A 288,358-nucleotide genomic window follows, 5' to 3' on the forward strand; every position below is an offset into this window, starting at 1 on the left:
TTTGCTTTGCCAAAGCTTAAGTCCACCCTGTCGCCATAAAATATGCCAGAAGTGATTACTAGACTACAGTATTTTCAAAATATAAATGTATAGTATTTGAAAAATGTTTTTTCAACATTAAAGCATTTCAACATTGTTACACCAAATATTATAAGGTGAAAAAACCGTGATGGATTTCTCAGACCAAATGGAATGTCACTGATATCCAAACACAAAATAAATTACATTAATAACTATACACAGTACCAAGGGTAAATACTCGAAACACATTATATTCATGTTTATTCATAAGTTAATCAGTCAACATACAATCTATTATACATGCATATAAAACACAGGTTGGAGTGGTAGTGTGACATTAACACATCCCTAAGTAACATGGCCATATCAACTTGCACTGCCAGTTCATTTCACATGTTTTAGATCAGTTTCTCTTAAGTGTAACTTTTTATTAAAAGTCTGCAATTTAAGGATAATAAAATATATAAAATACATCAAGTGCTATTAGCTGCCTCAATAACCATTCACAAATCTAAAACCATTAAGAAACAATAATGACAATTCAACTACTTCAAAACTATTTCTTTCATGTTACTACAAAGTGTATAAATTAACAAAAGAAACTGCTCTTCATATTGGCTTTGGTGGCATCATTTTCCCTTTGACCTTATAGACATACAAGTACTTCCCTTTTAGAAGCCCAAGAAAATATGATCTCGAGATATTTCTGGCCCAATACAATGTATCATCAGAACTGACTAAACACAAGAATCTTCCACATAACATTTGTGTCTTTTGTCAGTGAAAATGGGACAGACTGAATCATTTCCTTCACTGCTACTCCTTAAAGCTCACACTTCTAAAAAATGTAAAGTAAATGGGTTAATTTTAATCATATATGCATGGTTTTGAATATCTATGGAAGCCCATTTCCAATGCTGAATAAAAAATCTAAAAATGTAATTCTGAGAAATAAAGTCAGAATTGTGAGTTAAACTCGCAATTGCGAGAAAAATATCTAATTGCTACATTTAAACTTGCAATTGTAAGAAAGTCAAAATTTCAAAATTAACCTTGCAATTGCAAGTTTATATCCTGCTATCCTTTAGAAAGTGCAAATCTGAGTTTATCACATAACTCAGAGAAAAAAAAAACTATTCTGACAAACTTGCAATTTCAAGCTCCGGTCTCACAATTCTGTGAATAAAAAGTCTGAATTGCTAGATGTAAACTCGCATTTGCAAGTGAGATAAAAGTCGCAATTAGCTTTTTAAATTTTTTTATTGGCCATTGAAATGGCCTTCCATAAATATCACACAAGAACGATATCTGCTGCAGATGATTAATATTGCACACGCAGGATTTAAGCATTACTCACTTTTCTGGTATTTTGTCTACGGAGTGCTCTGGTGTGCAGAGGATGGAGCGCTCAGGAGAAGCGGGCCGGGGACTGAGAGAGGGGAGGAGCTCTGCAGAGAAGAGAAAGATAAGCCGTCTTTGCATTTCCTGCACAGCTCTCCCTACCACAGAAAAACACATCTGACAAAACAACATACTAAGATCACAGCAACCACATCCTCAAAAGAAAATTCAAGATTATAAGTTAACATACAAAAATAGTTGTGCAATTAAAAATTTATTATTTTACCTAACATTTGCCTCATTCATTTATATTCTTATTAGAGTACTGTACCCTTAACTTAGCAACATGCTAATCTCAAACACTTTATTGTTTGGTTATATAGTTAATGTTTTTTTTTTTCATTTTAATTTCAAATGGGTCACTTACAATACATTCAATGACAGTTTTGCAGCACACTAGGTTTTGTAATAAAGTCAAGGTCTAACCTTTCAAAGCGCTCCGTGGTTCGCTGCCTCTTGAGGACGTCCATTTCTGTCTGTATCCGAGACAGTTTTCCACGCAGCTGAGATACCTCTCGAGCATGACCAGCCCTACACATAAACACATTTTAAGATCTTAGAAGAAAGGGCAAAAATATTTTTATAACCACTTTGTATTGCTTTTAAACTGTGCTGGAGTGGATTAAGACATCCTCATTTGATTGATGTCAGTTTGTTCCACGTTACCATCAGTGATCGCCAAGGCAGCTGCACACTTACACTAGTCAGCACTATTGAGAAACTGCTTGTTGTTGAAGGAAAGCAACATTGAATGGACTCTTTATGCACTCTTAAAAGAGGACACAGTCCTCTGTGTTTGCCAATGACAAATGCTTCACACAGTTCTCTGTGTAACAAGTCTCCTAGGAAACAATACATTTTATTATATATATATATATACACACACACATACATGTATATTAAAATAAAAATAAGTTTTTAGTGCATATCTGACATCATTCCACACTTTCTACATTACAGCCTATGTCAGTAGGGCTGACACTACCAATCATTTTTTGACAGTTAATCCATAACATTTTTGTTCGATTAACCATGTCACAAAGCCAATTTTTCCATTTTGTATTTTAACATAAGTATTTTATTATTAAAAACCAAATATAAATGCATTATGAATACTATACTATGCTATAAATTTAAGGGTTACATTTAAAATTGCTTTTAACTTTTGATCACGTGTTAGTGAAAACATGCACTTTGAATAAATTACATAAAAATGCATACATAAAATAACTTTGTATTTGACAGTGTTAACACTATTGGTAAAAGCTTTTATTGTATTTTACATCAAATAAATTTTGCTTGGGATGGCATCAAATACACTTAAAAAAAGGACAAATACTTACAGACTTTAGAAAGGTAGTGTAACAGTCACAAAAGTATTATAAATGGCCGTTTTGTCCACTGTTGTTATACTTGCGTTTTGCTGTCAGCAAGAGCCAGGCGGTCCTTCAGCACTTTGAGGTCAGACTCTTTCTCACTGGCACTCGTGTGCGTCTGAAACTCCTTCTGTCGATTGGTTGAGAGCAGTGTCTCTAGATTGTGTACCGTCAGCTGTTTGCTGGCCAACTGCTTTTTCAGAAGCTCTCCTCAGAGCGCATATCCTCCAGTTCACTTGTCACCTGAGGTTGACATTCAAAGGTTAGTGTTGGTTACTTGCCTATTTGCTCATTTTCAAACCCTTTCTAAACGTAGTAGGATGACGTGTGCATCTTACTCTCTCCAGCTCCATTCTCCAGCTCTCTCCAGCTGTCAGCTGGCGAACGTTGAGCTCTTTGCATGAGTCGAGTTTGACGCACAGTTCTCTGACAGAGGCCAGATCTGCCAACAGTGTGGCTTTCTCAGCTCGAGTCGCCTGGACCTCCTCTTCCAAACGAGACATTGCCCGTGCAAGCAATGACACCTGAGCTTCATATGCTTGCAGAGAGTTCAAGTGCTGAAGGAAAACAGAGGCAATGGAAAACATCCTTTTGTGCAGTGGTTCCCAACCTTGTTCCTGGAGGTCCCCCAACACTGCACATTTTGCATCTCCCCTTTGTCTGGTTTGTAATGTTGGGAACCACTGCTTTAGTGTGCTCCTCATGCTCCGAGTCACTCATACCTCCTGTATCTCTCTGTCTCTCTAGAGTTGTTTAGCCCCTCAGCCTGCTGCAGCTTTAGCTCTCTATCCTCCGACTCAGTGTGGATAGTCCGGAAACGCTCCAGCATGTCCCAGTTTTCCTGTTCCTTTACGCAACATAGAACAGCTTCAGTGTAAAATCTTAAATTGCATCTGATAAAATCCACACTTCTAACTTCAAATTGGAGCGTCCACAAAATGAATCTGCACTGAATTTTAACTCTGCATTTTTTTTAAAGTTAATATAGTATTTTCATCACCTACTTTAATTTTCCTGTGAAAAATAGTTTGCGATCAATTATGGTAAACAATAATTAGTGGCCACTGTAACCCTGGTTTATTTAATTGAACTGTTCAATGAACATTTTTGTCTTTAATCAAATTACTTATTTTTGGTGTTTTTTTCCTCTCCATTTCTCACCTTGGAAGCCATCATGCTTTCTATCCGTGCCACTTCTGAGATATACGAGTGAACCCTGAGCTTCAGTTCATTCCTCTCATTCAGAGCTTCCTGCATCTCTGCATGCAACGCCTTGAGAAAGGACCACAAGAATGTGAGCATGTGTGTATGTGAAGTTCACTGGTCATAGATGGTCATGTGAACAGAAGTGGGTTCACCTTTACCATTTGGAAGGGGTGGGAAGGAGAAAAACAAGGAAAAAAAGAAGAGGTCTCTTGTGGATGTATGCACCTGGTTTTCTCTGATCATGGTTGCCAGATCATCCTGTAACCTGCGGTTCTCTCTCAGCGCGACCTCTCTGTCTCGACTGATGGCTGAGAGCTCCTCTTGTGATACGTCCAGCTGTCTACGCAGACTAGAGATTTCCCTCTCTCGACTGCTTAATGACACCTTCAGCTGACTGAAATACATGACATATGACATTCAAGGCCTTCTATTCTTCCCCAAAAAGAAAGAAACATCTCATCATCCTAAGAACATTCATATTACTTACTCCAGAGAGTTCTCCAAGTCTGTGACTGTACGCCGGACTTCAAATAGAGTTTTCTCCTGTAGAGCAAAACCAACTTTATAAAAGCAGTACCACAGCAATTTTCTGATTGCAGCAGTTTATCTTCTCTACAAATATTACAAAGCATTCTGTTTTGGGAACAGGGCTACAATAAGACATCCCCTCATACTGTGTGTCATGTATCAGCAGTCCCTTCCCGTGGATCTCGTCTTGTAGCAGCACCATATTCTCAGTCTTCTGGTCCACGGCTTCCTGCAGGTCTTTCTCTCAGTCTAGAGAGGCTATTGTGCCCTGCAGATGTCATGATACCTAAATTACAAATGTATCTCATTAACACAAAACTAATATGGAATTAAACATACATGATAATACATTATCATCAATATATTTATAAATGAATTTAAAAGCATTTCTCAGTTAAGTCATTTTCTCAGTTAGGTAATACTGTAAGAACAATTAAATAAAATGTGTTGGCTAGATACCAAAGTAAAGGAACTTCTGACAAGGCTAATACAGAGAGAGACAGATGCATGAGAGAAAGCAGGAAGGAAGAGACAGAAAAGCTAATAATTAAAGATGCACAATATAAGACACTGTTCTGACACACACCGATTTTCTCTTCTAGTTTGTCGATCTGTTGGTGAGCTGCTTGCAGTTCATTGGTCTTGACAGATAATCTGTGCTGAACATCTGAGAGAGACTGCTCCATCTGCTCCTGCAGAAGCCTAAATGCACACAAACACACACACACACACACACACACACACACACACACACACACACACACACGAAATATCAAGCAGATTTAGAATTGCTGGCACGTATTTAAGCACAACCAAGACAGGCAGAAATGTATGACTACAGCAGTGCTACACAAACAGGCAGAAATGTTCATCTACAGGGGTGCTACACAAGCAAACACACACAGACCTGAGTGCACAGCTCTCGGCTCTCTGCTGTGTGGCCTCTTCTACATTCTGCAGCAGCACTGCTGACTGAGCCTTCAGCTCCTTCTCAACAGCAACATGACTCTTCTTCAGCATATCCACCTGAGCACGCAGATCAGCCCTCTCTCTTTCCAGCTACACACACAGTAATGTTTCACATTATGATTTTTTTAAACCTAAAAATAACCTCACATAAAGGGAAAATTTATAAATAAGCATGTCTTTTGCCCTACCCACAACGAGACAAAGGGCTCTTTAGAGGGTGCATTACACTCATATATATGCACTTTTGTTAAATCCTACATCTAAACATTACTAACCCCAGAAGGTTATTCTCAAAACATACAATCAAAACCTATATTTATAGCTTTTAGGTTGTTAATATAAGTGTTGTGTTAAATGTCCAAATGGGTTTAATCCAAGTTTACTTTAACTCAGGCACTGCTTTTCAGTGTGCCACTTGGGTATGGGAAAAGAAAAATATTTTTAACATCCCTACAAGTACGGTCCCCTTCCTACAGTGCTATCAAGACACCTGGAATTGGCCCATGACTATCCACACATGACAAAACACACTGGTAATGCTTGTGAAACTATAAACAGTGCAAGCTCTGTTAGTGTAGTTCCATCTCATTGGTGTTCTCCAGGTCAAGAATCCTGCTCTCCTAATGTTCTCTGTCTGTCAGAGCTGTGCTCTGTGCAACCTGCAAAGTCTGAAAGAAGATTTATCTTGGCAACTCTCCCTTTAACACACAGCTATATCACTCAACCTACAAGTGAAGTACAGTTTAGAAGTGCTGTGTGGAATTTCAAACGCACAACTCTTAACCACAGAAAACTGCTTGCATATACTTAGCAGCTATTTATGGTATTATGGTATAAAAAAAAAAAAAAACTCAGTTTGCAAACATACACAAACACACAAAAACACACACATTGAGTCTGTCTCTAAGTGCGTTTCTCTCAGCAGTAACTCTGTGGAGTTCAGCTTCAGTCTGTTCCCTGTCATCTCTGATCCTGTGCTGGAGTTCAGAGGACATTTAGTTCATTTAGTAAATACTTTCTAAAATAATTGTTTAAACAGGTAATTAAAGTGTCCATCAATGTGAAAACAAAAATGTAGCCTTGTTACAAAATCGGTTATATTGTATAAAATAAAGGTAATAAGGAAATATTTATAAAACATATAATAAATACAAAATATTCAATTTGTTCACATATATTTTTATATATTTTTTTATTAAATTTTCATTGGCTTTTATATTTTGAAAACTTAGCAAATCATTATTTATTTAAAACAAAATGTATATTTGTAAATAGGAAACTTATTTATATTTCATCCAGCTGTCCATATGTTAAAGGGATAGTTCAGAGGTGTCAAACTCAGTTCCAGGAGGGGTGCAGCCCTGCAGAGTTTAGTTCCAAATAAGCCTGAATGATTAGATTAGCTGGATCAGACAATTTTAATTAGGGTTATATCTAAACTGTGCAGGGCTGTGGCACTCCAGGAACTGAGTTTGACACCCTTGGCATGGTTCACTCAAAAAAAACGAAAATTCTGTCATTAATTACTCATGTTTTTCCAAACTCGTAAGACCTTTTTTCATCTTTGAATCACAAATTAATATATTTTTGATTAAATCTGAGGGCTTTCTGACCCACTATAGACAGCAAGGGTACTACCACATTCAAGGCACAGAAATTTTGTAAGGACATCGATAAAACAGTGCATATGACATCAGTGGTACAACAATTTTATGCACTATGAGAAAAATTTCTCTGCACAAAGAAACAAACATAATGACTTTATCCATCGATTTGTGTTACAAAGAAGAATGAAGGTCTTACAGTTTTGGGACCGCATGAGGGTGAGTAATTAAAAGAATTTTCATTTTTGAACAGTGCCTTTAACGGTTCAGAAAAAGTGAGAAAAACTATATAATTATGTATGTAATAATTAGTATGCAGTTACAGAAGTAAAGGTCATCTCCAACCTTTTCGTGCCAGCTGCCTCTTCCTCTGGGGCTCCTCCCCCTGCCTGGACTAGGGGTGGGGCTTTTGTCTGTCCTGCCCCTAAGCAGCTGGTATCGCTACAGCTCCTGTTTGTAGTCATTTCTTTCCTCCTCTAAACTTTTCACAAAGCCATCTAGTCGGGATGGAGACTTCTCCTTGCCACACATCCCATGCCTTGCACGCATCTGCTCCAAATCTAGAATCATCTCCTTATCTGAAACAAGCACAGTACCAAAATCAGGTAAATGACAAACCACATATGCAAACACCACACACACACATAAACAAACACACACACCACTCTACCTGCAAATAAAACACAAAGAGCAGTGTTGCATCTCAACAGCCTGTGTCATTGCATCAACTTTATCCTGAAGTCTCTTTTTGTCTGCTTCTTGTCATTCTGTTCTTGAAGATCAAGCAGCTGATCCCTCATACAGTCTTTCACGTGATCTCCCTCTGCCATATCCTGCAACAAATCATTCACTGAATCTCACCCAAATCTCACATATAATTATAATAGTTATAATTAAGGTGGTGCCGAAGACTATAGAAATACAAAGACAGTTCACTCCTATACTTATGAATGGGAGAAACTACAGTATGGCGGAATAGTCCCACCTTCTAAATGAAAGAACCAATTGCTGATTGGTAAAGTCATTGCATCACTGCCATAAGAAGCTCTGGTTGCCATAGAAATTTGAGGCTAGACCAGCTGATGCGCATGCGCAGCCTTAAGGCCCGTTCACACCAAGCATGAATACTATAAAGATATAGCTCTAAAAATCATTCTCAATATTAAAGAATAAGAGAGTCCACACAACAACAACTATACTGATAAAGGCACAGAGAACCGATATCATTGGAATCATTTTCAAAGCGATTTTTCCCAGCTGACTGACAGACAATCAAAATTCATCCTGCTATAATGAGCTCAAGAATTTAAAGCGTCAGACGCACATGTGCTTAGAATAAACAGGCGATATCGTTCGCTGGTGTGGACGCTTATAACATTATCTTTATAGTTATCATTCTTGGTGTGAAGCATGTTATGACTGTGCATGCACATTGGCTGATCTAGCCTGAAAAACAAGCTTTTTTTAAATGCCATTTTAGCATAAGAAACAACATTAAAGGGGAAGTTAATTTAGATTTTGTCGTGATTTGAAATATGTAATTTAATTGCGACTTCAGCGAACAGTTTTTGAGATTTCAGGATTCCCCCATTCATTTAGACAGGACTTGGTCTTGTTTAAGCTGCCTGGAGCCTTTGTAAATATAGCCGCCCAGTGAACACTTTAATTTTTAATTGGTCATTATTTTTTCTTCTTTAAATTAACAAATAGAGTTCATGTTGTATTGTCTTAGTTTTTTTCCCCCTTATATTATTGCATTTAAATTCAAAAGAAATGTCTGGTTTCTGAAAAAAATGTACCTGCCTTTAATTTATAACTTAATTTTCAGATAAATAGAGATATTTTTATTTGTGTGTTAAGATTATTCACCTGCAAAATGCCTTATTACCACTATTCAAACACTCTAAAGGCCAGTAATAAAGAGTAAGATATCTAGGAATAGCTATATAAAGTAGTACTTCCTTATAGTCATGAATCTTTTAATATATGTTGTAAAGTATTTACCCAAAGATGATAAACAAAAACATAGAAGCTTTATATCCAGAAGCTATACTTAACCTTCCATGTCATGTCAGGCCAGACAGAATAAATGTGCTGTTCTGAACCAGATGGTTAATTTAACAGCTCATTTCACATGCTGCAGTGTGGACCCATGCACATACCCGTCTGTCTGTAGCGATGACCTCCTCCAGGTTCTCTAGCTCCTGCTGTTGACGTTGAATCTCTTTCTAGAGATAGAAACAGGGCTAGTGTAAGTATCACTGCATAAAGCTAAATATTAGTCTTTAAAATCCAAGCTTTGACACACTGAGACCAAAAATTAACATTAAAATCAGTAGTTTACTAAGTATTAAATAGCAATATGCATATTAAAATATACGAGTACTAAAATTCAATGTAAATTTTCAAATTTAAGTCAAGATTTAGAATTTAAGATTTTAAGAATCATCTTAAAAAAATTATTAAAAAGCAATAAAATAAAAAGGCAAAAAAAAATGCAACGTTAATCCAGTATTATTAATTTTATATAAATACATTTTGCAAACCTTTACACCTTCAGAGAAGAACTGAGGCTTATTTTATTACTTGAAAGTTGATAACAGTCGGTGCAGAAGCGAGCCGACATATAGCGCTGTTGCGCTACAGGCGTCCTGAATTGGAATCCCGCCCCCCTCTCTCTTCCAATTTGCTTCCTGTCATTACACTGTCCTATTTAAGTAATGGCAAAACGGCATTAAAACAAAAGTTGATCTTAAGCATAGACCCCACTGAGTTCACCTTGGCCTCTTGCAGCTCGATGTCGGCAGTCTCTAGAACCTTCTCTTTGTCTTTCTCTAGCTGCTGGGAAAGCTGGTCTATCTCATTAAGTTCCTGACACAGCTCTTGATTTCGAGCGCTCAGATCAGCTACCTCACTGGACACAGTCTTCTTCCCCTGCTGCAGTCCGTCAATTCTCTGTTCCAGGGATCTGTTGGTCTCCTGCAGATATTCTATCTGAGAGAGGGGTTATGACAGGGTTAGCATCTAGCTGGAAATAAACACCTATATACGCATAAAGCAAACAGAAAGAGGTGATGGACATCAGTGAACTCTTAATCTTGAAGGTATATGCTTGGTTCGGTGGTCTTAGTCAGAAATCTGCCAGACAAGATGAAGTAAAAGTAATAATTAGAGGAACATCCATTTACCTGCAGGTTCAGATGAGCAATACGTTTTTCATTACTGATGTTTTGAGCCTCCAGAGAGATGACATCATTTGGTCGACCACCATCCAGAGCTCGATTCAGACGCTCAATCTCTTTATCTCGCTCTTCCACCTGTACACACAGCATGACAAAAAAATTCTAAGGGTGCATGATATGAATAAAAGCATTAACACTGTTAGAGACAATATAATTTTACAACTTAGACAGTTCCGAATACCCATACATGTTCCACTTTAACAACTATAATCACGCTCTCGTTCTCTCCAGACAATAAGGTAGTAGCTCATGGAAAACAATTTGTTTACTGAAATATTAGAAAAGCACCTCAGAATAAATAATCAAACTATATATCTAATTAAATTAGATAAGTTTAAGTGTGTGCATGCTTACCCCAGTGTTTAGATGTTTGATTCCTGCCTGCGCTGTCTCCAGCTTCAGCTGTGCAACTTCCTTCTGAAGCTCCTGAATCCTAGCACAAAGAGACATATATTTTTTAATATTATAAAAGCTATAAAAGTTATTTAAATAATTGCATTTATATTTCTAAACACGTTTACATTACTACATGTTACAACCGGGGTGAATTTGTTAACTTGTGCAACAGATTAAATATTTAAATGTTACAAAAAAACAAAAAACAAATAATAAAATAAAATAAAAATAATATATATATATATATATATATATATATATATATATATATATATATATACACACACACACACACACACACACACACTTAAATAGCAAAAAATTATTTAAACCTTTTTTTTATATTTATAGCATTTATAAATATTATGAAATGTGTTAGTATCGATGCTATCAAAATTAATGCAGTAACTCGTGCAAATTAATTAAATGTATAAAAATTGTCCTTTTCTTTTCTTTCCTTAAGAAAGACTTAATCTCTACCCTTCAAATGCATTAATTACAAAACAATTGATTTATCATGATTCTATTTTGTTTCCTTCCCCACACCAGTCATCAGCCACCTGAAGAAGGATCGTCTGGTTGCGCCACAGATGAAGGGATGGGGCCACTGGAGGGTGGGAGGAGTTCATCTATCTGCATCCGCTGACGTCTAAACGAGATTGATTGTTTCTTCCCTCCTAATTAAATTAGTCATTGACTATAAATTGCTCTAACTATAACATAAACAGACACAGATGAATATCATAGCTGCAATGTTAAATAAAATGTACCGATCTGGTGTCTGAACAACAGCTTGAATGTTCTTCTCCTGGAGCTAGGATACGCTCCGTCTTAGCTTTGCTGTCCTGCTCAAGAGACCGGACTGTGTGCACATACTGATTATTGAGGAATTTCAGATCTGAGGTTTCATGGTCCAGTTTCCAGATGTATGCTTTCAGCTCTGTTAATGGAAAAGTGTTTCTTATAACCATTCCCTTTAGATCAAATTTGTTTGCAACAGGATTTGAGGCATTAAACTCAGTCCATACCCCTGCTGATCCGATCCTTCTCCTCTCTCAGTTTCAACAGCCCAAGGTGCAGTTCATTGTTTTCTCTGACTAGCCGGGCATTTTCAGCTTTATATGGCTCCAGAACAGCATCAACATTTCGATTTTCTTTTTCCGTCTTTCCTGCAGCGAGCTTGGCATTCCTGAGACTCTCTGTGGTGTGGACCAGGTCACTAAGATACAAATGAAAACATAATGATTATGCTCCTGTCAAATCACGTTTCACATATTATTAAATTAAATTTATGCATTTAGCAGACGCTTTTATCCAAAGTGACTTACAGTGCATTTAGGCATTCAATTCAATTTTTACCTATCATTATATTATATATATTATATTATGTACATTTATAAAGTGGATGTCATGTTTAATTTTCATGAAGACTATTTCCAGAAACTAGTTAAATAAACATGTTCAGCCATTTTTGCATCTGTTATGATGAACATCTATGTTCTTGGCAGAACTTGTATTTGCTCCATTAGGCCAGTGTTGCAATTGTCACAATCCAATGATCATGTATTTGTGTTTTTAGATGAAAAAAAATCTTTATGGTGTATAGTTCAGAATGAATAATACAGCATATTCACCTGAAGAGTTTCTCGACCAGTGGCAGGCTCTCAATGGCTAGTGGCTGTCCAGCTGATCCAAACGCTTCGGCAGATTGATGAACTTCCGCTCGGCGCTGGTCGTCATGCTCATTCAACACGACACGCCCCACAACGATACACACAGAGCACGAGTTGAGCTGCGTTTTTCAGAAGCAACTTAGGTCGTTACAAATAGAGTTCAATATAACTTGCAACCATAGATGCTTTTGGGAAACAAACATCTAGACAGCACTTCTGGACGCACTGCGAATGTTTGATAACTGTCTAGGTAGGTTAAGTTAGGCAGCTTACTTTTAAACCGTGACCATAAAGCTACAAAAGCCACATAACGCTGTTTGAAAATGGCGCCAAGGAGAAGGAAAGACCTTTTACTGTCTATGGGAAAGACCCATAGACCCAGTCCTGCTCTTTCTTATCATTGAAACTGCGCCATCTAGTGGAGACTTAGTGAAAAGACATATAAAAGTGGTTACACATATGGAAAATATGTGACAAGCCAAAAACATTGTGAGGGTCAAAATTATCGATTTTTATTTTAAGCCATTATTAATTTTTAATAATGGCATAAAATATATTAAGTAAAGATCGTGTTCCAAAAATATATTTTTTAAACAGTAAATATAAAACTTAATTTTTGATTAATAATATGCATTACTAAAAACTTAATTTGGACAACTTGACGATTCTCTCTCTCTCTCTCTCTCCCTCTCTCTCTCTCTCTCTCTCTCTCTCTCTCTCTCTCTCTCTCTCTCTCTCTCTCTCTCTCTCTCTCTCTCTCTACAGGGGCGTCGGACTGGGGGTAAAACCAGTCCCATCAGGACTGCCTATGCATAGGGCCTGGGATCTTGTGCAATGCCCCTGTCTCTCTCTATATATATTTTGCACTCTCAGATTCCAGACTTTCAAATAGTTGAATCTCATTCAAATATTGTCCTATCCTACCAAACCATGCATTAATGGCAAGCTTATTTATTCAGTAATCCATTTATTCAATTAAAAAATTTGACCCTTGTGACTGGTTTTGTGGTCCAGGGTCACATATTTGCTGTTAAAGAGAATTCAGAACATAATCCCTGTAAGCCTCTAAATAATAAATTTAAAAAAAATATGAAGCAATAGAAAATCTATTTTTACTGTAATAGCCTACCGAAACAGTTGATCGATTTTTTATTATTCAACCTCTAATTCTTCCAGACTGTGGCCTGCATTTAGAGGCTTGTGCAGCATCCATTAAATTAAAAGGGCGTACATTTAGAAACACAAATGTTAGAGCAGAACCCTCTGTTTTTATTCGGTGAACGGCCTCTGCCACACCCTCGTGTTTCACGTGCAGCTGGGGGAGAAGCAGCGCCTCCGCGCGCACTGAATGCATACGGAACTGTCGCGAGGAGGAGGCGAGCACTCGCAGCATCAGCAACACACACATCCACACACACACGCATGCACGCATACATACACAAAGAGGTCAGCTCGCGTGCTGCGACTTGAATGGAAGATAATCGAGTGCCGCGAGACACAATAAAGGAAGCATAGGAACTGATCCTCGTGCCGTGCCATCACACACGCCTGGAGAGGTAGGAGACAATCAAACATTTGTTTGAACTCCATAGCTTTGTCTGTGATACTGACCTTGTCATAGAGCCCATCTTCCAAAATCCCCCATTCTTCACAGATGTGTGTGCAGCTGGGGAGGCATGAAGATGTCTTGGGCTGCATTTGGCTATGAAATGCATGATATAAGATCTGTCATTGTGTAGAAAACGCCATCGATACGTTTGCATCACATCAATCTGCACCCCCTCCATATGTTGCCTTTTAGCTTATTTATGAATGACAGTTGTTTTGATTAGTTGATACTGTGGATTTCTTAGATACGTCCGCAAAACATTGACTATCTGATTTATGAGTCGTCAGTCATTCATACATATTATGCTTACAGGAACTGGTGCAGACAGTTGATGGTGCCCTGAGCTTTAGTGTCGTTTTCTATCACGATGCATACCTGCCACAATGCATGCTTTTGTGGCAAAAGATGCCGTCGATAGCATTGCCCGTTCCTACAAAGGAAGTGATGACTATGAAAAATATACATCACTGATACGCAGGCGTCAATACTCATAATACTAAGACTATTTTTAATAGACAGTGTCTGGCCTAATTTGTATTATTTTATCATGACGTAACGATGATGTAATGCGTAACTGTAAATTGAATTTCAGTTTTGTTTCTTTGTTTGTTTGCTGTCGGGTCCACACTAAACACCCTGGCTTGGTGTCCATGCATGAGCTGTTTATTGCGTACCTAAACACTGCTCTTGTTGTAGGCTCACTGATCAGTAAAAACACGGAAACCTTACACTTACTATATATATAAAGTTAGGATTATTTTTTTTTTCAGTTTTATACATAACTTATGAATTGATGGATGGATTTTCAGTAGATGTACCGACATATGATGGTATTCAGCTGTAATTATGTTTTTTTTTTTTTGCATGGAAATGAAATTTAATCAGTAATATAAATCCGAATTTTTTGGACCGCATGCTTTTAAGATAAGGGATGCACTGGTATTCAGATAAATGGGCAAAATCACAAACTAAGAAGTATTTAAACTATTTTGTAAAAAACAAAGTTAATAATGAAACAATTTTTATTATTTTATAATTTTTAATGTACAGCAAGAAAATTGATATTCATTCAGATTAGCCAAAGATTACATTTAACCATGTCATTAAGTGCATTAAAAAAAAACCTCTTGATGAATGTTAGATGAAGGTAGAATGTAAAAAAAAAAAAAAAGTGGGGGGAACTGAGCATGCACAATTCAGTCCCATATCGATTAAAGAAAACCTTCTAATACTGGCCTGTAACCAATATTGTATATTATGGAACAAATTATTAAAGCACACTGGATTCCCTTATGAAACAAAAATATATTGCAGTATATTGGAAAATATCATGTAATATATTAGGCATATATTCTTAAATATATATATTTTTTCCAATATATTGCAATATATTGAAAGCTGCAATCATTTGTATATTTTGCAATATATTATATAATATATGTATCATCAATATATTATTAAATGTATTCAAATATATAACATATTAGAAAATAAAAAGGGAAAATAATATATTACAAAATATCACAATATATTTTAAGAAATATATTGGTAAATATATTTTCCTTTCGTAAGGGTTAGCACAGAAAAACAGCGTAAAGAAACCAGGAGAAATGTTCCTTAAATACACAAAATTTACAGCTAGACACACAAGCTACCTGACTCCTCTTTGAATTTTACATTCTTGGGCCTGCCATTTGAAAGCTATAATGTCCATTTTTAAGACAGGAAACAGCCTCAGAAGTTTTCACTGCTGACCTCGGTTTGGGGGCATGTTCCTCTTATTCACCCTGGAGATTTGTGCATTCAAGAGGAAACCAGAGAAACTGCTCCCGAGGCTTCCTCCCACTGTAAATAATTCATGAAAAGGCCAATTAATATTAATCCATAAAAAGTACTGTGTCAATACAAGTTGACCAGTGAAGGGGAAAGGCCTTGTGTGTTTGACTGGAGTGTCTGTGCTTTTGTTGGCGTGACAGACGATCCCACAGCATAATCTGAATAAGGTTACACAACTTTAGACAACAGTGGGTGTGCCTTAAACATGCTAGACTTGATAGGATGTTATTTTCCACCACAATATGACCTAATTAAACCCACTTTAACATGCTCACGGATTGGACACGACAGACACTGGCCCCAAAACATTATGTGGTATAACATTGCCCTCTAGTGTAGTACAACACAGATAGACAATACTAATGTACACTTGTACACTTGAAAACATCACATGAAGTAAAAAGTGTTACATGTGAACTGATATTCACTTCATTCAATACAACTGAATGCATGAAAACAGGCAAATGTTGCCTAGACACTAGAACACACCATTGCTGACATGTAGGTCAGTCAATTAGACAGATCAAGTAGTGTTTCACATGCTATTGAGGTTTAAAGCTTCAGAGTTCAGTTGGTTTTCTGTCCTTATTAGTGTAAACTACACCGTTTTTGCATATTTAACATGCTTATACTTTTATATTGTTAAGATTTAATCATTGAATTGAACCATTATGCCTAGATCTATTGGAATAATTTCATAATTAATAATGAATTATCAGTTAATAATTAATCTGAAGGAATGTTGCTTTGACTAAGGGTATGTTTACACTTGTTGTGCAGGGTCTCTTGGCTCTTTTTGTTCCAGACAAAAAAAAGAAAACAATTAATTTAGACCTAGTTCGTTTTTAACAGAACTTTCAGATACAAAACGAAAGAGACAAGGATAAGGTCACAATTTGATTGGACAGCTTTTATGTCATACATTTTGTGGACATCCAAAACAATGCTGTGTGCTGGGCTAAATGCACGTATGTGTACAGTACATATGGTGGTATTTTTAACAGCTTATAACTCATAAAGAGCACAGACAGCAGGAATTCCTCCATTGCACTGAGATCTGTGAGGAGAGGAGATGGCTGTTCCAGTGCCTGTACAGAACTGTAATGGTAATTCCTGTGACAAGAAGAAATAGGTATGCTTGAGCATTTTGTACTTCTTAGGGTTGTGTCTTGTGACATCACTTGACATCATCTTGTTTTTGGGTTCATTTAAGTGTCTTTGATCAGTGTTGCATTCACATATCAGTTGAACCGCACCAAAATTTGTTTGGAAATGGAATGAGAACTCCTGAAAAGTCTGCATGTTTTTTGCACACTGGGGTTTACGCTTATTCAAATGAACCGCACTAACAGATTAATCACTCCAGTTCATTTCAATCGAACCAAACCTACCGAGGGTAAATACACCCTAAGACTTGTGTGGGGGACCAGGAGATATGCACATACAAAACTATTGACATAAATCTCCAGTAGCTGAACAGAATCAGTACAGACCACTGTTAACAATGACACTGCACAACTTTCTGGACAAAAAGGTTTTGAGACCTACACACAAGAACGGAGTTAGAAAAACAGACTGACAAAACAAAAGCCAGCTTTGTCAGATTGTAATGGGTATTCTGCGATATTCTGTCATGCAGATGATTTTGTTTTTGTTTGTTCTGAATAAAAATTGAGAGTGTTTTTGATAGAGAGACAGGACACAGTTAGGAAATATGTGTCTTTACACATTACCTTACATTACCTGGTTCAACCCAATTCCTCCTCTCATTTTAATCAGCAATAATGTATGCTGTAAGTAAGACATTTTAGCTGTACTATCATACAATAGCTGCTGCAATAATTTCAACATTAAAGCTTCTTTAATTTCACCCAAACCACAATGTCATGTTGTACAGACAATATCTTACCAGAACACAGGTCTGTCCTTGGGTACACAAAACTTTGACCTCCTATACAATTACAATTATTCTTTCTATATTCTAAACACATATACGTCTGAGAAATTATATGAATGTTTTTGCTATTTTTGTCATACTGCTGAAATTATGTAATACTATGCTTAAATACTTATGAAATACCAGTAATGTGTCACATCTTTAAGTGTTTATAGATAGATAGATAGATAGATAGATAGATAGATAGATAGATAGATAGGTGACCACACTGTACTATCAAGCTGAGAAATGATTAACGTCTGACTGGAAATCACATTTCCAACACATCAATTAAAACTGAGACCATATAGTTGTTCTCGGTGGATTCATATTCTATAGTTCGAGATTACTGGAGGCCATGTGTTTTATTGGAGTGGGCTGCTGGTCTTGGCCTGTTGTTCTGCAGATCTTGAAAGGTAATGTTTTGAGATTGAACTTGGTTCCTCGATGATTTCCTTCTGTGTCTGTTCTGTGGGAGTTTTTATTAAATGCCGATATTCACTGCCAGAGTGAGTCACTACAGTCTCTGAAGTTTAACACATCTAAGAAAGACTCAGCCTTCCAGTGCACGTGATTCTGAATCTCGAAACACCATAAAGGTAATGAAGTTATTTTTAGAACTGAAAACAAACAATTGAAAGTAGAAGCGGCAGCATATAATTCCCACACCGCTGATGCAATAATGACTGTTTCCAAATTAATACTACACATTTCTTCCTGCCCCCATCTATCATTGTTCAACCCAAAACTCCTGCTCCAGACTCATACCATTGGTTAAGCCACAGACTGACATGTTGGAATAAGAAGGTTTGTCTAGCAAGCTAGTTTGCAAGAAGTTTACTAACAGATGTCTCTTCACATTAAAATAAGACAGGAGAATTGATTTTCACATCAAGTAAACCGCACACATCAGCTTATCTGATTATTAGGGTCTAAATACTTTTGCAATGCATTGCATGTTCATAGTCGATTTATACAGTAAATATAGTTTATCATGTTAACACTCAGTAAACATGCCTGTCAGTAGTACTGAGGACAGCAGAAATGACATTTGTAACCATTTATGCTAAGTGTTCTTGTCCTTTGAGAGGGCATTTTATCCTATAAGATCTTAATTTCTAGTAACAAGGGACATTTACATAAGTAATACTGAACAGTGAATTTCGACTGGGAACAACATGAGGGGCAGGCAAGGTGTGAAATTTCATATAACTCCTCCCCGAACTTCCCACTGCCCTGTATCTTGCCCTCTCATCGGCTGTAGGTCAAATGTGTTTTTCTCATACACAGCAGGATTTTGAATTGTGGACAGGTCCAGTTATTTAGCATAACAAATATTTCATGAGCAATTCTCTAAGATTGCATCTTTGATAATTCACATTGTGTGCTTGTCACTTGCATAAACGAGCAACGATTTGCCTTGGATTTCAGGCATTTGTTAACTTGCAGATTTTGCAAAACTTGTTGGTGCTAAATCAGTCAGCTAAAAAAAGGTGCTAAAATGAACTCGGATCATCAAAAAGAGTAATACAAACCGTGAAAAGTCCCTGTTTATATCCATTTTAATAAGCACCTCTAGACCAGTCAGATTTTCAGAACCAGAACTAACTTTACTATAATTAAGCAGGTCCTACTTCATATTAAGTACCTTTCACTACTGTTACACTGAAATGAATAATTTGATAAAATGCACTTATTGCATGTAACTGCAATTATAATTAATTTCTCTAACCCTTAACCCACTCCTAAACCTAACCCTACCATAAAAACTTTAAAGAGATAGTTCACCCAAATCAGTATTCTCCTGAATGTGTTGAAGACTGACAGTAAAGTTGATATTTTTATGGGGGTTTTTGCGCACAAAAAGTATTCTTGTAGCTTAATACAATTAAGGTTAAACCACTGATGTCACATTGACTATTTTAACAATGTTCTTACTAACTTTTTGGTCCTTAAATGTGGTAGTTACGTCGCTGTCAACGCAGGGTCAGAAAGCTCTCAAATTTTATCAAAAATATCTTAATTTGTGTTCCAAAGATGAACCAAGGTAGTATGGGTTTGGAATGACATGAGGGTGAGTAATTAGGGTTAGTTCACCCCCACCCCTCAAAAAAAAAAAAAAAGGTCATAAATTACTCAACCTCAAATCATCCTAGCTCACTTTCCTCTTTCAGACGAATCCAGTCAGTTATTTAAAAAATTGTCTTTGATCTTTCATGCTGTTTAATGGCACTCAGCGGGTGTTGCAGTGCATCAGTCCACAATAAGCTAAATAAAAAGCACCCCATCCATAAAAAAAAGTGCCTCACGTGGCTTTAACCTTTTCAGTGGGGAGTTTAAAATATTCTAGCATCCCCCCCAGAGTGTTTTAGAATTTTCCCCTTACTGTATCCATGGCGATGCGTCGGGCTCGTCACATGACATCCCGTGTCTATGATAACACTGTATGACAGATGGATCGCTTTTATTTAGTTTATACTTTTTTATTTAAAATATTCACAAACTTGCATACCATGTCATCAACAATCTGATATTCCGATTCATAAATATGTGTAAATGAGTGCATTTTTTTTTTTTAAAACCCTTTCTTAATGATCTTGATCATGATCTGTAATTTGAGATGGGCGCCGCCATGTTTGTACACGCTGCAGTGCAGAGAGTCCTGTCAGTCAGATTTACAGCACCTACAAAAACACGTCAATTCACTACAGGAGAACGTTGTTCACCACCAAGAGCCATGAGAGACATTTTATTATGGATGGGTGTTTTTTATTTAACTTCTTTTGGACCGATGCACTGCAACACCTGCCGAGTGCCATTAAACAGCTTGAAAGATTAGAGACAATTTTTTATATAACTCAGACTGGATTCGTCTGAAAGAAGAAAGTCATATGCACCTAGGATGACTTGAGGGTGAGTAATTTATGTGGTTTTCATTTTTGGGCGAACTAAGACTTTAATAATCATTGATTTGTGACACTGGAGACAGGTAGCAGTTTCTGCCACTATTGATCGCCACATGTCTTTATTCAGTTAATGGAGGCCCTTGTTCTTCGAAATTGTTTCAACATAATACACACACGCATTCTCACATACAGTGACAAACAAGCTTACAGTCACAGTCTTTGTGAGTGCTGGCCAGTTTGAAATGATCAATGCATGTCTGTTCTTGCTGCCCCTGGTAAGCTGGCCAATGAACAAAGTGTCATTCTGTGAGCAGTAACAGAGACAGTAGTATGAACCAGCACACTACCTCACCATCATCACCCACTTTCTCGTCTCTCAGACACATTCTAGGATTGTTTTCAGTCACATGTGTAAACACATCTCGGGCATAGGCCACTAAGCTCTCACATGCAAACAAAAATCCCACAAGGAACAAACAAAAATATATTGTGAGAGTTTTATGGTGTTATGAATATGCATACCATGATTTTTCACACTTTTCAATAATGGAGATGTTTGTGAATTTATCATTCATCACAGATATATTAGACCTCTACAACAACACACACGGCTATAAGCATTCTTGAGTTCTCTGTGCACCTGTGCAATGTGACACCTGACTCTAGGTAATGGCGTAGCTCCACAGTAACAGCAGGCAAGTGGAACAGCCACACATTCATAGACGCATACATTCTAGCCTCTTACCCAGATAAATCGACAACCAGGTAAGCCTTTATTCTTGCGTACACCTTCGACTATATATGCGATAAAGTGTTTTTTTTTTTCGTAATGCATGTGGCATGATAGCGTTAAACACAATAAGCCTCTGTTCATGAAACTGCCATTATTGCTCGCCAGCCTCACATCCTCAAAGGCTCATTGTGTCTGTCTTATTGTATGCATTGTAATGAAAATAAATATATGCACATTCAATGATAACAGTGTGTTAGAACCAAGGCCCATAGCTTTTTGTTATTTTGGTGTAATATATAATATATGCATATAAATGTGAGCTTTTTGTATATAACTTTTTAAATACAATTTTATTTTAATAGTTAGTGGCCAAGTTCATGAAATGCACCATAATTGTGTGTGTAGGTATACATGTATCACATGATTACTCAAATTCTTGCCATTTATTATTAATTATATATATTTTTTTCCTTTTATCTTTATATTTGGTATTTAAAACTTTGGGGTCAGTAAGATCTTGATTTTTTTTTTTTAAGAAAAATACTTTTTTCAGCAAGGAGGCATTTGTATTGATCAAACTGACAGTAAAAAACATTTGTAATGTTGAAAGATTTCAAACAAATGCTGTTCTTTTGAACTTTCTGTTTATCAAAGAATCTTCAAAAATGGTATCACATGTAAGTAACAACTGTTTTCAACATCATTAATAATAATAAATGTCACAGCAAATCATCATATTAGAATGATTTCTGAAGGTTTGTGTTACAGTAAAGACTGGAGTAATTCAGCTTTGCTAACACAATAAATTACATTCATATTAAAATAGACAACAGTTTTAAATTGTAAAAATGTTTCCCAATATTACTGTGTTTTTGATTAAATAAATGCCACCTTGATGAGCATAATAGACTTCTTTCAAAAACATTAATAAGCATAGATGTTTAAACAGTATGGTGTGTGTGTATATATATATATATATATATATATATATAACTAATAATTTAGACCAAAAGGAAATTCTACCTCCTACCTTTATGCATTACAGAATCATCGTTTTTCAAAAAAGCCTAGACTAGCACCTTGCAGATTCACACAACCAACCTTCTAGAGGTTTTTTTTTTTTTTCAATCCTAGATAAATGACTTGGAAAAAGAGAGAAGGGCTGACTAAAGAGCTTGCTCATGTCTGTGACTGCAGACTGAGTACGGAGTCAAAGTAGTTGCATAAAATGTCTATGGCGGATCAGGAGGCTACTGAAGTGGTGTAGTGTTAATGTAGTGTTTCAAATCATTATTTGCCATATATAATATACTTAATATATATGTTATATTATAAGGGTGACTGGAACTCGTTGTCACATGGGGAAGTTGTCACATTGGCCACGGTGTATTTCTCAACAAGGTTTTTACAATTACTAAAGCTTGTTTGTTGTGTTGGATTCAAACTCTTAAATCTGAAAAGTTGAACTATGTTTTAGACATTTTTATACTGTATTAAGAAATGATATGTTCGGGTAAGTTTTTTAAATGTTATAATATATAAATATATAAAAATTGTACTATATACTAAAATATTTTACATTAATAAAATTTCTGAATGTGACAACTTTACCCACAAAGCACGGCTATATAGAAATTGACTTTAAATCAACTTACAATTAAGTAAAAAGTGTGACAACTAGCCCGGTTCCTACTTGTATTACTGCAAGTTACACAGGGTTCAGTTTATGAGAGTAATGTTTGGATCAGAATTGCCAGGTTCACAATGCTGAAGTCAAGCTTTGAAAGGCAACCCTGATACCACTGAGGTCTTATGGGCTATTGTTGAAATATCTGTGTCATCTGATCTCCATAGCCATCATTCATCCACAACCAGCACAATTAGATTTATTAGCCTTCATACTTCATTAAAGTCTTTTAAGATATAGCATGCTATTATAACTATATTTAATAGAGCTCTATAAGCTGTGATTCAATGGTTTTGTTATATTTTTCCCTAAAGCACCAAGGAGCAGCAACAGAGCTTTGTAAATCAAGGTGCAGAAGGTTGAATCCATGTTCCCTAAGGTTTTCCTTCAGTGGTGTGCAGCTCTTTCCAGCTGCGCGGCTGAACTAGGTAAAAGTGTGCTTTTGTGCCCAGTAAGCACAGGCAGATAGACAAGCTTTGCTATACACTGTGCAGTCAGCCATCCCATTTTGCTTCAGTGATTTCTAGCTGTTCCTTCAAGCTGTTCCATTGTAGTGAAGCTAGCTTGCTATCATAATAATATTACGGCCCTTCATGCAAAACAAGAACATTTCACCCCTGATACTTAATGCATTACATGTGATTTGCTTAATGTACAGGCATTACTGGCAGCTTCAAGTCCTGTTTTGTATTTAGGCTATAATCACAGATATGTAGCCTGTCTTTATTTAAAAATGCCTGCTCTGATCATTATTTTATATTATCTGATGAAGCTCTGCTGAGCCTTTCATTCTGTGTAGATGAAATTTTACATCAGAACCACCCTAAATGTTGCTGTTGTCATAGCAATAACCACACATGTTGTGTTCTATTAGCTGTACATAAGAATCAACACAGAAGGCAACATTATGGTAAAAAATGACCATGAACAATGTTGTAAAATTGTGATTCCTGTGTAAATGCATTTATGTTGCCTCTAGGCAACATTGCAAACAATGTATATTCTGCTTCAAATTCTCTATGTCTCTTTTGTGGAAAGATTGCTTAATTAATGAGGGTTGTCTTATGTTATCCTTTATTTTGCAGTACTGACCAGATGATTGTATTAGCCCCTTTGTAGGGTACTAAAAAAAATAAAAACTAAATAAATAAAATGGATATTGAATATTTAAATGGCAGGCATTACAGATAGATATGACATATAACACCGCTAAAGAAGAGAAGTCAGGTACACAGGGTTTATAGATCATGGCAGCAGTACATTATTAAATTATAACCATTAATCCTCTTAATATAAGGTTGTGATATGCGTGCAACATGAGGAATTTCAAATTTGAGCAAATTCCCTCTGAGAAAAGACAAAGAGATGGTTCTGTTATTCACAAACAAGCGATTGCAAAAAAATAAACCCAGGAATAAAAGCAGACTAGACTGTATTCAAGCACAAACAGACTATGATCATAATAAAAAGCATTTGAAAAAAGGGCCCAGAAGCACCAAGGAAAAGCAATCATCTCCTTCCATTTTCTTTTCAGACTTGCACACACAAACCAGACACATCAGTGAGGAAAATACCTCTGTGTTCACACTTATCCCCCCTCTACCCTTGCTGCAGACAAAGCCCGTCGTAACCATGGCGACGGACAGTAAGGAGGCTAAGTTTGATGCGTGTGTAGAGGTAACAGTATCTGAAGGCCCAGGTAAACAAAAACAGAGTGCAAATGGCCTGCGCTTAAAGTGACAGTAACTAAATGCCTCAAAACATCAGTGCTGTCTCTTTAAGAACTGTGTTGTGTTGCCACAAAAACAAAAGAATTGTGTGCTGTGTCTGCATGCGTGTGCCTGTGTGTCTTTAAAGGAAAGTTCACTCAAAAATGACAATACTATCATCCACATTTCTTTAATAACCTGTATTACTTTTTTTTTCTTCTGTGGAACACAAAAGGAGAAATTTTACAGACTTGAAGCCTTTGAAGTTGTTTTCCATGCCATTACAGTGAAAGAGGATGGGAAGACTTCAAGCTTCAAAAAGGATGCAAAACCACCACAAAAGTGGTTCATTTGATTTGTGTGAGATACTTCAAAACTTGAGCTAGATTTGGACTAGAGCTTTCAAAACATTGCTAATTCACTTACAATGCAGTAAGAGTTGAATGCCAAAATTTTCCATCTTAAACTTTGATCTGTTGGCTTCAGAAGTCACATAAACCACTATTATGGTGCTTTTGTTCACTTTTTGTCCCCGGTCCTTATTCACTGCAATTGCATGCAGCAGAGTGACCATCACATTCTCCAAAATTTCTCCTTTTTGTTCCTGGGAACAATGAGAGTGGTACAGATTTGAAACGACGTGAGCGTGAGTAAATGATTTTCATTTCTGTGTGAATTATTCCTTTAAATATGACTTAATCATGTATCATTGTTGTTGTCCAGGGTTTACACACCTTTTCGAGTGAACCTTGTGCCCTCAAACTTTATAACCTCATCTAACTTATTAACATAAATATATCTCACGTGTGACTTAATTCATGCTTCCTCAGTACAGTTGAAGTGTGGCATGCTTTAGTTTGAGCTTCTTTCTTTATGTTGTTACAGATGTAGACCCATGTGTTAGGCAATCAAGCACACTGCAGACAAAAGGAACAGTGCCAGTTGTGTTGTTATGATAAATATATCAATTAATCAAGTACTAATACTGAAATTTCGAGTGTGAGGGAAACAGTCTGGTTCAGTTGGGACAAAAAAATCAAGTTACTTGCTTTGCTGTGCGAAATGAGGAACATTGTCTGACAAGAGTGCGAGGAGCAAGGTTGAGTATTGTTATGTTGTCAAGTGGGACGGGTGTGTGTTTTAACTTTTGTAAAGAAGTGAGGAGAACAGACAGGTCTGAGTGAAATTATTTAGCACTACTGACACTCATAGGAGCAGGTAGGCTGTGGTTGAGTGTATAGTGGTTGTAGTATGAAGGAGTACAAGGGAGACACATTGAGGGCTGTTTCTCTGGCTGAGTGGTGTCCACTCACATCATATGCCTCAGTGATTGAGGATGCCTGCAGCACTGCATTGTGGGGCAGAGAAATGGAGTAATAGCAGCTGGGAACAGACTGTGACTTGGACATGGCTTTGAGAGGGAAATGACGAGACAAAATATGAGAAATCATAAAATCATAGTCATATACGCTCGTAAACGGTACACACTGGAACAGTAATAACTTCAGGAACTCACATCAGAACAACAACAGAAGCAGTCACTGACGCCAGGTACCAAATATGTCTTACTTTCCTTATTATTGTGCCATTGTGTTTTGAGCAGCAACACTTACTTACGGTGTAACTCCACACTACTTTCCACTTTTAGCCTGTAACAGATCCACACTGATCTCTTGCTGTTAGTATTTATCTACTCTGAGGTGTAGAGTGGCCCTGTCACCCCAGCCAGTTCACTCGGAGCTCCTACAACAGAAAGTCAGTCACACACAGTCTTAAACCTTCATACACACAAACATCTATAAAAACAGAAAATACAGAGATGTTTTGCTTTTGGCTGGTGGTGTGCTTATGGTGTACTCATAATACCTTCAGAGGGACCAAAAAAGAACTTGCAGGCTTTGGTTGAAAATATTCACACATATGCATATTATAATGTTACAGAAGATTTCTATTTCATATAAATGCTGATCTTTGTAAACTTTCCTATTCATAAAAAAAATAAAAATAAAAACCTTATGTACCACAACGTTTTCACCATTTAATAAAATAACTATTCCTTAAGAACCAAATTAGAACATTAGAATGATTTCTGAATAATAATGTGAAAATTCATCTTTGTCATCAGAATAAATTGTATTTTATATAAACAGAAGATTTTTTAGAGTTATTTAAAATTGCAATAATGTATCACAATATTGCTGTTTTTAATGAATCTTTGAAAAACAAAGTCCTGGTGAGACTTCTTTCAAAAACATTAAAAATCTTATAGGCAACAAACTATTGATTAGTAGTGTATATAGCTAATATTTTATTTGACATGTTCTACATGTAATTTTATTTGTAAACGTGTTTTTGAGCTACTCTTATCTCCGTAGTTTTTATGATTCCCAATAACCTTGTAGTCTCAGGAAGTGGAGCCTCTCCACAGCACTCTTTACAAACCAAAGGTCCCTTGGCTTATCATTGGTTTAATGCCGTTACATGGGAACCGTCATGATTCAGTCATGCCAGAGACACTTTGCAACTGCAGATTTCCACTTTAATTGGTAGGTTGAGAATTCTATAAATGTTTTCTTTACGATTGTTTTGGGTTGTTATTTTTTACAGATTAGGAATTTGTTGTTTAAAATAAGTGTTTGATTGTTGGTCATGAAGCTCAGATTATATCCACAGTGTGCATGTTATCAGAATTAACTGATGGGAAAGAAAGAAGCTTGTTTAGCATTAAGTAAAACCTACAAATTATTTGTGTACCACCTTCCACAATACATATCCATCCAAGCACTTTTTAAAAACCTCCAGTGCAGCTGGGATTTTAGAGTAGATTTAGAGGAACCCCTGTTCATCCCCCTGTGATACTAAAATCTTCACAATATACAAGATGCTCAGTTGTTTTTTTGTGTAGACTGAAGTATTATTTGAGTCGTCTATCATCCATGATTGCTCATGTGGATTACAGGGCTCACATTGACATTAAAATGTGTGAGAGGAGTAAAGTTTATGTATAGTATGTAGCTTGAACAACCAGATACATATAAATTTGTTCAAGTCACATCTCGTACACATTTGAGTGCTGGATTGCTATCTTCTTTTCATAATTGTAAATACATCATAAGTAGACCCAAAGTGTTTTCAGTAAAGCATGTAAGCTCCTCTCTTTTCTTAAAACAGTGTAACAACTCTATATTACTGACAATAGCTTTATATAAAATTGCTTCTTTAGCAGATGGCTTCTAATTGTTGGCTTCTTTTTTCTGTGATGCCTTTTTATGATCAGTTGGCTTTATAGGACCTCGACATTACCAATGTTTAAACAGGACATCTGGTGACCATATTTATAAAAGCATATCTCAGGACAAGGTCTTGCCCCCAGTGTAACCTGATTCCATAGCTTCTGATTTATTCTGGTCCTCAATTTCACAGTCATCAATTAAAAATGCTCACATTTTTGTTCATACTAAATTAAACTCTATGGTTATTGCTACTTATTGACTATTTATCACTTTTCTTTGCCCCTACTGACCCCATTTGTACCAGAGCGGGGACGGCAGAGCAAATTCCAGCCATTCCGGCGTCTATTTGGGAAGAAGAAAAGGAGGGAAGCAGAACGTGGGTTTGAGGGATCTGAACTTAAACCTAGCCTTTCCACTGATGATGTTTGCAATGGGGTGGTCTCAGTTGAGGAGGAAAATGACGAGTGTTTAAGGTAAAACTGTATAACCATTTTAGCTGGGTCTGCCTTTTGTAATATATACAAAATATATTTCATTTATTTTAGATTACAACCCGAATTCCGGAAAAGTTGGGACGTTTTTTAAATTTTAATAAAATGAAAACTAAAAGACTTTCAAATCACATGAGCCAATATTTTATTCACAATAGAACACAGATAACATAGCAAATGTTTAAACTGAGAAAGTTTACAATTTTATGCACAAAATGAGCTCATTTCAATTTTGATTTCTGCTACAGGTCTCAAAATAGTTGGGACGGGGCATGTTTACCATGGTGTAGCATCTCCTTTTCTTTTCAAAACAGTTTGAAGACGTCTGGGCATTGAGGCTATGAGTTGCTGGAGTTTTGCTGTTGGAATTTGGTCCCATTCTTGCCTTATATAGATTTCCAGCTGCTGAAGAGTTCGTGGTCGTCTTTGACGTATTTTTCGTTTAATGATGCGCCAAATGTTCTCTATAGGTGAAAGATCTGGACTGCAGGCAGGCCAGGTTAGCACCCGGACTCTTCTACGACGAAGCCATGCTGTTGTTATAGCTGCAGTATGTGGTTTTGCATTGTCCTGCTGAAATAAACAAGACCTTCCCTGAAATAGACGTTGTTTGGAGGGAAGCATATGTTGCTCTAAAACCTTTATATACCTTTCAGCATTCACAGAGCCTTCCAAAACATGCAAGCTGCCCATACCGTATGCACTTAGGCACCCCCATACCATCAGAGATGCTGGCTTTTGAACTGAACGCTGATAACATGCTGGAAGGTCTCCCTCCTCTTTAGCCCGGAGGACACGGCGTCCGTGATTTCCAACAAGAATGTCAAATTTGGACTCGTCTGACCATAAAACACTATTCCACTTTGAAATAGTCAATTTTAAATGAGCCTTGGCCCACAGGACACGACGGCGCTTCTGGACCATGTTCACATATGGCTTCCTTTTTGCATGATAGAGCTTTAGTTGGCATCTGCTGATGGCACGGCGGATTGTGTTTACCGACAGTGGTTTCTGAAAGTATTCCTGGGCCCATTTAGTAATGTCATTGACACAATCATGCCGATGAGTGATGCAGTGTCGTCTGAGAGCCCGAAGACCACGGGCATCCAATAAAGGTCTCCGGCCTTGTCCCTTACGCACAGAGATTTCTCCAGTTTCTCTGAATCTTTTGATGATGTTATGCACTGTAGATGATGAGATTTGCAAAGCCTTTGCAATTTGACGTTGAGGAACATTGTTTTTAAAGTTTTCCACAATTTTTTTACGCAGTCTTTCATAGATTGGAGAGCCTCTGCCCATCTTTACTTCTGAGAGACTCTGCTTCTCTAAGACAAAGCTTTTATAGCTAATCATGTTACAGACCTGATATCAATTAACTTAATTAATCACTAGATGTTCTCCCAGCTGAATCTTTTCAAAACTGCTTGCTTTTTTAGCCATTTGTTGCCCCCGTGCCAACTTTTTTGAGACCTGTAGCAGGCATTAAATTTTAAATGAGCTAATTAAGTGGATAAAAGTGTAAAATCTCTCAGTTTAAACATTTGCTACGTTATCTATGTTCTATTGTGAATAAAATATTGGCTCATGTGATTTGAAATTCCTTTAGTTTTCATTTTATTAAAATTTAAAAAACGTCCCAACTTTTCCGGAATTCGGGTTGTAGTTGATTTGTTGAATTGAGTACTGAAAACATTTCTATTAATGTTTAATTAAATGGTATTTTAATTTCTACGTTCACAGGGAGTTAAACACCCTAGGGTCCAGAGCTTTTTCACATGAGAGTGTATTTATCCCAGAGGACTCAGAGAAGACATATCCAGGACAGACAATGTCCCAGGAGAACGTTTCAGACAAAGTTAGGAACATTCAGGTGAGACTTTTCATACAAAATGTATAATTCAAATTGTTTATATGCACACAACTAAGTCTTGCACCAAACTTCACCAACACAATTTTCATATAAGCATTGCACCAAATGTATACAATTTATTTTATACTGTTTTATGTTGGAATCTTTGGGACTTAATGTTGGCTAATTCCTTACTTTTCTCTAATTTGACTAAAAAGGCAGCAAAAACAAACTAACAAACAAACAAAAAAAGTAGATTTTATTTTTTTAATCTCTATGCTTTTGTTGACAGAGGCAAATTGGACATAATATCAAATTTGGTCAGAGACCTCCTTCACTTAGAAAGAGTGAGGGAGATGAAGGTAGCTCAGATGAAGAAGAGGTACCACAAAGTCCACTGAAGGTTCTTGCTCAGGTGGAGAATGAGCCACCAGAGACCGAAGCCGAGGAAAAAGTGAGTTAATCTCCAAATTATTATCCACTACTTACATAAATGCTGTGTTAGTCAAAGTTTATATACTAGCTTTGACCATTTAAATGGACTGTTAAAAATAACTGCTCTTTTTGTAGAGAGTAATGTTATAAAACAGATTACCTCACTTGCAAAACTGTACATTTATGCACTTGGCAGGCACTTTTATTGAAAGTAACTTTTAGTGCATTCAAGATATACATTTTATCAGGAACCTTGTTGCTAATGGCGTACACTAGTTAAGCAGTAGGAAAGTGTCAGACTGTGAATACATTGATTCCCCATACATATAATATGCTTCCTGCTCTGCAGTCACAAACTTGTTTGTTATTTTGCATTTAAATTAGGCTGTCAGCCATGACCCGGTCCAGCACAAAACTCCAGTCAAATCCCCACGCACCAAACGCCCACCTCCCCCTGGCACAATTGAGTCCATCAATCTCGATGCTGTCCCTCAGTCTGTCCCACGCTTGGACAACACTGCTGCCAAACATAAACTGTCTGTCAAACCGAAAAACCAGAGGGTGTCACGCAAACACCGAAGGTTCACACAGGTAAAAATAAATGTGTTCATCAAAATGTAAATAGTGTCTATTGGTTTTAACTGTGTTTGTCCATGCAAAGTCAGTGGGCACAAACTCAAAGGCAATAACTTCTGTAAATGTAACATATTTCAGGAGTTTCATGAAGAGGATCTCTCTGAAATGCAAGAGGAATCTGAAACACAAAAAGACGAAGAAGTCTTTGATTTGTCAAGAGAGGACTATACCATTATCCATAGAAACAAAGAGGATTATGAACCCACTGAGAAATCGATGAAGCGACGATTTCACAAGGAGGAGCTTGAACACCTTGAGCTTCAGAGAAGGGAACAAGAGGAACAGAGCAAGATGGAGGAACAAGGGAGGAGAATCGAGGAGCAGAGGCTAGAAGAAGAAAAGCGACGTGGTCAGGAAGAGGAAAGGCTGCAAAAGGAGGAAGAGGAGAGGAAGCAACGAGAGGAAGAGGCAAGGAAAGAAAGGGAAGAGGAAGAAAGAAGGAGAAAAGAGGAAGAGCGAAAAAGGCAAGATGAGGAAAGAATGAGGAGAGAGGAAGAGGAAAGAAGAAGAGCAAAGGAGGAAAGAAGGCGGCATGAACTTGAGGTGGAGCGTCTTCATCTGGAAGAGGAAAGAAAAAGGGAGCAGGATGAGAGAAGGAGAAAAGAGGAGGAAGAACAACGTAGGATTCAAGAGTTAGAGGAGAAACAGCAGAGAGAGGAAGAGCAACGTCTCCGTGAGGAGGAAAGGAGCCGACAAGAGGAGGCTGAGAGGAAAAGACTAGAGGAGGAGGAGGAGGAAAGAAAGAGGAAACAGAAAGAGGAGAAAGCTGGGACTACTGACCCAGAATGGAAAAGAAAAGCAGAGGAAGTAAGATGGAAAGAGATGGAGGAGAGACAGAGACCCTTTACTTTCAAGGTCTCTTCAGGCGAGAAGCAGATACTATTCCAGAAGGTCAACCTCACTCCTGTTACTCCATCAACTGGCCAACAGGGTGAAACAACAGCTGAAACCAGGGAGGGAGCCAAAGCTTCTTCACCAGGATGCACAGATTCACCAACTTTGTCTTCATCTCTTTATGTCCCACATACTGCAATTCTTGTGACAGGAGCCCAACTTTGTGGAACCGCAGTCGATCTCGATCAGATCAAGGACACAGCCTGCAAGTCCCTTCTTGGCCTTTCAGAAGGCAAAAAGGCCATGGGCACTCCTCCAACCAAGAGCAAGACTTCTCCAGATCGTAAATCTGGAAAAACCAAATCCTTATACGAGTCTTCCTTATCTGCAGACCATTCCAATGCTGCTGTCCTGGCAGAATGGGCAAGTATCCGATCCAAAATTTTTAAAGGTGCTGAGGACGGAAAATATCCAGAATACCCAGATCAGAGTCGCAGGCCAATAAGTGAGGATCTAAATACAGTGCCATTCTCTCACACCAACCTCAGGAAAACCATGTCAGCCAGTGCTAAGTTTTCAATAACTCCAGCTAGAAAGAAATTTGCTGATTCCAACAGGAACTCAGAGAGTTTTGGTCAGGAAGACAAAGAATGTGTGAAAATAGAATCACCATCTATGGAAACTCCCTCTGTTCAAAAATCAGAGTTGCCCTATTTAAATATCAAGATCCAGAACAGGGGAAGCAAAGTTGTCCGCATTGCAGATAGTGCTGAAGAATGCATGTTTGCCAAAGACCTCCCCTCCTTCCTTGTTCCCAGTCCGCCACATGGATCTCCCAAGTCACAGAGGTCCGAGACTGGATCCATAATTCAGGCAGAATCAGAAGACTTGGATGCAAAGGACGAAGGGGATCAGAAGTATCAGAGTGGTGATGAGCCGCCCTCACCTTTTGGAATCAAGTTGAGAAGAACCAATTACTCTCTTCGCTTTCACAATGAGCAATCTGCAGAGAAGAGGAAAAAAAGGTACAGTGCAGGAGACAGTTTTGAAGGTGTCCCAGTGCCTCTCACCTCCATTGACCAAGATTCGGACACTTCTACACTCTCTGAAAAGTCTAGCCCTGTTTCTCCGCAACAAGAGATTACCGGATTTCGAACCGCTGCAGCACCCAGTAAAGAATCTCAAATTAAGTTTAGCAGAAATACTCTCTCTTTGGCACGCACTGAAGGTGACAACTTTGTCCCCAAGCCTCCACTTTACCAAAAACCAGCTACCTCCCCCAAACCATCTGAAGGTGCCACACCTCCACCCTCTCCTCTCCCGAAACCTGGCAGTAGGACTTTGGGGGACATGATTTTACATAGGACAGGGCAAGCAGAACTGGTGGAAACTGAGCAGAACAGTGATCATAAGGAAGAAGTTGCAGCATCTCTACCATCCCAGAAAAACAGACAAGGAGAGGAGGAGCTAAAAGAAAAGAAGTCATTTTTTCCATCCATTAGCATCCCATGGAGAGAAAAAACAGATCGCAGGACAGAACTCATTAAAAAAGGTTTGAAATACTCAAGCACTGTAGAGCTATAATTGTATCTTCACAATTATTATAATGCTTGCGAAGCATCAATTTATTTATATTACTTAAACTTATACTGTGTTTTAGGTTCAGAAAGGTAGTAAGGACATTACACACATGGAAAATAGTCCATGTGACATCAGTGGTTCAACCTTAATTTTATGAAGCGATAAGAATACTACTTCTTGTGTGCAGTGAAACAAAAATAACTTTATTCAACAATTCTTCTCTTCAGTGTCTGTTGACGTGCATTCTTGAGAGTACCATGACCCATGCATGTGGTGCTTCTGATGCAGGAACCATGCGTCGTGGGAACCTCTTGAATGGCAGCAGAGACTGACCAAGAAGATATATATAATATTTGAATAAAGTAGTTATTTTTGTTTTATAATTTGTTTGAATTGTTTTTTTTTTATTTGTGTTCTGAAGATGAGTGAAGGTCTTTTCAATTTTGGGTGAACTATCGATTTAATGCTATTCTTGTAGACAGTACAACAGAGTAGTAGAAGACTCTAAAATGCCTTCTATTCTTGCTAGTCAATTTGACACCTTCTGGATTTCTTCTCCTTCACAGAAAAGCCCTCTCTGCAGGCCAGGCACTCTCTGGACAGCTCACGGACACAGGAGAAAGAGACAGGACCACTTTGGATCACTCTGGCACTGCAAAAACAGAAAGGCTTCAGAGAACAACAGCAAAACCGAGATGATAGGAGGAGCCAGAGAGAAGCTAAGCTGGCTGAGAAACAGGCTAAGGGCAGAGATAGTGTATGTATACATTATCAATATAATCACACAGTCTATTATCATTAACTAGCTACACTGTTGGTACTATATGTACATTTTATTAACAGTGAGTTTTAACCAACTGCAATCCAATATAATGCAAAAGCAATAACAACTTTCCCTTTTACATCAATTTTACCAGCTATGATAAGTAACATTCTATTGATCACTTGTTTTCTACTTCTGTGGTGGTGTGCTGGGTAACCTCGTCCTTTAGGAGATCTTGTTGATCCAGAATCTTGCTCCTTGCTACAATATGGTGTTGTTTGTTTCCGAAAGGCTGGAATGGTCAGTCCCACAGAGGATAAGGGCAGTGGAAGTTCCAGCGCTCCAAAACCTCAAACAACAGATGAGAATAAGAGACCAGACACACTCCTGGCCCGTTTTGAACGACGTGACAACTTGAAGAAAGCCAGTACCTTGCCCAGTTCAGTCACAGGTAAAAATAAATAAATAAATAAATTTATATATATATATGATTAAAGGATTAGTTCATTTCCAGAAAAACTATTTCCTGATTATTTACTCGACCTCAATTCAGGTTTTCAACCCATAGGCTGCCATTTAAGTCCGCTATATGGAGAAAAATCCTGGAATGTTTTCCTCAGAAAATTTAATTTCTTTTTGACTAAAGAAAGAATGACATGAACATCTTGGATGACATGGTAGTGAATCAATCATCAGGAGTTATTTATTCTGGAAGTGAACTAATTCTTTAAATTTCTAATCCTTAAAATTCTTTAGTAACTGTATACTAGGGTTGTTTTTGGTAACTTTGTGTCTTATGCTCAGTTGTTATTTAAGCTTTGTTATTTCTTTCATATACATTCCCCTAGCTGAAATGCAACTGACATCAGAGTGGGATTTAGACATGGTTCCCATTATGATGTGGTGCTTTTAAAAATAAGACATCTAACCACTACAAAAGCATAAAAGAGCCGTCTCTTAGTCTTTATAGTGATTTTCTTTCTTTCTTTTGACAGTAGAAATTACAGACTCTACACCATCTCCGCCAACAACAAAAGATGTGACAAAGCGCTTCCCTCCTGGTGACACTTCCCAGGTTTCTACTGAGCCTGCGTGGCTTGCCCTAGCAAAGCGTAAGGCCAAAGCCTGGAGTGACTGCCCTCAGATCATCAAGTGATCCATTGCTGCTGACCAGTGAAAAAGCAAATAAGTCATCTCCTTCATCCACATCTTTAGCCATCACAGCACCCCAGCTCACCTCTTGCTCCGAACAAAAAGTCTATAATTTACTTTCTAGCATTTCAGAATACTTGGTATTTTAGTGACAAAATATTGTACCAATATTCAGATTCACTAAGGATAAACAATTATATCAACCCATCGGTCTGGTTTTCAAAATACTGGATTATTGCAACAACATGCATCAAAAGAATATTTACTAATTTGTGTCACAGCCAATCAAACAAGCCCTATAATCTTCAGAGAAGTTGCAGCCCTTCATATCTTTGAAGTCGCCAGTGGTTAACAGTGTATATACACTATGCATGCCAAACTGTTGATTCTAGATATTACTAAAACAATATGAGTAGTTCACATTACGTACAAATTTCAAAATTTCAAGTAAAACAAGAAGGTGTGTTATTGCTTTGGTGATAAATCTGGGAAGCAATTCAAGGGCTAATAATAACACAGCTGATGAAACCTTCACAAATTCCACTCCTGGCTCCCACAAGCATGTAAATCAGAGAAACGGCTGTGTAATTTAATCCCCCCCCCCCCATGTATTCCAGTTGACACTCATAGACCTTGCTGATGGACAGACGTTGTCACTTTTTTATTTCTTAACTTATTATATTTGATATCTTGGCAAAGTAAAAAGATCTTCACTGTGTCCGTGACAACTGTGAGTACTTTTATTTTAACTATTGTTAAAACTCATCATGATAATGACACGTCAGCACTGTTTACTCATGTAATTAACTAACAATGAATTTTTCCTTCAAGTTTCCATGACATCATAGTATATATGCACTTGAACCGTGCTGTCAATTGATTAAAAATCTACTTCTTGCAGTGTCTATACCCGCCTGTTTCTGTAGAACTGGTTGCCTGGGATCCGCCTGCTTGCTGTAACATAAACAATGCTATCCTGGCGTAGAGTGTGCTAGCATCTCTTTTACCACTAATGAGCAAAACCTGCATCACGGCTAAGTGATGGGAGATCAGTGTTTCAAATGCAACGTCCCAGTGTGGAGGGGAGTAGGAACAAGAAGTCTAGCTAATGGAAATATCCTTTAGAAAAAAGAAAGCATTACTAGTGAGAGAACGAATGGACTATTAAATGGACATCACCTCTATGTCCTTGAATAAGGCAGCTAACCCCAGATCGCTCAATAGAGGATTGTCCTTGTAGGTGAAGTTGCTCTGGATAAAAAGGGTCTGCTAAATAATGGTTATTAAACGGAAGCCTTGATCTCTCAGCAGAGCCACTGACTCCACTATCTAATGTAATGTTGTACGTATGTAATGTATGTAGGTATGTATAGAAGTGAAATGAAGCGGACTGTAGTCCTTTGGAGATCTCCTGAACTGCAGTCGGGTCAATTTGTTTTTACATTGGTCGTGTGCAATAGTGTAGCGTAAACAGTGTTGTATGTTATATAAAACAAAAAGTTTGTTGATAATTGCACTTTTTTTGTTCCACTTTATAAAAATCCATTACAGAAAAAGTGACGCATATGTTATGAAATATGTGGAAAGAATTAAAGGAAGCTGTTTGAACCCGTTGTACTGAAACTCCTGTTTTTGCACAAAACAAACATGAACGCTAAAATCATTTTGTATTTTGCAAGATATATGTACATAATCAGGGGTGCAAATAATTTTTTCAGCCTGGTTCTCATAAGAGAACCTGGAGATTTGGTTTGGTCCTCACACTGCATATAGCGTAACCCATTAAAAAATAACTATTAAAAAAATTAATTAATAATAAGTACAATATTATTGCACTTTTTTTTATTTAATAATAGTAAATAAACTAAATAATAGTGTGTGATAATATTATTAAAAATAAAAGGCAGTCCTAGTATTAAATACAAATACATTTATTTTACAGTAAATTTAAAAATAAAATGCTAATAGTTACTATTAATTTCTTTGTTTGCCTCTTTAAGGAGAATCGCTTTATGTAATCCCCACTTTTAAGTCGCTTTGGATAAAAGAGTTTGAAAATAAATACATTAAAAGCATTTTCATCATCATATTCAAACTTAAAATCAGCAGGCTTTTATTTGGGCAGGTAGCCGGCAAGAAAGTATACGCGCTTCTGGATTTAGCGCTGCTGCCATAGACAGTAAAAGAAATGGACACAGCAACCCCATTGGAACCAGGTGGGAAGGAAGTCGACCGGAAGTTGAAGTCGGCCGCGTGCCGCCATCTTGTAGCAGAACTTCACTTGCGTTAGCGTCCCATTGACTCCCATTCATTTTGGCGTCACTTTGACAGCGAATAACTTTACATCTGAGGCATTTAAAGACTCCATTTGTCCATTATTTATTTCTAAAGATACACGACAATGTATAAAGGGCTCCATTACCTTCTATGTTACATTATGGCCCAGTAGAAACAGTTTTTGTACAAATAGGCTAACGATTGCGTCATAACCACTCGACTCTGTCGCACAGTAGAGAAATTACCGTACAGACAGGAGGAGAAGCTCGCAGGCAATCAGGGAGACGTCAAGAGAGAAACCCATAGATACAAGCCCTGCCGTTACATTTTAAAATACTATGCAAAATAATTAATCAGAATACTTACTCCTGCTCACTCATGGCAAAGAACTCCCCGCTCAAGCTCGCCGTCTCTGCAAGGTAAACGATGGCAGTTTGCACGCACAGCTACTAGAAGATTTACATCTGTCAGACAGGTTGCTGACGTCATCAAGCTTAGTTTGAGTCTGCGCATCAGGAACGGAAGTGCTAGAAATTGCTAAAAATGGGCTTCACTTGTCTCAATTGAGTTCCAATGGGGTCGCTGTGTCCATTTCTTTTACTGTCTATGATTGGAACTCAATTGAGACAAGTGAAGCCCATTTTTAGCGATTTTTAGCACTTCCGTTTCTGACGGAAACTGCCATCGTTTACCTTGCAGAGACGACGAGCTTGAGCGGGGAGTTCTTTGCCATGAGTGAGCAGGAGTAAGTATTCTGATTAATTATTTTGTATAGTATTTTAAAATGTAACGGCAGGGCTTGTATCTATGGGCTTCTCTCTTGACGTCTCCCCGATTGCCTGCGAGCTTCTCCTCCTGTCTGTACGGTAATTTCTCTACTGTGCGACAGAGAGTCGAGTGGTTATGACGCAATCGTTAGCCGATTTTTACAAAAACTGTTTCTACGGGGCCATAATGTAACATAGAAGGTAATGGAGCCCTTTATACATTGTCGTGTATCTTTAGAAATAAATAATGGACAAATGGAGTCTTTAAACGCCTCAGATGTAAAGTTATTCGCTGTCAAAGTGACGCCAAAATGAATGGGAGTCAATGGGATGCTAACGCAAGTGAAGTTCTGCTACAAGATGGCGGCACACAGCCGACTTCAACTTCCGGTCGACTTCCTTCCCGCCTGGGCTGCTGCTGATTAAAAGAGCGTCATTGGATGAAAGTCAGTTTTGCATTGTGCTTTGAAAACGGCATGACATAGCCTAGACTTATGCTTTCATGTTGAAAATAAAATTTATATAGTACAGTCTGTGATCTAAAATGGTAATTGTGTATAAACAGCTGTCAACCATGTCGGTACGCAGTCAGCGAGCTGTCAGAACATATTTATATAATGCATTTTTTATTTTGGTCGCGCATGCGGACCACTTATGTGCACCCCTGCATATAATACATACTGAATATATCCATAAATTTTTAAATAGGCGCTTTTGGGAGTCACCCATAAAAATATATTTATCTAGTTGCATATTGTGATTAATCACTGTTTGGTCAGTTCTAGACAGTAAACATAATCATTGCGACATCCCACCACTAACTTGTGCCCCCATACAACAGGAGAGGAAAAAAGCTCGCCCGGCAAAGACAAGCTGGCCTTCAGTGTGCCGGTTTCTCCATCTAAAATCCACACCTTTCCATCAGTGGAGCACACAGCCACTAGTGTCCTCAAACCCCATGGATCACCATCAAACACAAAGGGAGTTGAGAACACCTTGCCTGTGGTCTGAAACTGCCACAGTAATGATCCGTTATCACCATTTATGCAGTATACATGACCATCATGTGACCCACATGTGACTGTGTAATTGGATAATGTTGATATGCTTCTCTTGGGTGTTGTAGAAACCTGAAGATTAGTCCAAAATGTCAATGAGGAAATGCATGGCGATGAGAAGATTGGTCCATTAGTGGAGAATTCCCATAACTGGAAAATAATGAAACAAAAATCAAATATCTCATAATCAATGGAGGCATTCTCATAATCATATGTAATTAAAGAAGAGTAAAGGAATATTGCCATAAGCCTCTTTTTAATTCACTAAGAAAAGGTTTGAAAAATGAGTGCAATATACATAGAATAAATGTTTTTCATCATGATTATATAATGTATATTTATCTTCTCTTAGAGCAACTTATCCTTTTTCCTCTCACCTTATCTCCAGTATGGCTTATTCCAATAATTTGTCCATTTACTGAACCAATGAAGACAGAGGAATCAGAGCAGCAGGGAGATGAGAAAAATGGGACAATGCTGGAATATGTCCACAAGAGTTCTCCACTGTCCTAGACAGACAATTAATGGAAGAGAAACATGAGAAATGTTAGCCTTTAAACATGACTTCTGATCCTACAGTATAAATTCAATTCTTAAGAATTTTCATATCAGAGAAGTTGGTTTATAAGCTTTGAAAACTTAAACACTCAATACTAATATTGTATGTATATATATATATATATATATATATATATATATATATATAAAATATAATATATCTTTTTCACTCTTATGAAGCTAGAACATTTACTTACTGGATCAAGACAGTGCAGATTCCCTCCCAGAGTGCTACAGTATAACTGTCTAGGAAACGAGTGGATGCAAGGGGATGAAAATACTGCACCTCCACCACAATAGTGCTGCCAGATACAAGTTTTAGCCTGGGAGAATTAGAGACAAAAAAATTACTTAAATTATGAAAACTGGAAATATAAAAAGAATTATATAAATGTGAATTAACACTATAACAGTATATTTCATAATACTAAAACAACACTGATTAGCACTACAGAAATATCATGAAACAAAATGAATTAGTATTTCTCTTGTATATTACCAGTGGGTCTAATGCATAAACAAAGCCATCGTGGGACCCTGTGAACATCAGCCCAGTTTTAGGGTCTAAGGTTGGGGAACATTTCACCACATCCCCAGTCTCAAACGTCCACACAGTGTCCCCACAGGAAACATCCAGGAAATATATCTGTCTGTCATAGCAGCCTGAGAAAAAGGGTCAAACTCGGGTTAAAAATGTAGATGACAAATAAATTGATGTATAAATTTAACCCTGAAATCCTTTAGGTTCTGCTTTTAGTCAAAACCCCCCATATTCGAGCTAAAGCAGTAACAACCTTATTACAACCACATTAGTCCCCTTAATTAAATTAAGCATTCCTTTTTAATTCAAGTACGAACCAACTGCTACAAGGCTTCCACATTTGGAAATTGCAGCTGAAGACTCCAGTCGATCCCCGAGGATACGCTCCCAGATGACCTCTCCATTGGACAGGTCAAGAGCCTGCAGTCTGTGCGAGTGAGAGCCAATGAACACGGTGGTCCTGTCAGGACCCACCAGCAGCACTGGAGAGGCGTCCACACACCTGCCTGTGTCTGAGCTCCAGAGGACCCGCAGGCCCAGCAGCAGGACATCGGAACGGTCTTCCCCTGAACCTTCACCTGGGCTCTTACTGACAGGTAACATTTCAGTAACTTCTTGAGGAACATCGCGTTCTGTGAGCCTTTTAGTAGCAGGATTTTCCTGAGATATATTATGAAGTTCATGTGAGGGATTAGATATTAAACTGTGTTCAGAAGTACTTGTCATCATAAGCTTGCTCCTGTTTGTTCCTAGTGCATCTGACAAGTTTTTCTCTTGCATCTTCCCAAAACAACCCCAATCAATAACCTCACCAGCTCGTCTAACAACTACAAATCCCATAGTCCTTCTCACTGAGGGAACTACAAAACCCATTGTGCTTTCTGTAGCATTGCCTGTGCTCATTTCCTTCTGTTGTCTTTTGGGTGAAACTAAAGTGCCTGAATCATCCAGCATTCTCTTCTTTGATATCTGGATTGCATTGTTATGCGTTTCTGTCAAGACGTGACTAACCACATCTGAGAAAGAGCCATCTAATATGACCTCTAGCAGGCCCACAGAGGTTGTTCCCATGGCAACAGTGATCTCATCACAGAGACGCAGGGCCTGAAGGGAGTCTCCTCCACTTAACATGAAGTGTGCATCTTCCTCAACCGTCACATCACTTTGCAGGCCAAGACATTCCTAGTATACACAGACAAACACACAGTGGCAGTTTCACTCAGCAGGCAATGGGAAAGATATTATTTAAGAAATACCTCCATGTGTCAAACAATAAGAATGGTAACACTTAAGTATAGGGACCAATTCTCACTATTTATTAATACTTACAGGAAAAAGTCGTAGCTAATAGTTAATTAGTAGCAAGAATGGGACCTTAAAATAAAGTGTGAACATTAGGAATTGTACATTTTGTGCAACAAGAGTAAATAGTATTTATACCTTCCATAGGGTCTGTAACTTCATTCTCACAGATTCAATGTCTTTCCATACAGTTTGTGTATTTATATCTTGTTTTTGAGTGTCACACATCCTCATCAATTCGTCAATGGCTATTTTACCTAAAAATACATGCAACAGGAATATACAAATGACTGAAATCTATGACCACAATAAAAACACAATCACAGAAATGCCAAAGCTTAGTGAAAATAAAAGGGAAAATGTCTAATGATAATAATATTTTAGTAGTCTACTTTTATTAAACCTTTTATGTTGTATTGCTTAAAAAGGACGGTTTTAATAATATTATACTTGTGAACAAAATGTATATAAAAACATGCATATATAAATTTGTATTTTGTATTTAACAATGTATAATTAAAAAGAGGATGAATGCATATATGGTGAGCAGCATAAAAGCTTAATTTACATTTTTATATAAATTAAATACATTTTGATTGGTTGACATGAATTAAACTATTAGTGGTACTTAAAAGGACAATAACTATAACAAACGCAAAAAAAGATATGGTTTTTAAAATCACTCTAAATTTATCAGAATAGTAGAGTTCACACCAAAACTATAACAGCAAACTGTAATATAATTATCGTTACAGTTATCTTTATAGTTTTCGTTGTTAGTATGGACAGGCCTTCAGAGGATGGCGCTCACTTACCATGAGGGGTGAGTGGAAGAGCAGGGATGAAAAATATCATGTCTGGGATGCTGTGACTGGCCAAAAGCTGTGATAAACTCTGGCGAATCTCTCCTTCAGTAACTCTGAGCGAGGGGGAGCTGGAGTTTCTTGAGATGTAGACAGTGGTGAGGTCTTCAGAGGACTGTGTAGATTGCTGGAAAGGTTTTTGATGAGGAAATTCAGAGGATGAAAGGGTTCCTGGTTGACCCGATGTGAGCACTATAAACGCCAGCAGCCTGTCACCCTCACTCAGGCTCAATGCACACGCCTCCACCTGAGGCAAATCCTCAATGATCTGAGCACAGAAAGAAATCATTACATAAGATCATATTTGCACCTTTTAATACTCTTACATTTTATTATAAACACATGCCAAAGTTGTTACATTACACATTTATCACCTACCTGCTGCAAGGCATCTAGGTGTACCCTCTGACCAAAGCGTTTGATGAGCCGATCCTTCCTGCCCAGGAAATACAACTGGGAATCACGCACCTGCACCCAGTCACCTGTAGCACGCATTGTTCCCTCGACTACAGTTTCTTCATCATCAAGAAGACACACCCTCTCTTGACCACCTAAATGAAATCAGAAAAATTCACTGTGCAAACACAAAAACTAGCAAAACAACAACCGAATGTCAAAGTACACTAACATTCAAGTTTTGGGTCAGTAGGATTTTCAATAACAATAAAGATGTTTATAATGCTACAAACAAAATACATTTAAATTAAATCATGCTCTTTTGAACTTTCTTCTCATCATAGAATCCAGAAACAAATTTATCCCAAAAATATTAAGCAGTATGGCTGTTTTCAACATTGCAAATCAGCAAATTAGAATTATTTCTGAAGGTTCATGTGACTAAAAATTCAGCTTTACCATCACAGGAAAAATATATATTTCAAAATATATTAAAATTGAAAACAGCTATTAAAAGCTTTAAAATATATTTCATGAATTGACTTTCTTTATCTGTATTTTTTTTTTTACTCTTTCAGTCACTTGTATCATACCAATGAACAGCTGTCCTTCTCCTTCAGTGACGAGACGTCCTGTCTCATCTCTCACCTCCATTACAGTATCCAACATCGGCTCTCCAAGGGGCACAAATTGATCAGTTCTTTAAAATAATACATACGATACATAAACATTTCATTACAAGAAATGGCTAAATATTAATAATAATTTTACTTTTTATGTCAATTCAAAATAAAGCAGTGGACTTTGAGAAAATGATATGACTGTTTTTGTGGCTGATGTGTCTTTACTAGAGTGTTATTTTAGTATTATTTAATTATTATTAATTATTAGTATGCTTGTCATTTTATTAGTTTCTGCTTGTCACTCACATGTCCTCCAAGCACAGGTGTTTGTCTGGGACTTTGTAACAACTTGCCCAGCAAGAAACTTCTGTGGTGCCGTAAAGATTACAGATGTGTGTGCCATTGCCTTCCTGTCTCCAGCTCTTGAGAATACTTAGAGATGGACATGGCTCTCCTCCAAAAGCCAATAACCGCAGGGGTGAATTAGCACTAAGCAGCTCCTCCTGAAGGATACGCCTTCCAAAGCGCCTCACAAGAGTGGGAGTGGCCTGGGAAAGAATTCAAAGTCAATTATAATATTTTAGTATAGAACAGTATTTTGTGTTGTGTATGTCATCTCACACTTTACTGTCACCTATTGGTATGGAGGAAGCATTGCATAAGAGGTTTCAGCCATAAATGCTAATGTCAGAAAAATGCTATTCATGGTCAGCCATGATTGACCACACTGCACACGGTCCAATGATGTCACATGGGCTATTTTAATAATATCCTTACAACGTTTCATGACCATGAATATGGTAGTTCCCTTGCTGTCTAATGCATGGTCAGAAAGCTCTCGGATTTAATCAAACATATCTTAATCTGTGCTCCGAAGATTACGGTAACAAAGGTCTTATGAGTTTAAAACATCATAAGGGTGAGTAATTAATAACAGATCTTTCATTTTTGGGTGAAGTACCCTTTAAGGACTGGAGTGTGAAATGAAATTCTGAGTGATGCAAAACATGTTACAGTAAAATATTGAAAACAAATTGTTGGTGCATGTAGATAAATTAACAAATGCCAAAAAACACACTCATTATCTCTGTAATCTGCATAATGCAGAAGTTTCAGCTCACTACACCCACTACCAATGTTGATTACAGCACCATCATATCCACCTCAGCGTGTACGCATTCGTGACAAAGATAAATAGACAGATGAAGTGATTTGATAATTAAAATCTCTAATTTGGAAAGGCTGTCACAAAAAGTAGTCTGTCCCACGACTGATGGTTCAGTGAGGAATAATAGTACTTGCCTGTAAAACTGTTGTTTTGTTTCGTTTAAACAGCACATTTGCAAGTCTGCGTGGCATCTTTTTAACAGCTGAGGGGACAATTAGGAGACACGCTCCCGAGGACAGGGCCAAAAACACCTCCACCACAGAGGGGTCAAAGGTTAATGGAGAAGACAGTAATACAACATCTTCTGCAGTCATCTTAAAGATAGATCTGTTGATCAAATATAAAAAAAATATATATTTATTCAGTTTTATTAATTCTATCCTCCAATTTCAACAATATTTTTGCTTTTACTGTCAGGAAAATAAGTGAATGCATTAAGACCACATTGTCATACATTCAAGTAAAGATAAACTACATAATAAATACACATTTAAACAAAAAGTTTAATGTGTTCTTACCTTAAATGTGTAATATTAGGCACAATACACCTGTGTGGGACCTTCACTATTTTTGGAAGCCCTGTTGTTCCGGATGTGTGCAAAACATAAGCCAAAGGCTCCCTCTGTTGGATGTCTTTGGTCATAGCAGAGCTCCGATCGGACATTTGAATGTTCGAGTCCTGTCCACGTTGTATTTTTATCAAAGTGAGCCCATGTGAAGACAATGGTATACATATTTCCAGGGATAGCAGGTTGGAAAATACACTCTGGAAATGCTGTTGGTTATGAAACAACAATATTAGCAATGATATATAATGACTAGTTAATATAATATAATATACCTACATTAAGCAGTTCGTTCTGTATTAAACAGTAGCTCAGCCTGCACTTGTTTATCATTCTCAGGTTGCACAAAGGTGGTGATGCAGGATCAAGAGGTACATATGCAGTAGAAAACTGCTGAATACTGTTCAGAGAAGAAAACATTTTAATTATATGCACTAAACTACAAAACGTGTTTAGTGTAATAATTGGATAACTCGGTAGTCGTGCAACACACACTGACTGCATAAGTAATCGTACCCAACAATCCAGACGGGAAGGAGGACATCTGCATGACAGAATAGCCCTATAGCACCATCATGTTTCTGGACAGAGGTACGCAAATGTCCAGTTAATTCATTTGCGAGGGAAATAACTTCATCATATGTCAAACAGACTCGCGCTGCAATGCTGCTGTCGAACGCGACAGCTGTTTTATTACCATGAGCACGCGCTGCCTCGTGCACCAATTCATGAAGCAATTTTGCTGTCATATCTGAGCGAAAATTATACTAAATCGTAATCTGAGAAACTGCAACGTAATTTTTCCATCTATTCCCATCCGTGTAGTAGCCCCTGTTTTGCAAAACTAGCCATAACCAATTCATGAACGAATTTGTGTCGAATGCTTTTTGAACCGGTTCACAAATGTTTGAATCGTTCACGAATCAAACTGAATCGCGCCATTTCTTCTGTCTAAACTGTTCTTTTTTGCTGTTCTCATCGTAAACATCGATTTTTTGTTCGGACAAAATATGTAATTTTTTGTATTATTTGGTGTAAAAGCAAAGTATATTTAAGTTCCAAATTACGTTATGTACTGAATCATGTCTATCTAAGGCACAAGATAATATAAGACTTTTTTAAATAAAACGTAATCGCAAAAAAAATAGAAGAAATAAAGTCATTTGTGGCTATAAAATTGCAGAGAACCACATGGACAAAGAATCTCTTATGTGACTGCTTTTTTTTCAAAAGAACCGATTCGTAGAAATGACTCGTACACCCCATTTGACAAATTCGCGCTTTAAGATGACGTTCCGTGATGCTTGAAAGAACGTCCAATCACAGTTCGATTTTTTTACTCGCGGAAATTTTTGAAAGTCCAGGCGAGCCGCTGGCAAAGTGCAAACTCTCAATTTATGTTGGCCAAATAAATTGTTTTGCAATCGATTTTGTTAATGCAACATGTCTGCAAAACCTTCATATGCAGATCAATTCAAGAGAAATGACGACGTGTTCAGAAACACGATGGAAGCTATTTTTCAGAAGGTATGTTAGAGAGTTAACGTTACAGCAAACTTACGACCGTTTAAGATGAAGTCCATGTACTGGCGCATGTCTTACCGAGTGTTATGTTTCTAAACTAGAGAATCCATGTAGTAACGTGTAGCTTTAACAGGGCATGTTTATTTCGTCCTTTATAGTATTCTAGTCTAAAAGATCATGGGATAGACGTCTGTCTGAAAACAATGACCTGTAGGACTGCTAGAGGTACGTTAAGCCAAAATATCGTAATTAAAAACGAATATCTAAGCATTTGCTGCTGTGAATTAGTTTAAAAATGGAAAGAAATGTTGTGTTGTTTTCAACCAAAACATTCAGATTGTTTCTGTATTATGTGACTAACGTTACAGGTTCTGTGCCCATTGGCAGTGCAGAGGGAGAACGTGAGCTGGAAGCATTAAAGGTGAGAGACATTGTTGTAAATATAATCTAGAAAAAGCATATCTAGAGGAATATTTTCTGAAATATTTAGATTTTATTTAATAATCATAGACATAATAAGTTCCTGCTGTAAATAAGAAGTTGGTGTTCTTCAATGGTATGAAATAACGATAGTATGAGTAATACACAATTAGCGTTGACCTAAAATGTGAACGTTTTTTCTTAGTTTAGCAATGGTTGTATTGGGATATTACATTTATTTTCTTATATGCAGACTCGAGTTAAAGCAGATTATTCAGTGAGGGGTAAGGAATTTTTTATTTATTTTGGGTAATTGATATCAGTTGTTTTTAGTTTAATACCATATGTTCTCATTTATCGTGCTTAATCTTTTTGTCTTGTATTTTATAGAGTTTGAGGACCAGGAAAATGATCAGGTAGTAAAAATAAAAAAATTAATAGATTGTAAAAAAGCACAAAAAGTAAACAAAACAAAAAAAAGGTTTTACTTATATTTAGTTTTCCCCACCGGTTTCAGATGGATGTGTCAGCGGTCACTGAGGATGATCTTAATGGCTCAAGTCAAAAGGAAAACAGAGAAAATCTGGGTAAGCAATATTTATATAAATGTAAAACAAATTAACCCTGCAAATGAATGTACCTAGCACAAAATAAACATTACAGTTAGTATTTCTGTGTCATTTACAGTCAAATATTTATGAACTACACACCGTATGCTCTTATGTTCATTTATGAGCTGACATCAAAGTCATGTCTCAATGATAATCTTTTAGGGCACGGAGGGGAATCATTCCTCCTCTCTATGATTCTGAATAACACGTCTCCAGAATCTCAGTGGGGTGAGCGATCTCCAACTGAAGAAGAGGATGAAGAGCTGGAGAAAACACTGAGCAGCCACGGCAGTATCCTCCTTGATGTCTATCCCAGCATGCTCAACCAGATTGGAGAAGCGTACCGGCGACAGCACGTGACTGATACTGCGAGGGCCGTGATGCAGAAGTACCGCCGCAAACATTGGCAAGCCGGCCTGACGCATCGCAACACATCCTTTAAGAACAGACACAACTGCACTCTCAATAAAACAACAGAGATCTCATTTACCAATCAAAGTCCAGTTCGAAGAAACATTAGTAACTATTTCAAGAGCACCGACAAACTTCAACATATGCTGAAGAACAAACCAAGGTCTTCGCCACTCAAAAATTTGTACTGCGAGGCCAGTGCCTGTTTTTACTCACCCAGGAGGAACAGCGCAGACGTGAGCGGTGTGAAGGATGAGTGTCCATGGACTGATTTGGATTTAACCAGTAAACCTGCTCGTGTGATTGACTTGTCCACACCTCCACATTCAGGTTCCACTTCATTTAGTGACCAATCTCCAGATCTGGACCAAACCTATGATGTTGGACCAACATCCCATTCTGTTCCAGCCTCATCGGTCCTTAGTTCTCCACGACAAAGCAGAGCAGATCTGTCTCTAATTGACCAGAGAGGAATATCAGTCACCTCCCGATCTTCCTCATGGGACAAAGACTGTTTCAGGGACCGCATACATTCTCCTGTCCCCTCCCCGAAGCCCGGTCTCATTAGTGTTTTGTCTCCTAGTGGGCAAAGTAGCTTCAGACCTAGTGTGCTGAACATGGAAAGGCAATTAAATACATCAGCAAGTCCAAATCGAAGGTCTCCTGTCCACCATCCATCTCATTCTGAAATCCTCAGATCTCCTTATGGTGTCAAACAGGTGCCGTTGTCATCACCCTGGTGCTCTGTTTATGACTACCCTGACCAAAGCTTATCCAAGGTGGAGAAACCATCACGTTTAACTCCATCCAACCGTCATCGCTCTCTTTCTGGCCCCCAGTCCACTTACTCATTTAGCGAACCACAGATTGATGCAGAGTTCAGAAAGCTGTATCACCACTTCATCTGTCGTGGCACATCATCACCGTGTCCTTCCTCCCAGTGTTATTTGTGTGAGAGACACATGAAGGAGACACCTCGAAGCCCCAGCTTTTCCTCTTCCAGCATGTCTGCTCTCGCTCTGACACCCCTGAGGGCCAAGCTCAAGAAACGCCATCGTCAACCTGAAGTGGAAGAGTCACTCCGATTCAAACGCTTCCGAGAGAGTCGTTCTCCACTTAAACATCTCCAGCTGAGAGACCAATGTATAAGCCACGGCATGTCAGAACCTACTGAAGACAAACACAACTGGGATAGAGCCGTCCTGCTGCATTGCCCCAGTCCACGGTTCCTCAGGGGCACCGGAAACCTCAGGAGAATCAGGGAGGCCAAATTAAGCATGCAAATGAACCCACATGCTTTGTCTAGGGTAAGAGCATTATTGATTTCAAATTTCCATTTAAGTTTTTGATCTAATATTTAATTCATTTTAATGGCATTTCAGGATTTTTAAGTTGAACAAAAACAAGATTTATTTATGCACTAAAACAATGGTTTCTCCACTTGCTTTGCAGAGAGATGCCCCAAGCAGAGTCTATCTAGTGGAGGGTTTGTAGCCACATTTTAATTTCTTAAAAATACTTGCTCTGCATCATTATGGCCTCTGTATCTTGCTCACCGATATTACATGTTAACTTACCAACATTTTATTTCAACAGCTGTGTCACCAATGAGACGGTTTAGTCTGGGTGCCTCTTCACTCTCTCCTAGGTAATTGGAGCACAAAATCCTGTCAGTTAATTTATTACAGATTTCATTTAAACTTGTTCATATAACTTTTTCTATAGATGTACCAAAATAAAAATTCTGTCTTAATGAAGTTGAGATTAAAATGTTATTTACACATACAGTCGTGGCCAAAAGTTTTGAGAATAACATAAATATTAGTTTTCAAAAAGTTTGCTGCTAAACTGCTTTTAGATCTTTGTTTCAGTTGTTTCTGTGATGTACTGAAATATAATTACAAGCACTTCATACGTTTCAAAGGCTTTTATCGACAATTACATGACATTTTATGCAGTGAGTCAGTATTTGCAGTGTTGGCCCTTCTTTTTCAGGACCTCTGCAATTCGACTGGGCATGCTCTCAATCAACTTCTGGGCCAAATCCTGACTGATAGCAACCCATTCTTTCATAATCACTTCTTGGAGTTTGTCAGAATTAGTTGGTTTTTATTTGTCCACCCGCCTCTTGAGGATTGACCACAAGTTCTCAATGGGATTAAGATCTGGGGAGTTTCCAGGCCATGGACCCAAAATTTCAACATTCTGATCCCCGAGCCACTTAGTTATCACTTTTGCCTTATGGCACGGTGCTCCATCGTGCTGAAAATGCATTGTTCTTCACCAAACTGTTGTTGGATTGTTGGAAGAAGTTGCTGTTGGAGGGTGTTTTGGTACCATTCTTTATTCATGGCTGTGTTTTTGGGCAGAATTGTGAGTGAGCCCACTCCCTTGGATGAGAAGCAACCCCACACATGAATGGTGTCAGGATCCTTTACTGTTGGCATGACACAGGACTGATGGTAGCGCTCACCTTTTCTTCTCCGGACAAGCCTTTTTCCAGATGCCCCAAACAATCGGAAAGGGGCTTCATCGGAGAATATGACTTTGCCCCAGTCCTCAGCAGTCCATTCACTATGCTTTCTGCAGAAGATCAATCTGTCCCTGATGTTCGTTTTGGAGAGAAGTGACTTCTTTGCTGCCCTTCTTGACACCAGGCCATCTTCCAAAAGTCTTCGCCTCACTGTGCGTGCAGATGCGCTCACACCTGCCTGCTGCCATTCCTGAGCAAGCTCTGCACTGGTGGCACTCCGATCCCGCAGCTGAATCCTCTTTAGGAGACGATCCTGGCGCTTGCTGGACTTTCTTGGACGCCCTGAAGCCTTCTTTACAAGAATTGAACCTCTTTCCTTGAAGTTCTTGATGATCCTATAAATTGTTGATTTAGGTGCAATCTTAGTAGCCACAATATCCTTGCCTGTGAAGCCATTTTTATGCAACGCAATGATGGCTGCACGCGTTTCTTTGCAGGTCACCATGGTTAACAATGGAAGAACAGTGATTTCAAGCATCACCCTCCTTTTAACATGTCAAGTCTGCCATTCTAACCCAATCAGCCTGACATATTGATCTCCAGCCTTGTGCTCGTCAACATTCTCACCTGAGTTAACAAGACGATTACTGAAATGATCTCAGCAGGTCCTTTAATGACAGCAATGAAATGCAGTGGAAAGGTTTTTTTGGGATCAAGTTAATTTTCATGGCAAAGAAGGACTATGCAATTCATCTGATCACTCTTCATAACATTCTGGAGTATTATGCAAATTGCTATTATAAAAACTTAAGCAGCAACTTTTCCAATTTCCAATATTTATGTAATTCTCAAAACTTTTGGCCACGACTGTATTTTGTGTAAATAAAACTACATTTAATTAAAATTTTATAACTTTAAAAGCTGAATTTGCCCATTACAACACATGTACAATAATAAAATACATTTAAGTTTTATCCAATAAAATAAGCATACACGTGTTAATCAAAATCTCCAATACTGGGCTGCATTTCCCAAAAGCATCGTGAGCTTAAGTACATAGTAGACCCATTGAAACCAATGGAACTATGATCAACTTAGGCTTTACGATGCTTTTTAGTTTTTCCTGAAATATGAAGATTTTTGTGTTTGTTAATTGAGAATGATCAGATATTCTTTGAGTCTGGCATTGTGATTAAGATTGTGTTTTCTTCAGTCTCTCCAGGAGGCGACTGCAGTACAGCTTTCTGCAGTGATGAGCTTTCCTGTACGCATCTCACAGCCTGCCTGGGAACCCTTGTGGGATAAACAATATATTGTGACTATATTAACTTTACCCCTTCTGAAAAAACATGGGATGACATCAATGTGTAGATATGTTTGTCTGTAAATAATGTAAAGTCAAATGTTTTTTCAACAATTTTTTAATAAACAATTGTTCATTTCACAATCAGTTTCATTTTGTGCGTTCTTGAGGACTAACAGAAAAGCAAGACAATCTGTTTCTGTAAGAAGGGCTGCTAATGCTCATATTGATTCAAAACGTGATCAAAAGTAAGAGAAATGTTGAGAAGCTTATATGGATACTGAAACAGATCTAATAAAACAGTTCTGACATTTACAAGATAGTGTTTTCACTAGACAAGAATCTTAACCATACCAGTGGTTTGATATCTGACAGCAACCAGAATGCTTTCAATGCTTTTCCAGTTCTTTAAAGGAATGTTAGAAAATTGAAAAATGTATGGAATGTTTTATTTGAATTCTAACACCATGTGTAGCCTGCCTTATGACATTTACAACTGTAACAAATGTTAAAGCAGCACCAAAGTTTTATTTCCGGTCTTAGTCATTTTAACAAATAATTTCAAAAGAAACAAAAAACTATTCTATACAGAGATGAATAGACATTTATGTGGGCCAAAATTCACCACTCCAGCTCCACTGGGTATTTTCCTGTGAGGCAGGCTGTGCAATGACCAAATCTAGTAGTCTTAGTGCTGATCCTCTCATCTTTCCCACGTGACTCTATCCCACCTTGAACAGCAGATACCAGACCTTCAACTGACAGATAACGCACACTTGTAGCACCTGTTCAAAGCAAAGGAAATATAATTATCAATTACATTTTTCTATTTTCAGATGGGAATTGTTTTGATACTTTTCGTAATTTGTGTATTCATTACAAAACCTTAGCGACTAAGCAAATCTCTGCTCCTGACTTACCAATATAACCCGCTATATCCTCAAACTCTGGTTTATTAGCAATTAGCTCCTCTTTGGTAGGAATGTTAATGCCCATGTAGCACGGGAACCGGATTGGAGGTGATGCAACTCGAATGTGGACCTGTGATGTGTCATGTGACATCACAAAGACACTGTGTTGGTTAAAACAGATCAAAGCAGTAAACTTACAGTACTGATTCAAATATATTTTTTACCTCCGTTGCACCTGCTTCCTTCAGCAGTTTAATAATAGGGGAGATGGTGTTACCCCTCACAATGGAATCATCAATAAGCACCACTCGTTTGCCAGCAAAGTTATCAGTCAATGCCCCAAACTTCTTGGCAACTCCAAGCTGACGTAGGCGAGTGTTTGGTTGAATGAACGTTCTGCCCACGTAGCGGTTCTTACACAGCACCTCTACATATGGAAGGCCAGACTGAGAAAGAGACAGAATATAAAATTTTGTAAGGGCACAACATGAACCAATAAAGCATTAAAACTGATGTGTACAGCATCATTATTACTCACTTGTTGTGCGTATCCTAATGCTGCAGGTGTGGCTGATTCTGGAACAGTGCTCACTACATCAGCATCAGTGGGAGCCTCAATGGCCAACTGCCGTCCACAGCGCTGCCTCACTGTATATACCATCTGACCTGCAAGACAGAAAAAAAAAAACCATTTATTTCACCTATTACTATATATCCTGATTTTTATATTTACTACCGTTAAAATGTTTGTGGTCAGTAAGGTTTGTTTCAGGATTTTTTTTTTTAAATAACTTAACATTTTATTTTAAAATAACGTTTAGTTCTGTGATGGCAAAGCTGAATTTTCAGCAGCCATTACTCCAGTCTTATTCAGTGTCAAATGATCTTTCAGTAATCATTCAAATATGCTGATTTGCTGCTCATGAAATACTGTATTTATTATTGTTACCAATGTTGAGAATGATTGTGCTGCTTAATATATGAAAGAAAATAGACCAGGGTATGTTTTTTTTTTAATCAAGATTCTTTGATAAACAGACAGTTTATAAGTACAGTAGTAATTTGTCTTGGTTAATTCCCTGCTGGAAAGATGCGTTTTGAATTTAAAAAAAAATTGCTAGAGCTTAGTTTTTAACAGCAGATGGCACTGCATGCTTTAGAAACTGCAGTACATTGATCGCTTCCAGTTCCTTACACACACACACACACACACACACACACACACACCACTTAAACTTTTAATTATCATTCATTAAGTTTAAAGTGAATTACCAGAGTGTTCACAGTAGCCTGTGTTTACATTAATCTAATGTCATAAAAGTCGAGGTACAAGAACATTTAACTTCAATTACTCCGCTCTTAAAAACAGTTAAAAACTAGGCAAGAGCACCATCAGCTGTTAAAAACTAAGCTCAGAATCGATTCCTCAATCGAAGAGAATCGCAATGCATTCAACAAATTGCAGAATCGATCTACAAGTATGGAAGCGTCAACACCCATAATGCAGCATGTTAGATCTGACTATCTGTGAACTGGGATACAAAAATGTGGAAGCATCATATGACAGACATTTATTGAAAAATAAACCAGGAGATCTGAGTGCAGGAAACAGGGAGAAACTTTACAGCTGGTTCATTTACATATACTACCGACATCTGTAACAATACAAGGTGGTTGAAAGTCTTACTGACACCAATCATTTGGTTTAACCCAAACGTTACTGTTATATCTCAATCTTTCCTTTCACTCAAAACAAAAGAATGATTTTAAACATTATGAACTTGCCTTCAAATATGGAGTCTGGCCTGGCAAAGTACACATACTCAAATATGCAGAAGGCAGGAGGGTCTCCCTCTGGGCGTGGGACAACACTTAGGCTCTTCAGTCCGTTTTTAGAGATCTGGACGATCTCTCCAGGCTGTACTTCACGATAATACCTGATGACAGAAAAATAAAAACATACACAATAAACAAACTAATAAAATAAGCAACAGCTACTGTGTGCAGGCTTAGGGATGGAAACTCATTCTGCTGGAATGATGTGAACACACTTTGCACCAATGGACTGGAAGCTGCAGGACTCAGAAGAGACCACCCAGCCTTCTGTGTCTGCTTCTCCAGCACCTACAGAATAATAAAAAAAAATATAAAAACATAGCACCATCCTAGACCAAAGGTACAGTACAGACAGGCCCCATGCTCCCCCTGCAGTAGTGATGGGTCGTTCTTGAACGATTCGTTAATTTTGAACTAAACTTTAATGTGACTCTTGAAGAATGAGTCATCTCGGGGAGTGACTCGTTCAGTCGCACATGCTCAATATTCTATAGGTTCTGTACTGGTACTAGTAGTTCACCTGTTTCAGTCAATGCAGTCTGAGCCGGAAAGAGAATTGATTAGTTCATCTCTCGAGTCTTTAGGTTTTTCCGAGTCGTTCATTTATCACGTGACAGACCCATAAGCTTTAACCTATGCAGTCTGAGTCAGAATGAGACTTAATAATAACCAACTCTTTATTACCTTTGTTACAACATTCAGTGTATGGAAAATAACCATCATGACAGAAATTCATTTATAAACTGTAAGAAGTAAAAAGCTACAATTTGAGACCAGAAACACAGTAACTATACTACAGTAATAATAAATATGCACCAGCTTGTAAGGAAGCTTGTAAATTAATTTCTCTATCCAATGCTGTCACGTCACGAGACAAAAGAACGAACAATAGGTTAAAGCCTTGTATACAGTCTATGGTTAAAGCTTATGGGCCTGTCACGTGATGAAGGAACGAATCAAACCCGATGATGACTCGATAGATGAACTAATCAATTGTCTTTCCAGCTCAAGACTGCATAGGTTAAAGCTTATGGGGCTGTCACGTGATGAAAGAACGACTTAAATCTGAAGACTTAAAAATAAGAAGTGAGGTGAGCTAATCACAGACTGAAGGCCCAGGTAAACAATCAATTAATCTTTTCTGTTTCTTATAGCATTATAGTTTTTTATTGTTTGTAGTGTGATCAACGTTTGCGTAAGTCCTAGTAGACATGTTAGGGAAGTAACATGTAACATTTTAATTATATTTTGATAAAATAAATGATTCAAAAATATTTTTTTTTTCTTTGCTGAACAAGACTCCATGGTCCGAGTCGGTAAAATGATCCGAACTTCCCATCACTACCCTGCAGCTCTTTCCCTCAATGCTGAATCACACACCTGAGCTGTGCAGTTTGGAGATGGGTACTAGACGTCCAATAGATAGAGGCCTGTTTCCATAGGGGTCTCTCACAGCATAGATTACATCTTTATACATAACTAGCAATGAGTATGATGTAGGTGTCTCTGTCATCAGATTCTTTATGCTAAGAGAAACAAGCAATACAAATACATTAAAATTAAGTTATATAATACAAATACCAAAAAATTGCGATCTTTTATACAGACAGGGTTTAACAAGCAGTGACCCAATCAGATGGGGAAAGACATGCAGAACATACCGAGCCACCCAATCAGGAGTATCTAGCTCCTCCATGGGTGGAGTCAAAGCAAGGAGCTGGGTAATAAGTTCACTGTCTGAGCTGGTGGAGAGGCCAACGCCATGGCGCATAACCTACAACACACAAATACATTATATCAAATAGAAAAAAAAAAAATCCTCTTTTTTCCTGAAACTCTTATGTGGAGTCTCATGTATCCCTATGAATCAAAGCCCACCTTTTTGCGCAGTGCAGAGGCATTGACCAGTTCTCCATTGTGTGCCACTGCAATCTTGCCGTGCAGCGTGTCTACCACAAAAGGCTGGCAGTTCTGCAGCTCTGAAATGCCCGTTGTGGAGTAACGCGTATGTCCGATGCCTAGGTTGCCATTGCGCAGCTTCAGCAAATCCTCTGCTTTAAAAGCTGTATTCACTAAACCCATGCCCTGTGAGAAGCAATTATGTCAGGCATGTCTAATCTTGCATTCATTGCTGTACGTTGAAATGTGTTTGCCCATGGGACAGGAACCAATCATGTTTAAGTAATGCTGTATGCATCGAAATGCTGTTATTCCTAGTACATTACCTTGAGGGTGGTGTATGTCGGTGAGTTTGTTCCAGTACTCGTGGCAATTCCAGCACTCTCCTGGCCCCTATTGAACAAAGAGTACTGTAAAAAAGTTTTTTTTTTTTTCCCACAATGATCTACAATAAATTATGCAGATTTAGAATTGTCTTGTACAAATTTTCAAAAGATGTACAAATAAGAAATGTGGTGTCATTTTTTTTTTTGTAATTTAATTTTATTCAGTAAGGGCATATTAAATTATATATATAAAAATAAAATAAAAAAACATTTAAAATATATATATATTAAATGCTGGTATTTTTTCTCTTCATTAAAAGAATCCTGAAATTATGTTCACAAAAAATATTTTAACAATAAGAAGAAATGTTTTTTGAGCAGCAACCCAACATAGAATGATTTCTGAAAGATCATGTGACACTGATAATGGCTGAAAATTCAGCTTTGCCATCACAGGTATAAATTACAAAAATCAAATAAAAAATTTATTTTAACTTTACAAAAAAAAGTACATTTCACATAATCAGCACATGAGATCATCACTGTCATAGTTTGAATGTTGTTGTTCCTAGGGATGCACAATAAATATCGGCTGATATTTAATGCTCATATCTTCTCAGTAAAGCTGGGTTTGTAATTCGTGGTAAATCTCTACACGTGTGTGATTTCACATGGAGCAGCATTTAATACACAGAGCCGTTTTACACTGACAAGCTGCGCAAAATATGATCGTGGTTTGGTACAGCTTGTCAATGAACAACGGCTCTGTGTAGTAAATGCTGCTCCACGTGAAATCACGCACTAGAGATTTACAGCCAATTACAGAGCGGGCTTTACTGACAAGATATGTGCATTAAATATCAGTGTCGTCGCGGCTAGTTAGGACAAAACCTCTGATTAACATGGAAAATATACCTTTTGTTGCATATAGTTAGGACATGATTTTAAACAGATTTACTATTAATTTATTGATGCGTTTACTTTTTTTGAATGAAGTAATGTATCTTTAATCTATTTTTTCTTTTGCAGATATTGAGAGAAACTGATGGTGTTTGTTGAAGCGATACTGCATGTGGTAATTCATTAGAAAACATTTCTTTGCAAGACTAGAGTCTGCATAGAGCATGTGTCCTTCCCATTCTTCCACTTTTCTACTTTACACAAAAAAATCTAAATCAAGCCAAATCTGTTTTTTATGAGTGAATGACTGCACAGAGTGTGACTAAAGCAGATCAAACTGGTTTATGTGAAGCGGTTAGCCAGCGAATGAGAAAGGGGGAGGGGAATTAGAGCGAGCATGAGAGAGCGAGAGAGAGAGACTGAAAGCATGAGGAAAAGCATAGACAGTTCATTACAAAGATGTGACCAAATAAGCTGAAATTACATTCAAATTAGACACGTTAGCAACGCCAAATGCCTCCGAGCGTTTTCCACGTGTCTTATTGAGTAAGATCAACAGAAAGTCCAGCTCATTTGCCAAGCCACTTCTCGCATTTCTTCCCCAGCCCTCCCCCACGCACGCAGCTTAAGCCAGTCATGTGGCTGTTCTCGGTCACGTGGCTGTTCCTAACTGGCTCAGTCGTCTGGTTGCCTTGGACACTGAGCTTAAAATCAACAGGGAGGGGGAGCAGAGAGGATAAAGGCAGAGGTGAACAAACAGAAGCCATTTCTAGGCAAGCTTAGAAACATGGAGCCTGAAACAGACCAACAAAGGCATGCTGGGGAGGATAAGAGGCAGAGGGACACTGTTGGACAATGGAGAGGGGAGGAAGTGAAAACTCTGCTTTCTGTGTGGAGGGAGAGACAAGCCTGGGAAGAGGAAGAAAGCAGGGCCAAGTATGAGGGCATCTCAAGCCGTCTGAGAGAGCTTGGGGTGTGTAGGGACTGGCTTGACTGTAAGGCCCAGAGTAGGAGCATGGCTCTTCCAGACTGGAGGCCTACGCAGACTTCCTACAAACACTCTTCTGCAGATAGCAGGCCGCCGACCCAAAGGCCTTACATTACAGATGAAGAGCTTACAGCTGCCAGAAGAGAGGAGCCTGCTTCACTGCCAGCTCTTCAGGAAGGTAACAATCACAAGATTAACAAAGCTACAACGATTTTGGATGAAGCCTTGGAGTTAAAATGGTATATTTGCTCTCTTTTGATATTTTATAAGTAGCTTGCATAATTAAACAATTAGAATAAAATAAAGAAATTATATACAATTAAATAATTTAAAAAGTAACTTTCATTCTTCAACAATGGTTTTCGGCCAGAGGAGCGGGGCCCACTAGGGGGCCTCCAAATTACTTAAATGTGTAAAAAAAACAAAAAGACAAAATACAAAAAAGACAAAAATAAGCCATAAAATGCCAAAACTATTTAAAAAGAAAAAAATCTAACTAATTCTTATATAATTCCCCCCTCAACAACATTTGAAAAAAGAACTTAAATTGTCTTGAAAAACTTACTTTTTAATGAATACATTATGTCAAACACAAACAATTTACTGGGTAGAAATTGTAAGTAAAACATATTTTAAAACATTCTTATCCTTAATTGTCTTTCTGAAAAATCTGAAACAACTGGACAAGTCATGGGGCTGAATTTTGTTGTGGTCTATGGCCTTGTAGTCAAAAAGTTTAAAAACCTGGTGGATTTTAAAAACCCGCCTGGTGGGTGTATAAATCCAGACCCTATTGTTTATACTAAATACTAATGTTGCCAAACCTGATTTTAAGCAAGAACCAATTTACTTCTAGGACTGGAAGGAGGAAGGCACTGGTCTGACAAGGAGGTTCGGGCTCTCCTTACCGTTTGGTCCGACAAGGAGGTTCACAAACAGCTCCAACGCTCCCACAGAAACAAGGCCATCTTCCAGGAGATGGCACGTCGGCTGGAACGGCAGCATGGCGTGGTGCGAGACTGGAGACAGTGCCGCACCAAATACAAGAACATGAAATATGACTACAAAGTCAGCAGAAGTCAAGGCCGGCCGATAAGGTTCTTTGCTGAGCTTGATGCTATAATGCAGGGCAAAGACATTGAGGGTGGATTTGATGAGGACGAGTCATCTAGGAACATACCAGACAGGGACCAGGTGGCCATGAGGCGTGAACCTGTCGAAGAACAGGTTATCAAGATCGATGACGGTAAGATCTGTTATTAATTACAACAAAATGGTGATGGTTCAAGTTTGCCATTAAATTCACCTCCTGCATCTGCATGCCTTTCTTTAAGATGAAAGTCTGGCAGAGATGCAAACAATAATGAATGCCGCCACTCATCCACTGATTGCAAGAGAGACAGGTGAGTTCTAATTTAAATGGAAACGTTTAATGTTGTTTCAACATCTTCAACTTAAAAAATAAAAAAACAATAAAATAAAATAAAACAAATTCTGCTTCAGCGACCACAGCAGCAGCCACAAACGAGATGAACATAATCACAGTGCATGACTCGGGCAGAAACTGGAGTGAGGAAGAGGTGGCCGCACTGCTTCAGATCTGGGCCGAAGAAGGGATTCAGAGACAGCTACAGGGCTCAACCAGAAACAAAGACATATTCGTGCAGATTTCACGCAGGCTTCTACAGCAGGGCGTGGAAAGGGACTGGAAACAGTGTCGCACCAAGTACAAAAACCTGAAGTACCTCTACCGGTCTCTGCAGAGAGGAAAGGCCGATATCGGAGATCCTCGCCGTGTCATGAGATTTTACGAACAGCTGGATGCCCTTTTGTCCAAGCCTCCTAGAAGTCGACTGAGCTATGCCAAGTTTTCTGACACAAACAATTCACTGAGAAACTCTAGGATGTTTACTCCACCAACATTTGAGGAGCACTCAATGGGTGGACTTCCACAGGGGGACAATAACATTGTTGCAGTTAGATATGACCAGCCACTCATAGATGAGGCCACTTTGAGATCTCCTGCCATTTCTGCAAGGGTCTTTCAGAACCAAAGTGAGTCCGAAGGGATTTTAACAAGACCAGAGGAAGTATCAGATGTTGAATATGGGATGCCTGAAATGAATGCCACGATTGTGAGGTCAACTGGCAGCCCTCAGATAGAATATGAACAGCATGTCTCCTCTGACTCCATTACAGCTGTTATATACGACGACAGTCCTAAGTACAGAAGGATCCCAGGTAACAAAATTAATTACACCAGTGGTTCTCAACTGGTTTTGCATCAGATTTGACATTAGATATCACGTGGTGGACCAAAGCATGACCACTTTTTTTATCCTATAAAAGTAAACTAAATGAAAAAGCGAAATAAAAGTTCTTAAAATTAAACACATGTAACATGGATTTGATTTATTTTAAGACGTCAAAAGACAATACTACACTGCATCAATATACTGATTCAATTCGATTCAATTTATTTTAACTGCCAATGTTTTGTTCATGGTTTTTGAAAATGAGGGAATGTTTGAGGATGATGCAACCAGTCCATGTTGCATTTTCTTACAGGCGAATTTGTAAAACGATACAAAGCCTCCGATGTCAGCATCACAAAATATAGGAAGCATTTTTCTCCCTTAAACAAGAAGGCCTATTTATTTTGTTATACCAATTACACAATGTTGCATTTTATTATTTACATTTAGTATTGTTTCTTCCTCTGCTGGTAGCGACACTATTGCTCATGGCCCACCGGTTGAGAACCACTGACTTATCCTTTTAAATGAAATGTTTTGTGTTTGTCTCAATATATGTGCATACATTTCCAATGTAGACAGCAGTGACCCATCATCCACAAGTGGAGAGCATGCAGCCGCTAACAAAGGAAGAAAGAGGAAAGCTGCAGATGAAGGTTTTTCATTATTTTCTCCTCACTACAAGAGAGACACTCAAATTTGTAATGAGCAGAGTGAGACTCAGGTGTGAGTCAATCTTGTGACTTCAGTTTGACTAATTGAATCAAGATAGGAACAAGAACACATTCATAAGATACATGGACAGCATTTCAAAACGATTAAATTTGTATACAATACAAGAGTGGCAAACAATCCTGAACTTTTCTGTCATCTGAATGTCAAATGAAAGGGAATCAGGATGAGTCATTACACTATAATAAAATAAAATATATTGATTATTGAAAATATATTAGGCTAATTATAAAATTCAGTCTCTACTATTATAGTTTTTTTTGACAAAGGTAGCATATTAAGAAATGTTCTATAACCCATAACACTATATCTTGTGTTTAGGGGATCGTTTGCTTTGTAAACAGTTTCATCAGAGCACTGATGATGGAGAAAGCAGCACAGACTGGTCTGAGAATATAGACTTCCAATGCAAAGAAGAGGAGGATCAATACATTCCGATCATGGAGATCACCTCTGTGTGTTCAATGGCATCTAATGCAATCACGTCTGAACAATCGGTGAGATGGCAGGACAATGGAAGTCTATTGATCTGTGATATAGCTGCAGGGTATTGCAAAACATTACTGCATGTGCATTTTTTTTAACTATGAGCATTTGTAGTACTATGTAACAGTAAGAGAACAGAACAGGCAGTTACAAAAGTTAATTATGCATGTTCATGATAAAAAGCACTACATTATTAGTTTGCATTCCATGTAAACCATATGTAAAACAAGTGATTTGTTTAATGTCAGTGTTTTGTAACAAGGAAGATTTCCAACCACAAGGAGATCCATGCTGAAAAAAAAATACTTAAACCAGCCTAGAAATTATTTGCTGGTTTTAGCTGGAGTAAACTGGTCTTTCAGCCTGACCATCTGAAAACTGCCCGAAACCCCTCAAAAATCAGAAATATATCAAAAATATATATAAATAAATAATGTGACATAATGTATCCTATATGCTTCAAAATTCCAAAAAGACAATATTAACATAAAATAATAAATATATAGGGAAAAAAACAACCATTTCTAAATGTGGTACAGTAACTCTGTTAAGATTTGTAGAGGGTAATGATTAAGATAAAGCTTTTTGAATATTGGGCAACCCAGATTGAGTGGGTTCAGGGGTGGGTGGTCCTTGTCTCTGACCAGGCTGGAAAAAAAAAATATTTAAACACTATTTACTTGGTTGCTTAGTCTCTATGTGAGATGTAAATTAGATAAAATAGATCCCTGCTGAAAAAAAAACATTTTAAACCAATCGAAGATGTACCTTTGCTGGTCTTAACTGGTTAACGATGGTCATCCACCTCACCCCTTTAAAATCCAACAAACAGCCTAGCCAGGTTGGGAAACCAGCAAACCAAGTTTTTTTTTTTTCAGCAAAGATGCCCTTAATATGTTTGTTCTATAGTAATAGTCTCACACAATAACTCCACAGTAGAAGTCACCAAACCAGCACATTAGCAGCAGAAGCACACGTACCTGTGCTGCAAAGCAACAAGTCCAAGTGTCAAAATCTGCGCGACCTCCAGTTGTGTTGGCCATTCTCCCGCCGCCACACAGCCGAACACCCCGCATTCCTCCCCAATTCCCGACTCCTCAAACTCCATGTCCTCGTCTCTGAGGCGAGCTGAATGGCTTTGTAGTGTTAGCGTGTATATGATTTCCACGCTGGCTGGAGTCACTCGAACCACGTGTTTCCTCACACAGCCGAACAAGTGGCGGAGGATCTGGCAACACAAATGCTCAAATGAACAAAAACTCCAGCTCTGAACTCAAAGTTAAAGGAGATGAAAAAATAGTAAAGTTTTTGGAAAAAATAGCTAGTTTTATCCAATCAATAACTTAAAACGTACAAAGTCTGGTAGGTAAATTGTGACGAACGCGATCAATGTCTTGCACAACGCGCCCTAAGTTCATTGTAGTTTGCAAAGGTTTAGTATGATTGTTTGTTTCTAAATAATATCAATAGATAAGTGTTTTGTTTTTTAAAGTATGCAGTTTAAGATTTTGTTCACGTGGTGAAGATGGCATTACCCTGATTGGCGTTTATGAATCGGCAGAGTGTCGTAACACGTTGCTCTTGGGTCTTACTCCTCCGAGACGCACTTTATATCAGCCTTTCTCTGAAGTTCAGTTATTGAAACGTTTGCCTGAAACCCAGCGACATAGAATAATCAAGTTTATAATCATATTTGCAGGAAAAACGAAGCTCAACAACCATGTCGAACACAACAGGTAAGTTTGTTTTTTTTGTCTGCTTGATTTCTCTCTTAACCATGTTTTACCACTGTGCAATTGCGCAGTGAATAAAATGCACACATGTGGCGGGAAATAATACTTCAGCTCTTTTGTCAAACAGAATCAGTAGCATTACTTGAGGTAATATGGTAGTATCTCATTTTTCAGCCAAGCTAAATCAGAATACGGGTCAATGTCAAGTCTGTATAAATAAAGTAGAAAACTTTTAAAATCTAGTTTACGTCACGTGACAGTTTTTTCCCCCTAGGCTTATTCCATTTGTCCTCAACACAACGTCTTTTCATAAAAAAAATTCAAGAGCTAAAAAGCATAATGTCATAGACCCATATGTGCTTGTTCACTATAATTTGCAGTGATTTATATCTTAAATTCACATACATTGACATCAATTAATGTGTATTGTTGCCTTGGCTTATTTCTGTAGAACTGAAATTAGGACAAAAACTGAACGAGGGTAAGACCAAGCAGATCTTTGAACTTGTGGAGGAGCTGGGTCATGTTCTGGTCCAGTCTAAAGATCAGATCACAGCGGGCAATGCGGTTCGGAAGGATCAGATGGAGGGCAAAGCAGCTATTGCCAACAAGACCACCAGCTGTGTGTTCAAACTTTTACAGGATTCTGGTAAGATTTCCTTATTTATATTTAATATTTGGATAAGCTGGTTAATTTTATTTGCACATAATATTCATTCAGAATAAATGATGACAGTACTGTACTGTAAACAGGCAAGCAAGAAGGGCTGGTTCACAACATCATGTTTATTGAATAAGAATTCAGCGATGCAATAGTGCCCAAAGTCTTTTTTTTAATTAAATTTAGTTGAAGATATTCATGAGGTAGGCCCAAAATCAGTGTTGCAAGAGGTCCCTAGAGGGCATTTACTTTTAAACTAGTTGCCACAACCTCTGCAATTTTAGTGAATTAAAGTTGGTGTGTACACCATGTGCAGCTCCTGGTGAAGGTTTTGCTCTAGGGAAATGACTGCCTTGTGACAGCCATGCTTCCTTTAATTAAACTGAATATTACACACATGCTTGCTTTGTTGAGGCTTTTAAGACTGCTGTCTCTGTTTCACTGTGTGAAAGCATGTTGTGTCTTTGTCGGTCATACCTATACTCTGCATAGTCAGTGTCAGTATGTCACTATATCCTGCTGGAAAATGCCATCAATGTATTCGAAAAATAATTTCGCCATTTCTAATAGGATGCACACAGTAATGCGAATCATGACTCTACCACTTTCTTTCAGGGTTTAAGACGGCTTTTATCAGGCAGCATTCTGAGACTGCTTTTGTGGCGTCTCGATGTGAAATGATACCCATTGAGTGGGTCTGCAGACGGATAGCCACAGGCTCCTTCCTCAAACGCAACCCTGGGGTCAAAGAGGGCTACCGCTTCGCTCCTCTAAAAATGGAGATGTTCTTTAAGGTGAGGTTTTGTTATTTAGAAATAAAGTTGTGGAGAAGGTTTTGTCATCCATGATATTTCAAAGTAATGTCATGCCATTTCCCATATTGATGCATTCACTTTCTCTTCCATTGTTCTTTGTTCAGGATGATGCCAATAATGACCCTCAGTGGTCAGAGGAGCAGCTTTTGGCAGCTGGTTTTGAGCTGGCAGGTTTGACCATTGGCCGCTGCGAGGTGGACATCATGAGCAAAAGCACGGTGGCCATTTTTGAAGTCCTGGAGAAGGCTTGGGCCACACAGGACTGCACGTTGGTGGATATGAAAGTAAGAAACCACTTTTGAAGGTAGTTTCGGTTAGTGTAACTGGTGGTAGTGGCATTTGCTATTATTGACCCCAATAGTAAATGTTTAATGGCCATAAACTTTCATTTTAGATTGAATTTGGTGTAAATGTGACCACTAAAGAGATCGTGTTGGCTGATGTGATTGACAACGACTCGTGGAGGCTCTGGCCTGCTGGGGATCGCAGCCAGCAGAAAGACAAACAGGTAAATAACCAAACACCTATACATGACCGGCATGAAAAGCAGAGTTAACTGAGAGTTTGGTATTAATTCTGAGGAAGCGGATATCCTGCTATGATAATGATCTTTCCATAAACATGCTGATTACAGAGAATTAACCAACCTCTAGTGTGATCTTTGTGAGTATGACTGTGTTTAACATGGTGTTCTTTGTGAAGGTGTACCGTGACCTGAAAGAAGTCACTCCAGAGGCCATGCAGATGGTCAAGAGAAACTTTGAGTGGGTTGCAGACCGAGTCAAGGTACAATGTTTTACAAAATGATTGTTTTTGTTGTTTGTTCTGTTACATTTCTACACTTCCTGCAATTTAGGGATATATATTCAAATTAAAACTGCACAAAGTCAGCATTCAAATTCACCTTTTCTTATTTTGAGCGATTCGTTTGTACATACACAAACATGTGCACAAATTAAGTTAAAAATATCATTTTTTGTTTTCTTTATTTTGTCTGCTAAAATGTCACCCTTTAAACCTTGCATTTATCTGCCTGCGCAACCAATCATATAACCAAGTGCCTGCCCTATTTTTTGTCTTTTTTGATATTCATTACACTTGGATGTATGTTCCAGTGTGTGTGTGTGTATATATATATATATATATATATATATACACAATATCTGCCTCTAGTCTGCTTCATCACAACTTTAAACAAGATTCACATGTATTAAAAGTTGACTGCAGTCAGTTTAATTTATTATAACCCGCATCAAGAAGCTGAACATTCATATAGAGCTCTGTGACCTTGTGCTATCAGCTTTTACCCAATTAACCTCTGAACACCGTGATGACCCCACCATCCCGCTTCCTCTAGTTAAGTCTTTCACAACATCTAAATGCATTTTTCCCAGTTTGAATGGATCTCACCAGCTTTCCTGACTAAAACTTTTTGTTGTTTTGCTGTTGTCAATGACACCACAATGCTTCATATCACACAAGTGCTATTTTTGTGGAGGATCCTAATGAATCCTCCACAGTTGGTGACTGATGAGACTCTGTTTGTGTGTGTGTGTGTGTATAGCTGCTTCTGGAGTCACAGGCAAAAGGAAGGGTTGTAGTTCTAATGGGCTCTACTTCAGATGTGGCTCACTGTGAGAAGATTCGTAAGGCTTGTGGCTCTTATGGCATTCCCTGCCACCTTAGAGTCACCTCTGCCCATAAGGGCCCTGATGAGACACTCCGCATCAAAGCTGAATACGAGGGTATGACCAAACACAACTAACACTAAGAACAGAATGTCCTTTCTACAGATAAAAAAAAAAACTGCTGTTAATTGCAGTGGTTAATGTTTTAAACCTCACTATTTAAATCTATCAGTTTTTTTCTTCTTCTCAGGTGATGGTGTACCCACCATCTTTGTTGCAGTGGCAGGCAGAAGTAATGGCTTGGGTCCTGTGATGTCAGGAAATACTGCGTATCCGGTTATTAACTGTCCCCCTATTACCCCCGACTGGGGTGCTCAGGACATTTGGTCATCTCTTCGCATGCCTAGCGGTACAGATCAATTTAAATCTCTTTAAACATGACGTGATTATCTGTTTGTAATTAGACTACAACAGAGTCAGTCAAAAATACAGTAAAAACAGTAATATTATGAAATATAATTACAATTTAAAATAACTTATTTTTTAATAGAACATAACTTATTATAATTGAAAACATTTGCTTAATTTTGTGGAAACTGTGATACATTTTTTCATAATATTTTGATGAATAGTAAGTCTATTTATTTGAAATAGAAATCTTTGTAATATTGTAAATGTCTCTACTGACCCTTCTGAGAGTCCTGAGACCTTTTTTTTTTAAAGAATTTGAACAAAGTTAAGCTAAATACAGTTTTAGCAAAAATAAGCAGTAAAAAACCTGATTTCTCGCCATAAAAATAGCCACAGAACCTTGCATGGCATTAAACACAAACAAACTTGACCCTTGTGAGCATTCAATGGGTTCTTTAAAAAAAAAAAAACATTATTTGTATTATATTATTATTGGTAAATTTTACTGACCCCAAACGGCCGTGTACAGTGCAGTACAATGAAACATTGTCATTCTTACTCTTTTAGGTCTGGGTTGCTCCACGGTTCTTTCTCCAGAAGCTGCTGCTCAGTTCGCAGCTCAGATCCTGGGTCTAAATGACCATTTGGTTTGGGCCAGACTTCGAGCATCCATGCTGAACACCTGGGTCTCCCTGAAGCAGGCTGACAAAAAGCTGCAAGAGTGCAGCCTGTAATACACCAGCTTTTCATTCCATTCAACCACTTTGAACAATTCTGCTTACATTTTTGTGTATGCACCTGTCATTGTCTTTAAACAAGCCTGTGAAATGCTGACTTCGATCTTATTTGCAATACCATATCAGGTGTACGTTACGTCAATAAACATTCCTTAGTTACATTTGTCTTGGTGGTGGTTGTCGTACTCAGCAAAAATGGAAATATAATAAAAGCCAAGGGTGTGATAAACACTCTTAAATAATGTAACCCTGGATCACAAAACCAGTAATAAGTAAAACAGTATAAAATCATTAGGATATTAAGTAAAGATTATGTTCTATGAAGATATTTTGTAATATATAAAAACTTAATTTTTTGATTAGTAATATGCATTGCTAAGAACTTCATTTGGTCAACTTTAAAGGCAATTTTCTAAATATTTTGCTATCTTTGCACACTCCGATTCCATGGGCCCGTTCTTCGTACGTCGCTTATTACATCCGAGATCAAATGACACATCCAAGATGATATCATCGTGCTAATCGTGATCCGGCTAATTGGGTTCTTCGAAAACACCTGTTGTGTATGATTAGTATCGCTGGATGAGTTATCTGAGATAATTGCGCGTTCATGTGTTAGCTTAAATGGGGATATGTATCGATACTCGAAACCATGATCAGCAGTGCAGCGATTGGCTGGTGGCAAGACGGCAATGTAATGACGTCATATAATTAAAAATGACACCCGACGAAAAACTTGACAAATTTCTGGACTTTTATAAGGAAACAGCCAAGCAAACAAAACTACATAAATGTTATAATAAATACATGAAACAGATAATAGATGCATGTTTTTATTAGAATTTTTTTCATGATTCCCAATTATTTATATTCGCAATTTATAATAGTTGTACAGTCTTTACATTTTTATTTCAATGTAGAAATTATCTATTCATTTCATTTTATATTATATTTGGACAGATTTGTTACGTGACAGCATTAATGAAAGTTTCTTAAGGGTCAATATCATGTTATCTGCATCTCCTGCACTCCATCAAGCCACTCTTATAATAGCAGTCATCACTCAAAATAATGCACGACTCTATTATCTGTATAGCATGTGTGTAAGACTCTAATACAATTATGAAGTAATAATTTTATGACAAATAAATATTTCAGTGAGTAAAACTGGCTGTGTCTATAGTAGGCTGTTATGGACTACACAGCATTTTTATATTATTTTTAAATAATTTTTTAAATGGTTATTATTTTAAATTATTGTCCCTGGATATTTTGAGTATCAGTTCTGGTTGAAAAGAAGCGATCTAATCCTGTTTACATAAAATAAGCCTGTCCCCGAGCAGGTTTAAGCTTACGGACCTGTTGCTATGACAGCAGCTCCGGGATGAGCTTCGAAGAACCAACTGATCCAAGATCACAAATCGTCAACATTCAAATCCAGCTAACTGAGTTAGCGACGTACGAAGAACGGGCCCCAGTTGTTCAAATAGTTGTATCTTGGCCAAATATGGTCTTAAACTAACAAACCATACATCAATGTAAAGCTTATTTATTCAGGTTTCTGATGATATATACATTATGTTTGTAATACATTATGTATGTTATGTTTGTTGTTAAAATTGACCCTTATAATATGACTGGTTTTGTAGTCCATGGGTCACATATGTGACAATGTATAATATACATATATAATTATGTACACATATATAAACATAGGTATATGTGTATACACAGTGTATACTATTGCTGCCCTCAAAAACCGGCCAGATGTAGTCATTTCAGCAGACAGGAAATGAAGCTAACATTGAATTCGGACGTGTCTTGATGCCATTTTTCAGTTTTCGGATGCAGCCTATATATAGGATTTACAGGAAGTGTGCTTGTTATATGCAACTGTGTAAACCCTTGTGGAATCATAGCTCTGTACAAAGCGTCTCCTCCACAGAGTATGATTGACATTCGAGATGGTGTGGATTTAGTGTGTGTTAAAGGCACTGCAGGGCGTTTTAAAGATCTGGGACAGTCTTGCAGACTTCCTGTCGCATGCTCTGTGTGGGAATTTGGACAAGGCAATACATTTCATGGAGCTGTTCAAAATCTTTGAGCTGTTCCGCCTTACCATTTATGACTTATAATAACAACAACCCTTTTTTCCAGTGGATTTATTTGTTAATATTTTTAGTATGATACTTTTTAAACCACCAAGCATCCAACCATCCAATAAATAGCTAAAATGCATCGTGTGGCACTGCATACGATGTGAGAATGGCCCCCAGTTTAAAATCCAAGCTGGGCTCCTCACCCGCAGGTGAAGAGAAAGAGAAGTGAATTCACTTTTTTTGTGTGCATGATACATCACTAGGCCAACCTTAGGAATGGAGTATTTTTCAATCTTAGTATCTTCCACAGTGGCCCAGACCACATTTATTGGGATAATATTTCCAATCCTCTGTATCTCATGAATAACAGCATTAGTGTAGGACATGTTGTCCTTGTCTGATAAAGATGGTTGCCGTGACCTTCCCACAACGCTATCAAACTCCTCCTGAACTTTGGCTGAAGATGCAAAGAAGAGATGTGTGAGCATATCTTACATTGTATTTGCGTATGATTCAGTTTCTCACAATCAGCTCTCACCCTGTATCTCAGGATATTTCATCATGTAGAAAAGACCCCGTCATTAACATTAGTATCAGTAGTTAAGAGAAAAATGGAGAATCAAAATGTTATATTTTTAATAGCAAGTTTTGTCATTAACGAGAGAGTGCATCTACTCATTTTAATTTCTGATGACACAAATCCAATAATTCAACAAATTAACAAACAAGCAACCAATCAAAAGCTTGGCTGGCAAAAACTGGGCTCCACACATGCAGGTAAAGAGAAAGTTAAGCGCTGAAGCAGAGAGGAGAAAAAAAGAAAAAAAGAAACGGCTCCATCTGTGCCAGTTGTTCCCCAAGACACACCAAATATCACAGAAAATACTTTGAATTTTGCATGGATCATTCTTTAAGATATACATTTTAGAAACTTCAACATTTAAAGTATAACTGGTAGGTTGTGGTTAATTCTCTTCCTTTTTTCTTTTGGATGTGTGAAACAATTGCCCGGGCTAGTAATGCCACCTTGTGGACAGACTAATTAGTGCAAAAACAATTCAAGGCGTAGGCATGTGTGCGACCTGCATACTCTTCCCTGCACCGGATGAAGATGATTGGCAGGGTACCAGCTGAATAGCCCTGCCCTGTGTGATTGAGATCGGGGGAGTTGTCTGGCCAAGGATTCAAAATTTCAGTGTAACGATCCTAGAGCCACTTCTTTATCACTCTTGCTTTATGATGTGCTCCATCATGCTGGGAAATGCACAGATCATCACCAAATTGCTCACAATCGTTGGAAGAAGTCGCTCTTGCAGGACGTTTTGTTACCATTCTTTATTCATGGCAGTGTTTTTTGGGCAGAATTATGAGAGAGCCTACTCCCTTGGTTGAAAAGCAACTCCATGGATGGTCTCTGGATCCTTCACTGTTGGCACAACACAGGACTCATGGTAGCATTTTCTTCTCCAAACAATTGATTTTCCAGATGTCCCAAACAGCCGGAAGGGAGCTTCAGAGAAAATAACTTTGCACCAGTCTTCTGCTGTCCAATCCTTCTTCTTCCTGCAGAATTTCAGTCTGTCCTTGACGTTTTTCTTGGAGAGAAGTGGCTTCTTGCTGCCCTTCTTGACACCAGGCCGTTGTCCAAAAGTCTTGGCCTCACTGTGCGTGCAGATGTTCTCACACCAACCTGCTGCCCTTCCTGAGCAAGCTCTGCACTGAATGGTGACATGATTCCGTAGCTGACTCCTCAGGAGGAGACGGTCCTGGCACTTGCTGGACAATCTGGGATGTCCTGAAGACTTCAAATTTCTCTCTTGATGATCTTGTAAATGGTTCTTTCAGGTACATTATTCTTTGTAGAAATTTCCTTTGCACGTGAGGCCATTTTGATGCAAATTGATGATGGCTGCATGTGTTTCGTTGGAGGTAACCATTGCTAGCAAGAACACTTCAGCTGCATCCGAAAACTGAAAAAATGCTGCATTCGGAGGTCCCATTCCAAGGTAGGAAGGCATCAAGGCATGTCCGAATTCAGTGTTAGCTGCAGTTCCTGTCTCCTGAGATACCTTCATCTGGCCGATTTTTGAAGGTAGCATAAGATGTATCCTTCGCTGCCTTTGATATCTCACAATACTGTGCATGATTGTCTGAGGGGGAGTGGCTTGCTTTAATCGATGCTTTAGTCACTGCTTTAGCTTTTGATTGCATTTCCACCGAGAAATAAGTGTTGTAGTTGCTAAATATTTGCTTGGTTATCACCAAACTGCTCTCTATTTATATTTCAAATATCATTTCAAAAGGGTCATCTAATTGTAACAGGCGCTTTTTGTTAACGGCTCGGGCTGAAAATGAGCAGGCATTCACTGGCCATAAAAACAGTGCTGTGAATGGGTGGAAGTAAGTTGTTGAATTTAATTTTTCTTCTAAAAATTATTAAATGCCAATGTTAATGTGAGAATGAATGCTTTACAGGGATAGGTTATCTGTATGTTTTTAAACCTTTAATCTCACTGAATATTCTCAAGAAAAGTGCTTCAGACAATTGGACTGGAGGGGAAAGTAACACAATAAGCCCGGAAGAAGTGAGACAACTTAAAAAAGGAATATAAGGTATGTTTTATACATATTCTTGGTACATATTTTTACATGCATTCTACAGCTTATATAAAAAAAATATATTTTTCTGTAGAAGGTAAAAAAAAAAACCCACCAACTGGTTCAGGGGTGGACAAGGGAGAGGATACAGCTGCATCATGGCCCTGGTTCACCCTAATGGATGAGGCTTTGGGTCAGAAGCATTCAGTTACTCCTCCAGTACTGCTTGCCTCAATGTCCCAGGCCTCTTCCACCTGTGGTGAGCCAGGGCCTTCAAATGCTTCTCCCTTTCCCCTCAATGAAGACTGAGAACCTGAACCAAGCAGACGAAGGGGTAAGAAGAGGAGCCTCATTGAAATGTTCATGGAGGAAATGGCCAGAGAGGAAGCCAGGGAAGAAGCCAGACAAAAGGCTGCAGAAGAGAGGACCAACAGACTTCTCAATTTACTTGAGACTCTTGTTAAGAAAAACTAAATTGTATATATTTTATGTATTCAAGTTATGCTAAAATAAGTTTGTTTACTTGTGTAAGTACTGCAGTGGTTTTGTTTTGATTATAAAAGAACAGTAAGTTGAGAGAATTTGGGAATAAACATACTTAAACTGAGATGGTAAGGTTTTATTTTCTGAGGTTCCAATCTCAATAGGTTTAATTTAATTATGTTCTAATTAATTCAATACTTATGTCAAGTCACCTTTATTTTGTATAGCGCTTTATACAATACAGATTGTGTCAAAGCCGATTTACTGTGACAAACAAAGAATACTTTGTGAATAATGCGAGTAGATAACAACAAACATTCATTTTCAGTGCCGTAGAGGTCGTCTTTAGGTGACTACCTCATGGTTAAAACTTGTATATACTCATATGAGATGAACACACCAGTCATATCAGTAACTTTTATAAATACTGCTTTATTCTACATTGACATGTGATGTTAGTATTGAATGTGTGGAACAAGAATATAGAACATATAAAGGCAATAACATAAAAACAAATACGATAACAAGGTGTTCAGACATGTGAAATGAAGATAAAGATATCAATCTTGTTTGTATTTAAGTTTAATTGTATTGTACATGGCAATCATGATCGACAACATGGTCCTGCAGGGCGGACAGTTGTGCAGCGATGCGTTCACGCAGAGCACTTCCATTTGTAGTCTCAGCCATGTCTTCTTCTTCTTCTTCTTGCTCAGGTTGCTCTTCTTCTACTGCCATAATGTCGTCATTGCCAATACAGATGTTATGCAGTATGATCCATGCAATCACAACATCTGGGAAGAATGATGTGTCAACCTCCAGGGTGTGGAAGAAGATGGCCCTCCACCTGGCCTTCATGATGCCAAATGCTTGCTCAATGACTGAACAGGCTTTGGCATGATGAGCATTAATTTTTAAATAAATACAATTTAAATATAAGAAACATGTAATGAAGCTTAATTTTATTTGTATCTTTTTCCAAACCTCTGTTGTGCCACTCCTCTTACAGGCTGCTTGAAGGGTGAGGCAATGGGCCTCTCCAAACAGGGGTAGCCTCCGTCACCCAGGAGGAAGTGTCCCGTTGATGGATATGCCCCACTGCGATACAAGGGGCTGTGTCGGAGGACTCTGGAGTCGTGCACAGAGCCAGTAAAGCCAGCAAAGACATCAATAAACCTGGCTTTGTGGTCACATACAGCATGCAGCTGGATTGAGGGAAACAGTTTACGAAACAGGTTTCTGTAGCGTCCAAGGTGTTTGGGACACTTGCGGTGTCAAATGTGTCATTGCCCCCGCTACTCGATGGACGGGTTGGTGAACAGTGGATGTAGACATGTCAAACGCCCTGGACACCACACAGTAGGAGCTTCCACTGCCCAGCCAGAAAAGGAAGACCAGTAGTTCAATGGTAGGACCTCACTCATTAACCCACCTCTGGTCCAGGAGCTGGAGAAGGGCTGTAATGGACGCCGTAAATCAGGCCGTGTGTCACCTCCTTCAAAAAAGATGCGTAGGAGTGGGACTGTTTGGCTGCGGATGGAATAAACTGGCGAGCTCTGTTGGGAATAGTTAATACAATGGAAAAACTGCTAATTTGGGAATGCATAATATGTATAATAATTGTTTACTAAAATATTTTTTTAAATCTAACACTCTTATTTGCCTAGGGGGTTTTGAAAATATATACAATAATGAACTGTAATAATAAAATAAAAAACAGTATTGCTATTTATAATATAAGTTTATTTTAGAAAATTAGAACAATTACCTAACCTTCAATTTAGACTTTCCTCTGTGCTTCCATTTAAGTAAAAAGTAGCTGCCATTCTCAGCCTTCTCCACCGGTGCACAGACCTTTGGCGAGCGAGTTCATCGAGTTCTTCAAAAATCATCATAGAGTTACTACATGACTGTATTAGCGGTTTTTTTTTTAAATTAAATTAAATCACTGACAGTATGCACCCTATGTATGCACCAGGTGGCGGTAACGAGCAGCTGGTATCCTAGCAATGACGTATGTTACACTGCCTCATAAGTTTCCGGAGGTGCCTTATTGCAAAAATGCTGCCTTTGAAGTCATTGTCTCATAGGCAGCAAGTCAGCTGCCTAAGTTTTCGGATGCAGCCAATGATTGGAATCGCTTCTTTCCTCCTTTTATAGCAATGAGTCTACTCTTACAAGTTACAACCTAATAAGTAGGCTATGGTCGTGATTTCACCTGACTAGTACTTATTCACACTTTCACATGTGCTGCTGATATGATTAGTCAATTAATGTAAGCTGGTCATTTTGTGTCAGGATCAAAAAACGGTGATTCTTTTTTTTTTTTTTGTGATAAAAAAAGTTTTTAGCAATTATTTAAAGTGCATCACGCTATACACAATAATCTAGAAACAATGTAAATAAACAACACAACAGTTTAAGCAGCAAACTTTGCAAAACACAAAAGTTATGTCACTGCCAAAAACTTTTGGCCATGACTGTATGCAACCTGCCAAAGACCACAACTAATCAGTGATTAATTAATTTATAATGAATTTAAAAGAAACTAAATGAAATGGCTAGTGGGGCACAAGAGACACTGCAGGTTACTGAGAATGACCTGATTCACTCTTTAACACTGTTTTGAAATAGGAAATGATTGTCAAGTATATGAAATCCAAGATAAGTTGTTAATATTATCTCATGTTCTTAAAGATTCTCTTGACAAATGTATGTGTTCAAAATATTTATATGTAGTCATGGTTCTGTTTCTCCCTTCCTGGAATATTTCTCCACGCCTTTCCTGCAATGTTTACGTCTTTCAGGAGGGCCTCCCAAGCTTTAATCGGGGAGAGGGGTCTGCAGTTGTTGAGTGAAAGGCGGGGCCAGTTGCATTTCCCGAACAACAACCCTGTTTCCCTGTCTAGCTGAAAAATTTGCCAACTGCAGAATCCAGCACTTAATACTCTCTGACAAAGGGAACGTGATATTTTTCTTCAACACCATGATTCTTCAATTTATATATGAAAGCTTTGATTTTAAAAGCTGGATCATTTTAAGTTTTGTTTTACTGCTTCTTGTAGATGTCATCAAATATAGGAATCCTTCCAGATTCCCCCCAGGACCCTGGCCTCTACCATTCCTGGGAAATGTTTTCACTGAGATAGATTTTAGGAACGTGAATAAGGTAGGAGGAAATTGCATAATTTGTTTATTTGCATGCCAGTTAATGTTCTTTTTAGACAGTATTGTTTCTTAAATAAAAACAGTAAGTGGATATGTTATCTGGTTGTCCGTATATACCTGTTAATATTTTGAATTTCAGTTGGCTGAAGTCTATGGGACCATATTCAGCCTAAGAGTGGGCAGTGAGAAAATGATAATTGTTTCTGGATATAAAATGGTAAAGGAGGCTCTCATTACTCAGATTGACAATTTTGTTGATCGTCCAAATGTCCCTTTATTTCACAAAGTTTTTAAAGGAATTGGTAAGTACCTTTATGCTTAAAATTAAGGTTCATTATTCTCTCAGTACTCATTTAGTTATTGAAATTCATTCATTCATGCATATTATCAAGGTACGATACTGAGTAATGGATACCTGTGGCGGATGCATAGGAAGTTTGCGGTCTCCCATTTGCGGACATTTGGAGATGGAAAGAAAAGTCTTGAGTTCAGAATCCAACAAGAATGTGTCCACCTTTGTAATGCTTTTAGGGCAGAAAAGGGTATGGTCTTAAATGTCTGGCTTATTTTATGAATGGAATAAAAAAAATTTTGGAGATAAAACTGAATATATGTATCATGTTTTTTTTCTTCTTCTCTCAAACAGGACCTTTTAACCCCATGGTCACCTTAAACAGTGCTGTCTCAAATATCATCTCCTGCTTAATATTTGGACAACGCTTTGACTATCATGATGAATATTACCAAAGAATTCTGCGTCTTGACACTGAATGCATTCAGTTAATAGGCTCTCCTAGGGCACAGGTACTGATTCTTAACAGCATCCATAGACACTTTCATAACCTGTTAGTTAATTATAATAAATAATGTATTCATCACCCATTATGTCATCTTTCACAGCTGTATAATGTGTGTCCTTGGCTCTTGGAATACTTGCCTGGCCCCCATCAGACAATTTTTTCCAACTATAAGCAAATAACAGACTTCCTGAGAGGAGAGATCATTAAACACAGAGAGGACTGGGACCCTTCAAACCCACGTGACTTAATAGACAACTACCTGACTGAAATGGAAAAGGTAACTAAAGTGGCATTTTATTTTAATGTTTTAAAAATACAAATTTCTTGGCATCTGTTTTGATACTGCCATTTGATCAACCTATGGCTGTTTTGATGAGAGTTTTTGCATATTTTTGTACCGATTCCCACTTTTGCAGAAAAAGAGTGACCCTGAGGCTGGTTTTAACATTGAAGGATTAGTGGTGACTTGTCTAGACCTGATTGAGGCCGGGACAGAAACCGCAACTACAACATTGCGCTGGGGTCTGCTTTTTATGATGAAGTACCCAGAAATCCAAGGTAAGTATTGATTGCCATAGCAGGAATAATAATTGTTATTCTTTTGAAGCATGTCGGATATGTCATCTTTAAGTTGGCTTGAAAATGCATCAGGTCCAGGAGCTTTCCATGAATAAGTGTATATAAAACACACACTGTATAAGTAATATTATATTTCCCTTTCAGAAAAGGTGCAGGCAGAGATAGACAGGGTGATTGGACAGTCGCGTCAACCCTGTTTGGCTGACAGAGTTGATATGCCCTACACTGAGGCTGTTATCCATGAGATGCAAAGATTTGGAGATGTCGTCCCACTGGGATTCCCTAAAAAAGCTGTTAAAGACACAACAGTAGGAGGATTCTTCATTCCTAAGGTACGAGTTCTATTCGATTCTATTCTATTCTATTCTATTTAGGGTAGGGGTCCTGTCTAGAATAGTGAAGTTTTCATTCCTTCTTTATTAGGGGACCTCTATTACAGTAAACCTGTCTTCAGTCCTGCATGATCCAAATGAATGGGAGACACCAGACACCTTTAACCCAGGACACTTCCTGAATGAAAATGGCCAGTTTCGGAAAAGAGATGCGTTCCTGCCATTTTCAGCAGGTTATGTGCAAACATTCCATCTGATGACTTCTCAGAAAGTGTTTAATCTTTTTTTGTTGACTTCAGGTGAGAAAATGATATTTGTCTGTGCCACATTGTGATTTTAACTTCCTCTGATGGCATCTGCTCACAGGTAAGCGAGCGTGTTTGGGAGAACAACTGGCTCGTCAGGAGCTCTTCTTATACTTCACCTCTCTGCTTCAGCAATTCACCATCTCCAAATGTCCAGGAGAGGAACCCAGTTTGGAGGGAGAGATATGGTTCACATATGCTCCTGCTCCCTACCGTATGTGTCTGTCCTCACGTTAGAGGATACACATACATTTTTTGTATCATGCTTGCATATATATCTGCTATGATAGAATATCTATTATCTAAGTATTCATTCTTTATGTTATCATTAAGTAGGCTACACAGTCATGGTTTATTTTCAATGTTTTTATACTAATACCTACAGTATTTGTTCTGATGTACAAATGTATGTAATATATTACAACAAGCATTTCTAATTTAATTAATAAAAGTTGTATACTGTGTATTATTTGCTGTGTTCTTTTCATGTTTATGTAAATAAATCACAACTGAATTCACAATAAATATCTCTTATCTTTAAACATTTACTTTGATAAATGTGTTTCCATAGGCTACTGTTCTCCAACGTCTTGGAATATGGAGTGCCTTATGTAATATGTACTTATCCCCTCCAGTATTTACATTTCCCAGTCCTATACAAACTATTTTATACCAATAAGCACTAGAGTTCCAATAATTTTGGCAATGTTGTTCCACTGGGAATCCCTAAAAAAGGATTCTTCATTCCTAAGGTATGTATTCTATTCTATTCTATTCTATTCTATTCTATTCTATTCTATTCTATTCTATTCTAAAGACTAGTCGAAGTCTAGTCTTGATTGAAATACAGATATATGTATTTTAAAACAGATAATAATCAAATATTGGCATACAATTCTAAAGACTATATTCCTTGTTGATTGCTGCACAAATCAGTAGTTTTGATTGTTTCTTTTTTAGGGCACCTCTATTTCAACAAATCCTGCATGATCAAAATGAATGGGAGACACCAGACACCTTTAACCCAGGACATTTCCTGAATGAAAATAGAAAAGAGTTTTGGAAAAGATGCTTTTTTTGCCTTTTTCAGCAAGTAATATTTTCTTAACATTCACATATAACATCTCGGTGTGTGATTTGCTTGTGAATATCTTTCTGTGGACATGTACAGAAGATCAAAATTAGCACACACGTTTGAAATTATTAATTTATGTTTTTTTTTTGTTCTGTCACTGTTTTTCTGTTGCACTCCACAGCTTCTATCACAAAAACAAATTCCTCGTATGTGTAAACATACCTGGCAATAAAGCTCATTCTGATTCATTCTGATTCTGATTCAAATGTCCAGGAGAGGGACCCAGTTTCGAGGGAGAGATATGGTTCACGTATGCTCCTGCTTCATACCGTATACGTGTGTCCTCACGTTAAACCAAAAGTCAGTAAAATGATCTTTTATGTTAGCATTATTTCCACATTTTGCAAAATACAACATTGTTACAATGTTGCAAACTTGGTTTTAAATATAAATGTATCAATGCATGTAATGATATTGATGTATAAAATGTCCATGTATTGATGCATGCATTAATGCACTATGTAAATGATTTACAGATGTGTAAATAATAATATTTGTCATGTAAATAAATGACACTGGTTGAAAATTTGTCACATGAAATATAATTTTTTTTAAATGGATAAATATAGATAAATATAACAGTTTCATTTTAAAAAGGCAAATTCTTAGAGTTACTTTAACTATAACAGAGTAATGGAATGTTTCACAGTCACAGATTCATTAATAACAACAGCTGGGGTACTGTACAGACTACACACAGGAGGGACAAACTCCCTTTTTAGATTCAGTGTGTTTGCTTGTAGGTCAAATGTCAGTTTCTGATTTGCAGTATATGTCCCTTTTAAACGAGTTTGTTTTTTTAGTCAAACCTTTCTACTGAATTTTTAAAAAGTATTAATTGCACCGTGTTAAAAAGTGTACAAAAGTTTACACTTACAAACCTTTCAGACTGAAAATGGAGCAGTATTAGTGTGTAGTACATTTCACAACATCTCTTGAGAGAATAAGAGGAAGAGAGCAAAACAAAGGTGTCTTATTACCTCCCCAAACTTCTCAACTACTTATTCATTCAATGTATATGAAATGTGTATGAAAAAAGATAAAGAACAGTCCATTTATATATGTACATTTATGATTAAAACTGCAGAAAGAAAATATGAAGAGTTTGAGAAACCTCCAGAGAAAAATTAGACGCGTCAGGCAGAACTGTGGTGTTGCCCCTGTGTTTGTAATCATTTGTTCTTATCTTTAATCATTAACTTTGCTAAATGTGTTTCCATAGGCTTCTGTTCTCCAACTTCGTGGAATCTGGAGTGCCTTATGTAATATCTCTGTACTCATAGGCAGAGGGTGAAGCAGCTCCAGGGTAAGGCTAAAAGCAGCCAAATCTATTCAATACAAACATCATCTTTTTAGGCAAGAACCATACATGGGTTTCATATATGCTAATAAAATATGTTTAATGGGACTGAATTTGTATTTAACGGTATTACAATTTAATTAAAACATTAGAAAAGTATAAATATATAACGTTTCCTTTACACGGTTATTCAAGCGGCGAATAAATTACACAGCCTACAGAAAGTGACATTATTACTAACTTTGATAAATCGCGAGTTTAAGGACTCTAAACTCTAACGACTCTGTCGGTCTGTCCTTATAATCACTTAAATTGTCTACACTGTGAAATGAACCCCTTATTTACATTGTATATACATCTTTATACGTTTTGTTGTTCATGACGAGAGAATTAGCAAAAGTCCGATTTTTGTCTGCGAACGCGCACGTACTCAAAGCTGATTTGTTTCAGTGATAACTCATCTGATTGGCCATTGCCTTCCTAAACTCAACAGAATAGCGTGGGATTGGTTATAATGCGCAAAACTGTAAAAATGGCTAAAATTAAATACGGTGCAACATTAGCAGATCTTAATGTAATGCCGCAATCGACACTTAGTCAGCAATAGACTTAATTTGTTTGTGCAGGAGCGTTTTTGTCCAATGTAGTGTTTCATTTTTGCCATAAAACCCGTTGCCAGGGGGAAGCTAAGCCTTCCCCAGCCATCCCCATGCTCCGCCTATGTCTCTACTCCTCCCCTCCAGTATTTACGTTTCCCAGTTCTGTACTTATATAAATACAGACCACTGAGTAGAAATTAGACAAAGTGAGTCTGTCATTTCCTCTACCACAATGATCCTGGACCTGATCTATGACAGCTTTGATTTTAAAAGCTGGATCATTTTGTTTTTTGTATTTCTGCTCCTTGCTGATATGATCAAAAATAGGAATCCTTCCAATTTCCCTCCAGGACCATGGCCTCTGCCATTCCTGGGAACTGTCTTCACTAAGATGGATTTTAGGACAATTAATAAGGTGGGAGCTAAATTCCTTTTTTTTTTTTTTTTTTTTTTTTTTTTACGTCTGTTAGTTTAGGGTCAAGTCTGTCAGCTTTTAGAGATGGTTTAATTTATTGTCCTGTTTCTACCCTTACGAAAAATAACCATGGTTTTATTATAGTAAAACTGTAGTAACCCATGTTTTTTTGGGCGTGTTGACTACCATTTGTATAACCACAGATTTACTACAAATACCATGGTTAAACCATGGTTAATATAGCAAAACCATGGTTAATTTGTGGTTACCATGGTTTAACTATAGCAACCATGGTTTTTTGGTTTTATTTGTAGTAAAACCATGGTTAATTTTCGTAAGGGTAGACTTAGATAATTTTTTAACTATTAATGTTCCTAACTGATATAAACAAAATAAAATAAACATTTTGAATTTCAGTTGGCTGAAGTCTACGGGAACATCTTCAGCTTAAGAGTGGGCAGTGAGAAAATGGTAGTCGTGTCGGGATATAAAACGGTGAAGGAGGCCCTCGTTACTCAGATTGACAGTTTTGTTGAGCGTCCACATGTACCTCTGTTTCACAAAATTTATAAGGGAACTGGTATGTACACTAACCACAATGACCTTCATGGTTAAAATTAAACCAGTTTTATTCTCAAATGGAGCTGGTGATTTATTACTGATAATCAAGTTTAATCTGTATGTCATTTTGTAGGTTTAACAATGAGTAATGGATACCAGTGGCGGACACATAGGAAGTTTGCAGGCCTCCATTTGCGAATGTTTGGAGAGGAAAAGAAAACCCTTGAGCACAGCATCCAGCAAGAGTCTGTCTATCTTTGTGATGCCTTTAAGACCGAAAAGGGTGTGGTGTAAATGTCTCACTAACTGGAGAATTTTAGTTCATTGTTGCAAAGAAGAATTAAAACAGTGCAAAATAAGAAATATCCATGGTTTCTCCCAAACAGGACCTTTCAACCCTATGACCATCTTAAACAGCGCTGTCTCAAATACTGTTGCCTGTTTGACATTTGGACAACGCTTTGACTATCATGATGAATATTACCAAAGAATTCTGCGTCTTGATAATGAATGTGTTCAAATAGCAGGCTCTCCTAGAGCACAGGTACTGATTCATAACAACATTATAATGCACATCATAAGGCACTACTTTCATAACCTGTGAGCTAATTATGATTAAAAATCTGTATTAACCATTAACTAGCCTATATCATCTTTCACAGCTGTATAATGTGTGTCCTTGGCTCTTGGAATACTTACCTGGCCCCCATCAGACTATGTTTTCAAACTATAAGCACATAATAGACTTCCTGAGAGGAGAGATCATTAAACACAGAGAGGACTGGGACCCTTCAAACCCACGTGACTTTATAGACAACTACCTGACTGAAATAGAAAAGGTACAGTAATTAAAGTAAATTTTCTTTTTGAATTTGGATTTTGTATAATTAAGTACTTTCTTTTTTTATTTTTCACAGAAAAAGAGTGACCCCGAGGCTGGTTTTAACATAGAAGGGTTAGTGATATCTTGCTTAGACATGATTGAGGCTGGGACAGAGACCTCTGCTTCTACATTACGCTGGGGTCTGCTTTTAATGATCAAATATCCAGAAATACAGAGTGAGACTGTTTTTAATTAATTATTTTTTTTAAATCTACATATTGTCACCACATTGTCATCACTTAATGACTAACTTGTGTTTCCCTTTCAGAAAAGGTGCAGGCAGAGATAGACAGGGTGATTGGACAGTCGCGTCAACCCTGTTTGGCTGACAGAGTTGATATGCCCTACACTGAGGCTGTTATCCATGAGATTCAAAGATTTGGAGATGTTGTTCCACTGGGATTCCCTAAAAAAGCTGCTAAAGACACAACAGTAGGAGGATTCTTCATTCCTAAAGTATGTGTTCTATTCTATTCTATTCTATTCTATTCTAAAGACTATTATTCGTTGATTGCTGCACAAATCAGTAGTTTTGATTCCTTCTTTTTTAGGGCACCTCTATTTCAACAAATCTGTCTTCAGTCCTGCATGATCCAAACGAATGGGAGACACCAGACACCTTTAACCCAGGACACTTCCTGAATGAAAATGGCCAGTTTCACAAAAGAGATGCTTTTCTGCCTTTTTCAGCAGGTAATATTTTATAAACGTTCACATAAAAACATCTCAGTGTGTGATTTGCTTGTAATTATATTTTTGTGGATAAGTACAGAAGAACAAAACTAGCACACACGTTTGAAACTTCTTGTACCTAACTACCTGTCATGTGAATTAACAGGGCTTTAAGCTTTTCTAAATGAATACAAAACTAACTAGTGCAAATAATGTACAATTTAATCAGTGTCATTTTTTCTGACACCAAAAAACAACAAGTGGTTTCTGCTCACAGGTAAGCGAGCGTGTTTGGGAGAGCAGCTGGCTCGTCAGGTGATCTTCCTGTTCTTCACCTCTCTACTGCAGCAATTCACCATCTCCAAATGTCCAGGAGAGGAACCCAGTTTGGAGGGAGAGATATGGTTTACAAATGTTCCTTGTCCATACCGTATGTGTGTGTCCTCACGTTAGAACAATACAAAGCCAGTAAGTTTAGATATATGCTTTCTGATATGTGTTTCTGGATGATTATCATTTCCACATTTTTTAAAACGCAATATTGTTGCAAATGTATCAGTACATGCATGAATGATTTTGATGTACTTAATGTACATGTATTGATACCTGTATTAATACTCTGTGTAAATGACTTACAGATGTGTAAATAATCACATTTGTCATGTAAATAAATTACACTGGTTAAAAAATGTGTCACATGAAATATATATATATATATAAAAAAAATATATATATTTTTTAATAGATAAATATAGATAAATAGAACCGTTTCATTTTTAAAAAGGCTAATTCTTAGAGTTACTTTAACTATAACAGAGTAAAGGAATGTTTCACAGTCACAGATTCATTACAAACAACAGCTGGGGTATTGTATAACTTTCTGGGGCCCCATACCCATGAAACGCCTCTTCCTTTTTGAGTGTACACACACTCAAAACTACACACACGAGGGGAAAACTACCTTTTTAGATTCAGTGTGTTTGCTTGTAGGTCAAATGCCCATTTCTGATTTGCAGGAGGCCCTTTTTACTGTATTAATTGTCCCCAGTGTAAAAAAAAAAAGTGTACTAAAGTTTACACTTACAAACCTCTCAGACTGAAAATGGAGCAGAATTAATGTGCAGTATTAGTGTGTAGTATATTTCACAACATCTCTTGATAGAATAAGAGGAAGAGAGCAAAACAAGGGTGTCTTATTACCTCCCCAAACTTCTCAACTACTTATTCGTTCAATACATATGAAAAAGATAAAGAAAAGTACACAATTTATGATTCAAGCTGCAGAAAGAAAATATGAACAGTTTGAAAAACCTCCACAGCAAATGTCTACGTATTTTTATGAGACCCGGTTGGCAAATGTAGACATGCAAGGTGAAATATGATGTTGCCCATGTGTTTTTAATAATTTGTTCTTATCTTTAAACATTAACTTTTAATAATAATAATAATAATAAATGTGTATCCATAGGGCTCTGTTCTCCAACTTTGTGGAATCTGGAGTGCCTTATGTAATGTCTCTGTACACTCCTCCCCTCCAGTATTTACGTTTCCCAGTTTTGTACTTATATAAATACAGACCACTGAGTAGAAATTAGACAAAGTGAGCCTGTCATTTCCTCTACCACAATGATCCTGCACCTGATCTATGACAGCTTTGATTTTAAAAGCTGGATCATTTTGTTTCTTTTATTTCTGCTCCTTGCTGATATGATCAAAAATAGGAATCCTTCCAATTTCCCTCCAGGACCATGGCCTCTGCCATTCTTGGGAACTATCTTCACTAAGATGGATTTTAGGACAATGAATAAGGTGGGAGCTAAATTCATGTTTTTTATTTTTTTGTTTTAGTTTTTTGCATGTTTGTAAGTTTAGTTACAAGTCTGTCAGCTTTTACAGATGGTTCCATTTATTTTCCTGTTTCTAGACTTAGAAAATATTTTAACTTTTAATGTTCCTAACTGATATAAACAAAATAAAATAAATATTTTCAATTTCAGTTGGCTGAAGTCTACGGGAACATCTTCAGCTTAAGAGTGGGCAGTGAGAAAATGGTAGTCGTGTCGGGATATAAAATGGTGAAGGAGGCCCTCGTTACTCAGATTGACAGTTTTGTTGAGCGTCCAAATGTCCCTCTGTTTCACAAAATTTATAAGGGAACTGGTATGTACACTAACCACAATGACCTTCATGGTTAAAATTAAACCAGTTTTATTCTCAAATGGAGCATTTTTTTTTTCTTCCAGCTTTGCTACCGTTTGGACGTTCTTGCTTACTGCTCTGTGCTTTTCTCCCTATTTCTGTACTTTTCTCTGATTTTTCTAAGATTTTTACTGTAGTAGATCAGCACAGTGCTCAAACAACATATTTTTTTGGCACAAACACCAAAACTAAAAAATCTTTGGGACTGCTCTTATCATCTGATTGTGGGTGTATCTCTCTATTAGTTTTATTGGATCTTAGTGCTGCGTTTGACACCATTGACCACAACATTCTTTTGCATAGACTTGAACACTTTGTTGGCATCAGTGGAAGTGCATTAGCATGGTTTAAATCGTACTTATATGACCGCCATCAGTTCGTAGCAGTGAATGAAGATGTATCCTATCGATCACAAGTGCAGTATGGAGTACCTCAAGGCTCAGTACTAGGGCCGCTACTCTTCACGCTTTATATGTTACCCTTGGGAGATATCATCAGGAAACATGGTGTTAGCTTTCACTGTTATGCTGATGATACTCAGCTCTATATTTCTTCGCAGCCCGGTGAAATACACCAATTTGAAAAACTAATGGATTGCATAGTCGATATAAAAAACTGGATGACGAGTAATTTCTTACTGCTAAATTCTGAAAAAACAGAGGTGTTAATTATAGGACCTAAAAACTCAGCTTGTAATAACCTAGAACACTGTCTAAGACTTGATGGTTGCTCTGTCAATTCTTCGTCATCAGTTAGGAACCTAGGTGTGCTATTTGATCGCAATCTTTCCTTAGAAAGCCACGTTTCTAGCATTTGTAAAACTGCATTTTTCCATCTCAAAAATATATCTAAATTATGGCCTATGCTCTCAATGTCAAATGCAGAAATGTTAATCCATGCATTTATGACCTCAAGGTTAGATTATTGTAATGCTTTATTGGGTGGTTGTTCTGCACGCTTAGTAAACAAACTACAGCTAGTCCAAAATGCAGCAGCAAGAGTTCTTACTAGAACCAGGAAGTATGACCATATTAGCCCGGTCCTGTCAACACTGCACTGGCTCCCTATCAAGCATCGCATAGATTTTAAAATATTGCTTATTACTTATAAAGCCCTGAATGGTTTAGCACCTCAGTATTTGAATGAGCTCCTTTTACATTATAATCTTCTACGTCCTCAAAACTCAGGCAATTTGATAATACCTAGAATATCAAAATCAACTGCAGGCGGCAGATCCTTTTCCTATTTGGCGCCCAAACTCTGGAATAACCTACCTAACATTGTTCGGGAGGCAGACACACTCTTGCAGTTTAAATCTAGATTAAAGACCCATCTCTTTAACCTGGCATACACATAACATACTAATATGCTTTTATTATCCAAATCCGTTAAAGGGTTTTTAGGCTGCATTAATTAGGTAAACCGGAACCGGAAACACTTCCCATAACACCCTATGTACTTGCTACATCATTAGAAGAACGGCATCTACGCTAATATTTGTCTGTTTCTCTCTTGTTCCGAGGTCACCATGGCCACCAGATCCAGTCTGTGTCCAGATCAGAGGGTCACTGCAGCCACCCGGATCCAGTACGTATCCAGACCAGATGGTGGATCAGCACCTAGAAAGGACCTCTACATCCCTGAAAGACAGTGGAGACCAGGACAACTAGAGCCCCAGATACAGATACCCTGTAAAGACCTTGTCTCAGAGGAGCACCAGGACAAGACCACAGGAAACAGATGATTCTTCTGCACAATCTGACTTTGCTGCAGCCTGGAATTGAACTACTGGTTTCGTCTGGTCAGAGGAGAACTGGCCACCCAACTGAGCCTGGTTTCTCCCAAGGTTTTTTTCTCCATTCTGTCACCGATGGAGTTTCGGTTCCTTGCCGCTGTCGCCTCTGGCTTGCTTAGTTGGGGACACTTCATCTACAGCGATATCGTTGACTTGATTGCAAATAAATGCACAGACACTATTTAACTGAACAGAGATGACATAACTGAATCCAATGATGAACTGCCTTTAACTATCATTTTTGCATTATTGACACTGTTTTCCTAATGAATGTTGTTCAGTTGCTTTGACGCAATGTATTTTGTTTAAAGCGCTATATAAATAAAGGTGACTTTGACTTTGACTTGACTTGAATAATACTAAAAAAACGTCTCAGTTACGTATGTAACCCTTGTTCCCTGAAGGAGGGAAAGGAGCTGTTACGTCAGAAAGAGACTGACGAATGGGATCTCGCCTGAGAGCCCAATCACCTTCGAGTGGTTACAAAACAAGCCAATGGTACACAGAGTACCTTGGTCTGCGGAATTTGCATCGCGAGCTCCACCCGCAGAGTGGGTATATAAGGAGCAGCGCGAGCAACTCGCATTCAAGTCTTCGTTGAGGAGCCGAGCCCAGAGACCCGGCCGTTCGGCGTAACAGCGATGTGGCAAGGGGATGTAAAGTCTCTGTTCCCTCCTTCAGGGAACAAGGGTTACATATTCGTATGTTATATTCGTATGTTATCATACGTTCTACGTTACGTCAGAAAGAGACTGACGAATGAGGTCCCTTACAAAATGCCACATGGCTGTCTTCCACTGACCTGTGTGAGTGATAGCACCCTTTTTATTTTTATTTTTTTATTTAACCTTTATTTAACCAGAAAAAAAGCTCTCTGAGATTAAAAATCGTTTTCACAGGAGTGTCCTGGCCAAAATGTGCAGCAGTACAATCAATTACATCACAGATAAACATCACACAAACAGATTAAAAACACTTAAAAGCAGTTGCATATAGTTAGATCAACTTCCATTTGCCGGATAACTGATTTGAAATGGTCTAGAGTCAGCAGATTTTCTAATTTTAATTTAGATTGGAGGAAATTCCAATCAAACGGCGCTGCATACATAAAAGACTTCTTACCTAGCTCAGTTCGAGTAAAAGGAACAGAAAGAGTATAAAAGTTTTGCGAACGAAGAAAATATTTCTTGATAATTTTCTGTTGCATAAAACAACAAAGATAAGAAGGCAACAACCCCAAGATGGCTTTGTAAATATTTAAGTACCAGTGCATTTTTCTTCTGGTAGAAAGAGAAGGCCAACCTACTCTGTGGTACAAGGTGCAATGATGAGTTGAAGATTTACAATTTGATATAAACCTTAGAGCACCATGATAAACGACATCTAAGGAAGAAAGAAGATAAGAAGGTGCAAACTGATATACAACATCACTGTAATCAAGGACAGGGAGAAAAGTAGCAAAGACTAATTTCTTTTTTACATTAAAAGAGAAGCAAAACTTGTTCCTGAAATAAAACTCAAGCTTGATTTTCAGTTTATTCTTCAGTTGAGTGATGTGAGAGCTAAAAGATAGGGCATCATCAACTATGATGCCTAGATAATTGTACTCTTTTACTAATTCAATCACTGTACCTTGAGAGGTCTGAAGAGATACTAAATTCTTTTCAAGTTTTTTTGATTTGGAAAATAACATATACTTGGTTTTATCAGTATTCAGAACAAGTTTTAAACTGTGAAGCCTTAACTGAATAATATTAAAGGATGACTGAAGCTTAGACAAGGCTTGCTGTCCAGAGGAAGCGCTGCTATACACGACAGAATCATCGGCATAAAAATGAAAGTTAGCATCCTGAATATCATAATCAAGGCTATTTATATAAATGGTGAATAAAAGGGGCCCCAGCACCGATCCTTGGGGAACACCTTTGGAAATCTCTAATGAATCAGATTGTTTACCTCTGGCTTGAACACACTGGGTTCTTCCACTCAGATAGTTTTTAAACCAAGGAATAACGTGACTTGATAAACCAACAACCTTCAATCTGTACAGCAATATTCCATGATCCACTGTATCGAAAGCCTTTGATAAATCAATAAAAAGCGAGGCACAAAATTCACCATTATCCAATGACCCTACAATATCATTTAAAACTTTAAAAAAATAGCCGTTGTAGTACTGTGTTTTTTGTGAAACCCAGATTGATTGATAGACAACACTCTGTGTGCATTCAAATAGCATGTCAACTGTTCACTAATAAGGCTTTCTAATATCTTTGATAAAACGCAGAGCTTTGAGATTGGTCTGTAATTATTCATTATAGTGGGATCCCCCCCTTTTAATAAAGTTACAACAAATGCTGATTTCCAAATTTCTGGAATAACACCAGTATTTAAAGAAAGATTAAAAATATAAGTTAAAGTGGATATAATATAATCTGCTGCTAGTTTCAGATACACAGGCTCCACACAATCAGGACCTGAGGATTTGTTTATGTCAAGCAAACAGAGTGCTTTATAAATGTCAGTGCTCTTAATTTGTTTAAATCTAAACTCTTCCTTTTCTAGATGAATTTCTGCATTAATAAAATCAGGATCAGAGCCTGTAAAATTTAGTGATTCAAATAGAAACCCAGAGGCAACAAAATGCTTATTAAAGCAATTGAGCATATGTTCTTTATCTGATATGCTAGTGGAATCCATTTTTATACATGAGGGAAAGCTAGACTTGTTTTTACTACCTGATATCAGTTTAATATTCTGCCAAAATTACTACCTGATATCAGTGCCCATATTTTAGTAGTATTTTCAATAAAATAATCAGCCTTTGCTTTTCTAATAGCGACCGTGCATTTATTCCGAAGCTGCCTAAAACGGATCCAATCGGAGCCAACATCAGATTGTCTAGCTTTTGCCCAAGCAACATCCCACTCACGAATTTGAACAGAAAGGGCTTCAGATAACCAGGGATTATCCCTACCAGACAGCGGCATGTAGGTTGTCTACAAACCGGAAGGTTGGTGGTTCAATCCCCGGCTCCACCTGACCAAGTGTCGAGGTGTCCTTGAGCAAGACATCCAACCCCAGCTGCTCCCGACGAGCTGGATGGCGCCTTGAATGGCTGACACCGCAGTCGGTTTGTGAATGGGTGAATGTGAGGCAACTTGTAAAGAGCTTTGGATGTCCATGTGGTCTGTTGAAAGGGCTATATAAATGCAGTCCTTTTACCAGGGCCCACACCTCCACTCACACTCTTTTTGCTACTGTTGATAGACTAACAACCCCCTCAAATCATATTTCCAGTGAAATGCCCTCTGACAGCAAATGCTTTCCTTCTTTTCTGAGAAGATCAATAATATCAGGAATGTGATTAGCACATCCTCAAGTGATGCATAAGTCAGACTGGACTGCAATATAAAATAGAAGATATTATGTCTATTTTTGAAACAACTGATAGCAATATTTTGGAATAAATAGTGCAGCACCTTAAAGCTGATCTCTTAGAAGTGGTGAATGCCTCACTTCTTCCTGGGACTTTTCCAAACTCCCTGAAAACTGCAGTTGTTAAGCCCCTTCCGAAAAAGAGCAATCTTGATGACACCCTTTTGAGAAATTATAGACCAATATCAAATCTTCCTTTTATAAGCAAGATTATTGAAAAGGTAGTTTTTAATCAGCTGAACAAATACCTTACCTTACCTGGACAATTTTCAATCTGGTTTCCGAATGCATCACAGCATAAAGACAGTGCTCATTTAGATAAAAAATTTTTTTTTGCTTAAGATCTGATTCTGGCAAAATATCCGTGCTGCATTTTACACAAATTATCATAACATACTTCTAGAGAGACTGAAAAACTAGGTCGGGCTTTCTTGGATTGTACTCAATTGGTTCAGGTCATACATAGAAGGGAAAGTTTATTATGTGAGTATAGGAGAGCATAAGTCTAAGTGGATGTCCATGACATGCGGAGTCCCCCAAGGCACAATTCTTGCACTGCTCTTGTTTAGCCTGTATATCCTCCCACTAAGTCAAATAATGAGAAAGCACTGAATTATCTAGCTATGCTGATGATACCTCACAGCTATGCTGATGATACCCTGATTTAACTAGCCTTATCTCCAAATGACTACAGCCCCATTTACTTCCTCTGCCAATGAAATTAACAGTTGGATGTACCAAACATTTTTTCAGTTAAACAAGGAGAAAACTGAAGTCATTGATTTTGGAAACAAATATGAAGTTCTCAAGGTGAATGCATACATTGACTCTAGGGGTCAAATAACAAAAAATCAAGTGAAAAATCTTGGTGTGATTCTGGAGACAGACCTTAGTTTCAGTAGTCATGTCAGAAGTAAATAAATCAGCATACTATCATCTCAAAAACATTGCAAGAATAAGATGTTTTGTTTCCAGTCAAGACTTGGAGAAACTTGTTCATGCCTTTATTAAAAGCAGGGTGGACTATTGTACCATTAGACAGCTGCAGCTCATCCAGAACACTGTTGCCAGGATTCTGACTAGAACCAGAAAATTTGAGCATATCACACCAGTCCTCAGGTCCTTACACTGCTACCAGTTATATTTAGGATTGATTTTAAAGTACTTTTACTCTTTTATAAATCACTCAATAGCCTAGGACTGTTACAAACATGCCAGGTTCCACCTCCACACAATCTCAGCGCACACCCTCACCTAAATACTAGATCACCACCACCTGTTCCTCATCACCCACTCATCAGCGCTGCACAATAAAAGCCACACACACGCACTCAGTCTTCGTCCGGTCACGTTGGACTAACTCCTCTTCTACTCCCTCTTCAAGGATTATCTCCGAAGGACCCAGTTTCCCGAAGTGCGTGTGTGTGGTTCACTGATCCCTCCAAGAAGTCACAGCCTTACCTTCACGGATCCAAACTCCCATTCACTCTTCACTACCTGCTCCTCTGCTTGTGTCTTTAAATAAACATCTTCATCTGTTACTCCTCAGCTTACCGAGTGATCCGTAATAGATGACTGGACCTGCACCGACAGGCACAAGTATGAGCCTCACGGACCCCTTTCAAGATCTGGTAGATGCACTCCGTCGAACACTCATGTGAGCCCCAGCATCTCCAACACCAGCGAGCACTTCCGCCGATCCTGTCATCACTCCTTCACCTGCCGTGCACGCCAGTCCCATGGCCAGGCCGGCGCCCTACTCTGGCTCGGCGGAGGAATGCAGCGGTTTCCTGCTTCAGTGTTCACTGGTCCTGGAGATGCAACCGCACTTGTATCCAACGGACCGCTCTAAGGTAGCCTTTATCATTTCCCAATTGCAAGGCAAAGCACTACTGTGGGCAGATTCACTCTGGACTCAATATAACCCAGTTATCCAGTCTTATTCTAGCTTCATCGACCATTTCCGAGAAGTTTTCGGCAGACCTGCCTGGGATTCTTCGATAGGTGAGAAGCTGTACAATTTAAAACAGGGGAAAATGTCTGTCAATGAATATGCCTTGCAGTTCAGAACTCTGGCGGCCTCCAGTGGATGGAACGAACAGGCTTTGCTAACGACCTACCATCAAGGACTCGAACCCCGAGTGTGGTTGCATCTCACTGCATACGAGGATACCATCGGCCTCGAGCAATTCATCCAGCTGTCCATCCGTCTCGCCACTCGTATGCAGTCGTGCTTAGAAGAGCACCAGGGCCAGGCGCATTCCTCCACTCCACTCTGCCGACCAGAGAACGTCAGCTCCCCAGAACCAGCCAGCAAACCCATGATGGTTGACTCCTACCGCCTCACTATGGTGGAGCGTCAAAGACGGCTGGCCCAGAATCTATGCCTTTACTGTGCAGCTCCGGGGCATACCATAGCTGTGTGCCCCGTCCGTCCTCCTCGTCCCATGGTGAGCGCCATTCTCCCTTCACGATACCAAATTAAACCACTCACCACTGTTGTGACACTTACTGCCGCTGATGTATCTCTTCCAGTTTCCACCCTCCTCAATTTTGGGTCAGCTGGCAACTTCATCTCCGGTGCCCTCTGCCGTCAGCTCAAGCTCCCTACTACAGCCACACCGGCCACTTACCAGGTCCACACAATCACCGACAAGCCTTTGAGCAAGAAATACATACGTCACTGTGTGGGTCCCATCTCCCTCCAAACTGGACTCCTGCACCATGAGGAAATCCATCTGCTGGTTCTGGAGGATTCCACTGCTGTCGTCATCCTAGGGCGCCCATGGTTGGAGCAGCACAACCCCGTTATCTCCTGGAAGACAGGAGAGATCCTGAAGTCGGGCGAGGCTTGTTTTCAATCATGCATCTCCGGTTGCCCTATTCCAGTTGAACATCCCCCTGAACCACTACCAGTCTACTCCACCTCTATCGAGAGCCCTGTCGAGAACCAATCCATCACCATTCCTTAGTGCTACGCCCCCTTCAGCGATGTCTTCTGCCCTAAGCGGGCCTCCAAGCTGCCTCCACACCGGCCGTGGGACTGTGCTATTGATCTGCTGCCGGGTGAACCAGTGCCAAAGGGACGGATATACCCCCTATCCGTTCCCAAGGAGAAGGCCATGGAGGATTACATCAAGGAGGCGCTGGCACAAGGATACATTCGCCCATCTACCTCCCTTGCTGCTTCCAGCTTCTTCTTCGTGGCAAAAAAGGATGGAGGTTTGCGACCATGCATCGATTACAGAGCACTAAACAAAATAACTCTAAAATTCCGGTACCCACTTCCCCTCATCCCAGCGGCCCTGGAACATCTCCGTGGTGCCACTGTGTTCACCAAGTTGGACCTCCGCAGCGCGTATAACCTCATCCGGATACGTGAGGGGGACGAGCGGAAGACCGCCTTTATCACCCCTACTGGCCACTATGAGTACTGCGTCATGCCGTATGGGCTTGTTAACGCCCCCTCCGTATTCCAGGATTTCATTCATGAGGTGCTCCGAGATTTCCTCCACAAGTCCGTCCTAGTTTACATAGACGATATCCTGATTTACTCCCGGAGCCTGGCAGAACATCAGCGCCACGTTGCGGAGGTCCTGCAATGCCTGAGGGACTACCAGCTCTATCTTAAAGCCGAGAAGTGTTCCTTCCATCAGCCCTAAGTGCAGTTCCTTGGGTATACCATCGACCACAGTGGCATCCGGATGGACGGGGGGAAGGTGAGCTTTGCCAATTTCTATAGACGATTCATTCATAATTTCAGTACAATCACCAGCCCTCTTACCAACCTTCTCTGCCAGAAACCCAAATCTCTCTCCTGGACTCCTACCGCCACTGAAGCCTTCCAAGCCCTCAAGCAAGCTTTCACTACCGCCCCACTCCTAGTACATCCGGACCCCGATCGACCGTTTGTGGTGGAAGTGGACACCTCGACCACCGAAGTGGGAGCGGTCCTTTCCCAGCAGCAGGGGATTCCCAGTCGCCTCCATCCACGTCCCTTCTTCTCCAGGAAACTGAACCCGGCAGAGGTTAACTATGACATCGGGAATCGGGAATTGCTAGCCATCAAACTTGCCCTGGAGGAATGGAGACATTGGCTAGAGGGAGCCAAACACCCGTTTCAAGTTCTCACTGACCACAAGAACCTGGAATACCTTAGAGCAGCCAAGAGACTCAACCCCAGACAGGCCCGCTGGGCGTTGTACTTCACCCGCTTCCAATTGACCATCTCTTACCGCCCAGGGGTAAAGAACGTGAAGGCCGATGCTCTGTCCAGATGTTACGCTCCCGAGGAAAAATCAGAAAATCCAGAACCCATCCTCCAGGACGATATCATAGTCGCTCCTATCACCTGGTCAGCTGAGACTCTTCCTCCTGCCGAACCTCCTAACGTCACCCCGCCGGGTTGCCCACCAGGACACTTGTACATCCCCAGGACACGGCACACTCCACTTATCCACTCCACGCATACATCACTTGGCACTGGTCACCCGGGGGTCAATGAAACCCTCCCGTTGCTACGGGAACGCTTCTGGTGGCCCAACATGGCCTCGAATGTCAGAAGGTACGTGAGTGGATGTACCAGCTGCGCCATGTCCAAGAGTCCTCGCCACCTACCATCTGGCAAACTCCTTCCTCTGCCCCTTCCTAATCGCCCGTGGTCACACTTAGGGGTGGACTTCATTATGGACCTTCCACCCTCTTACAATAACACATGTATATTGGTAATAGTGGATAGATTTTCTAAAGCTTGTCGTCTTCTTCCTCTGAAGGGCCTACCTACTGCCATGGAAACGGCAGAACTGATGTTCAACCATGTCTTCAGGTACTTCGGCATCCCAGAATACATCGTGTCGGATCGAGGCCCCCAGTTCATCTCCCGGGTATGGAGAGCATTCCATTCCCTCCTAGGTGTGGCCATCAGCCTGTCCTCCGGCTATCACCCCCAGTCTAACGGGCAGACAAAGAGGAAGGTCCAGGAGATCGGACGCTTCCTCCGTACCTTCTGCCATGGCCACCAGAACTCCTGGAACCAATTCCTGGGGTGGGCCGAGTACGCACAAAACTCCCTCCATCAACCCACCACCGGACTCACCCCCTTCCAGTGCGTACTCGGCTACCAGCCACCTCTATTCCCCTGGTTAGGAGAGCCCTCGGATGTTCCCGCCGTTGACTATTGTTTCCGGGAGAGTGAGAGGGTTTGGGACGCGGCTCATCACCAGCTACAGTGGGCGCTACGCAGACGCAGGACGACAGCCGACCTTCGCCAGTCCGAGGCTCCCCAATACCAACACGGTCAGAAGGTCTGGCTGTCCACCCGGGACATCCGCCTGCGTCTACCCTGCCGCAAGCTCAGTCCCAGATTGATTGGCCTGTTCACCATCACCCAGCAGATAAATCCGGTCACATATAGACTCCAGCTCCCTCCTGAATACCGGATTCACCCCACATTCCATGTGTCACTCCTGAAACATCACCATCCTTCTGTTTCTCCCTCCACAGAACCTGGCGAGACGGAAGCCCCCCTCACTCTCCTCCTGGATGACGGTGCAGCCTACATTGTCAAGGACATCCTGGACTCCCAGCGGCGTGGTGGTCAGCTGGAATACCTCGTGGACTGGGAGGGATACGGTCCAGAGTAACGCTCCTGGGTGCCACGCAAAGACATCTTGGATCCCACCTTACTGGATACCTTCCATTCCATTCACCCCAATCAACCAGCTCCCTGGGGAAGAGGACGCCCACCACGTCGTCGGGGTCCCCGGCCCTCAGGAGCGGGCCGTGGGAAGGGGGGTACTGTTACAAACACGCCAGGTTCCACCTCCACACAATCACAGCGCACACCCTTACCTGAATACTAGATCACCACCACCTGTTCCTCATCACCCACTCATCAGCGCTGCACCATAAAAGCCACACACACGCACTCAGTCTTCGTCCGGTCACGTTCGCGACAAGATCATTCCTGTATGCTTACTATTAGGACTAACTCCTCTTCTACTCTCTCTCCAAGGATTATCTCCGAAGGACCCAGTTTCCCGAAGTGCATGTGTGTGGTTCACCGATCCTTCCAAGAAGTCACAGCCTTATCTGCACGGATCCAAACTCCCATTCACTCCTCACTACCTGCTCCTCTGCTTTTGTCTTTAAATAAACATCTTCATCTGTTACTCCTCAGCTTCCCGAGTGATCCGTAACAAGGACCTAAATACATTGCAGATATGCTCATTGAATATTAACCTAACAGACCACTCAGTTCATTAGGATCAAGTCAGTTAGAAATTACAAGGGTTCACACAAAACAAGCGGAATCCACTTTTAGCTATTTTGCCACCCACAGCTGGAACCAGCTTCCATTAGAGATCAGATGCACTAAAACATTAGTCACATTTAAATCTAAACTCAAAAAGGAATCTTTTTAGCTTTGCATTTATTGAATAAGCACTGTGTGATGTCCGAACTGATTGCATTGTATTGTATGTTGCACTGTATTTTATGCAATCCGAAATAATTGCATTGTATTTTATGTATAATAATTTTCTACTTTTAACTGTCTTAAATTAGTTTTTATATAAATTTCAAATAATTTTCAAAGTAAATTCCTTTTTTTATTTTTGTGATTTATTTTTTATGATTATTTTACTTTCTTTTATGTAAAGCATTTTGATGATTTATTACTGATAATCAAGTTTAATCTGTATGTCATTATGTAGGTTTAGCAATAAGTAATGGATACCAGTGGCGGACACATAGGAAGTTTGCAGGCCTCCATTTACGGATGTTTGGAGAGGAGAAGAAAACCCTTGAGCACAGCATCCAGCAAGAGTCTGTCTATCTTTGTGATGCCTTTAAGACCGAAAAGGGTGTGGTGTAAATGTCTCACTAACTGGAGAATTTTAGTTCATTGTTGCAAAGAAGAATGAAAACAGTTTGCAAAATAAGAAATATCCATGGTTTCTCCCAAACAGGACCTTTCAACCCTACGACCATCTTAAACAGCGCTGTCTCAAATACTATTGCCTGTTTGATTTTTGGACAACGCTTTGACTATCATGATGAATATTACCAAAGAATACTTCATCTTGACAATGAATGTATTCAGTTAATGGGCTCTCCTAGAGCACAGGTACTGATTCATAACAACATTCTTAGGCACTACTTTCATAAGCTGTTAGTTAGTTAGTTATGATTAAAAATCTATATTAACCATTAACTAGCCTATATCATCTTTCACAGCTGTATAATGTGTGTCCTTGGCTCTTGGAATACTTACCTGGCCCCCATCAGACTATGTTTTCAAACTATAAGCACATAATAGACTTCCTGAGAGGAGAGATCATTAAACACAGAGAGGACTGGGACCCTTCAAACCCACGTGACTTTATAGACAACTACCTGACTGAAATAGAAAAGGTACAGTAAGTAAAGGTGGAATTTTCTTTTCTTTTTGAATTTTGAATAATTCAGTACTTTCTTTTTAATTTTTCACAGAAAAGGAGTGACCCTGAGGCTGGTTTTAACATAGAAGGGTTATTGATATCTTGCTTAGACATGATGGAGGCCGGAACAGAGACTTCTGCTTCTACATTACGCTGGGGTCTGCTTTTAATGATCAAATATCCAGAAATACAGGGTGAGAATGGTTCTCTTACGAGAGTTCTCTCGTACTGCGTCTCAGCTAAGACGCTACGGGAAAAGTCTCTTTTCACGAAATACTGAAGCAAAAAATTATCCTTAATTTTGAATTATTGTAAAGTGCATTTGCAGCAGCACACAGCCATAGGCGAGATGGCTCGCTCGCTCATTGGCTGCTCTGCGGCAACTGCACAAGCCTATCGAGCGCAGGCTGATGCAACATCTGATGATGAACAGCTGATGCTTCGCGCCCTCCATGCCACTTCCCGCCGAAACGGGTGTGGCCTAGCCCTATAAAGGGAGCTCGAAAAGGCTAACTCACCTGATTTTACATCCCTTCAGCGAAGCTGACGCATCGTTGGATCACGAGAAGAAGCAAGCGCCGTCAGAGAGCATCTCAGCGGGACGAGCTATTCCTGAAGCCGCTGGCCAACACCGCCTTCCACTGCCGTTCCTGCTGCGCGTTCCGGCGCCCATATCCTTTTCAATTCTATTATATCCAACTGTTCTTTATGCGTGTGTGTGTGTTCGCCCTGCGACACACACTCGTAAAAGAGCTTGCGTCTTTTTTAAGATGCCTTCTTGCGGCTCGTGCAGAGCCCCACTCAGCGAAGGAGACCGTTACGTCACTGTGTCTCCTACCTGGGTGAAGATCATGCAGCGCTCGCGCTCGCTGACGGCAGATGCCCTCACTGCGAGCTGTTGCCAATGGTGACTCTGAGGACTCGCTTGGCTTTTTTCTCTGAGCCTGCATTCTCCGCTGTTCTGAGGCGCCGTAAAAAGCGCCGCTTCCAGCGGATTCCGGAACCGTCTTCAGCTCCACCGAGCTCCCCGGTTCGCCCTGCTTCACCGGCCTACCCTGCATCGCTTCCTGATGGTCAGCGCCCGCTGTCTGCCGCCGCGTCTTCCGAGGAAGTCGATCTCAGGGCCGCGTCGGGGGAAGAGGACACGTGCTCTCTGCTAGCTTCGGGCAGTGAGGGCTGGGCGAGCTCCGGGGATCTCGCGCCTTCTGCTCAGAAGCCCAGCAGACGAGCTGACATCGAGAAGGAGCCGATGCGAGTGCTCACGCTGGCCGCGACGAGCTTTGGCCTCGAGTGGTCTGCACCAGCGCCCCCCTCTCGTTCCCGGCTGGATGGTAGTTTCCTTTCGGATGAGCATACTTCTCCGAACTCAAAGCCCGCCTCATTTCTTCCTGAGCTTCACGAAGAGGTGGCAAAGGCTTGGAACGCTCCATATTCAGCGCGAACTCGTCTGTCTCACTAGCATTCTCCACACTGGACGATGCTAAAAACAGGAACTACCAGTCACTTCCGCCAGTGAAACAGGTGATAGCGATGCACCTTTGCCCGCCCTCTGCTGGACGGTCGGAAGAAAGCGGTGTTGCCATCTAAAGCCTGCCGCATGACATCATCTCTGCTCGTGTGGATCTTTTCTGCTACTGGGCAGGCTCCTCCGTAAGCTGGACGAGATGGGACCTGAGGCTATCTGTCTCGTGGATTTGAGGAGTGCTTCACTACTAAATCCGCTGCAAAGCGCTCCGGTTCTGCAGCAAGTCATGCTAGACCGGCCCTGCAAAGCTCTCAGCCACACCCCCCGCCTCCTGCTGCTTCATCGAAGCGCCGGTGTACGAGTTCCGCTGTGGTCGAGCTCTCACCCAAGTGCGCTGCTGTTTCAGTTCTCGTTTTCTGCAGCCCGCAAGCCTGCACAGTTGCCCGCTTGCCTGCCACTAAAGCCGTTATCACAACAGCGTCAGCAACGCAGCTCGAGACCCCGTTTTCGCTCTACCGGCCGTCGCCCCACGCTGCGGGGACCACGGCAGAGGATTAAGGTGAGGCCGGAAGCCCCGAAGCCATCCTAGCATTCCTAGGAAAGCGCCGGTGTACGAGTCGCCGCGGCCGAACTCTCACCCAAGTGCGCCACTGTTTCAGTTCCAGGGATTGTGACTGTCTCAGCGTCTTTTGCAATGCGCAAGCCTGTACGGTTGCCCGCTTGCCTGCACACAAAAAAAACAAAAAAAAACAAAAACGTTATCATGGCTACCCAGATATTTCCCGGAAAAGGTGTAATTTCTGGTGTCCCGGCCACGGCCGATGGTGCTATAAATGTAGTGACGATGCCCACTGCTCAGTGCCCATCTCCACATATAAGCACAGCCCTTCACACAGGGCTTGCGCCCATAAAAGCGACTCAGGTCGATCGCGCGCACTACATAGTAGACGTGCCCACTCCTCAGTGCCCATAAACACTATGTCACACACGTCATGTGGTTTCTGTAAAAACGATACCCGTGCACGTTCGTTCTGTCCAGGCAGACAGCGAGTCTAAAGCAGTAAATGTGTACGCTTACAGCCCACAATTACTCACAGACAGCACGAGTCCCACGGGACCCGCTCAGCCCTCCCTCACTCAGTTAAGCACCGTGGAGGGGTCGAGGACGAGCGATCTGCCGGCTGTGATCAGCGCGCTCCCCGCCTCAAATGTCACAGGCACAGCGCGCGTCGAGACTACGGTCAAAACAGAAGTAGCACACCTACTTCGAGCCGAAATATCAAAACTGTTGAGCAGAGGGGCTGTGGAGCCTGTATCTCAAGCTCAAAGCGAAGGGGGGCTGTACAGCAAATACTTTCTAGTGCCCAAGAAAGACGGGGGTCTCAGACCCATACTGGATCTAAGACAGCTGAACAAAGCATTGGCGAAACGCAGTTTCAAAATGCTTACAACCAGGAGACTCCTCCTTCGAGGACCAGACATACCAGTATACAGTCCTGCTGTTCGGCTCGTCCATGGCTCATCGTACGTTTACGAAGTGCATGGACGCAGCGCTCGCTCCTCTCAGACTCAGAGGCATGCGAGTGCTGAACTATTTGGACGACTGGCTGATTCTGGCTCAGTCACGATCAGAGCTCGTGGAACACATGGCCATTTTACTCGATCACCTCGAGAAACTTGGTCTCAGTGTCAACTGGACGAAGGGTTCGCTGAACCCCAGTGAGACGATACTGTTTTTGGGTATAGCTCTGGACTCACGCTCCATGACTGCGCGGCTGTCGCCACAGTGCGCGTTGGGCATTCAGCGTGCAGCGAGCTCTCTCCGCTGCGGCGCGACCTTCTCGCTCAGAGAATTTCAGAAGATGCTAGGTCTCATGGCCTCAGCATCACCAGTTCTTCAGTTGGGCCTGCTCCGCATGCACCCCTTGCAGTTCTGGCTAAAAGTGCGAGTACCGCGCAGAGCGTGGATATCCGGTCAGTTGCGAGTCAAGGTCAATCAGAGCTGTGTTACAGCCTTGAAACCCCGGACAGCGAACGACTGGTACCAATCAGGTGTAAGCCTGGGGACTTCCTCGAAAGTGAAAATGGTGTCGACGGACGCCTCCACTTCGGGATGGGGAGCGCTGCTCGAGGGCAGACCGTTCTTTGGCCTGCGGAGCGAGACGGTTTTGGAGGCCATGAAAGGTTCCCCTTTTGAGCCTATCCGAACGATTAGCCTCAAACATCTGACATTCAAGACAGTGTTCTTGTTGGCTCTCGCTTCAGTGAAGCCCGACGTGCTTGGAGTTTGGGCCTAATGACTCAAGGGTCATACTCAAACCTAGGCACGGTTATGTGCCGGAATCCCTCAACACGCCGTTTCGGGCTCAGGTTATTTCCCTGTCTGCCCTGTTGGTGTCAGGAGAGGATGGAGACTCCAGTCTTCTTTGCCCCGTTAGGGCTTTAAGAGCTTATGTGTCTCGCTCCGCTGTCTTTAGACAGACTGAGCAGCTGTTTGTCTCGTTCAGTGGACGTTCCAAGGGAATGGCTGTTTCGAGACAGAGCCTATCCAGATGGATAGTTGACGCCATAGCGTTAGCTTACGCTTCCAGGGGCCTTCAGTGCCCACTGGGCGTCAGAGCACACTCCACAAGAGGCGTTGCCTTGTCATGGGCGTGGTCTAGTGGGATCTCCTTACAGGATATATGTAGGGCGGCAGGATGGGCCTCGCCGTCTACATTTATCAGGTTTTATAACCTGGAGGTTCCCGCCCTGCAAGCAGGGCTGCTGTCGGTATAGTCGAATCAGGGCCTTGATTGGAACTCTGAGATCGCGAGCGCTATGCGCTGCCGACTGTTATATGGGCAGTATTGCGTAAGATCTGCATTACCACATTGGTCAGGCCTTGCCTTGACTGTGTGATGTCATATTGCTGCGTCTACGGACGCTGCTAGATATGGGACGGAGGGCCCCCCCCCCTCCTGTTCTGGACTCTCTGTGAGTCCCTCTGGTGGCTGTGCACTGTAAATCCTGGGCGTTGCTTCCAGGTTTATTGGCGTGTGATCCCTGCGCGCACAGCGCTTTACATGGGGTTCCCGTAGCGTCTTAGCTAAGACGCAGTACGAGAGAACTCTCGTAAGAGAACGTACTCGGTTACTAACGTAACCTCGGTTCTCTCTAGAAGAGGGAACGAGTACTGCGTTCTCTGCTGTGCGTACGATTCACTCTGGTTCGCTTCGGCGATGAAATAAATCAGGTGAGTCAGCCTTTTCGAGCTCCCTTTATAGGGCTAGGCCACACCTGTTTTGGCGGGAAGTGGCATGGAGGGCACGAAGCATCAGCTGTTCATCATCAGATGTTGCATCAGCCTGCACTCGATAGGCTTGTGCAGTTGCCGCAGAGCAGCCAATGAGCGAGCGAGCCGTCTCGCCTATGGCTGTGTGCTGCTGCAAATGCGCTTTACAATAATTCAAAATTAAGGATAATTTTTTGCTTCAGTATTTCGTGAAAAGAGACTTTTCCCGTAGCGTCTTAGCTAAGACGCAGTACTCGTTCCCTCTTCTAGAGAGAACCGAGGTTACGTTAGTAACCGAGTACGTTTTCATTTTTTTTTTTTATCTACATATTGTCACCACATTGTCATCACTTAATGATGAATTGGGTTTCCCTTTCAGAAAAGGTGCAGGCAGAGATAGACAGGGTGATTGGACAGTCGCGTCAACCCTGTTTGGCTGACAGAGTTGATATGCCCTACACTGAGGCTGTTATCCATGAGATTCAAAGATTTGGAGATGTTGTTCCACTGGGATTGCCTAAAAAAGCTGCTAAAGACACATCAGTAGGAGGATTCTTCATTCCTAAAGTATGTGTTCTATTCTATTCTATTCTATTCTAAAGACTATTATTCGTTGATTGCTGCACAAATCAGTAGTTTTGATTCCTTCTTTTTTAGGGCACCTCTATTTTAACAAACCTGTCTTCAGTCCTGCATGATCCAAACGAATGGGAGACACCAGACACCTTTAACCCAGGACACTTCCTGAATGAAAATGGCCAGTTTCGCAAAAGAGATGCTTTTCTGCCTTTTTCAGCAGGTAATATTTTATAAACATTCACATAAAAACATCTCAGTGTGTGATTTGCTTGTAATTATATTTTTGTGGATAAGTACAGAAGAACAAAACTAGCACACACGTTTGAAACTTCTTGTACCTAACTACCTGTCATGTGAATTAACAGGGCTTTAAGCTTTTCTAAATGAATACAAAACTAACTAGTGCAATAATGTACAATTTAATCAGTGACATTTTTTCTGACACCAAAAAACAACAAGTGGTTTCTGCTCACAGGTAAGCGAGCGTGTTTGGGAGAGCAGCTGGCTCGTCAGGTGATCTTCCTGTTCTTCACCTCTCTGCTGCAGCAATTCACCATCTCCAAATGTCCAGGAGAGGAACCCAGTTTGGAGGGAGAAATATGGTTCACAAATGTTCCTTGTCCATACCGTATGTGTGTGTCCTCACGTTAGAACAATACAAAGTCAGTCAGATTAGATATATGCTTTCTTATATGTGTTTCTGGATGATTATCATTTCCACATTTTTCTCAATGCAATACCGTTGCAATGTTGTAAACATTATTTTACTGTATTAATATAAATATATCAGTACATGCATGAATGATTTTGATGTACATAATGTACATGTATTGATACCTGTATTAATGCTCTGTGTAAATGCTTTATGGATGTGCAAAAAATTACATTTGCCATGTAAATAAATTATACTTCAGTTGAAAATTTTGACACATGAAACTCTTATTTTTTTAAGACAGATAAATATAGATAAATATAATTGTTTCATTTAAATAGTATGTATTAAGTATTAAATACAATTCTTAGTTACTTTATAACAGAGTGAAGGAATGTTTCACAGTCACAGATTAATTACTAACAACAGCTGGGGTATTATGTAACTTGCTGGGGCCACAGACCCATGAAAGGCCTCTTCCTTTTGTAGTCTCAAACACTCAGTGTTCAGACCAGACAGCAGGGACAAACTCCCTTTTTAAATTCAGTGTGTGTGCTTGTAGGACAAATGTCTCTTTTGCTCTGATATGCACAAGGTTTGCATTAATTTGTACGTTTTAATGAGTTTGTTTGATCCATCAACACTTGCTACTGAATTAAAAAAACAAGTGTAGAAACTATTTCCCCTCAAAAATTGCTAGTCCATTTTACAAATAATTACAATTATAGAGGCAAGTGCCCATAAGCACTCATACAGCACACATTTATGAGTTGTAGATGTAGTGTTATACTGTTATAGATTAAGAATGTTTTCCAACTAAAACACTTCAGCACTGTCACGATTGCACAGATGTTCTTATCTGCTGTCTGCACAGTGTGCATATGGCTTATCTCTTCAGTCTCATGTAGTTCAACTGTGTTGCTCTGTCATTATTTATGATCTGTTCCTGGTAGAGATTCTTTCGTAATGTAGAAGGTTCACACAGAGGCTGAATTGAGGCTCTGTTTTTGTTGGAAACTATAGCATGGAACTACAAACACTGATTATATAACAGGGTTAAATAATGACTCCCACACTGCTCGTTTGTCTCCAAGCTGCTGAGATCCAGATTAACTCTCTCTTTTCAGATAAACAGTGCATGTGTACTTTCTCACACACACCCTATTCACAACCGCCTGGCTAAAATAAGTCGGTTTACTTCAGAGGAGTCGCCTGCCCATAGAATCGGCCATGATTTTATATTCCCTATATGAGTGCCTGGATTTCAAAAGCTTTTTGTTTTTGATTTGTTTACTGCTGCTGCTTATAGATTTGATCAGACATAAAAATCCAGGAAATTTTCCACCAGGACCCTGGCCGCTACCCATCCTAGGAAATGTCTTCACTGATGTTAACTACAAAACTGTAGACCAGGTGAGGCACTAATGAATATACTACAACACTGAAATAATTATGCCTACTCATTTACTATGCAATATAACAATAATAATATTATATTTATATGAATATATTTTTTTTTATTAAGTATAGAATGCCATGACTTCATCCTTTTTTTTTCATATGTGCTACTTGATTATTAATTTAATTAATTTACTTTTATTTTTCCAGTTTATTGGGAAGTATGGGAACATCTTCAGTATCAGAAATGGAAGTGATAAAATAGTGTATGTGTCCGGGTTTAAAATGGTGAAGGATGTTTTGATCACTCAAGGGGAAACCTTTACTGACCGCCCTGTTTCTCCTTTATTTGACACACTTTATAAAGGTAGAGGTAAGTGACTACAATAAGGCGACCAATGGAAACACAAAATGTTCGTTTACAAAACAACTGCTGTATTTATGAATTGAAAGTAGCAGGAAAATTGGTGAGTATTGCTCTAAAGTATATAGTTTAATTGCAGATGAGCAAAGTGTTCTTGCTAAATAGGTGCAAATTATTTTGTGTATAGAAAAACATCCTCACTGATTCTACAGCAGGTCTAAACACAATTTTCTTCCATTGTTTTTGACGCCGACCCCTGACCAAAAAAGGCTTGTCTTTTAACAATGGCTACTCATGGAGGAAACAACAGCAGTTTTCCATGAGTCACCTGAAAAACTTTGGAGAGGGGAGGAAGACTCTCGAAGAACATATTCAACGAGAGTGCTACTTCCTGTGCGGAGCCTTTAAAGAAGAGCAGGGTAAGAACCCATCTACAGTTTTTTTTTATTGAATCTATGTTCCATGAGGAACACCTTTAACATCCAAGGAACCCTAAGGTCTTTTTATACTGGAAAATGGTTATTTAGATTATTGAAATGTACTTTAATCTAATAACAACATTGTTCTCTTGAGAACTGTTCACTGCAAGGTTCTTTGGGGAAGCCAGAATTGTTCTTCTAGGGCATGGGCGTCCAACTCAATTCCTGGAGGGCCAGAGCCCTGCAGAGTTTAGATTCAACTTTAATTAAACAGACCTGATACAATTAATCAAGTCCTTCTGGCTTATTTGAAAACTACATGGTATGAGTGTTTGAGCAGAGTTGTAATACACAGAACAGTATATCATTTCAAAAAACTTTTCTGAAGTGTCTTTTACTAAAATATTCTGCAAATATTCATGATGACATTGTTTTTACCTTGTCATGCAGGCTGCCCATTTAACCCTCTGGTCAAAATCAACAATGCAGTGGCTAATGTTATTGGTAGTTTGGTGTTTGGCCATCGATATGAGTATGATAATGCTGATTTCCAGAAGCGTCTACAAATGAGCGCAGAGTCAGTGTTTCTTACAGGATCTGTGTGGAACCAGGTAGCGTCCATTGAAAATACAACATTTAATGGAACACTCCACTTTTTTTTGAAAATAGGCTCATTTTCCAACTCCCCTAGTTAAACAGTAGAGTTTTACCGTTTTCGAATCCATTCAGCCGATCTCCGGGTCTGGCGGTAGCACTTTTAGCTTAGCTTAGCATAGATCATTGAAACTGATTAGACCGTTAGCATCTCGCTCAAAAATTACCAAGGAGTTTCTTTTCCCATTTAAAACTTGACTTTTCTGTAGTTACATCGTGTACACTGAAAAAAAGTGTCGCTGGATCAGCTTTAACAAAATACGTCAACTTGTTACATTGTTACACTTCTAAAATTAAAAGAAAAATAAGTTTGGCAAAAATACATTTTTAAAGTCAACTGAAACTAAAATTCAATTTCAACCAAATATATATTTTTTACATGATTATATAAGCAAACTATCAGTATAAATTTATTTGGACTGGCTTAAATTATTTACATATTTTTAAATCAAATATCCAGATAAATTCAAATCTAAACTGTACACATTAAGCAATTTCTTCACCTTCAGAATGGGATTTTACTGTGCTTAAAGTTACTGTATTTACACTCTTGAGTCAAACATTTTAAAATGGTAACCCATGGTAAGGCTGCAAAGTTCCTTGATTATTACACCGGAATGAGAGTATAGTTCCTAGCCATATCGGCCTAGAAAATCACAACTTTTCATTTTACTTAGTACATGATGTAACTACAGAAGAGTCAAGTTTTAAATAGGACAAATATAGAAACTATTTGCTCATTTTTGAGCGAGATGTTAACAGTCTAATCAGATTCAATGATCTATGCTAAGCTAAGCTAAAATTGATACGCCAGACTCGGAGATCGGATGAATTGATTCGAAAACGGTAAATCTCAACTGTTTAACTCTAGGGGAGTTGGAAAATGAGCCTATTTTCAAAAAAAGCGGAGTGGATTTTTTTCACATATTACACTTGTGTTGAGTGAATGATTTTGTTAAAATATTTGTACAAAACATCAAAGCTTGAAGCACAGTATTACCATGGAGATTATTCATCCTTTTAACAAAACCTTCATGTTTTTTTTTAAGCTATATGATGCCTTCCCAGGTATAATGAAATGGTTGCCAGGACCTCATCAGACAATAATCTCAAACTATCAAGAGTTAGCAAACTTCTTGAAAGAAAAGGTTGAGCAACACAGACAAGATTGGGACAGCAACAATCCCAGAGATTATATTGATGCCTACCTGACAGAAACAGAGAAGGTAAAACATAGTAACATAATTTGGAGCTCTGCATCAACAGCAGGTGATGTACCCAAGAATATTACTGAATTAATTGGATTCTTGAAGAAATGTTTCTTATTCATGTCTGTGTGCTTCATTTGGGGCTTAGAGGAAGAATGACACTGAGGCAGGGTTTAACACTGACAGTCTGGTGTGGTGCATGGTAGACTTGTTTGAGGGCGGAACTGAAACAACGACCAACACACTCCGATGGGCTCTGCTTTACATGATCAAGTACCCTGATATTCAAGGTACAATAAAATTATGTACTTAAGTAACAACAACAGTAAAAACAGACAAAATATCTTTACTATTTATTGTGCATTGTTGTATCTTGACAATGTTCTCAAAATGTTTCCTTAACTAGAGATGGTCAGAGCAGAGATTGACCAGGTGATTGGCTCCCGTCTACCTACTATGTTCGATAAGGCAAACATGCATTACACCAACGCTTTTATTCATGAGGTTCTCAGAAAAGCCAACCTTGTGCCTCTAAATATGGCTAGAACTGCAAGAAAGGACACAACTCTGGGAGGCTATTTCATACCAAAGGTAAAAGAAGGGTATTGTGTTTATTGTTAAACATTTTAAAATATATTTTTATTTTTATTGTGAATATTATATATATAAAGTGGTAGAGCATTGCTTTAGCAGCGCAAAAGGTTGTGGGTTCAATTCCTGGAGAACACACTCCCTCCTTTGTGGGGGAGTTGTGGCCTAGTGGTTAGAGAGTTTGACTCCTTAGCCTAGGGTTGTGGGTTTGAATCTCGGGCTGGCAATACCACGACTTAGGTGCCCTTGAGCAAGGCATTGAACCCCCAACTGCTCCCCGGGCGCTGCAGCATAAATGTCTGTTCACAGTGTGTGTGTTTACTGCTCTGTGTGTGTGCACTTTGGATGGGTTAAATGCAGAGCATGAATTCTGAGTATGGGTCACCATACTTGGCTGAATGTCACATCACTTTAAAAATAAAAATGTGTAGTCTGATTGCACTGTAAGCCGCTTTTAAGCATCTGATAAATGCATAAATGTAAAACTAATATATTTTATTAGTTTTGAATAACACTTTATTATTATTATGACCACTTCCTGTACTGTACTAAGGGGACTGTGATGATCACTAATCTGACATCAGTGCTGTATGACAAACATGAATGGGAAACACCAGACACCTTTAATCCTGGACACTTTATAGACTCTGAAGGTCAATTCTGCAGGAGAAATGCCTTCTTCGCCTTCTCAGCAGGTACAGTTCATCCATTGCCTAATTCTGCTGTCTCTTAATCAATTTTAAACCATACCTGTAAAAATAAATGACTGTAAAATATATATTTCAGTCAAGTAATTCATCTGTGCTGGATTGACAGGCAAAAGGCAGTGTCCGGGAGAGCACCTGGCTCACGTGGAGCTGTTCATCTTTCTTGCTATCCTCTTGCAGACCTTCAGGTTCAGCCCTCCTCCTGGTGAGGAGCCCAGTCTGGAGAGCCAGGTGGGCTTCACACAAGCCCCATTGCCATACAAGCTCTGTGTTCATCCGAGATAAAGGGTGCCAAATCCTGCTGAGGTTGAGTGTGTGCAGTATAGAAACTTTTATGTGGGAAGTATCACTCACAGCATATGCATATGCACAGTGTTGAGGAAAGTTACTTTAAAAAGTAATGCATTACAATACTGTTTAACTTCCTAAAAAAAATAACTAATTACATTACTTAGTCTATGTTTTATAAAACGTAATGCGTTACATTACTTTTGAGTTACTTTTTAAATCTGAGCAGAGCTTGTTTGTTTGTTTTTAATATAAAAAATGTATATTACCAATTTAAAAGCCCTTTCACACCAAGTAAAATGAATATGCCTCATGCTGAAGGAAATTTAAATTCATGTCTGTATTCATTACTTTTTTTATTCATTTTGAGCAATACTGAATCTGTTTTTTGTGCAGGTGAGATGAGGAAATGTATGTTCACATTTAGTCTAGAACTACAGTATCATCATGTTCACACAGCGCACACATCACCTCGGCACTTACTCCCGATTCTCTCAACATGGCCTCTTATTCTGTATAGTGCCACACTTTCGATATTCATGACTAGTTGTTTTTTTCAAAACATTAAACATACACAAACATACCTACATAAATACATACGTGTGTGTGTGTGTGTGTATGTGTGTGTGTATATATTATATATATAATATACACACACACAAACACACAGAACACAGTTTTACCCTGTCTATCTGTATTGAAGAATTGAGTCATGTAGTATTTTTGCAATTTTTTTTATTACCTTATTTTCAAATCTAAACATGTAACCTTTCACTGAGTGATCAGCACTTTGCTTATTGATTTAAAAGCTATAAAACATGAATTCAATGCCATGTACACTAAAAATGTGTGCAGTACACTTACAAAGGGCACAAATATACACTAAATAATGTACATAAATGTACCTTTTATTTTTTGTGACTTTGGACACTGCCCCAGTGATAGCTTTGTATGGAATGTGTTTTGGACATATCAGGTTATACTAATCTTGTCCTTTATTCAAATATGCTTAACTTAATTAAGCAGTATGCTATTAATTCACTATTTTTAATTTCAATGAATCATCTATCAATGAACATAACCTCCTAAACTGAACCACAGACAAAATCTTCATGTGTTTTTCACTGACATCGTTTGTCCCCAATTTACACAGCAAACCAACCAGCAATTATAGCACTGGATAAATGTGTGGGAGTGGGGAGGATTCAATAAATCAACCTGCAAAAACAGTTCACCTCACTGCGTGTCTCACTCAGTAACTCAATCTGAGGAGGACTTCCCATTAAAATTTAAGTACATATTAGATGACATACATTTGACACTCACACATTTCTCAAACAACAAGAGTAATGTAATCCATCAAGATCTTGTATAACTCGGAGTTCATGTTCTGTTAAAAACATTACAGCTATTGAGCCAGATGTGAGGGGAGTGGCAGGCTGAACAGATGGACAAAGGCTGCCTGTTCAACACACATTCTGCAAACCTCACATTTCCCTTCTTTGCCTGTCATGGCGTTAACTGCAGTTCTCCAGATTCTTGAATTTAAGGGACTACTGCTCTTTAGTGGCTTTTCTCTTGGTGGCAGACTATGTGAAGAACAGAAACCCACCAAATTACCCACCCAACATTTTCTCTCTTCTGCTTCTAGGAATTGTCTTCAACCTTGACTCCAAAGAGCCACATAAACATCTGGCAAAACTGAGCAGACAATATTGACACTTCTGGGTTGACAGGACAGGACTCTATTAATGTCTAGGGGGGAAAAAGATAAGAGATAGCATGATAGTGGATATCGGTTTTACTTACACACACACACACACACACACACACACACACACACACACACACACATATATATATATATATATATATATACAAACTTATAATTGAAAACTGTGTTTAAAATGGTGCATGCCCTTTAGATCATGCTTGCAGTTTACTGATAAAAAATATTTATGATCCTAATGATTTGCATTGGTTTCAGTCACAGTTTAATAAGCAGGAAGGTACACAATACCTGGTTTGCATGTAAATAAGAATCAATTTAAGGTAAATAACAGGACTCATTTACTTCTCATCCTTCTTAGAAGCTGCTTTTGACCCAACAATCCTGTTCAACAATGCTGTTTCCAATATCATCTGTCAGATGGTGTTCGGACCGAAATTTGACTATATGCAGACCACCACTTCAGGACAATGCTACAATATATATCTAAAAACATTCAATCAGAGAGCTCCATTTGGGACCAGGTAAATAATTTTTTTTTCCTTTTTGATAACTGTCCTTTATATTATACTGTTTGGCTTGGAGATATTTTGCTACTTTGAATAAACTCTGGGAAAGGACTAATTAAACAAGAAGACTTAAAATACATTTCAAAAGAAATAGTTCACTTTAAAAATGAAAATCTGCTCACCCTTTGGCCATCTAAGATGTAGATGAGTTTGTTTTTTCATCAGAACAGATTTGTAATAGATCCTCTGCAGGGAATGGGTGCCTTCAGAAGGATCCAATGGTAAGCAATTTTCTCCAAATCTGTTCTGAAGAAACAAACTCATCTACATTTTGAATGTCTTGAGGTTGGGTAAATCTTGAGATTTTTATTTTGGGTGAACTCCTTTAAATATCTATTCATAATTAATTCCGGTCATGCAGCACCAGTACAGACACATGAGTAAATAAAAATGTTTTTCCTTCAGCTCTATGAAGCATTTCCAGGCATTATGAAGCATCTTCCTGGGGCGCACAATGACATGTTCAGTAACTACAAATTATTGGAAGCCTTCTTTAAAAGAGGTTGTTGTTAAACACAAGACAGAACTGGAACCCTCAGAGCCTCAGGACTACATTGACAGCTTCATTTTTAAGATGATGCAGGTAATACAACTATTAAAATGACAGGAGAACTTCAAACTAGCCTCTTTCACTAGCATTTATTTGTTGTAATACAACAACTTCACTTTAAATATTACGTCTTCCATCACTGAACAGAAGCCACATGAAACAACACGTTTTTGATGAAGAGAACATCGTTCCATGTGTTCTAGACCTGTTTCTAGTCTGTGTTCTGACGGAACACCATACCCATCAGAATGGGATCCCTTCGTTAATGCGCATGCGCAGCAGTGAAATTGGTGGAATTGCACATGCGTTAAATGTAAACATAATTTCAGCATACCTAAGATTACAAGCGGTAAGTGGTGGTGTACAATTATAAACTATTTTTATTAAACCAGGGGTATCAAAACAGCATACCCCTTTATAAACTGTATTTATTATTTTTTTTATTAAACCTGGGGCTATCAAAACAGCATACCCCTTTATAAACTGTATTTTTAATATTTTTCTACTTACAAAGTAGGCTAAATTGACAGACTCCGCCATAAAACTCAATTTCCGGTATGCTATTCTGACAAATTATGCTACATCGACAGAACACCGGGGACCAAAACTACATCTACCATATTATACTTGGTCCACCTGTTGTTTTGGTCATCATCAACAGCCGCCTGCGCCATCTGCTGTTGAGCGACCGACAGCAGCTGGAGATCATGCATCGGTACTCAACTGCAATTCCTGCCGCTCCCAGATGTGGAATGGTGAATTTTCTGCTGAATTTGAACCAGTCAATTTGTGAATGCGCATTTGTAAAGTGAAATAAAATGGACCGAAATGTTCCTTTCGAATATTACAAATCATATTTTTAAACAGACTGAATATTTAGGAAGGTGAATATTAATTCTTGAATCTTGAATCTTTAATTATGAAAATGTGTGAAATATTTTGAATTGAAATGTTCACAGATAAAATAATTATGTTAAATTCCAGGACTTAAAAAGGAAAGCCCTGGAAATACAAGGGATTAAAATGCAAGCACTGTTAATTAAATACATTATTATTATTTTTCAGTTAAATTATTGTTTCAACCAGGGTACAGCAATTTTACCCATATTGCACTCTGTTCTCTTTGATTAGAATGAATGGGAGACAATACTGGGCACTTCTTAGACAAAGAGGGTAAGTTTGTGAGGCGGGATGTATTCATGCCCTTTTCTGAAGGTAAAGTGAAAACAGAAGTACAAACTTTAACTTTTTAACTTTATAATGAATTATTTACACTAGTATAGTTATATTCAGAGATAATGTGACATTAAAGACTTTTATATTTTACAAAAGTTTATATTTTAAATAAACACACTTCTTTTGATCTCTATATTCACCAAGGAATCCTAAAAAAAAGTATTAGTTTTCACAAAAATATTAAGCAGCAAAATATTGTCCAAATTGTCACATTAGAATGACTTCTGAAGGATAATTGTGACTGAAGTAATGAACGCTTAAATTATTAATTATTCAATTCTAAAAATATTTCACAATATTACAGCTTTTACTGTATTTTGTGATGAAAATACTTTTATTCAATAATAATAATAATAATAATAATAATTTATTTACATGAATGTCTCCCCACTTTGTCTCTCTCATAGGAAAGAGGGTCTGTATGGGGGAGCAGCTCGCTAGAATGGACCTCTTCCTGTTCTTTGTCATTTTATTAAGAAAATTTTGATTTTCAGCTGCAGAGGGTGAGAAACTCAACCTTGATGGAATGATAGGAGTAACACACACCCCACACCCCTTCAAGATCCATGCAATGACACGCTGAACAAACCATACTCACTATCAGAATACTTTTATAGCAATAATTCAATATTATGAAAAAAATTATATAATACAGATGAATTAATATGACATTATGTCTGTTTAACCTGTATAAGAAAACAGATAGGTGGAGATTATGCCTTTCGTTTGCGACTCACTTGTTTGATTAACCAGTGTGAGAGAATAGCCTTCATCTTTAGTTCCCAAATCAAACCTGCAAAAACCTGCTCGGTAATGCCTAGTTTACAAAAACTAATAGTGTTGGATGAACATTGCCCTAGAAAACAACAGAGACAAGGTCATTGCGACAAGTTAAACATTATAGAATCATTTACGTGTTGGCACTGATTTCAGAGGACTGGGATGAAGTTCAAGTTTTTAAGGTGAAAGATAATGCATAGAGAAAGACATTAGTCAGCAAACATAAGCAAGGTTTTTCTGTGATAATAAATAATGTTGAAATCCATTTCACCATTTGTTTGTGTTGAATTGAAATAGAAATATTGAATTGAAATAGTGCATCATCCATTTGTATTGGCTGGATTTCAGATCATTAAAACAAGCATTTCATTGTGTATTCATGTGAAGGAAAATGATATCCATGCAAAATATAAAGTTTTTTTGTTTTCATATATTTCATTTATTCAAAATAAATCAAATCTGAGAGCTTTAAAAATTGTGTGTAAATTCAGCACCATTAGTGACACATAGTGGGAAATGTTTATATTAGTCGACATCTATCGGTGACACTCGAGTGGAAACTTCAACCTTGGGATCAATAAAAAGCAAGAAGGCGGTAATGCAAAACAAACTGTTTATTCATCACATGTAATTTGTGACTATTGTGTTTTCAAGTGCTCTTTAACTCCAAATATTATTCTAATTTCATTTGAATCCAATCTTATTATTTATCATCTCTCACAAACAATGACAGTGCTCATAAAAATTAAGTTCACTAATTTAAGAGTTCTTCATTGGGGCACATCATACAGAAACATTAACAGTAAAAAAAAAAAAAAACATTAGCATTTACCTCTCACAGGCCAAAAAGCCTTGTTGAATAAAACACCAGAAAAGACAAATCAGAACAGCAATGATTAACCTTACCACCTAAAACTGAATTAATAGTACTGTATCTCCCAACATAAACAGAGTGTATTTTATTCGAAATGCAACAGCTCGTCTATTAGCAGATAGCTCAGTCGGGTCAACCTAAGCAGGAGCAGATTTTCACAATACAGCAAAAGCCATTTCAAAATGCAGATATGTTTTACAAGTCACGCATGTATATTTAAAGATTGGTGTACAACACATTCAAAGCCATCACAGCAGTTTACGATGGCCCGCTATAATTCTGTGCTGGTGTTCAAATCCTGATACTTGAGGTATTCACACAGACAGAAGACATTAAGTGGATAAAAAAGGCCCTTCTGCTTTCTTAAAGAGCATGCAAGAGTGCTATCACAGTCAACTGAATATAAAATACCATAACCGACTGAATGAAGCACCTGGATTCAGATTAAGAGTGATTATATGCATGTCTTTTTAATGTACACTAGTCAACATTTGAAGTGGATCAAAACCTTTCATCAAGTTGTCCTAAAACCAAAATGCGTCCTTGTCTTAGGACAACCTTGATGAACTGCTTTTTATCTACTTTAAATATATACATTAATGTAGTTTCAATGCATGTTGTTGTTTGAGAAAGTCACTGTAATAGGAACAAACTAAGAACTTTGGTGTCCAGCACCAAATACCTCATCATCCTGATCGAAGGATTTTGATTGGCTAGGGTAAAATGTGTCTGCATATACTTTTAATGTTTTATATAACATGCCTGCACGATTACAAATATATTCCATGGCTGCATAGTGTATCGTTGGAAGTCATTTCTAGCAAAAGCATGCATGCTACCCTTACAGGACTCATTAAATGCATTTCTTTCCACACAATCTGAGTGAGCCTGACAAAGGACTGACCTGTGACCTTTAGTATGGATGCTGGTTCAGAAGTGACCCTGCTGCAGACTGTCACAGGTGTGTGTTTAGTACTGAAAGTGAAAAAGACTGCTACTGTACATAATTGTGTGCTGATTGAGTAACTTTCAACAAGAGTTCAGTCCCTTGTACATTATTATACATGTGTAACTGTAGAGAGTGATCAGATGGGGGAGACGCTAATGTTCATCATGGCATGCTTGTCCCCTTGTTTAGAAGTGTACTTAAGGTCACTTGAGTGTTCATGGGAGGGAAAGAAGGAGAAGAGCAGGAAGTTGGGGAGATACTCAGGACAAGGTTACTTGGAAGAAGCGGCAGGCACGTTGATGGACATGGTTCGCCGGGCGTTCGTCACCTGACGCTGCTGAGCCAGGAAAGACTGGCCGGGCGGCACTAGAGAGCTGGATCGCCCGCTAAGCCGTGACTCGATCGCCATCTTCTGGAAGTTCAAACTCTGTGTTTTGCACAATATGAGAAAAGAAAATTCCATAACATCAAGCAAATTACTGCAGACTGTTTATTTTAAAGTTTTAGATATTTCAAGGCATTTATCAATTAACAGGGACATTTTTAAGTGACATTCCATAAAGGGATAGTTCAACCAAAAATTAATTATGTCACCATTTAATGACCTTTTACTTGTTTCAAACCTGTAAACCTTCTGTTGAACACAAAATAAGCTATTTTTAAGAATGTTGGTAACCAAATAGGTGATGGTAGCCAATATCGCTAATATATATCTACAGCTACTTTCAACTGTTTGGTTATAAACATTCTTTAAAATAGCTTCTTTGGGTTCAGCAGAACAAAGAGACTCTTACAGGTTTGGAACAATAAGTTGACAATTTTTGTTTTGGGGTGAACTGTCCCTTTAAATAAAATAATAAACAAACACGCACACACATACATGCATAAATAATTTTTATATCATCTTTAATTGCAGCACCTTAAATTGAAATATACAAACAAATAAATGGCTTACAGAATCTTAGATCTAAATAAATAACAGCATATTTTATTTACACTGTACTTTGTAAACTATTGAGTCGTGTCACTGTACCTTATTATACCAAGCTGTCACAATTAACTTCTCCTCATATTCCTTCAGTTTGGCCTGCTCACACTCCCGCTGAGTAAAGAAGAGAGGATGGGAACAGACATGAGTAGAAAGAGAAAGAAACGACTAAAATAATTCAGTTGTGAGTGAGAAAGTAAATCTTGAAATCGCTAGATATAAATAACAGAGAAGAGATGGCTGCTCTACCTCCAGAGCAATGATCTTCTTCTCTTTCTCAGAGAGCTGCGCTTTCAGTGACTGAATCTCGGCTGAGGCTGGATTTAGCTTGGGATCCAGAGCTCGAATCACCTTAGAAATGCACAATATGATGTGTAATCATTGGAATTGATGAGTAATAACTCTGTTATAATAAAGGCATGTAAAAGAGCTCAAAATTAAGCAAGAATGCATATATTGGCTGGTTAAACCTGTAGTTATTTGATGTGCAGAGTATGACAGAATATATCAAGTTTATGATTCAATATCAGAAAAATACAGAGGACTTCAAAATGCCTACAAATCTGTAACAGACCAGAGCAAAAGACAGTCAGTGGTAAAACAGGGTATGCATTTAAGAGCTGAAGTTATTGTAAGTACATCACGGGCTTTCTCCAGGTACATCTTGTATCGATCCTCCATCGCCCTCATGTCCTCATCTTTCTTCTTCAGTGCTGCAACCAGCTCATCCATCTTCACACCTGAAAGTGACATTTATCTCTAAAACTGAGAGGAACTTTAAAGATTTTTTGTTTGACTTAAAGAGGATCATAACATCACTCTAGATCATGGACATCAAAGTTCACAGTTTGACACAAAGTTGATGGTTTGAGTGCGTGTATGTGTCTCAGTCTTTTTCTGAGGTCATGAAAAGCAATGTGGGATAAAAATATAGGTTCAGGTCGAGAGTTAAAGGCTAACTGGTTTGAGTAGCGTCTGGCTGGAGGTCCTCCAACAGCTCTTTCTTCTTCATGATTTCATCTTGTGCTTGATTCAGTTGCACCCTGGGAAAAAAAAAACATAAGGACCATCCATTTCATAAAGTGCATAAGATGCTCAAAAATAGCTAAAACAACAAAGAAATCAAATTTGATCAAATGTCTAAACTTACATATGAGCATCCAGCTTCCTTTTCAGATGAGACTGTATGAAAGCAAACATATAATGCAACTTTTTAATAAAAAATACTACATCCAGAATGAAATCAAAGACTAGATGATTTGCAAAGCACATGCTCTTCTTGTATCACTGACAAAAATGTGCAAAAACAGCACCACCAAGTGGCTCAAACACACTTACATCTTCAGGTTTGGCTCCTTGTGTCTGCAAGGCCTTCTGTAGATCCTCTACCTGCTGCTGGAGTTCACTGATTCTTTCTCTGTTTAACCTTAATACACAAACAACACAGGTTCATATGTAGAAAAGCTACTGTATAGTTCGTTAAGTATACATTTGATATATTATGTCAGTCTGTACCTGTTCTCAGTGTCCAGTTGGCTGCGTCCGCGCCGGGCCTCCTCTAGCAGCTCCTGCAGCTCAGTCATGCGCTCGTTCTCGGACTCCTCATGCTGCAGCTGCAACATCTTGTTCTCATGCTGCAGACGAATGAACTTCTCCCTGGACATCAACATATACAAAACACACGTATTTATACTACAATGATAGCTAAGATTTGATGCGCACTAAAGATAAATGTGAATCACAAAGACATTAGGTTCAGTATACTAGTCTTGCTATTCACCTTCTGTTTGAAGTGTGTTATTAAAAACAGTGGTAAACAAAACCATTTTAATCTTTGCTCATTTTTTGATCAGACTACCGAATATGAAGACATTTCTGCACAAAATTAATATCAACTTTCCACACCAAATCAGCATTTCAGAATGATCTCTGAAGGATCATGTGACACTCGAGACTGGAGTAATAGATGTTGAAAAAAAATCAACTTTACCCTTCCAGGAATAAATGGCATTTATGGAAAAATTTGCAATTCTGTATGCTATACATACCTGTACTCAATGGGCAACATCTCAGCTGCTAGGTTATCATGGCTTGGACTTCCTGTTTGATACTTGCCTGTGAAGTGTGAAATAAGCACACGTTCAAGTTTCATTTTTAGTTTGTGTTTACTGAGCTGTGAAGTGACCCAGACAGATCGCTTGAGCTGGGCTCAAGGCTGTACTGTGGTCGGAATATAAATCTAACAGGCTGTACTGCCTCTGAACCAGCAGTTTTGCTTGAATTTAAATTGGCTATGCCAAACGAATCACAGGAGTGGGGGAACTGTTATCTCTCTCAGCAGAGCCCGCCTGCACTAATTCATGTCTGTGAGCAACAGTCTTCATTCAAATGCAATCTTTTCCTAGCGGCACATGGCACCATCGCCAGATGTGGCGTCTGCAAACATACCTGCTTGTAATAGCTGGGCCTGTTGGGCCTGAGTGCATCGCAGCTCCTCATTAGTCTCTCGGAGAGTGTCCCGCTCAATGCTGATCCTCTGATGAATCACACACAAACACAATAGTCACAAGGTTTTGGCATGTGTATGAGTAATTGCAGGTGAATATGTCACTCTACCTCTTTCTCCTTTAGTAAAGTATCATATTTCTCCTGAAATTTCTTCATCTCGAAAACGAGGTTATCAGCCCTACAGGACTCATCAGACAGTTTCCTGTGGAGCTCCTGACCCTGAAGTTCCAAAAACAATGTAGTGTTTATCTTTTACGTTCATATTTCACTTAACCACCTGAAAGGAAAACTGCTAGCACGTTTATACCTGTCTCTTGTATGTCTCTAACTGAGCTCTTGCAGCATTAGCTTTGCGTAGCTCCTCTTCAAGGCTGACTGTGTTGTGCATGTAGGTCATATTCTTCTCCTCCAGAACTTTCACTTGCCGTCTTAGGTCACTTAGATCTTCTAACTTCTTCCTGTACGTCTCAACAGAGGCCTCTAGCTTGACTGCCCTGTCAGAGTAGCTCCTAAACAAACAGATCAATCCTAGAGACTTCCCAAAACACCCAAAGAGGATGCTGGCAAAAACTACTTGTTAAAATATGACCCAGCACACACCTTAATATGTCTAATTCATCTTTAAGCGATCGCGACTCCTCAGCCAGGCTGGTCAGTTCATCGTTACGATGCTGAAGCTCCACTAGTTGTTTCTCCAGCTCTTCACAGTGGATGCGGTAATCGTCTTTAGCTGCCTCAAGCCTGGTTATTACACACATACACACACTTTCATTATTTACACTGCATGCCATTTCAAACTGAGACATTCTAGCCACCCTTGGTTCATTATTTCAATGCTTGTCTACTTCATCAACAATATTCAGAACATCAGCAAGTTAATATCAAGCAAGTTTCAGACAATATTTGGAAAGTTCCACATTGTCTACCTGAAGTTCTCCTCCTGAAGCTGCTCTAGCTGTAGTTGTAGCTGGCTGTGCTTCCTCCCTGATGGAGTACTGGGGTCATCAAAAGTATCAAGCTGACTGGCTCGATCAGTCAAGAGGTCATTTTCTGCCAGGAGGCTGTTCCTTTCCTCCTGTAGCATTGTCACCTGTTTAAATGGCAAAAAGGTCAAACATCTCTGGAAACATTTATGGAAAACCTGATGATGTATGACCTACAGTGCATACAACAGGTTTGGCATATTTGAACATATGATTGTATGTAGGGTTGTACTGTATTATGTACACTACCGTTCCAATGTTTGGGGTCAGTATCCTATGCCCACCAAAGCTGCATTTAATTGATCAAAAATACATTAAGAATTATTACAATTTAAAACTAGAATTTATGTTTTCTATTTTAATATACATTAAAATGTAGTTTATTTGTGTGATGGCAATGCTGTATTTTCAACAGCCACTGATCCAGACTTCACATCACATGATCTTTCAGAAACCATTTGAATATTTTGAGAAACACGTCTTAATATTACATTAAATTGTTTGTGGAACATGCAATACATTTTTACATTAAAACTACATTCACTGTCACTTTTGATCAATTTAATGCATCCTTGCTGAATAAATAAATTAATTTCTTCAAAAATCTTGCTGACCTCAAACTTTTGAATGGTAGTGTATATATACAGCATGATTATTCTAAATTATATTATATTAAATTATAACAGATTACAACTAGATTTGCATTTAAATAAACATTGTGCTGCACCACTACTTACCACAGAAGGAAATAAACCAGTTTACAAAAAATAAACACTTTCAAAACTAACTAAACATTAAAAATGTATCCATTACAGTTGTGTGTATAAACTCTAAATTGATGCAACTTTATATTACATTTGCAAATTAAATGAAACAATTCCACTGTTAATGTTAAGCATGTTAAACCTCCCACACTACAACAGTAAATGCATATTATTTTTGCATATATAGTGTTTGCCAATATATAACCCAGTAATTTCAGCTCTGAATCCATGAGCTCTTTTTGCAACAAAAAACCCCCAGATGAGACCCGTTTTTCAGTGGTTAGATTGATTAGTGTCAATGTAGTGTTTTAGTTTTAGTTAGCCTAGGTTGCCATGCATTTGTTTAGACTTACCTCTCATAGGTCATGGATACTTTTACAACTTAATCTGTCAAGAATCAGCAACACATCAATTTCTAACCCATTTATGTGCACAGGAAAATGAACATAGCAGTTCAAATCCTGCAAATGACTTTTAAATGTACTATATTCATCACAATTTCCAAAAGGGAAATATATACCTAAACATTTGATAAAATACTGTACATGACAGATTATTTCTTTGAAAAGCTCAAATACATCAGCCTCTGCAGAGACAAATAAAAAATGCTTGCACTCAAGGCAAAATCTGTCCATCCGTGAAGGTGAATGAACAGAACAGCAGAAATCAGAAATGCTGTTCACTGACAATTACAGTCTGCAAACACAGCCACTTAAATAAATGCTGCCTCTGGATTTCTTTGACCAATGCCTTTTTTATGTAGGCAGCTTATAAATATTTCAGCACTGGTGTGTATTCATATCTAAAACAAGTAATAATAGTAATAATATTTATGTGCCATTTTGGTTTTCGATGCTTGAACGATTTTTGCCACAATCTTACTTAAGACTGTCACAAAAGTATCAACAGTTGTCAAGCAGCTTTATAGCAGAATTGAGTTCATAACTTATAAAATTTGCTTCAGTTTCATGGTTATAGAACTGAATTGAATCAACTAAATTGAACTGAATAATGACATTTCTTTTTTGTAGAACTGAAATTGAAGTCATTTCATAACTGATTAATTTGAACACTTATTTTCCTGTTTATTACTGTAAGGTCCTTTGAAATCTGTGTACTACTGTATATAACTCGTGATAATATTATTATATCTTTGTTAATACAAACCCCTCACCTGCATGTCGAGCTCCTGACAGCGCTGTGCCAACTCTTCTTTCACTACCATGACTTCAGTCAGATCCCCCAAGGCTTTCTTTAACTACCAAAAAACCAGCATCATTGAACAATACTACAAGATACTACATTTAACAATATCGACACACTGACTTTCTCATATATGTCTGTATTTCTTACCTGTTGTTCAACATCTCCAGGGTGTTCTGTTCCTAACTGAGACATAGTCTCCCTGCTCATAAGCTGTAATGAATAAAAAAAAATTAAATTCATTTTATATATATATATATATATATATATATATATATATATATATATATATATATATATATATATATATATATATATATACACACACAGTACAGACCAAAAGTTTGGACACACCTTCTCATTCAAAGAGTTTTCTTTATTTTCATGACTATGAATATTGTAGAGTCACACTGAAGGCATCAAGGGCTATTTGACCAAGAAGGAGAGTGATGGGGTGCTGCGCCAGATGACCTGGCCTCCACAGTCACCGGACCTGAACCCAATCGAGATGGTTTAGGGGTGAGCTGGACCGCTGACAGAAGGCAAAAGGGCCAACAAGTGCTAAGCATCTCTCGTGGAACTCCTTCAAGACTGTTGGAAGACCATTTCAGGTGACTACCTCTTGAAGCTCATCAAGAGAATGCCAAGAGTGTGCAAAGCAGTAATCAAAGCAAAAGGTGGCTACTTTGAAGAACCTAGAATATGACATATTTTCAGTTGTTTCACACTTTTTTGTTATGTATATAATTCCATATATAATTCCACATGTGTTAATTCATAGTTTTGATGCCTTCAGTGTGAATCTACAATTTTCATAGTCATGAAAATAAAGAAAACTCTTTGAATGAGAAGGTGTGTCCAAACTTTTGGTCTGTACTGTATATATGACCACATAAAAAGCTGAATAAAATGAATCTGACCTCCTGAATAGCAGTCATCACCACATGCTGTACAGATTCCTCCAAAGTCATGATAATCTGGACATAGTCTAGACAAAACCATCTTGCTAAGTTAAAATAATGAAATATATATGGATCACCAGGAAAATAGCAGTACACAATGATAGTAAATAACAACATTTTAAGGTTTGGGTGAACAAGTACCTTGTTTCCTGTCACATTTGATTGCACACCCCAGGATGAGCTGTAGGAGGCGTCCCAGCTCTACCTGATCAGACTGCTCTACTACACGCATCAGATCAGGCAGAGGGAAATCTGTGATCTGCTGAGCCAAAACCTGAACCCGGAGTGATCAGAACACATACGCATTATTACAATGAATCAGTTTAAGCATCTGGGCATCATGGACAATGATTTTTGAGGGGGCCCATGGGGGGTGGGGGTTAGCACTGTATAACTCAGATAGGATTATGTTTTATTTTTTCCTTTTTATTCGAAATATTTCCAAACATGTTAATTATATTAAGAAATATCTCGATTCTCAAATATGTGTAGCCTAAGTAAATGCGTTTCGCACCTTTATAGGTTTGTTATTTGATCAATAAATGGAGATTGACAAAGTAGACTAATAGTGTAATCTATTAACTACACATAGAAATCTGACTTTTTACTTAAGTGCCAGATATGGGTGTCATGCCATAAAATATTTTTAATACGACTATATTTGTATTTAATATGAATTTTAATAACAATTTTGAAAGTTACTTTTTTTTTCATTTTACAGAGTTAAGAACATTTACATTATCAAATAACATTTTTATTCAGTCTAGCCAGAGTTCAGGCACTCTCAAAGACTCCCATTATAATCACTGAAGCTCTTTACACTGTGAAATGAATATCTTACTTACATTCGTACGCACATCTGCACTTTGTTGTTTCTGATGAGAGAATTCGCCAGAGAATTCAGTCAGTGAGCAAGTGAACAAAACACCGCGTTTCAGCGATGACTCATCTGAACGTCTCTGATTGGCCAATGCATTCATAAGCTCAACAGAATCGTGTGTGATTGGTTATAATGCTGCGCTGTTTAAACTCATCTGTCTCTGGCTTAGCGCCAGCCAGATTTGGATTTAGCAGCTGATGCTGTGCCACACTGAACGATCTAATCATAACGGTGTGATTGGATCAAATATATATATAAAAACTATTATTTGGCTATTTTTTTGTCTTTTGGAAGCTGCATTCAAAATCCACTTTGCTCAGAAGTCTGAGGGGGTACATGCCCCCTCACTTTGAATGGGCATGACGCCTCTGTTCAGCATGGTTATTATATCTTTAAAATAAATTATGAAAACAAATTGAGAAAAATTGTAGGCATTAACACAGTCATACAAATAAACCAGCCATCATGTGACTGTAGCAATATTTGTGAATTCAGAATGCATTGTGTCAGCTGAAAGACTTAAAGCCTGACTGATGATATCTGAAACAGTGTGTCTTTTACCTCATTATAATAATCAACTATCATCTGCAGGATCTTTTTGAGATTGTTCATCTGTAGAAATGGAGAGAAACAAAGACTTTAGCTATGACTAACAAATTATATTTGGCATGTTCTCAAAATTAGATTTAAGCACAAAGGCATAAAACGAAAAAGAAGTCTACCTTGAGTCTCACATTATCTCCAACATCCTCTTTAATGCGGGCCAGCCAGCTCTCATTGAACCATGAAGGATCTCTGTAATTGAAATATATTGATCAGTGCAGCGCAGTCTTATCTACTTCAGATACTTTTAGATGCTTTCATTCAGATCAGTTGGCAAAATGAAATCAAATACATTTTATTCTTATCCCTTCCTACTGTAATATAATCAGAACTACCACACACTCTCAGGCTTTCTGATAACAATATATAAATTTAAGTAAACTTGAATGTTTATTCAACAAATAATAAGGTTTCAGGTAATATGACTCTGAGGACTTCCCACAACCGAATGCAAGTCATAAAATATTCACACTCTGACAAGCTGAGATATAAATCTGTAATGATGGACTGGAAAAAACTAATCTGATTTAGTAGAGCAAGGAGGGAAACAAAAAATGGGGGGAAGTGAGAAATGTAAACACAGTTAAGTATGAAAGAATGAGCCAAAGAAACTGCAGATAAACTGGTAGTACCTGGCACTAGCAACGTTTGAAGTCATGACTCATGGGTAATGAAATAAATACAACAAAAGCAAAGTTGCGTTGAATAAAAGCATCTGCCAGTGAATAAATGTAAACACACTCACATCTGATGCAGAGCCTGAGACATGGCTGCCCCTGAGGTTAGATCCTCCACTGTTTTACAGGGGGCTGCAGTTTTGAAGGTTTGCAGCTGAGGCATATACAAATAAAGAAACAAACGTATACAGTACTATAATAAACAATGATAAAATACAAAGAATATGCATGACATAAGGGGTTCCCAAACTTTTTTGTCCGCTGAACCACCTTATATGTAAAATATTTAGGCTACTTGAGATATTGTTAATATTTTTAAAAATTCAACATTAATATTATTACCTGTAATTGTTAAAAACTTTTTCAGTTTTATTTTGAATAATTGTTGTCTAGTCATTCTGACACAGAGAGGATTTTCTTTTTCCTGAAAATGCTTGTTAATGTTCATATTAGTCTGACACTTTTTTTTTCTCCCACAGGCATATCCTAAATATTGATTCATTGATTTACTGATTTATTGATTTACCATTTTTTGACTTTTTGAAAAAAAAGAAAGAAAAAAAGAGGAAGAGGAGATAAAAACAATGTGTTAACTGAAAGAAAACAAAGTGACAAAAACATTAAATCCAGGTAATTTTTAGGGCCAGTCATTTTTGAACGTAAACACCAAATTTGGAAAAAGCATTTTCAGCAAAGCATGAAGGTTAATTTTACATTTGATTTAATTATTAGTTTCTTATCAACTTGTCATTTGGTAAACCCTGCATTACTACAATAAAAGTATCAAAATCACTACTGACAGCATGATAGTATATTTAATAGAAAATCATGGAGGTTTGTACATTTCGGTTTTGTCATTCGAACTGCATAGCATATAGCACTCTCAATAAAGAAAAATACAATTAACATTAACAAAATACTCCATCTTGTTGTTAAGGGATATATTTACTAAATATTTTTTCCATTGCATTACATTTTTTCTCCAGTGTCACACACACACACACACACACATGTTTCATCTTACAAGTCTTTCTGAAAACTATCCAGGAGGGCCCTCGGTGTAAACGCAATGTAAACACAGTCATGGATCAGAGCCAAATACAGAGAATCGCGAGCACGCGCCGCATGCGATCACACACCGCGGTCAAAAATCAAAACGCCATCATATTAAACTGAGACGGGGAATATCTGATTGCATAAAACACATTCCACAAATACTCTAGCTAACCAGATTAGACGTCTTAATCGGATGAGGATGGAGTTGGCGGTGACTGTTGGTGTTGTTTACATGTCTAACAGCATTCTGAGTCTTGTTCGTCTTTATGATTTTTGTATATATTGGTGTCGCGTGTTGAACGGGAGCCGCTTGGAGAAATTAGCGCATTTTTTAAGGTTGATGCACCGCAGAGCCCGTTTGGTTTACAAGAGCAAGTGCACACATCTAAATGTCTTATTTCCGGTATTTGACCATGGTGATCGTCCGAAGAAAACGACTAACGTTACCTGCGACAGGTAACGCTATCGTCAAGGATATGACCGTAGATAAATAAACGATTCATGATTCCAGTGACCTTTAGAGCTGAACTGAAAGATGGGATCTTACCCAAATAATCAGGCTCTCGCACAGCACCGTTTTATTTAAATCCATATCTCCTCTGTGTTATCGGGCAAATATTTCCGTCCACCTGTCAACAATGCGCTTCCCCTTTCTACCTGCGTGTGTTTGCCTAGCGCTCACCAGACCAGCGCTACGTTCACGTCTATTGAGTCTACGCATTGATTGATACGTAAAGGCTTCGTGAATGTCCGCCGCGGACACAGCGCCTTCTCACAGCGCGTGCTGCGTTGATAAGGATTGGGGGATTGACGAGTTTAAGAGAGCAACAGCAAGAAATAAAACACCAATGGTGTATTGAGTTCAGGACACCGTGTAGCCAATCAAAAGAGAGATCAAAGAGGAGACTGGCAGAGCAGAGAACACGGATCATGTGGTGCAATCGTTGGGTTTCCACATTATGGAAGCTGAATAGACTATGGGCACCTAAAAACGTGAATATAAAATAGCCTACAATATGTTACAAAATACTGTCACATTTATCATCAAAATGCCCAGATTCATCCAAATGAGCACGTTTAAAAATGTATATATATTTTGCCCTAAAAAGACTAAGCCTTTAAGGACATATTTAAAATGCTAATTAAAGATGATTTACCATCTTGGACCAACAAACAAACCAAAGGTGGTCAATCTGAAATGTAGCCTAGTAGTTAGTCATCCAAAAACATGATCATCTATCACCATAATGATCATCTTTGACCAGGTAGCCTAAAGATTGACTTATTCCAGCTATGACCAAAAACCATTCAATCATGTTCCAAATCCTGTAAATCATTATCATTTTTCAATGCTTGTTGGGTAAATCTCACAATTTTTTATTTGTTTTAATGTAGCCTAGTTATTTTTTTACTTGGCATCCCATAGGGACATTCACTTTTGTGCACAGATGCTTTATGATCAACAGCTCCCAAAAAGACAGGTTTTTTTTTTAAGTAGCCATTTATTTATTTTATTGCCACTGCCACTTATACAAATATGAGTTAATCTACACTAATGGTTTGTCAAAAAAGGTGATTAAACCTTCAAATTAACAAAATTTAAATAAGGATTTACATACTTTGGAATTACACTGTTTTGTGTTTTCTATTGTTAAACATTAACATTAAGGTCTCTCAAGCGTTTTATTACCTTTTTGTAATAAAAACATAAGATAAGATTGTGATGTGAAGTCACATGCGTTTACACATTATGGGATGAGCACATGTGGGAATACTTCATATACAAAATAAGAGACGCATTAGTGCCTAATTTGCAAACAATTGTATAATATAGAAATAAACTAAACTGCATACATTCAAAGTTTAGATAAACTATTTATTTTATTTAATCCATTTATTATTAAACATTAAAACAACTTAAGCTCAATGGATATGCCAGTCTGAAATATGCCAAAAAGTTTCTATTTCGTCTTCAACCTGTTAACCACATGGGACAGCGTAACTGGTGGCAGTATTCCTTGACTAACATGACACTGGACTTTAAACCATGACAGCCTCCAGATTCTCATTTGGGCCATGGGTCTGTGGATCAACTGCTATTTTCAGCCACAATGACCTTGCGGTTTAGGCAAAATGAGAAAGGTAAATATTAGCTTGAGAAATTTTTAGCATAAAGCTCCAGGGCAAATGCACTGATATGGAGCCAATTTGGAAGTTGGGTAACTAAGATACTAAAGCGGTCTCATCAATAAAGAATGCTGATAGATATAAGAAACAATGCAAATAACCCACACATGATACAATATATTTGAGGCTTGATGTGTATTATAATAAGCCTATAGTATTAGTATAGTATTAAAGCAGTGTAAATTGTTTTAACCTGCTGGATTGCCCTGCATGATTGTTCCAGGCACCCCAGTGAAATCAAATGCCTTTCTTTGGTCATCCATATGGGACAGCGTAGATGTGTAAACTTACAGTAAACCATTGACAGGTTAACCAGACACCTAACCTACTTAAAATAGGAGGAGACTTACAACCTGTGTCTTTGAACCTACGATAGTGGTCACATGACAAAAATACAACACTGGAGACCGAAAAAAGGCCATGGCTTTGTTCAGTGCAAATACAGTCAATAAACAGATTTTGACATGCATTAACATATTGTAAAGGCCTGTAAGGTTGCAAGCAAGTTTCCTGAATTTTGAAAATCCAACAGGGAATCATTATAGTTACCTAATCTCCACAAAAGGCGACTGATGTCCTGGTTAATGATTAACCCATCTGTCAAATTTACTGTGTACAATGGAACAGTGAAAAAGCACTCCAGTCTCTGCCTTCCACAAGAGAAAGCAACTGAATTACGAACAAGAAACATGCCAACCATTCACAGCTTCAACAACAGGTGAGAGAGACGAACTATTTGTGTTTTCATGCACATTTGTGTGCCCACTAATCCAATCTGAAACTATCTGCTGTGTAAATTGATTGTTTAAATGCTGCCATTGGAGGATTTTCTCTGATATAAGGCTATATTTAAATGTTTGAATGATATGCAACATTATTCATGTTATAAATAATGAAATGTTTATATATAGCTATAAATGTATTATTGTATTATGGTGAAGTGCACGTTCTGAGACTGCAGGTTAACTGTGTTATAGTATTGTGGGGCAATAAAAGGCACCACACAGAAACTAAAAATATTATGACATCAGACAGTTTAGTCATGTCAGTTCACTTTATTCAATTCTAAACTGAACTCAGAGTCTTACAATTCTCAAATACTTTCACACAGGATCATTTTCACAATGTTGTGCTTTTTTTTTAAAGACATAGGATGATGTATAAGATAACAACTGCAGGAAATCAATCTATAATAAGATGCAAACATAGTTATTTTCATATCAAAGGCAAATGTTAGTTCAGTACTGACATATTTCAAAGGCTGATTAACTTTAAGGCTGTCTGATGTTGCGTTGTCTGGCGTGAGTAAAACACACAGGTGTGTCGGACAGCTAGATTTCGATTTCATACATGCTCTTCCAGACTTAGTCAGCCTATACAGACTACTCATTGATAAAAAAAAGTGTAATAAATTTTGTAACAAAAGTTTGAGATGAATAAATGTTGATGATACTGTAATGATGATGTTTTAATTCACCTTGCACATATAATGATGATGACCTTATAAGTCCTGGATTGTGATTTGAAGTCTCTAAGTTCAACAGAATGGTTGAACACAAAATCCACAGTACTGCATTTTAATAACTGCATCTCTCACCTGTGAAGGTCCTCTCTTTTCTCAAAGATAAGGAGTCAAGGCCAGCCACACAATCCTCACGTGAACAAAAGAGAGGTGAATACACACATTCCCACACACATCATGTACTGGCCTCCAAAAGTCTGACGACTACTAGAAAATTCTTATATTGTGTATTTTATTTTATTATTTATAATTAAATGCAGCATTTTCGATTAGAAATGTCTATTTCAGTAAGATACTACAATGCTACAAAATCAAACATTATCCTAGAAATAAATGACACATGCAACAGAACAATATTTGTAAATTATATAAAATTTCATTTATTGCTTTTTTTTATAGTGTTACTCTAAGAATTTAGAAAAGTGAATATTAATCAAGATAAATAATCTTAATTTCATGCTTGCAGGATTTACCTAAAATGTGGTTGCCAGCAGGCAACAGGGACAATCACTGCCCTGTCTGTTTACAGATTGCCATCTATCCTGTAGAGACCAACTGTGGGCATCTATTCTGTGGTGTGTATCAACCTACTTAAAACACACATCAATGCAAAAATAAATAAATAAATAAAACATTTATAAAAAGAGCATTTGCATTAAACAGTATCTAATTTCAGTGTTTTAGTGTTAATCATCATGCTGGTTTACTTTAGCTGAAGGTGCTTTAGACTAATGTAACTGCGTACTGTGAGAGAGCAGATGGTGGTGGCCATTTACACTCCAAGCACTGAACACTTACCCAGTCATGTGACTCTACAGTGTTGTATATGGAGTTTAATATTATACTGTTGCCATAGTTACGATAGCCGAGCCTCTCACTTGACCCAGATCACGTGAATATACACTCAGAGAGGGAATGTTTGTAGATTTAGGATAATAATTCTTGCACAACAGGCTTTAAATCAGCACATTAAAGATAATACAAGCAACAAAAATAATATGTGCTGCATGTCTCTTTCCGGTTTGATTACTTGTTCAATATTTATTATTATTATTCCTTCTAGTCACATCAACTCTACTAAATAAATAAAAAGTAGTGAACCCAACCAGCTCCTTTATGTTAAATACCTGCTATTGAGAAAAAAAAATTAATTGAATATGATGTACCAGATTTAACTGGATCAAAACATAAATAGCAACAAACCATATTTTTGTGTGGTTTTGACGTTGATGTGAATGGTGGAATCCAAATGACATTTCTGAATCACTGAAGCCAATGCATTTCAGTGGAAAAGCACATTTATTTTGATCTATATGATAAAAATAGTTTAGAATGACCTATTGAAAATAACAACACATTTCTGGCACATGGTAAAGGAGAGGCCCACACTTATCTGTCTTCTGTCTCTTTGCCTCTCTAGCACCATGTCTGATATCTTACTGGAAACATTGCTCCTGGTTAGATGCCATCAGCTGTCCTTTGTGCAGACAGATGGTAAGAGATTTCTTAGCTGATACACGCTTTTTGAATAAAAATAAATGCATTTTATTTTATATTTTAGTTCTGAATAAAAAAAAATGTTTCTTTCTTTCTCCTAAATCTTACTTACCCTAAATGTTTAAATGGTAGTGAATGACATTTTTGTGCAAATCGATTAAGCTGCTCACCTGTTTTCAACATTAACAATAATAATTCATGTTTCTTAAGGAACCAAATCAGCATATTAGAATGATTTCTCAAGGATTGTGAGAAAAAAAGACTGGAGTAATGGCTGCTGAATGTAGCTTTGCCATAACAGGAGTAAATTACAGTATAAAGGATTTTACAATAGAAAACAGCTATTTTAAATTGTATTAATATTTCACAATGACTGTTTTTACTGTATATGTGTGTTTGTGTGTGTATATACAGAAAAAGTAAAGCTCTCATTTTATTTGTCTTTTATTCTTTCTTTATTCTCAGGTAAATAAGATGTGCCATCTCTTCAGAGAGACCAGAACTGACTGTAAAGAGACAGAAGTGCTCAAACATGTCAGAGACTATAACAAGCGATACTCCGGAGCACCAAGACAGGTACAAACACTTGCTTAAAGTTGGTCTAAAGCAATAGTGTGTCTTTTTTATATGCCATGTCAAACAGAAAACATATCTGTTTTTTGGGATACAATGCGATTGTAGCTACTGTAATACTCCCAAAACCAGGTGACGACTGACTTGAAAAACTACATTATATAACCATTCTTTGTGTTGATAAAAACTTGTGCCACTCCCAATAAATTTGTACAGTTACCATTGTTACTTCTCAGCAGAGAGTTTGTCAATTTATTTGCTCTGGACTATATCACATCACCACACCTATTTTAGTTCCTGATGCCACAAAGGTTATGAAACCTCAGGCCTGGAAGGACATAGTTTCCTACAGTTGGAAGACACCCATGGACATGTTTTTATTGTTCAGATATGCAGCACACACTGATATCTGCATGTTAGGTCATATGCTACAGTATGATTGTCATCTTTTCCTTTTTTAGGTAAAGGATTACCTGTGTGATACACCCCTGTTCCTGCTCTTTCTGGGGCGATGGCTGGGAAACATGGGCGGCCTGGTGTGTCTGTTTCTCTTGAGGGTGGCAGTCTGTGGATTTGGCGCTGCCATGTCTTTGGCCTCCCCAACAGAGACTCTTCCTGGACCACTGACCAGTGTGCTGAGCACACTGGATGATTTTGTAGTGGTCTTCCTTCTTGTCATTTGCATTATCAACATCAACCACAGTTGGGGCAGCAGAGGACAAGAACACACTCCGTCACACAGGGTGTGCTGACTGACACATTGTAGAGGACAGTGATGGTGTGCTTACTAGCATGTTGAAATTACACCAATCAACCTTGTTGGCAAAGGTTAACAGTGTTATGGCCTGCTGCACTTTGATCTTATTGAACATGGATTTTCAATGATGGTGTCTAGAATGGACATACAGCACTAAATGAGATGAGTAGAGTTCTTATGTTTTAAAAACAGAAATTAAAGGTGTTTTATTAAAGACAGATTGTATATAATAAATGAAAAGCGGTATTGTAAATAATGTATGCAAGTTTCCAATAAAAAAAAAAAAAAAAAAAAAAATTATATATATATATAATATATATATATATACACACACACACATTTAATCGTTTTTTAATGGTGTCTGAATACTTGATTCTAGCTGCGCATTTTCCCTTACACACACAAACACACACACACCAAACATTTTATTATCAGGAATTTATTAAATGCTTTGAATTTAATGCTTTGAAGTGTGTTTGCAGTGTTTCATCAAAAACTTGTAGTTGAATACAATTTCAGGAATGTATATTTTGCTTTTTTAAATAAATGGTGATAATGCAATTTATGTAGCACGTTAATTTAGTGTTTCAGAAACAAAACTTTTCTCAGTGCAAAGTTAATTTCTGGAATGTATATTTTGGATTTTTAAATGGAAAATAGGTCATAATCAGCCATTAAATTGGAATTATATTTCAAAAATGCTCAAAGATGTATATGTTGAGGCATCAGTTTCCAGCAGGACTCTACATTTTAGGTCTACTTGAATACAAACTAAGTCTGTCTGATCTCAAAAAGTCAGTCGAAAGAACATCCACATTTTTAAAAAAAAGAATCTTAAAGCAGTAGTTCACCCAAAAATTAACATTTCCTATCATTCACTCACCCTTGTGTCATTTCAAATAATATTAACAATGTTGATAACCAAAATATTTTGGTTCCCATTGACTTTCATTGTATGGACCAAAAATACAATGTTAAGTCAATAGGAACCAAAACTGTTTGACTATCAACATTCTTCAAAATACTGTATTTCTGGTTCAGCAGAAGAAAGATGCATACAGGTTTAAAATGTAAATTGTCACAATTTTATGGGTGAACTATCCCTTTAAGTTGTCTAGTTAGCCTATTTGTTTAGTTGTCTATCACAACTGTACAGTAGCATATCTCTAGGAGCTCTGACACCAGACTGCAGCATTACGGAACATGCTAAGCCACGGTGAGGCCTCAAGTGATCCTCTGAGGTGCTGAGGGGCCCAAGCCCACTGCCAGCCCAGCACGGCCCGCTCTGGATGGGGCATCATAGCCAGGTGACGGCCATCTGCTGTGCAGATGCCTGCAATACCTTGCGCAGAACCGTTGGGGTTCATGGGATAGATTTCAGTCGGGGTTCCCGAATCATCCACATAACGCAGAGGAGCCAAAGAGGCACCGATCAGCTTCTTCTGAGCCTCAGGAGAACGAAACTGCATCAGACCTGTAGAACAAAAGAGAGTTTTTAAAGTCTGTGTGAACCAGAAATTGCTGCCAACTTTATTTCAGTGTTGTGACATATTTTCCAACTGAAACAGAATATTGAATAGAGGGCGGGGTTTAATTTTAGCCTTTATCTTCTCCGTCTCTCACTAACAGTTGGTGAAGTTTGCCAAGCTGTTAAACTGACGTCAACAGGTGAAGGAATGCCATTCCAGAGCGAAGAAAATGTTCAGATTTTGATTAAAGATTACCATTAAAAACACATTTTATTCAGTGGATAAACTTTCAGCAAACTTTTCAAAGTAAATAAAGTCCATTTTGATTTCATTTCATGAGGAGGTTTGATTTCAAAAATCCCTCAATAGGAACAACAAAGAAATCTAACTATAAGCCGTAATGAAGCCTCTACCTAACAATCCACCTGACAAACATACAGTGCATCCGTTGTGCGATTTAAAAATTAAATAAATAAATCTTTTAACAAAAATTCTAGCAGTTCAATTTTGATTAAAAAAAAATTATATATATATAAAACCATTTGAACTTAAAATTATTTATACAGTGGTGTCCAAATTTAAAAGAACAAGGCATATTAAAAGGTTTCAGTTGTTTTTGTTGAACTGGCCATTACAATATAAATGAAAATGAATGAAATATCTATAAAGTCATCATTATTCAATTCAAGTTTATTTGTACAGACCTTTTCAAGATACAAATCGTTGCAAAGCATCTGTACAATATATGTTTCTACAATATATTTAGTAGTAGCTTATCAGTGGTGACTATGTCAGTAATGTACATATGGCTGAAATGTACGGAAAAATCAATTAAAGATGAAATCAAACAGACTAAGAACAGCATTAACAGCAATTATTATATTATGTCATCATTATGCTCTATGAACCATAGAATAAAGCCATCATAAGGAGATTTAGGTCATTTTTTTCTTACAAAAAAACAAGCTAGGCCTATTTCACTGTCAATGTCACACAATCATGTTCCTTCACAGAAGAAGCCAAATTACTTGTGTAATCATTTTCAGGTGTGATCGTGTTTAAACTGATGGTGAGGCAAGAGTCTTAGGACACAGCTTGTGAATCTTTTGGAAGTACAAAGCCTATGATGTACAGAGCACATGTTGCTCTTTGAACATGGCTAAGGTGAAGAAGGAGCTAATGAGTGAGCAACAGGTTCAAATAAAGTCCCATTTTGATGCTGGCTGGAGTTACTGCCACATAGCCAAGGACGTGAGATGCAGTCCAAGCACTTTAAAGTACACTTTATACCACCATGATGCCACCAATTCACACCAGAACTGAAAGGGGGGAGTAAAAAAAAAGAAACTTTCAGACAGAAAAGTGAAGCATCTCTAAATTCTCAATCTTAAGGACCGAAGAAAGACCTCATGAGGACTGCCTAACAAAATCAACACCTCATGACTAACGGTGCAACAGTGTGTTCAAGAACTGTGCACTGGAAACTGGGAGGAGGAGGACTTGTTTGCAGAATAGAAGTAAAAAGCCATTACTGAAAGAGAAAAATAGAGTGATATGCTTGAATTTGCAAAAGAACACAAGAAATGGACAAAGGAAGATTGGCATAAAGTGTTGTGGAGTGATGAGTCCAAGTTTGACCAGTGCAAGCGAAGAGCGTATGTTCGACAGAGGGAGGGGAAGAGATAAAAAAAAAAAAAAAAAAAACAGTTAAACATGGAGGGGTTAGTATTATGGTGTGGGGTGCCATTTCAGCCTCAGGAACAGGTGACTGAGTGAACATTGATGGCATCATGGAGAAGAAACTATACCAAAATATTCTGGTGAGGCACAGAGTACCTTCTAGGAGTCGTCTTATTGGGATTGGATTTATTTTTCCTAGAGGAAAATGACTAAACATTCTTCTAACTATTGCCGGAACTACCTGCAATGGCCCCCTCAAATCCAGACCTCAACCCCGTCGAGCAAATTTGAGTTGAGTTGGAAAATAAACTGGACAAAGCTTTTATACATTCAATGGAAAGCCTTTGGCTAGAGTTGCAGAAGGCACGAGATAACGTTAGTGTTGAAATTCTCAGGAAATATATTGACACTGCCAGATCGATGTAATTGCTGCAAAAGGTGGACATACCAAATATTAAAGTTAAAAGGGGATAAAAACAGTATGACTCAATTCATCTGATATTTGTTGTGCTCAGAGCAACCATCTGCATGTTTCATGAACATTATTTTTGGAGGCCAAAAAACTAACAAAAAGCTAATATTTTTAGACCTGTCAGGTGTTCTAATAATTTTGGTCACTACTGTATTTATAATGAAAATAATTATTAAAAAGTCTAATAATTTATAATGAAAGAAAATATGATTACAAAGTATATATATTTGTAAACTATTTAAATTTTTTTTTTTTTACTTATTTTTTTAGTGGTCTCATACTTTTGGAACTCACTTGCAACAGCAGTAAATGCAATTGTCAAGTATAGTGTTACAATGAACATATTTCTAACCTTCTCCATGTGCGACCCAAACGCCCAGAGCAGATCCCTCCATTCCCTCAAGCATGATGGCTGGAGAGGGCAGGATACCTACACTCACAAACCTCGATTCGAACCGACCAGACTTATTATGGGTCAGAGTAACATCAGAACCTACGATAAAAATGTACAAAAAAATATGTAATTTATTAAAATAAAAGAAGGGACAAGGTAAACTCTTGAGGCTGTTGTAGGTATTTACATATGGCGAAACTAAAATGTTTCTCTCTCACCTCCATCCTCTCTTTCACCCACCCAGCCAAGCAAAGCCATGAGCTGACACCCATTACACACTCCTAGACTCAGCGTGTCATCACGATTGCGGAAGCGCTCAAACTCCTCACGAGCCTTGGGGTTAAAGGTCACTGTGGCAGCCCACCCTGATGAATAAGAATAAGTCAAAGCTTTTGATCATCAGCTGGAGAACAAGTGCTAAGATGCAGACATTTTCAGTAGGCAGAGTGGCAAGAGTTAATGCTTGTTATCATTATGGAGCAAAACTAACATACAGTTCAGCAGTGATATGTAAGATTGCTGCAACATGCAATAGTGTGATTTTCACCTTTAGCTGAGCCCAGCACATCTGCATAGCTAAAACCACCCACAAACACCACAGCTCGAAAGGGGTCAAGGGTCATGGAGCCTGAGCACAGGTCCTGCATCGTGACATCCCACACCTACAGATCATACAAGAAAAAAAGTCAAATGTCAAAATAATTCAACTCAGCCTTGTTAGCAGTTAAAATGAAAAAGTTTAAAAGCAAACAAGCAGCATATGTGATATTGGTGAACAAACATCGTCCCTAAATTATTTTAATAAAAAATGACTAACTACAAACTCACACACATATACATTTAAAAACACAAATCTTGAATCTTTCTTTGTGTAGGTGTATCTTTACCTCGAATCCAGCCATGAACAGAGAAGCAGACATCTCCCTGTCTCCGTTACTGCCTTCCTCTCTCACAACAGCTGCACAAGGTTTCCCTGATGCTGAAACACAAGTCAAATATTTTAACATACAGGTCAAGTATGAATATGGGAAAGATTCAAGATTGTAAAATGGGTTCATGGTCTCACAGAGCTCTTTAATGATGGGTGTTTGGGAGGGGTCAAAGGTGAGCTTGAGGTACTGCTGTTTGCGAGAAGCAAGCCCTTCTTCTTCCTCTTGGACACACAGTGGATTAGCCTGCAGTCGCTCCAGCTGAAAACTAGTGCTTTCCCATATGGCCCGAAGTGTGGGTAGACGCTCATTCAGCACTTCCTGTCCACACACACTCACTTTGACCTACAAGACAATATGGAGAAGAAATCAGCAGTTTTTAAATGCTTTCTCTGCAATCACTGAGCTCCAATAATATTCCACTGAGCTCCATTAATCCATGCATATGCTTTTAGGTGACTCCGCTCACCCTGGCATCGGGTCCAAAACCTGATGTTCTGCCAATTCTGTGACAGAGGAGACCAGCATGTGTGTATCTCTGACAGACAGTCGATGCGTTTCTCTCACACACCTCCAAAACCAGACCTAGCTCCTCTGAAAAAAGAGCCTCCATCACTGAAAGAGAGGAATGAGGAGATACATGAGTAAATATCTATAGCTATGTTTCCATTGAAGCTGCAAATGTAATCTTGCGAAAAATCCTAATAATCTAACACCCCCCACCCCACATACTAATTTGCCACACTCTTATGAACAGGCGTGCAACAGTTAGCGGAAGCTAGAGATTATATTTTATAAGAATTTAATTAAGAATATTTTTCTTGCACAAATGAATCGCTTCGCTTCAGAGGGCTTTTATTAAACCACTAGAGCTGTGTGGAATATTCCTATTCACTGCCATTCTAAACTTTGAAAGAGCCAGGACATTTTTAATATAACTTTAATTGTATTCGCCTGAAAGAAGAAAATACATTTACTGTACACCTAAGATGGCTTGAGTCTGAGTAAATCATGGGGTATCTTTCATATTTCCTTAATAAAGATAATGAAACGTCTTCCCTTGCATAAAAAAAAATAAAAATTATAAAAAAATTCACACAAATAAGGATGTGCACAGTTAAGTGACTAGTAGACTAGTAAAACACTGATTTACATAAAAACGAACTAAAAATATGAATACGCTAATAGCACAAATAATATCAAAATACTTTTTTTCGGAAACAGTGCATAAACCTCAAATCAGTTTACACATTTTATGTGAAAAAAACCCCCGTCCAAAATGAACATGTGGTAATTTTCTATGCAGACTGTAACGAAAAGCAGATGGAAACTGGCTTATGATGGCTGACACAAGTAGCTTTAATGAAAAAGTTTTTTATTTTTTTTATTTTACTAACCATCAATGCCTTCTAAAGGCATGTCAACATCTATCCCACGATTCCCTGCAAAGGCCATCTCCAGTAGACAGGAAATGAGCCCTCCATCACTGACATCATGTCCTGCAGTCAGTAGTCGATCTGCAATATAAAATTAAAATCAACAGATTGTATAGGGATAAAATGCTGTTGTGCTTTTAGAATTGACAGAGTTGGCCCTATTTGAGAAAGAGCAAAAACTGTTCCTAGATCAGTTTATGGATAAAGTAAAAAAAATTATATATATAATAATAGCACATACTGACCCTGAATCAATGCTTGTGTGGTGTTGAAGCAAGCAGAGAGTTTTTCTGGCTGATCCAGATCTGGACTGCTGTCTCCAAGTTGCCCATAACACTGAGCTAGAGCAGAGCCGCCCAGCCTGTATTTACCTGAGCTCACTGGCACATACAGAAGCACACCTGAGAAAGGAAGAGAGTGCATTAGAGATGAACACACTAGTATGGACTAGCAGAAATATAAGACTGATATGAGAGGTTAAAAGTGGTAAAGATATTGGATCAATATTTGCCATCAGGGTCGTCCAGGTCAGGGGTCACAGTAGCTGTGATATCAGGACACACAGCATACACAGAGATAACCAGCGAGCCTAAAAACACAAGTAGAGCAGTTTGTAGTCCGACATAAAATGCATGCAGGAAATGTCTCATTTAGTCTACAATAAAAAAATCACATGAAACTAGGTATGTGTAAGGGCAAGTGTCTAGTTGAATACTAGTGAACCCAACTGAAGTAAAACAGCTGTGATACATTTATATCAGGATTCTCCAATGAATAGTGTGTTCAAAAGAACAGCATTTATTTTGATTTTTTAAATACATTTACTGCAAATTTTATCAATTTAACTCAGTAGTATTAATTTATTAATAAAAATGTATCTTACTAACCTCAAGCTTTTAAACAATAGCATATAAAACATGTGACGTGACCAACTTTCATTTTTTATGTGTTAGAAGAATCGACTATTTTCCATCCCTACTTTAGATATGCTTAACACTGGTACCTGGGGCCTTGACAGTTTCTCCACTGACACGTGCAGCCATGCTGAGTGAATCTTTTCCCCCATCCACAGCCACTCCCAGCTGACCCATCACTATACACATGGCCTGACACGCCTCCCACAGGCACGCTCCCTCTCCTGGCAGCTTAGCAGCCCACATCCAGTTACCGCTGCATTTTACATCCTGAGAAGATATGCACAGGTATCCTTGGGTGACAAGTATATGTTTTTCTTCCCCCCAGTTTTAATGCACCAGTCACTTAATTTTTCACTCAAAAATTTTAATTCTCTCATTAAGTACTCATGTCGTTCCAAACCTGCAAGAACTTAGTCTTTGGAAAACATAATTTTGATGAAACCCGAGAGCTTTCAGACCCTGCATAGACAGCAATGGTACTAACATGTTAAAGGCCCAGGAAGGTAGTAAGCGCATCGTTAAAATAGTCCATGTGCCATTAGTGGTTCATCCGTATTTTTATGAATCCTCAAAAATACTTTTTGCACCAAGAAAACAAAAATAATGACTTTTTTCAACAATTTCTTCTCTTCCGTTTCATGCAGTGGTACTGTTGTGAATGCACATCAGAGACTGACATGTTGAATACATTTTTTTTTCATCAAAAATATGTTTGTGTTCTGAAGATGAATGAAGATCTTCCGGGTTTGAAACGAATAGTTAATGACAGAATTTGAATTTTTTGGATGAACCATACCTTTAACATGTTCAAAAATGCAAAGGCTTCTTCACCTTGAGAGCAGACACTCTTGCAAACACCAGGTTAGTGAGAGCTTCTCCCACAGCCATACGAGCCCCAGCTGCTGGTGACACCAGCCCTTTGATTGGCTGCTCGCCTATCGCCGTGGCTGCTCCCTGGAGGCTGAACGGAGACAGGGCAACAACAGCTACATCAGCCAGTGGAGTGTGAAGAGGACCCACACACTGCTGCTGCGCAACCAGACCAGTCACAGATCGATCAACCTGGAACAGAGGGTTTTGCGTAAAATGGATTTCATTTAATTTTTTAGATGTAATGCAAAAGTCATATATTATAATGCATGTGCTAAGCAGTGAGTATTGTACCTTGTTGGTGAGGTAGCGCTTACTGGCCACTGCAGGCAGCCGGAGAACTCTCTCCAGAGCTGGAAGAACAGAAAGACCCACAGGGAGAGAGAGAGGCTGCAGAGACACAGCCATTCGCTCCAATACAAACTCCTAAAACGATATGTAGACCTGATTGAGTGGAAAGCAATATAAAAGTAAATCCAAAAAGCGTAATTTGATCACTTAAATTTGGGAGACTAGACACTGCAGTACAAAAACCAGCCAAGAGAGGGTGCACTGTACCACAATTTCTAACTTCTTTGTCAATTTCTTAATGAAGTCTTGAGCAGATTTAGGCCATGTCTGGTAAAGTTTAAACCTTTTGTGGCATTTTTCCCAAGACCCAATCCAGCTCCAGATCCACAGGGCTCCGGCCAGTATCAAGCTCATTGGTCTGTTTACACAGGTCATCCACCAACACAATCTAAAGAGCAATACATGTACATAAGCATGTGTCAAGAAGTGGCCCAAAAAACATCTTTAGCTAAAAAAAGGTAGTTTGACTCACCTTGCCATCACCAGTTATCTTGCCCACAAACTCGACAGGACATTTCTCCCTCTGACACACCCTCTCGAGGAAGCTCCGGTCAGAGGGGTGGAGCAACAGAGCATTACTTTCCTGATACTCCGCCCCCCACAGCTCCAAAACACTGAGGGTGGGGTCACCTCTCTGAGTATTTAGGTAAAATATGTATATGAAATATTTTGACATGAAAATGAAGATACAGACATTTTATTAAAGACTTTATCTCACCTTAAACTTGCTAGTATAGATAATGGCACCAGCAGGCTCACTCAGCTCCTTTAACACATTACCTACACAAATAACAAGATGTTTTTATACATTATAACACATGTGTTGTTGAGTAGGTAAATAAAAAAAAAAAAATTATTTCACCCGTACCATTACCCCCAGCACCCTGGTCATGAATGCTGCAGATGGGGTTTCCTTCCTCTCGCTCCAGGCAGGCCCTAAGAGCCCGGTTCATCTTTTGCTCCATTTCAGCATCTCCTCTTTGGACTGCGCCAAGATCCCTGGCACTGGAGTTATCACCTTGAACCTACAATGATACATACATACATACATGTACACATTACGTTCATTGCACAGTCTATGAAAAATTATGCAACACCTAGACATGCTCTGTAAACACATAAATCCTTGAACTTTAGCAGCTTATAAATTAATTTAATTTGGAAATTTTTGTGTACCTGTACAGAAGAGGCAGCTCCCCCGCCAACACCGATCCTGTATACAGGACCTCCAATTTTCACCACCTCCATACCTGCCCGGGACAAGAGGAAAGAAATGGCAGAATGAATGAAGGGAAAAAAGCTGTTTGTACTGTAGATACTACCATGCAGTTTGTTGTCATTAAGTTTTTGTTTTTTTTAAGAAATTAATACTTTTATTCAACAAGGATGCATTAAATGAATCAAAAGTAGCGGTAAAGATAAATACTGTTTCTTTTCAACTTAAAATTGTATTATGGTTTCCACAAAATAGCAGTAACTGTTTTCAGCATTGATATTAAGAAATGACTCGAGCACCAAAATTAGCACATCAGAATGATTTTTGAAAGATCATGTGACAGTGAACACTTGAGTAATGGTGGCAGAAAATTCAGCTTCGCCACTACAGAAATAAATAAATAAATTTCTAAATGGAAATTCTGAAACTAATTATGGTGCATTAGGTGTATCCTTGTGTACCTGGTGAAGCCTGTTCTTTCTTCACATGCTGGTCCTCAATAGAGCCTAGCCCACCACTGAACATGATTGGCTTGATCCACTCCCGTCGTTCACCGTTAGCCAAACGCATCCCAAAGGAACGAGCAAAGCCTTAATGGGAAAGAAAAGAAAAAAATAAACAACTGTAAATACAAGCTAATAACTGCAAATAACCAGATGACAACTGTCATGTTATATTTCACCTGCTAGAACTGGCTCCCCAAACTTATTTCCGTAGTCAGAGGCTCCATCACTGGCCTCTATGGCCACCTGGAGTGGAGGAGCAAAGCTGGATGGGTACTCCCATCCTTCCTCCTCCCACGGGAGCACAAACCCTGAGAAGAGAAAAGACCCAGATATGGGAATGTTTGCTTTGAAACAAAATATGGCAAAGAATGAACTGAGCTGAGTTTTAGGGTTTACCTGGGATATGCAGGTTGCCGAAGCAGTACCCAGCAGTGCCTGCGATCACATGACCACCTTTTCCAGCACTCTGCACATCTCTGATCCGTCCACCAGTACCTGTGGTGGCTCCGCTGAATGGAGCAACACCTGCGAATAATAAACAGCATTTTATGACTCAAATATAAACTTTATTATTGTTGTAATTGTCAACAAAAAATAAAAATAAAGAAATCATAAAATATTATATTGCACAAAATTAAATGAATTTATGTGACAGAAATATTTTCAAAAACAAAAGCACTAAATTAAGAAAACTTTATTAAAGTTATTTTAAGAAATTAAAATAAACTGAAAATATACAAATGAAAGAAAATTCTAGATATAAAAATACTGAAAGTTATATAATTATTACTATTATTAAAGCATAGCACTGTTTGATGCATTATATTATTGAAATATTAGCAAAAATATTTGAATGCTTAATTGCTGCAATTAATATTTTGCTTATTAACCATGCTGTCAGTAATAACTTAATAACAATAATTTTAATTCTCATTTAAATTAATTTAGGTTGGCCTCTACACATTTGTAAATAAGCAATCAGGTTAAACGTATTTAGGCTCAGACCAGTGGGGAAGTTGTGCGTCTCTGCAGTGAAGATGATGTGTCGGGTAGCATGCCGGGTTTTATATGGACAGGCCTGCGCAGGGTTTGTGGGATACATACACTCCATCTCCATGCCTTTAATGCCACTACAAACACACAAAAACCACATATTTAGAAATTCTGCCCAAGCACTGTTTAAATGGGTTGACTTTCACAGTGAAGCATCCAGTGTTGGGGGTAATGCATTACAAGTAACGCGAGTTACGTAATCAGATTACTTTTTTCAAGTAACTAGAAAAGTAACGCATTACTTTTTAATTTACAAGAAAATATCTGAGTTACTTTTTCAAAAAAGTAACGCCAGTTACTTTGTATTCCCATTTTTTGACTGACAAGCCTCCTGTTCCCATATTGGGAGAAATCGGAAGTATGGAAGCGTTGTGTGCGCTGTGTGAACATGTTACTGTAGTTCTAGACTAAATGTGAATGTGCATTAATTCATCCCACTCACAAAAAAACAAAAAACAAAACAGATTTAGTATTCATCAAAATTAATCAAAACAGTGAAATGCAAACTCAGAATATGACGCAAACCTGCAATAACTAAATATAATAAATAACACAAATGTATCTATTCCCATTTTATTAACAGTGTCTTTGCTGCTGACCTTTAATGATCCAGTTCAACCATACTCATAATTAAAAAATGACTTTAGATAAACTAACAATTGTGCTTCATTGTTTTTTTTTTTATTGCTGAAGAGTGTTGAACCTTCTTCTCCTGTGTTCTACTGTACAGAAGTGAATTTACTTTTCCTTCAGCCTGAGGTTTATTTATTACACTTTCTGGTGTGAAAGGGCTTTTACATTTGCTATAAATAGAACTTCTTATATTAAAAACAATCAAGCCCTGCTCATATTTAAAAAGTAACGTGAAAGTAACGCAAAAGTAATGTAACATTACTTTCCATAAAAAGTAACTAAGTAACGTATTTAGTTACTTTTTTAGGGAGTAACGCAATATTGTAAGGCATTACTTTTAAAAGTAACTTTCCCCAACACTGGAAGCATCTAACCTGCTGTTGTCACAGAATTTGATGACATTGTTCTGGTTGCTATGGTGCTGAGTGCCCATAATAAGACTAAAGAGAGTCTCTTCCTGCGCTTCTCCATCAATGATCATTCGCCCTCGGAAGAACCAGTGGCGGCTGTGCTCACTGCAGGACAGAGAGAGAGCATGAGATTGTCATTGTCCATGTTTATTGCAGATTAAAGACTTCCTTTGGTGTTTATTCTCTGGAGAGCACGCACCTGTTGGACTGAGCCAGATCAAAGCATTCTACACTGGTGGGATTCCTTCTCACCCTCTGGAAGAGTGCAGTGTAGTAGTCCAGATCCCAAGAGTCAAACGCCAACCCTGCTCATACATGCAGAAAAAGAGACAGACAGACAGAAATAAGCCATTTTCTGTGAACGTGTGAGACTTCCAGTTCATTAGCCACAGAAGGGAAATAATGAAAAGAATACCAAAGTGCAGTAAATGGCTAAACTGTTTACACTACAAACTAGTTAGTTCATTATTAAGATAATACATTAAAACAATATAAGACAAGACACCAGTTTGCAATATCAAACAGTAAAACAAGCCGTTTTGTAAAGCTAAAAAAAGGCTGGAAGTGAATGACACCAGAAGCCAGTCCCATACAATTCACAAATGGTTGCGCCTGCTCTTAAGGGAAATATAAGGTAGATAGGAACATTATTACAAGTCATAAAATTTCTGTAAGTGCATAAAAATGTTCTTAATGCATTTAATATTGTACTGGAAACTGTTACTTTTGATACTACAATGATGATGTTAACATTGATTGATAATAATAGCATGAACAAATTAATTGTTAAAAAAAAGTGCTATTGTAAGCGACACATACAAATCTGTACTGCTTCTTTGGATAATTGAAGTAAAACTGCAGTTAAAACTATCAAAACAGAGAGATATTCCATGAACTTTTGTTCAAACGTTTGACGATGGTGAGAGTAATACAGTAAAAACTGTAACACTGTGAAATATCACTGCAATTTAAAAGATGTCTCTATTTGAATATATCTTGAAATATAATTTCTTTCAGCGATGGTAAATCTGAACGATCAGAATCCATTACTCCAGTCTTCAGTGTCACATGATCAGTGTTTGGAATAACGGCGTTTAAAAGAACGGCGTTAGGTAACGACATTATTTTTTCAGTAACGGGGTAATCTAATTAATTACTTTTCTCGTCGTTACAACGCCGTTAACGTTACTGAACGTTAAATGCGGTGCGTTACTATGCATTGATTTAATATGCAATCCGAACGCACCCCTGGCTCACACAGCGAGTGAGCAGGTGGGTTAATAACGAGGTAAGCGATTATGATTGGCTAAGGCAGAGTCATATGTTTCATGGTAGCCAATCAGAGCCAGTGTTTTTACACACACGCACCAGCGGTGCCAAACACACACAGTCACACACACGCAACAGCTACAGAGAGATTCGCAGCAGCAGCAGAAATGGTGAGTCAGGAGCAATCCGATGAAAAGTTGGCATTTTCAAGGTGGAGATATAAGCACTACTTTAAATTCATTGTAGTCAAAGGCAAGAACGTGCATGTAATGTGTGACACACGCATCTACAAAGCTAGTGGCCAAAAACACTTTTCTTATAAAGAGTGCAGGATAAAACTCTTGCTGTCTATTGACGTGCAATAAATCTCGAAAGTTATGTACGAACACCTGTCTGTTCTACTTATTTCTCAATTCTTTGACATATAGCAACTTTTTTTTTTTTTTTTTTTTACAGTAACGCAAATAGTTACTTTCCCTGGTAACGAGTTACTTTTATTATAGAGTAATTCAGTTACTAACTCAGTTACTTTTTGGAACAAGTAGTGAGTAACTATAACTAATTACTTTTTTAAAGTAATGTTCCCAACACTGCACATGATCCTTTAGAAATCATTCTAATATGCTGATTTGGTGCTAAAGAAACATTTCTTCTTATTATTAATGTTGAAAACAGAAAACAGCTGCTTAACAGAATGTTCAAAAGAACAGCACATATTTTATTATTTTATAATGTTAACATCATTAATGCCATTTTTGATCAATTTAATTTGGCCTTGACTCCTTGCTGAATACAAATATTTATTTCTTTACAAAAAATGTAACTTACTGACACCAAACTTTTAAACAGTAGAGTACAACATCAAAGAACAAAACCTGGTCAGACTTAGTAAAAAGGCCAATTCTATGTAGAAAAACTATTCTGACCCCTTCTTAAAACAGAAATAGGCCTACATTAACATTTTAAAGGACTGTTCAGGATGTCACATGCTTGTAGTCCTTCTTTAATCTGAGATGTAGGCAATGAGCTTTGGTGTGACGAACCTGCATACAGTCTTTCAAACAGTCATTCATTCTTTCCTTTCACACACCGCGTGATCTAATCAAATAGGCCCCTCTTATCTCGTGACATCTACTCTTCCTCTAATCATGTTAAGCCTCATGTGACCTTAAAATACTGCATCATTATTTGTAGAAGAGTTGCCAATCTCATCACTGAATACTGCCTACACACAGTTCTTAAAGTAGTTGATTAAATCATTTTTCAAATATTAGTCTCTTTAGTCTTTAAGAATAATGTCATTTTAATGTAATTCATGTGATACTGCAACTGGTTTTATATCCTTGTATTTGTAATATAATGTTAAAATCATAAGACGACATCATCAGATGGTTATACTAGTACTTAACAGATTTAACAGATGGGAAATTTTCCCATATTTTTCATCTTCTGTTATTTTGCCAATGGGATGATGTGGATAGTGTCTTAAAGACTAACTATAGGCTGATAAATCTGTCTCTCACTAGGTAAAACCATGGTACTCCAAAGTAATGTTGTTACGGTCCCAAAATTTCAGGATTCGGTACCGATACCAGTGAAAATCCACGGTTCTCTTTACCAATTTCGGTACCAAAGCAAAACACAAAAACATGCCAATTAATTATTTTTTTTTTTTAACTATACTTCTATTTAAACCAAACTGTGTACATATTTAATTTTAAAGGGCTTTTGAATTTTAAAGTCAAGAATAACAACTAAGTTGGCTTAAAAAAAAAAAAAAAAAAAAGCCCAGAACTGTTTTTCTCACGAGTTTAAAGTTTAAAGCATTCAATTCACACGGACAGACTGTCACACAGAGAACACATGATCATGCTGGATACACATAAACACTTTACAAGATCTCACAGCTGGATTTGACTAAGTTTGCAAGGTTTGTGAAATTAAATGTTCATTAGTCATTCAAAGATTTGTTTAAATTATATAAATGCACATTTGCTTAATGCTGATGTCAAACGAGAAAGTATTATAATGTTTGCCTTTCTATTACTAATAGGCCTAATATAAAAGCAATTGTTATAATACTTTCTGTAAACATTAATTCCTTTGTTTAACCATTCTATCTGATTATTAGACAGACTTCTATCCATATTAGACAGAACTGTTAACGGCGACGACGAACGAGAGAGAGCGTGAGCACTGTGTGCGCTCAGGTGTGCCATCAAAATAAAAGTCCCGCCTCGAACACATTGACCAAGCAGAAAAACGTATCTGCCGATGCCGATATTTGATAAATGTCAAATATCGGCCTAGGCGATATATCGGTCGACCACTAAGAAATACAGTGATATAAAAACACCCGCGTTGTTTTTCGACTTTGACTCATACAGTGCTCATTTTTTTTCAACAAAGTCAAGGCCTTTTGGAAAATCTATCTGTGGCTGTCAGTTTTGATATTGTGGCGGGCGCCACAAATAAATAAATGTATGGGAAACACAATAAAACTAACTTGCTAGAACTCTTTCATTTTATCTGAGTGTCTGTCTTTAAAGTATTTTGTTAGTTTGGTGTTTTTCCTCCTTTTGATGTTGTCACATCTCAGTGCTTTTATGAAGAGAGCGCATCTATGCACCTTTCGGATAGTGCATCAAGAACCGGGTTGACCGGGTACTCTGTACCACCGGTACTTAAAAAAAACTTGGTACCAAAACATTTTTTTTTTGTACCGACCTGTTATTGAAGTACCAGGTCTTTTGACAACACTACTCCAAGCTAAATATTCTCAGTATCAAGGTTTTTTGTTTTGTTTTTTTCTTAAGAGGAAATGTGGTTTAGTCTACAAAAACATTTCTTACCAAGTTCATCATTGGCCTTCTCTAAGGCAGCACGACCTTTTCCTAGAATGTCCACCTCAAATACTTCCTGTGGCCGAATATCAACAGCAAAAGACGTGATTGGCTGGGAATAAATGCATTCGGTCATACTGTCATACAAGCAGCAAATCAGTCTCTCCATCTCTCCCTCCTCCAATACACCATTATGTCCTTCCTGGGGCTAGATGAAAGAGAGAGTTTTTAATCAAAATGGGTGGAAAAAAAATCTTACTGACATGTAAAGCTATTTAAAGCTGTTCTGCTGACCTTGATCAAATGCCGGCGGGAGAGCTCCACTCTTGTCACCCGACTCAGGCCTGCGCTTCGGCAGATGGACACTGCATTGGTGGACCAAGCAGTGGAGAAGTTCAACCTACAAAGGTCAAGATATAATTGAAACAAGTGAGTGAGTATTAATAAAGATCACAATACCTTACCATCATGATAAGACAGTGGTAGGTAAATGTTACCTGGGTCCAATCTCCACCAGTCTTGCCCCATCCTCTGGCTTTAAAGTAGGCTTCTCAGACAGACTGACAGAATAAAGAGGACTGAACAACCAGCACAAAATATCTTTATGCTCCACACTCAAAGAGTCAGACCCTGGGAGAGAAAGAGATGATGAAAACAAAGATGAAGAAATACACTAATCTATGAGAACAACACTTGAACAAAACTGAGCCACATGATGACACTGTTGCTTTCCTTAGATCTGCTTTATGGCTGAATTTAATGTGTCATAATTGATCAACTCTAAAACCATGACAGTTATTGAACTAAACTTTATCAACACTAAACTAGTTTAAGCTGAAATAGATTAGCTTTAAAAGCGAGTTGAATAATGTCTAGTCTTTTTAGAGCTGCTTTACAGCTATAACTGTATTCATTTCACTACTGAAGAACTTTGCAGCATTTAGACTGTTATTTTTCTTTTATTATGGCTTTGAAACAATATGTATTGTGAAATGCAATGCAAATAAATGTGATTTAAACTTTTTGCTATTTCTAAACAATATTCTCTCACCGTCCAGCTCTACATTGTAGCAAAGCTCTGATGTTATCGTGACATCTGGATACAGTTGTGCGATTCTTCGTATAAGCCGACCCTTCCCAGTCTCCTCTCTTCTGTAGAGCTGCACGACAGGCATGATCCTGAAAGAAAAACAGAAAAAGACTATTAATAACTAGTGCTGAATACTATTTTCACAATGTATACTGGGGCATAATAGGGAAAGCATTTCCCGACTTACCTTAAATTTATCAGCAGTTAATAATAATAATAATAAGAAGAAGAAGAAGAAGAAGAAAAATCTCTGCTTAGTCAATTCATTTCAAAGAGAAATGTTTTAGCCTACTAGTAATAATTGGCTTTTATGTCGAATAAGGGATGAACTAAGTCAGGGGTCAAACAAATAATTTGTGGGTTGCATCACAAGGCAGACAATCACCTCAGCCTAGTCAGAGGTCACATATTCAGTTAAAAGTATAATGTTAATGGGTTAGACTGAAAGGTCAACTTAATTTAAATGGCACGAATAAATGAATAATACAACGACAAACACTCTTAAAAGTATGCACTGTAAACAATAAGAAATCATATACTAATAAGTACCAACTGAACATTGAGAAGTTTGTCGAGAAGTAACTAACAGCCTGCGAGTAGTTTACAAACTTTTCGGTGCATATTATATCACAGCCATTAACAATAAATACTGTAATGGTAATTTAGTAAAACCAATATGTTTATAACTTGTATCTGCTTCCAAATGACAGTTAAGTATCTTACTCAAGTGCTGCTCGAGTTGTCCTCTGGTAGACTCGTCAGATGTGTAATGAATGATGTTGACCACTGCAGACGCCACTCAGATCCACGTGCCTCAGTGGATTAAACACGAACCTTCCGCCACAAGGGCCCGCCCCTTTGCGCATGCGCACATATCTGTGCTTGATTAGATCGTAGAAATATCACTGTCTGCGTCACTATGTGCATAGTATCCATCCTAAGTTATATGTGGTATAAGTAATTTTCAATACTATTTAGGGCAGATAGGGTGGATTGTATGCACATTGGGACGCAGGAACTGACTCTCATCTGAATGGAAACAGTAAATGGAGATACAATTGAGGGCCAATCATATGAAAGATTAATTTAGACGACTTCAAATGAAAGTTCAGGACTATATGAGGGTGGGTAGTTGGCCACTGGCACGTCACTGACACCTTTGTCATCTAAGTATACACCTATGGTATACACTAACGTTATATGAATCTTTGAGAATACTTTATAACAGCCAAATTTGTTTTTGGACGGTCTAATATGGAATATATTATTCATTGTAACAGTGAATTTTCAAATTTGTTACATTAATATCACTCATGTTTAGAGCGCCAAAGATTTAACATAAAAATATTTCATACTGCATAAAACATTTTAGTTTTCAAATCATCCAGCCAGTCATCGTCATCGTTCTTGAGTTTAGACGGCCAATCAGAATGTTTCTTGTATACACTCCTCTGTCAGAGGTCGAACATGATGGCGGCGTGCACAAGGAGGACGAGAGAAATGATGGGCTTGCTACGAATTTCAAGGCATTTCCCTCAGAACCAACGTATGTTACTGTGCTTTATATTCCCCATTACCAAGTCCATATTAGATAGTACTAACAGAAAATACCACTAATGAAACGATCATTAAAACTCAAGTGAATAACTCTGCGGTAGTTTGAGTTTACAGCCAGTTGTAATGAATACGTTTACTATTACTGATACCTAACTTGATTTGTAAACGTGCATCGTATTAATTTTATTCCTAGGACTTCTGTCGACGTCTGTACCGAGGCACGCAGGAGCGTCAGATGGACCTCCAAAATTCACTCCTCCATCCAAACCAGTTATCATAGACAAAACACAGAAAGAAGCATCTCTGCGAAGGTATGTGTGTTGATCTTGAGTAAATGCATATGATTATACTTTAGTTTACACCTGACAGCTTCTTTAGGTATAAGAGGTTCATTAGAAAAGGTTAACTGGAACCTGCCATCAGCATAACATTTATAAATGACATGTAGTTTGCAACATTTGTAGATATGTGAATGATTAAGAATAATTTTACCAAGACTGTAACTGTTAAAGGAATAATGAAATAATTAATTTACTGTAGTCATTTTGAGATGTTTGCAAATAATATTTTTATTTCAAACTATGCAAACATTCACGTTGCCCAAGAGGTTGAAAATGCCATGAACCATTTAAAAGGTAGCCTGAATTTTTACATTTTTGACAAAGTTTGCATCACTGGATGTTACTGTCAGCCGTTTAATATTTCTGTCATAAACTGTTTATTAGTAGCATGTTTCATAATTCAGTTGCTTCACAAAATACATGTCTGATTAGGTTTTTGAGTCCAGAGTTCATCCCTCCTCGTCAGCGCACAAACCCTGTGAAATTTTTAGCAGAACGGAAAGACATGATACAGAGACGGAAAGTTCTCAACATTCCGGAGTTTTATGTTGGTAAGAAATACTGATGATTGTAATACACTACACTGCAAGACTCCTCCGTTTTATGGTGATTTGTGATTGAAAAATATCCCTTGCTGTTCCCCCTTAAATATTCTCTGTATTGTTTCATGTAGGCAGTATTTTAGCAGTGACCATGACTGATGCTCATGCGAATAAGAACTTGAATCACTTTGTTGGAATCTGCATTCAGCGCTCTGGAAAAGGATTGGGTGCTACTTTTATACTCAGGAATGTTGTTGATGGCCAAGGTAAAAAAAACCAAAAAAAAAACCTTGTAACGCTTCATTTTACTTTGTTTTAGTTTCGTTGCATTATATGTTCTGTAGTGCTGCAACAATTAATAAATAAATAAAAAAAATGCTAGAGTAAAAAGTGTCTTTTAATACAATTATTAAAATACATAATTGACAGATTAATTGATTATCAACATAATCCGCAATTGCAACCCTACTGCTCTGATTTGTACTGTTTTCACTTTAGTCATAGTATCCACTATGCATGGTATCTAATGCTTTATGACTTTTGTTGCCATTTTGTTATCAAATGCACAGTAATAAATTTTCATTCACTGTAGGAGTGGAGATATGCTTTGAATTGTACAATCCACGTATGCGTAAGATTGAAGTGTTGAAGCTGGAAAAGAGACTGGATGACAATCTCATGTACTTGAGAGATGCTCTTCCTGAGTACAGCTCGTTCGACTTTGACATGCAACCTATCCATTATGAAATAACAGGAGACGTTCCGGTCAATCCGGTAAGGATTTTTGTCATCTGTAACATTCAGTAATGATAAATTGTACACCTGTGGTGTTCAGCCACTTCATTTAAATCATTTCCTGTCTGTTTCTCTCTTTCTCTTGTAGTTAAAAGTAAAAATGAAGCCAAAGCCATGGTCTAAACGTTGGGAGCGCCCCAAGTTTAACATTAAGGGTATCCGCTTTGACCTATGTTTGACCCCGGAGATGATGGAGCATGCTCAGAAGTGGGCAGAACCGTGGAGGCCGTATGATATGCTGAAGGAGTATGACACATCCAGTCTAGAGGAGCAGATCTTCAAGGAGGTACAGGAAAATCTCAGAAAGTGAACAGTCTTTAGAAACCACTTCAAGCCTGGACAGAGACAATCCCTTCAAAGGGACATGAGGCTGAGGGGACCCCTTTAAAGATGCTGAAAAGATCTGACTTTGGTGAGACATGCTGATGTGGTTCTGGTTGTGGGGTTTGCCTCAAAATGGATTCTGGAAAAACATTTAGATGACTTCAGATACATGGGAACTTTTCATGTGTGTGTATTTTACATGCTTCTCACCAGCTCAACCACTTATCTTCAAATAACCATCCTCAATTAAAATAATATAATTTCTTTGCTGTTGTTTATCGTCTTATGTTTGTGCCATTAGTGTCTGCAAATGCAGTTGTGCAGGCGGTGAGACCGCTGCCTTGCAATTAGTCACTGTTAGCAATAGAGGGCAGCAGAGAACACTCCAAAAATGTAAATTGATATCTGAATAGCAAATTAAATATCCTACATAATAATAAATAAATTGATTGAAGTTATTTCATGTAGTCTAATTTTGCAATTGTTTACAGTCTGAAAATAAATTGGACTACTACATAAAGGAAAACATTTTTTTTAAGAGATCAATATTTTTATTCAGCAAGGATGCATTAAATTGATAAAGTGACAATAAAACCACATTTATAATGTTACATAAGATTTTGTATTCAAATAAATGCTGCTTTTAACCTTTTTTTGTTCATCAAAGAATCACAAAAAAATGTAATTTACATTTAGTCATTTGGCAGAAGCTTTTATCTAAATGACTTACAAATGAGGACATTGGAAGCAATCAAAATCAACAAAAGAGTAATGATATGCAAGTGCTATGACAAGTCTCAGCTTAATTCAGTACATGTATTATTACATTACATATATTCAAATAAGAAACTTTTATAATATTTCTTAATATGAATGTTTTTACCATTTCTTTTCTTGCCTTTTTTAAATGTAAATAAATGGAGCCTTGGTAAAATATTAAAAAATCTTACTGACCCCAAGCTTTTGAATCATCTAAATGAAAAGTAGGAGGCAGTTCGGGTGTTTTATACATGGAATGGAATTCATGGAATAATATTAAGAAACTGAGGTCATAGATTATATAAACACAGCTCTTAATATGACCCAGTTACTTCTATGTATAGGTTAAAGACTATTAAAGAGAAACATGCATATTTATGTACTCTATGTTATAGGGTAAATTAATATTTATTTCCTCTTTAATATTCTATTAATATTCTAATGTACGTTCAATTCATATTCATAGTTTAATAGCTGAGTAAAACAATTTAAACCAGCATGAGAAGATGACTTTAGAGTGGTTCTGGACACTTTTCAACCCAAAGCTAACCTAACCAAACCAATGCTGGGACAGCAGCAGACGAATTTAAGATGGTTTAGCATGTTTTACAGTGGAGTGTTTATTTAATAATAATATATATAATATAATAATACAAAATCCGCAACGTCTTGAAATACAGTGGCTGCTCAATGAAGATCTCGCTAAACTCCACTTGAGGTGTGCACAGATTTTAATATCAGTTACTTCTAATCTACAGGCGTGCTATTTCAGTTCAGACCCTCTGCTCGATATTTATAATCCACAGCGTGAACTTGTCACATTATTTTAGTGACATGGTATTTTGTCCTAATCCTCGTGCACATCTGTGCGCGCGAAGCTCCGCCCACCCTGCTGTTGTCAGTGACGTCAGCCCTATCATCACTTGTGGATAGTGAAACGACGCCGCAGTCCACGGTCTATTCTGCAGTGAGCAGGTACAGCCGCTCCTTCACCTGGATGCCAAAACAACACGTCTCCCGTTACCCGAGGATATTTTCGGTTACGCTGGCTCTGTTTTTATGAGATCACAATAAAACTGTCGTTCTCTTTCTCGATATGCACGGTAAGCGTTTATATTTTCCAGTTAGCTACTCTATTGTGATGCTTGCAGTAAGGTTGCCGTCTTTTGTAAATATAACATTTGTTAGTATTCTATATGTCCAATGTTTAATGAGCATTTTTTAGACGCTTTATCATTATGTCCGAGAGAAAAGAGCGCAGTTTCGAAACAAAAGCCCGTAACGTGTTCGAGAAGGAACGGAATCGCAGTCATTCATTTCAATCACATAACGGACAAACTTGTTGTGCAGGTTGTGAACTTATACAGCACCTCAATCTGGTTTAAGCTGTATAATAAGCTGAAACATGAGAGCTGGATCATTGTAAGTGTTTCTTCCCAGTGGGACGCTGAAAGTGTCGTCAGGGATGCAACACACCTGTCCCACTGCACCTGCCTCCAGGATACCTGTGTCTACAATCACTCTTATCATCCAGCCTCAGTCCATATAGAAAATCTACTTTTAGTTAGATAACAGTGGCCTCATTTATTAATAAAATTAATGCTTTTTTACATGAGTAATTTAAATAGATATTTTCAGTTTCAATGATGTCCTAGTAAATGGACTAATTAACAATGAGCAATACAAATGAGAAAATAACTAATTGATTAATGTTAACTAATGTGTTCTTAACAAAATAGAACCCTGTTGTAAAAGTATCAAGAGGGCCAACACAACTTTGTGAGACCTAGCTGTGAGTCAGAAAAGAAATTTTGGTTTCATCATGTCGTTCATTAAAGTTTTTCTCAGAACTTACTCATAAGATTACCTTGTAATGTGAAGTTTGACCCAGACTATTTCCTTTGAAGGTATTTAGATTCACAGACTTTTGTAGAAGTAGGTTATGTAGTGTGTGCCTACCGCCATATATTCTCGTAATGCTTTCCCTCCAAGGCTAGCGCTGTTCATCAAAGCACAGAGGCTACAATCTGTTTCGGCTCTTGCATCCTCTCAGTATGTGGGGCATGGGCCAGTTGCAGTAGTAAATAACCTGCATGATGAATGCATGAGTCTGGTCAGGAGAAATATGCATACCATCATTTATTTTCTCTTATCGGTACGGTGATAAACTCACCACTGTGAAATACATCAAGATGGCTACATTTATCATTGTCAGTTGTTGTTAATTTACTGACAGACTTGCCTTTGTATGTAATGATCTTGGGTGGCAATCAGTTGTTTTGTTTTAAAAGCATCAGTGGTCTGCAATAATGCTGTGTTGTTTAAATGTTCGCTTAGATTCTCTCTGATATTTTTGAGGCCTAATCTTTGTGTAAATGTCAGCAGAATTTATACCTTATTGCGATTGTTCTTGGAAAACGTAAATCGTTTGCAAGTCAGAATAGTGGTAATGTTCATGTATACATGATGCATCATATTGCTGCGTACACTATCGTTTGGGGTCAGTAAGATTTTTTGTTTGTTTGTTTTTAAAAGAAATTAACACTTTTATTCAGCAAGGATGCAGTACTTTTGATCATGTTGTTCAGAAATGTTTTTATCTGTTTCCACAAAAATATGAAGCAAAATAACAGTTCTCAAATTGATTATACTAAGATATGTTTCTTGAGCACCAAATCAGCATATTAGACTGATTTCTGAAGGATCATATGACACTTAAAACTGGATTAATGGCTGCTGAAAATTCAGCTTTGAAACACAGGAATAAATTACATTTTGAAATGTATTCATATAGAACACAGTTATTTTGAAAATGCAATGAAATTCCTACAATATTACCATGTTCTCTGCATTTTTATCAAATAAATGCAGCCTTAGAGAGCATGAGAGACTGCATTCAAAACCATTAACAAATCTTACTGATCCCAAACTTTTGAATTAGAGTGTACGTAATGTGTATGTATGAATAACCCAGAATGCACTGAAGTAAATGATTTAAAATATTGTGAATTTGTCTTTAAAATGAATTGACATAATCTCAGGCAGAGATTTGCAGGCAGTATGAAGTGCCTAATACAAAGTGTGTATGTGAATGTGAATGGTTGATGTGACATGCTTTCTATTTAAGTTTCATATCTCATTCGTAAGATTTTTTACTCTTTATTGCCAACCATCCATGTTCTGTGTAAGAACTGGTGTGTGTGTGTGCGCGCAAATGTCCCAGTGGGAACAGGGTGGAGTGCCCCAGAAATATTTCTTATATGTCACACACACACACACACACACACACACACACACACACACACACACACACACACACACACACACACACACACACAGAGGATTGATTCCTACTAGAGGATGCTGGCTGCCCTAAATACCAATAGTAGTGTGTGTGTGTGTGTGTGTTTGTGTGTGTGTGTGAGAGAGTTTACCAGAGAGATATAAAGAGGAGAGAAAGGTATAAAGAAACGGAATGAAATGGTGTGTTGTGACAATGTGTCCTCAAAACACTTATTAATATAATCAAATCTGTTAAAGTCAAATTCTCTTGCGTCATCCAGAACACCACAATCTCGTACTGTGAATATGAATCGAGTTATTGAGTTACAGTTACAAAGCTTCACTACTGTTCTTGTTCACCTTCAAATATTAAAAGTTTTTCTAAGGTTGCTGTGCACCTCTGTTAAGGAAAAAAATATATTCTGCTTGGAATAAGAATAATGGACAGGCTTCTCTGAACTTATAAAAGATGTTTGCAAGTTGGATGGTGGACTTGAGTAAAATGAAGTGCAGTAGAGAAGACAAGTGGTTCCTTGAATGTGCACTTTCAAGAGAACGTGGCCCCCGCCTTCTGTGCTACTGTTTGTACAGACACGCATGCTGTGAACTGTGAGGAAAAGCGTGCTAAAGGGAACTGAAGCACAAGCGTTATTTGTGTAACTCCACTTTAGATACTTGGTTATAAAAGAGAGGTATAAGATCGGTTGCTGCAGTTCTCCTGACTGCATTACTATAGAAATGCACTTGGAGTACTTGTGACTCACTGTCATGTTTAGACAAATTCCCTTCCAGTCCGTTAATTTCATCTGGCAGTCGTCTTGATAACAATATTTGGCAGCTCCTTTTTATGCGAGTAATGGAGATATTCAATACAAAACTGTACCAAACATCTGTTTATGAACAACTCGTTTTTGTCTCACGTTTTCAGTTGTTACCGCTATTGGTAGGGTTTAGTGTAGCTGGTACATTATTTAAAAAAAGGATAGCGCTTTAACCTTTTAGCTCCACTCACCGGACATTTCATTTTAGATCTGCCACAACCAATGTAATTAAATGCTGCCAGATTCACGTTCATCTATTTCAGATAAAATGTATCATACTTTTAATGACATTCGCTGGACATTTAACTTTAAAAGTGTCACAAAATGTACAAGAACCATCGCAATATCATTTGGCAATAACGTTTTTCCAGTGAGCCTGGGTTGCAAATTTAAGCTAGTGGGTTCCCACTGGTATTTTTAACATCGTTTTCGAAAAGCTTTTATTAGTATTATTATTATGTATTTGAGTAAAATATGGTCTGTGCAACATGAATTACACACAGTAATATCTCAAACGTGATTTTTTTAAGCTGCTGTTTAAAAATGTGCTTAACAGTTGCTAAATAAGTATTTTTAGCTGGTGTTTTTGACTAATCATGTAGGGCAACATATTAACATTTTAAAACAGAGTGTTTTCAAATTTCATGGTTAAGGTATGGTTTTTGATTAAAATGAATGATGTAAAACTGTCTTCAAGCAGTATTAACAGAGCTTAAAGCCATGTTGGAAACCAATGGCGAATTAGCCTCCCATTAGCGAATAAGCCCCAAATTGACACAAATTAAGTAGTGTACAAGTATGCAGTTTCCATATTTTTAATGGGGATAAGAACAGAAATCTTCAAAATGAAAAGATTTAGTTTCAACAATGGCTATAAATTCAGCAAGAAAATCTGAAAACAGTGGTATAGTAAAATAAGTACTATAGTATTAGCATTCATAGAACAGCATTCATTTAGCTGCCTCACTTTTCACCTGTGGATGCGCTGCTGTTTATTTTGCCAGCGTCTGGAGATAAATATGAGTCTGCTAATCATACGGATATAATATAGAGATTTGCCGCTCTGTTTTAATTTGTGTTGGTGTTTTGCTGTTCACTTTCACCTCTGCAGCATCATTCAGTAGGCTACAACTCTCTGAATGGCTAGTGTGGTCTCTGCTGGCATGTTTCATATGCTTGTTTCCTGTTTGGACAGAGGATTCCTTATTCCCCTTCTTTGCACAAAGCATGCTGGGTAGTACACTCAAAAACAGACATGTGCTGTGTGAGGAGAGTGATATGTTGAATGCTGATTTGCCAGTGCCGCAGGTGTCCATCACTAACATTTCAAGGGACATTTGTATTAGGTTGTGCAAGATGAAGTAAAGTACTGTAGAAGGACAGGACAGACAGTGCTTTTACACAATGAAAGAGAGAGCAAGGTTTCTAGGAGAACACACACTGGTAGAATTTCGAGTTACCTGTTGTTTCTGACATGAGTATTGCTGATTATGAGGTTTGGGACTGTTTTGACTGAAAGATTTTGGACGGGGTGGCGTGTTAGTCTGTTTGTGTATGTAAAGGAGAGCTTATATCATGTTCATGGCTGGAAGGCTCAGACTCTGTTTGCAGTTGTGACGCCAACTCTGGTCTTACACATACAGAAACACACATTCACACTGAATGCATAATAGTGATATTGTCCATACTGACTCAAATGAGGAAGCGTTCTAGGTAACAAATGACAATTAAAGGCTTTGTAGTACCTCACAGTAAGACTCAATACCCAATTCAATACTCCTTTTGAGAACAAACCACAAATGTATCTTATTTAGCATGCTTAAAGTAGTCATTATTACTCTTTCAAACAATTTATGCTATAGATAAAAAAACAAACTCAGCAAGCAGCTTAATCTCTGAATTGGACATTAAATTAAAGATATTTAAAGTTAGGAAAATAGGAAATCTACACATAAATATATATCATATAGGCATATTAAATATTTACTATTTTTTGTGTATGTAAATTATGTATGAACAAGTGTAATTTGTATAACTGTTGACAGCCTTAATATAGACTTATTTATATTTTTACATATATACATATACATATATATATTTATAGGTTTTAAACTACAACTACATAGTATAGATTAATAATTACTATATATAGTTTCATGATAGTAATCTTTATTTCAGGTATGTACATTTAGGTTTATCATCCAAAAGTATCATTTTATTGGTTTCCACAAATTCATGATCTTGGTACAAATGCATTATTTTAGAAATACACCATAAACTATACAGTATCTGCCTCTCCTTGTTTATACTAATGAAACCCCTTGGTTGTTATAAAGAGACTAATTGATTCAGAGAAGGAGCAGTTTCTGACTTTATGTCTCTCTGTCTTTGTAGTGACCAGTTTTTGTATCTGTGCAGCTCAAATCTCAAGTAATGTTTTCTCAGAGCTTCGGGGAGACATATTTGTGTGGGTGTAAATAGAAATGTTGCTGCTGCCCATCTTAAATTTATTGTGAGACTTACCGTGAGACTCACAGTGACTTTAACTCCAGTTAGAAAGAGCATTGCATAGATGAATGTGGGGATTCACTCCAAATTATTGTTCTGTTTACAGATTTTAAGAGCCATTCCTGAGATCACAGAGTCTGGCTTTTTAAGTAAATTACTGTCAAGAGAGGCAAAAAAATAAATAAACAAAAAACCCTAACAGTGTTACTTCTGTTACCATTTGATTGATCCTGTGTGAATTCAGATATAGAATGTGGTTTTCACTCATAGAATAGGATTAAGCACTCAGAATAAGAGTGACAATGTATTTAGCTGGAGTGTGTACGTGGCCAGAAAAAACAAGAGAGGTATATTAGAGTTACTCTAATAAAAATGGATCTGCAGGCTGTGCTATAAGATCATTGATGTACGAAGTCCTCTCTTCTCCTCTCCTCTTTCTCTCAGTTCATCTCTGCAGCATTAGATAGAGAGATCCAATTTAATATTCAATCTAGTTTAGTCTACATGAGAACAGTGAAATTGAAAATGGAATTTAGGGAGCAGTTTTTAATAAGCAATTCATCCTGGGTCCATTACACCTCTGAACCTCTCATCCACATCCCGAGCCCGAGCCACATCTCTAGAGCACAAAATGTTCTAGAAAAAATTCCCTCCCTGATTCCCATAAACACTTCAGTTATCGTGAACAGTGTGTCTGAATGGACTGTGAATGATACTTGTTTGTCTGTGAGGCTTTATGCAAATTATGTGGTGGATTATATAAAGCTGATTTAGAAATTAATCAGAATATTCCCCCTGTTCAACTAATAATGACATGTAAATGTCAGGTATTGACTATGTGCATATAAATGAGCTAAGAATTCCATGACTGATGACTGTGTGTTTTTTCTTTGACATTTAGTTTTGTGTTTTCCGTGGATGTTTTTATATATATATATATATATATATATATATATATAAATAAACACATACACACACTCACTTAACAAAAGTTTAGCTTTGAACATCATGTTTAAATAAAAAAATCTCTCTTATACTCTCTAATATGTTATAGGGAAGTTTTTCTGCAAATATTACCCAGAGCCAGGAATTTATAATAATTATGACTTTCTCTTGTTCCTAAAGATAATTATTTTAAGTTCAATGATAAATGGCAATTGGAAATCCTTTTTTTATGTTTTAGTTTTAGCTTTATCAACAGGGAAACTGGAGCATATATTAATGCTAATTCCCTTATATTGACCTCTGGAAGAAAGTCCCAGTTTAGGCCCTGAATGAAATAATTGGATTAAACTGAATTAGAAAAATGTTTGTCTGTGTATGTAGGTATGTGGATGTGGTCTGTATATGTGTGATAAAGGGCTTTGTCTTTGTGACTGAGATCCACTTCACCTTCTTCTCATATTGAGTCCACTAGCTTGATGACTTGCATGTTGAACCGTGTATGTTATTGTGTGATATATATATTTGAAGGGATAGTCCACCCAAAAATTCTGCCATTAATTACTAACCCTCATGCTGTTGCAAACCAGTAAGACCTTCGTTCTTCTTTGGAACACTAATTAAGATATTTTTGATGAAATCTGAGAGCTTTCTGATCCTGCATAGACATCAAGGGGACTACCATGTTCAAGACCCGGAAGAGGTAGTAAGGACATTGTTAAAATAGTCCATGTGACAGCAGTGGTTCAACCTTAATTTTTATGAAGCTACGACAATACTTTTTGTGTGAAGGAATTTGAACTTAAATCAACTATGTGAAAATGGCTCTAAAGTAACCGTTAGACAGATGGATGCTAAACTGTTTAAATATCTTTTTCTTTGAGAATGCTACAAAAATGCAGTGAACATTACTGTAACTGATGGATTACTTTTCATAAACCTGTATGTTGCCTGCAATTACGTAAACTGTCAAGTATATAAAAAGGTAAACTCATTTGAAGTAGGCCTACTTTAAAACATCGCCTTAAGCTGTGCTCTCTTGTAAACAAATATATTAGCCTGTAATGTCACTGACTAAATCACCTTCCAACTTTTTTTAGTGTTTGTTTGTACACATGAAACTTTCTCGCACTGGTGACAGTTTAACTAGGAAGAATTTGTGTCTAGCCAGGTTCTACAGGTTTACAGCTTAGGCAAAATGAAAACAGTTCTTCTGCAGTACATGCAATATAGATTATGAAACTAAATAGGCACACAGTCAGTGTTTGGGATTGACTAACTTATTGGGGTCACTTTATTATTTTTTTTATGAATAAACAAATACATTTATTTAGCAAGGATGTATTAAATTGATCAAAATGACAGTAAAGACATTTTATGATGTTACAGAAGATTTATTAAGATTAAAAGCCTTAACATTTGTGACTGGAATGCATGCAGCACATAAAACAATTTGTTTGTGAAAAAAGGGCTCTTTAGAGTACTATATAGTACTTCAAGGACTGACAACCTGCTGCTGTGTGAATATAGCTGTAGCCACCGCAACTCTCACCCTTACTGGACTTGTAGATTTTTTCAGCAACTGTTTAAATGGGTTAAGACCTCCTCAGCTGTAATGAGTTTGTGTTTTGCTTTTGTTTGTTCAATCTGTCCATGGAGCACTGTCTCAGATTTAGCTGTGAGACGCAGGGCTGATTTCCCAGAAAGGGCTTTAGAGCAAAGACAGAGAGCAACAATTGCTTTGCATTAGGCGAAAACACACTGGCACAATCAATATCCTGTTTGTGTGTGAGTGCGTGATGGAGCACAGGGGATGTGGCTTGTTGGATGTGTGTGTGTTTTGGCAAACAACATGATTGAGTATAAGAGGAAAATGGATAGAAACAATGGCCAAAATATTCAAGAGCAGTTGAGAAGAGGTGCATCTCCCTTTGTCCATCCTTTAAAAGCCCTCTTTTCCATTCTCATTACTCTCTACTTGTTCTCTTCTTCCCATTTTATCCTTTTCACTTGTTCACAGTCTCTCTCTCGCTTCACCTCTTTCTATTCCCATAATAGTGTGTCCTCTGTTGCTTGTCTGCTTGTAAAATCTTTTCTTTCTCTGTTTCTCCAGATGAGTATTAGCCAGCCGGTCGAGTAGAGGGTCCCTCACATCTCACCTGCAATCATGAATGGTAAGAACACAGCTCTTTTAAATCCAGGGGCATGGATTTTTTTTTTTAAATCCCATTATCATTTACTCACCCTTATGTCTTTTAAAACTCATATAGCCTTCTCTCTTCTGTGGAACACAAAAGGAGATGTGTAGGAGAATGCTCAAGCTGCTCTTTTCCACACAATGAAAGTACTGTAAATGTTTTCCATGACTGCCAAGACTTGACTTTTGATGAATCACTTAAAAATTTCACTTCATTTTTTTTAATAGAGATCTGTCATATGGCTTCAGGTATCTTGGGATATATAGTCATATGATATGAACCATTTTTATGACCATTTTATTGTGGAGCTTGTCAGCTTCTGGTCTCCATACACTTTCATTATAGAAGGGAGCAGCTCTGACAGTATCTTATGTGTTCTGCAAAAAGAAGGTCATACAGATTTGGAACAACATAGGGGTGAGTAAATGATGACGAAATGTAATTTTGGTTGAACCTATGCCTTTAAAAGGATGAAGAGGCTATGGAGAAAAATTCAGATGCAGCTCATTTGGCTTGTGAGCTGAATCATTACAGTGTAGTTCATTAGCAGAGCTGCACTATGAGAAAAACATGAGAAGTTCTTGTGTTGTTGAATCTTCTAAGGCTGAACAGACTCTTAGTGATGTCGTTATCAGACTGTTCATATTTTTTAGATTCAGCGCAGGGTTTGTACAGAACACACCCAGTTGAAAGTTGTTAATGACTGCTTCCTTATTTATATAGGGACAGACTAATATTTGCTAAACTCTTTAAAGGATTTTGACCGTTTTTTTAAATTTTTTTAATTTGCTGCACTTTCATAAAAACATTTTTTCAAAATTACCTAGAGGAGGTACCTTTTGTAAGTAAGTAGGTGTAATATTTTTGCAACTTAATATTTTTGGTGAAATAAAATAAGTTAAACATTTTTTTAATTTGATACATTTGAATGTTACAACATGGACCACATTTGTAGGTTAAAGGAAATCACTCCATCTCTTTTCTAAATGCATGTTATTGATTTTATCATGAATTAATAATCTATGCATATGTTAAACTTACCTCTCTCTCATGGTGTATGTTGGACTCCTCCAATACTTCCATCCAGTTAAACCCTGCCCCTTACAATTGATGGCAAGCTTTTTGATATGCCTCCATCCATTAAAAAAACGATGATTTGGACCAAGTCCCTGCCCTACATTTTTTCTTCCTCATAATCAATTTCACTCGGATGTATGTCTCGATGCAAAAGAAAAGACTGTCACTACTTCAGTTACATCACAATTGTGATGGCACCATTCTACAGTGATGGTGTAGCATAGTAATACAGTACCATGATGCTTTAAATGATACCATCATACCGAATTGCTATAACATTAATATTTAATAGCTTTTACATGGTACTTCATTGACTGTCATAGTTTTACAATGGTATAGTGTATTACCTGCAAAAAAGAAGGCAGTGAAAAATACTTTGAATAAAAGCGGCAAACAAATTCTGTACAATAAATGAATATCAAAATTAGGGGTTAAATGACTTCAGATGATTCGCTGATGACATCATTAATGAACAAATAAGCCTGAACCTGGAGCTGAGACGCGAACACCTTGTGCACAGCGATGTCATATTACACAGCGCTGCCCAAAAGACTATTGCTGCTCATTTTAATCAGTTCTTTTGTCTTTGGGTCATTATGTTTCTCACAGATTTCTGCTCGTTCTAAATCAGATACTTGTGTGAATAAATTCTATGACGATTAACTTACCTGCACAGTAAGGTGTTTAAAATGTGCATTCTCCTGTTCAATTTCAACCATCCAGATGGTATAATCACGCATGTCTTGTGGAGTTCTTTCGGAGTATGCATTTATTCGGTCGACTAGTCTATTAGTTGACTAGTCTGTGCAGCCCCTATAATCAAAATCCATTTGTGTCAAAAAACTTTTTAATACCTTTATACTTGTTTGTGAGTGAAATCTGAAGGAGCCTTTCAAGTGTACTGACTGAGACACTATGTGGTTCATGTCAGCTCTTGTTAAGGTTTTTATAAAATATTCATCTTTCAGTCCAAGATAGAGAAAGAGAGCAGGCAGGGTGAGTGGAGTTTGTTTAATATCTTGGGTGTGTTTTGATGTGTGATTTTAAAGTGAAGTAAAATTGAAGCATTTATTCTTTAGCACAATTTCCTGACTTTTAAGAAAATATTAACAAATATTTGTTGAAGGCTGCATCATGGTGGTGGTAAAAGTAGGAAAAGCTGAGGTTGCAGGTTTAAATACTGCTGGTAGGTTTTTGACATAAGTCATATTTGTGTAAATAGCTATATAGGCTGAAGCTAAATTGCTACATCATTCCAAATAAATCCTCATTTCAGCACTGTAAAGAACATTTTGGACATTTTCAGGAATGTGTTTGTGTGTGTTTGTCTGCAAGCTTATTTTGTCTTTGTGAATACTTGTTCATTTGTTTATGTAGTGGTTAATCCCCTTAGTGCTTTTGGTAAAGGGTTGCCTCTTCACAGTTTAATGAGCCTGGAAGTGCACAGTGAGAACAGATATTTTTTGCTTATAATGTTTGGTATTTTTGGATGCTTTAAGTTTATATGCTTCTGTAAATTACATATATCAGCTGGGATCTTAAATTTGCGTAGTTGTTTCTGTCTGAGCTCTAATGCTAAGTGCAAACCTACTAAATCTTCGAAACAGAGAAGCACTTACTCTTACCACTTTAATAGCTAATTGGGCCTGAATTAGTTATAAACCTCAAGTAAATGCTTCACTGTGTGGCCTGGAGTGATTAAAATTTCCCAAAGGAGCACCTGAACACACCATCACACAGACTGCCTGATTCCCACACTGACACAGTCCGTTGCCAAATGACCTGATTGTGGAATCGTTTGTCCTTGAATACTGTGTAAAATGTATTCATGCTTCTGCTTCATGAGCTGTGTCCCAACAATTCCACCAAAAATGTAAATATGTCCTGGGTTCTGCTTTTAGGCTCACTGACTTAACATTGAGTATCCTCAGTGTCCTTGTAGTAACTGCCTTTGGTATCATATGTGCTTAACAATAGAATGACATTGCAGCGAAAAATAAGATGTTGCTTTGTTATTGCAAATAGTTTTAGCACAAATCAGCCTACAGTATATCAGTTTTATAATGTAAAATATTTTTTAATTGTTTAGAACATTTCAGATTCTCCATCAAGACATTGGCTCCCATAAGGACATGGCCAGATTAATGTAAAAATAAAACAAAACTGTTGACTATTAAACTACTGATATTACTAGCCGTGTGAGTGAATGCAATTTCAAACATATTCAAAGTACTATTGATTTCTTTAGAGCTTAATATTTTTTTATCTAGTGGTACTAGTTTGTTGAAAGTTGGACTAATTGCTCCTTTTATGTCATAAAAAGTAGCTCCATTTTCCTGAAGTAAAGGCTGATTATCTCAAACTGTCAAACAGTTTTTATCTTTTGTTGAATTAGCTAAATTAATGTGAAGAAAGACATCACATGAATCCACAGACCTGTGCTTAATTAATCATGATGGCCTTTTCCACAATCTTAGCTCTGCTGACAATGCAGGAAACGTGAGCTGAAAGTAGTTTGTTTCCTCCCCAGAGAAAAAGAGAGGCTGAGAAAGAAAGAATGAACAAGAGGGAGTGTTAACATTTGCCCCATTCTTTCATTAAAGGAATAGTTCACCCAAGAGTGTAATGGGTTGTATCTGCATTGCTGTTTTCATCCTGGCCTGCAGGGGTCACTCTCAATGAGTACTGTGTCATGTTCCCTCCAGAACTGCAGATGGCTGTTGCCCTATGAACTCTAGCCCTATGGTCTCTCCGCTCCTCCAGAGGGCGTCATCGCCCCGTACCATGTTCAGTGCTCTGCTCATCAGCGTTGATTCCTCACACCTGTGTTTGACCATTTATAAGTCTGTTTGTTCCCTGCTATTGTGTTCAGTCTTGAGCCTATGCTTCCTGTGTATCCAGTTGCTAAGCTAAGTTTGATTGTGCTTGTATTTTTGGACCCTTGTGTCTTTTTTTGTTTAATGGTAGCTAAGTTTGCTACGTTTATTTTGTACTTTGTTTTCTCTAGTAAAGATTATTGTTACTTTTTGAAGATTCAAGCCCCTTGGCCTTTTTGCTCTTTTGCTCTTCCGCTCTTGGGTTTAACAGTCTGGGAGTAGCTCAGTGAGTAAATTCACACTCTACCCGGGGGGCAGCTGAGTTCGCCATAGAGTTTCGCACTCTGGCGGCTGAGAGTAGATGGGATCAAAGAGCCCTAAGAGCGACCCTTCACTATGCTTTGTCATCAGAGCTCAAAGACGAGTTGGCATTCCGAGACCCTGCCCCTGACCTTGAGTCCCTCATTGATGTAGCTATCCGGGTTGACCATTGCCTCAGAGAACGCCAGATAGAGCGGCAGCGGGAGACCAGCTTATTTGAGGCCACCAGTCCTGTTAAATTATCTCCTCCTTTTGTGGACATGGATGAACCCATGCAGTTGGGAGGAACTCGGATATCCCAGTCCGAACGTAATAGGAGGATGAGAGATAGATGCTGCCTCTACTGTGGCAAGCCAGGACACTTTCGTGCCAGCTGTCCTGAGCTTTCGGGAAAAGCCAAGTCTCGTCCTGGAGTAGGGGGGCCTGGGTGAGAATAGGAACCATCCCCTGCTCAGCAACCTTAGGTTTGAAGATCCAGGCCACAATCACCATGGGCCAGCAACACCATCAAGTATGTGCCTTTGTAGACTCTGGGGCCGCCGGGAGTTTTATGGACTTTAAGATGGCCCAAAGTCTTGCAATTCATCCTGTGACTCTCCAAGAACCCCTTAACATTACTGCAGTTGATGGCAGCCCGCTGGGATCGGGTCGGGTCAGTCAGTGCACGCCACCTCTTCAGTTAAAAATAGGGAACCACCAGGAATTGACTCAGTTTTTATTAATTCATACTCCTAAACTCCCTATAATCCTCGGCTTCCCATGGTTGACTGATCATAACCCCAATATTGACTGGTCCAGAGGAGTTGTCACAGAGTGGGGAACACACTGCCAACTGTCAAATACTGCTTTCTGCTGTCCACCTGAGCTGAAGTCTGTCCAAGAATCAATGTCCGGGAATCCCAAGAGCAATTCCATCTTTAGGCTCAAAGCCCCGTCCGTGGAAGTCATGGCTATTCCCAGGATCGAACCAGTTACTTTTATGCCCCCTCTTTACCCTCCCGAGCTATTCCGAGTTCCCCCGGAATACATGGACCTCCTCGAAGTCTTTAGTAAGGTCCAAGCTGCCACACTGCCCCCCCACAGATCATACAACTGTGCTATTGAGCTGATGCCAGGAACTTGCCCACCCCGTGGAAGGCTCTTTTCCCTCTCTGGCCCTGAAAGATTAGCTATGGACAAGTATCTGAAGGAAGCTCTAGATAATGGATTCATCCGTCCTTCCACATCACCGGCAGGAGCCGGTTTCTTCTTTGTTGAAAAGAAGGATGGTAGTCTCAGACCTTGTATTGATTATCGAGGCTTAAATAACATCACAATCAAGAATCGTTACCCCCTCCCACTTATGACCACAGCCTTTGAGATCCTGCAGGGGGCCACCATCTTTACCAAACTGGACCTCCGAAATGCATACCATCTTGTCAGGATCCGGGAGGGGGACGAATGGAAGACTGCATTTAATACACCGACAGGCCACTACGAGTACCAGGTAATGCCATTCGGGCTGGTTAATGCTCCTGCTGTCTTTCAGGCCTTTATTAATGATGTTCTTAGAGAGATGCTGAATATATTTGTGTTTGTTTACTTGGATGATATTTTGATATTCTCCCGCAACCTCCAATAACACATTCAGCATGTCAGACAGGTCCTGACCCAGCTGTTGAAGCACAAGCTCTTTGTTAAACTGGAGAAGAGCGAGTTCCATGTCCCAGCTGTCTCATTTCTCGGCTTCCATGTGTCCAAGGGCAGCCTCCAGATGGATCCAGGCAAGATCCGAGCAGTCTTGGACTGGCCCCGACCCACTTCAGTCAAGCAGGTACAGCGCTTTCTGGGATTCTCTAATTTCTACAGGAGATTCATAAGAAATTTTAGTTCTGTTGCAGAACCTCTCTCCTCACTCACAAAGAAGTCTAACAGGCCATTCATGTGGACCAGCAATGCTGACCATGCCTTCAATACACTGAAACAACGCTTCACATCTGCCCCCATTCTAACTCTCCCAGACCCAGAGCTGCCCTTTGTCCTGGAGGTGGATGCCTCAGATGTGGGGGTAGGAGCGGTCTTGTCACAGAAGTGTAAGAGTGATTATAAACTTCACCCATGTGCCTTTTTCTCCCGCCGTCTTACTCCAACACAGAGAAATTATGACATTGGGAACAGGGAGCTGTTGGCCATTAAGATGGCATTGGAGGAGTGGAGGCACTTGCTTGAGGGTGCCAAACACCCATTCCTCATCTGGACGGACCATCAAAATCTCACCTACATTCGAGATGCCAAGAGGTTAAACTCCCGACAAGCCCGTTGGGCCCTTTTTTTTTAACCGGTTCAACTTCATTCTCTCTTATCGCTCAGGTTCCAAGAATCTCAAGCCAGATGCACTCTCAAGGCAGTTCGAACCACCTGAGAGGGAGTTGTGCCCAGAACCCATCCTCCCCGCAGCCAGGGTGATAGCCCCCATCCAGTGGGATATTGAGACCGCCGTCAGTAGAGCACAACAGCCTGGTCCAGGTGATGGTCCAGTAGGGCGTCTCTTTGTCACAAATTGTATGCGCTCTGAGGTCCTGCAGTGGGCACATGCATCCCTCCCCTCCGGACACCCGGGAACCACTAGAACCTGCAAGCTGGTTCAGAGGAAGTTTTGGTGGCCCAAGTTACAGAGAGATGTTAGGGCCTTTGTCTCTGCCTGTCCAGTGTGTGCCCAGTGCAAGGAGTCAAGAACTCACCCTCATGGTTTACTGCACCCACTGCCTATCCCGAGACGTCCATGGTCTCACATCTCCCTGGATTTCGTCACAGGTTTGCCCCCATCTCAGGGAAACACAGTAATTCTGGTGGTGGTAGATAGATTTTCTAAGACTTGTCACCTCTTACCCATGCCCAAACTCCCCACAGCTAACCAAACTGCAGAACTTCTGATGAAAGATGTGTTCAGAATCCACGGCTTTCCCCAGGATATGGTTTCTGATCGGGGGCCACAGTTTACATCCCGGTTTTGGAAGGCGTTTGGCCGGCTCATTGGGTCCTCCATCAGCATGTCCTCTGGCTTCCACCCCCAGTCCAATGGACAAACTGAGAGGGTAAATCAGGACATTGAGAAGACCCTGAGGTACCTGGTTGCTGACAACCAATCCACTTGGAGCTCTCGTTTAATTTGGGCTGAATTCGCTCATAACACTCTGTACCATTCTTCTTTAGGCATGTCCCCCTTTGAGTGTCTCTATGGATCCCCCCCCCCTTTGTTTCCTGGACAGGAGCCAGAGGTTGACACCCGAGCTGCCACACAGCTTGTCCGTCGTTGTCGACTTTCCTGGAAGAGGGCCCGTGCAGCCCTAGTGAGGGCGGCCCGACTCCAACAGAGGCAGGCTAACCGAAAGAGGAGAGCAGGACCCTCATTTCGTCCAGGACAAAGAGTGTGGCTCTCTACCCGAGATCTTCCCTTGCGAGTGGAATCCCGTAAGCTGGCTCCAAGATACATTGGTCCCTTCAAGATCCTCAGAAAGATTAATCCGGTTTCCTTTCGTCTTCTCCTGCCCAGGTCCATGAAAATCCATCCTACTTTCCATGTTGTTCGATTAAAACCAGTTGTTTGTTCAACTTTGTCTCCAGCCAGTAAATCTGCCCCAGCTCCTCGCATGATTGATGGTCAGCCAGTGTACACCGTCCGCAGGCTGCTGGATTACCGCCGGGTACGTGGAAGGGCTCAGTACTTGGTAGACTGGGAGGGTTATGGCCAAGAGGAGCGGACCTGGGTTCCAGCTCGGGATATCTTGGATAAGGCTCTCATCTCAGACTTTCACCAAGCCCAAGGAGTCAATCTAGGGAACGTCAGGAGCCGTTCCTAGGAGAGGGGATCCTGTAATGGGTTGTATCTGCATTGCTGTTTTCATCCTGGCCTGCAGGGGTCACTCTCAATGAGTACTGTGTCATGTTCCCTCCAGAACTGCAGATGGCTCTTGCCCTATGAACTCTAGCCCTATGGTCTCTCCGCTCCTCCAGAGGGCGTCATCGCCCCGTACCATGTTCAGTGCTCTGCTCATCAGCGTTGATTCCTCACACCTGTGTTTGACCCTTTATAAGTCTGTTTGTTGCCTGCTATTGTGTTCAGTCTTGAGCCTATGCTTCCTGTGTATCCAGTTGCTAAGTTTGATTGTGCTTGTATTTTTGGACCCTTGTGTCTTTTTTTGTTTAATGGTAGCTAAGTTTGCTATGTTTATTTTGTACTTTGTTTTCTCTAGTAAAGATTATTGTTACTTTTTGAAGATTCAAGCCCCTTGGCCTTTTTGCTCTTTTGCTCTTCCGCTCTTGGGTTTAACAGTCTGGGAGTAGCTCAGTGAGTAAATTCACACTCTTAGCGCACCAGAGACCCGGGTTCAATCCCTGCTTAAGGCAGCCTCGTTACAAAGAGTTATAATTTGCTAAAAATGTACACTCAGATGTAGATGAGTTTGTTTCTTCTTTAGCATCACTTGATTTCTAATCGATCCTCTGCAGTGAATGGGTACCGTCAGAATGAGAGTCCAAACATCTAATAAAAACATCACAAAAATCTTCCACTATTCCTAAGTCTCTAAATTTGTTCAATGAAGAAACAATCTCATCTACAGTAGGTGGACAGCCTAAAGGCCCTTTTTACCACCGCACGTACCGCCGCTGCTGCGTCTGTAAAGTGCATTTGCAGCTTTTGACCGCTGAGTGGCGCCTTAACCACAAGTTATCAAACAAGCGCATCAAAGCACATTTTCGCAAATAGACGTCAGTTTTGCCTCGCTGATGTGTTACATTTGATGGCTTCAGTATGTCTTGGGTGGCCTAAGTGTGAGTAAATTTTCATTTCTGGATGAACTATTCCGTCAACTATATAAAGTTCCTTTTTGAAGGAAACCACATACTCAGAGCTGCTACACAGCTGATTGACTCACTTTGAGCATGTTAAGTGGAGCAAGTTGTTATTGAACACTGACAGTTTTGATAGATCTTTGCCTACTGCCTCTGCGACACATCATGGTTTACAATAAATAGTAAATAATTATTAATGGCACTGTCATTCCATTAAAATAAGTAAAACGTGCAGCCTCTCTCCAGCCAGACATCTATAATGCCTGGATCACACAAGCCAACAGCCTTTGTCAAAGAAACAGACAAACTCGAAGAGAACTGGCAGGAGCTTCAAGACCCAGAAAGGAGAAACACAACAGCTGATCCAGGATGAGATTTGAGAAAAACAGAATATAATAATCAAAAGAAATAACATTTCTTTCACTTTCTCTGTCCCTGTCATTGTCACAGTTGGTATTAATATTTGGGCTATAACTCCAGAAGAGAGGGGGAAACATGACAAACAGTTTGACTCTCTGGCACCCACTCTGGGTTATTTGTCAGGTAAGAGCACACACATACATACACCACTGTTCATATACATATACGACACCCAAAACTTTTGAGGTGGTGTATGAACATGCAAATTATCCTCTATATACACTGCACATCATTTTTCTTTCTTTCTAGGAGATCAAGCTCGAACTTTCTTCCTACAATCTGGTCTTCCCACAGCAGTCCTAGCAGGCATCTGGTAAGTATACACACATGTACACACACCCTTAATGTACACACACACTAAATCCAGTTTCAGATAACTGTATAACCCTTCCCATTTCTTTCATCTTTAAGATCATTTAAGTAGCATTTTCACTAGTGGCACTTTGTATTTTTGACCCCGTTGATATATTTATGTTCCTATGTGATTGTGTTTGCCATTTCAGGGCTGGATATGTCATAATACATTTTAAATGAATGTGTGTGGGACAGTGTGCAATTGAAGCCACATACATCTCTGGAGGGTGGAGGTTCCCAAAAGTAACCTCTTCCTGTCTGTGGTTAGTCTACTGGTGTAAACACTGTCGCCCATCCACAAACAGGATGTAGATTTACTGATACAGGATACAGAATGTCTGATTTGAGTTTATAGTGTTTGCTTGTTCTAAAATTCTCTTGTTCATAATTAAATATGGTAGCATAACAAAGATCTCAGGCCACAATAATGCTGGTCAGTCATCACAAACCAACTTCTGGGTTTTTCCGTGGGGATTTTACTAGCAATTAGTGCTCTGTAAGTCATTTTGATGAGAATATCTGCTGCCTTTATTTCAGGGCATTGGCGGATATAGGAAAGGATGGAAAGATGGACAGATTGGAATTCTCCATTGCAATGAAACTAATTAAACTGCAACTGCAGGGTCAACCCCTCCCGTCCAGCCTGCCAATCATCATGAAGCAGACGCCTACCCATGCTATGACACCATCATTACGCTTTGGTATGAGTTAATAGCTGGTTATGTAACGCCTTGTGAGGTTTGTTTGCTGTGTTAACAAGTTTACTGAGCCTCATACTACAGGTTGAGACACACATACTACAGGTTTTGAAGATGAGGAAGACATATTAAGACATATAATATTATTTTAATATAAAATCTCAGAAATGTGTAACTGTACGAGCTGTCTGTCTAATACTATGAAATAAATAAATAGATGAAAAAGCTAAACTTAAAACTTAAGTGAAAATTAGAAATGTTGTCTTAGCAACTAATTGAATAATGTTAAGTTGAAGTAGGCCTACAAACATTACTAAGACTGAACTAAAAAAGTAAAATTAATAAATATTAGGATAGAATATAAATAATAAGAAAAATTGCATTTAAATAGAATATTATTTTATTTATATAAATAAAAACATTTACAAATAAAACACTAAAATCATTTTTAATACTAAATGTGAATGTACAATGTGAAAATGTGTTATTTATATTGTGTGTGTTGATATTTTGCATTGCATTATTTTTTTAAACATTTTAAAAATGATTCTAAACCAAGCGTTAGATGAGATCAAAAGTAAAATAAATGCATAAATGAGCATGAACAGCTAAATATCCAGTATACAGTATAGTTAAATGTGACATCCATACAAATGAATATAAAATTATATACAAGTATATCACATAGAAATTATCCTATTTAATCTGGCTTTGATGTGTTTCAGGTATGGGCTCCATGCCAAATCTGTCTGCCATGTCAGTGATGCCCATCCTAACTGCCATCCCCACAGCCCCTGTTATGACCCCTTTGGTTCCTGTACCCACCGTGATGTCAGGACCATTGCCTCAGATGCCCAACTCTCTCAGTGTGCCAGCTTTACCTAACGGCAATGCAACTCTCCTCAAACCAACACCAGGTACTGTAACACCTTCTATCCTAAATTCATGCGCAATCCACCATTTTGCACAAATGATCATTCAGTATGCATGTACTCTTAAATCTAGATGCAGTGAGACTCAAACATTGATATATTGCGTAATCTATAACACAGTTACAAAGTTTGCATGTGCTTTAAGTAATTCTCTTTCTTCTGTTAACATTCCAGCATTCCCAGTCTCCAGTGGATTGAGTAAATCTCACTCGCTCTTGGACCTTGGTTCTAGCAGGTGTGAAGCATGCATACTAAGTTCAACTCCCATGTTTGTATTAGAATTGGGTGTAATATCTGTTGCATGCAAGTGTCTGAGCGTTTGTTTCAGTGATAGCAAAAAAAGACAGTGATTTTCTTAGAACTGTGCTCTGAGACACTCTGTTACTCTGTGCTTGTTTTGCCAGCACTAGAAGTTTGTAGTGAATAAGAGTGTGTTTGCTGACAGAGTGCTTGGATAGCACAGCTGTCTCCTTGAATCTTAATAGGATCTTGTTAGGGTTCCTCTGAGAGTCATCCATCCTCCACACGTTTGTAAAGAATCCTGTAATAAAGGATTATTTAAACAGTGCCTGAATGAAATTGGGTCTAAGGCTGTGTATACACAATACATTTGGAATGATTATCTTGGCAATATAGAGTTAGGCAACATCATGTATCTCGCAGTCATTTTAATGCACTTTTTATTAAGCCATAAACTTGCCTAAGTTTCCATTTCCATGACATTTGTCCGTTTTAAAGAATTGTTTCAAATTTTAACTCAAAAGAGTGAAAAATCTATATTTCTGGCTACACTGCTAAGCCTTATGTGTTGCAAATATGTGTTTGTTTTAGTTTGTAAGGGTATTAGCCAATCACCAGAACTCTCTGAACCTCTCATCCTGTTCTGTCTGTCATTCCAGCCCATGCCGAAATGCAGAAGGCTGCTGAATCCTGTTAGTGTTATCTCAGAATATTTAAAAATCAGTAAACTGACAGCAGTGAGTCAGAATACTGCGGAATTGCTCATAATTATGAGTGTTAATTATTATTTTAATGGTCCTGGTAGTGGTAATTACTGCACTAACAAGGATTCAGCAACTGTTGCTCAGACATATCAATTGTTTAAAGTATAATGTCACAGCAGAATCTCACAGCACTAAAGGAAAAGCTGATCCTGCAGCTAGCCTGAGACCAGTTGTCTGTTTTTTATGATGGTCTAGGTTATTGGTTCATGAGAGGATTATATTAGTGTTAATGAGCAGCTGCTAAATAGAGCTCATTTGAAAAGAATTTGGAATGCAAATGCAATTTCAAGAGTGCTGCACAAGTGAGAACTCTCAAGAATTATATGAACACATGCAGATTTGGAGAATGAAGAGGATCTATATTAAGCATTAGTTAATGCATTCAAGAAAACCATACATTTAGTTATTAGGTGCAACCTAAAACCTTAATCAGTAAGTTTATTTACTGAAAAAAGCATTACACATTAAATGATTGCTTTTATAGAAAAGCATACTAATAATTTATTTCTAAATTTCCACAGTTCTAACTCTTCCTCCACCACCTCCCTGGCAAGTAATTCCCCCAAAATGAATGCATCTGATTGGGCGGTGCCTCAGTCATCCCGTCTGAAATACAGACAGCAGTTCAACAGTCTAGACAAGCTGATGAGTGGATACCTGTCAGGTGAGTGTGTGTTTGTAGGCAATGGTAGTGTTTGCATATGATAGCATCTCTGCATACGTGTCATCCATTAATTCTTTTGTGTTTATTTGAAGGTCCCCAGGTCAGAAATGCCCTCACAGCATCAAACCTCACACAAACACAGCTTGCCACTATATGGTGAGTTCATGAAACACTGTACTCATCATATGAAACACTCAATGATCTCATGAAGAACATGTCTAAATTACATTATTTGCTTAGACATCCTCCCCACTTTGTGTTGGTTAATACATAGTTCCACATTTTTTTTTTTTATTGTGTCAAATAGGCAGAAACTTGTTGAAGACCCATGCATTAATCACTCGCACACATTAAACCCTGGATCACACTGTATTGCTTGAAGCGGTGTGTTAAACACCTACTTCCAGTGTTGCATCTGCTGTTTAGGTGCCAGTTGGATAATTAGGAACTGATTAATCTATTAAACATTTGAAATGCTTCCAGGTTAATCACAAATGTGTGTGCTTGTGGGTGGGTAATGTTATGTGTATATATATCTCTCTTGCTCAGGGCTCTTGCTGATGTAGATCGTGATGGGCAGTTGAGAGCGGAAGAGTTTATTCTAGCAATGCACCTGGTTGATATGGCCAAGACTGGGCGGCCCTTACCTCTGACTCTACCTCCTGATCTTGTGCCACCTTCACTCAGGTAAGATACACATAGACCCGCCCATGCTGGAATTAGTAAGATATGGAGGAGACTGTGTTTATTCTGTGAGTGTGTGTTTGTTTTCAGACAAGTGAAGTCATGTGACCTGCTGAACGGACCTGTTCCTTTGATTAACACTGAGCTGATTGAGCCAGAACATCCACAGAAAAGCAAGAGTAATGGTATTTGCATATACATAAACTATACGTACTAGTGGTCAAGAGATTTTTGGCTTCCAATATATTGCATATATACTATATAATATATATGATGTATTTAAAATGCATTTTAATGATGCTATATGAGCTATATACAGAATTGCTCAATTTAAAAATACATTTAATAATCAAAAGTGTGTGTTGCATTTTAAACCTGATCTATAAAAGACATGCATTTACCGTAGTACCTTATTAATGTATTTACCTAGTTCATTATGCTCACATTGAAAGCCATTAAAATAATCATTATCTATGTGGATAGTTATCATCATGACCCTTTAGAAATCATTCTAATATGCTGATTTAGTGCTTAAAGAATATTTCTTATTATTATCAGTGTTGAAAACCGTTGTGCTGCTTAATATTTTCATGGAAACCATGATATTTTTTAGGATTATATAATGAATGGAAAGTTCAAAAGAACAGCATTTATTTGAATTTTTGTTGTAATATATTGAATATCTTTAATGTCACTTTTGATTGATTTAATGCATCCTTGCGAAATAAATTATGGAATTACAAACTCGGGTCACAAACACAAACTGCCCTTATTTCTACACAGTTTTGTAAATGATCTTTCTAAATATTGCTGATTCAGGTAAACAGTCTCTTTTAAGTTTGTGTTTAGATTAAATGCCTTAAATGTAACCTTTTTTTTTAAATAAACACTTTTCTGTTCTGTAATATATTTTTTTATTGTGTTGATTTTGATAACACTTATGTACATCACCTTTCTGTCTGTCTCTATCAGTGTCATTTGAGGATAAACTAAAGGAGAATTTCCAGAGAGGAAACACAGAGCTGGAAAAACGACGTCTGGCTCTGCAGGAGGAACAAAAGAGAGAGGAGGAGAGGAGGAGAGAAGAGGAGAGACGAGAGGAGGAGAGGAGACGACATAAGGAGCGGGAGGAAAGAGAACAAAAGGAGAGAGAAGCCCGGGAGATGGAGCTGAGGAGACAGAGGGAGGAGGAGAGGCAGAGAGAGCTGGAGCAACAGAGAGAAGAAGAAAGACTGAAAGAATTAGAGCGACGAGAGGCAAGTGAAGCATGCAAGGGCAGACCACTAGAATATTACAGCAAAGCCTCATGCTTTTTCCACATGCATACATGCTGAATAAATAAATTGTTTATTATTTCTTAAATCTAAATCTTTATTAATCTTATGAAGGTTTGTAGTTAATACATTTTCTTTGTGAACTGAGCCAGTATCTTTTTCCTTTAAATATGATAAGCAAATATGTTGAGAGTTTTTATGCTGTATATATATATATTTGTGTGTGTATTTATATATACAGTACATATATATATATATATATATATATATATATATATATATATATACATATATATATATATATACACATATATATATATACACATAAACAGCTCTATAAACAGCATAAATGCATTTACATGTACATATAAATTTACTGCATTTGCATAAATAATGTAATTAAATCAATTGTTAAAATATTAAGTTAGGAATATAGTGGTTAATTAAATACCACATCAATTAAAAAAAAATTATATTAAATTATTATTAGAAATCGAAAAACTTGCGATTGTTAACGAATAATTACTGTAATTTATGTACTCTTTCATGACAAAGTTTAATGCTTCTCTAATGCTATATTTCATTACACAAGCAAAATGTGTGGGTTGATTGCCTATCCTGGTGGTCTTTGGAAATCACGAGGAACAAAATGTAACTGTTGTAATATCAAAAGTAGGAAATTAGGTTAATTGCTTTAAAAAATGTAATGGTGTTAGATATATTTAATTAACTCATGAGTTAACCCTAATATATACTGTACCACTGTACCAGTTCCTCGTCCTAGGAAAAATGATGGTAGCGTAATTATGTAGTTATATGTAGACATTCACATCAGAATGAGTGATTAGACCGTACATCTGTTGATTTACGTCTCCTTTTCTTTATCACTCTCTTAGGAAGCGGAGCGACAGAGGCGAATGGAATGGGAGAAGAGTAAACGAGTGGAGCTTCAGACACAGAGAGAAAAAGAGCAGAGTGACATACAGAGACTTAAAGACAGGAAGAGGAGTCTCGAGATGGAGCTGGAGGCAGTGGTCAGATTGCCATTTCTTCTTTCTTTTTGTTTCTTCTTCCATATACCTGTTCCCTATCAAACACCCTGTTCTCTAGGGAATGATGATTATGTTATATTACAAATTAAAAAACATATCAGTCTTTTCATCTCTTAGGGTAACAAGCATAAGCAGATCTCTGATAGGCTGCGGGACGCCAAGAGTAAGAGGCAGATCCAGAGGACCGAGCTAGACCTGATCAATCAGAAGAGAGATAGTCGTATTATAGATATCAATTCCCTACAGTTGCAGTTTGAGGTAGGTTTTTTTTTTGCATGACTAGCATTGCATTCATTATTTTTATCCTCTTTTTCATTATTTAATTATTGTAGACTACTGTGTAAAAGTCTGATCAGGAAAAAAAAAAAAAATTATATATATATATATATTGTATTATTCAGCAGGGATGCATTTAATTAATCAAAAGTGAAATGTATAATGTTACTATATATATATATATATATATATATATATATATATATATATATATATATTTATTATTATATTATTATTTATTTATTTATTTATATATTTATTTATTAAAGAATCCTGAAAAAGCATGAGGTCCACCAAAAATATTAAGCAGCACTGTTTTCAACATTGATAATAATAAGAAATGTTTATTGAGCAGAAAATCAGCATATTATAATGATTTCTGAAGGATCATGTGACACTGAAGAATGAAGTAGTGAAAATCTTTAAAATAAATAAATAAAATAATAGTCTATGTGAATGTGTTTTTGCAGGAAATTCAGAGGCAGCTGAGTCGTCTTGGTCCTGAGAAGCAGCGACTGACAGAGAGACTTTTACATCTTACCCAAAACAACTCAAGTGAGCCCTCACATAGACCTGAAGCAATCAGTGAATAGATGGGTGGATGACTAATTTCAACTGTGTCCATTTCATCCTGCTTGAATCCAAGGCCTGGGAACATTGACGTTTTTATGTTCTTCTTTCTCTCATTCTATTTCCCCTTTCAGGTCCTTTGATAAATGATGTGAAACAGAGTTTGTGCGAGAAAGATCTGAGCTGTCGGAAGCTGAAGGAGCAGCTGGATGTTTTGGAGAGAGAGACCACTGTGAAACTCTCACAAATGGAGCAGTACAACAGAGAAATCAAGGTCAGCGGCTTCTCTTATATTCCCAGTGTAAACCTCAAAAACATTTAAAGTGCCGTGTTTTGATTTAAGCTCATATTGGCTTTGGGTGGGGTTTTGCACTCTTCAAATTTATTTTAAACCTTAATGTCCCTTTGAGGGACTCGGTAGTTCACTGTTCTCTATGTTCCTGTGATTTAAAACCTATAGTTCAACTCCCAGCCCTGAAGGCAGAGGATTGAGCACTTCATTACACACTAACGTTCACACAGTTCACACTAAAGAAATCTCAACACAACAAACACTATCACTAACACACTTACTGCACCGGCTGGTCGGATCGGAAACCCGAGTATTATACATGTGGTAATCAGCTATTGTTCAGTACACGTCTAATGTTTTCTGCTCCAAGCCTCTATTTTTTCTTTCTTTTTGCCCACTTTATTGTTTTCTTTCTTCCCACTGTATCTCTCCTCTTTCTTCTCTTCCTCTTTTCCCCCCGGCTGACTTTATAGTTTGTAGAAATGGATGACTGTGTGCTTCAAGGACTTCTCTCTTTGCTGGGCTGCCTAACCAATCTCTTCCTTCTAATAAAGGTTGACCTGTCTTTATCTTTCCTTAACTCACACTTATCTCAAAACTGCCTGCCTTTCATTCATTTCACCTTTCGCCCTAGTCATTCTCTAAGGATGAAATCTCACTTTACCCATAGTATACTGTAATGAGCTTCAATGTCTGACCTCATGATCTTATAACATCTATGTGTCTGTGCCATTTCATCACCTTATATATATATATGTATGTATGTATATGTATATACTATGCCAATTAGATGTTTAATGTTTTTGCAAAGTTAGAAGCAAAAAAAAAAACTCAAAAATTATTTACATTTTTAAATGTATTAAAATACAAATCATTTATTTTAAATTGTAACAATATTTCACAATATTGCTCTATTTAATGCATTTTTTTTTAAATAAATGTTTATCGTATATTTATTTATTATATTTCGTCCCTTTGGAATTGAAAGGTTCTATCTGACATTTTTGACAAAATCGAGTTATTCACATATTCTTATTCAGTGACAACTTATTTATATTATGTGATAGATTTTTTAATGTTCTGTATATTTTGGGATTTTTTATTGACATAAACAACAAAGTTTTATCTATACAGTCGAATGGAATGCAAAAACTTTGAAGCTCAAAATCTCAAAACTACTTATAAAACCTTATAATTCCAAGAGGGCGATTTGTGAAATAACATTCATGGAACAGATAATTTATAGGAGCTCAGTATCACTCAGCTGGCATAATGCAATACCACATACTTTGCATTTGAACCTGCACAATATTATTCTAAGTTTTGTTATAAACATGATGTTTGTGTTAAAGAATTGTGTGGGTAACATTGTAGGAATTGAGACAGAGGCAGAGCCAGCAGCAGGACGTCCTAGAGCAGCTCAGGAGGGTGAGATCTGAGAAACTCAAAGAGCTACAGAGACACAGGAAAGAGGAGGAGGAGAGGAAGAGGAAGAAAGAGGAGGAGGAGAGGAAGAGAAAGAAAGAGGAGGAGGAGAGGCAGAGGAAGAAAGAAGAGGAGGAGAGGCAGAGGAAGAAAGAGGAGGAAGAGAGGAAGAGGATGAAAGAGGAGGAGGAGAGGAAGAGGAAGAAAGAGGAGGAGGCTGCCAGGTAAAATTTTGATTTCACACAAACAGACATGCATATTTATCAAGCCATCTACAGCTTTCCAACATAAACGAACAACATGGAAATATTAAGGTAAGATATTTGAGATATATAGGCTTTTAAGAAATCATGAAAATTTCTGTAAATATATTATAGTTTTGTAGAATATATTATAGTTTGTTTTGATAGTTATGTTCTGTTTAGGTTCAGGTTTGTAAAAAAAACAAAAACCTTTAGTTCATTTATCACCCTTGTTTCTCTGTATAGTTTTATTCTGAATCAGATTTCTATTCTTGTGACATTTTTCATCAAATATTTCCTCTAAAAGTGCTAGATTAAACTCCCATTCTTTTACCCACTCAACATTTTGCTCATGTGTACATTAGACAGGCGAAGCTGGAGCAGGAGGAAGCAGAGCGTCAGAGGATGCTTGCCCAGGAGCGAGAAGCCAAACTCAGGGAAGAACAGCAGCGTCAGGCCCAAGCCCGACTTCAGGAAGCCCAGGAGCAGGCTCGAGAGAAAGAGAAGAAGAGGAGGGCGGAGGAGAGAGAGAGGGAGGAGAAGGAAGCAGAAAGGAATGAACTGGCTCTACACACTCAGCCCTCCATGACATGCAATATCACAGAGAACAAAAGTGAGTGTGTGTGTGTGTGTGTGTGTGTGTGTGAGAGAGAGAGAATGGGTGAGGTGCTTTGCTGAAGCTTACAAATGGCTTGTATTCATCCAGTTGGCCTATGAATATGGTGTTTTCATTATATTCATTGTAAAGGGTGTCGTTACTCTCATGGCTTCATGATTAACTTTAATTACCTGCCATTAATTATCCGAGTTAATATAACAAACTCCAGTGGAATGTGAGTGTTTTGAGAGAAGGAAGGTAATAGGCTGCTAAACACAAAGTTGTATACAATATATGTTTATGTATATTTTAATTTCAGACCTGTATGAGTTTTTTTACGTTCAACACAAAAGAAGATATTTTGAAGAATGCTGCTAATCAAACAGTTGATGGTCCTCATTGACTTCCACTGATTTTTTTCCCTACTATGAAAGTCAATGGGGGAAAACAACTGTTTAGTTCTTCAAAATATCTTCTTTTCTGACTTATTACACATTTCTTAAAACTGTACTGGTCACTTTTTTTCCATAAAACTTGTGCACTAGCCTTCTGAATTCAATTTGAGAAGCATATTCAAATTTAACCAATTAAATGCAATCATATTTATTGTTCAATGATTTAATATGGGCTTCTCAGTGAGCCTGAAAAAAACCACATCAGTCCGACGATATGTGAATGAATCATACAGACCAGTTTGTAAACTGGTTCAGTAGATTCATTAAATAAATCAGCTGTAACTCACAATGGAGTATTAAATGGGATATTGCAGTGTTTTTAATGTTAATAGAATGTTTCAGTGAAGAGAGCAGTACAATTATTGAGATACATATAAAATGATGTTTGCTGATGTGGGCTGTTGTGAAGATGTTTTTATATGTTGAAATATGCATTTGTAAATGTGCCAAATGGTTGTGAGATGGATGTGATAAGGTGACTGTGTTTGTTTTTTTCAGGCTTGCAGCCAGTGGTGACTACTGAAGCTACATGTGCAGCCCTCACCACCTACAGAGCTCTCTATCCCTTCACCGCACGCAACTCTGACGAGCTCACACTGGAGACAGACTGTCTGATCGAGGTTCAGTACATATGTCAACACATTCACTCATGCAGCTGTAAATTTACTCATTCGAGTACACATATAATTTGGCTTCCTGTGGATCCATAGGTAGATGAATCGACAGTTAGAGAGACCGGCTGGCTGTATGGGAGTTACTGTGGTAACAGCGGCTGGTTTCCAGAGAGTTATGCTGAGAGATGCAGTAAAGACACTCAGACTGAACAGACTGCAGCCGATTCACAATCCACGGCTCCCTCTACCAACTACCCTGGGTATGGCACTAAAACTACTCTGTTATCACTCTAATTAATACTGGGTTAAAGACAACCCAACTTGGGTTAAATGTTTGACCAACCTGTTGGGTAGTTTTACTTAATTCAACTGTTGTTTAAAAATTACTATATGACTGGCTTAAAATGAACCCCAAATAGGTTGGAAATTAAAAATCAGACATGTTGTTACTAGAGGCATCAGTACCTAATAATCAAAAGGTGAGCACACTGTATATTAATAAGCAATTTAATGAAGGTTTATTATATAATTATTATTCATTCAACTTATTAATGAATGCTCATTATTAAACATATTAATAAATGTTAATTTCCAACCTATTCTGGGATCATTTTAAACATGAAATATAGTCATTTTTAAACAATATTTGAGTTAAATAAAACTACTCAGCAAGGTGGCTTGTCCATATTTAACCCAACTTGGGCTGTTTTTGATGCAGCATTTTTATAGGGTTCTAATTAACTGTGCAGTTAAGCTTAACCACTCAATTTTTTTTCAACTTGTTTGTGATATAAATGTGATATAAAGAGTTTTTTTTCATCAGAGAAAACATCTTTTTCAATCGTTCATCTGTTGTAGCCCAGTAAATTAAAATGTATTAATATTATTATTGAAGTTACACACAAAAACAAGTTAAATACAATCAAGGGTTTTTTTCCACTCTAAAGAAAAAAATAATAGAAAATCAAATTCATATTTTTTAGTTATATGCCATAATATAACAATAAACAGCTAAATATTTTTACTAACACCGTTTCACTATTCCCTATAAAATATCATATAGAGACTTCAATGAAAAGTTATGATGCAAATGAATCATACAATCAGATGTTTGAAGTGATTCACAGAAATTAATAAAATTTACAACAGCCAAAGAAGGATTGTAAAACTAGTCTAATCAAACTTAATGGCCATATAAAAAGATATTACGGACACAATCTCAATATTCATAATGTAACTTAACAATTTAATATAACAACACAAATATATTGTGAATATTTAATTTATTGCCCAATCCTATTAATAACATACATATTGTTTTGATCAGCATTCGGTAGGTGTGACATCCTTGACTGCTATAGAGCTGTTGGGACATGATCTTAACAGACTAACTTATATTTAAAGTTGGTTTAGGGTTATGTTATTAGTTTTATGTAATTGATTTATTTAGAAGATAAACGAATAATCCTTTACAATCCTTTTTTTGCCCCAGAATTCCTCGGGTGGACATAGAAGGACCAACACCAACACACACACCAGCGTCTTCAAACACACAGCACTCACTGGTGGGCATATGTGCATATACACAGACATACCATATATCTTACACACAACTTAGTTTTTTTGATCACTGGGAGGAATATGATCCTCATGATACACTGATCATTGTCCCTGAACATCATTTCTTCTGTTTTTGTGCTGTAGGCTGTAGCTCTGTGTGAATGGAGCGCTATGACTGACAGTCACCTGGGCTTCTCTAAAGATGACGTCATCACGGTTCTGGAGAAGCAGGAGAACTGGTGCTATGGAGAGCTCAACGAGAGCCGAGGCTGGTTCCCTTTCTCATATGTCTCCATGGTTATCACCAATAACACACAGACTGAGTAAGAAATGGGACACCTCTCATTTAACCTCATAAACTTGCTTAATCAAATAATTAATCAAGTAATTAAAGACAGTTGATTATGACATAGGTCATACTTTTATTGTGCCTGATATATCAAAGTATTAGTACTAGGTATGTGCAAAAAATCGAATGCGATTTTCATGCGCATCTCGGTCCTGTAATTAGAAGTATATCTCCAGCACGTGCGTTCAGATCAGGGTTGCCAGGTTTTACAACAAATCCTGCCCAGTTGCTTCTCAAAACAAGTCCAAAACTAGTCCAAGCGTGTTTCCAGGAGGTTTCCCGATAAAAATGGCTTCCCAGGGTTAAAATATATATGTTTTTTGGCATGGTTGACTTGGTAAAATTTGCATTTTAGGGGCTAAATATCACTTTATTGGTATTGGGGTCGATTCAACCCGCGGACGTGAAAAACAACCGCAGACTTGGCAACACTGGTTCAGGTGGAGCGGCAGTTACTACACAGAGCCGTCTGTTTATTACAGTTAATACAGGAGCGTCTTTACTGATGAGATGCGCATGAAAATTGCATTCGATTTTTTGAACAGCCCTAATTAGTACCATATAAAGGTAAAAACTATTACAGGAGGAAATCCAGGGATGATTGTAAAATATATTAAACTATGCATTGAATTCAGTATACATTTAGATGGTACTCAGGTTTTTTTTTTTTTAAACATAAGCTAGATTTGCGGTACTCTTCATGCAAGGCTTGAATGAAACTTCTCCTGCTCAGAGGGTTTAATCTTATCAATCATTTGGAATAAATTATATTTATTTTGATTTAATTAGTAGCCTATAAATATTATGCTTAATAAACCTAAAGCTTTGGTGTTGTTTGTGTCTCTTCTAGGCCGTTGCTTTCTACTGTGGATGAGATAGAACTTTCAGATTCTGGTTCTTTTGAGGGTGAGGTTTCTGTTTTTGTCTTTATACAGCCATCTCTAGTTATTCAGATGAAATATTATGAGGAAATATTTTGATTAAATTGAATAATCATTTTTGAATCATCATCGTTTTGATCTTATTAGAGTATGTGGCTCTGTACACATATGAGAGTCCGGAGTCAGGTGACCTGACGTTCTGTGCGGACGATGTTGTCCTGGTAACAGAGAGGGAAGGAGAATGGTGGAGAGGGTGCATCGGTGACCAGTCTGGCCTCTTCCCTTCCAACTATGTTAAACCCAAAGAGCCTGATGTATGCATATTCAGATAATTGTATATTATTATGCATTTATAGTTGCCTTATGAATATTATTTATTTAATAAATTATTGACTTAATTTTCATAAATTACATTCTTTTCTCCATAACATTCTTTTCCAGAGAAATGTTTTAAAATAATTAGTTTTCAGAGACATTTAAGTTGGTATGCATTTTGATAATGATTGCTCACTGTGTTATTATTTTAGACTGCCAATCCTGGAGTTCCCGGTAAAAAGCCAGGTGAGAATTGAGACCATAGTACCGTCACACAGAAGCAAAAATTAAGGCTGGTGGTTTCACATTTGAGTTATTTATTTGCCATCTTCACTGGTCTTCAGAGATTGCTCAGGTGACTACAGCCAGTGCTGCCAAAACACCAGAACAACTGAGTCTGACACCTGGTCAGCTTATTGTGGTGCTGCATAAGAACTCTAACAGCTGGTGGCTGGGTGAACTACAGGTTAGCACTGTATATCACATAACCAGACTTAGCCTAACCACAGGACAGCATTTGCTTATAGAGCAATATAGTGCATATAAATGCATATCAATGTATAGATAGATAGATATTAGGCGACAGTTTCATAGCTTAGTATAAAAATAATAGAAGGAATGGAAAATGACCAGTTTTTTTTTTTAAACGAACAAATGTGTGTGTTTGTAGGCACGGGGTAAAAAGCGTAAAAAGGGCTGGTTCCACTCCTCTAATGTCAGATTACTTGAGGCTAACAGCGGAAAAATAACTCCAGCATCTCAGCCATGTAAGATACACACACACACACTCTTTCATTCATTTTCTTTTGTATGTGGCTGCATGTATGTGTTGTTTTCCCATTGTGCTCCATTCCTCTTCGACTTTTCTGCTCTTCCCTCTGTAGTGTGTCAGGTTATTGCAATGTATGACTACAAAGCAGCCAATAAGGATGAAATGAGCTTCCAAAAAGGTCAGCTGATCACCGTACTCAACAAGGACAACCCTGACTGGTGGAAAGGAGAGGTCGCTGGGGTCATAGGGCTGTTTCCAACTAATTATGTGAAGATGACCACAGAATGTGATCCCAGCCAGCAATGTGAGTACTATGAGTTACCGAATAAGTTCCTGTTTCACATCAGAGTTCAGAGTTGTTTGTTTATAAGGCAAGGGTGGGGAAAATATAAGATGAATTGGATTAAATGAATTGTGTTGGAAATAACCTTTTAAAAAGAGTAAATAAAAAGATGTTTTACTTTTTTAATTTTGTTGATGGACAGAAAAGGACAGATACTTTTTGGCCATTTTCTCTTTCTTTCTTTCTTTCTTTCTTTCTTTCTTTCTTTCTTTCTTTCTTTCTTTCTTTCTTTCTTTCTTTCTTTCTTTCTTTCTTTCTTTCTTTCTTTCTTTCAACAACTTGGAATCTAATATATTCTCAATCCATCTCTTCATTATTCATTCTCTACTCTCTTCCACCCTTTTTCCATGTCATTTGCCTCATCCTGTGTTTTATTGTAGGATGATAGCTCTGGCCCCTCCTTCCTCTTCCTCCTCTCTTTTCTGGATCAATCAGAACACTGCTCTGGTCCAGGAAGCAGCCTCAAGACTCAAGACTGACTAGATTTGTTTGGATTTAACCCCTCCTCTTCTACTATTTCTGTTTAGACTTGGCTTAAATCACAAATGAACCCATGAATTTACCTCCACTGGCTTTAGGACATATTTTTCTTATTGTTTAATCGGAAAAAGATATCACTTGCTTCTTTTCTCTGTTTACTTTAGGAAGTGACATGAATTAAAGGGGCCATATCATGAGTAACTGAACTTAACTTACATATTTTGTAAATTTCAACTCTAAACTTCCTGTCCAGTCCCAAAACAACGTCAGTAGCTAAAGATCATATTTGGTAACCACTAAAACAGCTTGTTTCATTTTAACATGAAAAACATGGCTAAAAACGCCAAATTTGGGCACAAGAACCTTAACTAGCATTATAAATGGACCACAGGTGAAAAAAATGAACAATAAAACATAGTGCATATGACGTGCCCCCTTTAAAGTAAACTACCCTTTAAGTCAGTACTGTTCATCAGCACAATCATTATTAGTCTGCCTCTGCGTGTTTAAATGTAGTCAAAGGAACTGATGACCAGCAACACATGTTGCCCTCATATTGACCAGCTTTGCAGCCAGCTAACAATCGTGACCTTAGAGATCTTAGAGAGTTCGCTATGAATGTCATAACCTTTGCTCTGGATGCATTTTTGTATGGAAAGTATTCACAATTATATGAAGCAGAATTTCACAAATAAAGTTTTTAATTGTGAGATGCTGTTGTGATGTGGTCGCTGATGAGTGCTTGTGCATGTGTGGCTTGTCCTGCATGTGTGTATGTGTGTGTGTGTGTGTTTGTGTGTGTGTATAGGGTGTGCTGATCTGCTCAGTTTAGACACTATGTGCACCGAGGACAGGAAGAGGCAAGGCTACATCCATGAGCTCATTCAGACAGAAGAGTACTATCTGGAGGACCTGGAACTGGCACTAGAGGTGAACCATCAGCTGCATCAACAATGTTTATTATATATTCGCTTTTGAAAAGCAGTGCTATTTGTTTGGACTCTTTAAAAAAATGTTCATTTGTTTCCTGTGTTAATGAATATTCAGGTGTTCTATAAGCCAATGGCAGAGTCAGGGCGGCTAACGGAGGCTGAGATGAGCATGATCTTTGTGAACTGGCGGGAACTGATCATGTGCAGCACCAAACTCCTAAAGTGAGTCAACACTGACTGCTAGAGTTCATCTGGTGAATGTATAGTGTCTGGTTTGAATTTTTTAGTCTTAATATCATATTTCAAGTGATTCATAGACCAACAAAAGCAAATGTATTCAGTGTATATTATGTATGTATCATATACCAGGTGATAGCCTGTGTGTTTTTCAGAGCTCTGCGTGTCTGTAAGATGATGGCTGGAGAGCGGATGCCTGTGCAGGTGGTGGGTGATATTCTGTCCTCAGAGCTCTCTCACATGCAGGCCTACATTCGCTTCTGCAGCTGCCAGCTCAATGCTGCGGCCCTGCTGCAGCAGAAAACAGACAAATCACCTGACTTCAAACTCTTTCTGAAGGTAAATGGATTGCAGTACATTCTAGTAAAAGAAAAACAGCTCACGTTTTTACATTCTACTTCTTTCAGACAGGTATAGTGTTAACCCTAGACTGTATTAAACAGTGAATAGTAGAACAGTGCACAGTAAACTTGTTTATTTTAACAATAAATTATTTTGATCTAGTATTGTTTTGCTGCATGATCAGTGTACTGAAGAAAAACCAGTTGTATATTTTTCACAGTAGTCCACAAGATGGTGCCATTGATTTCTACTCTCTTGTGGAATACTGTGGATGAATTCACTGTTGATAGCGATAAGACATTATTAGACTCTTTTCCTTTTCTTCATTGAGTCTTTATCTTTTCATAGAAAATTGCCAGTAATTACCGCTGTAAAGGAATGCCACTGTCCAGCTTCCTCCTGAAACCCATGCAGAGAATCACACGCTACCCACTGCTGATAAAGAATGTACGAGAAGCCGCTCCTACAGACATCAACTATGGGAAATTTAACAATAGAATGATATGAGAAATAGCAGCTATTATAGAAAGTCAGAGGAAATAGGAAGTAATAAAAAAATAAGATTATGAAAGAAAAAATTGGCTATATGAGCAAATTTCTTAAAGATAATACAATTAAATAATATACTACGTGTGTGTGTGTATATATATATATATATATATATATATATATATATTATATACACACACACACACACACACACACATTTAAATAAAAAATTCATAAGGGTTCCTAAGATTAAAAAAAAAAGTTTTTTTATCAAAGACATGATGATCAAAGGTGACAGTTAAGACTTTAACATTGTTACAAATTTTTTTCAATTAAATGCTCTTAAGCTTTTCATTCTTTAATTAATTCTGGAAAAAAAAGTTATGCACAATAAATACTGTAAAATGTTTCCACAAAAAAATATATTGTACTGTATATGGAATAACAAAATTGACAAAATTATCAACATTAATACAGTTTTTTTTAATTTTATTTCTTTAATTCAGCAATACAGTGGGGCTTGGGTTAGGAAAAGATGGAAAAATCTCCAAAAGGCATCAAATGACAGATTAGACATCCTTATAATAAGTCAAAAAAAGTTAGATTTTATTTCCATCATTTACACTTTCAAAATAACAGAAAACTAAAAAATGGTGTCTGCAAAAGTTTGGGCACCCTGCAGAGTTAATACCTTGTACTGCCCCCTTTGGCAAGTATCACAGCTTGTAAACGCTTTTTGTAACTAGCCAAGAGTCTTTCAATTCTTGTTTGAGGTATCTTTGCACATTCTTCCTTACAAAAGTCTTCCAGTTCTTTGAGATTTCTGGGCTGTCTGTCACGCACTGCTCTTTTAAGGTCTATCCATAGATTTTCAATTATGTTGAGGTCAGGAGATTGTGAAGGCCATGGCAAAACCTTTAGTTTATGCCTCTTGATGTAATCCACCGTGGATTTTGAGGTGTGTTTAGGATCATTATCCATTTGTAGAAGCCATCCTCTCTTTAACTTCAGCTTTTTCACAGATGGCATCAAGTTAGCATCCAAAATTTGCTGAAATTATATTGAATCCATTTTTCCTTCTACTCGTGAAATGTTCCCTGTGCCACTGGCTGCAATAAAACCCCAAAACATGATCGATCCACCCCCATACTTAACAGTTGGACAGAGGTTCTTTTCATTCAATTCTGTGCCCTTTCTTCTCCAAACATACCTTTTCTCATTCTGGCCAAAAAGTTCTATTTGAATCGGTCCACAGAACTTGTTTCCAAAATGCATCAGGCTTGTCTATATGTTCATTTGCAAACTTCAAACGCTGATTTTTGTGTTGAGGACGTAGAAGAGGTTTTCTTCTGATGACTCTTCCATGAAGTCCATATTTGTACAAGTATCTCTTCATAGTGGAATAGTGTACCACAACTCCAGTGTCTGCCAGATCTTTCTGGAGGGATCGTGCAGTCAAACGTGGGTTTTGACTTACTTTTCTCACAATCCTGCGAGCCGTTCTGTCTGATATTTTTCTTGGTCTTCCAGATCTTGCTTTAACTTCCACTGTTCCTGATGACTGCCATTTCTTAATTACATTCCGAACAGAGGATATTGGCATCTGAAAATGCTTTGCTATCTTTTTATAGCCTTCTCCTGCTTTGTGAGCGTCAACTATTTTCAGTGTCAGTTTTCTAGACAACTGCTTAGAAGAACCCATGGTGCTGATTGTTGGGGCAAGGTCAGATGAGTCTGGGCATTTAAAACCTTTGAGATTGACATCACCTGGTCTATCTAGACGATGATTGAGAACAATCCATGACACTGTCAGGTCCTAGCTTGCCAAAGGGGGCAGCACAAGGTATTAACTCTGCAGGGTGCCCAAACTTTTGCAGACACCATTTTTTTGTTTTCTGTTATTTTGAAAGTGTAAATGATGGAAATAAAATCGAATGTCTAATCTGTCATTTGATGCCTTTTGGAGATTTTTCCATCTTTATGCACATTAATAAAAATTTTTACCTGGGGTGCCCAAACTTTCACTCCCCACTGTATACATGATGTTTATGTAGGCAAATCATTTGTTTGTTGTTTCTGAAATCTGAGTATAGATTCTGGAGAATACCCCTCCAACTCACGCAGATCACGCAAACCTGCGGGCAGCGCTGGAGCAGGCCGAGGAGTTGTGCTCACAGGTGAACGAGGGCGTGAGAGAGAAGGAGAACTCTGACCGGCTGGAATGGATCCAGAACCATGTGCTGTGTGATGGAGTCATTGAGGTGAGGTCACTGCAGGAGAGCTGCTGTTTACCCTTCTGTGCTACATAATGACTCCCAAGTGTAAAACAACAGCTTTTATTATGTGTTATGGTATTTATTAATATGTTTTGTGTGGTATTCTCATTTTAGCACCTCGTATTTAACTCTTTGACGAACTGCCTGGGCCCTCGAAAATTGCTGCACAGTGGCAAACTACATAAGACCAAGAGCAGCAAGGAGCTTTGGGCCTTCCTGTTTAACGACTTCCTGCTCCTCACCTACACCTCCAAACAGTTCTCATCTGGGCCTGACAGACTCTTCAACCCCACCTCAAATGCACAGTACAAGATGTATAAAACGGTAAAGCAACATGACTGGTGTCCATCTGGAGCTTGTTTTAACTCTCTGTAAAATGTCCCTATCTGACACTTTGTCTCTCTTATTCTAGCCAGTGTTTTTGAATGAGGTCTTGGTAAAAATGCCCTCTGACCCTTCCAGTGATGATCCAGTTTTTCACATCTCACACATTGATCGCGTTTACACTCTTAAGGCTGACACCATTAATGAGAGGTACACCTACTTTACTAACATTCAAGCTAAAATGCTTAGATAGAGGCCTAAATCTGCAATCATACATGCAGATGATCCACTGAACTTAAAGTAAAATAAAGGCTATAAATCATTCAATTTAGAGTATGTGGCGAGTGGGGCGGGGCCGAGGGACGTGGGAACAAGGAGTGAGGCCGGCAATGATTGGGCAAATCAGTGACACCTGCGACCCACCACCGGTCTCGAGTCCCACGTAGGAGATGGAAGGATATAAAACTGGAGCGACGACAGTGAAGGACGAGAGAGGACCAGGCCTGGGCTTTTAGTTGTGTTTTGGTTTTTATTTGAGCGCACCAGTCGTCCGTGAGGGGCTGGTGCGCTGTTTTGTGTTTATTTTGTTATTAAAGTTTCATGTTGATTGTCAAAAATAAACACAAAACAGCGCACCAGCCCCTCACGGACGACTGGTGCGCTCAAATAAAAACCAAAACACAACTAAAAGCCCAGGCCTGGCCAAATCATTGCCGGCCTCACTCCTTGTTCCCACGTCCCTCGGCCCCGCCCCACTCGCCACAGAGTATAAAGCAAAAATACTATTTATTACAGTTAGTACCTGTTGTACAACAGTATTGATCATTTCTTGTTAAATTAGGAGTACATGGGTACAGAAGATCAAAGCAGCATCTGACAACTTCATAGAGACTGAGAAGCTGAAAAGAGAGAAAGCATACCAAGGTTGGGATTTATTGATGAATATTAAGAGTCAAAGTCATTGTGATTGAATGTAGCTTTACTGATAAAAGCCTGTGTGTGTTGTCTAGCTCGCTCGCAGAAGAACAGTGGAATCGGGCGACTGTTAGTAACGGTCCTGGAGGCGACAGAGTTGAAGCCCTGCAAACCAAACGGTTAGACAAACTACACACAAACAATCTGGGCTCTGTTCACACAACTCCTTTTATTAATGAGTCCCTTCATTAATCATTGACCTCAGGGGTTATTATAGTTTTCATTTGTACGTTTTTTTCATTCAATTCAAGTTCATATTTTTCATTCAATTTAATTATTTTTAGTTTTTTTCTAGTTTCAGTTTTTGTAGTTTTAGTTTTGTTATTTTAACAGGCATTGTTTTTAAATGTTTAAAAATGGTGCTACATTTCACAGCACAATCTTATTATCTAGTGGCATTTTTATTTTTTAATGCAGATTAGTTGTAAAAACTTTTTTAAATACCTACAGTGTGTTTTATTTTAACAAGTTTTGAAGTCAAATGTATTGCAGTTTGTTCTAACTGAATGAGATTTATATTAAACTGAGTATTATTATTTTATTATTATTTTAAGCACAGACCTCACTAAACCTTAATATTTCTCAGAAATAAGACATATTTACATTGTCAGATGCTTTTATCCACTTACAAATGAGAACAATGGAAGCAATCAAAATCAACAAAAGAGCAATGATATACAAGTGCTATAACAAGTTAGTCTCAGTTAGCTTAACGCAGTACACGTAGCAAGGTTGTTTTTTTATGTTAGAAATAAAAGAAAACAGAATAGAAAAAGAATAGAGCAAGCAAGTGTTAGAGGTTTTTTGCTTTTGTTTATAGTTTATAGTTTAATAAATGAAAAGAAAACAAATAGATACAATACAAAAATATTAAAGAAACTAGTGTTAGTTTTTTTTTTTTTTTAAGAAAACAAGCATTTAGTAAATGAATAGAGTGCAAGTCTAAAAGGGACAAGTTTTTTTTAAAGAATAAAATTAGAATAGAGTGCTAGAGTTAGAGGGTCAAATAAAGATGGAAGAGATGTGTTTTTAGCCGTTTCTTGAAGATGCCTAAGGACTCAGCTACTAGGATTGAGTTGGGCTGGTCATTCCACCAGGAGGGAACATTTCATTTAAAAGTCTGTGAAAGTGATTTTGTGCCACTTTGTCGCACAATTAAGCGACGTTCACTTGCAGAATTCAAGCTTCTAGAGGGCACATAAGTCTGAAGTAATGAATTTAGGTAAAGGGGTGCAGAGCCAGTGGTGGTTTTGTAGGTAAACATTAATGCCTTGAATCTTATGTGAACAGCTATTGGTAGCCAGTGCAAATTGATAAATAGGTGTGGCGTGAATTCTTTTCAGCTCATAAAAAATTAATCTTGCTGCCGCCATTAATTGTAAAGGTTTGATAGAACTGGCTGGAAGACCTGCCAAGAGGGCATTGCAATAGTCCAGCCTGGACAGAACAAGAGCTGGAACAAGGAGTTGAGAAGCATGTTCTGAAAGAAAGGGCCTGATCTTCTTGATGTTGAATAAAGCAAATATGCAGGACTGGGCAGTTTTAGCAATGTGGTCTGAGAAACTCATCTGATCATCGATCATATGATCATCTATCTGTTTTTGAAGGAGTTATGGTTGATAGTGGGGTTGATGGAACCATAAGCAGTTCTGTCTTGGTGTCATGATTCTGCCTTCTTGTTTCTGATTTTTCTCTAGTCTTGTGGCAGGATCATGACAGGCCCATGTTTTATGTGCAAGCACATGGCCATTTGTTTGGGCCATGTGCTTGCGTTGTCTCGTTCCCTTGCCCCGCCCCCCTTGTTACCCTAGTTTTGTCTTCATTGATTTACCTGTTCCACCTGTTGTGTTCATTAGTAGCCTCCCTTTATAACCTCGTGTGTTTCTCTGTCCCTTTGTCGGTTCATTGTTTAAATATTGTCACGTTGTTTAAGATTGTCTACTGTTGCTACCAGGTGATTTTGTCAAGTCTTGTCTAAGTAATTGTTTGATCGTGTTTTAGTCATAGTCTAGTTAAGTGCAGTGTTAGTCTAGTTTAGTCATCCTTCGTCTGTCTAGCCCTTGTTTTGCCCCCTCGTGGGTTTTGTTTTCTGTTTTTGTCTCCATTAAATCCTTGTGAGAGCATTCGGTCTGCATTTGAGTTCATCCTCCACCACCCACATGACAGAATGAACCGACCACGCAAGAACTCCGCAGACGGGATGCTCTCCAATCGTCAGCGACAAGCGGATCCTCTTAGGCACTGCTGGTTGTCATCCCCTACTGACAGGAAGGGGGTCACCCTCCCATATTCGTCCGAGGGTGAGTGGATCCTGCAAAATTATGCCCGGCTATGGGAGAGTTTCTCCCAGGAGGAGTCGCAGGTTTTTACCCTCGAGGTCCCCACATTCATCCAAGCTGTCAGTGATCCCGGAGGGTCATGTCCTGGCTGTGGTTACCAAGGGGAATCAAGCTGGCTCTACTTCCACCCCTGAGGCTTCAGTCGTCCCCGAAGGTCTCCGTGGCAAACGAGGGAGACGGATTTCGTGGGATTCTTCGTCGGAGTCATCCTCGGCTGAGTCAGCGCTGTCTGAGACTGCCCGTCCAACGCAAGTCACAGATCCCGCTGAGCCTCACCAACCGGCCATATGTCCGGCTCTGTCTTCCACACCGCGACCAAAGAGGAAGAGGAGGAGAAAGGGAGCCTCTCGCCCTTCATCTCAGCCGGTCCCAGAGCCCGCTACTGCAAGCGCTGTTCCAGAGCCCGCTACTGCAAGCGCTGTTCCAGAGCCCGCTACTGCAAGCGCTGTTCCTGAGCCCGCTACTGCAAGCGCTGTTCCAGAGCCCGCTGTCGTGAGTGCTGCAAAGAGAGCAGCGGCCGAGTCAGCTGCCGTGAACGCCATACCCCAGTCAGCTGCCGTGAGCGCCATACCCCAGTCAGCTGCAGACGATGATCTCCCCGATTCAGAGATGGGGAGTTCTATTCTTGTTTCTGCTCCACAGTCACCCAAAGTATCTCCTGTCTTGTCTCCTGTAGTGTCCCCTGCTCTTCCCCCGGTCTGGCTTCATGTTTCTTCGCCCTCTGTACCCCTGAGCGTTTCCCCGGTCACCCCTTTCACCACATCACCCCGGACTGTTTCTCCCAAGACTGTTCCTCACGTGTCCCCATCGAAGTCTGCCCGGACCCCTCGCCATCAGCCATCGTCCTGTCCACCCAAGACCCCCAGTCCACCTGTTCACCCTGGACTGCCCCCTATGAACTTTGTTGTACCCCCGCCCCCCCCCTCACGTGTTTGTTATTTTTGTTGTTTAATCCCAACCCTGTTGTCGTGTTTTCGTGTCTGCCTTTATTGCTATTTGTCATGTTTTGTTGTTTTTTTGTCCTGGTCTCAGTCTGTCATGTCACGTGTTTAGTGTTCCCTTAGGGAGCGTCTGGAAGCCGCTCCTTAGGGGAGGGGTTCTGTCATGATTCTGCCTTCTTGTCTCTGATTTTTCTCTAGTCTTGTGGCAGGATCATGACAGGCCCATGTTTTATGTGCAAGCACATGGCCATTTGTTTGGGCCATGTGCTTGCGTTGTCTCGTTCCCTTGCCCCGCCCCCCTTGTTACCCTAGTTTTGTCTTCATTGATTTACCTGTTCCACCTTTTGTGTTCATTAGTAGCCTCCCTTTATAACCTCGTGTGTTTCTCTGTCCCTTTGTCGGTTCATTGTTTAAATATTGTCACGTTGTTTAAGATTGTCTACTGTTGCTACCAGTTGTGATTTTGTCAAGTCTTGTCTAAGTAATTGTTTGATCGTGTTTTAGTCATAGTCTAGTTAAGTGCAGTGTTAGTCTAGTTTAGTCATCCTTCGTCTGTCTAGCCCTTGTTTTGCCCCCTCGTGGGTTTTGTTTTCTGTTTTTGTCTCCATTAAATCCTTGTGAGAGCATTCGGTCTGCATTTGAGTTCATCCTCCACCACTCACATAACACTTGGCAAGGTTGAATTAAATGTGATGGTCCTTCATCCAGCAAGAAATGTCTGTTAGACAAGCTGAGATGCGAGCAGCTATCAGGATCATTGGATTATTGGATCATCAGGATGGAATGAGAGGTAGAGTTGAGTGTCTTTAGCATAGCAGTGATATGAAAAGCCATGTTTCTGAATGACAGAACCTAGGGATGCCATGTAGAGAGTGAAGAGAAGTGGTCCAAGACCTAAGCCCTGAGGCACCCCAGTAGTTAGATGCTGCAACTTGGACACCTCACTTCTCCAAGATACTTTGAAGGACCTATCTGAGAGGTAAGACTCAAACCACTGGAGTGAGGTTCCTGAGATGCCCTTTGCCAATAGGTTTGACAGGAGAATCTGGTGGTTAACTGTGTCAAAAGCAGTGGACAGATCCAGCAAGATAAGTATTGAAGATTTGTAATCCATTCTTGCCTGTCTTAAGGCTTCAACAAAAGAGAGCAAGGTAGTCTCGGCTGAATGTCCACTTCTGAAACCAGACTGGTTGCTCTCGAGGAGGTTGTTCTGAGGCAGAGACTTGGTTGAACACAGCTTGTTCAAGTGTTTAAATATTTAAACATATATACACATTTTCTTTCTTTTTAATTTCTTAAATCCTGCAATGTATTTTCTATTTTTAAATTTTGATTAAATTAGTATCTTTACATTTATATTCCTTGTATAAAAAAATTAAGTATTTTTTTTCAGTTTGTTCCAGTTTAATAAGAATCATCTCAAAATTATTACTTGATTTTTTATTAAGCAACCTCACTAAATGTCAATTTGGCACATACATGTCATCCAAAGTGACTTAAATTGCATTAAACGTATACATTTCCTCCATTCTTTGGTAATCAAACATGTGGAATTGCTAACTGTATGTATCGCAGGAAGCTGTTTGTACAGTATATGCAATTGTTTTGCTTCTCTACTACTGTATACATCTAGTTTTAAGGATGATTATATATTAATACTGGAGAACAAGCCAAAATACTAAGTAGGAAATGATGTGTGTTTTTAGGGAAGAGTAACCCATACTGTGAGCTAACGATGGGTGCTCAGTGCTACACATCCCGCCATCAGCCCGACACACTCAACCCCAAATGGAACTTCAACTGCCACTTCTTCATAAAAGACCTGTATCAGGACGTCCTCTGCCTCACCATCTTTGAGAGGGATCAGTTCTCTCCCGACGGTGGGCTTTTATGTGGCACCACACACACAAAATATACATACACATAAACATATGTATTTTTTAACATATTGTGCTTGCAATACAGATTTTCTAGGTCGTACTGAAGTTCCTGTAGCAACAATTAAGAAGGATCAAGATGGTAAAGGTCCACTGGCACGTCGTCTGCTGCTTCATGAAGTTCCAACTGGAGAGGTCAAAGTACGGCTTGACCTGCAGCTTTATGATCAAACACCTCAACCGTGAACTCCACATCTGTTTCATTAGCACTACAATATTTAATAGACCACTTAATAAAAGTTTATTCATTGGTGTTAATTTTAAAAGTATAGGAGTGCCTCGGTACACATTTGATATGAAAAAGGTGAACCACTGTGCATATGTTTATATGCAGTGAAGTAGAAGCTGGTAGTCTCATATTTACTCTCACAGATGCTTGATGTTGTATAATGGGAAACATTGGGTAATAACATGATGATTTGTTTGGGACAGGAACTGGTTTTTACTTTGGTATTTGTACATTTTTAAAATGTATTAGTAATCTGTACTGTTGCTTCCTAAGTATAAAAAGACTCAAATTATGTCACTGAAATTGCTGCAATTCAGTCATTTGTAGATTCCACTAAGCCAATCATATATATGCTTCCCTAACCTCTTTCCAGAGCCCTTCGGCACATGCTTAATTGTTTTATTATTAAATACTGAAATACAGTTTTAAAAACACTGTAATATATTTAATTATATAAAGACCAAATTATATATAATGTTATCTAAAATTTTGTGACGGAACACAAATTATGCTTGAGAATTCTCAATTGTACAAATTTAGGGAAGATTTATAAATTCTTTAAGAATGTACTGTATAATATGGGTCTTATGATTTTCCTATGATGATTTTAATAATGGCATTTGGCTTTATGAACAGACTGGGTCTGGATGTTGTACATTTGAGTTGTTGATGATGAATGTCGAAAGTTAATGTGTTATTTGTTCTTTGTTTAGTTATTTGTTTAATGCATAAAACGTCTATGGGAATAGATTATTGTATGGTTTTGGGAGTAATTCATATACTGTATAACAAAGACAACCCCCCCCCCCCAGAATATTAACAATGCTTATCATAAAATAAATGTTTTCTAAATTTTGTTTGCTTTGATATTTTCTCTAAAAAATTATTTTCTTCTTATTTCACATAATTTATATATATATATAAAATTTAATTTTTTTTTCTCTTCAGCATGCCTCTTACATTTGATTTGTCAAAATCTGATCACCTGAGTGTTTCCAGATATTGCAGAACACAGAATAATTATTGTTCAATAAGCACGAGACACATTACACACTGTACACCTCATTATTTATTGCACTGTATTGGTATAACAAGCACCATTCTCAGTAACAGAAGCCCCATGTGTATATAAAAACTCCTGGCCTTATTGAATGCTGTCATCAACAACAGGACCAGCACTGAGGAAGGATGCACCCTCTCTCTGCCAAAGCTGAATGTGGAGTGCATGTACTCCTAAACAGTGAGAAATGACCTCAGTATTACTGAAACAAGCGCTAGAAACATAATGAATGACATAAAAGCAGCTCAACAGTGACCCTGAAGCAAGTACCTTGATTTAAACCGACTGCGGTTCTCCCAAAGTCTCTCTGAGGCAGTATCTCTGGAGACTTTGGCCCGTGACTGTTTACGGCTCTGTTGGGAAACAGGAGGTCTCTGGAGAAGTTCCTCCACTTGTTGACGGTGATATACATGACCTAGAATACACAGTTTAAAGCTAATAACAAAAGCCACCCCAAAGCAGTTTAATAGCCTGGTCATGAATAACAGCAAGAGATTTGTAAAACTAATTATTAGTTGATGACACCTGTTTGGCAATGAAGTATTGCTGTCTTTTCTTTAATCCTGGCTCGTGACTGAAGAGACAGGGGATCCTCCAGTGTTGGGGTGGAAATCTAGACAGAAAACAGAAAAGTTTTTTATCCTTCACTAAATCAATTGCATACCATTGTTAATGCATTTTGTATAGTTGTTTAACTATTAACATTAATAAGATGATATGACTCACTTTGCGATAATGTGGTGTGTTGAAGCGGTGCAGGAAGGGGTTGTACTCCAGAGGATCATAACTCTCTAGAAACACAAATCCCTGAAAACACAATATACATTTTAATTATTAGGAAGGTTTTGGAAATACTGCAGGTTTTTATGAATATTTTAAAAGGACCATTTTTAGCATTTTTATCTGTAATCATAAAAAATAACATTTAAAACATAATATTTCTGAAATTGTAATGACACCAAGCCATTATAAAGTGTATTCATCTTCTCATTCACCAGTGCTGAGGAAAGTTACTTTTAAAAGTAATGCATTACGATAATGTGTTACTCCATAAAAAAACATGAATTAATTGCATTACTTACTTTTTATGAAAAGTAATGCATTATTTTACTTTTTGTCACCTGAGCTGGGACTGCGTATTAATTTTTAGTAACAAAAAAACAACTCTTTTTTTTGGCAACAATAAAGGCCCTCACACACACACACAAATGAAATTAATAAGCGTTAACCTGAAGGAGCTGCCTCTGTCTCTGCACATCATTCCTAATTTCTCTCAACACGGGCACAGAAGAGGTTTCAGTGAATAAATTGGAATACAAAGTACCTTGCATTACTTCTTAAAAAAACAAAACAAAAACCGTTACTTGACTAGTTAAAAAGTAATCTGATTACGTAACTTAGTTTTTTATTTATGATACGATGATACAATTAATCAAGTTTGTAAATCTGTAAATCTAGATCAAATCTGCCTTGTAACAAGAAAATAGACAGAATTATAATTTTTTTACTATAACAAAAATGAATATTATTGATATTTATATTGTTATATTTAAGGGTTACTATGAAATGGCAGAGTGTATTGATTTTTCTATTTTGTTCTGTAACTTAAGTATTTCAAGGTTACAGTACATTGCTACTGTAACAGTATGGTTATTCTAATTGCTTCTAATACTGTACCTGAACCTTCACATTACAGTAGTTAATGTAGTGTGCATGCATGCTCCTCATCTTCTGTGTCTCAGTATAGCCATGGTGTGTAAAATGTTGCTCAATGCTCTGCTGTACCGGCAGCCACACACTCTGTGTCCAGCGCTTATGGAGCAGTTTGCGTTTCCTCAGGTCCAGTGTGCCTCTGTGAGTAAGGTAGTGATCCAGATTCTGTACTGACACACACACAAACACAAATGATTCTGAGGTAACAGAAAGATTCAAGTCTGAAAGGCCACCAAAAATATTACCTTTATGAATCCAGCCTCAGTCTCCAGCAGCGGCTGTATAATGGCATCAACTTCTTGCTGTTCAGAGTGTAATTGTTCCTGCGGGTGAACAAACAGTGAGTTGGATGAGAGGACAGCCTGTTTATATAATATGTGGTCAGTTTGCATGCAAATGTGGGTGTACCTGTAGTTGTTTTTTGGAGCTGAGAGAAAGGGTATGTTGCATGTCATCTGCAGTCTTTGTATGTGCCATTGTGCTAGTAGGTCAGAGATTGTATTTAGATTTCCAGTCTGACAAGTTCACTGATGACAGCCGCTTGAAGACACTATTGACACAAAAGCAAAATCACAAAATTAAAATAGGAGTAATATGTTGACGTTTGCGGACTCAAGTTAGAAATCTGGTTGGAGCATTTTGAACCATTTGAAGCCTTGTAATAGAGGACTGGGAAATTCCAGAATATGAGTAATTACAATAGAAGAATTTATAAAAGTAAACATAATAACTTTTATGTTTTTAGTAATATCTGATTACCCATCCATAATTATTCATAAAAATCATGTTAAAATGTTTCAAATATGATACATCAGGCTTTAGAAGCACATATATTTTTTAGACCTTTCTAATGATATTGCATTGCCTTTATGTTTTTCCACATAGTTACAACTACAGATTTTTGTTTAGAGAACGAATAATTTAAATATTAGTAAGACATAATTGGGAGATACATACTGTATAGATATATATATATATATAGAGTGAGAGACAATAACAAATTATATTTTTTATGTATTTTCATGTTAATAGTCTGCTATACTGTTATAAAGCTGTATCTGCTTTACATTACAAGCTATGCAAATTTAATCTTACCTTTGGCAATATAAATATATCAGCAACTGCACCAAATTGAAAAAAAAAACTGTATATTTTTTATTTTTTCAGTTTGGGCTTCTGAATAAAACCGAGATGCTTCTCCTCCTCGAGTATGAACTCCATATTCTCCTATATCACACTATTTGAGCTATTAAATCCTATTACATCAAATGTGCACCTTAATAAAACAAAAATATAAAACATAAAACATGTGCAATATATTATCTTAAGTTTCAATAAAGATATATATATATATATATATATATATGTATATATATATACTTTACTACAGTGGACATCTCAATATTTCCTCCTTAATGTAATGATCCAATGAAATTATAATGACTATAATTTCAGAAAATAATTATTCAGCACAACCACACTCTAATTATTGGAACAACCACACTTAGTTTACTCCTACTGTAAGCTTAATTTGACTTAAATAATACATCTTGTCTCCATTTATATCAAAGTATAATGAGGCTGTGACATCACGGGGAGGTTGCGTTCAGTGACTGTAACCTGAAGTGTGGCATCTAATCCCCAGTGGTTTTCAGCAACAGAACACCCTGACACCGCTCTTTACATTCAGGGAAGAAAGAAAAGGTATCCATGCATGAAGTCCTGATCTGTACAGTGCTGAAAGACTCCACCTGGCAGGACCACCCATGCATATAACTAATCTAGACAGGACTAACAGCCTTTTACTAAATGGCAAATGAAAAGCAAACAACATTTAATTCTTAAATCTTAAAGGCAGTCCCAAAGAATGTTCTCTAATATAAATAGGAGCTTGTAATGACTTATGTTGGGCTGGGCAAGTGTTTCCTGCATTCAGACAAATAGATCAAGCTGCCTTTATTGTACCTGTCTGATAAATAATTACTAAGCAGCAGCTTCAGGTTTAATTACTCTGAAAACAACAATAAAACAACTTCTTTATTAAAGATTTTTTTTTTAATACGGCCAACTATTAATACGGGCTCTCTCAAATTATTTACTCAGTAAATTAATTTAAGACCATTAACATAAATGTGAAAACTATGCACGCAAGTTAATGATGAATGATGGGGTATCTGTGGACTTTACCCTACTAGTACAATCATTGAAGTGAATAAATGAATCGCTACACATATTTAATGTTCATACTCACTGCGTCGTCGAAATGACGAGGACATCAACAGCACGCGACTTCTAATGCGCGCCCCTTGTGTTGCTATGGTGACGTTACTCAAACTCAAAGGAATCGTGCGCGCGCTTCTTCAGACGCAGATATTTTCAGACATTGGGCTCAATATTATTTGCTTATAGTTATCACCAAACTCTTTATTTTGCTGTAGATCATTAAACGGCTACACTTTAGAAATCTGTAAGAAATCAATTTTGTGAGTTTAGGTACATCCGTTTACAAACTCTGCCTGCAAATGAATTGGCGTTAAATTAAGCAAGGCAGCTTTCTGATGCAGCCACATAAAATTATAATTATAAAATCAAACAGTTATAAAATCTTAAGAAAGAACTGATTATAGGCCTAGATACCTTGCCCTACTTGTTTATTCTATAAGTCAGGTAAGCGAAAAATATAAACTGGTCCAACGAGAAGCTTAACCTGTCAGAAACTTAATCATGAACAGTTACTATCCAGTTCTTGCTGCTGCAGCCCCGGGACCTGCAACCATTCCAGAGTTCTCTGTTGTAGCAGGGTCCATTTCAAAGCTTCCCAGTGATTCATGCCATGGCTGCCAAAGAAGCTACAGCCAAGGCTGCCCCAGCGTTTCAGCAAAAGCTCTCCATGGCTGGTCAACCTCTCTGGTCCCAGGGTCCTGCTGAAGCCACTCTGGTCACAGAGGTTTCTTTCTCAACTGCTTCAAAGGATCTTCTTATGTCCTCAGAGTTTCTTGTCAGTGGTGTGATTCCTCTTTACACATGTGAGCCACATTAAAACACAATGAAAAGCATTTAAATTACAATACTTGAAATGTAGTAGCCCCCAAAAATTTAAGCCCAAGAACTCAAATCACAAAAAACAACCTTTTTACTCCTCATCAGAGAGTGAAATTCATGAAACACTAGGCAGCAATGAAAATCCTGACAATGAACAGCTCAAGTGCATACAATATGTAAAAACAGAGAATAAATTATGAAAATCAGACTTGTATTGGCTCGTTGTGATATAAACGGTATGCAGTACATGTTTGAGTCATACCTGTCATGTGACTAAACAACCGAGGATGTACTTCCGGAGCAGCTCACTTGACCACGTCAAACAAAACGCTCTATGACATAGATTTGAAGATGTTAAGGTAAGTATAAACATTACCTTTCTGAAAAGTCAAAGTTACAATAGATGCTTACAGTAGATCCTTCATCAGGTGTTGGAAAGATTAGATAATGTATATTGCTTAGGGCAAGCTAAACAATGTGCATTCAGCATGCTCAGTGTACAGAGAGCAGTTTTCCGTAGTCAAAACAAATGAAGAGACTCTCATTATTAATATAACATTGAACAATCTTTTTACTTCTTAAGTGGATAAAGATGAAGATTCACTGACATTTACTGATTTTTCATTTCACTAAAAGACTTTTATTTGATTCCTTCAAAAGGTGTAAACACTGTGTTTACTTTTTCAAATAGATTTGATTTATATTCCTGGATACCCAAAGAATACCACAAACTCTTAAGAAAAGGTATGAAATGACACCAGCCACATCAAATAAGTATGCTATTAGGACTAAATAATGTAAATTAATTTCTATATTAAATATGAACGTATGCTTTTTTTCTAACAGCCGAGAAGATTTTTTCAAGGTCAGAGTTGTAAATTTATGGTAAAATGTTGTCTTTCTATCAATTATTATCTCATTACTTAAATATAACTTTTTTTTCCATAGGCTTAAATGTTGGCCCAATATCTACTCCATCTATTTGAAAGCTGATGGTCAGTTTGGCCCAATCAAGTTCATTAACACATGTGTTCCTGATTCAATTCTGATGGCCTTATATATTTGCTGTACTCAAAATATCCATATTGCATCTCTATTTAACTCTTTTGAAAAACTGAGGGCACCTATGGTCTTCTTAAGAGCTAGAATGTATAATGAGGCCAAAGCATCTTGGTTATATTGGTGTAACGTCACTGTGACCGTAGATACTGAAAACAAATATGTAACAGATGCTTGGAGTAACCCAAAGGATCATTTACACATGTTTGATGAACTTATAGTGAGCAACAACAAACTGAGGTAATTGCATTTCCTATTTTTTTTCACTTTCTGAACTAATCACCTTTGAAATAAAATCAATATTTCTGGAAGTTTCATTATGTAAAAGTGTACAGTATAAGAACACACTGTGGAATTTAGCTTACCGAACCTTACAAGTGAGCCAACATGAGCCACGTCATTTAACTATATTCTTTTCTCTAACCAGCCCATTTGAACGTCTTGGCAATGTGCATGCCCTGGGTATCAGTGATCTGTATCCTTTGCTTGTTCTAGTGGAAATAAATCAGACAATGGATACAGCGCCACCCCTATACATTGATGACAATTACCACAGGTAAAGGCTACAAATTATTTTACAGTGGTTCTCAAACCTATTTTAGAGCACAATCCCAAGTACCACAACATCTGCCATATCAGATTTTGTAACCTAGTGTGTCATGGTCAAGCTGTTTTCACACTGTATGGACAGCTCAGCTGCTAATGAGCAAACTAGCAAAGAAAAATGAAAGATTTGCAATTTTATAAATGTCTTTACTTTTAGGACCTATGAACTTCAGTTTTTGCTGATGACGAGGACATCCCTCCCTACTCATATGATTGTGGGGTTAAACTTATTTGATCGATGGATTCTCTACGATAATTCAAAGTTATCAATTGATAATTTTAATCCCAAGAATGCTGATTTTAGAGGAGATTTCACCATCCTGCTTATTGGCTATGTTAATGTAGCACAAGATGACCATTACAGAGAAGGTATGTTTATTGATACTTTCACTGTACTGTCAGAAAAAAAAGTTTCTTAAACTTACAAAGTATAAAAGCCCCAAAAGACACATTTTAGAGCAGCGGTTTTCAATCCTGGTCCTGAGGACAACTACTCTGCACATTTTGTATGTCTCCCTTAGTTGACACACTTGCCTAATGAGCTTGTGATCTGAATCAGGTTCAATAAGGGAGACATACTGTAGGCTACAAAATCTGCTGAGCATGGGTCCCCAGAACAAGGATTGAAAACCACTGCCTTAAGTCATGTGCACACTGCACGATTTATAAGAGTCCTTTACGATTGTTGCTTGTCAGACTGTATGAACATGATGAACATGTCACACTGTGGGATCTTAATTGTCATTATATGTCACACTACAGTCAAGAGGTGTTAAAAGCGGGTGCATGCAAGAAAACTTGACCATATCAGCCCATACACATTCAGTGACTCGAGTTGCTTTGCATGCGGACTGAAATGTTGGCAATCATGAAAAGTCCACGACTGGCAGCAATACAGATGAATTTAAAGAAGAGCACTATACACTTACAAAAAAAAAAGCAGTGTAACTGCCGTTTATCATAGAATGACACTGTATGATTTTGGCCATGATTTGGCTGTCTGAGACAAATTTCACAAATCCTAAAATATTCCTCAGAGCTGATTAATGGCTGTTGCGGCAGTTCTGGTAATTCTGGCAGTGTCAAAAGATTTGGTGCCCAGTCCTACAGTGTGACTTCTGCGACGAACGTTAAATTGTCTTTGTTATCAGGACAAGCCATGATCAGAATTAATGCTTGAGATTTCTTCTAACCTCTTCCACCGCTCACAGAATTCCTATGATACTGTATGTTGCCCTTGCTACGATAAACACAGGTTGTACCACTGTTTCCATGTCGTGTGTAGTGCTGCTTTACTCTATTCTTAAATACGCCAGTTTTGCCGCCATTCATAGACTTTTCAAAATGACATGTATAATGAGACTGATTTGGTTTAATGGAGATTTAAAAAAAATAATTGTATGTATACAGTACATTCATACTTACCTGAAGTCTACATAGGTCCAGTTTCCACATTTAATCCTTACTGTTTCATTAAATGTAGTTCAATAAAAAGAAAATTTAAATGATAGTTGAGTCAATACTGTAGAGTCTCATTTGTGATTTTGTCTTTTTACCAGTGCCATTCGAACTTCCTGAAGAGGGACACTATGGGACCATTCCTTTTAATTTGTCCCATGGCTCTAACAATTATAAAAAGGAACACTCTGATTGAGCACGTTTCATGATTAAATAAATAAAAATACAAAATAAAAATGATGACTTGGCTTGGTTGTGTAATGTTTCTGTGTATTAATCCAAATAAAGCATTTTTAATAAACACAGGAAACAAAGCAATACACTACACATTACTTTAAACAAGAACCAACCTAGAAGAAAGAGAACTAAGGGCTTAAATAAACAATCTAGTTAATCAATAGGAAAGGAAACAGGTACATACTAATCAGAAACCATAACAACTAATATGAAAATGGAACACAGGCAAACATACACATGCAGGGTAAACAAGACACAATAAATAAACAGAACAATACTGTTAACAAAGCTTGATTAATAGATTAATGAAACACAAATGTATTAAGAAATACAGTAGAAGTTTACATCATGACATAAAATGTATTGTAAGGCAGGTTTACAGATTAAGATTAAGTTTTATTAACCCTATGAAGTCTGTTGTGTCATATTTGATATGCAAATTTACATGGCCTCTAAATGTAGATTATTTGTACATCTCTCAATCATTATGCCCCCTGCCCCCACATAAAATTTTAACAAACAAAACCTAATATCCTTTGAACTTTAAAATAAGCTTTTAAATATACTCTTACTAAGACATACTTCAGAGACATTTCCCCGCCTACAATTTACTATTACCAAAACTCCTAAAAAGATTTAATCCATAAACAAAAAGACTGAACACTTAACGTCTTTAGTAGGCCTATATGATAATGAACTGCAGTCCATAAAGTATTGTGAAAGTTGTATTGAAATACAGTATAAGGACACAAATATTTTACTACTACAGTCAATGCACTAGATGGCACTAATTTTACATTTCATTACAATGGTTTGTTTGCAAATCCAGTGGATAGAGTAAATGTGACTGTGGGGTGCCAAATTCATTTGGAAATTTTTTTAGAAAAACAAGCAATTAGGTAAGTTTTTATATTTATTATTATTAAATAAATTTCATGTGTTTCATTCTTTAACAGTCTTCATTAGACCGCCTCATTAAAAGAGCTCAGCTCCTCTGTAACACATACAGTAACAGCCTCTTAAACAGTGGCTCCACATTTTTGTTCCTGTCCTTTCTTAAAACCATTTATCATCACCTGTTTACTAGCTGTAAACTTGACTGAATGTTTACCTTGTCCCTTGTATTGTGTTTCTTATGCACTTTGCACTCTGCAAATGACGTTCTTTTGAATTTATTATTTTGAATCTATCTATCTATCTATCTATCTATCTATCTATCTATCTATCTATCTATCTATCTATCTATCTATCTATTGATCCATCCATCCATCCATCCATCCATCCACCCACCCATCTATATTAAGCAGCACAACTGTTTTCAGTTTTGATAATAATAAGAAATGTTACTCAATGTGTTTACATACGGGTAAAATTAATATCCTGGTTGCACTGTAAGTCGCTTTGGATAAAAGCGTCTGCTAAATGCATAAATGTAAATATCAAGCACCAAATCAGCATATTACATTGATTTCTGAAGGATAATGTGGGTAGCTGCTGAAAATAAAACTTAAATAAATTAAAATACTTGTTTAAAATCATAATAATATTTCACAGTGTTACCTTTTTCCCCACTGCATTTTACTCAAATAAATGAGCATGGTGAGCGTAAGAGATTTCTTTCAAACTCTAAAAAATCTTACTTTGAATGGTAGAACATACAGTATCAGATTATGCTTATATAATGAAATAGCTGTGTATATTAGATTAGATTAGATTCAACTTTATTGTCATTATGCAGCGAGTAGAAGTACAGAGCTAATGAAATTGAGTTCGGGTCTAACCAGAAGTGCCAGAATATAGTGTTTAATTTACATAAAAGTGCAGAGTAAGTGAAGCTATGATTAACAGAATGTACAGTGGAGATGCTATATACAGTATTATGTAGCTTATGTACAGAATATAAATAGGAATGCAATGAAGGATTATATGTACATTATGAACAGGAGCAACGTAAGAACAGTGGTATTAATTACAGCTGGTTGAATGTACAAAAGTATTGTTAAACAATGTATTCTATGCAGTGTTAGTGCAATAATAATTTTTTTTATAGAAATAGTTTACTGTGCATTGTACAGTAAAAAACGTTAGACAGTTTACAGTGTAATAGCTTGAACAATGTGCAGTCTGGGCAAAATATTAGTAGTGCAATACATATATACCAGTGCAGTAAGAAAGCAGGTTGCAGGTTAGATTGGTGGTGTGGAGTTCAGAATGGTCACGGCCTAGGGGACGAAGCTCTTCCTGAGCCTACTAGTGCGAGAGTGTAGGCTCCTGTAACGCCTGCCAGGTGGAATGTGAGTCTCTATACATTAGTCACTGTTTTATGCATTATCTATGTATGTACAGTGGATATATTCATATGTCAGGACCCTGTGTGTAGTCTTGAGGGACAGCACACTATGCACGTGTGTTGTTTGCAGTGGAGATGTAAAAAAATGGCATTGAAGTAAGTGTGAAAATGATAGGCTTTTATGAAAACATGGTGGTGTTCACGTCAGGTGAACAGTTACCATTAAAAGAAACTCTGTTATATCAGGGTGAAAATTACTCAAAAGATGACAATGCTTATATAAAAAATATAATATTTTATTTCAAACTACAAAAGTGAAAACATGTAACTTTTTGGTCACACTTCTCAATAAAACATTGGACAAACTGTAAGAAGAACAGTCAAGTCAGTACACGAAGCTATTATTAAACATGGTGAAGCAAGAAAATAAGACAGACATCGAATGCTTTGAATTTAAATTAACTTAAGCTGTACAAAATATGTACATTATTTACAGCTTTCAAAAAATAGATACAGTAATAAAAAAAAGAATGAAGCTACAATTCATCCAGTCTTTTTGACAGGGGTACTGACGCTCTCCCATCAGGAGGGACCAGACAGTCGAAATCAAACACTCAGTGCTATATTAACCTTCATAGATCTTTGCCAAACTTCATGTCTCAGTTTCAGCTCAATCAAACTATGAGCTGACAAAATCAACTAAAACATAAGAGCACATCAGTTACTCTCTGTCTCATTCTTTCGGCTTGGCTAGGCGATAAGCTTTTGGGGTTAAAAGCTGCCTTCTGTTTCTTACTATTTTCGCTCTCAGAATCTGAATCTGCCCACCACAGTTTATGGGAGGGGCTTGGCGTCATCTGCCAATCAGTGACTTTGGGCGTCACAGAGTCAGACTATAGTGCAGTACTGTTTTTAAGGGGGTGTCCAAACAGAGCCCCGTCATTTTACAATCCCCACCCCCTAGCCTTAGACATCCACCTTGACAATTGAATACACATACAGCATATAAATCCAGAGTCCATGTACAAGATACAGACACATACACACAAAAAAGATTCAAAATGAAAGCAAGAAACCATAAAAAGACAAACAAGTACTTTGTGCTGAGATATGAGATGGATATCTGTTCAATTCAAGTGGACAGTCACTGCATGGAACACCTTGGCGTCGCTGCCGCTGTCTCCTTACGCCATGTCACCGACCATCTTCTTGTAATACATGGACTCAAAGATGTCGTTCTCCCCAGGGCAGTTGTAGTGGCATGCGCAGGTCTTGATGAACATCATCTGCTTCTTCATGACTTGGCCATCGGGGCACTTGAACTCCATGGGCAAGGTGGCGGTTCTGTGAGGGGTGCAGCAGCGACCGTCTGTGCAAACGCCGCAGAACTTGGGCCTGTAAGACTTGGTAGTGGTGCAGCCAGAAATCTCAAACTTCATGGGTTTGGAGACACGTGGGGTGCGGATGCACTTCTTCCCTTTCTGTAAAGACAAAGAATGAAAATTTAGCCAGGACGTTCTGTGATATCATCATCATGCGTCAATGTAACCAAGATTGAGCTGCATTGTGATTGGTAAGGGAGGTAAGTTGCTGCTTACCCTGATTTTCTCCTCCAGGTGTGACTCACAAGGTCGGACCATGCAGAGGCGGGACTGCTTCTCAAGACGGCACTCGCGGTTGTCATTGGTGACACGGGTAGAAATTCCCAGTCCACAGGTTTTTGAGCATGCGCTCCATTCTGTGGTCTGAACCAGGCAGTTCTCTCTCATCATGGAGGGATCGGGCCCGTATGTCTCCTCCTCTCTGTAAGCTACAAGACAAGACGAGACGTTACTCAACACATTCCTTCCAGCAGCATTATGTCATCCTACTGTTCATATCATTACATCATCGCACCAGAATTCATTCAAACCAGCATTCCTTACTTAAAACCATTACTGTGTCTGAATCACCACTTTGTCAATTCTGACTCAGGGAACAATCGAGAAAATGCTCACCTGCCAAAGCTGATCCCACAAAGATTTTCTGATTAGGGGAGTCGCACACCCACTCCTCGCAGCACTTTCCTGGGACCTTCACCCTGCGGGGCATAGGGCAGTCAGGGCTGGGGAGCCTGATGTCCATTCCACAGAGGGGCACGCACCCTAGGGCACCGTCCAGACACGTGCACTGGTATTTACAACTGCTCTGAAAGGACTCTCCGCTGCGGTACACCATCCCGCTGAACACGCAAGTGGCACCTTCTCTTGCTGTGGGACAGAGATAGAAGGTGGTTACAACTCTGATTCAACTCAACAACTGTAGATTCAGTGTCTGTATGTCAATGGTCAAGATCCTTACCTGTGCAGACCCCAATACGACGGTTGCTTGGGGAGCCGTAGTCACAGTAAAGGCCTTTGTGGGGGTCGCAAACATCTCGCTCTGTGCAAAGTTCGCCCAGTTGCTTGGCACACACCCGGCAGCACCCACAGGTGTCTGGCACCAGGCTCACACCGGGCGAACACTGGGGTGGTACATCAGGACATTGACATTGTCCACTGCACTCCTGAGCCACAGCCTGAGGAATAAGACACATGCTCTTATAAGACGTTGTACATTTGCTCAACAATGACTTTAAAAATTGAGTTTTATAAGCTGTTTGTGTCTGGTAAAAGACTGAATTTAGAGTCTGTTCTTGCTAATTCTTAAAAGCCTGGATCTCTAGATGCATTTAAACAGGATAGTGGTCTCTTTCTCATAATAGTGCATTAAAAGGACTTACCCATCCACAGAAAGTCAGGCACAGCAGAGCAATCACCCTTAGATTCATTCCAGAAAACATTATGACCTCTTCTTTCCAATCTCTTTTACAAAAGAAAAATCTTCTTTTGGGATCCTACAACGTCTTGCTGCTGTAATGCTGTCTTCTCTTGAGATTTGATCAAGGCGATCTCGTTGTGTAGTTTCTAGTTCCTCCTGATCGTGTCGAGTGAAAGCTAGAGTTTAGCTTCGGTATGGAGTTTAGGCTGAGGCGTGTTGTTTCTCTCTGGAGGACTTGGAGTGTTCTGATTCTCCAGCAGCAGCTGAGCTACCTTTATACACGCTGCGCTGCGGTGGACTGCCTCCACCTCAATGGAACGCTGGATAAACATGGGCATTCCTGGCATTCTTTCCTAGTTTCCTGCCCCCCTCCACTCTCCACTCCCCTCTCCCCCTCCACTAAACCTGCACCCACTGCCATCCTACATTCCTGGGCTGTCACATAGCAAAATAAAAGTACAGTCTTGGCATTACCTTGCATTGCTGTGTTGTAGTCTAAGCAATTTGTCTTAGAAATAATTGTCTGCATGTTTTTTATTTATTTTAATTTTAAGATTTAATAAGACTAGATCCTCACCTTCAATGTCTTGTTCTCTAAATTACTATGTGGTGATTGACAGTTTAAGATAACTACACTGTTAATTTATTAATGTCTAATATGCATCAGTTAAAAGACAATTTACCTATAAATGAACATCATTATTTAAGTCTGCTCAGTATTTACTCACCTTCATGTCTTTTCCAAATTCTTTTTTTTTTCTGAGAAATGTAAAAGAAGACATGTAAATATATGATTTTTGTTTGGCTATACAATGAAAGTCAGTGGCGTCTTGTGTTGTTTTGGACCCCACTGACTTTCTTTATAAAAACAGATCTTATAAATTTTTTTTTTGTTTCACAAAATAAATAAATTCACACAGGTTTAGAACACAATGAGAGCAATTTAAATTTCTTGGTGAATTATCCTTTAACGTACAAAAAATGCTAAACATATATGTTGAATATATTTATTCTTAATTCTTTGTGATGTATTACTATTATTAGACTTGCATAAAACACTTTTTGCACATCTTACATAAGTTTTCTTGTGGCACTTGATCTCTGTCTGGATTCTTATGGATTACATTTGGTTCAATAAAAATGAACATAACTTTATAAAACTGAGCGTAACTTTTTAAGAAACGAATTCTGACCTATTGCTTTAATCAGAAAGTTTTTCTGTAATTGCATACTTTCACCTGGCTAATAACGTTTAGTCAGCTGTGTGTTTTACAGTGCAGGTGCGATTCTATTTTGCGCCTTCAGACAGCAGACAGAGCACAGACAGAAAGGCAGCAGGAAAGTGGCTAGACTTTAACGTTTGCATATTTTTTTTAGCAAAAAGAAAAAAAGAAAAAAGAAGAAGGATCCCCAGACTCCCTTCCTCACTCTTATGAAAGGGAGCACTGCCTCTTGCCAGCCGGAGAATCGGAAATGAAAAACTCCCAGAGAAGAAACGGGAGGTAAAGGAATGATATCCCCCTGCCAGCAGACATGCTGTTACTACATGCACACTGTCTCAGAGGAAGACTTGCCTTATATGGGAATCTTCACTCTAGGCTCGCTTCCCCCCGCCGCTCATTCTCTTGTCCATACTCTTTCCCTCAAGTCTAGGAAAAAACAGTGTTGCCGGTGTTGAGGATTGTAATGTGCCCCATCTGTCAACGACTTCTCATTCCAGCAGGGCTGAAAGCTGCTGCCACCCCCCTCCACCCCACTTACAGATGAGATTATGATCATCATGATGCTATGGATGCCTACAACAAAATGCTGATAACAAAAATCTTTTTTAATGTTAATATACTTACATACAATTTAATATGAAATACAATTGATCATTATTCATATAATTTATTTATAATTTAATTTTAAATGGCAGTTTACTGTGTTCATATGAGCAGAGTCAGTATGAGACTATACAGCAACTGCTGTATTATAACTAAATCGTACATTTGATGAATTCCTACTGTAGCTCATCCACATTATTATTATTTTTCATCAGTTTAATGATAGAAATAAATATTAATTTTTTCTGGTACACATTAAAAGACATTTGCTAAAAATTACATAAGGATTTAAAAAACAATTTTGTGGTAAAGTACAGTTTGACTGAATCGAATGGCCCAGCAAAGTTTTTTTATTGTTGTTTTTTTCTTTCTTTCTTGAACCCTGATGAGGTTATGAAATTGTTGCATGGCTTTTGGAGTCAAAATGAACAGATAAAGGAGTTTACATTAAGAAAATCGAGGCCATTAGCAAAAATCTACACATGATGATCAGGTTTTGTCAGATGAAAGTACATGTTCAATCAGTTTGTCATTTTCTTAACGTACATATTATGTGGTTAATATAAGCATAATATCTTATTGAGTGTCAGTACCAATGTGCTATGCGTGTGTTGGTCCATGCTAATTTTTTTTGTGGCCGAGAAGATGGACTGTGCCCACAGTCTGGTGGCTAAATAAACATTGTGAATTGTGAATAGCTGTGTGTGGCGCAATTCAGGTGTGTGTAAGAATCGCGTTCTTACCTTCGTACTCTGCATTAAGCTCTTTTAGTGCCTGCAGCTACATTCCTGCCTCAATGAAGCACAGATAAATACTTTCAGCTCTGCTAAACTTTAATGTCATGCTTGCTACCTCCCTAGGAGGATGAAGGAGGACTGAAACTTTACCACCAACAGAATATTTCAGAAACAACTTTCTGCCAGCTCTTTGAACAGAAACATATACTGTATGTAACCCCCCTCAAAGAGTTTATTCAAGCTGGCACACTGCTCCAAAAAGGATTATGGAAAAGCTGGTGATGTCATAAAACAGTGAAAAATGTAACTGTTTAAAGAGTGGGCTGGATAACTGGCGGTTAAAGGTGGCTGTAAATGACGACCCGATTCTAAAACTGGTATTAATGCGACCAGCAAACAGGACTTAATTTGGGCAGCTAAAGACAGTATGCATGTATCAGTCCCTGAGAAATGTCAAAGGTCACTATCTAATGATGTAATGGAAAAGACTCCCGGCTTTAGGGAAATGAAAACCTGTTGACAGAAGTCACTGGGCTGTGTGGTCACATGACTTCATTTCACTTTCTTCCCAAGACGTGTAGGGTCAGGGTTAGGAGGCAGGTGGGTGTTCTGCACATAATTTGGAGCCTGTTTATTGTTCTCTAGACAAAAGTGAACAAAGCTTGAATACTTTAGAGCCATATTCTGGCTGCCAGAAGCAATTTTCCATCGCTAAAAAATTCCAACATCTCATTTTCTTTCTGTCTGGACAGCCCCCAGACCAGTTAATTTGAGTGCTCGGATTACCAATGTTCAACCAAAATATGCCTCTATACAGTACTGGTGTTTTTACCCAAACCAAGTCTTTGTTTTGGACTGGCTCTTTGTCTAGTATAATGTGATAGGTGAAAAGTGATTGGACCTGTCCAAAAAAAACAAACAAGGATGTTTGAAAATTCATGTAAAGAGATCATGTATCAAGATAATTGCACAGAGGGCTGAAAAGATGAGAAAACAGGCCTGCTATGGCTACAGTCTACAGAACTCCACAAATAACCCTGTTGAAAAATCCAGCATATGCTAGTTAGGTTTGTTTGCTGGTTTGAGCTGGTTAAAGCTGGTCATGAGCTGGTTTAAGCAGGTCATGTGCTGGTGATAAGCTGGTCCTGAGCAGGAGCTAGTTGCTTAGGACTATGTGAGGACCAGCTCATGACCAGCTAAGGACCATCTTATACTGTACCTTAAACCCATACCTATTAAATTTCGCTATCCTATCAAATATAGAAACTGTATATATATATATATATATATATATATATATATATATATATATATATATATATATATATACTAACCACTCCCATACACAAATGTTCCTATTTAACAGTTGGAAATCCTATGTTGTGGTTTGTTAAGTCACTTCCTGTTCAGAGCTTCCTATGTCTGGCTGGCGAGGTGGTGGTGGTAGAGGGATGCCCTCATTTGCTTGGTTGTTGTGCAGCAGAGGTTTTTGCGGCCACATTCCTGTGGGATTCAGTGGAGCATTCCTCATGGGATTTTCCTGACGTTCCTCGCGCCCATGCATCTCTCACTTCTCCTCTAGTTACATCATCAGCTCTCCTCTCCGCCCATCCTATCTGTGATGATGCCATAGTTGAAGCTTTGTGGTCAATCAACAAATATGACAGCAAATTGTGTACTTTTTGTAAAATTGTATAGAATTCATTAAATATACCTATATTTTATGTGATAGAAAAGCATTTCTCACAAGAGTCTACTATACATTGAGTGAGCTCACATGTGTTGAAGGTTCAAGCTTTGATAAAGTATGCTAACTTTATGTTTATAGAAATGCCAAAAAAAGATCCATATTTTCCAACCTGCCTCATGGTATCTGAACCACAACAATTCACAAATGCTTCTGTGGGATTGACCATATGGAAGGCATAAAATCCAAACTTAACACCCCTGCTGCACAAGTTTTACAGTGTAACATTAATCATAATTCAGGTGACAAGTATATTTTTTTGTCAACAGAATGGGTCTGAACAGTTGCAGAAAAGAACAGTGGAACAGAACAGTGACTGTAACTGTATTGATTTGAATATCGCAAGTATCAGCAGACGCCAAATAACCAACCATCATAAATTAGGGTAATTGATTATTACATGAGTACATCTCAGTTTGCATATTTGATTGCTTCTGCTTGTTCAAACTGCAGAGGGATTTAATGTATACATAAATTAGGAAATTAAGAAAGATTATTTGACCCACCCCATCTAAAGCGACTGACTCTATAATTGGCTTCTGGCTGGCCGTTAAAAGAATGTTCCGCACTTTGAAACTTCAAACTGACCCTCCCTCAGCCTCAGTTTAAATACCACATGTGGCAGACACCGCAAACGTAGTTAATGGTGGTTACGGGCTGCAGTTTGGGCCCTTTGAAATGGTGCGGCTGGGTCAGACTGCATTGATTCAAAGTCCAGACTGGCCCGAGCCAACCGTACAACATCACATGTCTAGAAGCAAAAACCCACACTGCTCATTAGATCATTTAGGGTAGTCTGAGAGCAAAAAATGTAGAAATTGGGTCCCTCGGAAAGGGTTGCTTGATTTATGAGACAAGTAAAGGGGCACGATGGGGTGGGTGGGTTGTGGAAAAGGCTATCAAGGATTGAGTGTTTTGTTTTGTTTGAAACTTAAAGGATGGAATGTGGTGGGAAACAGTGGTTGATTTGTTGAAAGGTTTGATCTGAGTGAGGAAGCTGGAATATGTGCAAACCAGTTAAGTTTCATCCGTGCCACAAGCCCATTTTTGAAGGTGTCTACTGTTACCAGCATCTAAGTGAAGCATTGGGTTTAGGTCAGAACTTGAGAAACTCTTTTTCATAGCTTGGATAACAGTACCCAATAAACTTAAAAGTGGCAACTAAGCTCTTGTTTCTAGAGGTCTTACACTATAGTAACCATCTGTTTGTGTTTAGTTCAGTTTTACTCAGCAGTGTTGAGGCTTCGGGACGCTAGTACACTATGAACTTAACTGCATTGAGTAGTTCAGCTGTTTTCAAAATTTTGTACATCATTTAATATGTCTGTTTCAAAAGACAATGACACCTCATAGCTTCAGCCTAGTTACAGTAGTTTAACTACTTTTGGCTATGGTGATAAATGTGAGTTCTTGGAAGAAATATGATCATGGTCAGTAAACATCTAAGGTATTTTTCAAGCTAAAACAGAACAACTAAGGGAGAGTTGTGGTCTTCTTTGTGTTCTTGTATGATTTACAGCAGAGGGAAAGTCTCCACAGTAACAGTGATAAACCAGTGCAATGCTGTGCTGTCCACCAATCACACTGAGTGATATTCCATACGGCCGCCTGACTGACTTTACTTAGTTTATTGAGTCCTCTCTTCTCCTGGAATTCAGGTCGTGGTTTTAATGCTGTCACGACAAAGAACAATGATCCAAATATAGGCATCTGAACAGCCCATTCCCCTAGACATACACCAACATTAGCTACTATTTTACCAGACAACGCCAAGGTATGCATCTCCTCTGCCCCCACAGAGCAGTTAGTAGAACCTTCTATAGATGTGGCTTCATATTTTCAATCTCTCAGAGAGATCGGCTGTTTGCAGAAGCCTCGGCAAACCTCATGCAAATAGGATGGCTTTGTCCTATGGCGTCTGAAGCCGTGTGTATTTAGACACCCATAATGAAAGACGCTTTTACAAGAAGATAAGTTAGTACCAGTGGACTCTATACATTTATAGGCTGTTTCCCAGTCTTTGCTCTTATGGTCTTCTAAATTGGACAGTAATTGGCTGTTTATGGAAAGTAAGAGACGTATTGTATAAGTATAGGTAAATTACACATAAAATTATTAATTTGTATCTAACTTCAGGAAAGACTATGGCATTCTTTATTTAAACTCAGTGGATAAAAAGTATATCTGCTGTAATAACGCTTAAATGTAATATTGATTTTTTTATTTTTTTATTTTAATATTGTGAAATATTATTATGATTTTTAAGTAGGAAATATATTTTATATGTTATATTTTATAATATTTTAAAATGTAATTTATTTCTTTGATGGCAAAGCTGTATTTTCAGCAGCCATTACTCCAGATTTCCATTACTCCCGATTCTTCATAAATATTTCTAATATGCTGATTTACCACTCAGAAAACATTTCTAATTAAAAGTTTTGTACAAAAAATAAAAAATAAGTTATATATATATTTTTGTATCTAGTGCAATGATTCTGGTAAGTCATTAGGTTCACTGCAGTACATAGAGTATTTGCTGTCCGTTCTCTCTGTAAGCTGTTATATAATTGCTCTTTGTGGATCTTCATTTAGATGTGTAATGTTGGCCTTCTAGAGTGTGTTCAGAGAGCGAAGGGTGGATGTCTGTGGCAGGAGCCATGAAAAGCTCTGATTCATGTGACCAGTACAGGACAGAGTTTCAGTGCCAACACAAGCAGAACAGGAATGTTACTCCAAAACAGGGCAAAAATAGTAGACGGGTGACACACAACACACACAAAAACACACATCTCTTAGCCACCAACTCAGGTCTGATGCATCCATACCTGACAGTTAAAATAATAAACAATGAAGGTCAATAACATGTGGCATAACACAACCACATCAGTCAAAAAGAACATGCCAAACAGCTAAGTTAGCAACACATCACAGCCTATTAAACACAGCATATACAAACTCACACATAGTGTTTTAAAGTCTCTTTGCCCAAAATGGAGATTAGCAAAACAGCACAGTCACACAGGTAATGGTAACATGGCAAATGAGGAGTAATTTCCAGTATTATCCCCACTCATAATCAAGCAGAAAGTCTGAATAACAGAAATGTTATGAGTCAGAGCAGTGCAGAGGTGAGGTTAGGAAAGAGTGAAAGTGTCTGCCCATTCGGTGAGGAATCTATCACTGCTAGCTTACTGTCCGCTAATCCTCACAAACATGACTGCTTAAATGCGCCTCGCCCTGTCGTTCAACACAGGGGCCTGTCTTCAACAGCATTTTCCTGATGATTCATGGCTCAACTGCAACATTCAGCAGTTTGTGTAAAGGAATGTTCCGGGTTCAACACAAGTTAATGTCTATCCACACATGCTAAATGCTAGCTATCTTAATTATTATACAAACAAGTGTTTTAAGCCAAGCGCAAAATAAAAAAAGTGCCAGAATGTAGCGTGTGCTTGATGTTGAAAGTTTTAGTACACTTAAGCCATATTTAATGGCTTTGCATTATTTAACAAAATGAGTTTTGGTTGTTGTTGTTAATTATATTGTAATAAAATGTATAGTTATACAATTTATATAAACTTTTATAGTTATAAACTATGAAATCTATACTTAAAAAAACAGTTATTTATTATTTATTATTATTTAAAGGCGTAATGGTGTTTCATGGTACTGTACTGTATCATTCTTTCCAGATAATTCCACCCCTGCTGAAAAAACTAAATATTTGTAATGGTTTTACTGGTTATAATGGGACTTGACTTAGAATTTGTTTTAATGAAAACTTTAGTGGACTACTGGGTTCCTACTGGTAACTGTTTGGCTTCTGTTGGTTTTTTGTCAAAACCACTAAATTCTAATGGAATATGTCCCAACACACACTACAGGAAACAATTTTTCAATGGTTTTAACGGTTAAAAATTGATGGTTTGTAATGTTTGTAAAGATGTTTATAGTGGAAACCATTAGAATTTCTGCAATGGTTTCTATTGTTGTTGTTTTTTTAGCAAGGATGTAAATAGCACATCTACTGTATAGCATCATGTTCCCTTACATGATATCCCTTTTAGTATTGTATCCAATGAAATTTAGCTGGTTTACTGGCTTTAAACTGTCATAGCACAAGTTGAAAGCCTGAGCGCATACAACTTTGTTAAAACAATTCTCGTGGCTTTCAAGATAGTGAGATGTAAATATATTAAAAGCACAACTACTGTTACATCTGATTTGTCAGTTTTGAAATCTAAGATGTGTTTCTCATAATTATTAGTGCACTCGATTATTCAGAGCTAGGTTTTTTTCTGTCCTGTTTTATCAATATTGATGCAATAAAATGCCTAAAGGTTCTGTGGTTAACTTTTTATTCACAGATCAGATCAGATCTTTATTTTAAAATAAATCTTTATTTTAGCAGCATTGCTTGTGGTGAATCCCTCATTGGAAAGGCATCTTATTCAGCTTGGGCCATCTTTGTGCCTAACTTTCCCTTAAAAGGCAATTCATGTGGGTTCATGGGCAGGATTGCTTCCATGGCCTAGATTACTTTTCTGTACAAAAGAAGACACACAGTGTTATCCGTTCATGATATTACAGAATGTTGAATACGAAGGTGACGTCAAGAGTTAACAACATGAAAAAGCATTTGCAGTTGTCTTTGTGATGACTCAGACCAAGATCATTATGCTTGCTGCTATAGCTTGCAACTCATGTTTGTGGAAAAAATCTTAAAGCAGGCAAAAGAGGTGCCCCAAAGAAAGAGACGTTTTCCAGACAGCTGTCGAGTCTTGACCTACTAACAACTCGTCCAATCTTGCACGCTACCCTGCCAGATGTCAATCCTACAGTCTCTGTTTTCTTTCAGTGTCTTCAGTCTTGCATGCCATCTTCAGACATTAAGTTGCAGAGTAGGTCACGACCGTTCAGTCTTCTGGGCTCCAAAAAATAACCCTTTTCCTCTCTCTCTTTCTTTCACGTTCTTCAATTTGCCCAGGTGTTAACTTCATTTGGCATTCAATGGACTGCATGAAAATAAGAGAGACGGAAACTTGACTTCCTTTCATTTATTTCTGTAATTTGCCTCATTCGTTTAGAAGCGAGGAAGCCGTGTAGCCAAACAGTCATTATTCGTTTTTCATAAGCCGACATCGGTTGTTTGCTTTTGGGTGATTTAACAGGAATACCATTTTCTCTTTCTTTCTCGTTGTAATTTGGCAAGTACTCCTAACTGATTTCCTGAAAACGCTTTGAGTACTGTTGGTTGAATCTACCTATTTTGTTTCATTATGTGCCAAGGTAAATGTTTCATTTATAGGCAGTGTGACTTAACTGTTTGTCTTTACCATTTTTTCCAAAACAGGTGTTTCATAGCGTGATACGCTGCTATCCTTCCAAATTTGACTGCTCCTAATCCAAAGATATCAAAGGAAACTGGTATGTTATTTTTTTCCCCAATTAATATTTAGTTCAAAACATTGCATTCACCTAGTAAATTCATGTGGCTTTGCCTTTCCTGAAGGAGCTGTCAGAGTCTGACAGCCTAAAAAGGCCTACAGGTGTTACGGCTTATTTACTTAATGGTCACAGTTAGACTTTGAATAACATTCACTTCTCACTTCAAATACATTCAGGTATGTTAACAGTAAAGAAATTAGGTGTTTTTTTACACCTTCAGATTATATTAGAATTTATGAATTATATTAGAATTAGAATTTACATTCAGACAATTTGAAGCTCTTTATTTCTTTATTTTAAATGGGAAATAACAACAATAATATGTGGAGTATTAAAATATGACAGAAAACAAGCTCATTCTTCAGTTGATTTAATTATTTCTGCATATATTTTTAATGATTTGAAAAATGTTTACCATTTAGAGTCAACTGTCCTAATTAGATAATCTCTCTTTTGGGCTTCAGGGATGTGTGCGCTCATATCAAACAGCTAGACTCTGTAATTGAGGCTTTGCTTTTTATTAGGAAGCGTTATTATGCCATAAAGATACATTTGTAGAGGATATAGTTAACGAGAATGGCTGTGTAAACAACCCTTAATGTCATTGTTCATAAAGCACATCATGTTTATTTTCAGTAATGGAAGCACTAGCAACTAGGCCTTGTAAAGCTTCAAACACATTATACAATATAACTAACATGCACTTTGCAGAGTAAACGGTTTTAAATAGCCATTGTGAGAAAAAACACACAATAAATTGCATTTGACATCTACAGTACAGTACACAGATACTCTCATTTTTGTGACTTCCTGTGGCTTCCTGTTTATATCATGCATAGTTATGACAATACAATAAAAATCTCAGTTATATCATGCTTAATGCTTGGCAGAACTTCAACGCAGTGTTACACAATGACATCATGCTTTAATAGCGTTGTCAGCATTAAACATCTGAAACTATAGTCATAAAGCTGGACACCTTCTGAATCTTTCTAAGACTGAAATCATAAGAGCAAGAAAAACCGACACCTGTTTAGTCTACGCAGCTGACCCAAATCTGATACAGATGCTGGTTCAGATGTTGAACTTTATTAGCTGATGCTGTACATTTGTGCCACCGCTCAGATTAGAGCTCCACCTCACTGCTGCTGAATCAGACGAGATGTGATAGGCTTAGAACCCAGACCTGTGGAAAGAGAAGACAGGCTTGATTGTGTGTCTTAAGGGTGTAACCGGGTGAAAGTCTTAATGCAATGTGGTCACTCAGCCTTGAATGATCATGAGCCTTTGAAAAACGGTATTGCATAGCACGTTTTCTGCAAAATATCAAAAACCAAGAGGCCCACCCTTCAGTTTTTGAGTCATTGTCCAAGTCCATAGTATGTTTTGTTTTGAACACCCTCATTCCAGTGGTAATATCACCTCTCAGATTTTCCTGACAATGCCTGATTAACTCCAGCTCATATTGACCATCAACATACATTGAAGATTTCTAAAGGCAAAACAAGAAAGTTGAAAGACTTGAACGAACATAGTCATTTAGCTCCTGATATCGAAACACTTAAGGTGCGGTCACATAGCAAACTCTTTGGTCCATTTCTCAGCAAAAAGTAGTATTGTTTATTGTCAGTTTGAAGAAATGTATTAAGCACAGCTCACACAAAAGTCACTTTCAAACCAAGCAGCTTTCTGTTGGTCAGAAACTTTGGCAAATCTTGGATAATCTTTCACCCTCTTGCAAAATTCTCATTCTCATGGATTTCTATTGAAATTTTGCCTGTCAAAATTCACAGAACGGTAAATGTGACCTTTGAAAGTTACGTGTGTTCTTTATGATAAACTCTTGCTGCACTATGAACACTGGGATGTGTACTTGAGTTTGTGGGTCTTAATTGACTAATTAAGTTAAATGCGAGATGTCATCATATGGCTCTGTAATTGAATAATTATAGATAATTATAGACATAAATGCAGGCTATAGAATTAACTCCCCATCAGCTCTATAAGTGTGACATAAATTATAGGTTTTTATGTCTTAATTTAGTTCTGGAGGCTGCATTTTTGCCTCCAAAATAGATATGTGGAAATAGAAAATGGAAAAATGTATCATATATAAGTTATCAGAAATGTGGTTTTAAGAAAAATAGTAGGATATTTCTGATATTAGATAATAGTGGATAAGTTATTATGTAATAGTGAAGTCATTTTATGACTTAAGCACTAGTTTACTCACTGCTCTTCATTATTTTTTTATTTTTAATTTTCCCTGGAATGGAAAGGTTCTAAATGTATTGTGTCTCAACTCAAGGGAATCAAACTTTCCACCTGATGAGTGAAGTTTCATCACATTCACTGAGATGAGGAAACAGAGATAGATCTTTTGACCCATTGCATTTGACCCTGGGTTTTGGAGGTCATTCATGTTTAGTCACAGGTGTGTTTTTCCTCACAGTCAAACAAAGCTGAATAATTATGTGCACATTCCACTGACACTCACATACTGTAGCTGTGAATTTAGAACTTAACAAAACTTCTTTTTCTTAAATGTTTGTTAAAACCCAGCAGAAGTGTCATAACCATTAAATAATCTGATCTATCTATCTATCTATCTATCTATCTATCTATCTATCTATCTATCTATCTATCTATCTATCTATCTATCTATCTATCTATCTATCTATCTATCTGTCTATCTGTCTGTCTGTCTGTCTGTCTGTCTGTCTGTCTGTCTGTCTATCTATCTATCTATCTATCTATCTATCTATCTATCTATCTATCTATCTATCTATCTATCTATCTATATATATATATAACTATTATCTTTAATAATTAATTAAAAACATAATTTCCAGAACATTCTCGTTCACCCTTCCTGGCTGGTGGAAAGATCTTCCCACCCCTATACGGAATGATGAATCCTTGGCAATTTTCAAGCGACAGATGAAAACTTATCTCTTTTGAAGCTACTTGACTACATCATCATCATCATCATCATCATCATCATCATAAAAAAACATTCCCTTTTATTTATTTCTTCCTTTTCTAGCTTGTACTTTTTTGAACAATGTCTAAAACTTGGTATTACAAGCACTTCCTGTGTCTGTTTGCCTCTTTAAGAAGAATCGCTTTATGTATCCGCAATTGTAAGTCGCTTTGGATAAAAGCATCCGCAAAATGACTAAATGTAAATGTACTGTAAATGTAAAACTTGGTGTGTGTGTGTGTTTGTATGTAAAACGCTGAAAGAATCCATTGATTCAAATGCACAAATTTGGTCAGTCCCAAAAAATTTTCAATTACATTTGAATTAATTAATAAATAATACTAAAAATACACATAATTCAATTTTTTTTTTTAAAGTTGCCCGAGACTGTCGTGTAAGTGAACCTGTCATTTATACAGCTTGGCTCTGATTATTTGTGTTGCTTTTTCAGCCAAAGCCAGGGACTAAGGAAAATGGGTGGATTACATGGCCTGTTTGGAATCTGGATCTATTTGGCTGATGTGTCTGGCAGACACCCATTTGGATGCAGAGTAGTATTGTCTGTGTCAGTGAAGGAGCCCCTGAGAGCAGCACTGTCTGTCTGGGCAAGACTCATACTAAACAGTATGCTTTTACCTTCACTAAACCTACGCCGTGGGTTAGTCAGTGGTCTGCAACCCCCCCCCCCCCCCCCCCCCTCTCACCTCTCGCTGAGAATGTGGAATCTAGTGAAGACTCAGTAAATATATGACAGTGGATGTCACAACTGAGTGCTAGAAAACTAACAAATATTGCTACTTACTATGCAATCACATAATAATTGCTGTTAATAGTGTTCATCATCTGGTTGACTATGTCTTGTATTAATTCTTCTGAAAATTCCTGTCATATGCACATGACAGTCACCATTTATAAGCTACTACTAAATACTGCAGAAACTTAATTTTCTGTAAAGTTGCTTTGCAATGGTTTGTATCGTAAAAAGCGCTATACCAATAAACTTGAATTGAACTGAATTGAATAGAGCTACAGGTAATGCTAATATGACCCTATTTAAAAGCAACTCATAAAACCAGCATGTTTTTTTATTTTATTTTTTTATCTTAGGGCCTCACCAAGGGGTTTTTCTCCCTCCAGCAAGATTTAACCTATGGCATTTAGGTGAGAGTTACGTAAAATTTGCGTGAGCTTGTGAAAATCAGGTCTGTTTCTGTTTAGGATCTCCCATGGTTCGGTCAAATTGCCTGTTTTCTTGCGTGCATATATGTGTAATGGTGCTAAAAGCCTGAGATTTATGCTCTGGAAATAGCTCAAAATGACGTGAAGCTTTAGGGTTGGACACAGTTTGTCCTGTTCTTGATAGCTGGTGGCAGTTTGTTCAGCAGTTTTTAAGGTATTGAGATTATTTAAGGTATTGAGACTAATTTTCAAATCAGATCATTGATTTGTTCAGTGTGCCTTGTTGTCTACAGGTGGTTGTCTTTGTATTCTAGAAAGCGAGACATGGTTTATGTGTTGATTTGTTTGTAACAGAGAATTGGAAAAGTGTACATATGGAAGGTTTAAAGAGGGTTGACTGTTTGTGGCTGGGCACTGACTTGACTATGTGATTGTACAGTATATAGTGATGCAGAGGGTCCTGTTGCTCAGGATCCACACTGAGGGCCTGCTGTATTCACAGCCCTAAAATTCCCGTTTCTAGGCATTCCAACACCTATGCTTTTGAACATTCTGGAAAGTTGCTAAAACCTCTATAGGCAAGTTTTTTTTTAAAGAAGGAAAATAAGATGCTGTTTTCTCCTGACCCCCCCCCCCCCCCCCTTTTTTTCTTTTTATTAGTGGTGTTCCCTACCTTGCCTATCACTTTGTATCCAAGTAATCGCTGGAAATATTATAAACAACAATCGGAATTGAGACAAACCCTTAAGTTAAAGTAAAATTTATTAAGGCTGTAAAAAGTAATCTAATTAATTGTGTGATATTCTGATTGACTAATTCATCTGATTGATCACAATTGCATCACACATAATTACAATCGATTACATACATGTACATTAGTCCTTTTTAATCCAATGAATCAAAATTGCACCACACATAATCACAATGAATTGCATACATCAGTAATTTTTTAAGATGAAGATAATTCATAGTAAAGCTTTGAATATACGTTTAAAAAGTGGATTTAGAAGTCAATCAGTGTTTTAGGTAACTAAAACTCAAACTATTAAAATTAGTTTTCATTAACTGAAATAACGCTTGAATAAAATAATGTAAATATTAAATAAAAACTTAAACTCAGCAATGTTGTCGTGGCAACTAACTAAAATGTTGAAGTACTAAAATTACTAAAACTAAAATAAAAACAAATTAAAAAGCTAAATAGCAATTTTATTTTATAGATATTTCCTACATTTATACAACTTAAAAAATAGAATTTACACTATTAATTTTTATACATTATACAATACCTTTCTTTTATAAAATACTACATTTAATTTTTATTTAGACAAGAAGCGAAGAAATATGTTAATGTGTTTTTTTAATGTAATGCATTGTCACTTAATCAGTTAACTTACAGCCCTAATATTAATTTGACAAGGTATATATGATTAACTCAATGAGCTCTTCAGTAAAAATGCACACAGCTGTCCAGTTCTTTATTCAAATATCCCATACTGATCCCATACTGTTGTACTGATGCGTAACTTGTCTTTATCGGACCATTTACTTTTGACATTTTGGTGAGACAGGGGTTTTACACTTTCTCATGTTTGGTCATGATGACATCTGCTGTGATGTTAGTACACTGCATGTGTGTTTGCTCTCCAGTCATTCTCACAGCTCGCTGTTGACTTCTCTCACCATAAACTCACTCACTGCCACACTCACACAGCCCTCCATCCACAGGCCAGACAGAATCAGAGGGAATGTTAATAAAAGACTTAAGCTGGATTTCCGATACAATTACAAATCATGCTCTTAAGAACATCTTAACTTATGTTGTACATTACTTAATGATGAAGCAATGCTTGTTACCCAAGCCAGCATGTCGATCACTCGGTATTACAGTAGATAGGACTTGATGCTGTTTGGTTAAAATTTGTTCATGTAATGGAGGTCCTGCCCCGGGTTAGGTCCATACTGTAGCGTCTCCTGATTTTTAGACACGTCTGGAATCCCTATATCCTGTCCATCTCGCTATGTCTGGTACCTCAGGGTCTCTGTTTCTGAGTAAGCATTGGGCTTACTAGCCGTAGCCTTCGCTCCTGTCAGAGGGAAGCAGAGGAACCGGTCGGTGAGAGCTGGCAGTGTGTCAGACAGCACTGTTTCCAGCTGCTGTTGCTGAAGAAAAACGAGACTCTGGAAATAAAACCAGACAGACCCAAGTGCCTTAATAACTCACAGCAGGGCCTACAGGGAAAAAAATAACAGAAAAAAAGATATAGAAGGGAGACTGAGACGGAGGAATGGCCTGATAGCAAATTATATGAAGGGAAATAGCAAGCAGTGTTTATGTTTCAGAAAACACATTTTGCAGGATCTTGGTGTGTTACAGCTTTTTAATTTTACCAGCCAGCAAATTCATTTTAACATTTGACATGATGTAAAAACTGTAATGTCATTGTTTGACTGACAAGTCAAATTTAAATTAAAAGCAAAATAAATAAAGAAACGTTGGCACTCTACTCTGTCAGTTGCTTCTAATTTGCACAGGAACTTTTTCCCTCGTATGTAATTTATTTAATTGTACATGTGTTTTCAAAAAGAAGGAAATTTTAGCTTACATGGTTAGCTTTATTACAGACATTCTATAGCAGATGAAGTTAAAGGTATAGATTGCCCATAAATTAAAATTGTCATAAATCGATAATTTTTATGTAATTCCAAACTGTATGATTTTATTTGATTTGTTTCCTGTTTTGAAGAATGTGCTGGTTGTTCTTTTCTGTGCAAATGCAGAGCATGTGGACTGGGTTTTTTTTTAGATTCAAAAAGGACATGAGAGTGCATAAAAGTAACAAAAGTATTGCATACTAACTTAACAATATATTAAAAAATCTTCTGAAGTTCAACCATAGCTTTGTGTGAGAAACAGAACAGAGTCAGTGAGTTAAACTTGAGAAAGCAAATCCAATTTGTGAATGAATCAGTCATGTTTTGTGAACTGAATCGATTGATTCGTTGTAAAGATCTGATTTAAAAGAATGATCTGTTCAGAAATCAGAAATCACCATTTATCACATGAACTTACCAAGGAGAGCTAGGGCAGATACTAAGATTTTCAGTGAAAAAATCTAGTCTGTTCTTCATTAACCTATCATGTGATTTCAGGAGACTTATGAACTATTGTTATGATAGCCTTATTGTTATTTCTTATCACTTTGATGCTTGACAGCCCCAGTCCTCATTTACTGTCATTATATTGAAAAGAATGGCCAGGATATTCATAGAAATAATTTTCTTATTCTATGAGAAAATTTAATGTTTATTTTTTTTTAATTTAATGTTAATTTTGCAGTGAACCATGCATTATAAATAATATAATGTATAATGTTCCTGTGGCTCAGTGGTAGAGCATTGCGTTAGCAGCGCGAAAAGTTGTGGGTTCAATTCCTAGGGAACACATGTTAGGTAAAAAATGTTAACCTGAAAGTTGCTTCGGAGAAGTGTCGGTTAAAAGCATAAATGTTGAATATAATATACTGTTTCTAGCATTTATTTAGTTATGGCAAAGAAAATTATTGTATTCATTTTCTTAAACTCTACTGTATAAAATGCATACATTCATACTCTTAGGACCTTCAAAATCATTGTGTGTGTTTACATGAGTGAGAATAAAGTGCAGACATATCTTAAATCTAGTCTGTGTGGTTTGCATGACCTGTTTGGGTGTCAGTAGTAGAGTTTTGCTCACGCTATGGCACGATATGTTTGTGCAGGTGTGGAACGGCCCATAGGAGGAATTTCCTGCCTTATGGGAATCTTAGAGCTGTGTGGCGTATGGCTAGACTACTGCTTTAACGAACCAGCACTCCTCACACACCCCTCATTGAGCACTTCCACACCATTCACTCAACACTTCCTCACCTTCAACACAGGTTAAAGGTCAAAGATGAAACTTTTAGACTGCCTCTGTGATCTGTAAACACCTGAATAGATCACATACTCTCTCACGTGAGGATTTCTTGGATTGCATGCACACATGCAATGTTTTCTATAAACCATATATACAGTTTACACTTTTCACATTCATGTTATTATTATTTTTTTATATTCATTCATTTGGCAGGCACAGTAGGCATCTATCTGTCTGTCTGTCCGTCCGTCCGTCCGTCCCCTGGATGACTGCCTCTGTCTGTCACTCTGCCTACAAGTAAATCTATATTTCATATTTAATTCTGTTTATCATTCTACCTGTCTATCCAAAGATCTGTCTATTGTTCTACTGTACCTATTTGTCACTCCATCCATCATCCATCCATCCATCCATCCATCCATCCAGCCATTTGTCGTTCGCTCATTATTTGTCATTCATTGTTTCTGTCATTCACTGTTTCTGTTGTTCATTTCATCCATATGCCAATGAACTTTCAAACAGCAGAGATTTTTTTAACTTTTTCCTTTTAAACTTCACTTGATCATGCTTCTCTAACTGTTAAATTGTGCATAAATTTTTTTTTTGGATTTTCAATTAATTTTATTCTATTATATTTAAATTCTCCAATCTGTTAGCTAACTCAGTTCAAAGTTTTGCATCGTTTTTAAGTACAGAAATGCGCAAACCTTTTTAAATTTGTGCACAACTGTCTTTTTATATTCAGCTGGACATCCATAGTCTTAGAAACAGATGAATAAAAGAATGGAATAAAAGAGAGGGAACTCAGCAGGGGAGGTCGAAACAGACTAATAAAAATAAAGAAGAGATTCCTCAGTCAGTCGGCTGAATCCAAACAGAGCTATTTTTAGAGACTTAAGACCCCAAGGCATCAGCTGTCTATGAATGAACAGTTCCTGCTCACATCCGTTACATCACTTACCTGACCTGAAACCATTGGCCCACACAGGGGATGCACAACGGATGTCTGCTTCTGTCTGCTGCAGCATGTGCATGCGTTACCATCTGTTTCAGCAGCCTGTTAGCATTCTCCACCATAGAATTGCTGGTGGTCAGTTGGTCGCATACTAAACAGCAGGTCTGGCTTTTTTTTACACATGACTGACTGAATAATAGCAGGCAAATGTTGCTTTGGTTTTATCCTGAAACCACTTTGGGTAAAAACCATATATCGTAACATTACTGGCAAAAGTGCTAATGCGTTTTGCATACGTGTGATTGCGTCTGTTGGTCCTAATAGCAGTATGCGTTTTAGTATCTGTGCAAACCTGTGTGTGGTATGATGATGCAGAGATAGAAAGGGAACAGGAAGGCTGCATGAGCCTTGGGTGTTTAATTTAGCAATAGTGATGCCAACAAGAACAATGTTTGACAAAAAGAATAAAGTTACTTTATATAAAACAGTGCGCTTCATGCAGCCTTAACCAAGTTACTAAGCAACAGTTCCAAGAACATACTGGAGGTCTTGAGGCCTCCTCAGCCACACACGGCGGCGGTGGGTGGCGGAAACAACCTCCATAGAAGTCGTCTTGCTCACACACTTGCAAAAGCAAGGACACGTGCAGGCGGCAGTGCAGATGTTGGGTCTTCTTGAACTGTCTGTACCAGTACATTTGTGCTGTGCTGTTATTAGTAACATGGCCATTACGAAGACACAGTGTGTGTGGGTTGTGTCTTGATTATTCTGCATTGTGTCAAGAGTTCGGGCCTTCAGGTCACTCTAAACACATGTATTTTTGTGAGCTCAAGTAGGTCAGATTCAGAAAATGACCAGATAGCACTCTTGTGAACTTATGAACTTAGCTGATGTAATGCAATGACGTTACTCTCTTGCATTATGCTGGTCGTCTTTGGTTTGGCACTAAAGGTTGATATATCAGTCACAGTCATCTGGACCCGAAGACAGATTTTGATATATGAACACAAACGGCAAGTTTTGAAAGGTCATGGCACAGAAGTAAGGCAAATCAGTCTATTTTTACAATTAATATAGCAAAGAATGCATTTGCACTTTGAGATAACTTAATACATATAAATACAAAAAGTGCAAAAAAAAGTCTCTAAATGCCGTCTAAAATTTTCTTCTAAAATTAGCATTTTTATGAGGCCCCACTTTAATTGCATATAAAAGTATCTATAAATTGCCATTAGAGTCAAATTACTGAACTTAAACATAGCAGCCTAATGCTCAATTTATAAAAAAGGCTCATTTGAGATGAAAATATCAGATGGAATTTCTAAACCCACCTCTCATAATCTCTGTGGCTTTGGGTAAAATCTCTGTAAAACTGCTTACCTGATTACCTTTTTTTTTTTCCGCAGCTACTGTGTGTGCGTATCAACCTCCATGTTGAAGTCATTGTTACAGAGGTGCACACCTTGAATAGAGGTCAGCAGAAACTTGGGAAATACCCTCTCTGTATCCTCTGAGACTTGTGTATTTCAGATTTATATCTCAGTGCCTGGGGATCAAGATAAAAAGGCGGCTAGAAGTCAGGTCTGGGTCTCATTCGTTTAGAGTTTAATAACTGGATCCCTGGGAAGAGGGTGAGAATATAAAAACAGTTATGCCGTGAGTTCACCACCACTCATTCGTCCAGCCTATAGTCTGATCCCTGATCTTGTAAACCACCGAACATTACCGAAACAAACAACTTTCATCTGCGAAACCCCTTGGGCTCTCACCTCATTCAGCAATGTTACAGAGCCTCTGTATCACAAGAACATGTTTCAGTGCCAGACATGCAGTGAAAAATTTTCAAAATCCTATTTGAAACATATCAAGATGCTTGGGTTTATAGTTTAATGCCAAATCGCTCTGCTAACCATTAAAAGATTTCAAGGCCTGACGAAGACTGATAAACAACATCCAGACAAGTACTTATTTTTGCCAGGTTAAATCACTCGTTCATTCATGTTATTCATGTCACACAGGTTTTAAATTACCAGGAGGCCCACAGAATCGAAAAACCCCATACTTATAGTTAGTCTAGTCTGTAAGGGCCTGCTTTCACTAAATGTAAAAAAAAAATATTCACAACAAGACTAAATATTATTTCAGATCAAAAAAAAAAAAAAGAGTATACTCTTTACAGTATGTATGTAATCAGTCATGTTACAGTAGCGACCTACAGTATCAGATGTGTCATACAACTGCCATACAACTCCTCTTTAATGGCCTCATGGGACATGTGTAGAATTTTTGGTAAATGTACTTTTATTTTGATTTTTATTTAGTTTTAGTAATTCGTTTTAAATAATTATAAATATCTATATATTTTCATTGTTTTAGTTATTTTAGTACATTATAGTATAGGGCAATTAAATATTAATTTTATTTTATTTTTATTGTTTTTAAGGTCATACTTTATGTTTTTGATTTATGTATTGAACAGGGTGAATAATGTTGAATAAACACTGACCCAGCCTGATAAGCTCAGACAGGACAGGCCCCAGTGGGCAAACATAAGCATGCACGGCCTGAGTATGTTTTTGACATGATAAAATCTTTTTTTTTTTTTTTTTTTTCACATTTTGACACAATGGGGTTAAAATCTTCATAGTAAATGCCAGGACTGTTTGCACTACAGCGTGTACTCTTTGCCCAGAAAGGGGACATTCCGACTTTGGGATAGTGATTTACGGCCTCCCTGTGTGGACACTTTACCTCTACTCTCTCTGATTGGTAGAAAAGAGAAAAAAACAATCTTTTATTGGCTATTTGAATCTCTTAAAAACATGTTTTCTCCCACACGTTCATTTCCAGAGATAACTGTGTGTTCAATAACTCTGCCACCTCTTGACCCCGAGTTCCTGAAAAATACATGTAGTGCCTGATCTGACTAATCCAGATGGGAGTACATTACATAGCCAGATGAAAAACAAGTAGCTAACACTTTTCTTTGTGGAATTAGTTCTTCTTTCATTTATCATACTCTTTGTGGAATTAAACCCAACCGAAGTACGTGCTGTTTCAAACGTCTTTGGCGCAGTGCTGAATGGAAAGCTTGGGAAATGGGATAATTCTCTGCATTGCAGCGCACCCAGTAACAATGTGGACAAAAAGCCCTGCATTCTTTAATCATAGATCGGTTAGTCACTGTTCCAAGTATTAGCCCCACTTAATGCAGTTCAAATAAAACAAACAGACTGCTTCCAGGATGTGCAGACACTCACACACACATACCCTGCTATTATTATGGCAGAACTTGAGAGGGGGTGAAGTCATTGTAATTGTTTAGGCTGCCAAAGAGGAACCGAGGAAGAGAGGTATGTGACGTTAAGGCGTATATCATGGGTGAAGTTTAAAACAGGCCTTGCATCAGAGCAACTCTGTTTAGATGTCATTCAATAGTTATTCACTGCCCCAGACACCTCGGATAGCAACAGTTCCATCGCCAGATGTCTGCGTTTATTTCAAAGGCGCAGAGAAGCAATACATCTAACATGTGATTTGAAGTCATTTACAGAAAATAAACTAGGAAGTCATACTCCATAAGTAATCAGGATTAAGAAAGATTATGTACATTCCAAAAGTACATAAGATTTTATAACGATTTATATAATCAAATCAGTCTACACACATTTAAAGTCAACTTTTAATTAATGTATTTTAAGTTCCGTGAATTTAAATGTATTTTTTTTATTATTTTATATATTCTATTACTTTCCTTTATGTATACACACACACACACACACACACACACACACATATATATATATATATATATATATATATATATATATATATATATATATATATATATATATATATATATATATATATATGTACACACAGAAATTAGTTTATTGCAACATGCCAAATACACCCACAGATTAGTTAAATGAAAAATGATTCAGTTTGGGTTAATAATTATGGTAAATTACGAGTAAAAAAAAAATCCTGATTATATCCAAGGTGTATGTATGTGTGTATAAATGACATGTTCACCTTGGATAACTCTTGGTATCTCTCCAGCTTCCGGAGTCTATCCGTCAGTGAATGACCCGCATTAGGCCCGACAGGGGCCCTCTAATCATTTTCTCGTGTTCAAGATTTAAAGGAGATTTTTTCAAAATATGAGGGCATTAAAGGTTAGAAAACACTCTGTTTCCGAGAACCAAGACTTTTGCTGCACAAGGTTGACTACCCCCCCCCCCATACTGCTTTATTGTTTTAGGGAAATGTAAACTACTGTAATAATCCCACAATGTTACCCATATCACACACAACATCCGTGAGAGCTCTGAAATGTCACACCGATTTCTCCTCATCACCTCTGGAGCCATTAATAGCAGGCCGCCATATTCAAACTTGAACTTCGAAATTAAAGCCAAACATTTTCCTAGCTAACTTCAGAAACTCTATAAAGTTTATTTCTAATTTTACTTCATAAGGTTCCCAGGATTAACTGTGACAGCTAGACAAACTCCAATAGTACATACTGTATTGAAAAATGTCAAAGAAAATAAACAGGTCCTGCATGCTGCAGGACAAACAACCCCAGAATTCCAGAGCGATCTGGTGTACCGTGTGGTCAGTGAACGGTTACAAAGAGCCCCTGTGTCTGTGAGGGTGGTGAAACGGGGCCCTACGAACATTCCAGCGGACATTAGAAGGCTTCTCTCTCTACGGCTGTTCAAGCGGCTGTTTTCGTAAGCTACTTTAGAATGTTTGCGCAACTGCTGTTGACCACTTTATTAAAAATATCTTTTGATGCTGAAGCTATGTCCAGCAGTGGGGTCGGCTCAAACTGGTTTGCGAGGAGAAACAACGCTTTGTGGCAAATGAACGAAGCGTCTGTAAATAGGCCCAGTTCACAACTACGGTTTGAGCTCATGGAGCATTTTTGCGATCCATCCCTGTTTGCCCAGGATGTAAGTGAGACGTACAGTATTCGCACACACTCACCTGTCGAATTCACACATAATGCCACCTCACTTCCTCAGACACGCAACCGTGATCTCTCAAGCCCGTCTGCATTTTTTGTTAATCTGTCTGGATGGAGGTAAGAGAGATGGAAAACAACCACAAAACGGAAACGGAGTAGCCTGCGTGAGTTTGGAGGCGTTACATGACGAAAGTAACAGTATGCTGTGAGTCAATAAATTCTATGCTGTGGGGGAATCTGTGTGTGAGTGTGAGAGAGTGTGTCCATCTGGGAACCCTGAATATGTGTTCTTAGAATAGGGCTCTCTGGAAAGCTCAGGGGTCAGAAAGCAGCTTTAGTGTCTGTTTTTACTGACTTTTAGATTTTATATATGTGTGTGTGTGTGTGTATTTTTATTTTATTTTTTTACATTTATTGCACATTTCCAATAAAAAAAAGAACTTCCTTTCACTGGATCATATGCCTTGTTATTTGGAACTTGATGGATGCAAACCGAAACAGTATGAATGATACGTTGTATGAAAATAGTTTATGTTATCAGTACAGATTTGCTACCAGACAGATGTCACAACAAAAGACATGCACTAAGCAGTGCTGTATTATTTGGATTTTTGTTTATAATATGATGTTGTGCTTAATAAGAGGCATCTGATATGTGTGAGACGGACATAGAAAACAACTTCCTTCTGACTGGCTTCAGTGTAGTCAGGTTGACCTTTGACCTCTGATCTCTTAGACTGTCTGTTATTCTCCATGTAACTACCCCTACAGACCTAGACACAGGAAGTAACTGATGGAATAGAATAGAATAGAATAGGATAGAATAGAATAGAATAGAGTAGTTTAAAACACAACAAACTCTCACAGAAACATTTGCCTCTGAGCATTTTATATTTTTTCTAAAATCAGCTCAAAATACCAAACATATTTGATATCTTCTGACTGGAAGGAATCATAGTCTAAGGCTAGAAATCTGTTCCCATCATACACCACACGATTTTCAGAAATCTGTCCACTCCGACTGCCCAAAACCTGCAGACTGGCTTTGACTTTCAGTAACTAATGCTGACTCCTCAAGACTACAAACTAGGGCAAAAATCTGGGAATCTGTTGCGCTATGGGTGTCCCGAGTTCGAAACTCAAGGCCATTTACCAATCCTACCCACTATCAATCTTCCACCTTGCTTCCGGTCAGCTCTGATCTTTCCTTTCATAATAAAGGCAAAAATGTCAAAAAAAAAAAAAAAACCTAGGAAAGATTTGTATAGTGTATTCCAGATATATGGAAAAATTAACCCAAAATTAAAAAAAGGTCAGTAATAATAATAATATTAATAAAAGTTTTGTCTCGTTGCGTCCAAGATTTTTAGACTTAAATTTCAGTTTCTTTCTCACAGAAAGCTATTGTATGGCTTCAAAGACAGAATAGTGCACACATATAAACTTCTTTTATTAAGCCTTTTTGCCATTCTTTTTGAAACTTGATTTCCACTGGTCCCCATCCTCTTTTATTGTATGCAAGAAAGCAGCACTGACAGTTTACAAACCTTCTCCTTTTGTATTCCATGGATGAAATAATGTATATGGAACAAAATCAGAGTGAGCAAATGAAGACAGCAATTTCATTTTTGGCTGAACTGTCTTTTTTAAGCATATTCCTGGTCAAGGCAGTGCTGTGTCTGGCCTAATGTTAGAGGCAGTTCTTACCATGATGGAGAACAGGAAAAGGAAAAGTATTTGTTAATATTGCCCTAAGGCGCTGAACTCAGGGCATTTGGGTCCTGAGTCTGAAAGTGATATTGTCTGGAAGTGGAAAGTAAGCTGGTTCTGCAAGGACAACAGCTCAGCGGCGCTCTGTGTTTTGAGTTTCCACCATGCGATTTTAAAAACAAACAGTGTCTGCTGACATGGTAACATGGGCCATAATGGTTTACTCTGGCAAAGTTGATGTCACTCATTTGGCAGGGTGGACCTGATTTACATCATTCATTTCTATCCATTTTTCTGTTTGCTTTGACGCAATATGCCGTGATTTCTTCTGGCACTATGTGGCGCAGTCCAGCCAGCCGAACATGAAATACACGAGTCATTTAACTCCCTAATCCAAGATAAATTCCAACGCTGAGTCGTCTGAACAAGATACAATAAAACGATGCCATCCAACATGTTTTTTCTGGACAGGCCCCCATCTAGAAGGAAAAAGGACAGGTGAAAGGAAATGTTTGCCGTCAGTCGTGTGCGTCACTAGCGTTGGCACATCAGATGTTCCACATTCCTTGCAGACCTGAGAGGAATCCTGACCATACCGCGGCCATATTGCCAGACTCAAAAACACTGTGGAGTAGACTAACCCTCGTCCTAAACTTAACTCAAAGGTCCTGTCCTTTAAGTACCAAGGCTTGAGGCCTGAGGCAAGATGAGAACTGTATTTTTTACAGAGTTCAAATATGCCCTTTCATAAGCAAATACACAGCTTCTGCACACATGGAGCTGCTACAACATGGACAACGCAATTGCTCCAAAGTAAAGTTTGCATCCCGTGGAGGTTTTAATGAATTTGACAGAATGTGTTGTGTAGGAGCCCCTTGAATCCGCCCGTAAACAAATCCAAGCTGGAACCGTTTTATTGGGCAGTAGAGGAATGTATATTTCAAACTAGAGTTTTTTGGTTTGCAGTTATTTCCTTTCCCGCCGGATAAAGATAAATACAGAAATCTATTTCCCGTGGGCTGGCACAGTGTCTAAAAATATGGCTGGCAGAACACTCTGCTACATTTGGCCCAGCTCTCAGTGGGATTCAGGAATCAAAGACAAATGAAGCTGGGCATGAGTTTTGCTCTCAAGTCCACAATGAAAAGGGGGGTTGGGGGGGCATATATCTTATTGTATATTATTATTATTTTTATTTATTTTTTCTGTTTTATTTTTTTTCTGTTTTATTTAGTATTATTTATATATGAAAAATGAAAATACTGTCATTAATTACCCACCTTCATGCCGTTCCAAACCCCAGACTTTCGTTCATCTTCAGAACACAAATTTAGACATTTTTGATGAAATCTGAGAGTTTTCTGACCCTTCATAGACAGCAAAGCAACTACCACGCTCAAGGTCCAGAAACGTACGAAGGACATTGTTAAAATAGTCACATGTGACATTAGTGGTTCAACCATAATTTTGTGAAGCAAAGAGAATACTTTTTGTGTATTGTGCTTCATAAAATTATGGTTGATTTTAATAACGTCAATGCTCCTATACTCAATGTTACACGTCATACTCCTATACAATGTTAGTTACTAAAAGTCAAAGCTAGTCTGCAGGTTTTGGGCAGTCAGAGTTGACAGATTTCTGAAAAACGTGTGGTGTATGATGGGCACAGATTTTTTGCCCTATGCTTTTTCCTATCAAGAAAGATCAAACAAGTTTGATAATTTGAGCTGATTTTAGAGCACATAATGTGTTCATTTGTCACACATCTCCTAGAAATTTGGCAAATGCTTCTGTGAGAGTTTGTTGTTTAAACGACTTAACCTTCTATTCTATTCTATTCTTTTCTATTCTATTCTATTCCATCAGTTACTTCCTTTGTCTAGGTCTGTAGGGGTAGTCACATGGAGAATAACAAACAGTCTAAGAGATCAGAGGTCAAAGGTCAACCTGACTAAACTGAAGCCAGTTAGAAGGAAGTTGTTTTCTATGTCAATCTCACACATATCAGATGCCTCTTATTAAGCACAACATCTGTACTGATAACACTATATTCATACCATTTATCATTCATACTGTTTCATGGATGGATGACATCCATCAAGTTCTGAATAAAAAGGAAATAAAATACCGTATATTTAAAAATTGTGTTCTGAAGATGACAAATGGATTACGGGGTTTGGAAAGACATGACGGTGAGTATATATGTCAGAATTTAAATTTTTGGGTGAACTATCCTCAAAATAGCTAGTCTATGGAAACTAGCTTAACCAGCTAATTAGTCTGGTTTAAGTTTTTTTCTCTCTCTCTCTCTCTCTCTCTCTCTCTCTCTCTCTCTTTCTCTCTCTCTCAACAGGGCCATATACTGAAAAACAGTAAAAGTTTGGTTTTAGGTCTATAGAGGAATATTTAGGTCAGTGTGCTCCCAGACTACAGCACTCTGGTTACATTCTAAACGCTGACCTCAAACTCCTAATGAGGAAACCAAGATTGGGAGACAAACAGTGGGTTTTATGTGCAGTGCCTCAAAGCTCCTAATTTCCAAAGTCATATAATATTTATATAAATCTAATGGTGTGTTATAAACTTCTGAGGATGTTGAATGAATATGCCATCTATTTTAAGCAAACAGTCTTAGTCAATTGTTGTTCAGGGATGAATTATAGTAATGCTTCAACTATTTTGTAGCATAGTTGAACCTTAAAGTGACATAGAATATTTTTATCTGGTTATTCTGAGTTTCAGCAACATGAATTATTGGCAGAATAAAAAAAGTACATGAGCAGGGACAGAATGTACTAAAGGAGCATTTAGGATTTGTCATTTACAAGCGTACTTTAGCAAAGGACTTTAGATGGAACAAAAAATAGCTTAAAATTATGTAGATATTACAAGCCAACTAATAAAAGGTAGACTTGCTGCTTAAGAAAATCATTGAACAATCTTTAAATATTTAAATCAACTTGCTTATAGGACTACCATGTTTTTTTGGACATGTGCCATTTTAGATAGCAATACAAAAATAAAATAGTACAATTTATATACCATTGTATTCAAATGGTACACCAACATACTTAAAAAAAATATCATGGTTAATGTCCAAACATGGTATCATGTCCAAAAAACAAAGTGGAACCTTTTTTTATACTAACAAAGTATCATGTCAATATAGGTTTATACATAAAACATACTAGAAACATGATGCTGTAAACACTAGTAAACACTTTTCACTAGTCTTCAATTCAGACGACATCGCTGTGTTTAGAGATACAGTAACTGAGACGGAAAGGAACCAGTGTAAATTCCATCCCTGGCAAACACTGCCCTCTGCTGGCTTTTATGGGAATTATCTGAAATACCGTTTAGCTACACAAAATGCCCAAAAATCTCGTCAGGTTTTCAGTATTTCACATAATTTAAAAATATTAAGAATTTATCAATAATAACGTCAGCAACATTAATGTTACACAATGTTTTCAAGCCAAACAGTTGGTAGGACATGCATTTTTAAAACCATAGAGGTCAGCAAAGCAAAGCTTTTATTAGTCAAAATGGAAACAAAACCAACAGGAAGTTGTCTTGGCAGTACAGGATGTGTTAGCTTTCTCATTACCCTGCCATAATCTCAACTGTATGCGATGTTCCATTACAAGAATCTAGACCTCAGCTAAAGTTCAGATCAGACTGTTAGACTCCCAAACAAGTCGTGGGGAAGTCGTGGCCTAATGGTTAGAGAGTTGGACTCCCAATCGAAAGGTTGTGAGTTCGAGTCCCGGGCCGGCAGGAATTGTGGGTTGGGGGAGTGCATGTACAGTTCTCTCTCCACCTTCAATACCATGACTTAGGTGCCCTTGAGCAAGGCATTGAACCCCCAACTGCTCCCTGGGCGCCGCAGCATAAATGGCTGCCCACTGCTCCGGGTGTGTGCTCACAGTGTGTGTGTGCATTTCGGATGGGTTAAATGCAGAGCACAAATTCTGAGTATGGCTAACCATACTTTGCTGAATGTCACTTCACTTTTCACTAACATGACTTTTTCCAATTAATCCTTTCTACTTTATATAACTCAGTTTAGGCCACAGTACAAACAATAACTCAACCACAAATATTGTAAATGTTTAAAAATTCTGTCTTTTAATCCTTGTTTCTTTACATTAGTTGATATTTTGGATACCATCTAAGCATCCGTGGTTCCTGTGATGTGGCTAAACTGAGGATCTGAAGATCGGTTTTCCCACACCAAAGCCTGGAAAGTCTCAGTCACAAAAACTCTTTTCACGGCTCCAACTGACAAGAAGAATAAGTGTAGTCCCAAACCAAAGGCTTTTGTACTTGTATTACATCAGTGACTTCCTCTCCTAAACTCTTTGTCCGCAACCTCCTGTAGCAGGCCATTAACTATGAAGCATTAACTATTAAGACCCATGATGCCTGGCTGTTGTTTTCCATATGCCGAATATGACTAAACACACCAACATAAAAGACATGAGGTATAAAAATATTCTTCGGAAGAGAAAGAAAAAGAAGTGTGATCATACTTCCTTTCTCTCCCTCTTTCATTCTCAGGTTGTCAATTGTGGTACAGTCATCTTTTTAACACAACAAGCTTTTCATTAGGGCCATCATGGGCTAAGCTGGAAACAGTAAACAAATAACAAATCTTACCTCTCTTGAAGAACATCTTGGGGCTGGCTGGAAAGAGTTACTGAAGGAAATGAGAGACTGAGGGAAGGACACCAGTCTGTGGCATTCTCGAACACATTGGCACATTTTTACTGTGATGGTGTGTGTGAGAGTGAGAGAGCCTGGAGGCCTTAACAAGAGATGTTCCGTGCTGTACCAGGGACTCCCAGGCGGTAACAGTAGGCTTACAGTACCCCACTGTAACACTGGATAAATCTACTGCGAGCCTTCAAGAACAATCACATTCCTTCAGCTTCAACTTCACCATTTCCAATACAGTGGCGATGAAATTAGAGAACAATCTATAAATACTTGATTTATAGAAATATATAGGCTACAGTCGTGGCCAAAAGTTTTGAGAATTACATAAATATTACTTTTTCAAAAAGTTTGCTGCTAAACTGATTTTAGATCTTTGTTTCAGTTGTTTCTGTGATGTACTGAAATATTATTACAAGCACTTCATACATTTCAAAGGCTTTTATCGACAATTACATGACATTTATGCAAAGTGTCAGTATTTGCAGTGTTGGCCCTTCTTTTTCAGGACCTCTGCAATTCGATTGGGCATGCTCTCAATCAACGTCTGGGCCAAATCCTGACTTATAGCAACCCATTCTTTCATAATCACTTCTTGGAGTTTGTCAGAATTAGTGGGTTTTTATTTGTCCACCCGCCTCTTGAGGATTGACCACAAGTTCTCAATGGGATTAAGATCGGGGGAGTTTCCAGGCCATGGACCCAAAATTTCAACATTCTGGTCCCGAGCCACTTAGTTATCACTTTTGCCTTATGGCACGGTGCTCCATCGTGCTGGAAAATGCATTGTTCTTCACCAAACCGTTGTTGGATTGTTGGAAGAAGTTGCTGTTGGAGGGTGTTTTGGTACCATTCTTTATTCATGGCTGTGTTTTTGGGCAGAATTGTGAGTGAGCCCACTCCCTTGGATGAGAAGCAACCCCACACATGAATGGTGTCAGGATGCTTTACTGTTGGCATGACACAGGACTGATGGTAGCGCTCACCTTTTCTTCTCCGGACAAGCCTTTTTCCAGATGCCCCAAACAATCGGAAAGGGGCTTCATCGGAGAATATGACTTTGCCCCAGTCCTCAGCAGTCCAATCACTATACTTTCTGCAGAAGATCAATCTGTCCCTGATGTTTTTTTTGGAGAGAAGTGGCTTCTTTGCTGCCCTTCTTGACACCAGGCCATCTTCCAAAAGTCTTGGCCTCACTGTGCGTGCAGATGCGCTCACACCTGCCTGCTGCCATTCCTGAGCAAGCTCTGCACTGGTGGCACTCCGATCCCGCAGCTGAATCCTCTTTAGGAGACGATCCTGGTGCTTGCTGGACTTTCTTGGACGCCCTGAAGCCTTCTTTACAGGAATTGAACCGCTTTCCTTGAAGTTCTTGATGATCCTATAAATTGTTGAATTAGGTGCATGTCAAGTCTGCCATTCTAACCCAATCAGCCTGACATAATGATCTCCAGCCTTGTGCTCGTCAACATTCTCACCTGAGTTAACAAGACGATTACTGAAATGATCTCAGCAGGTCCTTTAATGACAGCAATAAAATGCAGTGGAAAGTTTTTTGGGATTAAGTTAATTTTCATGGCAAAGAAGGACTATGCAATTCATCTGATCACTCTTCATAACATTCTGGAGTATATGCAAATTGCTATTATAAAAACTTAAGCAGCAACTTTTCCAATTTCCAATATTTATGTAATTCTCAAAACTTTTGGCCACGACTGTATATATTGTTGATTTTCATTGTTCAGAATTTGAAGCAGTATCAGCTGTAGGCATACCACTGTTCCACTAACGTTTGACAACATTTAAAAGGCTTTTCAACAAAAACCTTTATTTTGTGGAAAACACAGTGATCAAAGTTAACAATAACCGCTGTAGCATAGAAGATTCCAATTTAAAATTTGGAGCATTACAGCTGTCAGAAATTTGTAGGAAATGCAGAGGACCTTGCTTTGAATGACTTGAGCACATTTGCAACAGCAGGACATCACTAGTTTCTCACACAGCTCTAGTGTGATCTTGGTCCACTCTTCTACTCTCTTCCACAGTTCAGTTTCTTAACCATAACTTAGTCGGCAATGATTTTACAGAGAATTTCAGTTGCGTTTAGATCAGGATACTGGCCCAACCATTTTAGTGTTTTCGGCTGCAAGGAACTGCTTTACCCATTATGGAGCGTGACAGGAATATTGTCTTACATGATAATTGCTGGCTGATTGGGAAATGCTTACAGCGAAGGAACTGCATGTTTCTGAAGGAGTTTCTGATAAACATTTGCATTCACCCTGGCATGAATGTGTAGATGACATGAAGAGACCCAACTCCTGCTGAAGAAAACATCTCCCAATTTCCTTTCCATCTTCACAGACTTATGCACTTCAGTCTTTCCCCAGTTTGATGACAAACATAATGTTTGCCATCAGATCCAAATTAATTAAACTTGCTCTCATCACTAATCTCCAAACAACATGCTCCTTAGCAAAGGCTTGGTCACTGCGAAATGGGCAAGCAATTCCAGCTGCAGTGTTGAACCAATTCTCAATTGAGAGTCTCCAAATTCTGTTGTCTTCTCATTCGCCTTTTGTAGAGGACCAGCCTTAATGGTGAACTTGAATGAATTAGCATCAATGTAAAACTGCATTATTCGAGGAATCACAGATTTGGAATGACAGACTTCTCTTGCAGTGGCTGAAAAGGGTCATCCCTTTGCCCTTCATCTGGAGTCTGGACCACCTCTTGGTGCAGGATTTCTGTCACTATGGCCCATCATCTTACAATCTCAGTGAAAATTAGAGAAATTCTATAGGGTTTGTCATAATTAAGGAAATTTGCAACAGGTGCCAGATTAACGCCAGCAATTTATAGGTATCTGCAAGTATTCTCTTATTTTGATGAGTTCTTTTAAACATATTTCATTAAATCTTTTTAAACTGTGCTTCAGAATACAGTTAATTTATGTAACATGCCCTTCTGCACCTGTTAGGATAACTTCAAACAGGAATAAGCAATGACTATGACATTTAGGAAATTGTAGGTTGTTTTCTGATTTTGATCTCCACTTTAACTGTAAAATACAGCCTAACTAGTTCTAGTCTTGAAGAAGAGCCTGTTTAAGACATTTTATTTCTATTATATGAAAAAATTATTTTCATTTTCGGATGAGCTAAACCTTAAAAGCAAACAAGCAAGTAAACTAAATTAAATAATGCAAAGAAAACACAATAAACATGTTTACCTAACATATACAGTATGTGTAATATAAAATGCCATTACTCTTTTCATTAAAAACTCCAGCTACAAATACAGTAATAAGTCTCTAAATATTTACAAGAAATAAACATTTATTGCTTAAAAAGACACAGACAGCATATAAAATGCAATGGTTTAGAATATAATGCCAGCTTTCCTTTATGAAACACACATTTAGCTTATAATGAGAGGAACACAGTTCACAGAGCTCTGGACTGAATGCATTTGCATGTGTTAGACGCTGACATTTTAAAAGCATTTTTCACTTTTTTTACTTTTAATAAAAGTAAAAAAAGTTAGAGTTAAAATTGACACCACTTCTGAGGAAGCCCGCATGACAGTGCCCATAAAGACGTTTTGACTGTTTTTGTCCTTACAATGAAAGTCAATGGGGTACAACACAACAGTGGAACTCATTGACTTTAAATGAATACACAACAATAATAAAAAAATGTTTGTGTGTTCCACAGAAGAGTGTCATACAGAACTGGAATGACATGAAAATGAGTAAATGATGACAAAATGTTAATTTTTGGGTGGACTATCCCTTTAACCCACAAGACATAAGTTGTGGTTTACTGGAGTGTGACAGCCTATTTCAAACATGTGGTGAGATTATTAAGATTTACAACTATGGTGAGGCATTTGTTAGAGAGGCTGTCAAGACCGCAGTATCTGCAAACCAAGGATATTTCATGTCAGGCATGCATGATGCCTACATCCTACATGAATACAGCACACTTGTGCTTAGTGTTAGTGATAAACTTGATTTAGGCTAAATAAGAGTGATGTAAATCTTGAGCATCTACTGTGAGATTACAGCAGACATTAGAGGTATAAGTAGGTCTGTAGAATGAGCAAAAGACATGAAGTGAGAAGCAGAGCGAGGGAGCGTCCACACTGAAGACATTCTGAGACATTCCTACAGGCCACGACAGCAGTCGACGTCTGCTCTGACTTCAGCTCTGGAGGAGAGATGATCACCCCTTGAATCTAATAGATACAGAAAGAAGAACTTGAATCAGCTTTCTGATGTGGATAAGCTACATAACAGTTCATAAACTTGGGGTCAGTAAGAAGTCTATCATGCTCACCAAAAATGTGTTTATTCGCCTATGCATATATAGAAAATAAAAGAATATGGTACAGATCAGAATCCCTCACCGACCACTCATCCTTGCCGATCTTGGAGCAGCGAACGTTCATGGGGAGTTTGCGTACGATGTCATTGAATGCTTTCCCTCTCTTTCTTGTCCACTTGTATTTGTCCATGGCTTCCGTGAAGGAGAGGTTGCTGTATTTCTTAGGACTCTTAATCACAAAGGGCCAAGTTCTTCAAAGAGAAAAAATATATAATTTGATACATTTACTTAATATCAGAACCTTACTTGCAAAGTGATAGATTTTGAGATTCTATACTGGAGTTTTCAAGTTTCAAAAAGGATGCAAAGCACCTGAAATATACCACAAAATGTGTTTATACAGTTATTTTAAATTCAGAGACACATTTGTCCATATTACTATTTTGAATTCAAATAATAGAAATTAACTTTTTGATAATGATAATAATGATTTACTCAGATTTTAATGGACACTCTGAACCACTTTTATGATATTTTTCAGATACTTTTGTATACTGGAAGCTTCCATTTTTATGCACAGTACATTAATTGCATGTGAAACAGCTACCAGCACAAATTGTGTTTTATAGAAGAAAGTCACACAGGTTAAGCTTGTCTATACATATTTAAAAAAATATAATAATGTAGTTCACATTGATTTAGGTAAATACATTCAGGATTTTTTTTATTGTAAATGAGTAAATAATCTGCAATAGTAAATAATGGTTATAATTAATCTTTCTATCTTTTGTGATACTTTGATAGCTTATACTTAATCTGTGAAAGTAAAAGAAAAAATATGAATATAAATATATATAATTTATTAATTTTTTTGGGGTAACATTTAAATGGATTCCCCACAACATATATGATGGTTTGAGTGTCATTAATTTAATGACTGATCAAAAAATCTTCTGATGCAACTTTATCTGCTCAATGAGCTTTATATATATATATGTGTGTGTGTGTGTGTGTGTGTGAGAGTATATGAGGTGATCGACAGACAGGGGGCGCTTGAGGCAGAGTTTTAACTAAAACTAAATCTATTAAGAGTTGCCAGATCTGTCCTCTTATAATCCCCCCTATTCCAGCATCTGAGCACAATACTGCTCTGAGCCTCAGGGTCAAATAAACACACTCCACCAGCAGGGCACTTCAGATGTTCCTCGTTTATAGACGTACACACACACCCACGTCCATCCAAAAAACACACATTCGCCCGCTCACATGCAAAATCACAAACAAACATGTGCGGACATAACAAACCACACATCTCTCTTTCTCTATACAAAGCAGTGAAAGGAATCTGTACAAAACATCAGCAGCTCAGCAGATGCCCACAGATCCGGTGAGTCGAAGCTGCTTGACTTGAGACATGAACCTCCCTTAAAACTCATACAGTATATCTTTAGATTTTTACTGTGGCTGTGATAACATCTCAAAGAGCTAGTTCTGTCTAAAACTAGCCAAGACATATTTTTCTTTCTAGATGACTGTTGTAGAACCACCATGTTTGAATGTGTTGCTAACATAATGGAATATACAGCAGTGTTATAATGACCACAGATGTCATGTTTAGCACAACGGAAATTCCAGACACACGTGAAAGGAGAGAACTCCCTGAGACTGATGGATTTATTTAGTTTTATCTCAAACTGCAAGAAGGATGAACAAGATTTGATCCCATGTGTCTGAAGGCCTTGTGGCTTGGGGTTTCAGAATGTCTTTCTTTTTTACAAACACATTTAACAATGACCATTCCAGATGTTGCTGTGGGTCGGACAAACAATTTGTACTTTCTGATGAGAGCAAGATGGCACATCTTCTTGCAAAGCTCTTGTGCTGACATGACAACCAGAACACTTGGCTAAGTGAAAACCTTTATCCCAGTCATCAGCTAATCATCCAGTGAGCCATCAATCAATCAATCGCTGTTGAGCTATTAGATTGTGACGCCGGCTTTATGTGAACTAGGCTGTCATCGGAAGGTCTCCCATTTCACTGTATTGTCTAAAGTTTGTTTCATTTAAATGAACTTTTCGTACTTGAACTTTCTTTCCATTGTTTTACTTCTCTCATTGTTTCTGTTTTTCCCACAGTGTTTTCCGTTTCCCACAGTTCTCTTTTTTATATGTTTGTAGCTTTCTGCTTATTACTGTACCTCCTTTTGTCCTTTCAAATTTCATTTTAAAGGAGCTGTAAGTGATGTTAGCTGTTCTGGAACTTAGACTAAAGTCCGTTATGCTGCTTGAAATTGCAAACAGTAATTGTTTTATTATTTTCATTTATCATCATAATATTAAACAAACTCGTTTGCAGCACAAATAGCTTTATGGTTTATTAGACTCAAAAGTTGGACCGCGTGTGTACTGTGATGGTGACGAAATTCACATCACACACATTGTAAGCATACTCTCTAGATACATTAAAAACATAAGTATACTTGGGGCTTCACAGTGGAATGCAGAGGCTTTTCGAAGTAGTTTCAAAGTTTCAAAACATTCCATTCGAACGCATACTCCATGTGCATGCTAAAAAAATTGAATCTTTGTCCAGTGTCTGCATTATTTCTCTCCAGAAGTTATGACCAATAAAAATGCCTTTGTACCCATTTAACCTAAAGTAGTGGAGATCACTTTGGTAAACATCTAGGCCATCTATTGTTGTTGCAGTCTCCATTAGATATAGTTTGTTGTTGTCATTCCATCTCACTTTTTTCTTTTTAAGACTGTAAAACTATAGCCTGGGAAAGTGCTGCCACCTTGTGGATCAACAAATTAGAGCAAAAAATGCACATGTGTGAGTCCTTTGATTTGCTAAACAAAAAAAAATCATTTTTTTTGCAGTTTACAGAGTCTCAGGCACAGGGACATAACTGATATTTCAGGATGCTTAATACAGTCATTGGGCTATTTTTGGACTGACGTTGCATTAAATCACTTATAGTACATTTAACATGAACATAATTTAAAATTGGGTATATACAGGGATGTTCATAATAATGAGATAAAATGAAATCATACTACAGCACCATGTACAGTAGATATTCATCATTATGAGGCTAATATGTGTATTTGCCACTAACAAAGAAACCCTTCACTGAAGTTGTTTCTCAGACTTACGTAACAGGCTCCTGGATCTCTTTGACCCCAATGAATTTAAGCTGGCCAGTGATTTCTGGTAAACTTTCACACCTGGCTAGGTTGACCCTGGGGTAGTACAGCAGATATGACAAACACATCTCATCCCGTGTACTAAGACCTCCCTGTAGAAAAAAAAAAAATCATTTTTTCAAAAACATTTTTAGGGTCAAAGCCTAGAAATACTACACTGACATAATGCATCTGAATCACTGTTGCAGCCAGAGGCCTGTGATAAATTATGCCCAGTACTGAGCAAACTGAACTGACATGCATAAAGCAGCAAATATATCTTGATCTCTCTAATATGAATCCAAAACACCAGTGATTTGGCCCTGATATTTATGGATTGTGGACAATCTACAGAGAAAAAGCAGCTCAGCCTATCAGGAGTGCAGCTCACTGGCTGCATGTGTATGGGAAAACGTCAGCAGCTGGATCCATCTCCAGAGACCTGCAGCGGTTTGCAGACACATTGTTTAGCCAAAAGACTGGCTAGAGAAAAAAAGATTCAAAGGCATTTTTCTAATAGAGCTGTTCAGTTTGTAGTCCTAAAATGTCTAAAAGGATTTGTATTGTCGTGCAGTGGGTTCCTTCTGAATAGTTTTTAGAATGTTTCATTAATATTAAACTTTTGTTTGTAAATGTTTTTGTTTCTAGCATGATAATACACTACATTTGGACTATAATGGTTGAGCAATTTGTCAAGCATGTAAACGGCCAGCCTTATGGTTATTCTTATTAGCAGCTTACATTTTTAAAAGACATTAGAGGTTAACAATTCATATTTGAGATCATTTTTAATTTAAAGGGATAATACACCGCAAAAATTAAAATTCTGTCTTGAAATGTTGTTCCAAAGCTGTATGTCTTTCTTCTGTGATATTAAGATATTATTTATGTTCAACAGAAGAAAGTAAGTTAGTCACAAAGGTCTGGACATTAATGGACACCTAATATGGAAAATTCACTTTTACATGTTGTTTGAACATAAATGTGTAATGACAGTGTGTGTACACATCCACACTATAATGATAAAAATCCACCCGCTCCTTCTTTTTAATCCCCATAAATTATAAGCGCGGTCTCAAAACAATTTTACTGTTTGGGGGTCATATTTATGCCTAGACAGCAGTATATGTACTGTATATTACACGGCTGTGACTTAATACACCGATCTTACATAAACATGCGATTTCTTTCCCAGCTGTCTACCTTGACAGACATAACCGACTGTGTTTTTGTAACTCGTGTGTTTTTAACATAAACTTGTGTGTATTTGACAGTAAGACAATAAAGAGAACTACATGTCATGTGACAGCTGTTTTTTCTGCATGGCTTTAAAACGCATGATTTCAGCATGATATAAAGTACATGATAATCAAAACCAAACAGTTGTTTTTTGGCAGAGTATCTGAAGTATGCGCTGTAAAGTCAGCCCTATTCTGGAAAAGGGGGAGGGGAGCAGCAGCTCATTTGCATTTAAAGATACATGCTCGAAAACAGCCTTTTTCTGCTTTATTATAAATGATCTGTGGGGTATTTTAAGCTGAGAATTCACCATCACATTCTAGGGACACCTGAGACTTATATTACATCTTGTAATATAATGGAATATACTATGATATATAATAGGTCATAGAATGGCCTACAAATCAGACATAATGACTGAACAGCTCTATTATGTTTGACTAAGCTTGCTGTTAACCAGGATTTCTATCATGAATAACTCTATAATTTGTGTAATTCACAGGAAAACCTAGCCAAACTATATGACACAAATCTATATAATTGTTAGTAAAAGAATACATGGCTTTAGAAGCCTTAATCTTACCCAGGTCATGTTCATTCTGCCTTTAGTGTTGTATCTACATTCAGTGATTAGAGAATCCCCCTGGTGACAGAAAAACATGTCGGTTAACACACAGATATTAAAAACAAATTACAAAAAGACATTTGTTTATCTATTATGCTCACTGTTGGGTGCTTGCCAAACAGAATAGGCCACTCAAACTCATTTGAGTATAAACTGTTAAAACCTTGCTGGTTGTTATTACACAACAGAAAAGGAAAAAGTCACAACTCACACATGAGTCACCTCTGGCATGTGGGCACTTTTAAACACACACCAGGCCTGCAGATGCACAGTGTGTGCTCTTTATATGCTGAATTTATTTTACCACTCTTAGGTAATACAAAGTGCTTGGCTATGGCTGAGACACTGGGGCAGATAATGATAATTGCTCTATTCTTTACTGCTAAAACACTACCAATCCCTCAACTATAAACTAAGAGCCCTGAAAACAATGTTTATTCAGAGTAAACAGCATATTTAATTTGACCCAAACGAGACTGTGAGGGATAAAAGCCCTCACGTCTAAATTTAATAGCCCATATTTTCTGGAGTTCTAACAAGGAAATGTGTGAGATGTTTTTGTTTAACTGCTATTGACACCCAGGAACACATCACTCAGACATACAGAACACACTGTATTTCTGTTCCTCATTCAGCCACACCTTTTGACCATTTGATTGATCCATTATTTTTCCAAGCCTAGAATTCACCATTCACCATTCCCTGCTATTTCTAGGGTTTCCATAAATCGGTAAAGTAAACTGTGAGGTTCACTATCTGATGACTATTGCAACATCAATTTCACCCTCAGATGGAGCAACAAAGATTATGAAACTGAAATGGACTCCGACTGACAGGCAGGATGGTCCTCTCGTGGCTGAGCGGCTGGAACTCCTGGAAGTTGAAATCAAACTGATCGTCTGAGGCTAGTGGCTGGAGCTCGACCTGCTGGCGGAAATGTCTGGCTCTTATAGCTCGTCCAGCCAGGTGAGCATGGAGCAGAACTGCAAACACATGAATTCCACTGGGCATCTCACTGTCTAATGACTTACAGGAAGGAAGAGAGACACGTTATACTTCTTTTTTTATTTTTTTATTTTTTTATCTAGGCTTTGAGAAGCTTGCACTAGCATTCAAATGTTAGGATTTACCAATACATTAAAAAAAAATGTTTCTGAAGACAATTATTGCTTGTAATTGGATTTAAAAAACAAAACAAAAAACAATACAAATATTTATATTTTTATACAATACCATGCACATACTATTTGTATACACTACCAATTAATATCTTTATCTTTATATCTTTATGGTCATAAAAAATCCTGAAAAACTGTATCATCATTTCCTCTGCAGTATTAAAGAGCACATGTGTGTTAAACATTGATAATAATAAGAAATGTCACTTCAGCAGCGAATCAGCCTAGTAGTATGATTTCTGAAAAAACATGTGACACTGAAAACTTGAGTAATGGCTGCAGAGAATTCAGCCTTGCCATTATATGAATCAATGCCATTTTAAAAACATTTTATTATTTTAAATTGTTCTAATATTAAATAATAATAGTGTTTTTGTTTTATTTTGCTCAAACAGATACAGTCCTGGTGAGCATAAAAGACTTTTAAAACAGAGTTTATTTATATAAATAGTCATTTGTAATAATATGTAATTAACTGTAATTAAATGCATCCTGTGTATTGATTTCTTTCTAAAGCACTCTTTCATAGTGATTACAAATGTTTCAGTAGCAGAGCAGGTCTCAAATATGATTTTATAAAGTGTAAATTGAGTGTAACCACAATCTTTTTTGTGTGTGTGTGTGTGTGTGTGTGGCCCCACCTCTTGGAGACACTCCTGTGTACAGTGTCCTTCTGTAATATAATCCTGCATGCCTGGGGGCAGCATGTGGTAGAGACTGACCCAAACTCCTGTCTCGATGACCCCAGCATCATAGCGCCTCAGGCTGGGGCTGTAGTACAAACGTAGGCCTGAACTGTCCACTATCCCTGTGGTGAGAGCAAAACTCTGAGAAGCTCAGATGCAAACCTTACAGAAAAACTCATTAGTTATTAGCTGAAAATCACTAATACACCATGGAAACTATACTGATTACTTATCAGATACTCACAGACACATAAAATACACTAACAAAAAGTCACAGGAAATACTGTAACTGTAAGGTTCTTTAGTCGTGCCCTATGTCACTTAGGGCAGCGTGTGAGTGTATCATGACATACAGTACCTCTTTGTAAAGATGGGTTATCAAAGTGAATCTCCATTTGTACATAGACTGGGTCTATTGAGGTTCCTATAGACATTCCAACATGAAGAGGGTAGGTGAAGCCCTGCAAGGGATAAAAATAATTTCTATTCAATATCTGAAACTTTTTACTTTTAGAATGATTATGAACTTATGAAATACCACCTCTCCTCCAATAGCCCAAGCAAACAGGACAGTTTCACAGGTGAAGAAGGAGTCTGGCATATTTGGATGGTAGCATTCATGTCCTCTGTTGATCTCACTCTTGTTTAGATCACTGTCACACTGGTAGAGTAGAATGTGATGAACCAGATTCTCATGACCCTTCTGAATTATTGGCTCTATCTGAAAATTGCAACAAGCAGAGAGGAATATGAATAGCTGCGCTGTGCGCTCTCACAATTGAATCGAATTCTACTTCTGAATTTGAACTAAGATAGTATCCAGAATTGTTAGAAGTTAATTTGACGGAACTAAAATGGTACTAAAATCAAACAGGTAAAATAGTAAACTTAGCAGTACAGAAAACTTTATTATTGAGGACTAATTGATAAATGTTATTATTTCTTTATTATTATTAGTATTATAGCATTATTGTGTCAGTATTATTATTGTATTCGTTTATTAATATACTGTAGTTATAGACGGAATCTGAAAGTTGTATCATAAATGCCAATAAATATATCAAACAATGTGGTGAACATTTTGTGTTGCTGCTTGGAAAAATTCTTTATGCAATATTAATATATGGCTAAATTTTGTTGAATTTTGTTACAAGTGTTACAACTTGTAATATGCATGTGAGAGAATGAACAGAAATAATTAATCCAAATTGTTTATATTTTGTCACAAAATTCACTAAATTGTCTTTCAAATTCAAATTCTAGTTCAACAACAAATTATTACATACGATCTGAATTTAACCTATCCCTGATTAATATTTAGTTAATGTACATTAACACTCAAAGGTTTGGAGTTTGTAAGATTGTCTTACTCACCCATGGTGCATTTTGATCAAAAGTACAGTAAAAAGTTGCTGAATTATTAAGATTAAAAATATTTTTCTATTTGTAATCTGTTTTAATTTGTTTTCCTTTGATGGCAAAACTGATTTTTTTGTGCCTTTTCAGTCACATTTGATTGAATGTGACCTGCTTATTAAAAGTAATAATTTCTTATTGCTTATCTTTTTAAACCACTTTATTTTGAGCTTCTAAAAGAAAACTCTCTCTCTCTCTCTCTGTGTGTGTGTGTGTGTGGATTGTTGAGCTTGGATAGCTCTGGAAAAGGAAGTGGGGGATTTTAGTATTATTTTTCTCCTCACAGTGGGCTTCTTCTGTCGGAAACTGGAATTCTAAATAAAAGCATTTCCAACAGAGTGAACTGTGTCCTTCTCTTCCAGGGGTCTCTGCCTGAAGCAGTGGGACCCAGGGCCAAACAGTGGCTGAATAAATATTCAAATATTCCTTTATTTCCCTTCCACCTCCTCTTTTTTTACCCATTGGGAGCCCTTTTGTTTTAAAGCCCCCAAATCTAGTGAACATGTAGATTGTGTAATAGCATTCTGTTGTTTCTAACCAATAACAACATTTCTGATCCATCCAACTAAATCCATCTTACCATCCTTATAATGCTACTGTTATACTGTAATACAGTGATTCCCAACCCTAGTCCTGTAGGCACCCCAACATTGCACATTTTGCAAGTGTCCTTTCTCTAACACACCCATTTCAGGTCTTAAGGAGACATGCAAAATGTGCAGTGTTGGGGTGCCTCCAGGACCAGGGTTGGGAACCACTATGCTATAAAGATGCAACAACATTTTGTGCGTTTTTCACTGAGAAGTCACTAACATTGCTTGCAATCATTCAAAAATGTCATCAAGTGAAAACATTTGTGACAATTACCACAAGCACAAACCTAATTTACTGTAACTATGTGTATGTGTACTGTATTTGCATGAGCCGATTTACGCGTTTATTCTTAGTAAATAATCGCTTCATGATATAACAACGCTTCATGAAATAACAACGCTTCATGATAACCAATCAGAAACTATTCTGTTGCGCTTATGGATGCAATGGCCAATGAGAGACGTCCAGAAGAGTCATCACTGAAACGCGGTGTTTTGTTCACTTGCTCGCTGACTGAATTATTTAGCGAATTCTCTCATCAGAAACAACAAAAAGTGCAGATGTGCGTACGAATGGAAGTAAGATATTTGTTTCATAATGTAAAGTGCTTCAGTGATTTTAATGGGAGTTTTTGAGAGTGCCTGAACTCAGGCTAGACTGAATGAAAATGTTTTTTGATAATGTAAATGTTCTTTACTCTCTGTAAAATAAAAGTGTTAAAATAAGTATCTTACAATATTGTTATTAAAATTTACATTAAATGCAAATTCAGTCGTATTAAAAATATTTTATGGCATGATATGGCACTTAAGTAAAAAGTCAGGTTTTTATGTGTAGTTAATAGATTACACTACATTTCCATATATTGATCAAATAACAATCTATAAAGGTGCAAAACACGTTTACCTACACATATTTGAGAAACAAGATATTTCCTGATATATTAAGCATGTTTGGAATTGTTTTGAATAAAAAGGAAAAAAAATAATAAAAAAAATAAGCCTATATCAGTTATACAGTGCTTTCGTAGAATGACTTATACTCACGACCCCCCCCCCCCCCCCCAAATGTGCCCCCTCAAAAATCATGAATGCATGAAGCCCCTGATTCAATGTGTTTCTTTATAATTGTGAAATTTTCTATAAATTTCTGAGGAAGATAGTAAATCCTGTACCTGTATTTTGGATCTTAGTAGCACTATACTGTACGTATAAAGTACACCCAGGCAGCCTCTTCTGGCATCACACAGCATGAGGTTTTTGACTGAATAAGGACAGTTACAATATGGCCTGAATAGAGACAGTGAGAGCACAGTGTCTGGAAAATCTACTCTTGTTTGACAGTTCAACATCTGCTCCATGAAACTGAGTGGGAACAGAGCAGGAAACATCCAGACACTGCTGTGGTTATGGGGCAGCTGTTGGCATCTGACTAACACAGCCTGGAGCTTTCCGAATTCCAGGCTACTGTATGTAGAGAGGACAGGAAAAGAGGGCGAAGAGGGGTCACAATAATTATTCACTAGCTGTTTCAGCTAATTTGTGTTCAGCTGATGTTAATGAAAGGTTAAATGGAGGCTTGATGTAATATCTAACTCAAACATGATCCATTTAAATGTACCCAAGCAATATTTAGGCCATGATTAAAGTGCATCTAGTGAATGTTAGAATGTGTCAGTGTGCACTTGTCTGTATGTTTCATCATCTTGTGAAACCCAGACTACGCACAAGTCTATTCACTGTAGAGTCTTTGTCTCCGGCGCATTAGATACTGAACACTGCAGCAAACTAAATGGGTTACATTCATACTGTGAGCTGCTCACTTCTGCATGTGCAGCGCTTATGTTTTTGCTAAAAACGTGGAGCTGTAGCCATAGTGATGAATTCATGTAGATGAATGCATGCCTGGCTTTCCACAGCTGAATTTTACATGGGCACGAACTGGTGACTACAAAAATTAAATTAAATTAAAGGTTAGTGCATGAGAAAAATTAGCCTGAAAGGATGATGCTAAATTGTAGTATTTTATCATATGATTAAAGTACCTATTCTGCCTCTAATTAAGAAAACTTGAAAAGCTTAGTTACGAGAAGACTCTTTCATCTGGGTGAGAGTGTATAATTTCAGAAACATGTCTGATCTACAAATAGCAGCTGCAAAAGACAATAATAAGCAGGTGAGACAAAAAAAGAAGCCGAGGGAGAGAGAGAGACAGAAAGAGATCTGAACCGATGCAGGTGACAAGATGCTGTAGCAAAATAAACAATGTAAAAACAACCAGTATGAGGTAAAACATACCATGTTTTGAAATGAAATAATGTACGAGGAATCTAATTTATGCTTTATTTAGAAAATATAGCATCCAACAACAACAGTAACAAAAAATAGTGACACTACTTAATCAATAACATGAAATACATGCTTAAACCAAAACGGTTCAGCATTCACACTGACACCAATTAAATCTGTAAAGTTAGCAGATTTGGATCCTCTCTGTCTTACATTGTAGTTTTTTTATTTTCTTATTTTTTTATTTTCATGATTCATTTCACCCAAACCGTCAACTCTCTCTCATATGTAGTGTTGGAAAAATCTGATTCATTCTAGTGAATTACATGTTTAAACAGTCCTTTCTTATATGATACTTTCACAACCTGGTTACAAATGAAGTTTGGATCTAAGCCCAGCAATTTAGTTTTATATAGACAGACTCCAAAACTGGAAACAGGAGCATAACAGAACAGAACAGAACAACCAAGTTACATGCAAAGAGAACTGACAGTTGTTTATAATAAAACAAACCAATAAAAAAAAAAAACAGGTGCAGACACTAATCAAATCAATTTGTAACTAAGATAAACTGTTGGTGGAAAGTAGGAACAAAGGAAACTAGGTCAAACAACACAAATATGCAGAAAATAAATGTGACAGATCCATTGTAAAGTTAGATTAATTCTTGTGAATTGTTTAGAGTGGTCCTCCTTCACATATTATTTTAGTGAATCGGTTCATTCAGAAATGAACCGATTCACAAAAATGATTCACCAATTTGAGTTGTTGTGTTAAGTTTCCAACATAGTTGTGTAAGTTCTTGTTATTGTACTAGAAAATATATATTTTAGTGTAGCTCCTTTTAAAAAAAAGAAGCTTGACTGAAGCTTTAACTGCTTCATACTATGTTTATTTTGTAGCTTGCAAGCTTATCTAGATTTTCTTGTCATTTACATTTTATAAAGATCATATAAGTTAATAACAGTACTTAATTGTCAGGAATCTGTTTAAAACTTCATGAAAGCCCATAAATGTAAGTATTAAAGAAGTGAACTGAAATAGCAGAAGGTACTTCACAACAGGGAGCAGTTAATTGGCATTATGTAAGCCTGTAATTTCCTAAGCATGCATCTCTAGAATAATAGTCGCTGTATATCTTCTCTGGTTTAAAACATGACTTTAATGAATTTAAATGTTTTAAAACATTATGATTTGATCATGATGGGCATTCTTGAAAATGTTAAGAATTGTATTACTCACTCTGATTATATGATGCTTCTTCTTCAGCTCTGGAAATTTAAAGATCTGACACCAGTACGTTGTATCCTTATGTGGTACAGGAACCTACAATATTTGAACATGTTAACAAATTTATAGACAAAATATTTGCATCAGTCACAAAACAGTTAAATGTAGCAGTTAGAAGGCAGCAAGAAGAAGTATTCCATTGTGGACTGGAGAGCATGGACGTTTTATTAATCCGATTTCCTGTTTTTTTCCTATTCAATGCTGAGTATTTGTTATGCGGTTGTAAATATGTACACTCTTATAAAATCTGGTGTTTGGCAGTATCCCACAAGCATAAAAGGGGCCTTGTTTTCATTCAGAATACCCAATCAGGAAGCAAAAGGGTCTTTATGTAAAAAAGATTCATATGTAACCACAAGGACTTTGATTCCTAAGCATGCAAAAATAGATGAAACATTAGGTATAACACTGCCTAGGGCTAAACCTTTCTCTGTCACTCCTAGCTCATCAAATGCTCCAGCAGTCTGCTGAATGCACTTTCCTCACCTCCTTGTTTTGAAGGTCAAAGAAAGCTGTTCCTGCTGGGATGCTGGAGCTGGTTCCAGGGTTGAGTAATCGCAGACTCTTTCTGCCTCTATTCGTCCCATGGTAAACTGGTCCTGACATTCCCACGTCCTCCTCATGGAATGCCCAGATCACTCTCACTGTACTGCCCTGGGCATTGACAAATTATGGGTACTTGTTGACAACATTTTGGTGAAGTGAGTTTATTTAACTCCTCAATAAAACACCATACTATTATTTCCCCTGAACAAAAGGCAATGTGCTAAAATTACAACCAAGATTTCAAACAATGTCTCCACAAAAACTGGTTACAGACACTGCCACTGATGGTTCTTTCAGACCTACGGAGCCAGATGTAATGATGCATGCAGTCAAACCTACCGTAATGGTTCTGTCATTGTCATCACAGGTCTGGAGGTTTCTGCTAAAAGCCAGAACAGTATGTGTGTCATTCTCTCTGCCGTACAGCAGCTGGTAGCTCTGCAGCGCATCTTTATGGACCTTTCTGTTTGAGTCTGTATAGTAGTCCTGAGCAGAGTGAGGAGGAACGAAGTTAGTTCATCTCAGTTTTGAGTCTGAATCAGAAAAGAAGCTATTTTTGAGGAGTACTGGGATCATGCGAGTAAATGCATGTGTGTGTGGTCACATTTGATAACCTGCTCAAAATGTTTGCTAAGCTGCACTAGCAAATGTCCTATTTGTTTCTAATACATTAAGACACCATTAAGAATATGTTCCGGAACAAAAGACGTCATGACTCGTGCTTACAAAACTAAAACAGAAATGTATTGATATAAATGAGCCTTCATTACACAATGCTGATGAATAGTGCTGTGTTGAAATCTAATCATAAACTTCTATTGTATACATCAGCTGGATGGAGATTATATGCAGAGAATATACAGCAGTGTGGATGTAGTGAAATATTGTGCTGCTTGCATTTGAAACAGTAGTGTTTATGTGAGTACTGTCTGAATAAAATCCAGGTCACAACAGGGCAGCTGATTGTTGTCAGGTCAGTGGATCAGTGGATGATCTCATTGCAGTAGATTTTAGGACACAAAAAGCTATCACTGTAGATTTAAATGTTTGGAAGTGAGAGTGGAGAGTGGCCACACACTCTTAAAACCTGAATATAATTTTAAAAGAAACTCTTTGAACATTGCATGTTTAAGATTCCCATTTACTGTAAAAAATAAAAATATGGAAGTCAAGTAAAAATGACAAATTCGAACAACAATCAATATATTTTTTTGTGACCGTTACCAATACAGATGTTCTGATAATATACAATATACAGAATATGCATTTTATTTCTGCTTTATTGACACACACAAATAAGTAATAATAATTAAATTGATAATTTCAAATATTTATGCAAAGTTGTTTTGTGATCCAAAGTAGTGCTCATTATTTTTCATGTTTTGGGGTATGTCTAACTGTAAGTTTAAAAAGCTAGGAGTTGGTCATATTAGAATGAATGGCTGTAAAAAGTTGAGCAATTAATATACAAGTTATATATTATATATATAACTTTAGCAGTTCTGCCTGTGAAGTGTGAACTGTTTTTTTCTGATGAATGCAAAGTGGCATTATGGGACTGAAAAAAACACAACAACGTTATTTATGCATTCATTTATTCTTACAATTATTGTTATATAGTTAAATGGATGGAAGAAAAGATGATCCATAATATTACCCATAACAAAGACTGACCAAAACAGATCCATCCCCAAAACATCTTTGTTAGAAAAACAAACAACTAAATACGACTCAAATGTCATGAATCATTTTAGTACTTATAACAGAAATACTAATCAATCCAGCTCGACATTTACAGAGATCAAATGCAGCAGACTGATTTTAAATTGTGAGTCAGTGTTTTCTAACTGTATGATCAGCGTTGAATGTAAGATGCATTCAAGCCCAAAGGTGTGTGCACACTTACCAGCAGATATGGACTTCCGCTGAGCACACCACCTATCACGATATCGGACGAGGACATCGCACCGGTTGGTGACAAACCGAATCCTATATATCCTCTCGTTTGCACTTCTACTTCAAAAGTTATCGTGGATTCATCAAATCCCCACTTAATGCTGTATCTCCCATCCGCATCTAGTGCAGCTGAATGAACGAATCGTGTCCCCTGTGAGCATGCCGAGCAAAAGAGTGAAGTTAAGAAAACTAGAGCGCAAAGAGGCCGATTTTCAGACATTTCGAGCTTAATCGCAAACAACGCCGACTGCACTCAAGGACGCTTTTTATCCATAGAGCAGTTTATGGAAATATGCAACTTCCGAGGGCAAGAGTGTTTGTTTGCTTTGGTGCATTGGAAGCGAATGATCCTTTCAAGCGCTGGCAGCCTCCCACCGCTGAACTGTTGGAACTTGTGTGATTTCGCTTTGATGTGGAAAGACATGTAGAGCTGAACACCGTGTCTACGAGCGCGTCGCGACAAAAGTAGAACGCTCGCGTTATTATCAAGCCGTTGCCGTGCAGTCATTAGAATCAGCGGCGTGATTACAATAGGCTACTGTTAAATCTGTGTAAATGTAACGTTTTTCAAGTAGCCTACAAGGCGAAGAAAAATGTGAACTTTGGTGACTTACTTTGACCCAAACGTTGTTTAGATTAGAACCTGCTTCGTTTAGTAGCTTCATTTCGTTCCGTTATACACTTTTAATTAAAACAATTAATAACCTAATTAATTTATTCATAAGTAAGTGAAAGTAGCCTTAAGCTAATCTACTAAAAAAAGAAATATTTCAAATGAGTAGGATGTCAGCATGTGTAGTATTTGTAGTATGAGAACATTATACCTGGATGACCTCTGCTACAGTGGTTGTCAACCAGGGGCCGGGGCCCACCTGGGGGCTTCAGGGGGGGCTCAAGATCCAAGGGGGCATAACAGGAAATAAATAAGCCAAAACATTGAAAAATCAGGTTGTCTATTTTAATTCACTTTTACTTCACTTTTTAAAACGTTTACGCCTGGATAAATGAAATTAAATTTTGATAACTCAGTGGGCACTTTTACAATAGTTATGTCAAGCACTAAATATTTCATTGGGTTGAAAAATAAATTGTAATCACAAACACCTGAAAAAGTCACTGGGATGTTCAGATGTTGTGGATGGTGGCATGCCTTGGAATCAAAAAGGTTGGAAACCACTTCATGCATCCAGTGTGATTCTGAAGTGTGCTTTACTTATCACTTTGGTACAACAACTATGGAAACATGGCTCATATTCATTAAACTAGTTTTATTACAGTACCATGTATTTTTTTGTTGTTGCTTTTTTTCTTTTATGAGGAAAAAGTGCTCAAGTAGATCAAGTTTGGCAAGCTGTGAACAGGTTCTATGTATGAGAGAGATATAGAGATGAGAAAGATGTGCTTATTTTAAATTGTTCCTACTTTGTTTGGAAGGTGCAAAGACATAGGTCTCCTAAAGAATTCTGGATTTCCCAAGTTATGACGTTAAGAATAATAAAAAAATATGATTAACCCTGAGGGGTTTGGAGATCCTTGTTAATTTAGCCTACCAGTGAAATACCTAGTTCTAGTCTGACGTGTACATTTGTGACTGGACACTGCCATCTACTGGTAACAAAGCACATTATGTTTAACACTACACTTGTAATGACGATGTCCCTCACATCCACCCACCCATCCATCCATCAAATCCTATTCAGGGTGATGAAAAACACACATTTTGTGCCGTTTTAGATATTTATATTTAGTCATTTATCTGGCGCTTTGAAGCAATAAAAATCAACAAAAGAGCAATGATATGCAAGTGCTATAACAAGTCTCAGTTACGCAGTACACGTAGCAAGGTATTATTATTTTTTAATTATATAAGAAATAAAAATAAAACGGGTAGATTAGAAAAAGAATAGAGCAAGCTAGTGTTTTTTGCTTTTGTTTATTGTATAATAAATAAAAAGAAAACCGAATACAAAAAGATTAGAAAAACTTGCGTTATTATTTTTTTTTTAAAGAAAACAAGCAGTTAGTAAATGAATAGTGTAGAGTTTTTTTTAGGAATAGAATTAGAATAGAGTGCTAGAGTTAGATGGGCAAATAAAGATGGAAGAGATGTGTTTTTAGCCGATTCTGGAAGATGGCTTAGGAACCAGCTGCTTAGATTGAGTTGAGTTGGTCATTTCACCAGGAGGGAACATTTCATTTAAAAGTCTGTGAAAGTGATTTTCTGCCTCTTTGGGATGGCATAATAAAACGACGTCCACCTGTATTGCTTAGAAAAATCATTGTTTGCTTAATTACTGATCGGAATCTTAGAAATCTTAGACAAAAGTACAAAGTATGAATGATTTCAGAAAATACCTGGGGTGTTTTAATTGATGTATATTGCATTTGACATGAACTGGTGGACAGAAAAATGGTAAGTGTGTTAGCTCAATGGCTTGCTCTTGATGTTTAAGAATGCTGTTATTGAAACAGGTTGAGGTGGTTGAAACGAATGATTTTTATTTAGGCAGAATATCAGACATTGTACTAGGTGAGGCTCATTTGTTTGTTGTGCCTATCTCATTAATACCTTACATCAACAGCAGCAGGATCATGTTTTTCACGGACATTCCTGGTACCTGCCTTTTAGTTTCATCTACAGACACTAGAGGACGGCAGAGGACAGGGATTAACTGGATAGCGTGAATAACACACATATATATATATGTATATATATATATATACATATACATATATATATATATATATATATATATATATATATATATATATATATATATATATATATATATATACATATATATATATATATATATATATATATATATATATACATATATATATATATATATATATATATATATATATATATACATATATATATATATACATACATATATATACATATATATATATATACATACATATATATACATATATATATATATATATATATATATATATATATATATGTAACACACACACACAAATATATTTTACACTGTGGTAACATGTACCTTCGTGATGAGTTCAAATTCCCATGAGTTTGGGATCCAACAGTTTTTTACCTGCTGGGTAAGTCTTCAGTAGCCTATTTTCTGGTGGTTTTGCTGTTTTGATCAGAGTTCGAGATTGAAGTATTACTGACAAGTTAAATTGAGACTCCATGCCAGTTTGTATTAAATATTTATTTTCTGAAACATCTATATTATTTACTTAAAGCATGCGCAAGTAGGCCTCTATATAATTTTTGGGCATGACCTCTCAAATTCACACCAAAATCTAAATATGTATTTTTTTTATTATTAAATAGTTTGAATTAAAGTATTTGATTACTATAGCTAAGTTTTGTTAACATGGTGTGTTGTCATACTTATAATTAAGGGGTTTTAATGTGCAAACAAAGTTTTCCAGTCTTTATGTGTAATGATGTTAATTCCAACAAGGTAGTGTTCAGATCTTGGAATGAATCGTGAAATTGCTTTTCTTTTGGAAATGTAGAACACTCCTCCACCTAAGTTTAAAAGTTGTTAAAAAAAGAAAAAAAAAATTTCGCTAATATCCTAACCAAGAAGAAGTGTTAGAAAAGCCCTATTAAAAAGTTACTCTTTTCTTCAAGTGATGCAGCTTTCCTCGAGACCTCCAACAGCTTTCTGAGAGCTTCTTCATTGAGACTGACTCATATTCCCATATATTAGGCCAAAGGTCATTACTGTATTTGCACAGCTATTTTATAGACACTGTAAGTACTTTACGTCAAATGGGTGCTTTCAGTCGCATATAATATGCAGCATAATTGACTTCAGAAGCTTGTGTGGAGTTAAACTGCTGATAATGGCTTCTGACCACTCGCTTAACTTTCAATATATATCACATTGAAGATATTTAGCCTTCACCAGAAGCAGCTGCCCAGACTGAGATTAGCACACTGTCAGAAGCACAAGCATGCTTGCTGACCCATCCTTGTAAAACGAGCATATGGAATGCATATTTTCAAACTGAGGAAAAAAATGAAATGACATTTTCCATTATAGGGGACTCAAAGATCTGCCCATGGTTCAAAAGCCATACATATTGCATTTAAATAAATGTTATATATAAATATTAAATATATATATGTTATATATATATTATCTATTGCATTATGGGAGATGTAGAGATCTGTCTATGTTTCATTTTTTTTAAAATGAAATAACTGTGACCATGGACCACAAAACCAGTCATAATTGAGATTTATATGAAAGCTGAATAAGCTTTCCACTGATGTATGGTTTGTTATGATAGGATAATATTTGGTTGAGATATTTTAACTATTTAAAAAATTTGAATTTGAGGGTGCAGAAAACCAAATGAAGTTCTTATCAATGCATATTACTAATCAAAAAATAAGTTTTCATATATTTACAGTAGGAAATTCACAAAATATCTTCTTGGAACATGATCTTTACTTAATATGCTAATGATTTTTGGCATAAAATAATAATAATATTGACCCATACAATGTATTGTTGGCTATTGATACAACTATACCCATGCTACTTATGACTAGAATATTTTTCAGAATAAATAAATTTGATTAAATTATTAAAAAAATAGATAACATTTTTAAAAATATTATAAAGATTATAATATATATATATATATATATATATATATATATATATATATATATATATATATATATATATATATATATATATATATATTTTAAGTAATACAAATGTATTTAGATTATTTCTTTGTTTGTGTGTGTGTGTGTGTGTGGGGGTGTGTGGGCATGTTTTTGTGACATATCAGGACACAACTCTGGATAATGACATGGGTATGACACAGGTATTACAAGGAGAGGGTGACTTATGAGGACATCCCCATTTTTCAAAACGCTTATAAACCATACAGAATGAGTTTTTTTGAGAAAATAAAAATGCACAAAGTTTCTTGTGAGGGTTAGGGTTAGGTGTAGGGTTGGTGTAGGGCCATAGAATATACAGTTTGTACAGTATAAAAACCATTACGCCTATGGGATCTCCCCACTTTTCACATAAACAAACGTGTGTGTGTGTGTGTAAATATATATGTATATATATTGCAAAACCCAATATTCTACTTCTGTATTAATTACTAATGGAAAAAGTGCATATTGTATCGCTACATGCATTAAATAAATTGTACGCCATGTAACTAATACTTTTTAAATAAGTTACAACATAAGTTTAAATCAGGACTATGAGTCTCTATACTGTACCTGTATCGGCATGGTTCCAAAGAGACAGAGACTGAAGCAATCCCACTCTCAACACTCAACACCTGCGTTTTCACTGATGCACATCACACACATGCAGCACCTCATGTAGCGCTGACTAGCAGACAGAGCCACTGCGAAGGGTTCAAAAGGTCTCTGAGGGCAGCCGAGCCTCTTTAAACATGCCTCCTGTCCCTGCAAGTTTCCTTCCTGTTGAATCTTTCCGTCTGTTTTTGACTTTGTGTCTCATACTCGTTGTTCTTTTAGTCTCTGTGATGCTTTGCAGTCTCTCTACATTACTGTCGTCCTCCTAGTCTCTCTCTCTCTCTCTTTCTCACCCCCTCTGATTAACCCTAGGCCCCCGCTGAGCTGACTGCCAGACGGAGCCATTTAATTTTCACTCAGATCCTTTTCATTTCTCTCCTCAAGGCATATCCCTCTATCACCTCAAGAGTGGATAAAATACGAGCAGGTTTCAGGGGACACTCTCTGCGAGAGGAGACTCGTCGCACAGCTTTCGTACGTGAAATGTGAGTGAGTTATGTATGAACTTTTTAATTTTTGTCTTTTATAGCGCGTCACCATAAGCTACCATTGTTTAAATGTCAATCAACTTCATTTACCATCTGTTCCTCCATGTATAATTGGAAATACCTGTGCGTGCATTTTAGACTCCCACCCAATGAGACTCCCCTGAAAGTGTGTGATGTGAACAAAATAATTAAGGATAAAAGAAATAAACACACACACAAAAAACATTTCCATCTGTGAGTTCTTTCATTTTGGGCCGCTCACACAATGAAACATCTAAACAGTGGCTTTCTGGCAGGTTAGATTGGGCTGCTCAGTGAATTTAAATGTTTATTATAGTACATCTTATGCTATCGGGTTTTATCACTGTGTCCACCTAGCAAATCAGCAATGTCTAAAATAATGGGTTTTGCATTTCATGCAGCATTAATCTGGCATAAGTGCTACACTTTACACATAGCCAGTAATGTTAGTTTTTTTTTGTGAATAAAAAAAAAAAAAACAGAATAATTTTATTTTATTGTGCAATTGAATATTAAATGTTTATGTAAATTAATCCTGTGTTATGCTTTCCGCGTAGCAATCCTGACGCGTACGCAGACGGCGCGGACGCCAACCTACTTGTATTTATACTACTGAAATTATACGTTCCATACATGCGCAGTAGATTAGCTTGAACAGTAAACAAACATCTGAACAAACAATAGCCCAGGGTTATTACACATCGGGCTGTCTTTATATTGTTTTATCGACGGATTGTACTGGTTGGAGTAGCAAACGGGCTTCTTCACACATCTTGCGCATGCGCAGTAGCGTACTGATGGGAGGCACGCGAGTGATGGGAGTCCTCTCCGATGACGATTTTTCTGTCACGCATACCATAGCAGATCCAAACGGACTTGCGCACATGGAAAATATAACACAGGCTTTAGGTACCAAACCATTAGTAATCATTAGAATGAAAGCACAAGCAAAGCTGTGCATATCCTTCAGGAAACACACACACACACACACACACACACACACACACACACACACACACACACACACACACACACACACACACACACACACACACACACACACACACACACACACACACACACACACACACACACTGAGGTGGTCACAGTCAGCTGCTGTGTATCATTCCAGTTGTGGGGTTAAGTGCCTTGTTCAAGCACAACACTGGCAGATGGACTACAGCATTCTTCTGCCTGTTACTTCACTCCTATCACCTCTTGCCAGCCATGGAAACCAGCTATTGTATGTTGATTTCCCCAGCTAGAGATTCTATGACCACCCAGTGCATTGACATCTTAACACAATATCTATCAAAAAAACATTAAAATCTTAAATTTTAAAGGTCCATTCACCCGGGATGATTACTATAATAATAACAATAAAAATGTAGGTTAATAAATGTAGATAAAAATGTTCTAGATTCAAAACAATAGCTGAGTCCATACCACAACAATAACAGTAACTGCATAGAGAAACAATATCAAGGGCATATAAATATATTCAGTATATATTGTAATTTTCTAGCTGATGGACAATAAAAACATCCACAGCCGATCAGAAACCAGCCTGTTCAAGAATTTAAAGTGGCAGACGACAAAATGTCAGCTCGTGGCTGTAGTAAATGAACTCTTCACATGATCACTTCAGCATTTTACCACCACACTGCTGTTTAGTATTGTGAAAAATGTATCACAAAATTAAATCTTTATGAATGGTACACTGTGTAAGGAAAGCTTAACTAGAAACTTTATATTAAATTAATACTATTTAAATAAAAAAACTGTAAATACTTTTTAAATAAAATAATAAAAAAAATTATTTGAAAACTTTCCTACGACTATATAGTTTGCTTATACCAAAAGCTTTTAGGGAAAATACATTGGCATAGATGTCCATTAAAGATCTTAATGGGAATTAAAGTTACATCCCTATATGTGTACTTGTGCACTATTCTATTCCACTTTGTAAATAGTGTGTTCACATTGAAAATTCTAAGAAAGAAAGAAAGAAAAACTGGATGATACACTTTTTTCTTTCACCTTTTATGTAACATTGTTGCTGCTTGCATTTTAAATATGTATTTAGAGCCATAATAATTATTCAGCAAGCAAAAGTGAGTAATATTAAGCTGTTCATGTGACCAAGATTTCAATACAATAAAAACAGCTTTTGTTATGCCATTTATATAGCCTTTATTTCATGTGAAAATGCATGCTTTCAGAGAGAGAGAGAGAGAGAGAGAGAGAGAGAGAGAGAGAGAGAGAGAGAGAGAAGATTGATTAATGATGATTAATGTGTATTCTGTATATTTATGTTGGTTGAAATTGTTCACTAAAAACAAAACTAATCTGTACAATAAACAATGCATCTCTGTCTCCCTCTGCAGGCACAGTGTAACAATACTAGCAACACAAAAGCAGGTGAGAGTACAACAGCTGGAGAGGGAAGGAACATTAACACCCGTACCCAAAACTGTTACTAGGTGTTCCCAGCTTTCTCCATTTAGAGATAATTATGTAAATGGTGCTAACACTGAGCCAACATCAGCACAATTTTTCCCCATTCCCTTCTCTCTGACACCTTCGTTCTAGCCTTCAGCTTGTGTTACTTTGTCATTGATAACTTGTGACTGAGAATGAATTTTCCAGCATACCGCATAAACGTACATATGATAGAGTACAGACGTGCAGGAGTCTAATCTGAGCTGTTTCCACTGAATGGTCACTGTGTGACCCAGTAAGACCACCATGCTCCTTTAATCGAAAAATAAACTCCGAGTGAGAATTAGCCTTCAGGTGCTAATTACATTCCTTCAGCTGCACGCTGTCTCCTCTGAGGAGCTGCGAGCATGAGCTGAGTGAAAGAATAAATGCTTTCATAGTCATAGTCTGCGTGTTCCTAAAGGAGACTACAGAGGTGGCACAATTGGTGGTTTTCACATAATTTCACTAGTATGGTTAGGCAGCAAAGTGGCCATTGAGTGAGACTGATTTACATTCTGTGAAGTTGTTTCAAATATTCATTATTCTGATAAACCCACTGTTCTAGATGGAGAAAATAAATGGTACTTTATTACTTTAAATATTTAAGGGGAATGCTATGGCAGCATTAAAGTGAGAAACCTTTGTCTTGGGGCAATTCATCTGCGTTACCCTTTTTCTAATCCTGAGGGCTGATATGAAATATTAATCTCTGCCTGTGAATATATGTCCTACAGACGCCTGCATGTGGAGTGTTTTGCTGTGGATCAATTGTTTGAATGCCTCAAAAGCATTAAGTCAGATTATGAATAAATAAGAAGCAGAACTGATAAGGCGTCATTGCGCTAAAGGAGGGGCAAGAGTTCATGTGTCTAAATCTAGACTTCAAAGACCGCCGTGCCTTTTTCATGTGTAGGCAGTCTTTCAAGAAATTAGGTCGAGTTTTCTCAGTGATTTAGAAATTAAGAGGGTGTCTCTTTGAAATATAATCACAGAGGAGAGCATGTAGAAACACATAACTTTCATTGGTTTTTGCACTTTGATTTGCATATTAGGCCTAGTTAACTAATCTGGGCTAGACTAATAGTGTCTCTAAAAACAGAGAGTAAAAACCAGAAATGCGCTCAGTAATAATAATAATAATAATAATGTATCCATTATGATTAATTTTATATTAATAAATTATTCTCTTAATAAACCATATTGATCATATTTATTCATGACAAAGAGTCAGATTCAGAAGAGTAGAAATACATACATTTACCAGTTAACTATTCTAGCTATAGTGTCTCTAAAACAGAGAGTAATAAACCAAATAAAAATGATAATGATAATGATAATAATAATAATAACAACAATAATATATGCCTTCTATTTAATTTATATTAATAAATGATTCAAATAATAAACTAATATATTTAAAGATTATATGATTATTCATGACAACTAAGCATTATATTTTTGGGTAGAAGCACATAAATTTAACAATAAAGAAACTTACATTAGTTTTGTTCTGTACTGTACATATTTGACAGTGATGATGTTAACAATATTATTATTAATAATGCCTCCTGTTTAATTTTAGGATTAGTAAATTATTAACTTAAGAAATGAAAATATTAAATAATTGTATTTAATATAATTAAAGAAATATATATATATTTTTTTTTTGTAAGAACAAAAAAATTTACCAATTAACTTGTTTTCTTTAATTTCCGTAGTGAGCCAGTAATAATAATAATAATAATAATAATGAATATATTCATCTGTTAAATGCATATGTCAAATCACAACACTTTTATTGTGTTGTGATTTGATATATGCATTTATTGTTTTATCCATTAATTTTTTATAGAATATTGTTTACAGATAACTTTAACTTATCAAATGGTGCTTAAATGATTAATGAGGTTAAAATGGTTGAACATCTGAGTTTCCATTCAGCTTTTACTATTGTCCTCCCACAAGTCAAGCTTTCTGCCTTTTATTACTAGTCATCCGCTGCATTGAGCTCATTGTGAGTGATGCTGATGGCAGGCACTGAGCTGTAGAAATGTGCTGCTAGGCCGACGCTGGTGTTCTCGAGGTGTGTGTGTCTGTGGGAGAGAGATAAGTTATGCAGCAGAAGTCGTTGTTTAGCACGGTGAAGTGCTCCACAGAGATCTATAGCAGCATGATGAGGAGATGAAATTAAGGTCAGCAAGACCACAACTTTTCCTGTCACAAGAAAGATGCAGTGAATGGGTGGGAGAGAAGATGACTTAAACTGTCCCTGGTTGTCTGCGTGGGAATCTGATTTCTGGAGTCATTAATTTTGTTCTCTAGCCATTAACACAGCTCAGTTATGAAGGGCTGAAGCTGAGGCATTGTGTAAGGATACCTGGGATTTTCAATACCATAGCTGGAATTCATTGAATAGTTGTTTTTACCTTTCATGCTCAAAGAGAAAGCTGCTGTCATTTACTGGGTCGAAGTCATGAACAGCCTTTCATTTAATAATTGTCTCCACTTGACCATGAATGTCTGCCAGTATGTCTGGTCCAGCATCTTTTTTCGTCCTACACACACCCACAGAATCACCAGAAGGGCCAATCATTGACACCAAATGCATCAATAAAGTGACAAAGGAAAAATCATTTGAAGCTTTGTATGTGAGAAGCCAATAAAAGTGACTTTTGTTTTCATGATCTTCAAGTGTCATCCACATAAGCCATTAACTACAAAAAAGTGATGTATTTTTGCAAACAAATAATTTAGAGTCCATTAACGTACCTTACATATTAAACTGTTAAACATTGATAAGTTGGCAGAACTCACAAAATGTGAGTTAATCAGTTTATAAACTTAAAGATTAAGTTAGTAGAACGTTTGATTTTGTACAACACAAGCATGTTAATCACAATTATATTAACATGTTGATTAAGATAACTGGTCAAGAGTCAGTTGGGATTCTCAGAAAGTGACTGAACATAAAAGGTAAAAAATGAACATTCATAAAGAATATATAATCTACTGGACAGCACTGGAATCACTGGCCTGTTCTAAATTCTTCACATCACACCACAATGCAATGAAAAATACAATGCAATGTCAAAAGTTGCAGTGACTGCACTTTAATGAAAATCAACATCAATTTGTCACACCAGCTGCGATAAGAAAGTGTAAACACTGACTAGAGGTTGTTCAAAATTACTGGCTCAGAAACTCATCTATTTTATGATATATAGCAATTTTGGCCACTTTTTGGAAACATTTTAGCAAACATGTGCATTTATCTTCAAGCAGAAAAATACACAATGTTCTTTCGATTGAACATTGTGTCTCTTGGCAGTTAAATAGGTAAACTTAGATTACATGGTCTGTTCTCATCACACAGAGAAATGGATATAATTATGAATCAGGTGCACCATTTCCCTATGTTGGAAAAAATATATGACTGCAGACCATGCTCTGAGATAAAAATATCATATCTCTGAGGGAGTTTTTCCGAAATCCTTTTGAGAATCAACATATCAAGTTGAAGAGAACACAGTATACCATACACTATCTCAGCAGTGCGGTAGCTGAGAGAAATATGTTATCCTTCAGCAGGTTTTCTATAGGGACCGGCTATAGTCAGTTTATGACAGGGCTCTCAGGTTCAGCAAAACCGACATCTCTGGCAAGAGTACATTTCCCCCTTTCTTTTATTTAAGCTTGTTTCATCTCTTTCCTCTTCTTCTTTCCCCCTGAAACTGTCAACCCGGTGTGGTCCAAAAGTGTTCCGAGAAGCCACTCAGGGTTTGATTGCCCTCAGCAGGGACAGCGTGCCATAGCTTATCTGTCGGTTAACTGACAGCGAGAGAAGCCCACAGTAACAGATATCAGCTCCGTTACACCAAAGGAGCCCCAGGGGACACTGGCCGGTCAGTTCCACACATAGACCAGCCTCTCTGACACTATTCTGTGAAGACCATGGCACTGGTTACACACCTGTTTTGAGACAGATGTAATTATATAAACAGTGAATCTGACCAGTGATAGACTTTGGCTTAGCGATTAAATTTCCCTTATTGTATCAGAAATTACATCATAGTTATGAGATTACTTCTACAGTATGTGAAGGAAAACACAAATCAGAATGTAATTTTGCAAGTTTAAAAGCACATCTGTCAAACTATTGTGACAGGAACATAGAGGCAAAAAAACATTATATGCAACTGCTGTAATTTTTCTTTCTATGACTTCTCTTCCTCTACAACGTGTCAAAAGTTTTTTTTTTCTTAAGGCAATTTATCAAGAACAAGAGTTTCCTTCGTGTTTTGGTGGCATCAAAGCATTGGTGAGGGTTGATTCATAGTGATGTCCCAGCATGCAACTGTCAGTCTGAGGGGTTCTCTGCTGAGAGATCTCCTTGACTGGCCATCTGAATCCACAGGAACATGTGCTGCCCGCTCTAGCCAACTTGACAGATAGCTAGGGTTTTCCGTAATGTCTGGAGATGAGGTTAAGCCATGAAAAGAATTTAAATATTTATTTATTTATTTTACTGCATATAGTATAATGCCACACACCATATGAGGGAAATGATTTATGTGAACAGATGTCGTAGGGTCTGGATGATAGCATGTGAATTTGATTTTGCAGGTCAGTATTTTTTCTACCTTTTATTGATTCTTTATGAATCCCACAGCCGTTAAGGCTATAAACCAACAATGTCCTGCTAATTTTGCATTAATATTAGTGTTATTTGAGGCTATTATTCTTTTAAATATAGTAAAAAAAAAAAAAAAAACATTAAAACATTCATTGTCTGAAAAAGAGCTTTAAGGTTTGAAAAATGTCACCTGTGGCGTTTTTTATATAATACCTAAATAAAAATGATGAATAATACCTAAATAATAACTGATTTTAGACACCACATTGTAATTACAATTTTTTACATTTCATCCTTAAAAATAAAAACGGAATATATTAATTTAAAATTTTTTACATTTCATCCTTAAAAATAAAAATTTAATATATTAATTTAAAATTTTATATAAATAAAAATAAACACCTTGTTACACATCAAGCAAAACATTGTTTTGTTTTGTTCTTGAATTCATGTTTTTGAACAAATTGGCTGAATAAATGATTCACTGACTCTGAATATGCTTCCGTACTATAGTATACTGGTGAAAAAAACACTATGTGAAAAGAGTACTAGGTACGAATTCCCTATATTTATAAAACAGTAGACAAAAAGTATCCAAATTACCTATTACTTTTGGCAAGATTTTAAAATGTGCAAACAGTGAACACTTTACTATTCCATGAGGCAACGGGACATAATTGGTAAATGGCCAATGCAATCTCATAACCAATTCGTACGAATTTTACAAGGTGGCTAATTCGTACATTTTTAAATTAAATTTTTTTATGATTTGTCTAGACCCCAGAAAAGGTAGGTTTAGAGATGGGGTTAGGTGTGGGTCATTCGTACAAACTCATACGGAATGAGGAACTTGTAAAATATGTAAAATTGTGCAAGAAATAGCCACCTTATTAAAAATGTACGAATTGCCATGAGATCGGGTTGCAAATGGCAGTGAAACGATGCAACTGATGGTCACGTGACAATGACAACATGACAAATGTAGTACATCCAGATCCATCATTTTTAGTTGTCAAAGTACAAATTCATGAGGAATATCTATTCAGTATGTGATTTTAGATGCAGGCATTGTGTTTTTTAAATTAATCTGTTGAGTGAGTAACTCAAATTTGTTTCTGCACAAATTGATGTTTTAATGAATCATCTGAGATATAAAATCATTCTCAAATAAAATCAAAGGTTCATACTCCTTCTGAAGTCACCACAAATGTTTTCTGACGCCCATAACGCCCATCCATCTTAGATCTTAACTTCAAAATTTCTATTGCAAATTTTAAAACTACAGAGATGTATGCCATATTATTTCTTCTCAAGTACAGTAGCTAAATTCAACTTGATTTAAAAAAAAAAAAGATAAAAGAGTGAATGAGAGAGTGATAGAAAGTATTAGAAATAGAGAGAGACAGAGACAGAAAAAAAGAGATGACCAAAGCTGACATGTGTGAGTCATTTACATTCTGTTTCCGTTCAGGCCTCTGAGAGGAAAATTAACTCCAACACCGAATTAATAAGACTCCAGTTAAGTCTGAGTGGCAGTCTGTTCTCTAGTAGCATGCAGCATTTAGGATGTATTTTATGCCCATAGCTGGACACTTTTATCAGCCATTACACAGCCCAAATGTGCACCTCAGTAGGGCAGGGGGCTTGATGCAGGGTGTTTTAGTTGCCTCCTGTGGGAAAATGTGAAAACACAGTGTATGAGATAAAGAGTCTGTGCTTTAGCCTGTAAGGATTTCATGAATTCTAAAGTTACTCACAATTTAACTTTTTTGTACAACATAGACTCAAAAATGTGGCAGTATGTACATTTTTGCAAAACTCCAAAACATAACTACTGTAAACATACAATTTCCAGCCAAAATGAGCACTAGTGGGAGTTAAACACCAACAGCTTTTATTCCTTTTCTCACAAGTTCCGATTACTGGGGCAGATTATCAATAAATTTTTTTGCATAGTTCCTTGCACAAACTATATTATGATCTTAAAACACCTTTTTTTTTTCACAGTGCATTATTTGTAAATGAATACATTTTGGCATTTGAATCACATAACCAGCTCTATATCTATGGTAAATTTGCTTGAAAGCTCACCTGGTACAGCCCTGCCCTTGCAATGCAGAGTGCTTGGGTATGATTCTCATGAAAGAGGAATATATGAAAACTCAAAAACTTGAGAAGCAAGCTAAATTGGTATGCTTTTATATCTAACATTTGCTTTAACTAACATTATCGGTTAGGTTAAGGGCAGTGGTGTCAAAAGTATTGGCATTCATTACTCAAGTAGAAGTATAGATACTAGGGTTGAAAAAGACTTTTGTAGAAGTTGAAGTATCAACTCAAGCTTTTTACTTAAGTAAAAGTGTAAAAGTACTGGTTTAAAAAACTACTTAAAAGTATAAAAGTAAAAGTAATGTAAGGAAGAAAAATGCCATTAAGAACAAAAGCTTAGGTCGCGCCACAGGGGGCCTATTGTGCACTACCCCACCTCCTCAAAAAAAAAACATTTTTCTAAAGGCCATAGGCCATAATGACTATAATGTTATATTAAAATGTTCATGTTGAAAAATTTGGGATGCACTAGGCTACATGTTTCAGCCGCATATATGCCCATTGAAAATGAACGCACTTCAGTACAATGCAAATACATTAAAGGACTAGAGATTAGGGCTGGATGATTATGGCCTAAAATCAAAACCTCGATTAATTGAACATTTTACCTCGATTACGAATAATGAATGATTATTTTGTTTCTGTTTTGTTTTTTTGCCCTCATAGTTCACTGACAAGGTTTGTACTGTAAATATGATTGACTATCAGCAGTTATTTTATCTATGTTCATAACATTTCTTCGTTTGAATTTTATCGATTCCGATTCTGCTTATCGATTCCAATTCTTATTGATTCCTAGTTTCGATTCCAATAAGATAAAAAATCCAATATAAAAAAAATTAGGTCAAACATTTAGATGTCAAACATTTTTACAAAGCATTCTGTTGCAGCTGAATAACATGAGCAAAAATCAGCAGCCTACAAAACACTGCAAGAGGAATTTTGCCTGTTATTAAAAAAATACCATAGCAAAAACAACTAGATTTATATACATTTCAAATATTAAAGTGTTAAAGACAAGTAAACAGTCAGTAATAAGATAGGAACAAACAAATCAATTAGCAATATCATAAATAAATACAACTAAACAAAATTTCAGGTACAGAAACTGTAATTAAAAGTTTAAAAACACCACATAGTTTTCTTTTTATAAATAAAATAAAGATGAATCAATTAAAGTTAATAAATATATTCAGTCAAGATCAGAGAATGATTTTCTTTTGTTCTTTGATTAACATTAATGACAGGCAGCGCATTTATTAGGCTGTTGTCTCTTTAAGCAAAAACACTGCACATGTGTGTTTTCTTTTTCTCATCTGTTTATGTTCACATAAATGATGATATACTGATGTAGTTTTCTGTATCGTATTTTCAACTCGGAACAACCGTTTCTACAGTTAAAATACACAGAACAGTCCGAGGACGGACACAAACCGGGAACCCGCAGCGCGACCACCGACCGCTGCTTTCTATGCACGAGCTTGTGCTTCATGTGTGCTGCACACAAACATGCTATAATATGTTTTGAGATTCTGAGCTACTTTAGTGATTAATCACAGGACAGCGCTGACAACTAGTTTCTTTGTTCCTCTGTGCGCGCGATCTTCATAGTTTAAGGGGGAAGTGTTAACAGGATAAAAAAAAAACGAAATAACCGACATGGGAAAATTATGTCGGTTAGAGGTTATGAATTTCGGTTTTGATTACTTTTCGATTAATCGTTCAGCCCTACTAGAGATATGATGACTAGTTGCCTATTAAGTATTGTAATGGTGCAAAAAGTCAAACTTCAGAGGCATGTCATCAGTAACCTTTAATGGAATGTAAATGTACATCCAAGCTTAGCTGCAGGAATCTGTGAGGGCAATGGACAAGAACATTGGTGAACACAGGGCAGGCTTGGTAACAATTACTCTTGTATGGTTGTCTATTTACAATAAACATTATAGTGCTGTCAAAATGAATGATTAATCCAAGTTTTTAATCAAAAACTAAAAATGAAAAATAACTCATAATCCTGATACCTTCTTGATTGATAGCTTCCTGTATTCGCGACATACGTCTGCTATTTCCAGTGTGTGTGTGTGTGTGTGGGGGGGGGGGGGGGGGGGGACGAGTTACAAAGTTGGTACAGCCTACTTATCACAACATTGTCAATCGCGTTGTCAATCGCAAATGACAATTTATTAAAACGTCTTGCTACCAAACTACCTACAGTAGCTTAATTTGTGGAGGACGAAGAGAAAGCACCCATTTGGTAAATGAGCCATTGAGAAATAATAACTTTTAAGTAGGGTCCGGTGCCATTTCGATACTTTTATAATGGTACCGGCGTCTAAACGGTGCCTGAACCGATACTTAAAAAAAAGAACCACAAAAAAAACTATGGATAACATTAAAGAACATTACAAATATTTAAAATAAATCCATAGCTTTCCCACGCTCCTTGGATGCTCTCATTTCTCAAGTTATGCTTCCCTTACTCTAAGGCTAATAAATGTATTTCACAATCTGGGTCATTATTTAATACAAAACCACACATAATGTTTCTACTGTGTCCCCCTTAATCTCTCTGATATTTAGTTTAGATGAGTGCTTTCTGTCACTGTCTTTAATCACTTCTGTGAATTACTGTATACTCATTCTTTATAAAGTAGCAACAATGTCATTTTTAAAATACAGTACTGTGCAAAAGTCTTAGGCACATTAGTATTTTCACCCCAAAAAAGGTTTTTAAGCCAGTTATTTATATATTTTGCTGTAGTGTGTCAGAAGGAAATATCAGTTTGCCATTAATTTTAATAATAATCTAGTGCGATTTTGAATGCACAAGCAGTCTGACAACGGCAAAATGAATGTTTGGAAATGTAAACTGTTATTTTATACTGACACACTACAGCAAAATATATAAATAACTGACCGAAAACCATTCTTTTGGGTGAAAATACTAACGTGCCTAAGACTTTTGCAGAGTAGTGTATGTATAAAGTACGTATGATTAGATTAAGTATATTTAAATAAGTGTAATTAAAGTATGTGTTCGTTCATATGTGTTAAGGGCTAGATTTTCGCTGGAGGAAACACCTGTGGTGTAACAAGCGAAAACTTTACAGTAAGTTAGCTAGATGAGAAACCGACTGCTCCCTCGTGACCTTTTTTTAAACTATATTTATGACAAAGAACTGCACAGATACAGATATTCTAACAATCTATCGATAAACACAAACCTTGTGTCCTCTGTGTTTAAGTGCGCATGCGCTGCTCCGCTCGCGGTCTGCGGATTGAAGAGCGCGCTGAAAGACGGGCCGGGAGGAGACCGGTCTGACCCGGTTTCATGTGAAATTTAAGGGGACTGACTCTGAGGCGATCGGATACCGGTTCCATACCCAACCCTACTTTTAAGAAATATATTTTTTGATAAACGAACCCAACATTGGCTATGTCCTGGCTGGAGTGTGATGTGATTTGTGTAATGTGCAGGTACGATGGATCGCGTACAGACCAATAGGGTGTCGGAATGGTATATGTTTATACTTCTCATCCAACCACATCAAATTCACATAGTATTTTTTTTAATTTTTTTTTAATGATGACAAGCCGGAATGAAAACAAGCCGAAATGAAATAGCAGTAACGAAGCTATTTTTAAAATGTAAGGAATAGAAAGTACAGATACTTGCGTGAAAATGTAAGGTGTAGAAGTAAAAAGTCGGCTGAAAAATAATTACTCAAGTAAAGTATAGATACCCCAAATTTCTAGTAATGTAACAAAGTATTTGTACTTCATTACTTGACACCTCTGGTTAAGGACAGAGTTTAGTATAATTGGTATATTATTTTCACGCAACAAAGCCTATTAACCTATTAGCGCCACTCACCAGATTTTTATTTCCAAACTATTATGATACAACAACCAATATCATAAAACAGTCAGATTCATGTTCTTCTATAGTTTAGGATAAAATTTGCGGTTGCACTTTATTTTACAGTACGTGTACTAACATGTACTTATAGTGTACTTACAGTGTATTTATCTAAGAAAGTTCTGGTAATACAAGGTAACTACATGGGGTAGGGTTAGGTTTAGGGGTAGGTTCAGGGTTAGTACCTAGTTATTACATAGTTATTGAAATTACTATAATAAGAACATAGTATGTACATGAGGAACAGGACTGTAAAATAAAGTGCTACCAAATTTGCTTAGCAACACTCACTGGACATTTCACTTTTAAAATGAAACAAAATGTAATAATATAATTATGAAGTGCTTTGCGGTGTCTAGAAGATCACATAATCTATTCTACCTCAGGGTCAACCTGAGCCTACATACTGTTAAAAGGTTTTGGATCATCAACGTGGTCACGATAGCGAATATACTGGCACCCTCCCTCCCTCGCTCCCCTTATGTTGACCCAGTGTCTTCTTGGGCTGTCAGAGGAGCTGTGGTCTTGAAAACAGTGGAGACTGGAATATGTGAGGTCTTTATGACATCATTAATCACTGTCACCCACACACAGCAGCAGAACCGTATCAATACCACACAGAACAGCATATCTATTTTTGCCTTTAGCTCTGTCTGCTGCAACATATTGCTGTCACATGTTGGACACAGTCAAAAGAATATTATATAATTTTCTGTTTGATTGTCAGAGCATTTGGCGATGGAGTTGCATTGCAATGGAAGTGTATAGAAAAGATTGCTCAGATTGTATTGTAGGCAACAGAAGAGAATCTTTTCCGTCGTTTATTCAAATGAGATCTGACACGAAAATCTTACATAAGTAAAGAGAATGGAAAGCAAAACTCAATGTGTGGGAAGGCTGATTTCCTTTGAAGACTGCAAACCAACTATGCAAACAGCCTTTGGATAGCACTAAGCCTCATTTTAGCCATTAAAAGTTTGACAATTTCTACACGCTGAAGTAAGACTCACTATGACCTTCCTCAGAAACAGATGGGGATGTTTCATGGCTTTAACACTACACAGACAGGTAGTGCAAAAGTGGAATATTTTTTTTTCTCTTTTTTACAGCTCATGTTTATGCATGAGAAAGCATTAGATTTAACCCTTTAAGTCATATTCTGCTGTAAAAAATGAACAGGTTTAAATATCTAGGAGTTTAAAAGTTAAAAACCCTCTGAGACATGTCTTACCTTCAGTGGCTGGAAAGAGGTGGGAAAATCAGTCTAGCTGAATGACTGCAAGGATGAAAAAACTCTCAGTACATCTGATTTACATTATATCTCATTATCTCCAGTTGTCCACTCAGCAGATATATTTCATCCCTGAGATCTCCTTTAAAAGTCAGGAGGGGTATATTAGCCAAAATGAAGATTCAAAGCCAGCTGAGAGTCACTTTCAAATTACTGGACTCATTGCAGACATTTAAGCAGTGTGATGTTTTAATTTAAGCATAATTAACACAGCATTATTCTAAAGTTGTGCTCTATACAAATCTAATACAGCAAAATAATTGCACCATTCAGCTAGAATAAAAATAAGGCAGCATTTTCATTATTAAAGACCCAATACTTAAATGCAGTATTACAAAGACAACGCCCCCCCCCCCCCCCATCAAAAAAAAATAATTTAAAATAGATTTCTAAATGTAACATAGTCATATGTTAATGTATGTGTGTGTGTGTGTGTGTGTGTGTGTGTGTGTGCAAAATTCTTTAAAAATATTGTGCTAAAAAGGATACCATAATAAAACTATAATATAACTATAAAACTATATTATTATTATTAATAATAATATTTTTCTTAAATTGTCTTTGGCCCCCAGTACCCCCTTCTGGCCACCTTTACCAAAAATATAGGGATTATAATAATAATAATAATAATAATATAAAAAATATAATAATAATAATAATAAGAAGAAGAATCTTTACTTGTATAGCATCTTTCATACAAGAAATGCAACTCTGAGTACTTAATAATAATAATAATAATAATAATAATAAACAGTAACAAAGCTATTAATGACAAAATGAAGTAGGATGACAAATGATGTTAATGACATTTTGATGTCAAATGAGACATTTTGACAACTAATAAGACTTTTTAAAACAATTTGGCCACATAATAGCATCTAATCTTTACACTGAAACTGAGATCCTCAAAAATGATCAATGGCATAGCTGTGTTCTAACCCATTTTCGTTAATGCTGCAATCTTTTTTAATTTATTCCCAATTTGTTCAGAGCTTAGTTAATGTTAACAGGAAACAAATGCATATTTTTGCAGAGCCACATGGTCCACAATTTAGCGGGACATCTGCCCACATGATTCATGACTGCTCTGAAAACACATATACAGTCATGTGCACGTACACACTCACACGGCTGGTGGGCAAAAGAGTTTAACTTCGCCTGAGCAGTGAGCAGAGGTTGCAG

General features: G+C 37.8%; 18 protein-coding genes and 2 pseudogenes across 27 annotated transcripts; 12 read left to right on the forward strand and 8 right to left on the reverse strand.

Annotated features, from left to right (window-relative positions):
- Positions 1–1,100: 1,100 nt before the first annotated feature.
- LOC132107413 (centrosomal protein of 135 kDa-like) lies at positions 1,101–12,489 on the reverse strand (annotated as a pseudogene).
- A 10,963-nt stretch (positions 12,490–23,452) lies between these two features.
- On the forward strand, positions 23,453–37,414 carry cracd (capping protein inhibiting regulator of actin dynamics). Of its 2 annotated transcripts, XM_059512867.1 has the most exons (9): positions 23,453–23,551; positions 28,370–28,538; positions 30,297–30,426; positions 30,698–30,859; positions 31,225–31,431; positions 31,555–33,862; positions 34,458–34,648; positions 34,946–35,105; positions 35,650–37,414. In XM_059512867.1, the coding sequence occupies exons 1-9, from the start codon at positions 23,491–23,493 to the stop codon at positions 35,808–35,810; spliced, it is 3,549 nt and encodes a 1,182-aa protein (XP_059368850.1). In that variant the 5' UTR covers positions 23,453–23,490; the 3' UTR covers positions 35,811–37,414. The 2 variants fall into 2 exon arrangements, with proteins under 2 accessions (XP_059368850.1, XP_059368851.1); XM_059512868.1 differs by lacking the exon at positions 23,453–23,551 and having other exon boundaries at positions 27,092–28,538; positions 30,353–30,426.
- aasdh (aminoadipate-semialdehyde dehydrogenase) lies at positions 34,397–46,786 on the reverse strand. 2 transcript variants are annotated; one of them, XM_059512873.1, is made up of 14 exons: positions 46,442–46,786; positions 46,205–46,325; positions 45,878–46,134; positions 45,494–45,686; positions 44,498–44,739; positions 44,162–44,268; positions 43,551–43,723; positions 43,125–43,440; positions 42,448–42,566; positions 41,325–42,189; positions 40,966–41,129; positions 40,664–40,789; positions 40,286–40,417; positions 39,524–40,058 (listed from the first exon to the last, which is right to left on the reverse strand). In XM_059512873.1, the coding sequence occupies exons 1-14, from the start codon at positions 46,672–46,674 to the stop codon at positions 39,615–39,617; spliced, it is 3,492 nt and encodes a 1,163-aa protein (XP_059368856.1). In that variant the 5' UTR covers positions 46,675–46,786; the 3' UTR covers positions 39,524–39,614. The 2 variants fall into 2 exon arrangements, with proteins under 2 accessions (XP_059368855.1, XP_059368856.1); XM_059512872.1 differs by lacking the exons at positions 45,494–45,686; positions 45,878–46,134; positions 46,205–46,325; positions 46,442–46,786 and adding an exon at positions 34,397–34,543 and having other exon boundaries at positions 39,926–40,058; positions 44,498–44,615.
- A 439-nt stretch (positions 46,787–47,225) lies between these two features.
- Positions 47,226–52,811, forward strand: LOC132106839 (uncharacterized). Its single transcript, XM_059512874.1, has 10 exons — positions 47,226–47,452; positions 47,608–47,674; positions 47,818–47,870; positions 48,123–48,153; positions 48,260–48,284; positions 48,380–48,456; positions 48,643–50,198; positions 50,344–50,377; positions 50,488–50,539; positions 52,578–52,811. The coding sequence occupies exons 1-10, from the start codon at positions 47,369–47,371 to the stop codon at positions 52,615–52,617; spliced, it is 2,019 nt and encodes a 672-aa protein (XP_059368857.1). The 5' UTR covers positions 47,226–47,368; the 3' UTR covers positions 52,618–52,811.
- A 291-nt stretch (positions 52,812–53,102) lies between these two features.
- Positions 53,103–64,373, reverse strand: LOC132106840 (amidophosphoribosyltransferase-like). Its single transcript, XM_059512875.1, has 12 exons — positions 64,355–64,373; positions 63,981–64,228; positions 57,640–57,706; positions 57,293–57,499; positions 57,076–57,188; positions 56,795–56,940; positions 55,630–55,702; positions 55,364–55,515; positions 54,117–54,244; positions 53,803–54,024; positions 53,588–53,708; positions 53,103–53,452 (listed from the first exon to the last, which is right to left on the reverse strand). The coding sequence occupies exons 2-12, from the start codon at positions 64,106–64,108 to the stop codon at positions 53,289–53,291; spliced, it is 1,521 nt and encodes a 506-aa protein (XP_059368858.1). The 5' UTR covers positions 64,109–64,228; positions 64,355–64,373; the 3' UTR covers positions 53,103–53,288.
- LOC132106837 (multifunctional protein ADE2-like) lies at positions 59,297–69,087 on the forward strand. 2 transcript variants are annotated; one of them, XM_059512869.1, is made up of 15 exons: positions 59,297–59,705; positions 60,384–60,773; positions 60,862–60,930; positions 61,031–61,768; positions 62,361–62,438; positions 62,836–63,011; positions 64,700–64,736; positions 65,185–65,382; positions 66,010–66,188; positions 66,314–66,493; positions 66,604–66,717; positions 66,912–66,995; positions 67,774–67,954; positions 68,088–68,246; positions 68,816–69,087. In XM_059512869.1, the coding sequence occupies exons 1-15, from the start codon at positions 59,327–59,329 to the stop codon at positions 68,980–68,982; spliced, it is 3,129 nt and encodes a 1,042-aa protein (XP_059368852.1). In that variant the 5' UTR covers positions 59,297–59,326; the 3' UTR covers positions 68,983–69,087. The 2 variants fall into 2 exon arrangements, with proteins under 2 accessions (XP_059368852.1, XP_059368853.1); XM_059512870.1 differs by lacking the exons at positions 59,297–59,705; positions 60,384–60,773; positions 60,862–60,930; ... (1 more) ...; positions 62,361–62,438; positions 62,836–63,011 and adding an exon at positions 64,249–64,362.
- Positions 69,088–76,972: 7,885 nt separating this feature from the next.
- Positions 76,973–79,815, forward strand: LOC132106841 (cytochrome P450 2J2-like). Its single transcript, XM_059512876.1, has 9 exons — positions 76,973–77,334; positions 77,473–77,635; positions 77,726–77,875; positions 77,980–78,137; positions 78,234–78,410; positions 78,550–78,691; positions 78,857–79,044; positions 79,136–79,277; positions 79,411–79,815. The coding sequence occupies exons 1-9, from the start codon at positions 77,152–77,154 to the stop codon at positions 79,584–79,586; spliced, it is 1,479 nt and encodes a 492-aa protein (XP_059368859.1). The 5' UTR covers positions 76,973–77,151; the 3' UTR covers positions 79,587–79,815.
- A 2,744-nt stretch (positions 79,816–82,559) lies between these two features.
- On the forward strand, positions 82,560–85,603 carry LOC132106842 (cytochrome P450 2J2-like). The gene is made up of 9 exons (XM_059512877.1): positions 82,560–82,798; positions 83,216–83,378; positions 83,493–83,642; positions 83,746–83,903; positions 84,022–84,198; positions 84,277–84,418; positions 84,511–84,698; positions 84,794–84,935; positions 85,192–85,603. Exons 1-9 carry the CDS (start codon positions 82,616–82,618, stop codon positions 85,365–85,367), a joined length of 1,479 nt encoding a protein of 492 aa, XP_059368860.1. The 5' UTR covers positions 82,560–82,615; the 3' UTR covers positions 85,368–85,603.
- A 581-nt stretch (positions 85,604–86,184) lies between these two features.
- Positions 86,185–106,024, forward strand: LOC132106844 (cytochrome P450 2J2-like). Of its 3 annotated transcripts, XM_059512880.1 has the most exons (9): positions 86,185–86,723; positions 86,912–87,074; positions 99,060–99,209; positions 99,315–99,472; positions 99,583–99,759; positions 99,838–99,979; positions 104,904–105,091; positions 105,182–105,323; positions 105,579–106,024. In XM_059512880.1, the coding sequence occupies exons 1-9, from the start codon at positions 86,541–86,543 to the stop codon at positions 105,752–105,754; spliced, it is 1,479 nt and encodes a 492-aa protein (XP_059368863.1). In that variant the 5' UTR covers positions 86,185–86,540; the 3' UTR covers positions 105,755–106,024. The 3 variants fall into 3 exon arrangements, with proteins under 3 accessions (XP_059368863.1, XP_059368864.1, XP_059368865.1); XM_059512881.1 differs by lacking the exon at positions 86,185–86,723 and having other exon boundaries at positions 86,931–87,025; positions 99,006–99,209; XM_059512882.1 differs by lacking the exon at positions 86,185–86,723 and having other exon boundaries at positions 86,945–86,965.
- Positions 106,025–106,858: 834 nt separating this feature from the next.
- Positions 106,859–111,472, forward strand: LOC132106843 (cytochrome P450 2J2). Its single transcript, XM_059512878.1, has 9 exons — positions 106,859–107,168; positions 107,364–107,526; positions 107,787–107,936; positions 108,387–108,547; positions 109,640–109,816; positions 109,947–110,088; positions 110,205–110,389; positions 110,943–111,084; positions 111,206–111,472. The coding sequence occupies exons 1-9, from the start codon at positions 106,986–106,988 to the stop codon at positions 111,379–111,381; spliced, it is 1,479 nt and encodes a 492-aa protein (XP_059368861.1). The 5' UTR covers positions 106,859–106,985; the 3' UTR covers positions 111,382–111,472.
- A 1,694-nt stretch (positions 111,473–113,166) lies between these two features.
- On the forward strand, positions 113,167–115,909 carry LOC132107414 (cytochrome P450 2J3-like; annotated as a pseudogene).
- Positions 115,910–116,847: 938 nt separating this feature from the next.
- On the reverse strand, positions 116,848–129,457 carry LOC132106845 (protein Hook homolog 1). 2 transcript variants are annotated; one of them, XM_059512884.1, is made up of 23 exons: positions 129,243–129,457; positions 127,708–127,793; positions 127,082–127,154; positions 126,921–126,971; positions 126,325–126,354; positions 125,621–125,753; positions 125,438–125,505; positions 124,668–124,730; positions 124,489–124,572; positions 122,494–122,657; positions 122,168–122,308; positions 121,875–122,076; positions 121,676–121,786; positions 121,508–121,595; positions 121,108–121,174; positions 120,575–120,715; positions 120,398–120,485; positions 120,210–120,241; positions 120,020–120,102; positions 119,699–119,799; positions 119,309–119,410; positions 119,105–119,173; positions 116,848–118,498 (listed from the first exon to the last, which is right to left on the reverse strand). In XM_059512884.1, exons 1-23 carry the CDS (start codon positions 129,285–129,287, stop codon positions 118,343–118,345), a joined length of 2,178 nt encoding a protein of 725 aa, XP_059368867.1. In that variant the 5' UTR covers positions 129,288–129,457; the 3' UTR covers positions 116,848–118,342. The 2 variants fall into 2 exon arrangements, with proteins under 2 accessions (XP_059368867.1, XP_059368866.1); XM_059512883.1 differs by lacking the exon at positions 126,325–126,354 and having other exon boundaries at positions 129,243–129,315.
- A 1,909-nt stretch (positions 129,458–131,366) lies between these two features.
- Positions 131,367–135,502, forward strand: LOC132107282 (E3 ubiquitin-protein ligase RNF170-like). The gene is made up of 6 exons (XM_059513515.1): positions 131,367–131,600; positions 132,488–132,554; positions 132,871–132,979; positions 133,825–133,898; positions 134,367–134,477; positions 134,936–135,502. Exons 1-6 carry the CDS (start codon positions 131,455–131,457, stop codon positions 135,224–135,226), a joined length of 798 nt encoding a protein of 265 aa, XP_059369498.1. The 5' UTR covers positions 131,367–131,454; the 3' UTR covers positions 135,227–135,502.
- A 152-nt stretch (positions 135,503–135,654) lies between these two features.
- On the reverse strand, positions 135,655–153,623 carry LOC132106846 (phosphoribosylformylglycinamidine synthase-like). The gene is made up of 29 exons (XM_059512885.1): positions 153,493–153,623; positions 152,731–152,858; positions 152,177–152,309; positions 151,974–152,079; positions 151,689–151,887; positions 147,767–147,872; positions 147,532–147,672; positions 146,477–146,601; positions 145,868–145,996; positions 145,648–145,779; positions 145,427–145,555; positions 144,926–144,999; positions 144,618–144,774; positions 144,468–144,529; positions 144,222–144,383; positions 144,033–144,137; positions 143,693–143,824; positions 143,360–143,590; positions 142,615–142,795; positions 142,118–142,200; positions 141,857–142,013; positions 141,573–141,692; positions 140,645–140,790; positions 140,313–140,520; positions 140,134–140,225; positions 139,794–139,908; positions 139,465–139,611; positions 139,205–139,345; positions 135,655–136,705 (listed from the first exon to the last, which is right to left on the reverse strand). Exons 2-29 carry the CDS (start codon positions 152,852–152,854, stop codon positions 136,398–136,400), a joined length of 3,945 nt encoding a protein of 1,314 aa, XP_059368868.1. The 5' UTR covers positions 152,855–152,858; positions 153,493–153,623; the 3' UTR covers positions 135,655–136,397.
- Positions 153,624–154,156: 533 nt separating this feature from the next.
- Positions 154,157–156,590, forward strand: LOC132107283 (large ribosomal subunit protein bL19m-like). The gene is made up of 6 exons (XM_059513516.1): positions 154,157–154,315; positions 154,520–154,637; positions 155,100–155,218; positions 155,341–155,475; positions 155,802–155,983; positions 156,093–156,590. Exons 1-6 carry the CDS (start codon positions 154,237–154,239, stop codon positions 156,312–156,314), a joined length of 855 nt encoding a protein of 284 aa, XP_059369499.1. The 5' UTR covers positions 154,157–154,236; the 3' UTR covers positions 156,315–156,590.
- A 1,441-nt stretch (positions 156,591–158,031) lies between these two features.
- Positions 158,032–203,958, forward strand: LOC132106847 (intersectin-2-like). 4 transcript variants are annotated; one of them, XM_059512889.1, is made up of 40 exons: positions 158,032–158,190; positions 166,754–166,814; positions 176,336–176,428; positions 176,555–176,618; positions 177,197–177,360; positions 178,083–178,274; positions 178,464–178,524; positions 179,815–179,957; positions 180,050–180,113; positions 180,507–180,644; positions 180,732–180,826; positions 181,614–181,901; positions 182,816–182,949; positions 183,085–183,225; positions 183,714–183,798; positions 183,948–184,087; positions 184,579–184,659; positions 185,480–185,754; positions 186,138–186,385; positions 187,324–187,445; positions 187,536–187,699; positions 188,932–189,004; positions 189,144–189,322; positions 190,199–190,254; positions 190,377–190,543; positions 190,757–190,790; positions 190,889–191,010; positions 191,215–191,311; positions 191,429–191,620; positions 192,948–193,069; positions 193,187–193,293; positions 193,464–193,647; positions 193,999–194,097; positions 196,233–196,400; positions 196,530–196,739; positions 196,828–196,949; positions 197,581–197,663; positions 197,750–197,833; positions 202,701–202,874; positions 202,960–203,958. In XM_059512889.1, exons 2-40 carry the CDS (start codon positions 166,808–166,810, stop codon positions 203,115–203,117), a joined length of 5,130 nt encoding a protein of 1,709 aa, XP_059368872.1. In that variant the 5' UTR covers positions 158,032–158,190; positions 166,754–166,807; the 3' UTR covers positions 203,118–203,958. The 4 variants fall into 4 exon arrangements, with proteins under 4 accessions (XP_059368872.1, XP_059368869.1, XP_059368873.1 ...); XM_059512886.1 differs by having other exon boundaries at positions 191,215–191,620; XM_059512890.1 differs by lacking the exon at positions 184,579–184,659.
- A 268-nt stretch (positions 203,959–204,226) lies between these two features.
- Positions 204,227–206,479, reverse strand: fam228a (family with sequence similarity 228 member A). The gene is made up of 7 exons (XM_059513518.1): positions 206,342–206,479; positions 206,179–206,256; positions 205,904–206,098; positions 204,947–205,027; positions 204,746–204,833; positions 204,491–204,635; positions 204,227–204,393 (listed from the first exon to the last, which is right to left on the reverse strand). The coding sequence occupies exons 1-7, from the start codon at positions 206,408–206,410 to the stop codon at positions 204,321–204,323; spliced, it is 729 nt and encodes a 242-aa protein (XP_059369501.1). The 5' UTR covers positions 206,411–206,479; the 3' UTR covers positions 204,227–204,320.
- A 2,672-nt stretch (positions 206,480–209,151) lies between these two features.
- On the forward strand, positions 209,152–212,317 carry LOC132107285 (uncharacterized). The gene is made up of 7 exons (XM_059513519.1): positions 209,152–209,334; positions 209,667–209,719; positions 209,822–209,840; positions 209,924–210,274; positions 210,462–210,590; positions 210,798–211,009; positions 212,200–212,317. Exons 1-7 carry the CDS (start codon positions 209,327–209,329, stop codon positions 212,292–212,294), a joined length of 867 nt encoding a protein of 288 aa, XP_059369502.1. The 5' UTR covers positions 209,152–209,326; the 3' UTR covers positions 212,295–212,317.
- A 2,583-nt stretch (positions 212,318–214,900) lies between these two features.
- LOC132106848 (CCN family member 2-like) lies at positions 214,901–217,707 on the reverse strand. The gene is made up of 5 exons (XM_059512891.1): positions 217,387–217,707; positions 216,966–217,182; positions 216,623–216,874; positions 216,224–216,435; positions 214,901–216,106 (listed from the first exon to the last, which is right to left on the reverse strand). Exons 1-5 carry the CDS (start codon positions 217,444–217,446, stop codon positions 215,810–215,812), a joined length of 1,038 nt encoding a protein of 345 aa, XP_059368874.1. The 5' UTR covers positions 217,447–217,707; the 3' UTR covers positions 214,901–215,809.
- Positions 217,708–251,666: 33,959 nt separating this feature from the next.
- Positions 251,667–267,491, reverse strand: moxd1 (monooxygenase, DBH-like 1). Its single transcript, XM_059513520.1, has 12 exons — positions 266,892–267,491; positions 265,325–265,471; positions 264,926–265,093; positions 264,392–264,475; positions 259,393–259,572; positions 259,210–259,312; positions 258,807–258,973; positions 257,822–258,013; positions 256,946–257,005; positions 255,094–255,236; positions 252,015–252,183; positions 251,667–251,843 (listed from the first exon to the last, which is right to left on the reverse strand). Exons 1-12 carry the CDS (start codon positions 267,159–267,161, stop codon positions 251,679–251,681), a joined length of 1,848 nt encoding a protein of 615 aa, XP_059369503.1. The 5' UTR covers positions 267,162–267,491; the 3' UTR covers positions 251,667–251,678.
- Positions 267,492–288,358: the final 20,867 nt, after the last annotated feature.

Source organism: Carassius carassius, chromosome 27 (genome assembly GCF_963082965.1).
Source record: "Carassius carassius chromosome 27, fCarCar2.1, whole genome shotgun sequence".
In the NCBI taxonomy this organism is placed as follows: Eukaryota; Metazoa; Chordata; class Actinopteri; order Cypriniformes; family Cyprinidae; genus Carassius; species Carassius carassius.

Excerpts from the sequence above, each read along its gene's own strand:
- cracd (XM_059512867.1), top strand. The coding sequence starts at position 23,491 with ATGTTCCCTAAGGTTTTCCTTCAGTGGTGTGCAGCTCTTTCCAGCTGC. Across the intron at positions 23,552-28,369 it reads CAGCTGCGCGGCTGAACTAG|AGCGGGGACGGCAGAGCAAA; the intron begins GTAAAAGTGTGC and ends CATTTGTACCAG. Across the intron at positions 31,432-31,554 it reads AACACCGAAGGTTCACACAG|GAGTTTCATGAAGAGGATCT; the intron begins GTAAAAATAAAT and ends AACATATTTCAG.
- aasdh (XM_059512873.1), bottom strand. The coding sequence starts at position 46,674 with ATGACAGCAAAATTGCTTCATGAATTGGTGCACGAGGCAGCGCGTGCT. Across the intron at positions 44,740-45,493 it reads ACAAAACAACAGTTTTACAG|GCCACTCCCACTCTTGTGAG; the intron begins GCAAGTACTATT and ends ATTCTTTCCCAG. Across the intron at positions 43,441-43,550 it reads ACCTAGATGCCTTGCAGCAG|ATCATTGAGGATTTGCCTCA; the intron begins GTAGGTGATAAA and ends TTCTGTGCTCAG.
- LOC132106839 (XM_059512874.1), top strand. The coding sequence starts at position 47,369 with ATGTCTGCAAAACCTTCATATGCAGATCAATTCAAGAGAAATGACGAC. Across the intron at positions 47,675-47,817 it reads GACCTGTAGGACTGCTAGAG|GTTCTGTGCCCATTGGCAGT; the intron begins GTACGTTAAGCC and ends CTAACGTTACAG. Across the intron at positions 50,540-52,577 it reads GCCTCTTCACTCTCTCCTAG|TCTCTCCAGGAGGCGACTGC; the intron begins GTAATTGGAGCA and ends TGTTTTCTTCAG.
- LOC132106837 (XM_059512869.1), top strand. The coding sequence starts at position 59,327 with ATGGAGCCTGAAACAGACCAACAAAGGCATGCTGGGGAGGATAAGAGG. Across the intron at positions 60,774-60,861 it reads GGTTATCAAGATCGATGACG|ATGAAAGTCTGGCAGAGATG; the intron begins GTAAGATCTGTT and ends CCTTTCTTTAAG. Across the intron at positions 66,718-66,911 it reads GCCAGCAGAAAGACAAACAG|GTGTACCGTGACCTGAAAGA; the intron begins GTAAATAACCAA and ends TTCTTTGTGAAG.
- LOC132106840 (XM_059512875.1), bottom strand. The coding sequence starts at position 64,108 with ATGGAGTTTGAGGAGTCGGGAATTGGGGAGGAATGCGGGGTGTTCGGC. Across the intron at positions 57,500-57,639 it reads CGACATACACCACCCTCAAG|GGCATGGGTTTAGTGAATAC; the intron begins GTAATGTACTAG and ends TGCTTCTCACAG. Across the intron at positions 55,516-55,629 it reads TTCCAGTCCATTGGTGCAAA|GTATTATCGTGAAGTACAGC; the intron begins GTGTGTTCACAT and ends TTCTGTCATCAG.
- LOC132106841 (XM_059512876.1), top strand. The coding sequence starts at position 77,152 with ATGATTCTTCAATTTATATATGAAAGCTTTGATTTTAAAAGCTGGATC. Across the intron at positions 78,138-78,233 it reads TAGGCTCTCCTAGGGCACAG|CTGTATAATGTGTGTCCTTG; the intron begins GTACTGATTCTT and ends CATCTTTCACAG. Across the intron at positions 79,045-79,135 it reads GAGGATTCTTCATTCCTAAG|GGGACCTCTATTACAGTAAA; the intron begins GTACGAGTTCTA and ends CTTCTTTATTAG.
- LOC132106842 (XM_059512877.1), top strand. The coding sequence starts at position 82,616 with ATGATCCTGGACCTGATCTATGACAGCTTTGATTTTAAAAGCTGGATC. Across the intron at positions 83,904-84,021 it reads CAGGCTCTCCTAGAGCACAG|CTGTATAATGTGTGTCCTTG; the intron begins GTACTGATTCAT and ends CATCTTTCACAG. Across the intron at positions 84,419-84,510 it reads CAAATATCCAGAAATACAGA|AAAAGGTGCAGGCAGAGATA; the intron begins GTGAGACTGTTT and ends TTTCCCTTTCAG.
- LOC132106844 (XM_059512880.1), top strand. The coding sequence starts at position 86,541 with ATGATCCTGCACCTGATCTATGACAGCTTTGATTTTAAAAGCTGGATC. Across the intron at positions 86,724-86,911 it reads ATTTTAGGACAATGAATAAG|TTGGCTGAAGTCTACGGGAA; the intron begins GTGGGAGCTAAA and ends TTTCAATTTCAG. Across the intron at positions 105,324-105,578 it reads TTTTCTGCCTTTTTCAGCAG|GTAAGCGAGCGTGTTTGGGA; the intron begins GTAATATTTTAT and ends TTCTGCTCACAG.
- LOC132106843 (XM_059512878.1), top strand. The coding sequence starts at position 106,986 with ATGATTTTATATTCCCTATATGAGTGCCTGGATTTCAAAAGCTTTTTG. Across the intron at positions 109,817-109,946 it reads ACCTGACAGAAACAGAGAAG|AGGAAGAATGACACTGAGGC; the intron begins GTAAAACATAGT and ends TTTGGGGCTTAG. Across the intron at positions 111,085-111,205 it reads CTTCTTCGCCTTCTCAGCAG|GCAAAAGGCAGTGTCCGGGA; the intron begins GTACAGTTCATC and ends CTGGATTGACAG.
- LOC132106845 (XM_059512884.1), bottom strand. The coding sequence starts at position 129,287 with ATGGATTTAAATAAAACGGTGCTGTGCGAGAGCCTGATTATTTGG. Across the intron at positions 126,355-126,920 it reads TAGTTGATTATTATAATGAG|AAACAACAAAGTGCAGATGT; the intron begins GTAAAAGACACA and ends TTCTCTCATCAG. Across the intron at positions 119,174-119,308 it reads AGAAGATCATTGCTCTGGAG|CGGGAGTGTGAGCAGGCCAA; the intron begins GTAGAGCAGCCA and ends TTCTTTACTCAG.
- LOC132107282 (XM_059513515.1), top strand. The coding sequence starts at position 131,455 with ATGTCCTGGTTAATGATTAACCCATCTGTCAAATTTACTGTGTACAAT. Across the intron at positions 131,601-132,487 it reads ATTCACAGCTTCAACAACAG|GTCCTCTCTTTTCTCAAAGA; the intron begins GTGAGAGAGACG and ends TCACCTGTGAAG. Across the intron at positions 132,980-133,824 it reads CTGTGGGCATCTATTCTGTG|CACCATGTCTGATATCTTAC; the intron begins GTGTGTATCAAC and ends TTGCCTCTCTAG.
- LOC132106846 (XM_059512885.1), bottom strand. The coding sequence starts at position 152,854 with ATGCCTGTCGTGCAGCTCTACAGAAGAGAGGAGACTGGGAAGGGTCGG. Across the intron at positions 145,780-145,867 it reads CGGCAACCTGCATATCCCAG|GGTTTGTGCTCCCGTGGGAG; the intron begins GTAAACCCTAAA and ends TTCTCTTCTCAG. Across the intron at positions 139,612-139,793 it reads TGTGCTGGGCTCAGCTAAAG|GGTGGGCTGCCACAGTGACC; the intron begins GTGAAAATCACA and ends CTTATTCATCAG.
- LOC132107283 (XM_059513516.1), top strand. The coding sequence starts at position 154,237 with ATGATGGCGGCGTGCACAAGGAGGACGAGAGAAATGATGGGCTTGCTA. Across the intron at positions 155,219-155,340 it reads CATTCCGGAGTTTTATGTTG|GCAGTATTTTAGCAGTGACC; the intron begins GTAAGAAATACT and ends TGTTTCATGTAG. Across the intron at positions 155,476-155,801 it reads GAATGTTGTTGATGGCCAAG|GAGTGGAGATATGCTTTGAA; the intron begins GTAAAAAAAACC and ends CATTCACTGTAG.
- LOC132106847 (XM_059512886.1), top strand. Across the intron at positions 184,660-185,479 it reads ATCTCTTCCTTCTAATAAAG|GAATTGAGACAGAGGCAGAG; the intron begins GTTGACCTGTCT and ends GTAACATTGTAG. Across the intron at positions 190,544-190,756 it reads TTAAACCCAAAGAGCCTGAT|ACTGCCAATCCTGGAGTTCC; the intron begins GTATGCATATTC and ends TTATTATTTTAG.
- fam228a (XM_059513518.1), bottom strand. The coding sequence starts at position 206,410 with ATGGCACATACAAAGACTGCAGATGACATGCAACATACCCTTTCTCTC. Across the intron at positions 206,257-206,341 it reads GCTCCAAAAAACAACTACAG|GAACAATTACACTCTGAACA; the intron begins GTACACCCACAT and ends GTTCACCCGCAG. Across the intron at positions 206,099-206,178 it reads CTGAGGCTGGATTCATAAAG|AATCTGGATCACTACCTTAC; the intron begins GTAATATTTTTG and ends GTGTCAGTACAG.
- LOC132107285 (XM_059513519.1), top strand. Across the intron at positions 210,275-210,461 it reads GTGAGCAACAACAAACTGAG|CCCATTTGAACGTCTTGGCA; the intron begins GTAATTGCATTT and ends TTCTCTAACCAG. Across the intron at positions 211,010-212,199 it reads AGATGACCATTACAGAGAAG|TGCCATTCGAACTTCCTGAA; the intron begins GTATGTTTATTG and ends TCTTTTTACCAG.
- LOC132106848 (XM_059512891.1), bottom strand. The coding sequence starts at position 217,446 with ATGTTTTCTGGAATGAATCTAAGGGTGATTGCTCTGCTGTGCCTGACT. Across the intron at positions 217,183-217,386 it reads GCCTGACTTTCTGTGGATGG|GCTGTGGCTCAGGAGTGCAG; the intron begins GTAAGTCCTTTT and ends CTTATTCCTCAG. Across the intron at positions 216,107-216,223 it reads ACCTGGAGGAGAAAATCAGG|AAAGGGAAGAAGTGCATCCG; the intron begins GTAAGCAGCAAC and ends TTGTCTTTACAG.
- moxd1 (XM_059513520.1), bottom strand. The coding sequence starts at position 267,161 with ATGTCTGAAAATCGGCCTCTTTGCGCTCTAGTTTTCTTAACTTCACTC. Across the intron at positions 265,094-265,324 it reads ACAATGACAGAACCATTACG|GGCAGTACAGTGAGAGTGAT; the intron begins GTAGGTTTGACT and ends GTCAATGCCCAG. Across the intron at positions 259,313-259,392 it reads CTTGGGCTATTGGAGGAGAG|GGCTTCACCTACCCTCTTCA; the intron begins GTGGTATTTCAT and ends TATCCCTTGCAG.